We start from the raw sequence: 251,056 nt of genomic DNA on the forward strand, positions 1-251,056 counted from the left end.
AGAAAGAAGGGGAATATATGAGGGCTGATTGAAAAGTTGTGAGCCTTGTATTGAAGATGTTAAGCAGTGATGTCCTTTTGAGCTCCACTATTCCCTGACTATTTAAGGCAGTGTACCCGAAGGATAGTGTCAATTGGTCAGTTTATGTCGAAGAGGAAACACTCTAAAGCAAACAAGGCAGATGGCTTTTGCAAAATGGACAAAATCGCTGAAAGAACAGGGATTCAATATTTGCATAAGAAAGGCCAATACTAATATGGAGAAACACTGAGGAATGATGCCCCTTCATATGCTACAGCGAAAAGGTAGATGACGGAATGTAAGCGTGGCAGACAGAGCCTTGGAAATGACGCCCGTCCTGGAAGGCCTGTCACTGTTGCAACCTTAGAAATGGTCAGTAAAGTCCATGATATTGTAATGGATGCCGTACGAGTAACAGAGAGATACATAGACAGCGCACTTAGAATTTCACAGGAAGGAGTACATTCCATTCTTACGGAAGATCTCGCAATGAGAAAGATCCCAGCCCTTTGGGTACCAAGACTTTTGACAGATCAGAAGCACACCAGCCGGACTTTGTCACCTTTTAGAGGCAGATCCTGCTAACTTTCTACAGAAGTTTGTGACTATGGATGAAACATGAGTCCATTATTTCACCCCAGAGGCCAAACAACGGTATAAACGATGGCAACACACTGGTTTAACCGCGCCAAAGAAAGGAAGGCCTGGTCCATCAGCTGGAAAGGTTATGACCTCGGCTTTCCGAGAAGCTGATTATCTGCAAAAGGGACAAGCAATCAATGCCACACATTGTGCATCACTTCTTATGCATCTAAGAGAAAATATTGAACTCAAGCGTCGCGGAAAACTCAATAAAGGTGCGTTGTTCTACCATGACAGCCATTTTGACTTTGAATTGATTGAACATCCGCCTTTTTCGCCTGATCTCGCTCCATTACACTTTTGTCTATTTCCAAAATTGAAAAGGGCTATTTCCGGTACCTACTTTAGGTCAGATGATCACGTCATGAATGCAGTGGAGGACTTTCTGAAAGGTCAAGAAAAGGACTTCTTTAAAAGTCGCATTGAGGCCCTGAAACATCCCTGGCAAAAGTGTATAGATACTGAAGTGGATGATGTTGAAAAATAATGCAATATGTCCGCTAAAAGTAAAATCCTTAGGTATGAGGCTCACAACTGTTTTTCTCTCATTCTTGCAGATATTCAATGAAATGCATCAAATACGTTTTCCGGTTGAAACACTGCACGGAATGAATGTATACAAGGCATTAGCAAATTTTGCAGAGCGCATACACATCGTTACTTGATATAGTCATTCTCGGTGGTCTCGGTGTCCTTATTGTAGCTTTACAATAATTTGCCTGACATTAAATTGAATAGCATTACATTACACTGCATTGTCTCACATCACACTGCATTGTCTCACATCACACTGCATTGCCTAACGTTACACTGCATTGTCTCACATTACACTGCATTGCCTTACATTACACTGCATTGTCTCACATCACACTGCATTGTCTCACATTACATTGCATTGTCTCACATCACACTGCAATGTCTCACATCACACTGCATTGCCTAACGTTACACTGCATTGCCTTACACTACACTGCATTGCCTTACATTACACTACATTGTCTCACATCACACTGCATTGCCTTACATTACACTGCATTGTCTCACATTACACTGCATTGTCTCACATTACACTGCATTGTCTCACATTACACTGCATTGTCTCACATTACACTGCATTGTCTCACATTACACTGCATTGTCTCACATCACACTGCATTGTCTCACATTGCACTACATTGTCTCACATTACACTGCATTGCCTTACATTACACTGCATTGCCTTACTTACACTGCATTGTCTCACATCACACTGCATTGCCTTACATCACACTGCATTGCCTTACATCACACTGCATTGTCTCACATTACATAGCATTGCCTTACAAGCGTCACGGTCTGTCTTATGAAGATCATGAATTTTATATATAAACGCTGAGTTATTCTAATGAATGAGCTTAGTAAGGTTATCATTCCTGATATCGAGGCGACAAAAATATTATGATATTGCCATGAGAGGGATGAATTGGTGTGTTCTATTTCTGATCTGTCTGGCACGAAAAGTCACACTTCTTTTGTTTCTGCCTGGTCAACTGTAAAGCTGAAAGGAATAAGTGCTTTACAACATTGGCTGCGCTCGAACGCGTGTAATATACGCACGTTGACTTCGCCCGATTAAGTTAGTTTCTGCTGAGCAATTTCGGTGATCTGGTGACCTGAATTATACTAGTTTGTTTATACGTCTATCACATGGATGCTACTCTTTAACCATAGCTATATAATAGTATTTCCCATTACACCCTAATAGTGACAACCTAAGTTCAAGACGTGCGTTTTATACTGTTCTCCTGTGCTGGTATTTTCCCTACCATCACCAGTCAAATAATCAAAGTTCCTGTAAATCTTGTCAGTGTTCGAATTCAGATTGCTGATTTTCATTTAACATCACAGAATGTTCTTTGGGTATACCTTCAACATGATTAACTTATATAATGATCCTTCCGTCATTGTTAGATATATTCTGACGCAAAAGTGGTTATATCAACATTGCTAGTGTCCCTCCCATCATTGTTAAATATCCTAACGACATCACTAAAGTTTACGTCAAAATGGCTAGTGTTCCTCCCATCATCGTTAAATATCCTACCGACATTGCTAATGTTTATGTCAACATGGCTAGTGTTCCTCCCTTCATTGTTAAATATCCTAACGACATCACCAATGTTTATGTTAACATGGTTAGTGTTCCTTCTATCATCGTTAAATATCTTAACGACATTGCTAATGTTTATGTCAACATGGCTATCATTGTTAAATATCCTACCGACATTGCTAGTGTTTATATCAACATGGCTAGTGTTAAATATTACCCATTGCTAATGTTTATGTCAACATGGCATCATTGTTAAATATCCTACCGTTAAATGTCAACATGGCTAGTGTTCCTCCCTTCATTGTTAAATATCCTACCGACATCACCAGTGTTTGTGTCAACATTGCTTGTGTCCCTCCCATCATTGTTGTTCCTTCTATCATTGTTAAATATCCTACCGACATTGCTAATGTTTATGTCAACATGGCTAGTGTTCCTCCCTTCATTGTTAAATATCCTAACGACATCACCAGTGTTTATGTCAACATGGCTAGTGTTCCTTCCTTCATTGTTAAATATCCTAACGACATCACCAATGTTTATGTTAACATGGTTAGTGTTCCTTCTATCATCGTTAAATATCCTAACGACATTGCTAATGTTTATGTCAACATGGCTAGTGTTCCCTCCCATCATTGTTAAATATCCTACCGACATTGCTAGTGTTTATGTCAACATGGCTAGTGTTCCCTCCCATCATTGTTAAATATCCTACCGACATTGCTAGTGTTTATGTCAATAGTGTTTATGTCAACATGGCTAGTGTTCCCTCCCTTCATTGTTAAATATCATACCGACATTGCTAGTGTTTATGTCAACATGGCTAGTGTTCCCTCCCTTCATTGTTAAATATCATACCGACATTGCTAGTGTTTATGTCAACATGGCTAGTGTTCCCTCCCATCATTGTTAAATATCCTACCGACATTGCTAGTGTTTATGTCAACATGGCTAGTGTTCCCTCCCATCATTGTTAAATATCCTACCGACATTGCTAGTGTTTATGTCAACATGGCTAGTGTTCCCTCCCATCATTGTTAAATATCATACCGACATTGCTAGTGTTTATGTCAACATGGCTAGTGTTCCCTCCCATCATTGTTAAATATCCTACCGACATTGCTAGTGTTTATGTCAACATGGCTAGTGTTCCTCCCATCATCGTTAAATATCCTACCGACATTGCTAGTGTTTATGTCAACATGGCTAGTGTTCCCTCCCATCATTGTTAAATATCCTACCGACATTGCTAGTGTTTATGTCAAAATGGCTAATGTTCCTCCCTTCATCGTTAAATATCCTACCGACATTGCTAGTGTTTATGTCAACATGGCTAGTGTTCCCTCCCATCATTGTTAAATATCCTACCGACATTGCTAGTGTTTATGTCAACATGGCTAGTGTTCCCTCCCATCATTGTTAAATATCCTACCGACATTGCTAGTGTTTATGTCAACATGGCTAGTGTTCCTCTCATCATCGTTAAATATCCATTGCTAGTGTTTATGTCAACATGTTCCCTCCCTATGGCTAATGGTGTTCCTCCCTTCATCGTTAAATATCCTACAGACATTGCTAGTGTTTATGTCAACATGGCTAGTGTTCCCTCCCATCATTGTTAAATATCCTACCGACATTGCTAATGTTTATGTCAAAATGGCTAATGTTCCTCCCTTCATCGTTAAATATCCTACCGACATCATGAGTGATTATGTTGACATTGCTAGTGTTCCTTCTATATGTTCTATATGTTCTATCAATTTACAAGTGTTCCGTCCTTGTTCTTGGTATTATCACATTGACAACATAGTAGTGTTCCTATCAATATTATTATTATGATAAGTGATTACCAACGTGAAGTTCAAGCATTTTAGTTTTATGTCGATACGGATTCTGATTCTACAGATTTTTTTTTCGATGAATATTGTCCTGTTCAACATTTCATCAATTCTCTTGTTTCCGAATGTTGTGTCTCGCCAACAATCGCATTGAGAATTTGTAAATGATAGGCAAGATACTTGGTAATCCGAGGTCCTGTTTCTGGTCTATACATATACACGGTTAGTCTGGTGAACTCCAGGATATTATTGTATTTCACGGACGAAACCGGAAAACAATGTATAAATTTAGGCCTCGTTGTGACCATTGTGGACCACGAGTGCATCAGCTTGACACGGTGTATGCAGTGGCGCTGGGCCGTGGCGGCCGATGTGCCCTGTGTTGAGTGATAAGACAGGTTACAGTAGGCCCGTATCGTCCCAGATCTCGGGACACAACGAACAACTAGGCACCAGTACTAGATACTGAAGGGATACAAACTCTGATGAGTTAACGGGATTTAAAAAAATATCACATAAACAAAAAACGTCAATTTAAAGAGACCTATAAGTTAATTACATCGTATTTATATACTGTGACGAGTATACATTTAAAAAAATTACAATTGCAAAACAGAACAAAAAATAACAGGCCTCGTTACAAATTGTGTTGTAGCCGACTCATGATAACAGCACAGGTATTTGAAGGCGACAATTAGTCATTGTTGATAGATGTGTTTGAATAAAATAAATTACATAATAAAAAAAAACAGCTAATGTCTGTACTTGGCACATACGCTAGTTAAATCCAGATCAAAGCGGGTATTATATTAACCATCTTAACATGGAATTGAAATTATTTTATTTAAAATTAAATCTTCGGCTATCGTTAATACGAAGAAAGATCAGCTAGGCGAGGTCACGTACAGTCAAATATTGGCCTGGTAAGTAAGTTACTCCAACCAAGGGGAAAGCGAAACCCACCTGAAAGCCTTAACCGCCTTATAGCGTCATAGGTTGCCATGCTACAACTAGGGGACAAGGTCGTAATGTACACGATTGAACAGCAACAAAGACATGTACCTGGTCACGTGACGACACAGTCGATTGACAATCTAGCATTACAGTAATGGTGGTCACAGTATACATGACGAACGCGACACATTATGTGAATGGCAGGCATGATAAACCCGGGAATGGAGAAAGGTAGGTTAATGGTTGTATTTGTAAACCCACAGTGTCCTAATGAAGGTTACCTAACCTCGTTACCTGACCGATACGGGTACATATACAGGTAGGGTAAATATCTAGCTTAGTACATACCGTCGGTCTCGTTGACAGATATTACCGTTATATATATACAGTATATATGATCGATTTCTATTCATTTTTCTATTTTACAGGTTGAACTAGTACCGGATATTGTTACGTTGGGGCGAGCCCTGTACCGAAATCCTTCACGGTGTAAGGATATAACGCTATGCGGATTGAGGGGCACTGCCTGGGCCTTAATGGCAATACACCAAAGCCTGCCCGGTCGCCGTAGTATGCTGAAAGTTGACAAATCAAGAACTATAAGCCATCATGGTTTCCCCAGAGCTTTACGTCAGCCGCGAATGTGTTGTCTGTCGTTTGGATTACTGCTGTTTCTGTGCTGGGGGCAGGGGGTGGGTGCATCCCCCTCCCCCTGTCCGTCTATGTGTAAATGTTACAGTGTGGACTCGACCTCCACAAACTGTGTGGTGGACTGCACCAATGCAAATATTAGTTCCTTAACCGAAATTCCATCTGCGGATTTGCCATCATCGAGTTGGAGAGTTGTTCAGTTGTAAGTATATCTCATCAGAATCATCAGCCAGTCTAGTAACACCCTGAATACTAAAATAAAACATCACGTCTAAATAGACAGGAAACGTTGTCTAGCACCAGTCACTTGTAGCTACACGTCTTTATATTAACCACTAAGACGGTGAGTTATTATACCCGTCTTACACACAGTAGCACCCATAGATTGTAATTGCTTCTATAGATACATCATATAGATGTCGCTTTCCCTTAGTGAAGATGTGTTAGATACAATTCGTAGAATTCAACATGAAGTCTAAGAGGTAAAGAAACCATCCTTTTGATATACATTTTAATATTAATAAGTTAAGTAAATAATTAGTAGACTGTCAACAGGGTGACGTATTGGGAATATAGCCTTGGTTTAAAGGGACAGTTAGATATGTCATATGTACTGGATAAAAACAAAGTTAAGAACAATTGCACAAGGAACAAATATCAATGCCAATGCCGTCATACCCATTTATCATAAAATCACCAGTTCATTTGAAGAATTCTAGGTGTTTATCAGACTTTTGGTTTACCAACTAAACATGGATTATACAGTGTTTGGCCACCAGCCAGCTGAGGGATATGGGTTTACATTTCTGTTCAGTTTTATTACATTTTTTACAGAGATTAATTAACGATATGCAAAGTTTTCTCTCATCGTATTCAACCATGCAGTAACATTTAAAAGGGAAAGCATAGATAAATAAATCAATTTAATATATTAAATAATTGAATCAATAAAAATTTTAAAAACTTTATTTTTTAAGATGTTTGATACAAATAGTTGTTGAAGTATCAAAATATGGAAAAGATTTATTTGATGTCAGTACACGATAAAAAGAATGCCCATTGCTTTTATGTAATGGCCATCTCGCCTTTTTAACAATATAAGAAATCGTGAAAACAATAGAAACATCTGTTAAAACAATATAAACAATCGTAAAATCATTATAAACAATCGTGAAAACAACAGAAACAATCGTGAAAACAACAAACAATTGTGTAAACAACAGAAACAATCGTGTAAACAACAGAAACAATCGTGTAAACAACAGAAACAATAGGACCAATCGTGAAAACAATAGAAACATCTGTTAAAACAATACAAACAATCGTAAAATCATTATAAACAATCGTGAATACAATAGAAACAATCGTGAAAACAACAGAAACAATCGTGAAAACAATAGAAACAATCGTGAAAACAATAGAAACAATCGTGTAAACAACAGAAACAATAGGACCAATCGTGAAAACAATAGAAACATCTGTTAAAACAATTTAAACAATCGTAAAATCATTATAAACAATCGTGAAAACAATAGAAACAATCGTGAAAACAACAGAAACAATCGTGAAAACAACAGAAACAATCGTGAAAACAATAGAAACAATCGTGAAAACAATAGAAACAATCGTGAAAACAATAGAAACACTCGTGAAAACAATAGAAACATCTGTTAAAACAATATAAACAATCGTGAAAACAATAGAAACAATCGTAACAAGAACCAATTCAACTGTGAAAACCTGATAGAACATTTTCAGTTTAAACAATTGAAACTTTTATAAAACCAATAGAAAAAATCGTGAATACTATAGGAACAACTATGAAAACAGTAAATGCAATATTATGAATGGAATTGAAGCAACTGTGACTACAATAGATACAACAGTCATTAAGCTAGAAAATATTACGATTACAGTCAAAATTGAAATTACTTTTATGACTATCATGGTAGTTAATATTAGCAAATATTTACCAGTTGCAATACAACTTGATTCGGCCATTTTAATCCCTTTTAGAATTAAGATAATATAAATTCCGAAGTCTAATTAGATGTTTACTGAGCAATGCCATTTACATTCCAGTTTCTGCAACACCTGCTCACGTGACTGTCTATCGCGTGATTTCGCGTACCTAAACTAATGATTACGCGGATCTTAATACCAGTCAGTAATAACGACAAACCGACGGTAATGTTTAGCGGTAAACGACACATGAATTATTAACAAGACAAAAACATGGGTCCTAACCAGGGTATCTGGTCTATTCTATCAACTAGCGATCGATCAACGCGAGAAAGTAAGACACTGCACTACAGCGAAGACATACTATCGATTACTGGACGAGAAGTTCGAGAAAGTCGATTAAAATAGAGTGAGTCGATGAAAAAGTTAATATAGTAGAAAAATTTAACAGCAATTCCTCAGTGTACAGTAGATAAACCGTTTCAATAATTGTAATAAAATCGAAAGTGAGAATGGATGGTTTTCTTAGAAAGTAGTGCTTTATCTGACCCACGCTCATGCCCGATCCGTCAGAAGGCCATTATCGTTGTGCTACCCTATCACCATAAATAAGAAAAGTTATTTTCAAAATGTCAAAGTTGCAAAGTCATACATAATTTTCAATTGCTTTTTGAAAGTGGAATTGCCGAGGATGAAGACGAAAACATGAAGTCACATATTTGTATCGTTTCCCAACCGCACGGTCCATATACAGTAACAGCAGTACATGTGCACCTTATACAGACCATTGGGCTGGAAATACTAAACAATGTACCAGGTTCAGCAGGAAATGTTTCCATCCTTTATTGTCACTTCAAAGACAGCGAGGAATGGAAAGCAAGCTAGGAACTTACATAATCTTCCCGCTCTATTGGAAATCACAATAATTAATGTACTTAAATGATAAAATGACAAGTTAGCATAGATCTATGCAGTTATTTCCTATGCCAGAAATGATAGAGATGTCTATCAGCTTTTCCCTCACCCATCCTGTTATGTCTGTTAAAGTAAAAGCTTTCGAGTTGGGGAGAATGTATACAAATTCCAATTTCAACAAACAGACAGGTCTACCACTGAGAGCATGATCTGATCGAATGCTATCTTATAAATGTTATGTCAACTGACAGACAAACTCGTAACCAATAGTGATCTCATTGAGAAATATCATATTTCTTTGAGTGATATAAAGCTGGACGTGTTTGATGTTCGTAAGTTTGCTTGTCGGATCCGTTGTTTTATACCTTGGATTGAGCAAGGTTTAAATGGCGGGTGTCGTCGATGAAGCAGAAGACGCTTACTGTTCCGGAACACTTGATCTTATTCGCCTTGTACTTTTTCGGGCGTCTCTGTGTAAATCTTTCTTTTGTTCCTATTTTGCCCTAGTTTTATTGAATTTGAGTTTGGATTATGTTGGTATTTTCTTGTTATTTACTTTAAGTACTGTCGATTTAGATTGAGATATATTGTGATGTTAAGTAGTTTTGTTACGCCCGCAAATGAGTGTTTCACCATTTTCATGCTCACTATGGATTTAAATAATTGTTCATGCAAAGATGAAACATAGGTGTACCATTTAATTTATAAAGATGTCACCGAGTAGCTTACTTTGGTTAGATCACCAAATTGGTGACGTCACAACTACAGTAACTGATGACGCAATAAAACCAAAACCCTTCCCCAAACACATTTAGGGTTTTTTTAACACCGTTATGATTAATTAACAATGTCTTGAATACACGACCATCAACAAAAATGATTTGCCGATATTAAACCTACAACTTGGCAATAAATGTACTCTATCGACATGTGTGAAATCCGTTTTAAAAGAACCACTGTAAAACTTATCAAATCGCTGAACGAAGCTTTTCTATGACAGGACCAATTTACTACTATACACCAAGATAATTGAGCTAGTGCCGCCATCTCTCAGATCGACATTAATGGATGTTTCTCATGGTAGCTATGGTGGTTGGGTCTACAAGGGTTTGTAAAAGTAAAACATATCTTAGATAAATTGTGGATTGATTCGACTGTATGTTTACATATCATCTAAGGTATTGAGGGGATTGACGCAGTAGAAGGGAACAAATGATAAGAATTCATGACTGGACTTGACAAAGTGGTGTTGCACATCTAGAATATCTACCGGGATTTATCTTATCGGTTTCTTCCCAAGCCAGCTCGTGTCCATTGACGCAGAAATGTATCGATAATGTAGAATCGAACAGAATTAAGCCCTGAAATAAAATGTTCTGTATATCATCACTATAAATGTAGCAGGTTCCAAATTATCAAATGATTTGCAGTGATAAGTGCAGACGGTCGATTAAACCATAGTGTCAGTTTCCCCGCCATGTTTACTCTGTAGAAGACGGTTTCATAAAAAATCCTCTGTCCCAAGAGGAAAGTCCTCTTAATTGATTTAATCACATTTCTTTCGACTGGAACCGAGGCTAGCTACACCAAATATGATCTGAGATCACGTTTTCAGAGAAAACATTGTAGTGATGTCTCGCTTGCGCCAAACTTTCAGCTCCGCTAACTTATGTATTACCAAGACCATATTAGTAATCTCCTTAAAATGTGATCCATCTTCGTGACATATTACTTGTATACAATATTAGCCCATCATAAATGCAAATCACATTTGTTTAAGCAGTTTCAAATATTTCTGGTTCAAAAATGACAACAGCTTGACAATGAATATTCGAAAACTTACCGGTATGATTTTCATGTGTGGTTCGGCAGGCATTTTGACCAAAAACGGAAAAGCATAGTATAAACTCCGTTACCTGCCTCGGCTGGAAGCGAAGTCAAGCGGACAGTAGGACAAAAAAACTACATTTGAATATCATCGATTTTTGTTTCTTGATTTCATTCTTGCTTCCTGTCTTCATCATTCTTGACGTTTAAGAGTTAGTAGATTTCCTGTGATGAATTCACTAAGTTGGGTTTTTTGTATCTGAGGCGCATCCTTACTCTTGTCATATGCCGTCCAATCAAAATCAATGTAATACTTCCGGCAACCTCGGTTCTGTCAGAGTTACTTCCCTTCGTTTCACTCTCTTGCTAGCGAGAATGTCCTGGTTATACAGAAGACGACAAAGTGCGTGGTTTTGCAAGGACCTCTTTGGATTTTCTGTCATGTTGCTGAATGACGAAGCATGGAATTATATGACTACTGATGATAACATTGGTTCACCAGTGAGCAAAAACTTAAGTGCTGAAATGTCTCATTTTTTTTACCCTATTCAGTGCTCATTGGCATACTGAAAGTTAAAAAAAACTGTATTCTGTTTCTCTGAACAAAATGAATTACACCACGGTTTTGATATACTGAAAGACCATGATTGTTTACGCTGATGTAAAGAATCTTTGTACAATCTAATGTTTATGTCACCTGTTTTGATGAAAGAGTACAGATAATCAATTAATAGCTGTTTTAATTTAGAATGTTGTATCAAAATCCATTTGTCATCATTACAATCTTTGACTAGGAATCGTGTATTTGAAAAGTGGATACAGTTGGTATTGATGGTTTTACCTGTCAGCCATTATATATGACATGTTCAGATTACTCCTTCAAGTCGATGCTAGTAACAGACATGGGTGCTTGTGGACATGAATGTGCTTTTTTTTATCTAATGTGGTAACTAAATGGAGAATAAACCATGATATGACATCCAGATGCATAACACAACACCCATATTACCATAATATGGTTTATTCTCCATTAACTTGCTATATTTAATTTTTAAAAATCACATGCATGTCCACAAGCACCTGTTGTAACAGAGTGAGGTGTCATACACTTCTACAAAATGTAACTATCTTACTACATAGTCATCAATTCTCTGTCCCAACCACATCCACAACCCAGCTTCTGAAGCCAAATCATACATACCACTCATTTAGCTTTCTCTTGAAATGGAGAACAGCATGAAATCTGTCATGTGAAGGAGCTTGTTATAAGAAATATATCCTTCCCATATTGGATGTCAATTTTTCTGGGTTAAATTCTGCAAATCAAAGCCAACACAACCTGGACTTTTACTTGTGAAACATGGCACTGTAGTATGCTGTAAATGTAATTAAAGATGATTTGAAAGGGAAACTGCAGTTTCCATGTGTGCAGTTTTCTTTAATTTGAATTATCCCAAGAGCATTTCAAAGTTCTCTTGACAAATATGCTGATTTATCATTAGATAAAACCTGAAGAGTTTGTGTGTGCCAGAACTAGTTTTAATTGTAAGTTTAAGATATCACAGTTGTTGATATTTATAAAAAAAAATTCTTTCAGACAAACAGTGGCTAGATTTGGCTTCATGTTGATAAACAAAAGATGAAACAGGAATGGGAGACAGAAGTAATTTTGTCATTAAATAGTCAATAATTGAAATCAATAACTCTATCAGCATTCTGGACTATATGGCTCTTAAAAAAAAACCAACAGAAATAATCAACATTTGTATTACTTTGACTCATAATATCCATAAATGTGAATGAGTTTTGAATATTTATTTGATGCAGAAATTTGCTCTGTTAGAAAAGATTCTGACATTCAATATCCATTGAAGTATGTTGAAGTCAAACACAAAAAGAATTTTATGGGAACTCTGGTCTAGTTGCAAAGAATGCCACCTTAAAATTGCCCATGGTGGGCAATGCAAACACTGTAAGCCAATTATTCCAAAGAATACATTCAATATGTGAATCAAGAAGCAAAGTCTGCATGCATGCATATTGTTATAACTAGTTTCAACTTGGCCCATTTTTTAAAAATTTCTTCATTACCTTTTTTTCATATCCAGGCCTTGTGTCTACATTTGGTGATATGTAATTAATGTGTCAGTGAGCAGTTATGTATGATTTGTTAGTTCATTTCAATCTCAGAAATTTTTTATATTATGACACATGCAGCATCATAATACATAAGTGTACATTAAAGAAGATTGAAATGAACATCTTAAGATTTATGAAAGTCAGAGAGAAAAATTCCTTGGAGCAGAATATTCTTCATTAACAAACATGCAAAAGGCAAATGTGTTTATATCAATTGTAGTTCATTTTCAAAGTTTTGGGATACCTATTGGTACATGTACATGTATACAAAGCCTTCTAATTTGATAAATTAAAAAAAATGGCAGCTACTAGCAGTAGACCAAAGAAGAATAAATTGATTGCATCCTGGCATCAGGAGTTACACTTCTTCTTTTCTATTCTAAGGTTTAGCAAAAATTTAAGAATATTTGAAATTGAATATTTGGACATAAAAGACAATCTTGCAACTTCATATAAATACATGTTTTTTCACTTCATACTACCAATATCAGTACAGTTGTTAAGAATTTAGGAAATATATACTGTATATAGTAAAGATAAAAGATTTAACAAGCATGGTTCGTTGGGAAATTCAAATTTTTTTTAAATGGTAAAGACAGATATCAAGTTTCTTCTTTAAAACAAACCTTTAAGTTAACATCATTTAAATCAAATGGTCATCAAAAACCTTATCTCCAAATTATTTCAATTAAAAGCTATGAAATATTAAATGTGTCTTTTTCTGTGTTCACAATTACCATTATTTTCTGAGATACATCTATTTTGATACTCTATTTTTTTATCATATCTACTTTAATACTCAGCTGAATAGTTTCCTTGTAAGTTTCACATTTCTGGAGTCAGATTCTTGATTACATGTATATACACAATTTTGTTAATCCTTCCTACCAATACTTCCAGTTTATGATAAAAGCATGTTTATCAGTTGAATCTGCTTCATTCAAGATTACTAAGATACTTATACATTTCAAATATAGTTCCAGTTTATTCTATTTTGACATCAGGAAACATTTTTTATGTAAGAAAAGAATGTCACACATGCATTTATTTAACTGAATCTGACTTGGATGAAATTATGATCATGAGGTGACAGACTATCTGTTAACACTACCAAAAAATCTTAAGTGAGATTTTTTTCCAACCTAATTGAAGTATTTAAAAGGGTTGAAATAGAATCAGCTTTTGTTATTTGATCACATCTTTTCTCTTTATTTCCATTGTTACAGCATCTTCCACATTACAAAGAAAATGCATTGATATTTTAAAATTCCCTCACTGCTAATTATCATTTGCATAGACTTGGAAATCCTAGGGCCAACAAAGTTGTAAAGTCACATGACTGGAGTGATTAAAATTTGAGAAAACAATTCTTGTATATAGTACTTGGTTATATTGTACACAGGATCATTTCAGACTGATTAACCTCATAATACGTGTGAAACTTCGTCCTTCTATAAATACAATATGTATATATGAGATTATTAATCAGGAAAATTATTCCATTACCAAAAAGAAATATCAGCATTGTTGCGGAATGATTCTAATGTATCATAAAAGTTGAAGATTCTAAATAAACTTAAACCTTTTAGCTGCAAGTAGCTTGTTTATCCCAATTTCAAACAAATTGTATAGTTTATAAAGCGGTGAAATAGGTTTTTAAATGAATATATGTGGTAGAGTGGCACACCAGGTATACAAGTCACTCCTGTGTACTTTGTCCTGGTTGGGAGTTTCCCCTGAGTGAGCAAGGGAGGTTGTATTAGCATTATGTATGAAGGAAATTAGGCTATAGAGTGAGACCTAATGTAGATTATTAGTGATATCCACTTGTTAAAACTCAGACACACCTAAGATTTAGTACAGGAAGTCCCATGTTTGGTCGCAGTCAATTTTACCACAACATTTATAGACCTCTAATAATTTACATTCTTAAGATTTCTTTAATAGCTTTCTGTTTACATCCAAAACCAAAAATGGAAATATAAATGACAAATGATATTGCCACAAACACAAATTCAAATTTGATATTGGACTGTATTGTAAATGTTATTCTATGTGTTGATCAAGCATAGCGATATACAAGTATCCAAGTTCACAGATTGTCTAAAATCCTATGTTGAAAAACTTGAAACCATGTAAGAAACAAGAAAAGTTACCTGACAGTAAATTATTTAAAATTACGATATTTTTTATCTTCTTATTATAGATCTACCCAACTAAGCAAAATAGTGAGTTAAACCAATTAGAATCAAAGTTGTAATGATCAAATCAATTCAACCAGGGAGGATTTCGCTTGAAAGATTTTGAAATGTAAGAAGTAAACTATTTGTGATTTAGTATTAAGACAAATTTGTAGCAATAAGTGATTTTTCTTGGTAGGTTTTTTTTTGAAAGGTATTTTGTTTTAATCTCAGAAAACGGAGTATTTAGTTTTTGTATGAATAATATTCGTAATAGCCACATTGCAACGTTTCAAAAGATTTTACTTGCGGTTTAAAAATTTTGGTTATCACTTAATCATTATCAAAATAACTTGAAATTATGAGTGTAAGTGTACTAATATTTACATTTTTATAACTACCAGGGTGAGTGTCGTGGTGTATTACCAAAGACATACCATTGATATCCAATACAGAGAGTTTATTATTACTTGTTTCATGTAATAACTAGGCAGTTAGGGCAAATATTTGATTATTTCACCATTCAGGGTTCTGCCGAAATTTTACAGTGTAGGTAAAGCAAGATGATTTCTGAACTACAGGTATTTTATATTTAGAGAAAGAGCATTTGAGGAAGCACAAGAAAAGCAGAATAAATTCTCACGTAATCTGATTTCAGGCCATGTCGGGGAAAAACAGTGTACATTGGTATAAGACAGTAAGTTAGCCAGAAAACAAAAGAATATAAGAAATGAATATATAATGTTAAAAGGTTTAAAAATTGAAATCAGAATCGTCTTGGTGATATTTTTATGATTTTGTGAAGTTTTGATTAATTGCCTTAAAATTTTAGAAATATTGTCTGCACCGACATTATTACTGTTCAGTTATATATCTTTTCTTGTAATATAGATGTGACAAATTTCATTTTGTTGCCATCGAGTGGACAACACTGCCATTACTATTTACTAGATTCCATGTATAAGTATATATAAACAGAAAAGATAGTAACATAAGTTTAAGGTATTTGGATGAAAAATGAGAAGCTATATATAATTAAAAACTTAATTGGAGTACATCACCGATGAGTTAGATAATTATTAGCGGACTAGTTTCACATCTGATGCGATGTTTCATTATGGCACCAATACTAAGACATTGGATTCTACCCATGAAGTACTAAAAATGGAGATTCATTTCATATTATGGTGTCATAAAACATAGACTTTTTTTTTCATTATTGAAAACTTGAAATATTTAATGATACACATATGTAATAACTCTTCCCTATGAGTTTTTGTAAAGTTTGAATTTTTTCGGAGTGGTGTAGTTAATATATTTTCCAGAAGCTAAGTCTTTCTACAGATGTTATAACTGTCATGAATGTATACCATTTCTTCCCATGTCACAACAGAAACAATTCCATGCTACCCCTGCTACACAATCTGTTATTTCACAGACAGTTCAATGAATGTGACAAAATATTATCCTTTTATCAAAAATGGCCACACTTGAACAATTAAAGGGCCTTACTTATTGTAGTATTTAATCTGGTTAGAATCTCCAGGTACTACAGTCCTCGTTTGTACAGTAGCAGCCATTGTGAGCTCCATCGGGTGGATCTTGCCACAATGGACTGCCCGCTATATAACTCATGATCTGGCAAAGAATTCATAACCAATGAGAGGATTTAACAAATTAGGCAAAAACATAATACTACCCTTGTATTTTGTTTATTCTCATAAACTGCTTTGTAATTGATAACGAAAATAATGACCCAAATCTTGATAATGATGAGCTACAGGGATCTCTAAACGGCCATTAATTACGAAGGGATAGACTATGTGCCAAGCAGACTGCACCCTAGTACAGGCTATTGTCAATGCTGACTAATGTGTACTGGTAATATAGTTTAGTCCTCAACAGTTATAAGTATGTATAACTAACAACTTTTTAACACACAAGAAGGATTTTCTTTTCCCGTAAATACTTTTTGTCACCAATTTACACTCGAGTAGATCTATTGAAACAGTTTTGTCATTGTGTCGATATTTAGGGTAAGATTTGGGTAGAGGGATTTGGTAATTCTTTTCTACATAGACGTTGATTTGGACGTTATGAAAGGTTTATAACAATATTAACTGCCTGGGTGGATTATTGAGGAAAGATTCGAATTGAAATCTGGAATTATTATGGTATACAACTATAAGGAATGTTGATTACAGTTCAGTTTGAACGATTTATGTACACATTATAATATAGTGGAACTGGAATGGGGGTCAATTGTCCGGGTAGCTCCATTGGTTAGAATTTTGAGGACTTGATTCAAACCCTAGTTGAAACATTGCATTTTCCCCACTAGCCTTAGTGGTGTCTGTGACTTATCTTTGCAGCTGAATAGTTGAGCCTGGGGAGGTGTCTTCAGAGGTGAAGATTTTGAAAAATAAGGCAGGAATGTATATAAGAAAAAATCTAATGGAAGCTGATCATGATGGTTATAAAATGTTTCCTCATGAATATAACGAAAAAAATTATTAACAGTAGTTCATGACAACTGAATACATGTTCATATATAAGATATAATTACAAAAATATGCCATCCTGACAGGTGGTCTTTTGTCTTTCTTCATTTACATTAAATAACCCAGGGGCTCAACACATTACCTCTGACTAAAAGTCATGGGGTGGGCTTATTACAGGACCATAGGGCCCAACACATTACCTCTTACTAAAGATCATGGGAATGGACTAATTACAAGACCTTGGGGCCCAACATATTGCCTTTAACTAAAAGTCTTGAGGGGTTGGATTATTATATAACCCCAGGGGCCCAACACATTATGGTAACCAAGAAGATTCCTTGTGTGAAACATTTTAAGTTTGGTCCATGGCATTGAGAAGTGGAATAAGAGTTTTGTTTTGCGTAAATCTCAAGCTAGATAGTAATGGATATAACATTGAAATAGTTTAAAACTAGTATATATAGACTGTTTTTGTGACCTTGCTGTCAAACAAAAACCTTTCGTAAAGTAGACAGGAAAGGAAGTGGACTTTTACCTGAACCAGGCTCATTAAGTGAATATGTTTGACAACTATGGAATGTGCTGCATGTAGGATATTATGTGTATGAATCTAATCTTGGGTAAGAAATTTTCAGTATCTGCAGTAAAAACTATTGGTGTTGTTTTTTCAAGTAATGTGCTTGAATGAGTGGAGAAAACTTCTAGCAATTTTTTCTAAAAAAAAATTAAAATCTTCACATTCATGAATTTTTTTAGATTACTTTTAATTAATGACTGAAATGCCTTTGAAAAGGTGAATTTTTTCGTCATGGTTGGTTCACCCTCCTGTACCCCACTTCCTAACCCAGTCCCCTCCCTCTGTCACCTACAAATTTTAGGAGGCTTTTTAATAAGCAGAAAATCACTTTATTCCTTGCTGTGTAGGTTCGTAAGTTCAGTGATAATTATAGTCACCTTTGTTTTTGTTGGTTGAAGGAAACTTGTTCCAACTTTTTTAAGAACTGTATTTATGTCATTTGCTTACTGAATTTATAGCAATGCATTTCAAATTGGAGTTTTTCCCATTTTTGGCCTCTGCTGATTTGAATGCTGAAATAAAACAATATTCAAAATATAGAAAAATTGATTAAAACTTCAAGCAAACTCACGCAGTTTGGATTGCATCAGTTCTGTACTAGACATGAAATTTTCTGGGTTACACATGTCCCTGCTTCCAATACTTATTTACATTTACAGGTCAATTCTTAATATATATATAAAAGAGACAGGGAGAGAGAAACAAAAACACCAGCATTGGTTGCAAATTTATGTACATTTCTGAATATAGGGAAAAAAAACCATCTTGTTAAATGTCGGAAATCCACCTTTGGATGTATCGACTCACAATGCATAGCGCTTTTTGTTGCTAATAATGCACTACATTTTATGACTGGGGTTCTTAAATGAAACAAATTATAACTTTTATATCTGTTCTATTCATTACAAGATAAAAAAAATGCATTGGAGTCGGTTTTTCTGTTAAGCGATGTAGTTGAAACCCTTTATGTCTGTTCAATTCATTACATGATAAAAACATGCAATAATTTATAGCTGCTAGATATTTGGCATGAACATATTGATTCCCTACTGAAGGACACTAAATGGGTTTAACGACATTACCAATGTGATTTAAAGTCCTAAATGTAGGCCTGGTACTTTCTACATGCAGGTCAAGGCCACACCTACAGTTATATACCTCATTATGAAGGCGCATTTAACTTCAGTTTACAGGGTTTCTATACCTAAACCAATTCAGATCCTCTAAGTTGTTTGAGCAAATTGTGTTATAATATAAAAAATAGACTACATTTGTGCTTGAATAGTGTTAGATATTAATCTTCCCAACATATGAAGGATATTGTCTCAATCAGTACAGCTTCTGGTAATCTTTAGATAACAGCCGTTTAATAGTCCACTGTAGACTATGTATATACATAGGAGGTTGAGCGCAAATGTTGTTTTAAAATTAAAATAAAAATTTAACATGTCCAGGTTTTATAAACATGACAAGGTTACTCTTTGGTCTTTAAAGAACTGTTGTACATAGATGTATGTTGCAAATCAGTTTGAAAAAAAAAGAGAACAAAAAAAGGATTAAAAGGGCCCATTTGCACCTGTAATTAAAAGTAAATACATTGTATTGTTTTAAAATTGAAGGGAAAAAAACACAAAAAAAAAATCTTTTCGTTTCAGAATTTTTATAGATGTGCATGTATTTGCTTTTCTCCGTTTTAGTTTTATTTGTAATTGTAGTAATTAATTAACATTGAAATTGTTTTAATCAAAATGAAAAAGTGAAAGATATCTAAGCTACATAGGAATAATCTATATTAAGCATTTTTTTCAACTTAAAAAAAATATTTGAAGACATTCAGTAAACATTTCAGTTTGTATATATGTACATGTATGTGTGCTTTTGGGTTAATTTATTTTTACACAGATTTATCATATTAATTTCAGCCATTGCATTCTTGCGGAAATTTAAGAAATTTAGACTCTACTATGCCAGTATGTTATGTAGTTTATAAATTCTGACTAATTGTCCATTCTTGTTGCATGACGTAATTGAATTGAAATAGTATACATTCATACTGTACTAGTATTAAGATATTAGATAAGAATGTTAAGGTAATTGTAAGAATCCCATCAAGTCATAAGAACAATTAATTAGAGTTAATTGAATGATGTTTGATAGGAGAGTATGAAGCCAGTATGGTATCTATAGCAGATATAGCACTAATGTATCAATCTTGTAATGAAATAGATAAATAATGTTTTATAAGTACGCAAACATATACCGAATGACTACATACAACACAAGTAGAAAATTATGCCACTGCACAGGTCAACTTCCTGTCTTGATAATCTACAAGTCGAAACCTATTAGTAAAATAAATTTGTTCTTAAACTTTTAAAACCTATAAACATGACAGAAAGATGATACATATTTTTTTCTTTTCATTATATTTAGGTATAGTGAAACATATATAACAAGTTTTTGTCTGGTAGATTTAAAGCTGACCCTTTTTACTGCTGTCCTACATACAGTCATTAACCGTCCCTCTGTGTGGGTCAATGTCAATACCTAGGAAATAGGCAGCAATGAATACATATTATTATTAATAGGTATTCTGTTATTCCTAACGAGGTAATACATTGGGGAAATTCTATCTTTGAATTTCTGTATGACATCACAGTATACCTGAATACTGGACAATATTTAGACATGAGAATTCATCAGAAATATATATCCTGGTGAAATGTTGGACCGTGTTGGTCCTGATGAAAATTGGACCAAAGTTTTTTGTCCCATTTAGAACCATTGTAAGCGAGTGTGTGACTAAGACTTTCCTTTCAATACACTATAAGTCAATTTCATATCTATCATTGATTATATTTGCGGGATATAGCTTGGGTCAAAGTTTGTATAGCACAAACTGGTCCTCAGCCAGGTAACTTTTGTACCTGCTGATTGTGGGAGTTTATTTACCTTTACAGGTAGTTTATGAAAGGGGGACCATTGATATTGAATCGGTGATATGTACACCACACCTTGAAATGTCTACACCAAAACCCAGTCACAATTACATAGGTTGCAAAACCGTAAGCAGATAAATAGAAGTTTTATCTTAAAGGGTAAAACTCCTTTATAGTCCTGATTCTCCAAGACAGTTCTGCATTGTGTACATTGAAATTGTAGGTTGATTGATATCCATTTTGTTCAAATCCTGAATACCAGGCAAAAAATGCATGTGGTAAAATGGTTAATGTAGCTAGGTGAAAGACAAGTGTGATTGACATTAGAATAGACAATTCACGTAGAAATATGATATGTGTATCCACAGGATTAGATCATTAATCTTGATTGTGTACATAAGACTCCCTTCCTGCATCCAGCATAGAGATATATATCATTTAGCCTGTGTCCGCAGAAAATGTTGAAAATAATGCCTAGAGGTATTGTTACAACTGTGATTTATAACATATATTTGATATATGCTACTTTATTTTTTCTTCAAATCAAACCTTACATGTTACTTGTGAAATAAGTTCAAATCCTGTGATGGTCAGATATTGCAGGTTAGGCTAATTTCTGCTGGACTCCAGGTCCCAGTTAGACATTTTCTACATTCTTTGTCCCATCTCTCCCATCCAAAGTATTTTCTTTTGACATCTTCATCTCCTGTTTTGTGGAAGTGTTCATTTGTCAGTGTATCCTCAGGTTCCAAAATCCAGATATGATCAGTCTATTACTATTGGAAACTTTTAACATATTTAACATTTTGCCAGATTCTACCAAGAAAAATTTTGAGCTTTTATCCATCCATATATAATAATGATATGAACTTGACTGGCCCTTAGGTCAACAAAGGGAGATCACTAGATTTTCAAATTCCATAAAACTGACAGAAAAGAAATTATATCTTCTAGATGAAATGTGTTATGATGTCTGTAGTTGCCATGATGGAACCTGTGTACCAATATATGTAATTGTTTTCATGCACTCAATAATTGTATTCTGAATTGAGTTGTGGTTGATCACCATGGCTATGATTTTCCTTACGTGTTGACGAGTTCTATCCTTGCAGCAAATATGCAATTTGCTCTCAATATCCAAATCTGCCTGTTCCATTCTTCTAAGATTATCTGGTAGCTATTCCTTGTAATATATACATTTCATGATAGCACTCTCCTTCATTTTCTATCATTCCATCATTAACAGTAATAAGAGGAAACAAGACATATCCTCGTCTCGCTCCTAGCTCTACAGGAAACAAAAATTCTTTTCTTGGGGATGTTGTTCGGGTACACATAACAGTGGTTGTTTTTTTATCATGGTGTGAAATAGACAATGAAAACATTCTTATAGTTATCTTTGTACAATGTATTTTCTTCAGCTGTCATTGTATTTGCATTTGAAACCTTTACTATCTGAACTCATTTCTAAAGGAATTTTAGAAACTGTATTTGAAAAAAACAGCAGTTCAATGATTAGTGATCAGTTCTTATCATCATGGGACATCATATAACTTTTTTTTTCTGTTTCACAGAATATTACTCTGACAACTTTAATTTCTTTTATTTTCAGAAATTTATCAAGAAATAGTATTAATTCCATTGCAACCAAGTCAGGAGTATTGCCAAATATGCCTTATCTAGAAACACTGTGAGTATATATTGAATATTTCCACACGTATACTTATAGATTTCTTACTTCTCCTGATTGCACACCTATAGTGTAATTTATCTGTCATTGAATTTGTTAAAGTAAAGAAGCTTTCTTTCTTAAATCTTATTTCTAAAATTTCAATTCTCACTTGCTAAAAACCATCCTTAACTTTATAGTAAAATATTAATAACGAAATATAAAACATAACTTTATTTTATTTATTTCTTTTTTCTTTCATCTTTCTTGGTTATAAATTACATGTCCTTATGACAATTGTTATCTTCTACTCATTAATGAATATATATAAATAATTAAAAAAAAAAATTTTAATCAATTTTCATGTCTAGAATTCTTATTGCATATTCTGTACTCTATACCAGTCCTGTTTTTAATCTTTTGTAGAAAAGTCTTTTCATATTTTTACCAAAAAAGATATTTTTGCTTATGTATAGCAAAAAGTCTTTTCTTTTCTAATATTCAATGGTAAGAAACCTATCAACAAACTATTATTGTGTTGTATTGTTCATCTTTTTCAGAGATTTGTCATATAATGACTTTACAGCACTTTTATCAGGTTCATTCTCCTCATTGGTAAAGATTAAGTACTTGTAAGTATCCTTGCAAGAAGCAGTATCATTATGGTTGTGGTTTGCGGTTTTCATGTTTTAGAATTTCATACATACAGTATTGTATAGTATTTGTGTAGTTTAACTGGAGTGATTTAAGATTCATATCATATCCTGAATACAAGCTGGTCATATTGAAATACTTCAGAAATCAGTTTAACCATTAGTTTTCATATATTTTCTATACAGAAAAGATATCTAATTAAAACTGAAAATGGATAGGGTAATGGAATATTTTCTGAAGACTGTAACAATTAAAAAAAGATAAATTATGACGCATGTCTCTGTATGAGTTGGTTAAGGAAGAGAGGCCCCCACTTTTCTTCTGTATACAAATGAACCTTGAAAATTTTATTTCCTTATTAAATTTATGTCACTCTACAATGACCATTATGGAGTTTAAGCTTTTTCAGTTAGTTGGAACATTTCTAATTAGTCCTTATAATGTTGCCCCAAAGTATTATTAAATAGCATGTGTAGATAAGCTTCTCACTTTAAGACATCAGAGGATTAAAATCCGGTGCTATAGTAAATGAGGAAGCAACTCTAATTCAGACATTTTGAACTCTTTTTTGTTTTTACTCCGGACCTTCTATTTTACGAGTAACAGTTCTAAAGCAATGGTTGTGTTGATTGATTAATTCACTTTGTGCTACCCGGAAATTAGTACAAGTGTACTATCATCAATCATATCATGTGTTACCATATTTATTTAGCAATAACCTACTGTCTATAAATAACCCATCAAGAGATAACAGTAGAATTACCTACCAATGTTAATTCATTGTCCTGTATTAAGCCCACACCTTGACTTTGAATTAGAAATGATATGTTTTGGTGTCCTGTAATAAGTCCACACCCTGACTTTGAATTAGAAATGATATGTTTTGGTGTCCTGTAATAAGTCCACACCCTGACTTTGAGTCAGAAATGGCATGATTTGGTGTCCTGTATTGAGTCCACACTACAAATTTTGAGTCCCAGGTAATGCGCTAGACCTGTCCTGTATTAAGCCCAAAACCTGACTTTTAGTTAGAAGTGGTATGTTTCTGTGTCCTGTACTAAGCCCATACCTTGGCTTTGAGTATAAAACACTATGTTTTGATGTCCTGTAATAAGCCCATATGCTGACTTTGAATTAAAAGTGATGTGATGGCCCTCTGAGCTTACTAGTCCCCCATCAGGAACTTGAGAAAAATATAGATTTGTGTTGTGTCTGTCCGTCCTTCCATCCTTTTGCTATCTTGTAAGATCCCTAGTTTCTAAATTTGATAATCATGGAAAATTAATACGTGGAATTTGTATTTCACCTTTGTGAGACTGTGTTGCATATCAAAGTAGATCACTCTGACCTACATTGTGACATTTGACCTACATAAAAGAAAAAGTTTTTGTGGGCATGTCACAGGAACTAAGAATAGTGAGTATGGGTTTGCCTTGGTGAGGTGCAGTGTTGGTGGGGGACTGTATCTCACCAAATTGTCTTGTTTCAGGATAAATTGCAGTTCTGACTAGAACTTTATTATCATGTGGTTGTGCTGTGTATCACTTACTATTATGTATCATATTATTTGAAATATACCTTTCCTGATCACAGTGTATTGTCTATATGTATACAGTATGACTAATAACACATTCTATGAGGTACCCTCAGGCTCTATTACACTTCTGGACTGAAAAAACCTTCTGGAAAATTTCACATATAGAGGAGAAGTTAAAAATCTGAAACACAACATGCCAAACATTTTTGTCGTGACAAAGCAGGCAATACTAAGAGCAAATTCTACTGATGACACCATTTTGTGCTCAAATCATTTATTTTTGAACTTTTAAGGATATTGTTCAGTTAAGATATCTTATTATATCGGACTCTTTTCTTGAAATCTTTGAAAAAGGTAGACTTTAATCTTTATCACTGGCACTAGAAATTAAAACATGGGACGAATATGTGTACTTGACCAGCAGTACATTTCCATGATTAGATACATAGAACCTTAGTTAAAGTATGTAGTAAATAATTTTTTCATCAGATGAAATAACCATAAGTTGTTTATCACAAATATCTCATTGTCAAACAATACATTAATGGTACTTAGCAGGGAAGAGATTCTGATGGGCACTCGGATGGTCTCGTGTTAGTACCATACCACCGTTATGTTACTTTCTCAAGCCAAACATTGTCATAAAGTACCCTGTAATACCTACAAAAGTCGTTTCTAACACCATACTTTGGATAAGCTAGACAAGTTTAAATGAAAAGACTATTTCATTTGCAAATTTCATATTTTCTCACACAAGGCACAGTAAATTTTGACAATTTAAAATTGATAATTACTGTATTTAATTTTAAACCTCAACAGTTCCTTTTGATACTGGTAAAAAAGCAAAAATAAATCAGATAGACAAAATACACATCACATTTATGATGTATATTTTTTTTTATTTTTCTTATTGACCAAACTTTATCGCCTCAGAATAGAAGTAGAAGTCCACTTTGGATTTCTGCAGCTGTAAAACATGAGAAAGATCAGATATCTCAATGTTCAAATTGATGTCACATTTCCTTCTCCTACCAAATGTACGATTTACTGATGCTGGTTCATATGTAATAAAGGAACATTTTAAATTTTCATTACAGTACTAAGCAATTGATCTGAAACAGTTGTTTCCTGCACTTTAACATGTTATTCTGTTTAAGATTGAAAATATGTATTTTAAACATTAACATTTTTTTAGATTTATAGAAATTCAGATCTGACACTAATGTAATTATACATTTTGAAAAAAAAATTGGTTCTTGGAAATTTTCTTGTAGAGGTTACCATCAGTGATATTATTCAAAAACTGTTGAGATTTCAAGACATTTTTTATATATTATCATTAAAGTGTCATATATTTTGTAAAATGTTTTAATTGCTTTTTTTTCAGAAACCTTTCATACAATAGTATTGATGACATTGATGCCAATTCATTCAATTCTATGACAAATCTAATAACTTTGTAAGTATGAAAGTTTCTATTTACATCTGAGAAATAATGGATGATTTTGAAGTCTGTAAAAAACTTATGTTTAGTATAAAACTACATTTTTATTAATATTCATCATGTTGAAATTATCGTGAACAATAGAATTTCCTGAATTTTAGCTGAGGTTTGAGATTTTTTTCCAGAGTATTTTTTGCCTCCTTTGGAACTATGGTTATAAATAAATCCACATTGTTTATCTCCTGTGAAATACATTTGTATATGAACATATTTCATAATCAGGAATATTCATTATAATTTCCTTTCAGGGATTTGTCATACAATAGAATTACAGACATCGATGCCACAACTTTCACACCTACGACGAACCTGCAGGCATTGTAAGTGCAGTTATAGAAATAAATTCTCATTATCATATAAGATAACCATGTACAGGTCAAGTGTGATTACATAGACAACAAAAACAGAACTCTTAATGTAGTCAGCAATAAAATACATCTTTAAGATCAAGATCATTTTAAAATCATCATTTGAGTTTTGATGTTGAATTGAGTCAAAATCTGTTCTTTGTGTCACTGTTACATATATACTGAACAAAATAAGTTAAGGATCATAAACTTGAAACAGTGCAGTTTTACATACAAATAATAATATGATTATATTTTAAATTTTAATGACAGAACATTCATTTTAGTCTTTAATTACACAAAACAAATTCATTTGTGGTAATTGCTACCAAGAGCAGATAACCCTGAGTAACAGCACCCTTGAAATCAAAGTGTAAGAGGAAGTAGAGCAAGTTAATCATGTAGACAAGGAAAACTCATCAAACTGCAATTGGCAGTTTAATAGGCAGTATGACCTCCGTTGACATCAATAACTGCCCTGCAACATCTGCACATGCTCCTTATTAGTCGTCGGTGGCTGATCTGTGGGATGCGCTGCCATTCCTCTTGCAGAGCAATCATAAGCTGTTGGCGGTTCTGTGGCGGATTAGGTCGAGCTGAAACCCGGCGTTGCAAGGTGTCCCAAGCATGCTCGATAGGGTTCAGATCAGGAGAACGACTTGGCCAGTCCATGCGAACGATTGCTTCACGTTGAAGATAGTCGTTGACCACACGAGCACGGTGAGGACGAGCATTATCATCCATCAGAATAAAATCATGGCCAACAACTCCTGCAATGGGCCTTACTATAGGGTGTAGAATCTCGTCCCTGTATCGAACAGCTGTTAAAGATCCATTGTCTATGATGTAGAGGTCTGTATGGAAGTCAACACTGATCCCTGCCCAAACCATCACTGACCCACCACCAAAGCGATCATGCTGGACAACACAGCAGTCTGCATAGCGCTCTCCTTGGGTTCTCCATACCCTCCTCCTACCGTCATGGAAGTCAACACAAAACATAGACTCATCTGTGAACATAATATTTCTCCAATGACGTAATTGCCAATTCAAATGATGAGTGGCCCATTGATGTCTGGATTGTCGATGACCTCTGGATAAAATTGGTCGGACTGCTGGTCTTCTAGCTCGTAAATTAGAGGCATGGAGTCTGTTTCTGATTGTCTGGGATGAAATCCTTAGATTTGTAGCACGCTGAAACTGAAGATTCAAGACAGGAGCACTCAAAAACCACTGACGTCGTGCCGTGATGCAAATGAATCTGTCCTGTCGGGCTGTCGTACAGCGTGGTCATCCAGATCTGGGGCGTTGACGGACGTTATTTGTCTGTTGATAGCGATTCCATAGCCTACTAATCACGCTCTGAGAAACATGAAGCTGTGCCGCCACATTTCGTTGAGTTTGACCAGCTTGAAGGAGCCCTATAGCTCGCGCGGCTTCCATATCATTTAAATGTCTTCGCATGATTAGTTTTTCAAGTTTTCGTTACAAATTGATTAAATGTTTCCAAATTCAACTTTTTTTAGCTTAGAAGTAACAGAATCAAAACCTGCAAGATTCCTCTGTAGTAATAGACCAGTCAGTTTTTCACACCACCATAGTTAACTAGAGCGGAACGGCAAGACCTTCAGATGCACGTGCTTTCACCTTTGACATGACTTTAGGTACATATTGGAGAAACTACGAGTGCAATTACCGGCAATACATGATTTGAATTTTTAAAGATATTATGGTCACAATTTATGATCCTTAACTTATTTTGTCCAGTGTATATGCCTTTACACAGCCTTTCAAACTGACTGTTACTACCAATCCTAGCTTTCTCATTGGTGGAAATATTCTATCGACTTACCAAGCGTTTGTCATATTCTATAAAAAATGCAGCCATCTTTAAAAACTGTCATGCGTATGTGTTGCTATGAGACCAACAAGTATTATTTATGTTTTTGGATGTGACTTTTTCAGGAGCCTTGCAGGGAATTTGATAACCAAGTTTAAGGATAAATCATTTGAAGTTCCATCACTCATCACATTGTAAGTCCACATATCAAACATTGCTTTAAAATCAATTTTCACAATGAATTCAGTTTAGTAGGAGGATTGTAAGGAAGTGTCAAGATTTTCATGATTTTTCAATGAATTTAATAACCTTTGATTCTGTAGCCTCGGTGTTTTATACCTGTAAAGGTATTATATATTGCCAGAATAATTTTTGTGTTGAATGAAATTCAAAGATATTTTACAAAGAAAACTACTTGTTGATGCATGTAATGAATATTCAGGTACAAGTGTCAGACATTTTTCTTTACAAATATTTCATGATTAAATCACATTTACAAATATGTAACTGTTATTGTAGATGTTAAGTGATTAATTAATCTTTATAACTGATATTGTAGATGTTAAATGATTAATTAACCTTTATAACTGATATTGTAGATGTTAAGTGATTAATTAATCTTTATAACTGATATTATAGATGTTAAATGATTAATTAACCTTTATAACTGATATTGTAGATGTTAAGTGATTAATTAATCTTTATAACTGATATTATAGATGTTAAATGATTAATTAACCTTTATAACTGCTATTGTAGATGTTAAGTGATTAATTAATCTTTATAACTGATATTATAGATGTTAAATGATTAATTAACCTTTATAACTGATATTGTAGATGTTAAGTGATTAATTAATCTTTATAACTGATATTATAGATGTTAAATGATTAATTAACCTTTATAACTGATATTGTAGATGTTAAGTGATTAATTAATCTTTATAACTGATATTATAAATGTTAAATGATTAATTAACCTTTATAACTGATATTATAGATGTTAAATGATTAATTAACCTTTATAACTGATATTATAGATGTTAAATGATTAATTAACCTTTATAACTGATATTATAGATGTTAAATGATTAATTAACCTTTATAACTGATATTATAGATGTTAAATGATTAATTAACCTTTATAACTGATATTATAGATGTTAAATGATTAATTAACCTTTATAACTGATATTATAGATGTTAAATGATTAATTAACCTTTATAACTGATATTGTAGATGTTAAGTGATTAATTAATCTTTATAACTGATATTATAAATGTTAAATGATTAATTAACCTTTATAACTGATATTATAGATGTTAAATGATTAATTAACCTTTATAACTGATATTGTAGATGTTAAATGATTAATTAACCTTTATAACTGATATTATAGATGTTAAATGATTAATTAACCTTTATAACTGATATTATAGATGTTAAGTGATTAATTAATCTTTATAACTGATATTATAAATGTTAAATGATTAATTAACCTTTATAACTGATATTATAGATGTTAAATGATTAATTAACCTTTGCCATTTTTATTTCACAGAGACTTGTCAGATAATCCTGTGACATCGTTTGAAAGGCTAATGTTCACCTCATCTAGTAGTATCACCACATTGTAAGTAAACTTTTTTAAGTGTGTATGTTCTTTCTGCCCTTGTGGATTCAGTTTATGTGAAATGCATGTCATTTGGACAAAGATATTTAACAAAATTTTAGCACATCACTTTTCTGTCAAAATTAGCACTGATAATTTCGCTTGTCCACAATATTTGATAAATAGATAATGTAAAGAAACCACAGTTAAAGGTGACAGAAAGCCAAACATTTTAGTACAATACTTAAAGTGAAAAAAGTGCTAAAATAACTTTTTACTGATTAAATATGCAATAACGAAATACTGGACTGGTTAATATTTTAGCAGGAAATACTTCATGGTTATGCAATCTTATGCCACATTTATATAACCAGACCACTTCAGTTAATATCTTTGAAACTTTTTTTTTCAATTTTGATGTCAACTTTTTCAATGGTAGTTATCTCCCCTAATTTTGGTATGGATGCGATGGTGAGTCAGATAAAAAAATCATTTTTCACTGTAACTGTTTTTGAAAGAATGATTCCCTTAGAATCTTGGTGTAAATGAGAATGTCATGATTTGTTTCTTCAATTTAAGACTATTTGAAGAGTTCTTTCCAATTCCTTATTTAAAAGTACCTTTTCATACAATTGCTATCAACCTTTCTCTACAACTTTTACACTTATTTATGTATAAGATAGTTATTAATTTGTTACATACCAGTATTTGGATTTGAGTGTTTTTTTCGCAGAGTTTCACTATTTCAAAAAAATAAAAGGGGAGAAAAAATAATAAAATGAAAAGGATTTTATCTTTTTTTTTAAGCTGGTTTTCAGAGATATCATTAAGATATGTACATGTGTAATGTCTAAAACCATGATGATTTATCAGCATTGCATTCATACATGTGCTAAACAATTTTCCTGTCTTTCCCTTCTATCGTAGAAGAAAACGATAAATATTTTGACAAAGAAATGTATTGATTGATTGATGTATTGATTATATTGATACTAGGGTACAATTTTTAATTTTTTCAATAATTGGGTATTTTGTCTAAATAAGTAACTGTAGTCACCACATTATGTCTTCATACCTTTTGTTATCTGATATATTTGAAGGCAAAACAAATTTTGTACTAAATACAACAGTATGTTATCATAAAAGTTCTGTTCTTGTACAATATGATGAACCATGAAGTAAGAAGCTAGAAATAAGTCTTCACAAACAGAAACATGTGTGGATTTTAATAGCTGGATTGAAATGTTAGTATAGTGTATCTCAAAGAAGAATACTCATTGAATTTTGATTATAGAGTTTAAAAATTTAAATGTCCAGGTAGCTAGTTCACAACGTTTTTGTGTAAGCAAGTGGTAAAGTTTTTCAAAATTTTTAACATGTTGTTTTAACTAAGAAGAAATGTGAAGTTTGACACACAAAGTATCCCAGCTGTAATCAGATTGAATATGTGGGCTAAAGATCTGTGTGTTCAATGATCTATAGCAAATACCAAACCTCATTGAACTAGAGTAGGAATTTAAATAGCATGACTAAATTGAAATCATATTGGGAACAAAACAAATTTTGTAATAATGTGTAAACAAGACAGCCATATATGTAGATAAATGACCTTGGTACGGTATACATTTTACAAGTCTATTTACCATAAAGGCTGGTATTGTGGGTACCATGGTGTGGTTTTTTTTATTACGTTATAGTTAGTGTTAATGTTAGAAAATATTTATTGCCATAAAGTTCTCATTATTGTCTACCCTTAGTACTTAAAGTTCAAAGATATGTGTTGTTATGTGAACTTCTGCATTTGGTCTTGTCAATCAAATAAAACTGCATGCCATATTATGCACAGGAATTCTTTGTAAAGCAGTCTATGGTAGTCTTATCGTATTTAATTAATAACTTATTGTTTATCCATCAGTGATAGTCATCAGATATCAAAATCTGCACATTAATTGGCACATTTATCAACAGTACAACCTTGTAAGAAATTAAACTATCTGCATTCCTTTTAAAATTTGTTTTGATGACAATACGTTTTGATCAATTGTAGTACATGTATTTATAACAAAGGTGTAGTCTTCAATTCACAATACACAAAGATTAATCGTGTAAAAAAAATGTGTAACTGGTACCTTCATATTTGCCTTCTATTCAATAAAGTTGTAAGATGAATTATTATTGCATTTTATAGGGTCTTTATTTCCTTTAAAAAAAAAAATTTGATATTTAAAAAAGTCAATATTTAATTGTGGAAATCCTGTCAATAAAACAGAACTTGTATTGTACATTACAGGTATATAAACAAGATGAATCTCACCAGTCTTCCACCTTATCTGTTCACCAACCTGATGCTGCTGGAGAATTTGTAAGTACAGTCACACATAGTAACATCATTGTGGTAGTGGGCTCTTATAAACAGCTGTGTGACAGGGCATGAAGTCGTCATTCTAATTTAAATATTGTTAGCATAGAAGCCATATATGTATATGTAAGTATGTGTATATGTGGCATTTGGTAATTAGCAGAAGTAAGGAAATAAAATGCATACTCCTTTCAAAAAAATTTGTTCCAGTCTTGAAGAACTCTTTCATTCAAAATTTCCGAATCTGATATAAGATATCTGATGATCCTTTTAATAAAAAAAGGCGTTTGACTGCTTACTGATCAATTGAGTCTAGATAATGTTCTAGTATATGTTGTATTTTATTAGTTTTGACTAGAATTCCTGATGACCTTGTAGAAAAAGAAGGTCAAATATCCTAGAACTTTCTTGTTCCTTGTGTGATCATATCCAAGGGCTGTGGGTCTGTGTGTGATTATATATACCCAACTTTGCATCCTAGAATACATTAATGTTGTACCTGTGACAACAGGACAGCATGCTCTGCAGTATGATGATGGTGTATAGGTGTTTACCATAGAGTAGATTTCTTATATAAAAACACCGTAACACCATTATCACCACAATTCAATTGAAAAATGAGAAATGGTTATGCTTGAAATAAATTTGATTTGTAACTGGAATGTGTTGTATAAGTTTTCATGAAACAAATGTGAAATTCATTTATTTTCGATATTTGTTTGTTTAAACTTTTTTCCTTGAAAGAAAATATTCTAGCCTTTCATCATGATTAACCTGTGTTTGGCTGTTAGCTCTCTGAATTGCATGCTTCAACTGATATTTTAAAAAAATCTTAAATTTCAGTATTATGAGTATAATTTTGTATGACATCATACCATGTAGTTAAGGTACTGTTACATGTAGTAGGCACAGTATGACATTGGATGAAACTTATTTTACGAATTCGTTAAAAATTATCAGTTGAAGCTTGTATCCTTGGTGGATGTATGTGACATCTATGTGTGATATATATATATATAGTGTGCAATATAGACATATTGTAGATGTGTATGATAGCTATATAGTAGTACTCAGTCCATGTGCCCTGTGCAGGCATTTCGGGCACAGACAGATTTGTCTGAAGTAGAAGGTTGCTATTGGCCACACTCTGACTGTGTTGCCATCAATTCTTTATTTACAGGTACCTGCGTGGGAATAATATAAGTTTTATTCCCAATGATGCTTTTTCCTCCAATCCCAATCTAACTGTGCTGTAAGTAAGGAGGCGATCCACTCCGCAATCTATTCTGTACTTGACACAAATAACATTTGTAGTGATACAGCATCATGGATGAGAAATCTGATAACAGGCACATAATGGCATGACATCCGTCGTCTTGGGTCGGCTTTTTCTTGTCAAAAATTTTAATAAATGTATAAAGTATGAATAATTCCTCTGTTGATGAATGAAAAATGATTAGATAATGCAAATATATGTTTTTTCAAAGTATTATCCCACATTTGAGGTCACTTTGATCATATGGCCTAAAAGCCATAATTACTGTAAGGGATGAAGATATAACATAATCTTCAAAGTAAATAATTTGGATAGTTAGAAAAAATTCAGAAGTTAGAGGAATTTAAAATTTAAAATTTTGACATAAGCATTCAAAATTCTGGAATGCATTTTGGCAAATACCATTTCATAACTGGTGAGTGATACAGGCCTTTCAACCTCTTGTATATCAATTCCCTTCATTTATTTTAATACTGAAAATTGTTTTAATATAGTACACTGACTTATTTTTCCCAGTTTATGATTAAGTGTATCATTAATCTGTGAAACTAATGACATTAACTTCACCAACTCTGTGGGATTTTTGTTGTCACCAATACGGGAAGTATAGTGACATCATCCAAAGAACAAAAGCAGCAATTTAGTGTTAGACATGTAATTTCTGGAAAGGTTTTGTGTAAGTCAATCCTTTGAAATCATTCACTTCCAGCACCTCCTTCTCTATATAAATCTAAGATAAATGTACACCCCTCAAATCTGTTATACCAACATCGCACAGTAGTTTGACTGACCAAATACTTCATATGGCATAACCGAAATTCTTTCTGTTCAGAAAATGTTGAATGATATTTTGCAGTGTATTGACAATGTATGCTAACATTGATGTCTCTAATGGTTTTGCATGTTGAATAGCACCCAGTGGTTTGAACCGATTAATAAAGGCTCAGAATGATTAAGATCCCGTCGATAAGCTACAGATATTCTAGACACTGTTCTGTTTACATTGATGGTTTCATACCTTGTGTTTTAATAGTTACACACACAATTTTAAAACTCTGATAAAAACGTTGTGATATAGTGTTGCCAAATGGCCAGCGGGGCATCCATACATTTCTGTTTTGAAAGTCCTATAACTTGGTTGATATTTTAGCTATGTTTTCAAAACTTACTTCAAATGAAAACAGAGATATGGCCCAGTGTGATAAAGTTTGTTCACTGCATAATGTGGTCCTGTTTTAGTCAAACATGACAAAGCTTGATATACATTTATTTCGCTATAGATTCACTTGAAGAAGAATGGATTTTCCTATTTCAATGCATCAAAATAATTTAACTGTACTGATTGATAGGATACAAAGGTAGCTTTCCGTATCATTATTATAAGTTTTTTATTCCACCTTCAGTATTCCTGTTTCTTTGTCTTGTTGATGACGTAATTCTTTATAAAAAACATCTGAAGCAAGAATAAGGAATTATAATGTTATTTGTGTTCATGTATAAATGATTGTCTCTCTTATAACTCGACATGATAAGTTTGTTGCATGGAAATATTACTTATGTGTTTTTACAATAATGTATATGAAAGTCGCATGACGTTGTACAATAGCACATTTATCCTTGCCTTAAATGGATCTATAACACTTGTGATTTCAGAGATGCTAGTTCTAACCAGATACAGTCCTTAGAAGTGGACACTTTCTATGGCCTAACATCACTGCAGTACCTGTGAGTATTGTTCTACTGTAAATCACACTCATACTGATTTCATTACCAGTGTCAGAGTCTATATATCTAATAGCCCATTGTTCGCATATTTAAAGTCATTTCTAGATCATCATTCGTGATATCATGATCACGCCGATTTGTCTAAAGAGGAAAGTTCACGAAATAAAGTTTTCTGGAAATCTTTGTGATTAATTGTAATTTTTTGTAATTCAGGTGAATTTTGATAGATTTTTAACAATATGTGATGCAGAAATACGAAGTAAAGATATGACATTTACAAAACAGACTCTATCAGATTCCACCTTGTCTGACAAACTATCAACAGCATAGGTTTATGAAAGTCACATTGTTTAAGTTGAATTATAGTTTTTATTCAAATAGGTAAATTTTCAATGTCCTTAATACACTTGGACTCCAAGAATCAGTGTGTAGATGGAACATTAAAATTTGTTATCTACACTGGACAAAAATTTCACATGAAATTTATTTTGCTGTCGAAATTCAACAATCATGCAAGAATTGCCACCTTTATAATATATATGGAACCAGTTCTAAAAATCCTCCACACAGACTGGTACCACAATAAGATTACCTTACTGAACTTTATTGATACCATTTAATCAAATCTGTACCCTCAAGGTCATGGTCACAATAAGAGGTCAAGATGAAAATGGCCGTGGTAACTCCTGTTATCAACAAGTTTCACTTCTTTGGTTTGACAATTAAAGAAACTAAAAAAGTGACATGATTTACTTTCTGTTTCAGTGATATAAGCAACAACAAACTGGTGTTTCTAAATGCTTCCATGTTCCGGGACATGCACACCTCCTTGACTAGTCTGTAGGTATCACTCTAAGTGTAATGAGTTCTTATATATTTATAAAAAATGATGCTATTAAATCTGTCAAATTATACGTAAAATATTTGATGAATGTTTTATCATTATAACTTACTAAGTTGATAGATGTTGCTTACTATGCAACCTATTTTTGATGATCAAGTGTTTGTCAATTCAAACCATTTCAGTGGTTATGATGTGGCGAACCAGAAGTAAAATTTCATATTCATTTGTGTATAGAAATGGTTCTTATAAGTTAACCATATTTATTCTGTAATAAGCACATGCCTGGTAATAAGCCCACCCATATCTGTTAGCTGTAGAAATAACAGTAGGTGCGGTATAAACCAATCCCTCGCCTTGGAGTCAGAGATCTTAATATGTTGTCTTCCAAGGAACATTACATGATAATTATGGTAAAAAGATACTTATCAATAAGGTCTGCTTTGATAATGTCACTGATAAGTAATGTTACCAATAAATGATTTCCTCTTTCCAGAAATGTTGCTTTCAATGATTGGGTGTGTCAGTGTTCGTTGGCCCCATTTGTAGAGTATCTAGTCACTTTCAACAACAGTGCTGGGAACACACTGATCAACTGGCAAAATGCTACCTGTATAGGCCAGCCAGACCAGGTTCTCCTCACGCTCAATTCACAATTTTTATGTAAGTATCACCTTATGTGGTAAAATCATATATATAATATGAAGCTGTAAACAGCTGTTTAGCATATTAGGTTCAATTTTATAACATTGTTAGATAGTTTTGTGATCTGATCGTTTGTTATGTAAAAAAAAACCTATAAAATGTGTTCCAAATTTGTCCTCTTAAATGTCTGCGATTGTTTCCCTGGCAAAAACGTTCTGTCTTGTTACCATGACAGATTACTTTGTTATTTGGAAAAAAAATAACAATAACTGTTTTTCGAAGTTTATGAGAACTTTTCATTCTCATTTTACTTATGAAAATGGTATGTATACCAAGACAATTTTGCCTGATAATTGATTAGTACCTTAATTTAATTTAATGGAAAAGTGGAAACAAAGGAAAGTGTTGCCAGGAAGACAAATTAGGACCTACATGTAAATATTGTGAATTCATTTCTGTTAATATTTCAGAATTTCTCTTTAACTTTCAACTTACATATCTAAACTTCATCAATGCATGGCCTTTGATGATGAATTGGACTTTTTGAACTGTATCTGATGGGATGATGAATTTTAATATTATCAGATGTCTATGCATTTTTTTATTCACTTTGAATGCTTTTTAGTTTTCTTTTGAAAGTATAATAAAACAGAAATTTATTTAAGACTTACTCTATTGGAGTTGTCTCCCTTTTTCACATTTTAAATTGTTAAATATTATGTGTTATATTATATCCATGTTATTGTGTATGTTACTGTTTTTAGGGAGAACTTCAATATTCTTTGGTTGTTGTCCAATTCTGTTGCATGTCAATAAAATGTTTAAAAATTTTAAAAGTTACTTAATACTAAAGAAACTAAATAGGACACCATAGTAGAGCCTATGATATTTACATCCTACTAATGGAAAGTTTCCTTGCTGGTCATACTATTGTTTTGAACAGGTGGTGCCATTACTAAAAAAGATGTCAGTGGTTGTCATCTTATTTGCGAGAATGCAGACTTACCTATATGTTTTCCATTACAGACAAATCTGTTTGTTGTAGTGTTATGTTGTTGGTTATAATAATGATGTTTTATTGACATCAGATATCAGAAATGTTTTTTCATAGATTCTTACAGGTTTGATAGGCAAATGACAGTTTGTAGAATGAGATTTATCAGTGATTGTTATTAACAAATGGCCTTTTCAGCTTGCCTGTGCAAGCAAACTCCTGACTGCTTATGTTGGGGAACGTGCAATGATGCTAGTCAGATAGAAGTATCCGTGGTCAAACGATCGGTGTCTGAAAGTAAGAAGCAACAGATTGGAGTTTTACTCTTTGGGTTGCGGAGCTTTTAAGATTAAATAAACATAAGGCTAGTTCATGCTTAACACGCTTTTGATGTACAATATAAATTGTTGCGTTTCCATTGTTGTTTGGTGTGGTTTTCATGGATACCATGTTTTGGGTGCTATAACAGCATGGTGATAGAATAGCACTGTCCTAGGAAATCAATCATAATAATCAGAAATCGCAGGCTTCTCGTAGAAGAACCTTAAATATACATGTCATTTGGGACAAAAAGAGAAAATATAACCTTAAATATCACTGATGACAAAGAAAAATAAAAAAAACTCAAGATGGAAATTTCAATCTAAAATGGCATTTTGGCTGAGATGTTTTTTCATCTCTGGATTTCTTCAAATAGAAAATAGAGAATGCTTCACCTTCCCTTGTGATATAACATATGTTTTTGAATGATAGGGATAACTTATTGGTTATAGAAACAAAATCGTATAACATTATAGAAAATCTCTAAGTCGAGGGGATATGGGGGATCAGTTTCATTAGATACAAGAAGGTCTTTAAATGTTTGTTTGTTTGTGATATGTGCTGTTTTTTGTGTAAAGTGTTCGTGTATCTTTAACTTTTTTTCCATCCATATTTTGAAAATATCTTTGTTAACTTCGTTTTCTTTTTCATTTTTTTTCCCATTTCTTCGTATAATACCTTCTTCAAACAAAGGGTGTAAAGGTAATCCAACTTTAGTAAACTCACCAGTATATTTCTCAAGTCACGCCTGTCAAATTAGATGTACTGCATGAAAACTATAATGTTCAATAGGACACAAGCTTCTGCTTCATGTATTTACATTACTTAGATGGACTGCAAAATTAGCGGCAACTGGAACTCTAACAGCATATGTGTGAACCATCAACACGTATCAGCAACATTTACTACTGGTATTTTATATAGAAAATAATGTGCACTTTACTCTTAAAACAGAACCATATTACAAATAAACAAGCTACCATCAGTCTAATAACAGTTACATTAGAATGGGCGAATACTGAGTCAGTGAAAACGTTACTGCTTTAGATAGGGAAATTTCTCACAGCAATGTGATCCTGTAGCCCTTGTTGGAACCTGTAAGAAAATTGCATTGAAGTAATATCTGACCGCTGATAATCTTCTGGCTACTTCAGCTTTAAAGGATTGTGATTTCGACAGTTTTAAGAATCATGATGAGATGAAATGCTGATTTACTGCTGAGGTTTAAGTGTAAAATATTACCATGTTAATTATATGTATAGAAGGCTTTGGTGGTCATTCATATCTAGATCTGCATTGTGTAATATTCACCATATTTCAACTTTTGCCATTAAAGTGAAAATAAAAAGGCTTAACCTTTTACATGAAATGTATACAGTGACATATTTCAGAGCAAAATTTAACTTTGGGCAAAAATGAAAAGTTTGATTTAATGATAAAAAATCTTTAGCAAATTTTTCCGTGTATGCATTACTGGTAATTAAAATATTTGGAAACACTTGTATTATTGTGACTTCATGTGAATCCGTTGTGGCTACCACTTCCTTCAGTAAGATGTATTTGTGCTGTGATCGTTAACTGGTCACTGTTTCACTCAATACGAAATGTCCATTTTCTCATTCGACTGTATAAATATATATCTTAAAACAAGTAAAAACAATAGAACAGTACCATATTGTTAGCTCACCTGGTCAGAAGGATGAGCTTATGCTGTAGTGCCAAGAACTTTTTTCAAAAGGACTTTTTCTTTGTCATCAATTGAGTTTCAATCAAAGACTGGAAGCATTGCCATGTGGTGATTCAAAAAATACAAACGGAGTTTCTGACCCTCAGAGGATGGGGCCAGAAGGTTGAACTCAGCCTACATTTCTATAAATGACTTTAGGATTTTGTTCAAATTTTTGTTTGAAGCTTTGAAACTCCTCTTCTTTTAAAAAAAAGTGTAATAATATAATTAGGAATAAAAATGTTTTGAAGTGAAAGCTGATATATCTATTTGAGCCATACAGGCCTTGTGAGCTTTTTCCTCTGGATGTTTTATGAAGTTGATTATTCAGTTCTTTGTGACAAATGGAAATTAAGTGTTGAAATAGTGATGAGTTAGCATATGGCCATCTTGTAATCTATGTATAGTTGTCATGCCCTACACAATGATTGTTCAATGGAATGTTTCTAATCTACATTCAAACTATCAGAAAACCTTCGACATACTGAAAGGCAAGATTTCAGGATGGGAATTGCTAAGACTTTATGACTAATCAGGAAAATTGTAATTGTAGATTGCTCAACTAACTTTTCTATTGCATTTAAGTAATTAACAAATTTTGAATATGGCCCTGTTTGAAAATTGTTGTTGACTGGGTATGTTGCTGTGCAAAGATCACAATGGTATGGTACGTGTATATTAAGTGTGACCATTGTTACATTATTAATGGATTTCTATTTCAGATGCAAAGGATTGTACAGGTGTTTACTTTTACACATAAAGTTAGCTAGATCCAAACATTTTATTTAAGTTGGTGAAACCTATTTGAAAATATCTTAAAGTTAGGGAAGTCCAGTCGATTTCAAATGTATAAAGGCATAAAAAACCATTTATATCATCAGTTTGAAATTATTCTTCTAAGTCATAAAAAAATGATAGGTTGTAGGTCTACATTAGGCAATAGAGCAATTTAAATCCTTATCAGCTATAAACACCTGTATCTTCAGGAATTGAAAAGCATGGTATGTTTATTATGACAGACCTGTGGTGAATGTTTGGAATGAAAATAAAAGAACATAAAGATACACATGTTAGATATTTATAAAGTAAAACATTTTTCATTGATGAAGCTATTTGCAGTAGTAAAATAATAAACAATTTTGAAGTTTTGATAAGTGATGAACATTAAGTTGGGACATGGACTTTCTCTACCTTATACAGAATTTTTATTTGGACTAAAAATTTCTCCTTTTGCATGGTTCTAAATCATTTGTTACTTGATTAGATGTAGTTCATCTTAATATGCATGATTGTGATATCCACAAAACAAAGAAAAGTAATTTTCTACAATAATAAAAAAACACTTGCTCAAAATGCATGTAAACATTGCTAGCTTGTCACCAATAACTATCGCTGTCATAGGATATGCATTGGACTGTCAATTAGATGGAAATGGAAGGCCTGCGATTGCTGAATGAAATCTAATGTACTCAAGGGATGGGCTATAAAGCTTAAAATTTCATTAAGATTGTGAAAGGAATATTTTTACAGATAATTTTCAAATATAATCATATAGGGTTCATGTACACAGTTACTCATAATATGCAAGGCATGTCATAATTATAAACACAGATTTCAGTTGCAAAAAAAACATAATAAACAATTTCATCTGCTAACGGCTACTGGCCAATTTGATGACTGCATTTTATTAGACAATTTCCAATTAAACTAAAAAAGATCAACTTGACTCATTTCCCAGTGATATATGTTGTAGCCTTCATGAATATAAATGACTACAAAGATTAATCTCTATACATTTTGTGGTCACAGTCTGAAATATGGCATGTTCAGTGTGTGAAGGCCATTCAGCTTACATCTATATAAAATACGCTGACCAGTTACCTAGGTTTATGGATTTGAACCCATGAGTTACATGTAGCATAAAATGTATTTAAGTTTTTGATCCAAAATAAGTTTTTTCCCCAAAGGTTTAAACACTGAAATATATATGTACTTAAATTAAGTATGCGCTTACTGAAATAAAATCACACATGGTTGTCCTGTGATGAAGATGGTCATTCATATGGTGTCTGTTTTCTCAAAACCTAGCTCAAATAACAATATAAAATCCTACTTGTGGTGTATACAGTATCTTATATGGTGTCTGTTTTTCCCAAAGCCTTCCCAAATAACACTAAGATTGCCTACTTGTATCCGTACCAGTTGAACTGTTATTAACAGTCCAATAGTCTTCTATAATAACACATGTTCTGTGACACTGGTTGTCAATTGGATGTTCCCAATACTGCAGTTTGATATTTCCCACTGTTAAGTTAGAACTTTCCACACTGACATGATCCCCATACAGTAATATAAGTATGGTATTTCCCATACAGTAATTTTAGTATGATATTTCCCATACAGTTATATAAGTATGATATTTCCCATACAGTGATATAAATATGATATTTCCCATACAGTAATATAAATATATTTCCCATACAATAATTTAAGTATGATATTTCCCATACAATTATATAAGTATGATATTTTCCATACAGTAATATAAATATGATATTTTCAATACAGTAATATAAATATGATATTTCCCATACAGTAATTTAAGTATGATATTTCCCATACAGTAATATAAATATGGTATTTCCCATACAGTAATATAAATATGATATTTCCCATACAGTAATATAAGTATGATATTTCCCATACAGTAATATAAATATGATATTTTCAATACAGTAATATAAATATGATATTTCCCATACAGTAATATAAATATGATATTCCCCATACAGTAATATAAATATGATATTCCCCATACAGTAATATAAATATATTTCCCATACAGTAATATAAATATGATATTTCCCATACAGTAATATAAATATGATATTTTCAATACAGTAATATAAATATGATATTCCCCATACAGTAATATAAATATGATATTTCCCATACAGTAATATAAATATGATATTCCCCATACAGTAATATAAATATGATATTTCCCATACAGTAATATAAATATGATATTTCCCATACAGTAATATAATATATACAGTAATATAAATATGATATTTCCCATACAATAATATAAATATGATATTTCCCATACAGTAATATAAATATGATATTCCCCATACAGTAATATAAATATGATATTTCCCATACAGTAATATAAATATGATATTCCCCATACAGTAATATAAATATGATATTTCCCATACAGTAATTTAAGTATGATATTTCCCATACAGTAATATAAATATGGTATTTCCCATACAGTAATATAAATATGATATTTCCCATACAGTAATATAAGTATGATATTTCCCATACAGTAATATAAATATGATATTTTCAATACAGTAATATAAATATGATATTTCCCATACAGTAATATAAATATGATATTCCCCATACAGTAATATAAATATGATATTCCCCATACAGTAATATAAATATATTTCCCATACAGTAATATAAATATGATATTTCCCATACAGTAATATAAATATGATATTTTCAATACAGTAATATAAATATGATATTCCCCATACAGTAATATAAATATGATATTTCCCATACAGTAATATAAATATGATATTCCCCATACAGTAATATAAATATGATATTTCCCATACAGTAATATAAATATGATATTTCCCATACAGTAATATAAATATGATATTCCCCATACAGTAATATAAATATGATATTTCCCATACAATAATATAAATATGATATTTCCCATACAGTAATATAAATATGATATTCCCCATACAGTAATATAAATATGATATTTCCCATACAGTAATATAAATATGATATTCCCCATACAGTAATATAAATATGATATTTCCCATACAGTAATATAAATATGATATTCCCCATACAGTAATATAAATATGATATTCCCCATACAGTAATATAAATATGATATTCCCCATACAGTAATATAAATATGATATTCCCCATACAGTAATATAAATATGATATTCCCCATACAGTAATATAAATATGATATTCCCCATACAGTAATATAAATATGATATTCCCCATACAGTAAATATATGATATATACAGTAATATATATTCCCCATACAGTAATATATATTCCCCATACAGTAATATAAATATGATATTCCCCATACAGTAATATAAATATGATATTTCCCATACAGTAATATAAATATAATATAATAAATATGATATTTCCCATACAGTAATATAAATATGATATTCCCCATACAGTAATATAAATATGATATTTCCCATACAGTAATATAAATATGATATTCCCCATACAGTAATATAAATATGATATTTCCCATACAGTAATATAAATATGATATTTCCCATACAGTAATATAAATATGAAATTCCCATACAGTAATATAAGTATGATATTTCCCATACAGTAATATAAATATGATATTTTCAGTACAGTAATATAAATATGATATTTCCCATACAGTAATATAAATATATTTCCCATAAAGTAATATAAATATGATATTTCCCATACAGTAATATAAATATGATATTTCCCATACAGTTATATAAATATGATATTTACCATACAGTAATATAAGTCTGATATTATGTAAATATAATATTCCTCCTACTATTTTCTAAGCCTGATATTTTACTAATGACTTTCCCATCATATAATGCCTTTCCTAAGTAAGTTCTTCCATGTTGATTACATGTTATTAAAGTCTCATAACAATAATTAAGAGAGAACAATTATTGTTTTTACAGAACCTGACACAAATATATTCCACTCTTTCTTATATGTCACTAACTTTCTTGAAAAATTAACCTATGTATTGTCTTGGAAAGGGAATGGAAATGGAGAGAGGCTACTTTCTGTTTCTCCTCTCCCACTTTTCATATGATACTATAATGACCTTTTCCAGACCTGGTTTACCATTCCCTTTCCAAGACTGTGTATTTGTTTTCTAACAAATTGTGACCTTAGTGTCTACATTACTTTTACCTTTGGTTCAGTCTGGTACTAGTAAGGGTTGCTCAACTGAACATGTTTATGCATAAATATTCTTAAAATTTTAATCATCTTTCTCATTTCTGTGTATAAATTTTCACGAAATAGTTATGGAGTTTTTTCTATCAACAATTCTTTTGAAATTATATTGATGATAGAGAGTTGAGGAACCCAACACTAAGGGCCAATTTGTTAGCAAAGTGATTCGGACTGATTTGTTTTCTTTCAATGATATCTTAAAACTTCATCTGACTCCTGACAAATTTTATCATGCAGAAATACAATAATCTGCTTCATAAACCAGATTTCCTAAAAACAAAGGATCATTTCCATTTCAAGTAAGACAACATGCTTATCTGAGCATTAAATGCTTGTACAATTTAAATTCAAAATGCTCAGAATTAAAACGTGGAGATATCCTGTTAGACATTTGGTTTGAATGTTTCCTGAAATATGAATTAAACAGTTTGATTTCTGACTCTACCATATGATATCTGGTTATTGCAAACTTTTCTTATTTCATATCATTGATATCTTTTGAAAGAAATCATGAATTGTCCCTGTTTACAAACTAACATATGTCTTTATACTGTCATCGTTTTTGTGGCTAATACAACCTGTTTTGTACTATGTTAGCTAACTGTTCACCTTCAATACGCCATAAACGGCAAGGAGCTGATCCAGCAAAGTGCAAAGTTTCAACCTCAAATTCCATACACTGCAGGGAGGGTGAGTTGGGTACAATAGGCTTTCTATTGCTGAAGTTTATGTTGTGTGTTATAATGAAATATTATAAAACCATGCAAGTCTATTGATGGCTTGAAGTACCCTTAAGTACACCATAGGTTCAATAATTTTATTCTATTCCGTAGCGACGTTTCAAAACCGTTCCTATTCTAATGCAGTATAACCAACCTATACTTGTTCTAACATGCTCCTACCTAACATGTGGCAGAATTTCCAATTAACACAGGACAACACATTTTCAGAACATGAGCTGAACATCTCTTAAGATAGATCAATGACATTAACTCAGTATTGTAAAAATGAATATTGGTGGTGGAGTAGGGAGGGGAACAGTCATCTGCTGTATAATAAATACTGAACTTATAATTTCATATGTTGAGAGTAAAACAAAACCTATCTGTATGTAGATTGTTGTATGTCAGGAAAGGGAGAATAAAACACACCTGTATGGATTGTAATGTATGACAGAGAGAATGAAACACACCTGTATGGATTGTTGTGTAAGACAGAATAATACACACCTGTATGGATTGTTGTGTATGACAGAATAATACACACCTGTATGGATTGTTGTGTATGAAAGAGAGAATGAAACACACCTGTATGGATTGTTGTGTACGAATGAGAAAATAAAACACACCTGTATGGATTGTTGTGTATGAAAGAGAGAATGAAACACACCTGTATGGATTGTTGTGTAAGACAGAATAAAACACACCTGTATGGATTGTTGTGTATGACAGAATAATACACACCTGTATGGATTGTTGTGTACGAATGAGAAAATAAAACACACCTGTATGGATTGTTGTGTATGAAAGAGAGAATGAAACACACCTGTATGGATTGTTGTGTAAGACAGAATAAAACACACCTGTATGGATTGTTGTGTATGACAGAATAATACACACCTGTATGGATTGTTGTGTACGAATGAGAAAATAAAACACACCTGTATGGATTGTTGTGTATGAAAGAGAGAATGAAACACACCTGTATGGATTGTTGTGTAAGACAGAATAAAACACACCTGTATGGATTGTTGTGTACGAATGAGAAAATAAAACACACCTGTATGGATTGTTGTGTATGAAAGAGAGAATGAAACACACCTGTATGGATTGTTGTGTAAGACAGAATAAAACACACCTGTATGGATTGTTGTGTATGACAGAATAATACACACCTGTATGGATTGTTGTGTATGACAGAATAATACACACCTGTATGGATTGTTGTGTATGAAAGAGAGAATGAAACACACCTGTATGGATTGTTGTGTACGAATGAGAAAATAAAACACACCTGTATGGAAAATGAGAAAATAAAACACACCTGTATGGATTGTTGTGTATGAAAGAGAGAGAAACACAGAATGAAAAACACACCTGTATGGATTGTTGTGTGAAAGAGAGAATGAAACACACCTGTATGGATTGTTGTGTAAGACAGAATAAAACACACCTGTATGGATTGTTGTGTTTGACAGAATTATACACACCTGTATGGATTGTTGTGTAAGACAGAATAAAACACACCTGTATGGATTGTTGTGTAAGACAGAATAAAACACACCTGTATGGATTGTTGTGTATGACAGAATAATACACACCTGTATGGATTGTTGTGTACGAATGAGAAAATAAAACACACCAGAATAAAACACACCTGTATGGATTGTTGTGTATGACAGAATAATACACACCTGTATGGATTGTTGTGTATGACAGAATAAAACACACCTGTATGGATTGTTGTATATGAATGAGAGAATAAAATACAACTGTATGGATTGTGTACATGTGTGTCAAATTGAAAAATACACCTTTATGAATTTTTCAGTGTGTCAAAAAAAATCAAAACAAAAAAACTACATCTATGTTGATTGTTGTGTATGTCAGGAAGAGTAAAACACACTAGTTTGGTTGTGTGTGGGTATCATTGTGTCTATCACAGAGAGAAACAAATAATTTCCATGGGGGGATTGTTGTATCTTTTTTTTAATAGGAAAATCAAGCAGTCCAACATGCAATGAATTTTCCCTAATACAACTACTTTCTTTTCAACACAATATAGTTGTGTTTAATAACAGGAGCAAAAATTAAAATGAAATGCTTGAAAATAAAGCTTTTTTCATTACTCAGGGGAAAAAAAATTTAAAAATTAAAAAAAAAAAAAAAAATAAACCAATGATCTTTGTCTCTATTTGAATACATATGTGTTTTATAGCAAGGTTTGGTCTCCATCCTCCTCATGTTGCTTATGCTTGTTTGCTTTATATATATTGTAAAGCCAGTAAAGGTTATAATGAAATATGATAAATGCCTTAATCTTTTAGTATCCAGGCAAACGCTACTGCATGCATTATGCTTTGAACTAACTGCATCATTCTCAAACAACTTATCTCATAGAGCCTTTTCTCATGTTATTTGAAATTTTAAAATGTTCTGAACAATTGTTAAAGAGGTAAAAAAGATATTACAGAATAGTACATATGAATATTACCTTAAGAATTATGCCAAAGTGATATGCCCTGTTCATCTAGAAGACGCTTCAATGAGAAAAAATGTGGAGACAAGGGCATTAGGACATACCTGTCAAAATTTTATTGCAGAATTTTGCTGCCTTTTGGAAAGGTTTTCCTCAATATTTAATTAAAACTACATATATTAGAATTTATTGTGAGATTGTATCTTCAAGATAAGGATGTAACAAAAAAAGATCATTTTTGATCAGAAAAAATAGGCTAAAAAGACAACCTATAAGAAACTAGGATCTGAAAAAAATAGGGATGTGAATAGATAGACACTGCGATATGTAAGTAACACATGGGGATGTGGTGATAGGTAGACACTGGGATATGTAAGTAACACATGGGGATGTGGTGATAGGTAGACACTGGGATATGTAAGTAACACATGGGGATGTGGTGATAGGTAGACACTGGGATATATAAATAACACATGGGGATGTGGTGATAGGTAGACGCTGGGATATATAAATAACACATAGGGATGTGGTGATAGGTAGACACTGGGATATATAAATAACACATGGGGATGTGGTGATAGGTAGACACTGGGATATATAAATAACACATGGGGATGTGGTGATAGGTAGACACTGGGATATATAAATAACACATGGGGATGTGGTGATAGGTAGACACTGGGATATATAAATAACACATAGGGATGTGGTGATAGGTAGACACTGGGATATATAAGTAACACATGGGGATGTGGTGAATAGATAGACACTGCGATATGTAAGTAACACATGGGGATGTGGTGATAGGTAGACACTGCGATATGTAAGTAACACATGGGGATGTGGTGATAGGTAGACACTGCGATATGTAAGTAACACATGGGGATGTGGTGGATAGGTAGACACTGGGATATATAAATAACACATGGGGATGTGGTGAATAGATAGACACTGCGATATGTAAGTAACACATGGGAATGTGGTGATAGATAGACACTGGGATATATAAATAACACATGGGGATGTGGTGATAGGTAGACACTGGGATATATAAATAACACATGGGGATGTGATGATAGGTAGACACTGGGATATATAAATAACACATGGGGATGTGATGATAGGTAGACACTGGGATATATAAATAACACATGGGGATGTGGTGATAGGTAGACACTGGGATATGTAAATAACACATGGGGATGTGGTGGATAGGTAGACACTGCGATATGTAAATAACACATGGGGATGTGGTGATAGGTAGACACTGGGATATGTAAGTAACACATGGGGATGTGGTGGATAGGTAGACACTGGGATATGTAAGTAACACATGGGGATGTGGTGATAGGTAGACACTGGGATATGTAAGTAACACATGGGGATGTGGTGATAGGTAGACACTGGGATATATAAATAACACATGGGGATGTGGTGATAGGTAGACACTGGGATATATAAATAACACATGGGGATGTGGTGATAGGTAGACACTGGGATATGTAAGTAACACATGGGGATGTGGTGGATAGGTAGACACTGGGATATATAAATAACACATGGGGATGTGGTGATAGGTAGACACTGGGATATATAAATAACACATGGGGATGTGGTGGATAGGTAGACACTGGGATATATAAATAACACATGGGGATGTGGTGGATAGCTTTATTATGGGAATGAGATCGGAAATACGGTGACATGAGATTAGGTAAGATTTTCTAGATGTGCTGCTACTGCTTTAGTACTTCCCATTGTATTAGTCAGAAGATAGAACTAGAAAATGATTTTATTACAAAACATTTGATATAGGTAACTGTTAATACATTTAAACACTTTCTGCATCAAACATATTTTCCCAAAAAATATAATAAGGAAAAAAGTTTAGAAATCTGAGAATACTTGTGTCAACAAACACAAAATATATTTGTTAAATGTGTGTATAAGCAGTTTATACTTAAAACTTAGTTATATTGCATGTTGAATGTTTTATTGTTTATGTACAACATTGGAAACAATAACATTTCATAATTCATTGTACGTTTTCATATGAAATATGAAGTGATTTAGATGGAAAGTTCTTTATCATATTGAAATGTTGTTTTCAGGTGCTACAAACTACTTTTCCTGCTACAATGATACAGGAGCAGGTACTGTATCCACAGTGATATATTCTACTGTCATCTCCTCAGCAACTGCCACTAGCCAACAAATATGTACGGAGGAGTGTTTCCAAGTGTCCACTACTTATGCTTTATACACAGACAGCTTCTGTCTGTGTGGTAACAGCTCCTCAGATTATAATTGTGGATGTTCTATAAATACCAATTATGCAGATCAGGATTCTGAAACATGTACAGATTCTGGAGGGAGTACTGATTCTAAAACATACCTAGCAAATGTCAGCACTGTATCAGCAGGGATCTTCATCCACCCCATTGCCCGTCTCACAGCAGGCCAAAGCCACACATTTACTGTCAACGTCACTTTAAACATTATCAATATGTTCATGTTCCACTTTGGTGATACATCCAACGTCATATCTGAGGGTGTTACAGGTAACACTTTCAGCATATCATATACCTATCTTGTACCAGCCCAGTACACTCTCACTGTGTCTGGATGTTACACTGATGGTACTAATGCTGCTTGTGAATCTGTCTCTGTACCTGTTCTGGTCGACCCACTGGACAGCCAGGTGTCAGTCTCCTTGTCCTCATCATCTTACGAGGGCTCCATTAATACAGCATCCATCAGTGCAAGTTTCACCATGGGTCAAGATCTTGACTTCTACTGGGTCAGGTCTCCTGATAATGGCGTCACATCTAATACAAGTAAGAATAATCTTATATCTGTTTTCTACAGCACTAACAGGAAACTGTAGTATTTTTTGTTGATGGTCCAGTTATAGTTTACTGAAAGCTTAGATGGTAAAAGTAATGAAATATGAGCCTTTTCTTTGAACATATTTCTGAAGGTGTCTATTTGTTTGTGGTTATATATATTGAGAAAAAGAAATTTCTAGTTGATACACTTAATCATCATTCATTGAATATGCAATATGCCTAAATGTTTGAACCTTGAAACCGTCCAAACAACTCGAAACTGTTGAAGAACATACAGTTGTATTAGTTATAGAATAGAATAGTAACTATGTCTTCAGTCAAGGATTTAAAGACAAATTCACACTCACACATTCAACGAAATGAGATCCACAAGATATTGATCTACTCAGATTTCATTTGTGATGAATAATGTAATTACCATTTGAAGGTTACTCCTGTGAGACATCATGGACATTTGCACGAGGACGATGTTTACAAATGAGCAGCTCTGCCCTGGACTATGACACAGCCAAGACATCCTGTACAAATTCTCTACTCAACACCATTCAACACTCCACAGAAGTCACAGAGTTTGCCACCGAAATCTTAGCTGTGTCATCATCACGTAAGTTTGATTCTAGATGTCCCTCTATATAAGCTTTAACATTTCATTACCAATATTAATTCTACATTTCCTCCTTGCCAATGGTCTTATAAGACATGTAATATAGTAATCGGTAAGAGTTTTACATTGTTTTGATGATCATAAACTGTCAATGTTTGGGTATTTTTTTCAGTCACATCTGTGTACATAGAGGCCAAAAAGAATGGTAGTTTCTACCAATGGGCAGATAACTCCTACACATACTTCTCTGTCGATGATTTGGTGGACAGTTCTGTAGGAGACTGTGTTATTATAGACTTAACAATCAATGCTCTCAAGGGTGCTGACTGCAGTGCCACACACAACTATGTCTGTCAAAAACGTGAGTATCAACTTCATTCATGATTTACATACTTTATGCAAAATTTAACTGTTTCCATGACTGCAAAATCATATATTGTCGTGGGGCTCAATTTTGTGGTTTTCCAAACATACAGATTTTTGTTGGCACTTAATTTTGTGGATTAACCTTGCTCACAAAATTGGTAAGTGCTGTAATTTTGTGGACATATTATTTTCTGGATTTGGAGTAACCACAAATTAGATGAAAATAAGCCCCACCCCTTACAAAAATAAATGATTTCACAGTATCGTACAGCTTAATGTTAATACAAATAAACACATACCAGTTTACTGTTGATAAGTTTGGTATTGGAGGTAATGATGACTACATACTATTAAATTTTGTCTTATTGATCAAAACAACTACTTTTTTATGAATGATTAGATTATATTGTATCATTTACTTTTGTATTCAGCTCCTAATAATGCTTGTCCACATGGAGGAGTGTATTATCCTACAACCAGAAACTGCTACCTTGCTGTCACTAGTTCTCCTGTCAGCTGGTCCAATGCATCCACAGCCTGCCAAGCCATTGCCACAGATGCCAGCTTAGCTACCTTTGATAGTGCACAACTAGTGTCCCATGTCACCTCCACTGTGTTGCCGTATGTATATTTCTGTCACGTCATTGAAAGCCTACTACCAGTAGTCAGATGTTGGGTCTCAGCTTTCACCTTCTGTGTTCTTTCAGATAAATTCAGGTTCATTTGTCAAGTTTTAGTCTCTGTTGTCAAGTTCTGTGTTGATCTTTATTTGATTTCTTCACCTTTCAGTAAGTCTAGTTTTAGTCTCTGTTCTCACCTTTTGTGTTGACTTCTAGTTTTAATCTCTGTTCTCACCTTTTGTGTTGACTTCTAGTTTTAATCTCTGTTCTCACCTTTTGTGTTGACTTCTAGTTTTAATCTCTGTTCTCACCTTTTGTGTTGACTTCTAGTTTTAGTCTCTGCTTACCTTTTGTGTTGACTTATGTTTGTTTCATCTCATTTCGGATCAGTCTGGTTCCATCACCTTTCTGATCAGTCAGTCTAGTTTTATTCTAGTTTTAGTCTCTGTTCTCACCTTTTGTGTTGACTTCTAGTTTTAGTCTCTGTTCTCACCTTTTGTGTTGACTTATGTTTGTTTCATCTCATTTCGGATCAGTCTGGTTCCATCACCTTTCAGATCAGTTAGTCAAGTTTTTATTTTTGTTTGTGAGAAAAGAAAAAAGAAATCACACACATCTGATGATCATATAACATTGTAACATTTAAATATGATAAATATAAGTCTTGGTTAACAAGTTTTAGCTTTTTGATTCTTTGAAATGGTACTTAGACAATGATGAGTCTCCTACTGATGAAACCAAGGGTATGATTGTTGGGACAAAGTAAAAAACACTGTTACTTTCTTTAGAAAATCATCAGCATTCCAGCAGCTTTGTTCCTACAAGTTGATCAAATCTCACACACTTACAAACAACTGTAGTATCTTGGACAGGTTTGAGTTATAGGGTTGTTGATACAAGGTCACTGCTACTATTTTTAGAAAATCACTATCAGTGCTCTAGCTGCTGCATTCATTGAGGGACTCTGATTAAACTTCACACACATAAAAAGTGAAATAGCTTGTGGGGACTGGTAGGGAACATGTTTCCCTTTGGCAATGCTCAATTCGCTTGTCCTAATTGATGAAAGATAATTGAGTGAAAAAAAAATTGATGTACTTATATGTATAATGTATTTGTTCTTATTACAGGGCAAACACTGAAGCTTGGGTAGGCCTGCGATACATAGATGGCTATCAACAGTGGGTGAACTCAGAATCTGTGTCAGCCTATACACCTTCGTCTTCCTCTACAACTGGGGACTGCTTCAGTCTGTCTCAAGATGGTGCCTGGAAAGGTTATCCATGCTCCACCACCCTCTCCTATATCTGCCAGTACTCTGTTGTCAAAGGTAGTCTTTCACTTATCTCCACATTACTGATGGTTTTGGTTTTATGCCAGCATCTTTATATAATGTTTGCCGTAAATTTTTGACAGAGTATATCGTCACTGCCATGTGTAAACATTGATTATGCTAAGATGATGTGTAGTGTACCAAATTCATGGCCCACAACCCCTTAATTAGCAAGTTATTGCCCTTTGTTAAAATTTTGTGTCTAGAGCACAACATTAAATTGCTTGCATTTAAAGAACGATTATGAATCTTGGTGGATATATTGATCACACTAAGACAATGTGCAGTGAACCAAATTCAGGGCCCTCAACTTCTCAGTTACAGAGTTATTACCATTTTTTAAAAAAACATATCGAGAGCATAACTTTGCTTGCATTTAACATAGGATAAAAGTTGTTGTATACAATGATCATACGAAGACTATGTGCAATATACCAATGTCAGGGCCTGCAACCCCTTACTTACAGAGTTGTTGCCCTTCATTAAAGCATGTGTCTGAGGCATTACTTTGCCTACATTTAAACTAGGATATTGAAATGTGATATTTACATCAATCACACAAAATCAGGGTTCACTGTAGTAATGTCAAGGCCCTTGACCCCTCAGTTACAGAGTTATTGCCCTTTATTAAAATTTTGTGTCAGGAGCATAGGTTTGCTTGCTTTAAAATTAGGATCATGGATCTTGGTGTATTCATTTGTCATACTAAGAAAATGTGCAGTATACCAAATTCCTTAATTACAGAGTTATTGCCCTTTGTTAAAATATTGTGTCCAATATTGTCGTTTTCAGAGAGCATTCATCAGTTTCACTGATTCTCTTGTTTGAAAATTGCGGTTGTGCTTATACAAAATCTTTTTTAAAATGTTGATAAGTACTAAGGATTTTCCAAGTTTAAACCACATGGATGAAACAAATTTTTTTTATTGTGATGTGATTTGTTAAAGATGATAATAAATATTAGTGATAAGTCAAATTCATGAACAAACAATTTAAGATAGATTTTGATTTCTGCAATAGTTTATTCTTTTTTAATATTTTTGTAGACACTGTGACTGTAGAAGCATCTGGAGTTGGAACCATGAATCTGAACCCTACTTCACATACTTACACACTAAATAGCCTTTCAACACTTTCTTCCACACCATCATCAGCAGCTGGAATTGTGACCATCTTCCCAGGTACATAAGTAATTTATCATTTACTGGCCTGGAGAATGATTATGGCAACTGTCAAATTCTGTATTTTTATGGCCCAACGATTCTTTTTGATATGATTAATATTATATGCATTGGTAAATTAAAGTCTTGTTACTAAATGTTCTTCCATTCATGTGAATGTCATTATATTTTTATTTGGTTTAAATGTCACGACATTTGATTGATAGTAACAATGAATAAATGATTTTGCTGGTCTTGTTTAAGTGAACAATAAGTGAAGATTTTCATAAATCACATCACAAATGGAAACAAGTTTAAAATCATTTATATTACATAATCAATTTTCAAGCAAATATGGTATGAAGGTATGTTTCTACATCAAGTCATGTTTGCTCTATATCTTTGGTCTCCATTGTTATGTCGCAATGTCATTTTTGAACGTAATGCCATTTCATTATCTAGAGTGATGTCACAGTAAGTTAGATAACACATGTGTAACACACAAAAATATGACATTCACTGATTAACAAGGCAATCATGTGATTTACTATTCAATAAATTTGTAGGTCATACAGTTTCAACACATAATGCCAATGCCAAAGCAATAGCGTGGAATTTTAAAACTGCAAACCTGACCACCTCACAGACTGTGGCCTTCCAGGTGTGGCGCCCAGTATGCAAGGCCAGCGAGACCTTTGTAACACCAGGTGAGGATAGACAGTTTATTAAGAGTCCTTTGGAGTATTTTGGTACTTTTTCACATCTTTGTTGTTCATCTGCAACACATGTCTACAAAGATATCATCAATTGTCATTTTGCCTTGTGAGTCTGATGTATTATTTTTCTTAAATAAATTTGTAGATCAATTTGATTTCATATGATATTATTAGATTTGTCAGAAATGAAAAGTTGAAATGTGTCCACCAAATTATTTTTGATTATTTAATTCAATCTCATATGTTTTCTTACAGCCACATCAGCACAAAGCTAACTAATTTTTTTATGTTATAGGATGTAACGGAATTGGAGGAAAATATGGCTCTTGTAAAACAACTACCACTACCTGTCCAGCGGTGATGTCATGTGCAGAAGGGACAAAGTATTGTTTCCATGATGACTCGTGTAAGCCTGTGGGAGACGTTTGTGATTGTACTGGGTGTACAGAGTCCTATGTGGAATCTGCTCCTACTTATGTGCTGATAGGCCAAGCTTTTGTAGTTATACCAGCTGCGGCTTTTCAGTCTTACACCATTTTGGCAGGAGAAACTGATATACAGTCAAATGATATCATAGGATACCAAGCTGACACTGGGAATGATGTAGTTTTATGTGAAACAGGTGGGGATTGGGCTCAGAATACACAGCAGGCAACAGTTTCAAGCTGGCTCTCAGTTGGTGACACATTCAACGTCACTGCCTGGAAGAATAACACCATGTGCTATGTCAATGTCATCTACTCTACACCAGTGAGCATGACAATGCCTAGCTCTCTAGGATATTTTACGACTTCAGGGCAAGTCGATTTTCAGCTGAGCGTTCCAGATCCTGTCATTACTCGGACAAAAGCGGTGACATCACAAGAGATAGTTGGGAGCCTGGTGTGGTTGTGGCCATCACTACAGGTTGGACAGACCACGGATACCATCTTTGTTGAGGAAGCCACGTCCATTGATCTTTTACTTGTGACAAACTTTGGCACAGATCTGACTGCAAATTGGACCTTTGGATCAACATCGACCTTGACAACATTCACAAGTGCCTGTCCAACAAGTTTTGTATCTTCCTCGGTGTGTTCTCCATACACAAACTGGCCTGCTCTTCCTTTCAGTACAACTTCTCATACTTTTGACACTGATATGGATGTGTATGTCGAGGTGTTTAATCAAGTGAGTTCGACCAATCTTACTGTTGCTGTCCGAGTGTTTGAGGTAATCAGTAGTGTATCCATTGCACTGACTTCTGCGCAGAGCAACAACTATGTTGCCTATGATGAACAAACATCCTTCTCTGTGACTGTCGGCACTGGTACACCAACCGTCTACAATTATTATGTGAATGGTTCTTTGGAATATACTGCAAATACTGCCTCATTTTCACACAAGTTCCTCAACACCTCTGTGCCATACCATGTTGTCACTGTCAATGCATCTGATGATTACAGCTATGCTTTAGCAGAGATAGGAGTCACAGTTAAAGTTCGAGCAAACTTCCAGAATTTTCAATTCACCAACGTACCTAGTATTCTGGAAGAGAATACGCAATATGAATATGGTGCTTCTGTTGAGGCTACTATTGGTGCAGAGGTTTCTGTTATGTGGATATTTGGTATTGGGTCTCCACAACTGGTTACTACCACAATAGCATCATCCACTCAGCAGTTTAATCTGAACTTTACCTACTCTCAAACAGGTTCCTATTCGGTTGCTATATTCTTACAGGATGATTCATTTCTAAGTGCTAAATACATATCATCATCCATTGACATTGCAGTGGCTATAACAACTGTGACATTATCTACAAGCACAGCAGTAATCTTGGAGGGTGATAGCATAACATTCACACCATCTTTACCAGGACCAAGTTACTATGGTAGGACAATCTATTACACTTACGAATTCCAAGATGGGACGACTCTAATAAATCAAACAACCACAAGTGTTTCTCATGTGTTTAGTACAAAATCGTCTCCTGTGGACACTGTTACTCTCACAGCTATGAACGGCATCAGTTCAGGCAACACATCTGTTGATATAACAGTTGAAGAACCAATAACCAGTCTGTCTCTCACAGGACCTTCACCCATACTGATCAACACAACACAGCAGTACACAGCTGCTGTTGTGACTGGGTCCCATATCACTTACAGCTTTCAGGAGCCAGCATTGGGTCTAGCCAGCGCCTATATCTCTGCTGACAACTACAACTGGACTATTTCTACAGTGGGAGTCTACAACCTCACAGTCATCGCTAACAACACCTTTGCTACTCTCTCTGAATCCCTGGAAGTTCGTGCTGTTGACTCTGATACACTTCAGATCCTATCTTTCACCCATGATAGATATATTGTTACATCAACCTCTGTGGTGTTCAAAGTAGATGTGCTTAGTCTGGACTCTACATCTGTGTTTTATTTGTGGGAATTCGGTGATGGTGATACCACGACTGGTACAGGCCTGACTGAAACGTCGCACTCCTTTGTCAACCCTGACAATTACACAGTAACAGTGACTTTATATGATAATGTAACAAGTGTTCAAACATTTCAATCTAGTCCAATAGGAGTTCAAGATACAGTGACAAACTTGAGAGTTGTTGGATCTGGTATAGGAAACATTGTGTCTGGAGCAGCAGCAACAGTAGTGCTTACAGCATCCGTAGATACAGGAACAGATGTCTGGTATACTTACACTTACGCTGGTTCAAACTTCAGCACTTCAAACACGACTTTTGGCCTGGAATATAGTACAGCCACAGAGTTGATGGTAGATGTTGTAGCCGCCAATCAGATCAGTTTTCAGAATATCACCATTTCCGTCACATTTCAGGAGACGATAGAATCGCTGGCAATCAACTGTTCAGAATGTACAGTGGCAGGTGGCAACAACTATCTTGCCACTAATGCCACATCTACCTACACTGCTACTGTTGGGGTAGGTACTAGTGTTACATATACCTTTTCAGTGGCAGGACAACCAAATTCAAACAATAACCCACTGTCTCAAGTCTTCTCAGTGAATGGTGATGTCTTTGTGAATGTGACGGCTGAGAACAAGGTGAGCTCTGCCGAATACAGCCTACCAATTGTGGTTCAGGACACCATTACAAGTCTTGAGTTTGACTCCTCCATTACAAATGCCATTTTGATCAACACGAATCTGACCATGGATACCATCATTGTAGGTTCCCATGCAACATACAGCTGGAGGATGTGTAGCACTTGTAGCGTGATCACTGGATCTTCTAGTAGTTATGTGAACCCTGGTTACACAGCCAGTGGATCCTACACGGTCACTGTTGTTGGTTCTAATCAGATCAGTAGTGCCACCGCCACCCTGGCCTTAACAGTACATGAACCTGTCACCGCTGTCAACATCACCTCTAACGATCTTGTCAATGGCATGTATGTACCCATTGATACAGTAACCACGTTCACAGCCACATCCAACATCGCCCTACATGTTTACTATGATTGGACAATTTACAACTCAACTGGAATGACTGTATCAACTGTGTTCAATACTGATAATCTGACTCATAGCTTCAATGCAGAAGGAGAGTACTATGTTAAAGTAACAGCATTAAATTCAGCAAGCTCAAAGGAAACCAATTTGACGGTAATTGTTGAAACACCAATCTCTGGAGTATCTATCAGTAACAACAACACCTCCCCTATAGCTACTCTTGAAGGGCTCGGCCTTACAGCAATGGTGACTAGGGGCTCAACACTGACATACACATGGAATCAAAACAATACAGCATTAGGTGTTACATCAGCTGACTTGGCTGTTGCTATAAGTCCATCAGGCACCTATGTTTATAGTGTAGTTGTCACAAATCCTTTGGGTTCTGTCACAAGCACTGTAACCTATGTAGTACTGGACGTGATAGAAAATGCGACCATCATATTACCAAGTGGTCTTGTGTATTACCCATTTGCTGCCATTAACAGTGCTGTGCAGTTTTCAGCCAGTGTTCCCAAAGGAGACCAAGTTACCATTGCTTGGGAGATGCAACAGGCAGGAGTTATCAGTAGTACTGGATCAACTACAACCTTTGATTACACGTTTGCTTCTGTGGCCAATTACACCTTGACAATGAATGCAACAAATGATGTTAGCTCGATGGTTGAGACAACGGAAATCTCGATCCAAACTCCACTGACAAGTCTTTCTATGACTGCCAGCTCCAGTGCAGCCGAAACCAATGCAACAGTCACATTTACTGGCGTTCACAATGCTGATGCAGATCATTTGACATATGAGTGGACAATCGACTCTGTGATTAATACTACAACAACAAATAGCATAACTCATTCATTTTCAACTGCCCGGACCTATATAGTATCGCTTAATGTGTCCAATCAAATTTCCACTTACAACACCTATGTGAGTGTGGAAATAGAAGATCCCATTCAAGGACTGTCAATTTCCAATTGCAATACTACAATCAATGTTACAGACTTGGCTCAGGCAGTTGCAGTGATAACACAAGGCACGAATGTGACATACTTGTGGTCTGTCGATGTTGACAACGGCACAATACAACAGAGTGGTAAAACATTTGGATATTCCTTTACACAAACAGCTGTTTACAACCTCAATCTGAATGTAAGCAACCTTGTGAGCACTGATGTTGCCTCTTGTTGGTATACTATCACAGGACCCATATCTGATGTGACGATTACAATGTCCGATGACATTTACCTGTTTGTGAACTACACTGTTGACTTTGCTGTAACAGGGAACAATCTGGTTGGAGTGATTTACAACTGGAGTATTTCTCCTATCAGTTACAGCACAACCACGGAAACAGGTGCTCTTTCAAAAATGTTTACTGTGAAACAGAGCTATGTGTTAACACTCACAGTTTCAAACAACATCAATTCAGTGACTGTAACAAAATCTTTCTACATTGATGAGTTGTCGTGTACTTCCCCAGTCATCACTGCAGGAGGAGTAACTTCCAAGACAGTATACAAAGCAAATTCAGTCATGTTTGAGGTGTATATCAACAGGTTTACTTGTGACTTCTATGATCTGCAGTACAACTGGACAGCATACAATCTGACAAGCTCTGGTGAGCTCCTAGATAACCCAGTCACTCTCACAGATGTTATTGTCACAACACCAAAATTATTGCTTACCAATGGAACGCTCGATTATGGAGAATTCTGTATTGTATTAGATGCTTCCTACAGCAGCACTCCTCTGCAGCAGAGAGTCATGTTTAATGTGACAGTGCTGAAGACTGAGTTAGTAGCAGTTATAGCTGGGGGAATAACAGTTAAAATTCCAGCCAACACCTCGTATCATCTTGACGGGAGTTCCTCCTATGACAAGGATCACACTTCTTCTCTCACAAACAGCTGGTCATGTTCCAAAATCTCGGGGGTAAGTGATACATCATTTAATTTTCCTTGGAGAAATATTAAAAACTTCAATGTGGAATGTAGATTTAATGATTTGATACAGAATCATTCCATAAATGTACAAATCTTTTCTGTCATGTTTATTTGAAAGGATTATTGCTATACATAACTGATGTGCCTAGACATTTTGGAACAGAAAGTGAAACTGCCCATATCCTTGAAATTATGACCTGTGACATTTACGTTAGTAATATATTTGTTTATTTCTTATAGTCTGCTGCAGCTGATGCCTGTACATCAGTATCAGGTAGTTCTAGCTCTATCAGTATACCTGCTAGTAAGTTGATAGAAGATCAGATATATGATATCACACTGACGGTATCAGCCACTGACAGGACGTCTGGATCCTACACACAACGGGTGAGTACAATGATTTGCTACAAGACTGAAAGTTATAAGGATCAAATCATATAGAAGCTTTTGCTATGAATATTATTTTTTGATTTTATCTTCAATCAATCAAAAAAAAAAAAATTTGAATTACTGTGCAAAGATGGATACTCATTATAAGAATTTTGGAACCTAGAACATAGATTTTGTTTTAAAAGTTAAAAACTCTAAGTTTATTTTTAATATTTCTTTTTTGAATAGTTAATTGTTGGAGCATCTGAGGCACCATTAGTGGATATAGTGTGTGTATCATGTCTGGCGAGCTACCAGAATGTGATCAGCTCTGCCACACAATTGGCTCTACAGGGTAGCTGTGCTAACTGCGGATCTGCCACAGTCACCTACAGTTGGACTGCTACATACATAGACAGTGGTATCACCCAGACTTTCAGCCTGACTGATACATCTACACACACTGGTGACTCTGTGTCAAATCTTGTAGTCAAATCAGGACAAATTATTAACGGCAAGACCTACACATTCACACTAACAGTTACGAAAACTGAGAACTCTGTGACTACAACATCCTATGCTGTTATCGAGTTACAAGCCAATTTACCACCTTATGGAACAGATTGTACTGTGTCAAGTACAACTATCACAGTATTCAGCACACTGTCCGTTGACTGTCAGGGTTTCTCTGACCCAGATAGCAACTCCACTGAACTGATGTATGAAGTGATCGCCTACAGTACAGACTCTGCCTCTGTTGGTCAGTATGTCATTATCTACTCTGGACCTAAGTCCCAGGTGGATGTCTACCTTACCTCCTGGTCAGGAGTGTCCAGGGCAACAGTCCAGGTGAAGGTGTTTGTTATTGATAGCTTCAATGGTGTCTACGAAGGCCTTGACACGTAAGTGCAGATATTGCCACTTTTATCTGGAAAATATTGATACCATATAGAATTCTAGTGTTGTATTTAAGTGGCTTAAATGCAAGCATTATAATGACTTTTGATAGCAGTAATAGTTGTAAAATTTTTAGAATGATAATTTGCAGTAGATTTAGTTCAGGATTTGACTTGCATTATTAAATTGGTATGAAGATGTTTGATATTAAATTTGCCTTTTGTGAACAGGACCATAACTGTGAATGGACCAACACTGACCGCAGGACAAACGATGGCTGATTACTTGTGGGAAAAGGCAAATGGAGAAATGTTAGGGTTGGTCAAGGAAAACAGTCCCACCTTGCTGTTACAATATGCTATCACTATGATCCATGAGATCAATGAGTTGTCTCGTGTGGCTACTACTGACACAGAGAAGTACAGGCGGGCTTCACTGAGGAACATTCTTACACTGACAGTATTAGGACTTCCATTAGAGGATAGGGTGGCTCGACAACAGGCTGCATTCTTCATGGATCACTTAACGGTAAACTTTATGTATTTTCTCATGCGTATAAAATTTGTATGTAGGAATATTATATGTTTAATGATAATTATTTATGGTATAATCGCCAAAATACAACGATGATGACGATGATGATGACGATGATGATGTTTGGAAAGATGTTTATGCATATATTTAAATGAAATGGAATAGAATACAAGTTTGTAGTTCAAAGACTTTTGTATCTCACTTGGTTAGAAAAAGACTTCTATCATTTTAGTAAATGAAATACACAATGGATGTGGTTGCAGGTCACACACTTCATGGTTTCTCATGGTTTCTCATGGTTTTTCATGGTTTCAGGTCTACTCCGATGAGTTTCAGACAAGTGCTTGCCAGGACCTAGTCCTGAGTCTCACTCAGACCTTGAAGGCAGTTATGGAAAGTGGAGTTAGACAAGGTCTTGAACAGAGCAGCGTCCTGACCAACCATCTTCTAGGTGCTGTCGCTAATGTCATGTCTGGCGTTAACATGGCTGTGTATTCAAGTAGTACGTCCCTGGTTTCAGGCTGGTATAATGACACCATGCAGATATATATTCCATCTGTGAGCTCCTTTACCAATGTGTTCTCCTCCTCCTCCCTCTCTGGGGAAAGTCACCGTAGGTCTGTTGTCACCAAGGCACTGTCACAGGCTGAAGGAATTATTGCCCTCAACCTCAAGTCAATGTTGTTAGGGCAAGCCCCATTGGTATACACAATAAACAGTATGGCAGCATATGGAGTAAGGACCACCAGTGATAACCTAAACCTTGATTATGTTGGGGCAGATAGTGGTATCACAGTCAGCAGTAACACTCTCACAGGCAGCAGTATAGTTGCTGGCACAGAAATATTCCAGATCTACATTAACAGTGACCCAAGCCCATTTACCTGGGGCTATACTGCTGATTTTGTTGTGGACACTAAAATGGCCAGTCTTACTCTTAAAGACACAACAGGAGCTGACATTTCTGTCAGTGGATTATCAGATGCTGACAGTGTCCAACTGGTTCTGACTGACGAGGAAGAAAATGTAAATATAACAAATGCTAGTATAGTTGGAAACACTGGATATGATCAGACAAAGAACCTCAATTACATCTACTCCAACGTTAATAGCGATACACCAAAATTGATAACCCTGACTCCAAGCTCAGGTGTGGATGGTTCTGCACTTTTTATCCAAGTCGCTGCCAAAAATATTGATAACGCTTCTCCCGAAGCTAAAGCTGCTCCATCCCAGGCCTCTTTCTACCTTGGAATTGATATTGCCAATCCTTCGGCATCAGAAAACACTCAGGCCATAGAACTGATAGCATCCGACACACTGCCAGCTGATCATAGAGACCACACCTTCTATATCAAGTGAGTCAGTCTGTTTAGCTTATTTTGTTTTGAGACACAAACTAACAGCGAAATCATGGCACAACGTTCTATCAAATCAATGATATTAGATTAAATGAAAAATGTTTGAAGTAAAATTGTCTCAACTATTGAAAAATTAGTAACTTGAACTATCTTGTACTTAAATCTGTATTATTTATGTTGCTAGAATTCTAGTCTTTGAAAGGTTATATCAAAACCAATTTAAATTATCAATTTTTGAAAAGTATAGCTGGAAATGCTGTGAAATTTATCTTATATTATTAACAGAAAATTACTTAGTTAATGTTTTTGTCACTTTTGTGAATGAATAATGATAGTTATGTTAATTATTAACTGTGCATTTCAGAGCCAAGAGAATTAAGCCTTTGTAATAATAATCTTCTGGCTGTTATCTGACTTTATACCCCACTGAAAAAAGAATTACAGTTTGCAAAAGTACACAATATGGTATTGCTTCATTTTTCAGTAATTTTGACTCCTCAAAAACCTACAGGATCTCTGTATATGTCAACGATACCTACATGTTGAATGTGTCTTCAGCAGTGTATATGGGTTCCTGTATGTACTATGATACCACAGAGTTGGCTTGGTCTACCTCAGGTTGTCAGCCTACATCTGAGTGCATTGCCATAGCCCTTGTGTGTAAATGTAACCATTTGACAGCCTTCGGTGGAGGAATGTTGGTGCCTATTGATGCCATTAGTTTCAGTGATCTTGAGGTTTGTATTCAGACACCTATTGATATCATTGGGAAGATCAGGGGATGTTTGAGTAACACCATATGGAAATTGAAAAGAATTAATGAAAAAGAGAATCACATACTTCAAAATTGAAATTTTTAATTGATAACTTTTTAAATTTAATCTTATTTGTTGCAGTTTATTGATCTATACACAAATCCTGTTGTGTTTGTGACTGCGACAATCATCTTCGTGGTATACATTGTGGCAGTCATCATCAGCAGACGTCTTGACCTGCGTGACCTTGAGAGGATTTCTTCTGTGCCCTTGTGTGGAAAAGATGGTTCCTTCAAATATGAGATAACCTTAGTTACAGGCAGACAACGAGGTGCAGGTATGTATTATCAAATGTACCTGGCAAGTTATATCTTAAACAAAAATATCAACTTAACCTCATAATAAAAAAGAATGAGGGTGATCTTCAGTGGTGATGTCAAAAAAAGTCTTGAAGTTTTCTTATGTCGTCAGAGCACACCTTTGTTGTTTTTTTATTGAGAGATTGAAGAATAATACAAAACAAACCCTGTTTTTATTTCCAGGAACTTCTGCTCATGTTGGCATTAAATTGTATGGAGACTATGGTAAAAGCAACAGAAAGCACCTATCAAAGAAAGGAGCATTCCAAAGGAACTGTCAGGATTCTTTCATTATTGCACATGACACCAACTTAGGGGATATCTCCAAGGTATTTGTCTGGCATGACAACCATGGTCTGGACCCTAACTGGTACTTGGTACAGGTCATTGTCAGAGACCTACAGACAGACCAAAAATACTACTTTTTTGGAAACGTTTGGCTTACTCTGGAAAAGGAGAACGGATACATACAGAAGGAAATCTATGCTGCTGGTAGGTCTTTATCAAAAACTATAAATGTTTTGTGGTTTACTGAGATTTTAAGAGGTATATATGTACATTGTATATCTACCTCAAAATTGGTTATTCTTTTGTAGATCAGAATTTTGTTTGAAAGTCCTGAAACTAAGTCTTTAACCATAATTTTCTCAAACTCAATTTGAATTGATGACATGAATTTGCTTTTCTTCTGATAATAAGGCTCTGCAGAAATTCAGCGATTCACAAGGATATTTGGCCATGCTTGGTCAAGCTCCGTTGCTGACCGCCACCTGTGGGTGTCCATTATGGATCGCCCTGCCAATAGTCGGTTCACACGAGTCCAGAGGACCACCTGCATAGTGACAATCCTGTATGTGTTCATGTGTATCAACATCATCTGGTATGGCATAATCAAAACAACAGATTCCAACTTAAACACAACCAGTTTTGGGTGGCAGGAAGTAGTTGTTGCCCTGGCAACCAATGCTGTGGTCTTCCCTTTCAGTATCATCCTTATTGGCATATTCAAGAAGAGTCGTTCAAAAGTAAGTCATGGTGTTACCATTTAAACTGCAAATATTTATTCAATAAGCTTTAAATGCTCTCACTTGCATAGTTTTATAACTCTTCCGGAACACCTGGTCTTCTTTTCCATGCACTTTTTCAGGAGTCTCCATATAAATATTTCTTTTGTCCATATTTTGCCCTAGTTTAATTTGAATTATGGTTATGTTCATGTGTTGCTATTTTCTTGCTTTTTTTTCACTTTAATAAAAGCAAACAAAAAGATAAATGTGTTTTTTCTCTCTTGTAGAACAATGTGTTTGAACAAGGTAACCGGTTGGGAACTGCGGAGACTATTGAGATTGACAACAATTGTGACAGATCCACCTACTCATCCTTCCAAACAAATGAGGACCTCATATCCTACCTTGGAGAAAGGGAGAGCACTTCAGAATCAATTCGGGTACCATCATTTCTCTTAGATCACTCATTACTTTAGAATTTTCTTCAATAGAATTCTTCACGATATCTTGATTTCTGATTTTGTTTCTTACCTCTGATCAGATTTTTGGAAATCAATTTCAAGGTATTTGAGTGCCAATGATTAAGCAACCCTGATATACTAGATTTCTGATGTGCGCTCTTTTGATGATGGTTGATGATTAAAACAGTAACGTTCATGTTTATTTATACAGACTGCTGTTGCTGCACCCCCGAAGATTTTGGGTTTACGTCGTACACAGACATTGAAGACATCACTTAAACTGGATAAAGTTCCATCATCGGCTGATAGCTTTAACAGTAGTATAAATGGAGATAAGAATGACAGGAAGGTATATACATTCTAAATACTGTATACTGGAATATTTTTGCCCTTGTACCAGTATACCCAAAGTCGCCTCATGTTCATTTTACCCTCGGAGGATTATATAAACATGTCATATAAGTTTATGTGTAATAAATTTTTGTTCCCATCTTAAATTCATCCTTACTGTTCATGGATGAAAAGGACAAAAGTTAAACAGGCAGAATGTTTCTTGTTATTTTTCTTTTACTGATAAAGACAATTATAAATGATGAAAAGAGACTTTAAATTTGCATATTCCTCTTCATCTATATTGCAAAGTTATCCAATAGCATAATTTTATACTTTTATCTCAATAAGGTAACTTAAAAAAACAAGCAACAAAAAAACAGATAATTTCAAATGTTTTGACTCTGATTGTATTATCAACAGCTGGAGAGGACAAATAATCCTGGTAAATGGGAACAAGACAGTTTCAAAGAAAGTTGGCACAAACGTTTGAAACCAAAGTCATCTACAGATGAACCACAGCCAAATACCAGTGCACCAATCAAACAGGACAGAGCTGCTGTGAGAGCTGAGGTAGGATTCCTCCTGTTGTACTATTTAGTGAATGCCAAATTAAGGCAATTTTATTTGAAATAAATGTAACCTTTTTCGAACAAGACCTTTTGATAACAATTCTTGTCACAAATTTGGGTGAAGGACTATCAAAGATGGTTAAATGAATTACTTTAACCCTTCCCTGAATAACCAAGATGTTTAAATTTAAATTTAACTTCTGGTGTGAAGAGCTGTTGTACCAAATTGGCTAAACAAATTTAAAACAAGTGACCAAGGCTCCCACTATTTGACTTGTAGCATGTTGAGTTCTGAGCTGTAAAATGTGTTCTAAGAAATGACGTTGATACTTGTGTTATGAATCATCTCCTATGTTTTCTGTAGGTCGAAGATGCAGCAGATGATATTATGGAATACCTTGACATGGTAGAAGCTGACATGATTTCCAAAGAACAGATGCTTCGCAAAAACAAAGATCCAAGTAAACTTACCCTAGGCCTCTCCAGGTTAGTATACCAAATACAGGTGTATGTGTTGCCCTACAAGGCTAGCCATCTCGCAAATACTGGCCAATCCCAGAAAATATAGTTCATGTATTAAAAAGATAAATCTTTTGTCAATGATCATTCAAAATGTTGCCTATGTGGAGGTTAATTCCTTGGCTGTGTCTTGTGAATGAAAGAGTTTGAAAATTTCAATAATGTATCAATTTTTTCTGTACATCTGGTCTGGACTTCCTTTTTGTGGATTAATCTTTTAGACTTCACACAAAAATAGCGGAGATCCCTAACCTTTTATTGCTTACCATGAATATGTGGCAGGTCATGAAGAAAGTAACACGATTGTGCTACTTTAGCTGAAGTGTCTGGCACTCTATGAGATGACTCACAATATGAACAATGCTAAAGTCCCAGCCAATTTTTATACTCTGAACAAAATTAGCTATGAAGCATTCTTTGTCCTCGTCACTGTGGGATCTTTATAGACAAGAGTATAACAGTGAGATGTGGGTATCTTGGAACAGAAACTGGTAAATAGTACAGGTCTTAAAAACTTGTAAGAAAAGTGCTGGTTTATTTTCCCATCAAATCAGTATAAGTCTTAGGTGAAAAAGTAAGATAAATCATGGCCTGTGTTTATAATTAGAAAACCACCTGTACATCGTCCAAGTACGGATGAGGGTAAGCATTGGAACAAGGATAAGAATACTATAGAGCCAAAGAAGGGAGCTTTAAAGAGGAAGGACTCAACCCACAGTGTAGGGATATCGGCGGTTTCCTCCAACTCTTATGCCATCCCTTCCTCTTCTGGAATGCAACGCAACTTCACACCAAGGGAAGAACCAAGTCTTGCTGACAGGTAAATCCAGTCACGCTATTAACTTCTACAGTGTCCATCCTGTTTTTTTTATATCGGTAATTTTTATTGTAAATAACAAGCTAAATTTGCAAGATAAAACCAAACTGGTTAAGAAAAGTTCCACTCAGGATTGTTTTATAGACCTGTGTGATCAAATATACAATACATTGTAGGCCAGATAAAACAATTACTTCAGTTCTGGTATGTATGATTTTCATGAGATGAATATAAAATAGATACATAGTGCATTATTGATCTCTTCTCCATTCTCTATGCTAGGAAACCCACCTCTGCTGGTAGTGTAGCTAAATGGGTGTCGAAACTGAAGCCTGGCGGGATACGCTCAAATGACATGCCCTCGGTAGAACATACCAATACATTGGGAACCCACCCACTGCGACCAAACTCCATGTTGGCTCGTCAGATATCCCAGCCAGACATTATCACTCGTAAGTATTCACAATATTTAGGCATCCAGATCAATGATCTTATGTTTAACAAGCTATGTCTCTGAAGGTTAATCGTCCATCTCAAGGTACATTTGTTCCTTCAGAAATTAATGAAAGCAAGTACGTAGAGGTTACAAAAAAGTGAAATCTAACACATGGTGGAAGTTATCAGATAAATGCTAAACATGTTTAGAGATATATGTAGAAAAGTGTTATTACAGATGTGTATTTGATATTCATTGGTGGGTGTGTCTCTCTACTTTAGATGGTGTTGTCGGATCCTTTACCATGGAGGGAAATGACATACGTAAGAAGAAGTCGGGATGTACTCTGCCTCCCTGGTGTGTGTATGTGGGATATTTCCTGTGTTTCTGTCTCAGTGTGCTATCTGTCATTGTGGTGATGCTTTATGGTTACCAGTTAGGAGCTGAGATTGCTCTGCAATGGGTCTTAGCCCTGCTGTTCAGTGTAGCTTTCTCCTTCCTCATGTTTGAGACCCTCAAGGTAAGTTGATATGATACTGAAGTTTTGATGACATTTAAAAATGCTAATAAGCGAAAAAACATGTTTGATCTAGAATAATAAATGAAAATTGATGTCTTAAAAATATACCAGAGGAAAATTATAGGGAACATATTCATTTCCTTAGTGAATTGAAAAAATTCACATGTGGTAAATCAATAAATTAATGTGGTAAATCTATAAAAATAATATTTATAGTCCCTGATAATTTTCAGTATATATTTAAAATTGGATAAATGTCTGATATCAAGAAACTTATGAATTCATCAATAAATTTTGCCAAATTTTCAGAATTTGGATACAGACTGTTTCTGTAAGGAAGATTTGATTAGGGTAGAGTGTGATTCTTTTACAGGCTCTCTTCATGGCATTATACATTGCTGGTATTGAGAAGAAAGTGGATCCTTATGATGAAAATGATGTTATTGATATTGAACCAATCGTCGACAATGCTGTGGAAACTGTCAAGGTAATATGCTTATAGGGGAACATGGCTTGTTAAGTTACAGTTATGTCCAAATATTTGTTTTATATCTTAACTTAAAAATCACTTATTTCAATTGATGAATTTTTTTTAAAAAATCAAGATAGATTTAAGGTCTTGATAAAATCTGAATAATTCAGTGTACCATTAAAGTTTGCACACCTTTTGAGTTTAAGACAACAGTTACACCGTTTTCACATATTGTCACCTGTGTATCTGGATCTATATCTTGATCAGGCATTTGTTATTTATCAACACATTTTGGCCCACAGGAAATGAAGTTCAAACCGCTGGCTGGTTTCTCCTTGGTGAAGGCCAGAGAGGAGGGCCAGAAGGTCCAGAGGATGCGTCTGATGCTGCGCCAGTTTGTGGCTTACATGTTCTACCTGTGGCTGCTCATGGTACTGTGTTATGTGAACTTTAGCTCCAGCCAGTACTACTTCACCTACAGCACAGAGAACCACTTCATCAAGACCACTGTATCCAACGACACATACTCATTCCAAAATATGACCAGGTCTGTTTATTAGGGTCTTGTAAATTCAAAAACCTTTTAATTAATCAAAATAATCATTGAGATTGAAAGATAATGCACAGAGTTTGTTATTAAAGACTTCCCTGAAGTAGAAGTTGTTCGAAAAAGAGTATGTGAAAACAATTTTATTTAGCAATGATTATTCCATTAATGATGACAAAAATGACATTTCAGTTGAAAATGAAATTTTAGTCACAAGAAAGCTGGCTTTGTAGTGTTTCCCTACTGGAGCTGTATATTCTCACCATACATCAATGCTGTTACAAAGTTTTAAGAAAACTGATAATGCAACATTGCTGCCAGTTTCTTACTGTTCTCAGTCTGTAAGTCTGACGTTAACCTATAACTTTAACTCTACTTGTTTTTGATAAAAGACCAGAATATTTGTAGAAAGTATGTGGAACATGATAGACTGATTAAATTTTTCTTATAGTATCGAAGAATTCTGGGTGTGGAGCCAAGAGGTCCTTTCTCCAGGGCTCCACTGGGAGGAGTTTGAAAACTACACAGAATATGCCACACTCCTAGGGACTGCCCGACTCAGACAGGTCCGCAGTCTGACAGAGAAGTGCATGGCCTATGATTCCTTAATAGTCTTAGGCAGTCCAGACTTTCTGTCAGGAAAGACCTGTGTTGGGTCAGGCAGCTTTGACGAGGACCAGAACTCATACGGAGAAACATGGACCAGCAACCAAGCACAGAACCTATCTTGGAATTACTACACCTCGGACCTGACTGGCAGGTAAGTATCTCAGTAATCACGACAGGATGAGTCGATCACTGTATCAGAGCAGTAGAGTAACATATTATCACTTGTTATGGCATACAGCATTGAATGATCCATCCAATTGACTCATGTGATTACAATTACAACTCCTTCACTATGTGAAAGCAGATGTCTCAAATGTAAGTTAAGCTTTTTAGTTTGGGTTATTTATTAATTAGATATCATTCTTAATTTTTCCTGTTGGTTGAGTTAACACAATTTAAATTCAATTTTCCTTTGGAAACAAAGGATAAAGAAAATATTCATATTTATCATCAGTGATGGACACATTACATTGATATATAATTGTACTTGTATTGATGTGTATATATGTTCTAAGACACCTGAAGAATTGTTTTACAGTGGGTTTTTAATATCAATTTACTTTGTACAATTTATAAAATGATATGGAAACAACTCTGAATCATTTTTGGATAGGAAACTTAATGTGTTTTGGTTATGCATCCATCTGGTTTGCAGTCTGTCTGTCAATCTGCACTTCTTGAATAAAGAATAGAAGAATGCAAATTACATGCATATAATTATTGTTAAGACAGTTTGTGATCAAAATTAAAACCTTTTTCCTGCAACTTTCTTTTTAGTATATATGAAATAATTTGCAAGGTACATTTCAAAGTAGAAGTAAATGTGATCACTTGGCCCATTCTCATGGAATCAATAGGATGGATCACACAATGATGTATTGTTTTATGTCCTTATATAGACATCAATGCTAATAGGGTTTTTTTTGCTATATTTAGTTGTGAAATTAAAAACTGCTGCAAAATCATGATGAAAGCAATATATATGTAGAACATTTAAAAATGTTCAAGATTTATAAAGAAAGCAATGTTCCTTATATTATTGATTACATCTATATTTGCTGTACTTTCAGTAAATGGCGACAGGGAAACGTGTTCTCATACAGTGGTGGCGGGTATGTGCAGTTCTTAGGCACAAACTACACTGAGACCCTGTCCATACTACAAGACCTACAAGCCAAAGACTGGATCAACCTTCATACCCGTGCTGTATTTGTAGACTTCACCATGTACAATCCTGCCACTGACCTGACTACCTATGTGAACCTCCTCGTAGAACTTCCTCTCACAGGTACTTTAACTTATCAGTCTCACAATCTAATGCATCTCTCAGGTTTTTAGACAAAATCATCGGCTCATTGTCTTGTTGCAGCATTGTAACATATTGCAAGACTAGATATTTCTGCTGATTGGACTGTTGTGAAGTAGATAGTTATCATGCCAAGATCCCAGTATCCAGGAACTTGAGGGTTTGAATAGCAATACATGTATTTGCAAAGAAATGTATAATGTATACACAAAAATCATTAAAAAAAATGGTGAAAAGGACCATTATTTTGACAATACATACATGAGCATACATCAAAAATCTGCCTAAGTCATATACAAAAATCATTCAAAAACTGGTAAGAAGAACCATTGACAACACATACATGTGGCTAAGTTGTATTTAGTCTGGTTTTTTATTGATCTTAGGTCCAGTTAATAAAAGTTTAGGTCATTATTCTTTGATCTGTAGACACCATAGTCTTAGCTCACTCAATCGTTTTCAGATATGACATAGTTATATTCAGTGTTAGATCAGCTTTCTGTTTTAAGTAGGCATAATTACTTCATATGTGAGATAACATTCTATCACAGAAAGATCAATTGTCTTTTGTAAGTAGGGCAATATTCCATGACAATTAAGTTCCCTCAGGAATAAGACAATCCGCCCTTACAGGTAGGTCAACCTTCCCTCAAGGATAAGTTAATCATCCCTTACAAGTAGGTCAACCTTCCCTCACAAGTATGTTAACCTTTCCTCACAGATAAGTCAATCATCCCTCGCAGGGAGGGCAACCTTCCCTTATGGATAAGTCAGCTTTCCCTCACAATTAGTTCAACATTTCTTCACAATAAGTTAACCATCCCTCACAAGTAGGGCAACCTTCCCTCATAGATAAGTAACTTTCCCTCGCCAATGGTAAAGCCTATCAGTTGTTATTTGTCTGATTGTCTGTTAAAGGTTCTGTCAACACGTCATATGAGATACACAGCCAGAAGTTACTACGGTACATTGATGATATTGTGGACCCTTTGCTGGTGTGTGAGGTAAGTCATGTTGTGTTAAATTTATTATTGGATGATCTTATGGCAAATCCTTCCCTTCAGTATTGTCTTGCATTTTCAGTCATCTGTAGGCAATAAATCATTGATAAGGTTGGTGCCCTGAATTTGGAAAGTTTACAATAACTGACATCACATAGAAGGTTTCCATTTGAACTTTCTTCTCCAGGAAATCACACCCATTTAAAACTGTGCTTACATTGGTATTTACATACTCAAAAGCACAAACACAACTTCCAACCCTTACACAAACATAATCACACACACCCTATCTCCCACCCACATGATACATTCATTAATTCATTCAATCAATAAATATACAGTTTCCTTTCTATATCATTTTATTGAATTTGTCATTTTTTATGATTATGTACAGGCAATCCTGTTTGTGGTAGTAGTGTACCTGTGGATACATATGGCCCTGTTGATACGAGATGAAGGCTGCTCATTTTTCACCAAAGCCTGGAACCTTTATGAGCTACTCACCACAGTGATGGCAATGGCAGTCATTGGACTGTATGTGGGCTGTGTGGTTCAAGCAACCTTCACCTTTGATGAGTACCTGGCTAATTCCTCCAGCTTTGTCAACTTTGAGACCACCATTGATGTCCATTTGTCCATGAGATACACACAGGCCTGGCTTCTCTTTCTACTCATGTTTAAGGTATGACACAGTGGGGCATCAAATTCTCAGGACAGAGCACAGGGCTATTGTAATTACATTGTACTGATTACTATTGGGTATTGGTTTTCAAACTTTCACTTTTATATATAAACTTTCAGACTGAATGTGAAGTAATTAAGACAATGAAATAACTAATATTGTCGAGAATCATACATCAATTTAGTTGCTATATTCAATTTTTATTTATTTTCAGGTCGTGAAGCAATTGAGATTCATTAAGGTCCTGTACATCTATGAGAAGACACTCAGTGAATCAGTAGGCAAACTGTTCGGTGTTGCTCTTATATTTGCCATCCTCTTCCAAACACACGGAATGCTTGCCTACTTGGTATGAAAAAAAATATATGTTTTTCAAATATACTTTCGTATTGACGAATGTAAGTTTCTTTTCTTCTCATAAATATTCATCGGCATGAAGGGTTGAAATTAAATTAATGAAAACATGTGATTGATAAGAACATGTATAAAGGTGCTGGACTGTAGTCAGTACATTGTTTTATGGTTTGTAAACATTTTATATAAATAGCGCAACAAAAGTTTTCTTACTGTTTTCCTGTTGGTACTATGATAATGTATGTGCATTGCAGTGGTATGGACCTTATGTTGGAGGGTTTGAGAGTTACTGGCATACACTGACAACACTACTAGGAGCCATCCGAGGCACATTTGATTTCTGGTTGCTGTTTGAGCATAGCCGAGTCTTCAGCCACTTTTTCTTCTATTCCTTCTACATCTTCGTGTATGGTTTGACTATAGGCTTCATTGTGGCCATCTTGTCAGACACATACAAAACATTGCGCTCACAGATGTTCTTCAAGTCCACACTAGACATGCAGGATCATGAAATGATTGACTTCACCATGAAAAGGTTCAAGATGTGGGCGGGGATCACAAAGCCAAAGCCGGTGAGTAAAACCAGTTCTGAGTGGTAACATGACTTTGCATGGACGTTGGCTTTGAAATGTACAAAAAAATTCTGTAGGATCTGTACCACCAAAGGTTAATTACTGACATAGTTATCTAATATTTATGAGTCATAATGATTCTCTATAATAGTGTACTACAGAGGAAGACCTGGAAGCTCATGAGTCCATTTTCAGCCATTGGATGTCAATTTCAAAATAAAACCAGGATCAAAGAATTGAAAATGTTAAGTGTCATGGATTGAATTTTTTATACTGAAGTGATTTATCATTTGTGTGGTAGGAGTTTCGTGCAGTGCGGTTCCCCGGCCTTCCCTCGGTATCCAGCAGATGTACATCGCGAAGTTCCACCAGATCGTTCAGCGAGACTTCAATTAGTTCTGATGGTCTGAGTATGCTGTCGACAGGGGGTTCTGCCAATGCTGCTGCTCGCTTGTCTTCTACCTGGCAGGATGTGCTCCGCACAATGGAAAGAGTAAGTGACACATTTTGTAAGCTGCCAAAAGATCATCGCACAAATGGTGATATGGTGACATCACTGATTTAAAGGAAAACAAAATGTCCTGGTGTATTCCTTGATTTAACCATTTAATGGTTTATATACAATTATTGTACATACTTGGTCACATTTGTTATAACACTTTTTCTACCACTCATCTTTTTGTTTTGCTGATATTTCGATTGAACTGTTTTTAAGGTGACCCATTTAGATGTTATTGAAGAAGATCTTATAAAGAAATGTCAGCGAGAGATTGATGAATGGAAATGGCAGAACCGTATCAGTAGCATGGAGAAAGAAAATGATGGTCTCTTGAATTGGACAACAAAAAAAACTCCTACTACTCCCAACACTCGTACTACCAAAATACACAAAAGAGTTCCAACACAACCGCGCCTGACTGCAAAGTCAGAAGGAACAGCCAAAACACCACCTTCAAAGCCAGTTAAGGGAAAGGCAACACCAAGGGCATCTCGCCCCCTCAGTGATCAGGGGGGACGAGCAGCACAGAGGATGGAACAGCCTGGCCCATCACAAGACAGAAAGTCAGTATTTGACTTCTTCAAAAGTGTAAAACCATCAAAACCTGCATGGTAAAAACCCTGTACTTGCTGTGCAGTTCATATTGTGTTCAATATAAAGTTATTTGTTCAACTTATTATTTTTATTAGTAGTGTTATGATTAGTGTATTATTTATAAGAAGCATCATGGATTTTCATCATTAGCTATTTTTACACAACACACAAGTTTGTTTCATTGTTATCTATCTGTGATAGATATCACTTTGAATTGTTGTTTTTTTGTTAATCTTCACGGAATCAGCTCCATTATCTCACATTGTTTAATTTCACCTGTGCCAATTTTTAATGGATTTGAGAAAATTCAAAAGAAGAAGATTTCAAGCGACAGTATAAATGTTTTATTGTGAGACAGAGACTCGCTCTAAGCCACAGAACTGGGGAATTACCTGTGGAAAAATGCTACTAAAGCTGGGAAATGTGATTCATTTGATGTGTGAACGACAAACGACAATAGTGAAGGATTTTCATTCACACAATCAACTGCCTTTAATCATGAGGAAAATCGGTTGACATGTGGTGTGTACTGACTTGATATTTAAGACATACAGTTTTGTATGAGTTTGACGACTGCAAATGACCATTGAAATATCAGTCCTACCTGTAACACATGTAAGAGCTATGATAGGGATGAATTATAGTCACTACAATGATTTAGTCGCATATTCTTTCATGTAAAATAGGCTTTTATGCACATTGTTTCTAAAATTTGAAAGCATGAAATTTCAATGTTCAGATGTTAGTTTTAAAATTAACAATTTCAACTTTGATCGCAGTTATGAAATGTATACTTTTAAAAAATTTGATTAGAGTTTTGTTGATAAAGTTAATAAGCGTAATTGAAATGTGAGTTGTTGTAAACGATGATTCATCTCGGCTCTGTTACAGATGTCAGTACAGATGTTTGTACCCACAGTTATCCTGGTGCTTGTGTGGGTGCTGATTTACCTTGTCAGTATTTACTGAAAGGTTACACAAGGTAGTCAGTAGTTGTTACAGATCTATTACACATATTTTGAGCAGTGCACTTAATATAGTGTTGTAAAAACATGACATTGATATATTGAAAAATGAAAAATATTTGTATATACCAAGATACTGCCTAGACAATCATCAAGTTTGCTGTGACTTATCTCCCCTTAGTAGACCTTGTGTGGTAGGTATATATCATAGCCTAAGGTTATGTTTTATCATCCAATGGCCTTACATATTAAACTATAGTGAAACATATACTTTCTAATATGAACTTACAATTCAAGTGACTTATTTCTTGTGCCTCGAGGTAGATTTCCTTGCCAAATATTATAAAATTTGGCAAGCTTGTTATATATTTGAATTCATCAAATCTTTCCATTTTCAGCGACCAAAAACAAAAATTCCAAAACACTATCCACTGACTTATTCTTATGGTTTGTGACGTGACATCTCCATCAACAATTAACTCTGAAAATTAAATAATTAATGAATACAGATAGTTTCTCTCTAACAGATGTTTAAGATATGAATTTTTTCGTACATTGTTGAAATATTTTGAAAATGACTATCAATTCTAGCTTAAAGTTAGAGATTTGTTTGTAGTAAAATATTAACCGTCCAAACTTTAACCAATTCTACAAGGTGCACTGTTGTCCACCGTTTGATTTACACCGTCCATATAAGATATATATGCCGTCCAATGATAAATTTTGTAATGATATTTTATACATACTCTGTATCATAAGTAAGTATTATCAGTACATGATATGATAATTATAGGTTTTATATATTTATTGTTCATTATCAGGGGATGTAGGGTTTACTGTCCTGTGGTAAAGTATATATGCCGTCCCTGTATTTAGACTTGTTTTTGTGTTGGGTTAGGGCTACCTCCATGTCATAGATCATGAATTTGTATTGTAGAATAATGTGCCAATTTTTATGGCTAAGCTGTCTGTTAATGTATTGTTATAAATCTTATGTATTTTATTGAACCACATTCCGAAAACAAGTTGATGGTTGATGTCAGTCTCATTGAAATTCTAAATAATGTGTAATTATACCTTGTTTAGTTAAACGATTTGATATTATGGATGAGTTTCATTTTTATATATGTTTCTTAGAGTGGGAGGGTATTGATGAGAACCCCTCAACAGTCAGTCGTGTCTTAAATTACTCTGATGAAATGAATGAAGGGAAATCCTTTATTCATTGTTTTATGTGCTTTACACCTTCATAATAGGAGAGTAACCTGAAGAATCACTCACTTTTCTATCTATGAATCTGTTCAGCTGAAATGGGAAAGTATAGATGAGAACATTTTTTGTGTACATCCAAAACATCTTGTGTCATTATGGTGGAGAGAACAGATAAGTTTGAAAAGGGATGGGGACCCTTGATTCAGTATAATGTGTATTTCACTGTTATAATGAGTGTAGATGAGAATCCCTGGCTTCAGTGTAAAGGTGTCTTACACTTATTATGAGTGTAGATGAGAATCCTTGGCTTCAGTGAAAGTTGTCTTACACTGCTATAATGGGAGTACTGGTAGATGGGAACTCCTCACTTCAATATAAATATGTCTTAACATCTTGCACTTTAAAATGGGAGAGTATCGAAGAAAGTGTTTTTCATTGTTATAAAGGTGGGATCAGATAGGCACCTCTTAGTTGTCTGTTGTTAGTGTCTTACACTGCTATTATAGGAGGTTATGGATGGGAACCCCTTAGTTCTCTAAAACTAAATTACAGTGCTATTATAGAATGTGCAAGGAAACCCCCAGTTATCTTTTAAGTGTCTTCAACTGTTATAATGGGAGGGTGTGGATGGGAACCTCTTGATTGTTTATTTACAAGTGTCTTATGCTGTCATAATGAGAGTGTGGAAGGGAACCCTGCAGTGTCTTATACTGTTTTTGTGGTAGATTGTGGATGGGAACCCCTTGGTTGCTTATTTACAAATGTCTTATGCCATTATAAAGGATGGGTGTAGATGGTAATTGCGTTTTACAAGTACCGTATATATTATGCTGTCGTAGTAGGAGGGCAGACAGGAACCATGCACTTCCCATAAATAAAGTATCTTACACTGCTATATGGGAAGAAGTGGATGGGAAAACTGCAATGCTGATAAAGTGTCCTGCACTTTTTTTAACAGAGGGTGGGGATGGGAACCCCGCAGTTCTCATAAAGTGTCTTGCACTGTTTTTAACAGAGGGTGGGGATGGGAACCCTGCTGTTCTCATAAAATGTCTTGCACTGATTTAAGAGAGGATGTGGATGGGGAACTCCTTAGTTGTCTTATTTTTCAAAAAGTGTCTTACATTATCATAATAGGAGGGTGTGGATGGGAATCCTTCCGTTGATCTTTTACAGGTGCCCTGCTCTGGTATAATGATGGGAGGGTGTGGATGGGAATCTTTCAGTTGATCTTTTACAGGTGACCTGCTCTGTTATAATGATGGGAGGGTGTGGATGGGAATCTTTCAGTTGACCTTTTACAGGTGCCCTGCTCTGTTATAATGATTGGAGGGTGTGGAAGGGAATCCTTCAGTTGGTGAGGTAGAGGGAGGGGGGGTTCAATATGATACTTAGGGTGGTGAGATGTTAGTTTTTTATTTATCTCTGTTGGATTATTTTGTTCGGGGGTATTTGCAACCATGATGGAATTTCCAATGGTATTGACTTAACCACAGATGCCAACTTGGTAGATGAATTGCCAAATGTGATGACCCGTTGATGTTCATTCATATTCTAACACTGTGATAGTTCCTTCATATCTAGATGCTTGTTCATGATCTTATCCTAATTCATATTTAAGTCTTTAGCATACCTGACACAATTTTAATCAGAATAAAAATCAAAATGCAATAATTTCTGCTTTCCCATTAATTTCTGTTACAATGTGTGTAGGTTAATATGGAATGTGCCAACACCCATTATCACCAGAATATACCCTATCCTATTACAATCACATGGGTAATATAGGGGATAAGCTTTGTATGAATGTATGCTCAATTTGTTATTATTATATTGTTTCTCTTTGTCCTTAGAATTGTTGATTTTATACAATTCATTAGTGCTATTGTTACATTTTGTTATTGTCAGATGAAGATGTTCAGTTTCAACATCAAACTATTTTTTTCTGTTACTAGAGTTTTTATAACATCACAACTGGAACAACTTATCCTTCAATATTTGTCAATCTAAAAATAGAAAGAATGAATAAGATTTAAGAAAGGAATCTTTAGCTATTGGTACCTTTTAGGGTGAAAATGTGCCGGTAGAACTTCCAGAACTGAACATCTTCTATAAGTGGATGGCAGTCTTCCACGGTAGTGTCTTGTTACCATAGTAACATTGCACAACATGTCTGTCGTCCTAGATCTGGCACTGGTTGCCGGCTGGCAACATTTACCTAACCTATTGTATATATATTTTTATCTACATCAAAAGAGTGATTCTATTTTTAGGTGTATAATTTATTCATTTAAAGGCATATTTCTACAAAGATACTACCTGTTTGACGAATGTCATTAAAGCCTGTGCTTTTGACTGAACCTTAGAAACGTGTTGTGTTATTTCTGTTATCCCGTCCGCTCACACCCTCCACATCATCGTGAACACATTACTTCACTGTCCATCCACACACTTTGCATTAAAGTCCATTTTTTTTTTAAACTATTTATTTTGTACATTTTAATGACAATGGTCTAAAAAAAGGAGAGGCAGATTATTCACCAACACAATACATTTGTTTTCTCTTTAAATTAAGAGAATATTGTATATCCACCAATGACACTTCACTTGATATTAAATTTGAAAATATCGTCTTGTTCAAAAATAGTTATACCATGCTTTAATCATCTTGTTAGATTCATATCTCAAGTTGGCAGATTAGAAAGAATGATGTTGTTTAGCTGTGCCACCTGGCCCCACTTGTGTAAAACATTTCAACTTGAGATTTCTTCAAGTCGAGATTTTCCTCAGCCGATATCTCCTCGAAAACGGCTTGTATAAAATTTTCTCATGGAACAGGAGGAAGTCATCAGCCTGAAATTTCTTGAGGAATTTTGATACAAGATATTTTCAAGAAGATATTAACTGAGGAAAATATGGGCTTCAGGAAATCTTAAATTGAAATGTTTTATACAAGTGGGGCCTGGTCACTTGAAATTTTCCTTAGTTCTTGGTTAATCCTGAAATTTATTCCATCTGTTACGGGATATCATAGACATCAATTTTTTTCAAATTTTGTAAAGCACCACCGAGTGGTTGAAAATAAAAGGAAAAGTATAATTTGAAACAGAAACATTCTTTACATACCGAGTACATAGACAAAACAAACGAAAGCAGTATTCTGCATATATGCTACTCATTTTAATATAATCTAATATGTAATCCTGACACATCATCATTTGATATATATATAATACTTAATGGTTATGTATTTAAGTAGAACACTGGATTTGACATGACAAGGAAATAGATGGGATATGAAGTGGTATGATTACAATATTGTGGTCAGTTCTGGACAAATGTAACCAGCATCCTGTAGCTAATACCCAAATACTAATTTTTTCAAGTATTATTTTTTTTCTAAATCTCTTAAAACAAATCTCTGAAAAAGTCAAGATCACTTGTGGTGTTCAAATGACTTATGGTTGTCAAGAATATCAATTCTGGACTTGAAAGTGGTAAGGCTTGACAAAGATAAAAACTAGGGCAGCATTGCTTTTTACTTTACTCAATAATGACACAGCATTGCTTCGTAAAGAATCAAAGGTAACACTTTCAAACTTGATATTGTCAAATGTTTCAAAAAGCTGACCCCAGCAGTCATGATTTGAACACTTGGTGAGATTTGGACAGAATGAGAAGATATATCAACAATTTGTCGGTGACCTAATTACCAAGTTCTTGGACATGATATTTTGAAAATGTAAGTCAATAATGCAAACACAATCTGTAAATAACAATAAAATGTGTGGTGACTTCTTCAAAATGTGCCCATACATGCAAGACATCAACACAAAATGTGTTTATGAAATGACTACAATTTGTCAAAAACATCACCAAATCATCATCACAATGTATCAATGTTATCAATGAAATCAAACAAATGATTAATCAAAATGCACTAAAACTACTGAAATATTACGATAATCATTTCAAATATGATTTCATACTCGTATATTAATGAGTTATAATGAATGAATTCTCTCCAAATATAGCAATGGTTTAATTATATTCAAGCTATGCTGTGTCAAACACCATGTTCATCTGGATGATAACTGGTCCCATGATATTTTTCTGTATAAACTCTAGTACCCTGAGTATACATTTTTTCATGGTCTCATCATATTGCTTGGTTTAAGGTATTAAAAACAGCTCATTATAACTACAAGGAGGACAAAGTTTATAACTACTGATAATTGGAATATATTACATTTTAATTAAAATACAATCATTTATAATTACAATTAACTCTGGATATTCTTTATAATGACACAATTAACTGTGGATCTTCATTTAAAATCACACAATTAACTCTTAATATTCATTTATAATGACACAATAACTGTGGATATTCGTTATAATGACACAATTAACTCCGGATATTTATTTTTAATTGACAATGAACTCTCTTGATATTTCTTCACATCATGTATAGATAGAATTTGTAAGTGTTATCAGACTTTGTACCATCACTGAAGATTTGGAATTTTCTATGAAGAGTCTCCATTTATCAAATCTAAACCACAGTTTCAGGCCTCATCAATTATAAAGTATCTGTAGAAGGTTCTTATTTCAGTATATAATAATTTAGAACTGGGAGTGGCCATATTTTTCCCCTAAGGGATCAACAATTTGAACAAATTTCTGAACACAAATAGGCAATAATAGACAATTAATTACCAAGCTACATATATGTCAAAGTAATAGTTAATCATATTGAGGTTGGTTGAAAAAAAAAATCTTGTTAATAGAAAAGAGAAAATCATCCGGAGCAATGGTTTCCCATATGCAGTAGGTCATAAGCACCAGAAACATTAAGTGGTGGATGAAAAAATCACATCATTGACTCACTAATGCCTCAAAAACTTGCCAACTATTAAAAAAAGAACATTTACAGTAAACAAAGATTTGGCAAAGAACACGCAGGATAGGGATACTGCTAAAAAGGTTATATAGCAAGCAATCAAAACGTTATCAATAGATGTCACTAATAAAACATGTTTACACTCGCTCTAGTATATCCGATTATACTATATCTAGCATACTTACAAAAGTTAAAATAAAGCTCTTTATAAAATGTATCCACAGTTCAATATGTAAGAAGTTGTCTTATTACATTTAAACCACACATTCTAAATCTTTATCATTTCACACTCTCTGAAAGTGACACACTCTGACATTGACACACTCTTTGACAATGACATGGTATCTTACAGTGACACACTGTCTGACAGTGACACACTATCTGAGAATGACATGGTATCATACAGTGACATAGTGTCTGACAGTGACACACTGTCTGACAGTAACACACTATCTGACAGTGACACACTGTCTGACAGTGACACACTATCTGACAGTGACACACTATCTGACAGTGACACACTCTCTGACAGTGACACACTGTCTGACAGTGACACACTCTCTGACAATGACATGGTATCTTACAGTGACACACTGTCTGACAGTGACACACTATCTGACAGTGACACACTCTCTGACAATGACATGGTATCTTACAGTGACACACTGTCTGACAGTGACACACTATCTGACAGTGACACACTCTCTGACAGTGACACACTATCTGACAGTGACACACTCTCTGACAGTGACACTATCTTACAGTTACATGCTCTTTAACAGTGACACACTGACAGTTACATGCTCTCTGACAGTGACACTCTCTGACAGTTACATGCTATCTGACAGTTATATGCTCTTTAACAGTAACACACTATCTGGCAGTGACACACTCTCTGACAGTGACACTATCTTACAGTTACATGCTCTTTAACAGTGACACACTGTCTGACAGTTACATGCTCTCTGGCAGTGACACACTCTCTGACAATGACATGCTATCTGACAGTTATATGCTCTTTAACAGTAACACACTATCTGGCAGTGACACACTGTCTGACAGTGACACACTATCTGACCGTGACACTATCTGACAGTGACACACTATCTGACAGTGACACTCTCTGACAGTGACACGCTCTCTGACAGTGACACTATGTGACAGTGACACACTATCTGACAGTGACACTATCTGACAGTGACACACTATCTGACAGTGACACAATCTTTGACAGCGACATGCTCTCTGACAGTGACACTAACAATTCCAAAATGATTAGTCTGAAGCTGTTATATATTCGATACATCTCATAACAGCATCTGAAGATGTGATAACAGCTAAAGTTACATGACAACAGTTAAAGTATGACAATAGCTAAGGTCATGTAACAGCAGAGGTCAAAGAATGTATGTCTACAAAACATGGACCAAACAACAGTTAATATTAGAGTAGGTGATATGATTTCAAAACTGTCCTGAGCATAAGACCACACACAATGGCTAAGGTCATGCAAGGGAGGCAAATTTAGATCAACATCATTGAGGTGCAACAAGTAACTTGTTCACTAGGTCATATCAGGAATGAAGACCTACAAAATGGAAAGGAACAGAGAGCAACAAGGACAAAACCCTCTGTGACCAACACTACTATGATTATAATTACTTGTCTCCTATCAATTAATTCTGTTACATGTCTGGACAGACTAACATTTTCTATGAACAATACAGTTTCATACAATAAGATTAATATTCCCGCAACTTCCCCCACCTCCATTCTGTATGAAATAAAAGTTAAAAGCTATCAAAGTCAACTTTGGTGATAATTACATTTAACAAAATATTGCAATCATTTGTAAATAACCAATTATACAAGAGAGAAATTACTTAATTTAAAGACCTTGAAAAAACAAATTTTCAAAACAAGTCTCCCTTTCAATCTATTGTCATCTCACATTAAAGATATTAAAAGCTATGTAAATATAAATCAACAGTTGTAGTTAAAGTATAGAATAACGTTATAAAATTATCACTCAACAATAACAGCAGTCATATAACTTGTGTATAATAGTAGAAAGTACCGCTTCTGTGTACTGTGAATGTTAGGGACTGAATTACACTGACTAGTCTTTCTGTGCTCGACCTGACAGCGGACTCCAATTCTCACAAAATCTTCACATTCTAATGCATCTTCACTGGAAATTGCAAATAGACCTCTTTGGCACATCTCATGTGAATGCATCTGAAGAATTTCAGTGAGGAAATGTTGATTCAATGTGAGCAATTTTGTAACTATTTTGGATCATCCCCAAAATTCATACGGATCTGCTCCAGGAACATGAAGGTACATACAGTGTGTGGTCCTAGTCGTACAAAGGCTGGAATAAATCCCTGTTAACAAAGAAACAAATTTTGACAACATTGTTACAAATTCAGGCAGCAAAAATTGTCAAAACATGGTAACAGATTCAGGCAGCAAAAATTGTCAAAACAACAGAGTCCTCAAAATAGAATAAAACAATATTTAGCAGCAAGAATGATAAAAACAAGCACATAGTACTTATTGTAATGATTACATCACAGGGATGTTAGAGTGTTTAATGTTGATCCTAATCACTCTGTTCATTGATGACATCACAAAGATGTTAGAGTGTTTAATGTTGATCCTAATCACTCTGTTCATTGATGACATCACAAAGATGTTAGAGTGTTTAATGTTGATCCTAATCAATCTATTAATGTATTGTCAATATATCAGGCAATAAACCCAGGACTGAAATAAATTCACTAATGTCTATTGCTCTTCAGTTTCATTTCCAACAGATGCTTTTCACTGTCCTATAAAAAGTCCATGCTGTAATTTTGAGCCACATGTTATGTGTTGACCTGCTGGGCTTACTACTGGACAAATACATTAATACTGAATAGTACAGTGTATTGTTGTGGCCAAAACAATCATCTTCTATACAGTGTACAAATTCAAGAAATCTTACCTTAAAGAAACCTAGAGGTCCATTTTTACCAATGTCTAAAGCACAAGCTGCTAAACCCTGCAAACATCAACAGATATCAGTTATTACCAGATCAGGTCACTGTGTACCAGACTAACATAAAGCTGTTAACTACAGTTAAAAACACTCATATGAAATTACATAATAACGAAAGAAAGGTCGTAAGGGTATATACTACCTTAACATTATCTATTTCAAAGAGTTGCATCATTAGGAAGTCATTAACAGCAAAACACATTTCAATGTATTTGACCTGATTACAATCTTCCTGTTGCTTACGTCACCCGAGGTCTTTACTAGTTTACTTGTATGGAAGATGAAGTTGTGTACAGTCAAAAGTACACAAAAATATCTTAATAACATTCCATTAAATAAATGAATTACTGCCGTTAAAGACTGAAGTTCAGGCATTCTTTACATTGTATACATATCTAACTCACAGAGTAGGTCCCAGGAGGTGCATTCATCATACGTGTCTTCATCACATCCAACGGCATGGTAAGGAAGGTTGCTAGTGTCCCCTACAAAATATTCACATCTGCTTAATCCAGGAACTTTATTCCATATGATGAAAATAAAAATGTCTAGGGTCTTAGTCCTTATGGTGAGAATAGAATGTCTAGGGTCTTAGTCCTCATGATGAGAGGAAGATGTTTAGGGTCTTAGTCCTTATGGAGAGAATAATATGTCTAGGGTCTTAGACCTTATGGTGAAAATAAGATGTTTAGGGTCTTAGTCCTTATGGAGAGAATAATGTGTCTAGGGTCTTAGACCTTATGGTGAAAATAAGATGTTTAGGGTCTTAGTCCTTATGGTCTTAGACCTTATGGTGAAAATAAAAGGGTCTTAGTCCTTATGGAGAGAATAATGTGTCTAGGGTCTTAGACCTTATGGTGAAAATAAGATGTTTAGGGTCTTAGTCCTTATGGAGAGAATAATATGTCTAGGGTCTTAGACCTTATGGTGAAAATAAGATGTTTAGGGTCTTAGTCCTTATGGAGAGAATAATGTGTCTAGGGTCTTAGACCTTATGGTGAAAATAAGATGTTTAGGGTCTTAGTACTTATGGTGAGAATAAAATGTCTAGTGTCTTAGTCCTTATGGTGAAAATAAGATCTTTAGAAAATTCATCCTTATGAGGAGAATAAATACAAGATAAAAAAATTCTCTCAAAACTTTACTGGATGTACAGAATCACAGAGATAAAGGATTACTAGGTTGTTAAGGATCACATTCCACAGGTACATAACTTACCGCCATTGTGCTGCAGGTAAAATGTGTGACCAGGTTGTCCTTGAAGTAGCCTGAGCCCATCAATACTTGTTTTATTTGATCATAGCCAGCAAGCTACAAGAGACAATCACTTCGTTAATTCAAGTCAGTTATACGATACATATTTACATGTTGGATGAATAATCTGAAATGAATCACAACAATAAAAATATAAAGGTGACAATGTTTGAAAGTTCTATCTTATTACAGAGGTGACCTTGTAACTATAGAGGGGAACCATAAACTACAAGAGGGAGTATAGATAAGAACCTGGAGGGGACCATATAACTAAAGAGGGGAACCATAAACTACAAGAGGGAGTATAGATAAGAACCTGTAACAACAGAGGAGACCATGTAACAATAGAGGGGACCATGTAACAATAGAGGGGACCTTTGACTACAATGAGGAGTATAGATAGGAACCTGTAACTATAGAGGGGAACCATAAACTACAAGAGGGAATATAGATAAGAACCTGTAACAATAGAGGGGACCATATAACTAAAGAGGGGAACCATAAACTACGAGAGGGAGTATAGATAAGAACCTGTAACAACAGAGGGGACCATGTAACAATAGAGGGGACCATGTAACAATAGAGGGGACCGTGTAACTATAGAGGGGAACCTTTGACTACAATGAGGAGTATAGATAGGAACCTGTAACTATAGAGTGGAACCATAAACTACAAGAGGGAATATAGATAAGAACCTGTAACAATAGAGGGGACCATATAACTAAAGAGGGGACCATGTAACAATAGAGGGGACCTTTGACTACAATGAGGAGTAACTATAGAGGGGAACCATAAACTACAAGAGGGAATATAGATAAGAACCTGTAACAATAGAGGGGACCATATAACTAAAGAGGGGAACCATAAACTACGAGAGGGAGTATAGATAAGAACCTGTAACAACAGAGGGGACCATGTAACAATAGAGGGGACCATGTAACAATAGAGGGGACCGTGTAACTATAGAGGGGAACCTTTGACTATAGAAGGGAGTATAGAGGGGAGCCTGTAATTATAGAGGAGAGCCTGTAACTATAGAGGAGAGCTTGTAACTGTAGAGAGCCTGTAACTATAGAGGGGAGCTTGTAACTATAGAGAGCCTGTAACTATAGATGAGCACCTGTAACTAAAGAGGAGAGCCTGTAACTATAGAGGGGAGCTTGTAACTATAGAGAACCTGTAACTATAGAGGAGAGCCTGTAACTATAGAGGGGAGCTTGTAACTATAGTGAACCTGTAACTATAGAGGAGAGCCTGTAACTATAGAAGGGAGCTTGTAACTATAGAGGAGAGTCTGCAACTATAGAGGAAAGCCTGTAACTATTGAGGACAGCCTGTAACTGTTGAGGAAAGTCTGTAACTATAGAGAAGAGCCTGTAACTATAGAGGGGAGCTTGTAACTATAGAGGGGAGCTTGTAACTATAGAGGAGAGCATGTAACTATAGATGAGCGCCTGTAACTAAAGAGGAGAGCCTGTAACTACAGAAGGGAGCTTGTAACTATAGAGAGCCTGTAACTATAGAGGAGAGCCTGTAACTATAGAAGGGAACTTGTAACTATAGAGGGGAGTCTGTAACTATAGAGAGCCTGTAACTGTAGAGGAGACCCTATAACTACAGAGGAGAGCTTATAACTATTGAGGGGAGCCTTTAACAATAGAGGGAAACCTTTAACTACAAACAGGTGCATAAAAGGAGTTGGTAATTATAGTTAGAGGGGATCCTGTACATTTTGGTGATAACCTGTAAATATTGAAGTGAGCCTGTTACCATTGAGGGGGACCTGTAACTATAGAGGAGAGCCTGTAACTGTAGAGAAGAGCCCGTAACTATAGAGGAGAGCCTGTAACTATAGAGAGGAGCCTGTACATTTTGGTGATAACCTGTAAATATTGAAGTGAGCCTGTTACCATTGAGGGGGACCTGTAACTATAGAGGAGAGCCTGTAACTATTGAGGGGAGTCTGTTACTATAGAGGAGAGCCTGTAACTATTGAGGGGAGTCTGTAACTATAGAGGAGAGTCTGTAACTATAGAGGAGAGTCTGTAACTATAAAGGAGAGTCTGTACCTATAGAGGAGAGTCTGTAACTATAGAGGAGAGTCTGTAACTATAGAGGAGAGTCTGTAACTATTAGGGGAGCCTGTAACTGTAGAGGAGAGCCTGTAACTATAGATGGAAACCTATTACTACAAACAGGAGCATGGAAGAAGTTGGTAATTCTAGTTAGAGGGGATCCTGTATGTTTGGTGATAACCTGTAAATATTGAAGGGAGCCTGTTACTATAAAGGAGAACGGCTAAGTATACCAGAGAGTCTGTAGCAATGTCACCGTGGAGCCTTTAACTGTAGAGATATTAGATCACTATCATAATAGTATCTGTTAAAGTACTTAAGTCATATTAAAGTATTGTAACCCTGATAAAATACAAGCTGCAAAATACCACTCAACTAGAGAGAACTTCTCTTAAGCTTGATTGGTTGAGCATCAGACTAGTAAGCCAGGGGTCTCTGGTTCAATTCCTAGTGAAGGCATTGAAATTAATAATGACCTCTGTTACAATATTAAACTGACAAATGAGGAGAGTGTAACCTGTTACTGTATTGGGAATGGGACATGGATCTTTTATTCTCTCACTCAACTTATTCAATGCTGTTGACTGAAATATTCTTACCATGTTCATATCATCGGGATTGCAGTTTTAACAGATCACACAGGAGGGTCTAAAGAACATGTTGCACTACAGGTACATACCTGACCCACAGTCACCATCACAGCTCGGGAGCTGGCCATAGTAGCACCAGAAAACATCCTCTTGACACCCTCTTCCCGGAACACCCGATACAGTCCATCAAATGCATGCTTGTAGCTGTCATTCACATAAACAACTTAAGTAAACATTCACTCTTTGAGTATTTTTTTTTTATATAGAGTGAGTACAGCAGAAATTCTTACAGAACACAATCCTTAGAATGTTAGTAAGACACTTCTTTAAAATATATACTACACTCATAAACAAAGATAGAGAAATTTCAATTAACAGTAACACTTTCATCAAAATTTGAATTGACTTACTTTCTTCTCTGGTCTTTAGGAAGCTTTACATCATTCTGCATTCTGTAAAAAATGTTTTTATTTTAATTGAGAATGGAGCAGAAATATCAATCTATCAAAGCCAAACTTAATGATGTAAGAGGTCTATAATACATGTATGATGTACACAGAGAAGATTCTCTGGTGTTCAAATATCAAATGGAAATATCTCATGTTCACATGTAATTCAATTTCTTGTTGTAAATATTTTTTTTTCTCTAAAATACATATCTGTAGAAGGACTCTTCAACAGAACAGAAACCTTTAAATGATATTTATCAATATCTGCTTGGGTACAAAAATTTTAATCTTTTTAATAATCAATTCAAATTCTATCTAGAATTTTGAAATCATATATTTTTGTGGGGTCCTATTTTTGTGGTTTTAAAAAAAATACATTTTCAAGGACATTTTGATTTCATGGATAAATTTAAATCAATATAATCTTCTATACTGATTTTAACAGTTGTGGACTTCTGCATTCATATGGAATAGGAGTACCCAAGAAATCAATGAAAACTAATCCCCCATGAAAAATAATGATTTCAGTTAACCTGAGAGTCAATTAAGGGAGGTTTTTACATCTAAATAGGTTAACCACATAATATTAATAAGCATAAATGACTGATAAAGATATGAGTAGACTTATTGTAAGATTAAAACATTACCTAACATTGATGAGATCTGCAGGTGTGCCCACAAATCCCCCTGTAGCTCCTGATACAGCAGCTGTGGCTATTTTCTGGTAAAGTGGCATCACACTACCGTCACTTGTCAACTGTTTCTTTATGGTTTCATACATAGCAAACCGGGTCATAGAGTAGGTCAGCTGGAACAGCATAAATAGATGTTTTCTATTCTATTGTTTTGTAAATACAAATAACATAAAAAAAAACAACAACAACAGCAAAAAACAAAGAAATGCATTCATAATGTATTACTGAATTGTTAAGTTCCATGTAAAACAAAGTAAAATTGTGTCATTGTGAAAGTTACTGGTACTTGTTCACAGTAAAATAGAAGTTAGTAAAATATGTTTTGAGAAGAGGACCTTACCTGTCTACAGACTGAAGCTGACAAACCATTGTACATTCCCATAATGCCATCATTCTTCAGGATTCGACCAACCAGTGTTGTGACCTTCACTTTTGACTGTTGTGTCTGTAGCTGGACCTAAAATAAATTATTATACTTATGTACATATTCATATTGGATAAATGTTCATACTGGACCAACAACATACATAGATACATGTCATACTGGATCAACAACATACATAGATACATGTCATACTGGACCAACAACATACATAGATAAATGTCATACTGGACCAACAACATACATAGATACATGTCATACTGGACCAACAACATACATAGATAAATGTCATACTGGACCAACAACATACATAGATAAATTTCATACTGGACCAACAACATACATACATGTCATACTGGACCAACAACATACATAGATACATTTCACACTGGACCAACAACATACATAGATACATGTCATACTGGACCAACAACATACATAGATACATGTCATACTGGACCAACAACATACATAGATACATTTCATACTGGACCAACAACATACATAGATACATGTCATACTGGACCAACAACATACTTAGATACATGTCATACTGGACCAACAACATACACAGATACATTTCATACTGGACCAACAACATAGATACATGTCATACTGGACCAACAACATACATAGATACATTTCATACTGGACCAACAACATACATAGATACATGTCATACTGGACCAACAACATACATAGATACATTTCATACTGGACCAACAACATACATAGATACATGTCATACTGGACCAACAACATACATAGATACATGTCATACAGAAACAACAGCAGTCAGATTTTTTATCTTGTATCTTCTTCCTAACAATTTCTTTTCCTTACGCCTCACTTGACAATCTCTTACTTTTTGATCTTGCCGTATAGCTAATCCAACCAAATGATGAAGGTTTTAGATTCTGTCCCCTAATTGGGACAAACAAAAGTATTATGTACAAGTGATCTCAGAGGAAACTTTGCATCCATCATCATTTGATCTTTATTTGTTCTCTAAAATTTGAATCTTTTCCTTTTTTTCTTCTTTCCTTTGATAATCCTTTTAATTACATGAAATGTAAAAAAATTCCTTTTAGGAATGAGTGACAATATCTTTAAGTGTCGAACAATAGTTGGTCACCTTTCCTGCTATTTTTTTCCAACTGATATGTCCAAACATCAAAATAGCATAACCAAATAGAACTAGGGAAACCAATCCAAGAAAGATTCATTTTGTGCTTCTCCAGAAATATTGAAAACTATGACTGTCAAAAACCAAGATGGCTGCATCTTGGCCTTATTTTTTTACAATCTTCTAAAAAATGGGACAATGCACAACTAAAGACCAAGGGCAACATACAAATAAAGTTTGGAAATGGTCCGACTAAAACTTATAGCCATAACAATTATTGTTTAAGAGAGGAAAACCGATACAGAGCCATTCCAATTGCTTGCCATATGATGATGGTTGGTCAAACGTTGGTACCAGTAGTTGCTCCTAGATTAAGGTTCTGCTTTAGATAAGTTGACAGTAAAGACAGACTTGCCTACTGTCATTGTAATGTGACCAGATGAGGTGTCATCCTATTATTTATGACATTTCAGTGTGAATGCACTATATAAGCATTCTTTGCAAAGATACCTGACATTCATGGACAATGTCTTCCAGTGACATTAGCCGTTGTTAGGACTAAACCCCAAACAAACAATTTTTTTTATTTACCTGGTAATTCTCAGAGAACATATTACTTAATGATGATTTTATACAACTATATAACAAATACTGATTTAAACAGAATTAGAAAATATGTGTATGTTTCTATCAAAATTAGTTATCATAATAAGTGAGTCTTTCACTGTTCCACATAGCATTACAACTGCCAAAAGGCTGAAAATGAAACTATGTATAACTTCAAAACCATGTGATGTCAGGTGTGTGGTATACAGATATAATCTGTACAGCACATGAGTCTTACTTTCTCCACTTTACAACTCCACACATTACATAACACCATTCAGACCACAATTATTCAAACAGTCATTTAAAAACAGCTGTCCTCAGGCAAGGGCCTAGGTATACAGCGATTTTATCAACTAAAATGTTTTCCTTGATGCTTAAAATGCAGTTACTAGTATATAAATGACAGCTGTGCAACCTATCGTGAAATGATCACTAACAAAACTTATACAATATTGGTAGGTTATGGCATAAAATATTATTGAATTTCAATTATACTATCTTTTATACATAAAGCCAGAAAAATCACACATGAAGTAATTTTATCAGCTGCATCTTTAGTTATTTTAATGCATAACGTGTTAGACATTTACTAATTAAATTCTTAAAAGTGTTCTCTACCCATCAATTTCAGCTAATTACGGATATATGTAGGTTGAATACTCCTATGTTTAATCTCCAAAATTTTCATGGTTACCCAGTTTTTATTATGGGTGTACAACATAAACAGGATTATTACCTGGAAAGAACACATTCTACAGAGCTAAATAAACAGTTACATTCTACAGAGCTAATTAAATAAATAGTTACATTCTGTAGAGCTAAATAAATAGTTACATTCTGTAGTACCTAGGCATATGGGGGTTCAATTCACGGAACGGATGTGAAAAGGTATGGGGATTACCTGCCCAATCACAATCCCCTGGTACTCTGATTTCCTCCCACAAGAAGACACCTCACATGCTTCCATCAGGGCCAACAAGAGTGATTGATATAAGTTTAAAAGCTTGTTTCCCATTTATTGTGAAAAATAATCTAAGTTTTTATACAGAGCTGTAGTGAGGGAACATGGGGAAAGAAATACAGGGTTACATTCTACAGAGCTATAGCGAGGTAACATGGGGACAGGATACAGGGTTACATTCTACAGAGCTATAGTGAGGTAACTTAGAGACAGGATACAGGGTTACATTCTACAGAGCTATAGTGAGGTAACTTAGAGACAGGATACAGGGTTACATTCTACAGAGCTATAGTGAGGTAACATGGGGACAGGATACAGGGTTACATTCTACAGAGCTATAGTGAGGTAACTTAGAGACAGGATACAGGGTTACATTCTACAGAGCTATAGTGAGGTAACATGGGGACAGGATACAGGGTTACATTCTACAGAGCTATAGTGAGGTAACATGGGGACAGGATACAGGGTTACATTCTACAGAGCTATAGTGAGGTAACATGGGGACAGGATACAGGATTACATTCTACAGAGCTATAGTGAGGTAACAGAGAGACAGGATACAGGGTTACATTCTACAGAGCTATAGTGAGGTAACATGGGGACAGGATACAGGGTTACATTCTACAGAGCTATAGTGAGGTAACTTAAGAGACAGGATACAGGGTTACATTCTACAGAGCTATTGTGAGGTAACATGGGGAAAGAAATACAGGGTTACATTCTACAGAGCTATAGTGAGGTAACATGGGGACAGGATACAGGGTTACATTCTACAGAGCTATAGTGAGGTAACATGGGGACAGGATACAGGGTTAGATTCTACAGAGCTATAGTGAGGTAACATTGGGACAGGATACAGGGTTACATTCTACAGAGCTATAGTGAGGTAACATGGGGACAGGATACAGGGTTACATTCTACAGAGCTATAGTGAGGTAACATTGGGACAGGATACAGGGTTACATTCTACAGAGCTATAGTGAGGTAACATGGGGACAGGATACAGGGTTACATTCTACAGAGCTATAGTGAGGTAACATGGGGACAGGATACAGGGTTACATTCTACAGAGCTATAGTGAGGTAACATGGGGACAGGATACAGGGTTACATTCTACAGAGCTATAGTGAGGTAACATGGGGACAGGATACAGGGTTACATTCTACAGAGCTATAGTGAGGTAACATGGGGACAGGATACAGGGTTACATTCTACAAAGCTATAGTGAGGTAACAGAGAGACAGGATACAGGGTTACATTCTACAGAGCTATAGTGAGGTAACATGGGGACAGGATACAGGGTTACATTCTACAGAGCTATAGTGAGGTAACATGGGGACAGGATACAGGGTTACATTCTACAGAGCTATAGTGAGGTAACATGGGGACAGGATACAGGGTTACATTCTACAGAGCTATAGTGAGGTAACATGGGGACAGGATACAGGGTTACATTCTACAGAGCTATAGTGAGGTAACATGGGGACAGGATACAGGGTTACAGTCTACAGAGCTATAGTGAGGTAACATGGGGACAGGATACAAGGTTACATTCTACAGAGCTATAGTGAGGTAACATGGGGACAGGATACAGGGTTACATTCTACAGAGCTATAGTGTGGTAACATGGGGACAGGATACAGGGTTACATTCTACAGAGCTATAGTGAGGTAACATGGGGACAGGATACCGGGTTACATTCTACGGAGCTATAGTGAGGTAACAGAGAGACAGGATACAGGGTTACATTCTACAGAGCTATAGTGAGGTAACATTGGGACAGGATACAGGGTTACATTCTACAGAGCTATAGTGAGGTAACATGGGGACAGGATACAGGGTTACATTCTACAGAGCTATAGTGAGGTAACATGGGGACAGGATACAGGGTTACATTCTACAGAGCTATAGTGAGGTAACATGGGGACAGGATACAGGGTTACATTCTACAGAGCTATAGTGAGGTAACTTAGAGACAGGATACAGGGTTACATTCTACAGAGCTATAGTGAGGTAACAGAGAGACAGGATACAGGGTTACATTCTACAGAGCTATAGTGAGGTAACATGGGGACAGGATACAGGGTTACATTCTACAGAGCTATAGTGAGGTAACTTAGAGACAGGAAACAGGGTTACATTCTACAGAGCTATAGTGAGGTAACATGGGGACAGGATACAGGGTTACATTCTACAGAGCTATAGTGAGGTAACAGAGAGACAGGATACAGGGTTACATTCTACAGAGCTATAGTGAGGTAACATGGGGACAGGATACAGGGTTACATTCTACAGAGCTATAGTGAGGTAACATGGGGACAGGATACAGGGTTACATTCTACAGAGCTATAGTGAGGTAACATGGGGACAGGATACAGGGTTACATTCTACAGAGCTATAGTGAGGTAACTTAGAGACAGGATACAGGGTTACATTCTACAGAGCTATAGTGAGGTAACATGGGGACAGGATACAGGATTACATTCTACAGAGCTATAGTGAGGTAACATGGGGACAGGATACAGGGTTACATTCTACAGAGCTATAGTGAGGTAACAGAGAGACAGGATACAGGGTTACATTCTACAGAGCTATAGTGAGGTAACATGGGGACAGGATACAGGGTTACATTCTACAGAGCTATAGTGAGGTAACAGAGAGACAGGAAACAGGGTTACATTCTACAGAGCTATAGTGAGGTAACATGGGGACAGGATACAGGGTTACATTCTACAGAGCTATAGTGAGGTAACAGAGAAACAGGATACAGGGTTACATTCTACAGAGCTATAGTGAGGTAACATGGGGACAGGATACAGGGTTACATTCTACAGAGCTATAGTGAGGTAACTTAGAGACAGGAAACAGGGTTACATTCTACAGAGCTATAGTGAGGTAACATGGGGACAGGATAAAGGGTTACATTCTACAGAGCTATAGTGAGGTAACATGGGGACAGGATACAGGGTTACATTCTACAGAGCTATAGTGAGGTAGCATGGGGACAGGATACCGGGTTACATTCTACAGAGCTATAGTGAGGTAACAGAGAGACAGGATACAGGGTTACAAAATGGACCCATGTGAACAGGGAAATGATCAACATTAAGATTACAGGAGCGCATTGAAATATGAATGCGTATAAATGGATCGAAGCCTGTATACTTAGATACATGTATTTTTATTTTATCATGCTAATATTGTCAGACTGAAAGTTTGTTTCAGGGTAAATGTTAAAACAATCATTTTATGTTGTGATAGATTTGGTTTTGGTTCACTTAATAACACATGTCAGTGAAAAGAATGCACACATAAATATGGTATAAATAAGAAAATACCCGTTATTTTATATATATATATATATTTGAGAAGAATAAAATCTACCTGACAAATGTATTCTGCTAACGTTTTCAGGCCTAACGGCTATCCTCAGGATATATGTATATGTGTGTGTGTGTGTGTGTATAAAGATATATACCAGTACATTATGAAACTTGTATTGTTTATCTACAGTGATGTTGAACATTCAGCTGTAGGCCTAAAATAACAGTACAAAAATCACATGTCACATAGGAATGACCGACCTCTACCTTTAACATATACTGGTATGCACTAAACAGGGCCATCAAGTTTATCTAACCCTTCAACATCTGTAACCTCCTACGCACTGCCATATTCACCTAAAGTTAATAACTTATGAGTGTGATAGGAACCTGTATACAAGTCATCAAAAAAGTGTACATTGGATGATTTCTATATACCTATAATTCGAATGGAAATGCCTCAAGTTAGTTGTCAGTTAACGTGTCCAGAATTCTGTACATACTACAGCTGTAGTGTACTAGTTAGATTACCTCCCCTTATACCAAGGTGAAATGGGGTATCTCCTAATCAGCATATTATATCAGAGACCTAAATAATGAGTCTCTTACACGTATTCAGGTTTCTGGTGTTAATCCAAAATACACTACCAACTCTGATCAAAAATCTGCAGTTGAATGCCGGACACCTGAATCCTTCTGGTGCCCTTGACCTTTCAACCTTTGTAGATACCCTATATATAGAACAGAGAGCTGATACAACTGCAGTAAGTCTTTTCTATGTCATGGTCATATTTACAGTTCAAACCTTTCTCGAGTAACCTTGATGGTGAATGATACACCTTGCATGCTGTTTCAGAGACAATATATATCTATGTCTCTCCCTCAATAAGAATTTGTTCGCTGAAAGGCCAAAAATCCATAATAGTGCAAGTAAAAGTGTGTTAAATAAACAAGTAAATAAATAAAACATTCAGATTATGTAGGTCGATCTACTGTAGTCAAAGACTATCAATAACTGTTCAAATACGATCTGTGATAACTCTTGTGATAGGCTTTATCCATAAGTACTGGGACCGGTGCACCTCGGGTCACCTTTCCAACAGGTAACCTGTGTATACCAGAAGTAGGTCTTACCTTGATGAGGTCCAAAGGATGTGTGCAGCAGGCAGCCATAGCACTCGCTACACCGCCGAAGTAAAAACGCCCTACTCGTTTGGTCTTGTCAACGGGCATGCTTCCAGTTGCAGACATATCGGCAGTTCAGGTAGGTACTTTAGAGAGGTAAATGAGTTGACGTCAAAAATAAAAGTTAGGTCAGCATCTCTTCTCTAAACAACACACATCATGGCGTGCACGGTGACGTGATGACTACCGCTGCGAGCGTGACCTAGGTCCAGGTGAAGTGTCGCTTGTCAGAGTGAGCTCCCTTTGACCGTCACGAACATTGTAACTTTTTGAAATACATTTCAATACAAAATTTCAATAATGACGGGGTATAAGTCCCTGATAGAGTATATTGTTACAAAATGTCAAGAAAGCATTTCAAGGTAGTATTTAGAAACGTGTAGATATGTACAATGTTCAATTTTAACTACATATAGTTGAATACATTGTATATTTAAGTATATAATATACTTTGTAGATATTTTTTTATCAGATCATCCACTGGCATTCGGCATGCTTTGTTTTAATAAGGATTTTTTTTGTGAAGTGAAAAATATATGAAGAAAATTTGTGTAATAGAGACTTAAATGTGTATCGAAACGACATTAATTATTTATATTCGCTTTATTTGTGTGTACTTACTATAATGCAGATGAATATATCATGACGGGTCGTTCATTAAAAATCTGTTTTTACTTTCATTAAAATGTTTGCTTATAAATTGAACTATTTGAATAGATAAATAAATGTTGAAAGATAGATGAAATGTCAGTTTGTATTTCAATTGCTTACATCACAATATTGTAGCTAAAAAGTAACAGCACGGTACAGTAATGTGCACAGAACAGTAGTATGATAGTACAGCATAGTACATCACAGTATTTAGTAGTTGTTTGCTATCGGGTTAGTCCTGGGATGAAGGATATGACATACCAAAACAGACTGCAGACACTGAAACCTTCATCCTCATGTAACGTACACACCTCGTGGATTGCAAAAAATGGACACTGTAACCTGTATGATGCAGGAGAGAATTGAATCGACAACAAGGGAATTAGAAGACATCAACTCTAGAGGCAGATGTGTTTACGTAAGCAACATCTCAGCTTCCGCCATCAACGGTACATATAATGATTATGCTACAAAAACGAACGTACAGCTGAATGCATAAGACAGGCTCTCGTAAGAAAGGAGTAGGGTATGAAATCTGTTGGAACAACAGCAGTGCTAGCACGAATTGACTCACCAAAACGAGACTTGCAGTTCGAACATGTTGAATTTTTAAAAGTGGATAATATAACAATAATATTCGTACACCGGAATTTTCACAGATAAAAACGAAATTTAAGTCCGTAATATGTAAACTAGTACATATTTTATTCAAACCAATAACCAACACAAAACATGTAATATAAAGTGTTGCTTCTGCACACTATGAAGGTCAACTGGTCGCTTTAATACAAAATGATAGAATTGACCATGTCTTGACCTCACCCTGTCAAGGGCTGTAGGATAAGGAAATCTTACTCTATAGTATATCTAACACTATAAACTAAGTATATACGCCAACTCGTTGATGTGATTAAAAAAAACCTTCCTTCACCACTGCGTGCGAGATGTTTTACTTTGTTCCGATCGCCAGCAAAATTCAGTTCCGTCCTAGAAACATTCTGGTATTCCTACCTGCTTTTCTTGCGGTAGGTAGTTTTACCACACTTTGGATTAAATAACATGAACCTTGCACCTTGATACAGCATACAGTGAAATATTTACAAAAACGCAATCAGTACAAAAATGAAATAAGGTCATATATAGGGTTCATCCAATATAACTCAATATATCACAACTATTTCTGGTCCCAAGCCAACAGACAATTTCCACACAGCACACACAACTTTAATCACATTATTCAGGAACATTATCATGAATCTTTACATGTAAGAAAAATGTATTACAGTTCTGTTTGTATATACGACTGCCCAATACGTGGACGAACAACATTTCAATGAGAGGAGATTTACAATATTCGTTCAGCAACTTGAGAGCACCAACTCGGCAGGGTGTGTTTAACGAAAGCTAATTAATATAAATGAATCTTTCTGATACTTTGCATATAACAGATCACTCAAGCATGATATTTCAATAAAATTAAAGTGGCAACACAAAATTTACATTCAGGAAATAACTACAAGATCTCTTCATAAGCATGCAACTGTAAGGAAGCGCTGGATAAAACAAGATTGCACAAGACAATTTTATTTTGCCATTCATCTTGAATAACACTTTACCACGCTGATTTCGCGCGTTTTGTTTTTGTTTTTTTTTTTTTTGTTGTTGTTTTTTGTGTTTTTTTTTTGTTTTTTTGTTTTTTTTTGTGGTTTTTTTATGGAAAAGTACATTTTGAAATGTGGTACATTTTCAGCAGTCTTCAGGTGATGGCTCAGTATTGTTGTACTGATATTTTAAGTTAATAGACCCGCGTTCATCGCGAAAATTTTACTCCGAGCAACTTTATCTACATTTAGGTTTAACTGTACTTATAGGTCCACATTAGGCAAATCCAATAAAATAAATTTATTTTAAGAGGGACTTAGCCAGCTGCTGAAAATAGACAAGGCGTGCTCTGATATGAAATAAAGAATTCTAGACAACGTGGGAAGTTATTCCGGGTCGTCCCCGAAGTTTTGTCGTATCTGCTCCAGGAATATAAATATGAAGACTGTATGGGGTCCATAACGCACGAATGCTGGAATGAATCCCTGTAGAAGACAAACGGAAATAATAAATTATAGAACAGGGCGTGACTTGTTTTGTGTCTAACAACTATTGGGCCAGAGCACATTTAAGTTTCTTCGATTTCAAAATTATATTGTTTGAAAACAAGAAAATATTAACATGTTAACATAATAATAATCCAAACTCAAATTCATGAAATTTTAGTGAAATATGAAAAAAGAAAGATTTTATATGGAGATTCCTGAAAAAAGTACACGGAGAATAAGACCAGGCGTTCCGAAATAGTAAGCATGCTCTGCTTCATCGACGACAACCGCCATGTAAATTTGATCAATTCAAGTAAGTATTGACACGTTCTCAAACACGCCCAGCTATAACATAACTTTCATGTAACTCATTTTCTGACGACTAATTTCAAGGTCTTTGTAAAAGTATTAAATCAAATTAAATTTGAACTGCAATTAATTGTCCCTTTATAATCAAGTTATTTGAAAGCATTCTGAATAACAGATCCAATTAAGAAGCATTATAACACGTTATAAATCGAGAAAAGAATCTATGTTATTTGAGAATATTGTGTACAGATTTCATCACAACCGACAATACACTTTTAAATAAAGTTTACTTTTCAAACACTGCTATTTCAAAAGAAAAGTATTGATTTCCTTATTTCAAATCTACAAGAATTAACAAAGTCGCATAAACTCTACTGCTGAACTTATTTTCAGTTCAATAATCAATGTTACCTTGAAAAATCCTAACGGTCCATTTTTGGCAATGTCTGTTGCACATGCAAGTAAACCCTGAAAATAGTTTAAATGTCCACACTTTACAGAAATCCTTTACTGATCCATGAATTACACTTAAACTAATCACCGACTCACAACCAAGACAAAAATGCTGTTTAAAATTACTCATGACATTGGATAACTGAGAGTTAGACTGACATACAGTATAGAAATATATGTCACAAGCTTTCAAGGATAACACGATTCTAATTAATTCTAAGTAATAAAATAGTAAAAATAGTGATTAGGACGGATTTCAAATACTTACACTGTACTTTCCTTCTGGAGCGTTCATCATCCGGGTCTTCATCACATCCACGGGGTGACAAATTACCGTAGCTATAGTACCCTGGAAATTCATAACAGACTAAATAATCATAAAATGTTAAGACTTTATTTGTTGATTGTGATATAATTTTCACACTAATTTTTATTGGAATCAAATCGTCATTCGATTTGGTCAAATATATTTCCTGGCCTGATGTTTTGACTTTTTTTATCGTTACACGTTTTCGAAGATCTGGGTGAATACCAGACTATTGAGATAAAGAGCACTGCGGCACCTGTCCATCAATTGGTTATTGAAATTACGCATCATTTCAAAGAATATTGTTCACAATTATTGTCCCAACATTTTGCAGAGAAAAATGCCGTCCTTATTTTAGCAATCCCCAGGGTTTTGAATCAGGCGTGAGCTTCGGAGTACAATATTTTATGTTTTTTCTAACATTCATCCTCGAATGATATTCGTTGTTACATGACTTACAAAACATATACTCACCGCTACTGCACTGCAGGTCACGTGTGTAAACACATTGTCTGAGAAGTACCCGGTGTTCATAAGAGTTTGTTTGATCTGATCATAGCACGCCAACTGTTGACAACAAAGCAGCATGGTGTTTCACACACGAACTTAATACTCAAAAGTAGAACTAAATACAAAATATACTCGAAAAAAACTGCCTTTACAACACAAATTTCTTCTCATAGAACAAACATTTGATTGAAGTATGAAATCTGTTTCGAGTACACGCACCTGTCCGACAGTAACTAGGATCGCTCTAGAACTAGCCATGCTGGCACCGGAAAACATCCTCACGATTCCTTCCTCCCGCAATACGCGGTAGAAACCATGGAAGGCATTCCTGTAGCTACAAATACACGACAAAAGTTATAGACCAGGTCCGTGTGTAGATTGATTAATACATACAGTGAGGAACATGTCACCACAAAAGTTATAGAGCAGGTCCGTGTGTAGATTGATTAATGTGTACAGTGAGGAACAGGTCACCACAAAAGTTATAGAGCAGGTCCGTGTGTAGATTGATTAATGTGTACAGTGAGGAACTGGTCACCACAAAAGTTATAGAGCAGGTCCGTGTGTAGATTGATTAATGTGTACAGTGAGGAACAGGTCACCACAAAAGTTATAGAGCAGGTCCGTGTGTAGATTGATTAATATGTACAGTGAGGAACAGGTCACTACAAAAGTTATAGAGCAGGTCCGTGTGTAGATTGATTAATGTGTACAGTGAGGAACAGGTCACCACAAAAGTTATAGAGCAGGTCCGTGTGTAGATTGATTAATGTGTACAGTGAGGAACAGGTCACCACAAAAGTTATAGACCAGGTCCGTGTGTAGATTAATACATACAGTGAGGAACAGGTCACCACAAAAGTTATAGAGCAGGTCCGTGTGTAGATTGATTAATGTGTACAGTGAGGAACAGGTCACCACAAAAGGTATAGAGCAGGTCCGTATGTAGATTGATTAATGTGTACAGTGAGGAACAGGTCACTACAAAAGGTATGACAGCTCATATTAAATCTTATATTATAAATAAGCTTGTGTTTGTTGATGATACTTCCATCTTGTCCCTTTGTTTTAACACGAAGTGCTTACTTTCTTCTTTGTTCTTTTGGTAGTTTTACATCGTTTTGCATCCTGAAACAGAAATTAGGATATAACAGGAAGCTGAGCAACAGTTAGGTGTCGAAGAACAATTAACTGGAATTCAATGCATTGTTAATCGTAACAAGTAGGTTCTAGAACCATCCATTGCAAAACAAAATTTACTAACTGGAACAGGAACCGAACAGCTCATTCTCTTGTAAAAGTATTGCTTGCTGAACAATACTTACCTTACGTTGATCAGGTCAGCAGGGGTGCCCACGAAACCTCCCATGGCCCCAGACATCACGGCCGTGCCCACCTTTTGATAGAACGGCATCACGCTTCCATCCTTAGTCAACTGTTTCTTTATCGTCTCGTATATGGCAAACCGTGTGGTGGAATACGATAACTGGAGGGATAAACACAATGGCTGGTTATCACTGGAGAGATAGGACAATTGGAGTGATAAACATACTGGCTGGTTATCACTGGAGAGATAGGATAGGACAATTGGAGGGATACACACACTGGCTGGTTATCACTGGAGGGATAGGATAGGACAACTGGCTGGTAGTCATTGGAGAGATAGGATAGGACAACTGGAGTGATAAACATACTGGCTGGTTATCACTGGAGAGATAGGATAGGACAACTGGCTGGTAGTCATTGGAGAGATAGGATAGGACAACTGGAGTGATAAACATACTGGCTGGTTATCACTGGAGAGATAGGATAGGATAACTGGAGGGATAAACACAATGGCTGGTTATCACTTGGGGGATAGGATAGCACAACTGGAGGCATACACACACTGGTTGGTTATCACTGGAGAGATAAGATAGGACAACTGGAGGGATAAACACAATGGCTGGTTATCACTTGGGGGATAGGATAGCACAACTGGAGGGATACACACAATGGCTGGTTATCACTTGGGGGATAGGATAGCACAACTGGAGGGATACACACACTGGTTGGTTATCACTGGAGAGATAAGATAGGACAACTGGAGGGATAAACACAATGGCTGGTTATCACTTGGGGGATAGGATAGCACAACTGGAGGGATACACACACTGGTTGGTTATCACTGGAGAGATAAGATAGGACAACTGGAGGGATAAACACACTGGCTGGTTATAATTGGAGAGATAAGATAGCACAACTGGAGGGATAAACATACTGGCTGGTAGTCATTGGAGAGATAAGATAGAACAACTAGAGGGATAAACACACTGGCTGGTTATCACTTGAGAGATAGGAAAGGACAACTGGAGGGATACACACACTGGCTGGTTATCACTGGAGGGATAGGATAGGACAACTGAAGGATAAACATACTGGCTGGTTATCACTGGAGAGATAGGAAAGGACAACTGGAGGGATACACACACTGGCTGGTTATCACTGGAGGGATAGGATAGGACAACTGAAGGATAAAAATACTGGCTGGTTATCACTGGAGAGATAGGAAAGGACAACTGGAGGGATACACACACTGGCTGGTTATCACTGGAGGGATAGGATAGGACAACTGAAGGATAAACATACTGGCTGGTTATCACTGGAGAGATAGGAAAGGACAACTGGAGGGATACACACACTGGCTGGTTATCACTGGAGGGATAGGAAAGGACAACTGGAGGGATACACACACTGACTGGTTATCACTGGAGGGATAGGATAGGACAACTGAAGGATAAACATACTGGCTGGTAGTCACTGGAGGGATAAGATAGGACAACTGAAGGATAAACACACTGGGTGGTTATCACTGGAGAGATAGGAAAGGACAACTGGAGGGATACACACACTGACTGGTTATCACTGGAGGGATAGGATAGGACAACTGAAGGATAAACACACTGGGTGGTTATCACTGGAGAGATAGGAAAGGACAACTGGAGGGATACACACACTGACTGGTTATCACTGGAGGGATAGGATAGGACAACTGAAGGATAAACATACTGGCTGGTTATCACTGGAGAGATAGGAAAGGACAACTGGAGGGATACACACACTGGCTGGTTATCACTGGAGGGATAGGAAAGGACAACTGGAGGGATACACACGCTGGCTGGTTATCACTGGAGGGATAGGATAGGACAACTGAAGGATAAACATACTGGCTGGTTATCACTGGAGAGATAGGAAAGGACAACTGGAGGGATACACACACTGGCTGGTTATCACTGGAGGGATAGGATAGGACAACTGAAGGATAAACACACTGGGTGGTTATCACTGGAGGGATAGGATAGGACAACTGAAGGATAAACATACTGGGTGGTTATCACTGGAGAGATAGGATAGGACAATGGAGGGATACACACACTGGCTGGTTATCACTGGAGGGATAGGATAGGACAACTGGAGTGATAAACACACTGGCTGATAGTCATTGGAGAGATAGGATAGGACAACTGGAGGGATAAACATACTGGCTGGTTATCACTGGAGAGATAAGATAGGACAACTGGAGGGATAAACATACGGGCTGATAGTCATTGGAGAGATAAGATAGGACAACTGGAGGGATAAACACGCTGGCTGGTTATCACTGGAGAGATAATATAGGACATCTGGAGGGATAAACATACTGGTTGGTAGTCATTGGAGAGATAAGATAGGACATCTGGAGGGATAAACACACTGGCTGGTAGTCATTGGAGAGATAAGATAGGACAACTGGAGGGATAAACACACTGGCTGGTTGTAATTGGAGAGATAAGATAGGACATCTGGAGGGATAGACTTACTGATTGGTAGTCATTGGAGCAATGGATACATAATAAGAGAATAATTAGTTTGTTGTGTTTTCATTTCAATTGTATATCAAAATGTGCGTATTGCAAAGCTCGGGTTAGCATATACACGTTTGTAAATAAGTACACTTAATACTTTATCTAAACCAACTGTCATATTGATCAGCAAAAAGTGACTATGAAAAGTATATTACACTTGGGTGAAGTGACCGCTTCAAGTAACAATTTGTTGGAAATCTGGACGAACTGATTATAACACAGTCGATGTGGGTCAACTTATTGATGGTACCGTCGTTATATGTAATAGTTGTTATCTGTGCCACATCCTCGATACTGTGTGGGGTCCTGGAACATGTTATGGAGAAATTGAAGGCACAGGCGAAGCTATTTTACTGGATTCAGTCGAAAAGAACTGACCAATCTCATACTGATACGCTCCGCTTGAAAATTTAAAAGGAACAACTCCCAACTTCAAGGCCATTACCATATACCGTTATGCAACCTCGATATTCGTCTGATGTACATCTTATCCACAACTTCTTGCATAAGGAACCTTCAATGTGTGCCTTCCAGTGGTGCAGAGAGCGGAAGTGATCGTAATCCCTGGGGTATCGAGGATGAAGTCTTTTTTTATATCTTACCTGTCTACAGATAGAGGCCGACAAACCATTAAATATCTTACCTGTCTACAGATAGAGGCCGACAAACCATTAAATATCTTACCTGTCTACAGATAGAGGCCGACAAACCATGAATATTTACCTGTCTACAGATAGAGGCCGACAAACCTTTATATATTTACCTGTCTACAGATAGAGGTCGACAAACCATTATATATCTTACCTGTCTACAGATAGAGGCGAACAAACTATTCTATAACTTACCTGTCTACAGATAGAGGCAGACAAACCATTACATATCTTACCTGTCTACAGACAGAGGCCGCAAACTTTTCTATAACTTACCTGTCTACAGATAGAGGCAGACAAACTATTCTATAACTTACCTGTCTACAGATAGAGGCCGACAAACCATTATATATTCCTAGGATTCCATCATTTCTAATAATACGACCAATTAACGACGTGACCTTGACCTTCTCCAACTGTTGGGTCTGTAGGTGAACCTGTTACAAACATTTAATGATACAAAGTAATAGGTAATTGAACTTTATGTTTTCGATATTTTAATATAATTTCTAAAAACATTTAATACATTTTCAAGTGAGTTGTGTATCGGATATATTTATCAATACAAACACGGAAGTTATCAACAAAAACAAACAAAACAAAAGCCAAATATTGATAAAGATGTCCAGTCAATGACCAGTATTATCGACATACATAAAAAATCAAATGAAACCAACTGAATCGACCAAAGGAAATATTCGTACGGAGATATTTATAAAATACAAGAACAATTGTTTCAAAATGGGCGAGTGTAGTTTTTTTTTATCCACGACATTGTAAGCCTTATAATGCCAGCATTCCCTACTACATATCCAACAAGGAAATCGATATTTTTAAATGAGGTTATGTGGTGATTATAAACTTTTCCAGTAGTATTTTTCAGCCATAAGTCCTTGATCTGTCATCATCTCTCTCGGAAATCGTCATATTAGGAGCAAACCCTTGGCTATCGGGTCAGCTGTTTGTGACATTCCTTAATATAAACAGTTCTAACACAAACTCCCAAATAATAAATTTAAATTCAAAGTACACATAATAGATAAGAGAAGTACGGGTGTTACTACCTTAAATGAATTATTCACAAAATGAGAAATAGAAACAATCACTCTTATCACACAGTTTAGTCTGGGGCTATCCCAGTTAAATTGTAACACATATTTTTTGTCGCTAATTTTGGTCGGTTTGTTTGCGGGGCAATTTGAATCTTGTTACTTTGAAACTGGACGTCATCAATATGATTTCAAGTAAAATCGAAGGTTTTGTCAATATGATATTATCCAATCAGCTAACAGTAAATATTGATGTTGACTGTGGCTGTGAAAAACGCTGTTTACCCCGAAGTAGCTATGCGGTACTGCCTTATGTATCGGACTATTTCTGTTGAAGTTGTGAAACGTCTTTCCGTATGCATTAACAATGTTCAAATATGTAAATAGTCAGTGGTGCCAAATATATGACAAATATTTGGCACTGCTTGTTAGTTGTATTGTATTGGTCTATATTGTGTTACACACAGTCTGATTCTAAAGTAAATTGGCGTACACATGCGTAAATATGTAAATTTTAATACATGCGGTGTAGAACTCACCAGATTCATTTATAAAGTTAAAAACGGAAATCTGTATCCAAAGGTTGCACGGATAATTCTAAAGATATGTATTTTCTCCAAATGACACTTTTTGGTACATTTAGTTTCCACTGATCTGCTCGGTGCACACGTTAACATTGGTACACCTACCTTGATTAAATCTGCTGGATGTGTGCAACACGCGGCCATGGCACTAGCTATTCCACCAAAGTACCACCGTCCTATCCGTTTTGTCTTGTCGGGTACACTGGTTGCAGACATGGTTCCGATATAAATTCCTAATATATCAAAATCTTATATATTTCTCTAAAAACATACAATATAGTTGTACTACGGTGACCGTGGCCGGCAAATTCCTAACTTGGGCTGGAAACGTTGGTAGAGGTTTAATTAATGACCCGTAATCAGAGTTGTTATCTTGTGTTATTATATTGTAATCTTTTTAAGGTAACGTGTGTGATTTATTTTGTTGTTGGTTGTATTCTATACACATGCTCTTGGTGTTTGAGGGTCTTCGTTGCACGAGTTGCCTCCCTTCGTTTCTCTGGTTTTTTTTTTTTAAAATATAAATATATACTGGGGAACTTTTTTCTAAAACAATGTTCACTTTGCCACATTGTACTTCAGTCCCGGTATTTCAGGCAGGTGAGTGTAATGTTGTCACTGATTAAAAAGGATACATTTAGATTTCCAATATGGATTTTTGCTACTTCTCATTAACTAATGGTCACTTTCATAACATTTTGGAAATTATGGATACGACTAACATCAACTATTAAGCACCAACTTTATTTACTACGCAACCAATCAGGACAACTTTCAACTGATGTGTTTCATTTTTCCTATGTTTTGTTTTAGGTCGCAGTTTGTACTAAATGACTAGGTTGTTCATAATATCACGATTTCCTTGGATACATATTGACAAGTGAAGCAGAAAACTTATAACTTAGGGTTGCGATGTATATTAATGGAAAATCTAGGATTTTTTATGACCGACAATATGACCATATTTGGAAATGATTTGTTGTCTGATGCGACAGATGCCAATTATATTCGATGGTGATAAATCTGACTTGCAGTTTAGTTATCATTAACCTGGTATCATATTGAGAACGACGCATTGTTTGGGAGTACATAGATAGATGATGACGCAGAAAACGCTCGTACCTTTGAATCACCTAGTCTTACTCTCTTGTACTGTTTCAAAATGTCTCCGCGTAAATCTTTTTTCTTCTTCATCTTCGACTTTCCGTTTACAAGACTAAGTTTTGTTTATATACTTATATGTATTGTTTATTTATTTACTTGGGTAGGGTGGGGGTCTACACTGAGCTTTCCTCGTGCTAGCTCAATATTACATCTTATTCGGCTAAGTCTACAACTGACAAGGACAGATATATTGGTGTACAAACACAATGTAAGTCTTTACTTAGCAGGCATTGCGGGTACATTGTAGGACATAAGGATGCTACCTGCTATCCCCAATTGCGTGATCGAAAGAAGCGATTGAACTTCAGTTTTTTCACTCCTTCTTACTTTTAAGACCCTCACGTTTAAGTATTGAGTGTCTAAACGAGGAATACTGCCTTCAGGCCGCGAAATAAAATGGTACAACGTACTTCCTGTTTGAAGATAGCACTAGCCATCGTTTAATGACGGTCTCCAGGTGTACTTATGTTTTTCTTTCTTGTAAGCCTCTTTGTGATAGTGCGAGACTGAGGCTGACTTTATAGTGCTACTACACTGACCAGTAACACTATACTGACAACGTGCGAACCACGAACTATTACTGGGACTTGGTACACATTTCCAACCCACGATCTATATTATGTGTATTATAGTAGGCTGAAATTTTGTGCCAAGTCCCCGTCGTTGTCAATATAATGTGACTATTTTATACCGCCATGTCCATATGATATTTAAATGCTGTTGTCAGGACGTAAAACAAAAAAGAAATAACTTACATTCATATTATTAAGGTTTCCGAAATTTGATTGTTACGTAGATCATCGTTCAATAATTATTCCTATAAGTAAGGAAAATAAGACTTGGTAAGCGTGTCGTGAACAGGACATCGCCATCCGCTCGTGCAAATACACAAAATCAAATCATCCATACACCCTTATGGTTTTAAAAGCAATTACAGTAACATTTCGGGATATCTGTTTAAGTAATACTCAATGACCTTTCAAGCAAATCCGCATCTGCGGTAGGTACCTACCGACATAGCTGTAATTAATTCTGAGGGCTGGGCTTCAGTGGTCTATCATAAAACTGACCAACGCCTGCTATCCAACTGTGTAAGTAAACACATCACCACATGCTGTCTGATGTTTAGATTCTGTGTGTACATATGTGTGATTTTTAATAGGAATTTGTTAATGTCCAATTAGATTTAAATAATGTATCCCTGTTAAGTACTAGCCGAAATATACCGCTCGGCTAAAAAGAGAGTTTCTCTTTAGCTCAATCGGTGGAGCGGCAGATTGTGAGGCCAGGGGTTCCGGGTTCGAATCCTAGCAGATACAATGAAATAAGTAATTATTCTGTTACAATAACATAAAAAATTGTGTCCATTGTACTTGTGTAACAAAAACTTAAAAGTTTGAATTTTGAGATTATCATGTTTTAACGACAAAACAGTCTTAGAAAATTATCATTTTTATTATAGTAAAAGTTACCGTATTGTGAAATCCGTTCCGTGTAGATGCAATAATTGTGTAAGAGTTGTCTCCCGTGCTGTCACTCGGGTAAACAAACATGTCTGCTCGGTATTTTTAGGTTATAACTTGTCCAGGTATGTTTTGCTTTTGTTTGATTTGTTCAATTTCTGTTAATGACGGTGATTTCCACGTTTGTCGATATATGTGGAGACATTATTGCTAGTCATTTTGATACTTACAACACTAACCAAGAAACACTAAACAGTCGAAATGTTCGCTCATACACAAACCACATGGCATTGTTGATGTTTGCTGGCAAATAGATCCTCGCACGTTGGGAGTGTTTCGGCGGTAAACTTTTTATATCTACTTCAAAACTATGACTCTCTATAAAAAAGTAAAGTTTTCTTTCGTTGCTCTGGTGTGTTTATAGTTTACAACACTACACTTATCAAACACGTACAGTATTACATGTACACTGTATTACTGTACACATACAATACATGTACACTGTATTACTGTACATGTACAATTTACATGTATAATTGTTCGTGTAAAATGTTGCATTATGTAAAATTTGAAAGTGTATAGTGGTTTCTTAAACATTGAACTAATTTTATCATACTTCATTCTCTCACTGAAGACTTAGGTTCGACTCCAGGTCGGGGTATTCAGCAGGAGTGCCGAAATTTATTAGAACTCATGTTTTATTGTAATCTGACCACATGATGGCTGTCATTAAATCTTACTAATGTTTTCTCCTTTCTTTGTTAATGTTTCAATTGCACCTTTTCCCCCAAATGTTTTGTTTGATATATCCTACGAAATTCAACCCGCATGTTTTCTTACAATAATGCAAAGATGAATAAGCCCTTAAATCATAATGTTGATTAGAAAATGTACTTAAAATAGGACTTTAGAATACTAGCACTTCTACTGAAACTGCAATATATAGGGCTGGGCTTATTATCGGACATTGACATGCAGGCAGAGAGATATGGTATAAAGATAGTGCTTCTAACCATTGCACTTCCCACTAAAATCAAAGTATTGATGATAATTAATTATTAATTACAATGATATTTCAATGAAATATGAAATTAGTGTTATTATTTTGTTTGTTTATTTTAATATATTTGTCACTTTTTATTACAGATTTAGAAGACTGGGACTCCCACAGGTCCAAACAAAAGAAAGGGATGGCATCCCAAACCAAAAAGGCCCCACCAGGTGAACTCAATTTTCAAGCTTTCTGATTCGTGATCAAAACTTACATGTATTAGATTTGTATCTAATTACTTATTAATCATTCTTTTTATTACTATTGCCTTTTTAAATTGATTATGACTTTAAATGGAAATGCAGACAGTACCTGATCAAGTGAGCTTATCACCCCAAAACTTTGAAATAACTACTACTATTATACATACTGTGGTTTGAAAGAAAACCATTTTCCTGTTTGTCTGACGAGAAAGGAAAAATAAATGATTACATTTTGCTTGTTGTTTAAATTATTACGAAAATTAAACATTTTTAGTAATCTAGAAAGTTTCTGTTTTGTTTTCTTATTTGGTTACACAATAGAACAAATATTCAGTAATCTGCCTATATATTTTATATCTACTTCAGAAAATTGTTAACTTTTTTTCTCATTATTTTGTAGTCTCCAGTAATAACAAACAGCATTAACAATACACATATTTGTTCTTTTTCCCTTTTTTAGATTCCAAAAGAGCAGTATTGAAAAAGCATGACTCCTCTTTTAACTTACTTCAGGTACGTTTTTTTCATTACATATTTAGCCATAGTTCTTGTATTGTATAGTTATATAATCTAGAAGTTTTATCAATTTTTTTTATCTTCAGAATTAAAATAAAACAGAAAAAAGACATTCAGTAGACACTTCTAAACCTAGTTTCTAATCAATCTGTATGATTACTTCAGATTGACTGCAGACCATAAAGCACAGCTTACATGAGGAAGTTAAATGTGACAGTTGTTAAATATGTTCACATTAAGAACCTTATCATTATCTGTCTTGTTCAGAAATGACCTGATATATATATAATTTGTCAGATAACTTTAGAAATTGGTTTGATTTTGTTTTTAGGGCAAATCCCAAAATGCTACCACTATTTCAAAACCAAAATCTTACCAGGCATCACAGAAACCAAAACAGGACAAATCAAGGTAAGTTTATAGAAAAGGCATTATTGTGATTATTGTGTGAGTCCCTGCAGATAATATATTAGTGTTACCCAAGATACATTTCCAGGTATTCTATAAAACTAATCAGAGAAGATATATCATGTAAATAGAGAAATCATTACAAGTATTATGTAGGTACAATGTCGGTGTATCTATAAGATACAAGGGTTAACTATAGAGACGATGTATTTTATCTGATAAACATTTGAAATTAAATCTTATTATCATTTCCATGATCGATGCCTATGAATCTTGTAACACAGTATCCTAAATTTTCTGTTCTTCTGGGAAACCAATTGATAGATAGACTAGTTATTTGTAGTTGTAGAGGGTTTACAGATTTTTGATCACATATTTTAACAGGACAGCAGACAGGAAAGAAACAGCAAGTGACAATACAGGTAAGATGTTTCATTCTTCTGTGGTCTTGTTGGAGAAACACAACTTTACCCATGTCTATCATATCAGGCTATGCCCTACTCAGACCCATCATGGTTTTTTCCAGGATTGTTATCATTACTCTCGACACTTCATTTCGGGTTTTTGGGTTATAAAAATACCCAGGATGAATTCTTCTTTCGCGATTCCAATGTCAACGTCACAAATGCTTCCTTCAAAGATCTGTTTATTTATTAGTATATTTACAATTTCTTTTTAAAAAAAGAATGAAATTAGCTTGTTGAAGTCATTCATATCTGAACTAATAACAGTGTTTTTCTTCCATTTGGAGGCCAAACATAACTTCAATTTTGTAGTCAGAGATTAGAGTAAATCTTGCTCCCTGAATATAAAACATTTTAATGATGATTCATAGAAGTTATACTCCAGTGTAATTTTTATTGAAAACTCACAGATTATGCAAGGAAATATTCACAAGTGTACCCAATGACTTTATACAAGTATATAGTAATAATATTTATGTTATCATTGACAGTGAAAGAAGGTTTTGACAAAGAAGCAGAGCAGCAGTTTGAAAGGATGTTACAAGGTCAACTAGACAAACATCCCATCTGTCGTTCCCACACATTCCTAGATCTATCTATCAGCTCAACATTCTCAGGTCAGGTATTGTTTGTGTCTCTATGAGCATTCCATATTCCTAGATCTATTGTTTGTGTCTCTATCAGCTCAACATGCTCAGGTAAGACAACAGACAACATCCCACATATTCCTAGATCTATTGTTTGTGTCTCTATCAGCTCAACATGCTCAGGTAAGACAACAGACAACATCCCACATATTCCTAGATCTATTTTTAGTATCTCTATCAGCTTGACATCCTCTGGTAAGCTTCCTGTTGCTTTGTTACAGACGAACAGGTTAGAGTTGTTGTTATGTTAGATTAGTCAAAAGTAATCAGGTTTCGTTTAATGTCACATGATTAATAAACTATGGAATTTTTTGTAATTCATCATTATTAATTTATCAGACATGCGGGCAGAACGGAATGCAATAGTACGTGAGGCTACACCAAAGCTGCGTGACTTCTGTGCAGAACATGACCTAGACTTTCAGATGGTAGACATGAGGTGGGGTGTGACCGACGATAGTCAAAATGACCACACTGTGGAGAAGATTTGCTTGCTGGAGGTGGAAAACTGTCAGAAAATCTCCCTGGGACCTAACTTTGTGGTAAGTATTGTATACATCTGAGATTTAGAATTAGAGCTTGTATAATTTGTACGATTTTATTTTCAAGAATAGCATTGATAATGAAATGACACTATATCTCATTTGCCAACTACTCAATTTATCATTTCTGCTTCAGAAATGTCACTCAACTTCGTTTAAGGACAAAATTAGAAAATTTGATATGCAACAATGTTCATTTCAGCTTATTAAAGGATCCAGATATGGCTTCCGTCCCATCCCCACTGAACTATCTACAGAAGATTTCACACTGCTTACTAATTACACCACCAACCCTGAACATACAAAGTTGCTGAAAACCTGGTACCAAAGGGACGACAACAGTAAACCTCCACAGTATGTCCTTCAGGTGTGTATAACCCACAGTGTGTCCTACAGGTGTATATAACCTACAGTATGTCAGACAGGTGTGTATACCCCACAGTATGTCCTTCAGGTGTGTATAACCCAAAGTAAGTCCTTCAGGTGTGTATAACCCACAGTATGTCCTTCAGGTGTGTATAACCCACAGTATGTCCTTCAGGTGTGTATAACCCTAAGTATGTCAGACAGGTGTGTATAACCCACAGTATGTCCTTCAGGTGTGTATATCCCACAGTATGTCAGACAGGTGTATATAACTAACAAATACCTAGGTACACATTGTAGTAGGAGTTTTGTCTGAAAAAAAAAGAAAATATAGATACAGATGACCTTATGTTATCTTTGCAGCCAATCAGGTCACAGTTCACATTTTTTGGAGATTACTCACCAGGATGCGAGGAGAAACGAATCAAAGACACAAACAACTGGCACCAAACTTTTGAACAGTTACAGCTAATCCTCAGACATGCTGCCAAGGCTGCTGCGGAGGCAGGGAAAATGTCTCCTCAAGCCCTACAAAAGTATTTCCAGTCTGGTATGTATCACTAGCATTGTCCTCATCACATGTACATTGATTTTTGTATGTGTATTCTTCAAGAAATCTTCTCATTTCTTTTAACTTTCAAAATGATTTATACTTTAGGATTTGTCATATGTTGAGTTGAAATTTAGATGTAGACCTTAAAATCAGTAAAACATTGCTCCGTGAAACTGGTTTATGTAAAATTACTTTTAATTGTTTTGATTTCAATGAAATTTCCGATAATTAGATGTTGTGGAATGCACAATATTTTATAATTTTTTCAAACATATATTAAATCAATGTTGAAACGTGCAGAATGCCTTTGTTGATGACAATTTTTTTCAAATCCATTGAGTTTTGATGCTTATGTAAAAATATCAAAATCACACTTTATATAAAAAGTTCAGAAAGATTGTGAAAAGTGGAAATGCACGCTTGCAAAAGAGTATAGCTGTACTAAGAACATAGTTTACACTTTTGTTTCAGTAACAGAGAAGGAGATTAAGACAGGATTACTAGATGTCAATGATCCAGTCGCCCACACTGTTGTTTACTGTCGAACTTTGACTGGGGTTAAAGAGGTATCTTTGGCAGAGAAAAATATCAAACGATACATTGATATCAAAGATGAAAATGGCAAGGTATGTAACAAATGGTTATCTATTCATTAATGTGCAAATATATTGATACTGATATTTGATTCTAATAACTGCATAAAAATCAGTATGAAACAATACCATACTATTAGCTCTCCATTATTTGCTCAATTAAGGCATATTAACCCAATCAACCTTCTCAAAACATTTTGATAACTTCAATTTTCAGTCATGAGCATTCCTTTCCTGCAAAATAGTCTCTTCCCCTCTACTCCATATACATGGTGAAATGCTTCCACATGTAATGATTTCATATTGAGATGGTCACCACACTGTTTCGAGAAGCGTTGTTTGGTAAAGTCTATGTATTTGATAACCAGTATTTAATATGAGAATTCATTTGTTCATATCAATTTTGATCATCCTTATAAGCGTACATTTGACTGTTTTCAAATTTCAATACTCAGGTAGAGAAAAAAACAAGCCTTACTTCACACAGAAATCTTCTTATAAAGCAGTTTTACCTATCTTTGTAGCTTGAAGTTGATAAAGAAGTAGAGAGTCTACAGAATGAACTTTACAAGAAAATATTGAAGAAACTGAAAGGTTTAAACCGTCGTGAGTATGGAATTCCCTGGATATCTGGAGGTATTGACCCAAACACGAACGAACATCATGCAAACTACATAAGTAGCTTCTGTAACGACTTCCTCTCCGACATGAAAGTGTTGATAGAGGAAGCAATGTCCGACTACCTCCCAAATATTCGCTGGTCTGAGTGGTACACTGATTATGCAGAGCTAATTCACCATCTCCAGTTCTGTAATACAAAGTGTGAGACGTTCTGTGGGCAGACTGATGTTCTTAAAAGTGTCCAGTCTTACATCCTAATGGACACATCACGTAAGCCTCTAGTCATTCACGCTCCTTCAGGGGCAGGAAAGACATCCATCATGGCCATGATCATGAAAAATCTGTCACCCTGGTTCAAAAGGAAAAAGCATGTTGGAGTTATTCGCTTCCTTGGCACAAGTCCTTTGAGCACCAATGTTTATAATGTTTTGTTTGGTGTGTGTGGACAACTAGCAGACATTGCCAATATCATTATGGAACCAGTCTCTTATAAGAGCATGAAAAATTTAGTGGAATATGTGCCAAGATTTCTGCGGCGTGTTGCTATGGCAATCAAAGATCCAATTGTCATTCTTCTAGATTCTTTAGACCAGTTGACACCCGACCATGATGCATATTCTTTGGCATGGCTACCTATCACACTGCCCTCAAACATGAAACTGATTGTGTCCACATTACCAGAAGAACACAGCATCCTTGACACCCTTAGAGACATACTGCCTGCTGATCAGTGTTTTGTGGCAGTTCCCCCACTCTCAATAAAAACGGGCAATGAGATAGTGAGTAAATACCTTGGTAAGAGGAAGCGATCATTGACTGACAAACAACTCAAGTTCCTTCTATCTTACTTCACAAAGAGACCAGGACCACTTTATCTGAAGTTGCTGTTGGACGAAGCAGTAAAGTGGAATTCTTACACACCTGAACATGATCATGTTCTGACAGATACTGTCTGAAGTGCTATCTCACAGTTATTTCAGAACTTGGAGGTTAAGTTTGGAAAGGTATTGACAAATCATGCCCTTGGTTATATCACTGTTGCCATGAATGGTGTGTCAGAGATAGAGATGGAAGATGTCCTCTCCTGTGATGACGAGGCTCTCAATGATGTTTACCGTTACCACGATCCACCTGTAGAGGGCATAGTACGTATACCTCCAGTACTTTGGGCTCGTCTTCGTTATGATCTTAAGGAATATCTTGTGGAGAGAAGGTCTTACAACAAGTACACATTAAACTGGTACCACAGACAGTTCACTCAGGCTGGCCGTACATTGTACACACAGGGAAAAGCTGGGGAAAAACTTCACAGGAACTTCTCTGAAATCTTCATGCCCCAGTCAGTCAGGCGCAACATTGAGCTTAAATGGAGGAAAAAAACTATAGTTGATGCTGACAGACAAATCACACCACAGGCGATGGTGAGCAAGAACAAGAGAATGCTGTCTTGTCTGCCGTACTACATTAATAATGCCAAAGAGATGATCTCATCAGATCTTGCTAAAGAGAAATGCTACTGCAATTTTCAGTTCCTCAAAGCAAAGGTTGCTGCTTTTCCTCTGACAGCACTTCAAGAGGACCTAGCAATGTTTGTAAATAGAACAGAGGATGAAGAAGTTCAGAGGCTCAGATACTTCTTTTCAGCTTGCAAAAGAGAGGAAATTGGTAACGCCGATAAATTCGCTGTCAGTCTGCTTGCTAAAGTATCACCGACAGAAAGAGAAGTCAACCTTAAGAGATTACTGAGTGCAGCTCTAGAACACTTACAATCTCAAAATAAGCCTTTGCTTATTCCGAAATATGCCTGTATGGCTCTTGGTGCCGACACTACCAGTGCAATGCAAGACATGCTGAGGAGCTGTGAAGAGATCATGGACGTAGGTGGGGATTCTGTTCTATTACGTTTGAGTAGAATGGAGTTAGATAAAGAGAACAAATATCAACATGCAGTGTATAGTGTTATCACTGAAGAGCAACAAGAAGTCAGTCTACCGAATTTATTCAACAATGGACTGCTACCAAAAGTAGATCGAGCTAGCAAGTATATATATCACATTGAGAACGGTCGAATGAATACTGTGAATCTATTCAGAAAAACTACTATGAGCAAGACGCTATCAGAGGTGTCCCCGAAAATGTCAGGAAAGACCAACCCTGTCATGTCGGCGTTCGACACTGAACCTTCACACGTTGCCCTTCTGTTTGATGATAGTAGTATTCTGGTGATCGAACTCAGTACCATGAATCCGGTGATATTGGCGACCTTATCCGAAGACGCATCTGATGTTTCCAATTTGGTGTGTACTGGCTGGGACAGTCCCACTGTCATAGCAACAGGCATTTGTAGAGACACAGGGGAGGACAAGAATGATAGTGGATTCGTTCGAATTTTCACAACCTCTGACAAAGGCAAGGATTCTCAAATGAAAATACCTGTTTCATTCTCAAGTGGTCTAGTACATTTGGGAGCATCAGAAGACTTTCTTGTTGGGCTCTGTAACACTGATAACTCGTGCACGCTGATTGCTATCAAACTAGAGGAGTTTACCAAAGTGAGTGAAATATCTCTGCCAGATGTGATGATTCAGATGTCTGTTGCTAGAAAGCAACGTTTGGCTGTGGTCCTGTCCCAAAAAGGCGTTGCCACCTTATTGAACTGGGAAGAGCAGACGGTCCTAAACGTGCTTTCTACAAACGATCCAGCATCGTGTTTGTATGTCAACTGGTCACACAAACTGGCAACGATTGGAGACTCTCAGGGGCAAATTGTGTTATACGACATACACACAAACAGCCACTGCGGCAGATTCCTTGCCCATGAAGGTGGCATACAACAACTAATGGGCGCAGATGATCATATCTTTTCCCTTGGCACCAACAAAGAACTGAAAATCTGGTCAGTGCCTACCCTTAGACAGAATACAGATCAAACTAACAACCCGAGAAGTATTGCAAGCAGTATCGGTCTGCTTGGCCAAACTGAGGTAGCCAGTGTTGACATTACCTTGGACAGTCTTGAGCTTCTGACAGCATCTCGGGATAACACTATTAGCGTTTGGTCATTTCCTGATATGGTACTGAAAACTGTCTTTGATATTGGAATCACGGGGAATAAGATTCAGGTGATTTCCAATGAAATATGTGTGGCTTTAGATAAAAACAAAAAGGAAATGAAAATATTTAGATTAAAGAATGGTGAGAGCGCTGTTGACTATGATCTCCCAAGAGGTGCACTGGACTTCACTGTTAATCAGGACCGTTCACTCATGTGTATTATTTGTCAGAAGGAGAAGGGACATATGATTGACGTCATGGATCTTAAAGTCCGGCAATCAAAGAAAACGTTTTACCTGAAAGGTGTCCCTGAATATGCAGCTATTGATATCAGTCTTAGTGCAAACAGTAGATATGTTTTGATACGTACAAAAGTGACTGACGAGTACTTCAAAGTTGTAGAAGAAACTTGGAAGAAGGAAGAATCCTTCTACCAAAAACCCCGCCGCTATCGCTTTAGTGCAGCAGACCTGACCCAAGCCACAGGTGGAGTTGTGCATTGCTTGAGAAGTGTGACCAAGTTTCCTCAACTAGGAGAGGCCATGACAGCCTTTCAAGGGAATGTTGTTATGCTTACAGCGCGGCGTTGGGTGTTATTCTGGGACATCCCAACTGGAAAATGTGACAAGAAGATGAATAAAGTGGATAGGAAAGGAATGATGTCTCGTCCAGAATGGCTTGGCCAAGACGTCACCAGCACACCTTTGACACTTGTCCAGAGCAACAATGGGAAGTATTTGGCTTTAGGGACAGAGGAGGGTTATCTCTTCATCTACGTCGCCGATTCGGGACAGCTTGTAACGAAGAAGTCTTCGTGTTCAAAACACACTACCGCGGTAAGCAGAACTGTGAAATTTTAATTTATTTGTAAAAGGTGCCATTACAAAATTATCATTATCCACTATCCTACATTTTATTTTGCGATATTGTTCTGATTTCCACATTGTTTTAAAAGTTTACAACAGTGATAAGTTTCCTACATTCTTTGGTTCGAAACTCCTCAGATCCAAACTTTCTTTTTTCTTAAATTTATATAAATTTCACCTTGTCCTGTTCATTTTAGTTTTTTTCATTACCCCTGTTTTGGGAGGGAGTGTTGGCGATACACATATTTACAAGTTCGCAAATCTTAGCTTAAAATTTTGAATAAATATTGATTACTGGGATTAAAAACAATATACTCACAAATGCTTGTATTTGGTAGCGATATTCTATGTTCGATATCACATGTACACGTGGAGATCAGTTTTCGTGGTTATTGATATATCAAAAATTTGTATGTCTTGCTTTTCAGTGTATAATTTACTAGTCTTAAATGGTATGGAAACATTGATAAGACATTATTCACAAAACTACATATAGTGTTGTTTTTCTAAGTAGTGTTGCGGAAAATGTGATCTTTTGAGGTTTTAATTCTACGGTGAGAGGCGAGCTATGAAACGGTCATAGGTAAACTTTGTAGGATAAACAGTGTTTCGATATAAGCATGTTCTTAATAAAACATCGACTGTAATCCAGACTTTCTATAAAGACTTAAGTGTAGTCATAGAAGTTCCTTGTAATTCTGGAAGTAATTTTTTTCAAAAAAAGTCCTAAAGTAATTTACATCATCTTGTGTTTTGTAGGTTACACTGACTATATTTTCACCAAATAGTGAATGGGTGACCTCTGCTTGTCGTAACAATACTGTCAAGATTTGGGAAGCCTGTTCAGGGAAGGAGATGTTCAGCATTAAGGCCAATTTCGAGGTAGTCAGCATGGGATTCTCAGCCAACTCTCAGACCCTTGTAGTATCCATTGGATCCAAAATCTCAAGGATACTACTCTATACTCTCCATACAGGCTGTTAGTCAACACCATGGGTATTGCGTAGTGAAACATTCAACCGTATGACCATGGAAATCTAGCCCTGGCAAAATGCAAACTAAGGGACACCTTTGAAGTTCAACATTGTTGCCTGAAAAAATCTCGACATCATTACCATGAAGATAGCAGTACCAGAGTGAATCTTACATGACGGTGTTTCCATGACATTTTCTACCATGGCGATCCAATATATCAATATATGAACACAAGACGGGTTGAACGTTTCAGATTACTGAGTGCTTCGCCGGAGCTTGATGACTTTTCACCAGCAAAAAAGCATCATTTAGGACAGTTCTTTCACCATGACCATGGATTATTATGATGACGAGACCAGCATTTACTAAGATTAGAAAATGTTACGTTTTATCAGGAATATAGACTAGGAAAATCGCCACTGAGTTAACATTGTCCTCAATAGCTATAGGCCAACAAATCATGTTCATCTAAACTGGAAAGAATTAATAGACGTGTGTGTCTGGGCCAGTGACAAGTTAGTTCGTGCTAGACAGATGCCACTCAATTTGAATCGCGTTCTGAGGAGGGAAATTTGATCTTGGGAAACAAAAATTAATGTTCGTTTGTTAGAATCCTGACTAGCATGTAGAAAGAAATTATATAGGATATGCTGTTAAAATTTGGAAAGAGAGTGTGAATAGCTTGTCTTTCAAGCACACGTATTTAAGTTTTTCAATATATTAATTCTAACGAGCTTATTACATTAGATATTATTAGACATTTGTCGAAATTTCCACTTAGTAAGTAAAGGTAATCAAATCAAAGAGAATGGGTAAAATTGTCAATGAATGCCTGAAATGTTTCCTTTTCAAAACCTAACTTATATGTATATTTGTTTTAACATTACATTTCGCATCTCAAATAATAAACGATTTAATTGTTTCGTATTTTAAGGTTCTCTCACGAAATCAAAAAATGGAAATTCGATCCAAAATCTTTGGAGCGGAGAACATAGATCTCACCACTGTGCTATCGTTAAGTTATTGATTCCATGCACATAAATTGTAGAGTTTGAAATGTCAATGTTTATTTCAGAAAAGAAAAAAAAACAATCTTTGTGTGTCTCTGTGCACTTCACATTTATGCTAAAAGAATTTACATGTCTGGTGTCATTCGATCACTTTGAATTTGTATAAGGCGACCCCTAGGTTTTAAAAATTACTCTCTTAACATCACTGACGGGTGCGAGGAGAACCACTTGAGTAGAGAGCGGAGATATTACCACTGTGCTATCATATTACACATATTAAATATGTAATCAAACACTGAACCCATTCTGTGTTTCTATTTGTGTGAAATGCAAATTATATATGTATCTCATTTTTAGCATTTACCAGTAGTTTTCGGTGAAGATTATACAAAAGACACACAAGTGAAAAACACTTTGAATGCAAACTTAGACCTAGATTAAGTAGATCCAACAAGATAACGCAAAGCGTGAAATTATACTCGCGCCCCACTGTTCAAAAGAAAGACACACAATCGTATATATAGGTTGATATTACAACAGGTTAAATTTCTATTAATCATTTTTAATTGATCCTACAAAGTATTGAAATGGAGAACTTCTACTAGAGTACTAGCTTCGTGCCTAAATAAAGTTTTGAGAACCGGATAATTAGCTTGAATGGCTTAAGAGAACTGGTCTGGAAAAAAAACTGAAATTTGTTATTTGGCGTATCTGTTTCTATGGTAACAAAAAAAAATACCTAGGGCACTAACCTAATATATATTGAAAGTTTTGTGCAGTTGAGTGAAATGTTTTCGAAGTTATAGCTCGAAAAGGAAAGTGAACACTCATTTTGTGGTTTTTGGAAACTTTGTTTCCATGGTAACAAAAACAAATTATCAAAGAGAAAAAGTCAATAGCAAAAAGGCACAACTAGGGCACTAACCTTGTATATACAGAAAGTTTTGTGGAGTTGAATGGAATGGTTTCTTGGTTGTAGTCCGGTAAGGAAAGTTTACACTAATTTTGTATTTTTGACTATGTTTCCATGGTAACGGAAAACATATTAAAATGAAATGTTGTCAATAACAAAAGGCACAACTAGGACACTAACCTGATATCTACAGAAAGTTTGTGAAGTTGAGATGAACGGGTTTTGAAGTGATAGTCCGGAAAACCCTCGGATGCACGGACGCACGGAGTCCAAATTAATATCCCCGCAAACGCCTTTCGCGGGGAATAATTAATGGTTTTAACTGCATTACACTGGAAAACAAAGTCGGCTTCACAATCACTGTCCAAAAGAGCTGTATATGTAGCTCTTATTCAGATCAATAATGGAATAGGGAGCAAGTATATGGGCCCCTACACAGCCAAAAACACAGAACGCACACAAAGACGAGGTGCAAGATTCATAACAAAAGGCTACAAATCCGGAGAGGAAGGAAGTAGGACGGAAATGTTACAAGACCTAAACCTTCCTACACTTCAAACAAGAAACAAGAAGACTACACCAATATTCTTTGTAGAAGGGCAGATACCAGCAATGCCGTTAATTACTTTCCAAAACATAAAGCATGGAATCAAGGCAAAAACATATCAGAACTGTGAAACATTCCAACACCGTGACATCCTCAGTAAGGAACAATTGCAAATCGGTAGTCATTCCACCAGGCAAAACTGCACCGTATAGAAATTCATTTTTGCGCGCTCTGTCATCGACTGGAGCCAACTAAGTGACAGTATTTTTCACACATCAAGGAAGGGTCTTTCAAACTTGCCCTGGTGAGGCACCGTGACCGAAGCGCTCCCCCTGTCATATGATAATACTAATAAATATGTTTACGATTTAGTATACGAGAAATATTTTTCGGTCTAAGTAAAATGTCTGATCTTGTTAAACGTGGACAAACATGTGTTGAACATTATAATATTGATCGACGTACAGGATTGGTTTATCTCCCATATGGGTTTTGTCTCGTGTAAATCTTTAAAAGAGTGATATTCTGAATATAATGAAAATTTAAGACCTTGGATTTTAAATATTCCAACCGCTTCAACTCGGTGACACTGTATTTCTATTTGCCACCGAGATGCCACCATGTGGTGGCGGCTAGCATTCCATGAGGTATGTAGTCGAAGGCCAAGGACAGAACTCACGGCGTCGCAGCTGAGGAAACTTGCATCAGTATCATTTTAAGTAAATTCGGTATCCATCTCTGAAAGCAGCAAGAAAAGGTTTTAATACATGATTTTGGAAAGTTACATAACGGATCGTGTACTTTCAGAAGTAAAGGTACATTAGTTTGTTAGTTTGTTTGTCATGTGAACATTCTTTTTGCAAATGTTGCGAATGTAGACGAAGTGAATTTATTAAGATTCCGTCTACAATAAGTGACCGTTTGCAATAAGTTCCGGATAACCTTGGGGAATACGTGAACTGCAGCCTTCGCAATAGCTTCCCTTGATATTAGTTATTATATGTCACTGAGAAAGATTTGTAGAATCACCTCTGGATTTCATTTGATTTGACAGAAACTATTCAAGCGATTGGACATTGACATCATGAACACCAATATAACAAAGTTAGCCCCATAATCTAACAATTCGTTTCCATAGTTCTCGCTACACTTGCATTTTCTCTATTGATTAGAAAATGTTTTCTACAAGCTGTTTTTGTAGCGCAGTGTTAAAATGGGGACGGGTGTGTTAAAACGTTTAGGATTTTTTTTTTCATTTTCAAAAACAATTTATGGAAAGGTGTAAAAAAAAAACAGATCGTTGACAATCTAAACTGACCTTTGTTATTTGACCTTAGGAACTGCACCTTTAATTTGAAGTAATTAGTACGCTACATTTAAAATTTAAAGTATTATAACCAAAAGGAATCATTAGTTAAGAATTCGATATATTGGTTTAAAAAGGACGGTACACAGGAGAAGAATGGCCAACAGGTTCAGTGTCAGTCTGAAAGTCTTTCAATTTTCTAAATGTTACGGTTGTGTGTATGTGCGTATGTTAATTCTCATTCACCTTTGTATCGACATTTATGTAATTCGAGAAGAATATCAATAGTTTCTCTCATTCATCCAAACATCGCACAAAGTATAAAACTTATCAGAAGAGATATAAAACAGACATTTGACACGATAGAAACTATCCTAACTACAGCACTCAGACAAGTACAGGACAATTCTATATATCATTGCATACGTTATTGTGTTACAATACTTGGGTTATCTACCCTGGCCTCTGTCACCCGGGTAAACAAACATGGCTGCTTGATGTTACCTGTGGAGCTTTTGTCTGTCTGACAGAAGGTAAGTTTGGTAACCAGTGTGTTTAAGTATTTAGTATATCATCTTCACGTATACTTCAATGTTTGCAGCTTCATATGCACGTCACAGTGAGACAGTACGTAATTCTACCTGTAAAAATATACCGTTAAGTTGGCAGAAGTAGGTTATCTGGAGTCTGCTAGTGTGTACGGACAAAATATACAAGTGTACATGTATGTGTGTACTCTGCTATAAGTGTTCGTGTGTATGGTCTTTTGATAGTATAACATTGTTCCTATATCAAAATTTAACAGGACGATTGCCATAAATGGAAAATGTGCATTCAAAACACAGTAGGTGTCATTTGTATGTTTAGGGTCTGAATGACACCTACTGTGTATTCATTTTGTACAATGTATAAATTCATATATGGCATGTGTAAGATTCAGAACTCTACATTTTATAAATCAGTGAGAAACATGAATTCACTTTATATTTCGAGGAATTCAATATTGAAATGCATTTCTTTTTGAGACTATAATTCATCTCCTGAAAGTCCATTCAATTTCATCCATTTTAAATAAAAAAAAAATATTCTTAATTTCTTATCACCACCAACATGTATTGCTACATTTACTTATAAATCTTCCTGTGCAAATTTACATTCTCTATAGCAAAAAATTTTTCGTAATTTGAACAATTAGTTCTGAAATTGAATATTTGAAGGTTTTACATTTTATTTGCATGAGAAGTTGAACAATTCTGTATTGTTGTTTGATGTAATATTTTGAGGGTTTTTCTCACAGATACACTATAGAAGTGATGTCTTCCAAAACCAGGAAGATGCCGCCGGGTATGTTTTTTTTTCTCTTAGTTTTCTTTTTAAATTGTTCCTAATTGAAATGGAGAATCATTTTGTGGATGTTATTTTTATAGATTGTCTCTGAAAGTTTTTTATTGATTTATTGAATGCTGATTGGCAATGTCTTTGCATTAAAATACATACAAATTTGACGATTAAATCTTAGAGGGGGGATTTTTATACAGTTATTTACGTCTCGAATCTTAGTACTATAAACATTTTACAAGACATTTTACGAGAATTGAAATTGGAAAATACCAATAAACTAAGTTTCTTTACATTTCAGTGTTGTTAATCATTAAATGCTGTACTAAGTTTAAAGAGAAAATCCAGTGATATGCAGTGCTCTCTTTAGATGAATTAATATTAGATAACTGAGCAAAATTATAAAAGTGACCTTTCATCAGCATTTTCATCAATTGATTTCATAATTTTCATAATAGAATTATTTGAACATTGTTAAGAATCTTTGTTATTTATTTTTCAGGTCCAAAGACCGCAGGATTAAAAAGACACAACTCCTCGTTTGAATTAACTATTACGGTATTAGTATTATAGCACCCTATCTTCTAAACACCCTTTGTTCGTCTAAAAGCAAGTATTGCTACCCAAAAGTGTTTCTGAAAAGAACATTTTGTTTTGTTTTTTTTAATAATCTGCCAGTGATTTACCATAAGCACTGCCAGGACTTTTTTTTACACTATAGAGTTTAAATCTAAATTTCATCTCTAGGGTAGGTACAAATTATTGTATCATATCTTCAGGTTCAACTCCTTGAAAAGTTGATAGGTTTTAATATGATAGCAACACACCTTGTGATAATGTGTGTATTATAATCAAACTGTTAATATACACTTACATAGCCATTATTAGATATTATTGTAGTTTCACTTTATTATTAGGGAAAAGCTAAGAGTGCTACTCCAAGAACAAATCAGAGTCAGTCATCCAAGAAAACAACCCAAGACAATTCAAGGTAGGTCTTTGTATAGAGAAGATACCATGACCATGAAAGATTGTTTGAACTCAAGAGATGAAAATGTTCTTCATTGAAGACTAAAAATCACAACCATCCAGAAATTGATTAGAAATGGTAGGGATAATAAAAAGATTATTTCATACATGGTAGGGTTTATGGTGGATTATCTCATACATGGTAGGGTTTATGGTGGATTATCTCATACATGGTAGGGTTTATGGTGGATTATTTCATACATGGTAGGGTTTATGGTGGATTATCTCATACATGGTAGGGTTTATGGTGGATTATTTCATACATGGTAGGGTTTATGGTGGATTATCTCATACATGGTAGGGTTATGGTGGATTATTTCATACATGGTAGGGTTTATGGTGGATTATCTCCTACATGGTAGGGTTATGGTCGATTATCTCACACATGGTAGGGTTATGGTGGATTATCTCATACATGGTAGGGTTTATGGTGGATTATCTCACACATGGTAGGGTCATAGTGGATTATCTCATACATGGTAGGGTTTATGGTGGATTATCTCATACATGGTAGGGTTATAGTGGATTATATCATACATGGTAGGGTTATGGGGGATTATCTCACACATGGTAGGGTTTATGGTGGATTATCTCATACATGGTAGGGTTTATGGTGGATTATCTCATACATGGTAGGGTTTATGGTGGATTATCTCACACATGGTAGGGTTATGGTGGATTATCTCATACATGGTAGGGTTTATGGTGGATTATCTCATACATGGTAGGGTTATAGTGGATTATCTTACACATGGTAGGGTTATGGGGGATTATCTCATACATGGTAGGGTTATGGTGGATTATCTCACACATGGTAGGGTTATGGTGGATTATCTCATACATGGTAGGGTTATGGGGGATTATCTCATACATGGTAGGGTTTATGGTGGATTATCTCACACATGGTAGGGTTATGGTGGATGATCTCATACATGGTAGGATTATGGTAGATAATCTCACACATGGTAGGGTTTATGGTGGATTATCTCATACATGGTAGGGTTATGGTGGATGATCTCATACATGGTAGGGTTTATGGTGGATTATCTCATACATGGTAGGGTTTATGGTGGATTATCTCACACATGGTAGGGTTATGGTGGATTATCTCATACATGGTAGGGTTTATGGTGGATTATCTCATACATGGTAGGGTTATGGTGGATTATCTCACACATGGTAGGGTTATGGTGGATAATCTCACACATGGTAGGGTCATAGTGGATTATCTCATACATGGTAGGGTTATGGTGGATTATCTCATACATGGTAGGGTTTATGGTGGATTATCTCATACATGGTAGGGTTATGGTGGATTATCTCATACATGGTAGGGTTTATGGTGGATTATCTCATACATGGTAGGGTTTATGGTGGATTATCTCACACATGGTAGAGTTTATGGTGGATAATCTCATACATGGTAGGGTTATGGTGGATTATCTCATACATGGTAGGGTTATGGTGGATAATCTCATACATGGTAGGGTTTATGGTGGATTATCTCACACATGGTAGGGTTATGGTGGATGATCTCATACATGGTAGGGTCACACATGGTATGGTGGATCTCATCATACATGGTAGGGTTATGGTGGATGATTTCATACATGGTAGGGTTTATGGTGGATTATCTCATACATGGTAGGGTTTATGGTGGATTATCTCATACATGGTAGGGTTTATGGTGGATTATCTCACACATGGTAGGGTTATGGTGGATTATCTCATACATGGTAGGGTTTATGGTGGATTATCTCATACATGGTAGGGTTTATGGTGGATTATCTCATACATGGTAGGGTTTATGGTGGATTATCTCATACATGGTAGGGTTTATAGTGGATTATCTCACACATGGTAGGGTTATAGTGGATTATATCATACATGGTAGGGTTATGGTGGATTATCTCATACATGGTAGGGTTTATGGTGGATTATCTCATACATGGTAGGGTTATGGTGGATTATCTCATACATGGTAGGGTTATGGGGCATTATTTCATACATGTATATGATTGTTGTGTTATTCTGTTCCTTCCTCTCTGAGTAAACACAATATTTGCATCATCACTCGATGATGTCATTTCTGATGAATCCTCTGTTATGCTAACATTTCAATATTTGTTACAGGACTGCAGCAACGGCTCATGCATCTAGTCAGTCTATATGTAAGTGTTTTAGATAATAATCTTACAGGAAGTTATTTCATGTAATACATGTTGTAGGCTTAAGATGTAGATCTGTCTGTATGTTGTGTTACATAAGAAATCAGACATTTTACATCATGTTGACCTTTATCCTGCAACTGGCAGTGCCATTGTCGGAATGCGCCTGACACATATATTTTTGCTGTATTCAGCAGTGATGGAAAACAGATGTATTTCAGCTCGTGCATGAATTTGACGGAAATAATTTCTGAATTAATTTTAAAGTTACTCTTGACAATGTAGATAAATGTTAAAATAAGTGATTTTATATGTTGTAATGAAAATTCATAAAATGACTGTCATATTCGTTGAAGTTTGGTACTATATTTCTGCATGTAACAATTATTTTGGCATACATCATCAGGCAACATTTATTGTAACATTATATCAGGTAAACAAAGATTGAACTAAAAAATACTGAAGTTTTGATAGGCTGATTTTCAGTCAATATTGCATGATAAATAAAATATATGATCAGTGCCTTAAAATATAAGCTGCATTTTAGCTCTGGACATGAAAACAAAAATGGCTTAAAATAACTTAAGACCCTGCATCCTCTGCCCTAGGTGAAAATTGCGCTATCGTTTACTTACCCTTGGATGCTTGGTCTACATCTTCTATGTTTCTTAAAAACATTCATGAAATTTGCTAGCCAATGATAAACGAGAGTGTGGTTTTCATTTGGGCCGAGGATGAGGACCCTGTAGAGTTGTTGAATATAGTTCAACTATGTTATTAAGGTATCCATTTACATTCAGCCTAAAATCTCTTAATTAAGATGGAGTAAATGCTAGTGACTGACAAGGCATCACAGTGTAGTGGGACCAGTTACAATTAAAGGCTCATAATTACATTCACCATCAAGCTCTCTTGTAATGGAACAGCACCAGGTAAATGTGAATGCATGTTTGAAGTTGCCCCAGAATAGATACAAATCTAAATATCATTTCTGTATCTTATTGACAGTGAAGGAGGGTTTTGACAGAGAGGCTGAGCTACATTTTAATAGGATGATAGAAGGTCAACTAGACAACATCCCCCACATTCCTAGATCTATTGTACGAATCTTTATCAGCTCAACATTCTCAGGTAAGACAACATTCCACACATTCCTAGATCTATTGTTTGTGTCTCTATCAGCTCAACATTCTCAGGTAAGACAACATTCCACACATTCCTAGATCTATTGTACGAATCTTTATCAGCTCAACATTCTCAGGTAAGACAACATTCCACACATTCCTAGATCTATTGTTTGTGTCTCTATCAGCTCAACATTCTCAGGTAAGAGAACATCCCACATATTCCTAGATCTATTGTGAATCTTTATCAGCTCAACATTCTCAGGTAAGACAACATCCCACACATTCCTAGATCTATTGTTTGTGTCTCTATCAGCTCAACATTCTCAGGTAAGAGAACATCCCACACATTCCTAGATCTATTGTTTGTGTCTCTATCAGCTCAACATGCTCAGGTAAGAGAACATCCCACACATTCCTAGATCTATTGTTTGTGTCTCTATCAGCTCAACAGGTAAGAGAACATCCCACACATTCCTAGATCTATTATTCGTGTCTCTATCAGCTCAACATTTTCTGATAAGCTATATTTCATGCTAATTTGAGGTGCACCAATGTCTAGTGAAAATATGTTGTGACTGTGACAGGTTATCATAGGATCTGTCAAGATATGGTTTAGATGTTCAGGTAAGGGCTAATGTATGCACCAGTCAAAACAGGTAAGGGCCATGTATTGACCAGTCAATACAGGTATGGCCATGTATGGATAATTAAAACAGGTAAGGGCCATACCTGGATCAGTCAGAACAGGTAAGGGCCATGTATGGATCATTCAATAAAGGTAGGGGCCATATATAGACCATTCAATAAGGGCCATGTATGTCAAAACATGTCTTTGGTACTAAACATAGCATACGGTGCTACATTAAATAACGTGTCTTTATTTGTCAGACATGCGAGCAGAACGGAATGCAATAGTACGGGAGGCTACACCAAAGCTGCGTGACTTCTGTGCAGAACACGACCTTGACTTTCAGATGGTAGACATGAGGTGGGGTGTGACAGACGACTGCCAGAATGACCATACAGTGGAGAAGATTTGCTCTTTGGAAGTGGAAAACTGCCAGAAAATCTCCCTGGGACCTAACTTTGTGGTAGATATTGTTTATTATGCATCAGATGTAGTTTTCACACCATCAGATGTAGTTTTCACACCATCAGTTGTAGTTTTCACACCATCAGTTGTAGATTTCACACCATCAGATGTATTTTTCACACCATCTGTTGTAGTTTTCACACCATCAGTTGTAGTTTTCACACCATCAGTTGTAGTTTCACACCATCAGTTGTAGTTTTCACACCATCAGTTGTAGATTTCACACCATCAGTTGTAGATTTCACACCATCAGATGTAGATTTCACACCATCAGTTGTAGTTTTCACACCATCAGTTGTAATTTTCACTCCATCAGTTGTAGTTTTCACACCATCTGTTGTAGTTTTCACACCATCAGTTGTAGTTTTCACACCATCAGATGTATTTTTCACACCATCAATTGTAGTTGTGTGTGTACAACTGGGTAGATTTTGGTATCATCTGGTGTACAACTTGATAAAGTTCCCCAAAATGGTTCGTATTTGCTTTAGTTTGTGGCTTTGTGGAATATTCCACTGGTGAAATAGAGAACATGACCCCGCCAACCATCATCAAATGTGAACAAATCTTTGTCTACTATAACATATTGTACTTGAGATATCAGTAAATGATAATTTATAATGACCTGTTAATACTTTATCAACAATGTTCATTTCAGCTTATTAAAGGATCCAGATATGGCTTCCGTCCCATCCCCACTGAGCTATCTACAGAAGATTTCACACTGCTTACTAATTACACCACCAACCCTGAACATACAAAGTTACTGAAAACCTGGTACCAAAGGGACGACAACAGTAAACCTCCACAGTATGTCCTTCAGGTGTGTATAAACCTAAGTATGTCCATCAGGTATGTATAACCCACAGTATGTCAGACAGGTGAATATAACCCACAGAATGTCCTTCAGGTGTGTATAACCCGAAGTATGTCAGACAGGTGTATATAACACACAGTATGTCAGACAGGTGTGTATACCCCACAGTATGTCCTTCATGTGTATATAACCAACAGTATGTCAGACAGGTTTATATAGCCCACAGTATGTCCTTCAGGTGTGTATAAACCTAAGTATGTCCATCAGGTATGTATAACCCACAGTATGTCAGACAGGTGAATATAACCCACAGAATGTCCTTCAGGTGTGTATAACCCGAAGTATGTCAGACAGGTGTATATAACACACAGTATGCCAGAGAGGTGTGTAGAACCCACAGTATGTCCTTCAGGTGTGTATAACCTACAGTATGTCCTTCAGGTGTGTATAACCCGCAGTATCTCCTTCAGGTGTGTATAACCCACAGTATCTCCTTCAGGTGTATATAACCCACAGTATGTTCTACAGGTGTATATAACCTACAGTATGTCAGACAGGTGTATATAACCTACAGTATGTCCTAAAGGTGAGTATAACACACAGTATGTCAGACAGGTGTGTATAACCCATAGTATGTCCTATAGGTGTATATAACCCACAGTATGTCAGACAGGTGTGTATAACCCAAAGTATGTCCTACAGGAGTATATAACCCGCAGTATGTCAAACAGGTGTATATAACCCACAGTATGTCCTATAGGTGTATATAACCTACAGTATGTCCTACAACTCTTTTCCTTCATCCTCTATCACTTAAATTCAAAATGTGGCTGACAGCCCTTTTCCTTCATCCCCTATCCCCTATCCCAACCCCATCCATTTAACTTACAACTGAGATTGAGGATTCATAAAATAGATGTTTTTTTATCCCCCGACATTTCATAAAGTATTAACCTTAACGTACATTATCATTCTGTCGTTATTTGGTATCAGCTGATTTTACTCTTTAACAGTCACAGATATAGCTGGTGATTTGATATGATATGTATTATAGTAATCTGTAGGTCAGGTTCTTGTTCGGTTATACCAGGTAATCAACTTTTCATACAAACAGCCAGATGAAAATTGGAGAGCCTTGCCTAACTCCAGTGGGAATTGAATAAAAAAAAAATCACAGAAAGAAAACTGTATTATATTTCTAGGGCATAACTTCAGGATGTAGAAAGATCTGGTACCCAAAATTTCTAAAATACCTTTTGTTTTTGTGATGACATTTTGAAAAGTTAGATTTCTGAAAATGATTAAAAAGGCAAAAATCGAAATGTTTCTACACTTGCTTTTTCTGATGTAGAATTCAGATGATGTGTAACTGGAAATAATTAATTTTCACATATTATTTCGTTAAACTATTAGTTTTCATGAGTAACACACATATTATGTTATTTTTCAGGAAACCTCTTTTAAAATAAAATTTCCTCTTTCATTAAAAATTATTAAAGTGATGCTTGGATATGGAGAGCAAATGTGAAAATGCTAAATTTGATTGAATGAGCATAAAACTGCATAGCAACCGAAAAAGGAAAATTTTGGAAAAAAATGACTTATTTCATCACGATTTATGTGCAAAAATTTATCAACTGACGGACAAACTCAGAACATAGGGTTTCAAAAGATGCAAGTGAATGAAAGTTATGTTGAAGTTTTACATGAAGCAAAAAGGACTTACCTAATCCTTTCGAACCTGTAGTCTTATTCTCATTGTACTTTTTAAGAAGTCTCCTTGTAAACCTTTTGTTCAAATTTTGCCCCTGCTTTATTGAATTTGAGTTTGTATTATTATTATGTTGACATGTTGGTATCTTGTTGTTTTTGGACCGTCTTATAAAATATCACATTTTTAAAGACTTTATGCATTGCTAGAAAATTATAATTTTCATGCTTGAAAAAGATGTGGCCACTGTGCATGATATTTTTGCAATTTTCACCTGAATAGCCATTTTTCCAAGATCAAGAAACTTTGCAAATTATTTGTTTTCAAGTCCTGAATACCAAGGATAGTGATCAACCAAGTCAGAACTCAGTTATTTGTGATGGAAATTTATGCAAAATTTAGTTGAAATCTACCAAAAACTTTTGATAGTTACACTCAACAAAACCTTCTTCATAAAAATTGTAGAAATTAACCTGCAATTAGCTGCCAACTACTACAGATAATTTAGTACACAAGGGAAATTTCTACAAAACATTATGTAAATACCCTATTTCTGTTTACACAATTTATGTACAGTAATATGTTACAAAGTATCGGAAAACACAGAGGTCCAAGATATTACATTGGGATTCATTATGTACTGAATTATATCCTAATTCCAGTCAAACGTGACCTTCATGCAGCTTTAAGTGACTTCACCTCAAATAGAATGTTAACCAGACTAGCTGGTAATTGACCGTGATAGCCATCCTCTGTTAATCTCTACTTAACTTGTTCTGAAAAGTCATTAGTCGTAACAAAGTCAAATATAACACTGAAAACCAAACTTCTCCTTGGTTGGCAGTTTGGGCATTCATGTGACTCCAACTCATCTAGTTTTTCATAATTTATTGTCGTATACTGTGTCAGCCATCAAAATTACGACATAACAATTGAAATGATGACCCTTTTTCTTTGGTCTGATCTGGAGGAGTTTAAACATCTAGCTGTTGAAAATATGTACCAAAAATATCTCAAGAGCCCTAAAAATATCAATGTTTTTCTGTTAGGCTCTTATACATCAAAAGAAATTCTACAGTATTGACTCCCCTCATTTTGTATTATGTTTGCAGCCAATCAGATCGCAGTTTACATTTTTTGGAGACTACTCACCAGGATGTGATGAGCCACGAGCCAAAGATTCTGAAAACTGGCAACAGACATTTGAAAAGTTACAGCTAATCTTAAGACATGCTGCCAAGACAGCTGCTGATGCAGGCAAAATGTCTTCCAGTGTTCTTGAGGAGTACTATCAGTCAGGTAGGATGAACCACGGGTTATTGTCTCCCCATATCTTCAACTGGGACATTAGTCCAGCGGGGATTACAGATAAATGTCTCCAGGATTGTTAGGCAGAATATCTCTTAGCATTCCTCAGAAGTACTGAATTAGTTAGTCAGGACAAACTACAGGTAATTGTCTCCTAGCATCCTTCGGTAGTGCTGAATTAGTTAGTCAGGACAAACTACCAGCAATTGTCTCCTAGCATCCTTCAGTAGTACAGAATTAGTTGGACTGGACAATCTGTCTTTGTTCCGTTACACATGGATATAATTAAAATTGACAAAATTGAATCCATATGAAGCAGGCAAGATTATAACAACTCCATAATATTATTTTCATGAAATTAAATGAACTCAACAATATGCAAGAAATAACGACAAGAAATGAAGCAATATAATGGGATTGTATTCTAGATTTTTTTTTCTTTCTGTTTCAGTGACAGAGACAGAGATAAAGAAAGGTTTACTAAATGTGGCTGATCCACTTGGCCACACCATGGTATATTCTCGATCACTAACTGGACTCGACAATGAGTCTGTGGATGACAAAGATGCAAGAAGATACATTGATATCAAAGACAACAATGGAAAGGTTTGTACTTTGGATTTTGGGTTATCTACCCTAGCATTATCAGCTGTTTGTGTAAGGGGAGTAACTCCTACGTCTGTATGTAATATCTTAATTACACTTGTGTGCTCAAATTGAAACATAACATTTTTTTACTTTACTATATCCACTAGATAAAGGAGTGGTGGAAGTGTATGTAAGTAATCAGTAAGGAGTGTTGGTAGTGTATGTAAGTAATCAGTAAAGAGTGTTGGTAGTGTATGTTAGTAATCAGTAAGGAGTGTTGGTAGTGTGTGTAAGTAATCAGTAAGGAGTGTTGGTAGTGTGTGTAAGTAATCAGTAAGGAGTGTTGGTAGTGTGTGTAAGTAATCAGTATGGAGTGTTGGTAGTGTATGTAAGTAATCAGTAAGGAGTGTTGGTAGTGTATGTAAGTAATCAGTATGGAGTGTTGGTAGTGTATGTAAGTAATCAGTAAGGAGTGTTGGTAGTGTATGTAAGTAATCAGTAAGGAGTGTTGGTACTGTATGTAAGTAATCAGTAAGGAGTGTTGGTAGTGTATGTAAGTAATCAGTAAGGAGTGTTGGTAGTGTAAGTAATCAGTAAGGAGTGTCGGTAGTGTATGTAAGTAATCAGTAAAGTGTTGGTAGTGTATGTAAGTAATCAGTAAGGAGTGTTGGTAGTGTATGTGTGTTATCAGTTAGGAGTGTTGGTAGTGTACATGTGTTATCAGTGAAGAGTGTTGGTAGTGTAAATGTGTTATCAGTAAGGAGTGTTGGTAGTGTATGTGTGTTATCAGTTAGGAGTGTTGGTAGTGTACATGTGTTATCAGTGAAGAGTGTTGGTAGTGTAAATGTGTTATCAGTGAGGAGTGTTGGTAGTGTACATGTGTTATCAGTGAAGAGTGTTGGTAGTGTAAATGTGTTATCAGTGAGGAGTGTTGGTAGTGTATGTGTGTTGTAAGGAAGGAGTGGTGGTTGTGTATGTGTGTTATCAGTGAGGAGTGTTGGTAGTGCATGTGTGTTATCAGTGAAGAGTGTTTGTAGTATATATGTGTTGTCAGTGAGAATGTTTGTTGTGTAAATGTGTTATCAGTGAGGAGTGTTGGTAGTGTATGTGTGTTATCATTGAGGAGTGTTGGTAGTGTATGTGTGTTATCAGTATGTGTATTATCATTGAGGATTGTTGGTAGTGTATGTGTGTTATCAGTGAGGAGTGTTGGTAGTGTATGTGTGTTATCTGTGAGGAGTGTTTGTAGTGTATGCGTGTTATCATTGAGGAGTGTTTGTAGTGTATGTGTGTTATCAGTGAAGAGTGTTCGTAGTGTATATGTGTTGTCACTGAGGAGTGGTGGTTGTGTAAATCTGTTATCAGTGAGGAATGTTCGTAGTGTATATGTGTTGTCAGTGAGGAGTGTTGGTTGTGTAAATGTGTTATCAGTGAAGAGTGTTGGTAGTGTATGTGTGTTATTAGTGAGGAGTGTTGGTAGTGTATGTGTGTTATCATTGAGGAGTGTTGGTAGTGTATGTGTGTTATCAGTGAAGAGTGTTGGTAGTGTATGTGTGTTATCAGTGAAGAGTGTTGGTTGTGTAAATGTGTTGTCAGTGAGGAGTGTTGGTAGTTTATGTGTGTTGTCAGTGAAGAGTGTTCGTAGTGTATGTGTGTTATCAGTGAAGAGTGTTCGTAGTGTATGTGTGTTATCAGTGAGAATGTTGGTTGTGTAAATGTGTTGTCAATGAGTAGTGGTGGTAGTGAAGATTGGTGGTAGTGTATGTGTGTTATCCATGAGGAGTGTTGGTAGTGTATGTGTGTTATTAGTGAAGAGTGTTGGTAGTGTATGTGTGTTATCAGTGAGTAGTGTGGGTAGTGTATGTGTATTATCATTGAGGATTGTTGGTAGTGTATGTGTGTTATCAGTGAGGAGTGTTGGTAGTGTATGTGTGTTATCATTGAGGAGTGTTGGTAGTGTATGTGTGTTATCATTGAGGAGTGTTGGTAGTGTATGTGTGTTATCAGTGAGGAGTGTTGGTAGTGTATGTGTGTTGTCAGTGAGGAGTGTTGGTAGTGTATGTGTGTTATCAGTGAAGAGTAGTGTATGTGTGTTATCAGTGAAGAGTGTTTGTAGTGTATGTGTGTTATCAGTGAGGAGTGTTGGTAGTGTATGTGTGTTATCAGTGAGGAGTGTTTGTAGTGTATGTGTGTTATCAGTGAAGAGTGTTGGTAGTGTATGTATGTGTTGTCACTGAGGCGTGTTGGTTATGTAAATCTGTTGTCAGTGAGGAATGTTTAGTGAGGAGTGTTGGTGTATGTGTGTAGTGTATGTGTGTTATCATTGAGGAGTGTTGGTTGTGTAAATGTGTTATCAGTGAAGAGTGTTGGTAGTGTATGTGTGTTATTAGTGAGGAGTGTTGGTAGTGTATGTGTGTTATCAGTGAGGAGTGTTGGTAGTGTATGTGTGTTATCAGTGAAGAGTGTTGGTAGTGTATGTGTGTTATCAGTGAGGAGTGTTGGTTGTGTAAATGTGTTGTCAGTGAGGAGTGTTGTTTGTGTAAATGTGTTATCAGTGAGGAATGTTGGTAGTGTGTGTTGTAAGGAAGGAGTGGTGGTAGTGTATGTGTGTTGTAAGGAAGGAGTGTTGGTAGTGTATGTGTGTTATCAGTGAAGAGTGTTGGTAGTGTATGTGTGTTATCAGTGAGGAGTGTTGGTAGAGTATGTGTGTTATTAGTAAGGAGTGTTGGTAGTGTATGTGTGTTATCAGTGAGTAGTGTTGGTAATGTATGTGGATTGTTGGTAGTGTATGTGTGTTGTCAGTGAGGAGTGTTAGTGAGGAGTGTTGGTAGTGTATTTGTATTATCAGTGAGGAGTGTTGGTAGTGTATGTGTGTTATCAGTGAAGAGTGTTGGTAGTGTATGTGTGCTGTCAATGAGGAGTGTTGGTTGTGTATATGTGTTGTCAGTGAGGAGTGTTGTTTGTGTAAATGTGTTATCAGTGAGGAATGTTGGTAGTGCGTGTTGTCAGTGAGGAGTGTTGGTAGTGTATGTGTGTTGTAAGGAAGGAGTGTTGGTAGTGTATGTGTGTTATCAAAGAAGAGTGTTTGTAGTGTATATGTGTTGTCAGTGAGGAGTGTTGGTTGTGTAAATGTGTTATCAGTGAGGAATGGTGGTAGTGTGTGTTGTAAGGAAGGAGTGGTGGTAGTGTATGTGTGTTGTAAGGAAGGAGTATTGGTAGTGTATGTGTGTTATCAGTGAAGAGTGATGGTAGTGTATGTGTGTAATCAGTGAGGAGAGTTGGTAGTGTATGTGTGTTATCAGTGAGTAGTGTTGGTAATGTATGTGTATTATCATTGGGGATTGTTGGTAGTGTATGTGTGTTGTCAGAGAGGAGTGTTGGTAGTGTATGTGTGTTGTCAGTGAGGAGTGTTGGTAGTGTATGTGTGTTATCAGTGAGGAGTGTTGGTAGTGTATGTGTGTTATTAGTGAAGAGTGTTTGTAGTGTATATATGTTGTCACTGAGGAGTGTTGGTAGTGTATGTGTGTTATCAGTGAAGAGTGTTTGTGGTGTATATGTGTTATCAGTGAGGAGTGGTGGTAGTGTAAGTGTTGGTAGTGAATGTGTATAATTAATGAATAGTGTTGGTAGTGTATATGTGTTGTTGGTGAGGAGTGTTGGTAGTGTATGTGTGTTGTCAGTGAGGTGTGTTGGTTGTGTAAATGTGTTATCAATGAGGAGTTTTGGTAGCGTATGTGTGTTGTCAGTGAGGAGTGTTGGTAGTGTATGTGTGTTATCAGTGAAGAGTGTTGGTAGTGTATGTGTGTTATCAGTGAGGAGTGTTGGTAGTGTATGTGTGTTATCAGTGAAGAGTGTTTGTGGTGTATATGTGTTATCAGTGAGGTGTGTTGGTAGTGTAGGTGTGTTATCATTGAGGAGTGGTGGTAGTGTATGTGTGTTGTCAGTGAAGAGTGTTGGTCGTGTATGTGTGTCATCATTGAGGAGTGTTGGTAGTGTATGTGTGTTATTAGTGAAGAGTGTTTGTAGTGTATATATGTTGTCACTGAGGAGTGTTGGTAGTGTATGTGTGTTATCAGTGAAGAGTGTGTATGTGTGTTATGTGAGGAGTGTGTAGTGTATGTGTGTTATCAGTGAGGAGTGTTGGTAGTGTAAATGTGTTGTCAGTGAGGAGTGTGGTTGTGTATGTGTGTTATCAGTGAAGAATTATCATGATAGAGTGTTGGTAGTGTATATGTGTTGTTGGTGAGAAGTGTTGGTAGTGTATGTGTGTTGTCAGTGAGGTGTGTTGGTTGTGTAAATGTGTTATCAATGAGGAGTTTTGGTAGCATATGTGTGTTGTCAGTGAGGAGTGTTGGTAGTGTATGTGTGTTATCAGTGAGGAGTGTTGGTAGTGTATGTGTGTTATCAGTGAGGAGTGGTGGTAGTTTATGTGTGTTGTCAGTGCGGAGTGTTGGTTGTGTAAATTTGTTATCATTGAGGAGTATTGGTAGTGTATGTGTTCAGAAATGAATGGATATTGCACAATATTGATCTGAAGCAAGCTTGGGTGTAGGGGAAACAATATTGTATAAACTGTAGGCCTCAGGTCAGAAGAGGAGAAATGAAGTAAATTCTTTAAAAGTAAATTCTCTAGAAATTAATTGATAAAAAGAAACATTCTTTTGTGAAGGGGTATCAATCTGATAAAGATGAAGGTATTAGTCCTCCTGGGGCAAGAGGGGCAGAAGGGACAGAAAGAGAGGGGCACAATAGGAAAAATGGAAAAAATTCTTTTAAATCCTATTCCTCTGTAGAAATTATTAAATTTTGTCAAAATTTAGTCTGAAGCATTCTTAGGTGAATAGGAAACAAGTTTGTTGAAGTATTTGTTTTTGGCCACCATGGATCTGAGGGACAGAGCCCAAAAGGGGAAATTTTGCATTTTCTTTAAAACTATTCTCCTCTTATAGGAAAGAATGGATATTACATAAATTTGGCAGCATTCTAGGGTGAAGGGGTATCAGTTTTGTTTAAATGTTTAAATGGTAGGCCTCATCCTCCTTGAAAGGGAGGGTTGTGGCCCGACAGGAAAATAAAGCAAATTCTGCAAAATCCACTCCTCCTGTAGGAATGATTTGATTTTGCCAAAATGTGGTCTGAACTATTCTTGGGTGAAGGGGAGTTCTGTATAAGTGGTGCATCTGGTCCCTATAGGGGCCAGTAGTAGAAATGCAAGTTCTTGAAAATTCCTTCTTCTGTACAAGGATATTGTCCAAGTTTGGTCTTAAGCAATTTTTATGTTACACCACGAGGCTGAATAACCAACATAGCCAGATGAGCGATGCAGGCCCCTTGGTCCTCTTGTTAGTCTATGTTTCATGTTTGTAATGGTGGTGGGGACCCTAGGGGTAGGGAAACAAGGCACGGGGTTTGTATTACAAATTCAAATCTATATATCTATTTTTCCACTTTGGACATCTTCATCGATGTTTTATTTTGTTTTTTCTACAGCTTGAGGTTGATACTGAGATAGCAAGTCTACGTGAGAAACTTTTGAGAAAAATAAAGAAGAAACTAAACGAAAAAAGCATTCATGAATATGAAACTCAGTGGATATCTGGAGGTGTAGACCCAAAAGCAAATGTCTGTCATGCAAACTACATAGAAAGTTTCTGTAACAACTTTCTGTCAGATATGAAAATGCAAATAAAGGAAGGAATGTCAGACTACCTGCCAAAGATCCGCTTTTCAGGTTGGTATACTGATTACGCAGAACTGATCCACCACCTCCAGTTTTGTAATGCAAAGTGTGAAACATTTTGTGGTCAGGCTGATGTCATTGAAAGTGTTCAGTCCTACATCCAATCAAGCACGTCACGTAAGCCCCTTGTTCTCCATGCTCCTTCAGGAGCAGGAAAGACATCCGTCATGGCCATGATCATGAAAAATCTGTCATCCTGGTTCAAAAAGAGAAAGTATGTAGGTGTTATTCGCTTTCTTGGTACAAGTCCTTTGAGCACCAATATTTATGATGTTTTGTTTGGTGTGTGTGGACAACTAGCTGACAGTGCAGAGATCATAATGGAACCAGTTTCTTACAAGAGCATGAAAAATTTGGTGGAGTATATTCCTAGACTACTTCGAAGGGTAGCTAATGCCATCAAAGCTCCAATAGTGATTCTGCTTGATTCTTTGGATCAGTTGGCAGCCAAGAATGATGCACACTCCTTGTCATGGCTACCGACAGTACTGCCATCCAATGTGAAATTAATTGTGTCCACACTGCCAGAAGAACATGGTATCCTTGACACTCTGAAAGACATGCTGCCGAATAATGAGTGTTACATTTCAGTTCCCCCACTGTCCGTGACTACAGGCAAGGAGATAGTACATAAATATCTTAGTCAAAGAAACAGAACTGTGACTGAAAATCAGTTGAAAGTCCTTATGTCCTATTTCACTCAAGCTCCAGGACCGCTTTACCTCAAATTGCTGATGGATGAGGCTGTCAGATGGAAGTCTTACACACCCGAACATGAACACGTTCTTTCTGGTGCAGTTCGTAGTGCCATTTCACAGTTGTTTCAAAACTTAGAGATCAAGTTTGGTGAGGTTGTGACAAATCATGCTCTTGGTTATATCACTGTTGCCATGAATGGTGTGTCTGAGACAGAGATGGAAGACGTTCTCTCCTGTGATGACGAGGCTCTCAATGATGTTTACCGTTACCACGATCCACCTGTAGAGGGCATAGTACGTATACCTCCAGTACTTTGGGCTCGTCTTCGTTATGATCTCAGGGAGTACCTTGTGGAGAGGCGAACACACAACAAGTACACACTGAACTGGTACCACAGACAGTTCATCGAAGCTGCACGTGCCTTGTACACACAGGGAAAAGCTGGTCATAGACTTCACAAGAACTTCTCCGAAATCTTCATGTCTCAGTCAGTCAAACGCAGCATTGAGCTGCATTGGAGAAAAACGACCATAGTTAATGCTGACAGACAAATCACACCACAGGCGATGGTGACCAAGAACAAGAGAATGCTGTCGTGTCTGCCGTACTACATTAATAATGCCAAAGAGATGATCTCATTAGATCTTGCTAAAGAGAAATGCTTCTGCAATTTTCAGTTCCTCAAAGCAAAAATTGCTGCATTTCCTCTGACAGCACTTCAAGAGGACCTCACTATGTTTGTAGACAGAACAGAGGATGCAGAAGTCCAGAAGCTCAGATACTTCTTTTCTGTATGCAAAATAGAGGATCTTGGCAATGCAGAAAAATTTGCTGTCAGCCTTCTGGCTAAAATATCACTGACAGAAGGGGAAGCGAATTTAGAGATATTACTGAATGCGGCATTAGAACACTTACAATCGCAGAATAAACCGCTGCTAATCCCGAAATATGCCTGTATGGCTCCCAGTACGAACACATCAAGTGCTATGAAGGATTCCCTCCAGGGTTCAGAAAAGATTCTATCGGTGGGTGGAGAGTCTGTCCTGTTGCGGTTATGTGGAAAGGAAATAGACGAGGAAAGCAAAGATCTACATGCAGTATACAATATTGATACTGAAGAGCAGCACCAGGTGAGTCTTCCCGACTCCTTTTGCAATGGTCTAATGCCAAAACTGGATCGAGCAAGTAAGAGGATTTTTTATGTCATCGCCAAACAGATCAACACAGTAAATATCTCGAAGAAAGTTACGACGAGCAAGATGCTATCAGATGTATGTCCAGAACAGCCTACAGAATCCAACCCTGTAATGTCTACTTATGACAACGAATCCTCACTTGTGGTCATTCTGTTTGATGATAGTAGTATTCTGGTGGTCGATCTCGGCTCCATGAAACCGGTGAGATTGATGACCTTGTCCGAGGATGCATCTGATGTTGTCAATTTGGTGTGTACTAACTCGGACAGTCCCACTGTTATTGTCACTGGCAATTGTGGAGAAGCAGACGAGAACAAAACCATGAAGGGATTTGTACAAGTGTTTCATCCGTCAGATGAAAGCAAGGATTTACGTATAGAAATACCTGTTTCATACTCTGATGGCCTGGTTTATTTGGGATCAGCAGAAGAGTTTCTTGTTGGACTTTGCAACACTGAAAACACATGCACACTTATTTCTATTGAACTTGATGAGCTTAACAAGATGAATGAGATGTCTCTACCAGATAGAATTATTCAGATGTCAGTTGCCAGGAAACAACAATTGGCTGTGGTCCTTTCTCAAAACGGCGTGGTCAACTTGCTGAACTGGAAGGAAGGGGCGATCCTGAACGAACTGTGTACTAACAACCCTGTGTCTTGCCTTTTTGTCAATTGGTCACATAGACTTGCACTGCTTGGGGACTCCCAAGGCCAGATTGCGTTATACAACATACACAAAAACAAGCACTGCGGTACATTCCCTGCCCATGAAAGCAATATTCAGCGACTGATTGGTGCAGATGACTTTGTTATTTCTCTTGGAATTAATAAGGACATGAAGACTTGGTCCCTTGCTGCTCTAGAACAGAGTATCACTCAGCCTAATGACAAGAACAGTGATTCAAGCACTCTCGGTTTGCTGGGCCAGACACAGGTAGCCAGTTTTGATATCACCCTAGACAGTCTACATCTGGTAACTGCATCACGGGACAACATTGTCAGAGTTTGGTCACTATCAGACATATCCCTAAAATGTTGTTTTGACATTGGCATCATAGGGAATAAGATTCAGGTGATATCCAAAGACAGCTGTGTGGCTGTAGATAAGACCGCAAGAAAAATGAAAGTTTTTAAATTGGAGAATGGTCAAAGTGCAGTTAACTGTGCTCTTCCAAGAGGTGTGTTGGACTTCGCCATCAGTCAAGACCGTTCACTCATGTGTATCATCTGTCAGAAAGAGAAGGGACTCATGGTTGATGTTATGGACCTTAAAGTTGGACAATCAAAGAAGACCTTTTACCTGAAGGGTGTTCCTGGTTATGAAACTGTTGACATTAGCCTTAGCGCAAACAGTAGATTTCTGTTGTTACGTACCAAAGTGACGGAAGCAGACTTTAAGGATATTGAGATATCTTGGAAGAAACAAGGATCGTTCTTTCCCCAACCCCATCCTTATCGTTTCAGCGCAGCTGACCTGACTCAAGCAACAGGGGGACTGATGCACTGCGTTAGAGTTATGTCCAATATTCCTCACCTTGGAGAGGTCATAACTCCTTATCGTGGAAATGTTATGATGATCACAACTCGGCGTTGGGTGCTGTACTGGGACATTCCAACCGGCAAATGTGATCAGAAGGTGTGCAAAAGCGAGAAGAAGGGAATGATGTACCGCCCAGACTGGCTGGGACAAGATTGCAAAGGCACTACTTTGGCCATCACTCAGAGTAGTAACGGCAAGTATACAGCTGCGGGGTCAGAAGATGGTTATCTTTTTGTCTACAACACCGACTCCGGAATACCTGTGCAGAACATGGCTCCGTCAACTAAACATACTGCCACAGTAAGTACAAATGTACTCTATTTTATGAAAGATAGATAATTAGCGCAGTTTAAATGTATAAGTGATGAAATTCAATTTACATCTTGGTCTTTAAGTGAATTATTTTTATGAAGACGTGATTAACTTACCATTAAAAACATTATTAATCATGTAGCTGTATTGATTTTTTTCGGTTGTTTCCTTGTTTTGAAAGCTTAAAATTTCAATACACTGTATTGTGATCCTGTGTTTTTCGTAGGTGATACTGGCAGTGTTTTCACCAAACAGTGAGTGGGTGGCCTCTGCCTGTCGCAATAACACAATCAAGATTTGGGAAGCATCAACAGGGAAGGAGGTGTTCAGCACAAGGGCGAACTTTGAGATAGTCAGCATGTGCTTTTCTGCCAATTCTCAGACTCTGGCAGTTTGTATTGGATCCCAAGTAACTAGGATACTACTCTATACACTCCACACAGGGTGTTAAACATTAGCATGGATACTAAGACTCTTTGCTAAGTATTGGATTGTTTACATGGAGTTCGAACGCTGGCATTATTGGATCTAGCATATGGATCATGGAAATTAAATTATGTAATAACTTGGACTCGACAATGAATTTACTATGTTATTATCGTTTTACTATCAGCAATAGACATTGAGATAAGTAAAGTAGGAGAACCATACTACTAGCACCAGGTCTAAAAAATACCTTCATTTGGAAAAATGGAGCACAGGAAGTGAAGAAAGTGCCATTCTCTTATCGGACCAGCAAATATGGATGAAGTCAACGTCTAGATTGAAATATAAACATAACGTCATTCTAGAAAAACAAAGAGAAAATCAAACCCCCAGTGAAATGTTATTATTGCAGAAAGAACATGTAGAAAACGTCACCATTGATAGCAGAAGATATTGAAAATGTTGTAACCGAAACTAGAAAATAACACTTTTCAATCAGACAAAAAATGTGGATTGCGTCATCATCTGAACTGGACAATACAGAAAACATCATCAACTGGACAATGTAAACCTCGTTATGACTGACACTACAAAATGTAGAAAACGCCATTATAAGGAAGGCTAAATTACATACAAAGACACTGATATGCCATTAACAGGAGAAAATGCGAACTGATGAGGTACTACCGTATACAGGTGAACGGGCAATTGTTTTACCTGTTCTTATTGTTAGGGCTGATGATGGTTTACTGACAGGAGATCAGTACCCAACTAAGCGTATCCTATTTACTTGTGGAAGCATGATTCTAAATGTCTAAAATATTGTATTATGAATTCAGTATGAAAAATGGAAACTAATATATGGCATATTAATGTCTCCGATTATTTTGTATAAGGTTTATATCGTCAGGTATGTAACGTTTATCCTTCCGTTATTAAGGATGCATGTTAGTTTCTTAAAGGCACTTAATTGAAGTTTTGTAATTGCGTGACAGGTCTTTGAGTTTAAATGAGGTTTACATCTGAAGCTAACAGTAAGAATCACGGAGGATGACTTGTAAGGCTAAAAGGTAGCCGATCATATCTACAGTATGACATACTTATTGTGTATTACCTGCACAATCCTTTTATATTCAGCTTTCGTTATAAAATGTGCGTAATTCGTCCTGTGAAGTGGCAGATATGGAAATTACTGATACAATCTGCACTTGCTCAGCTAATGTAGAATACATGTATATTCCTGTATTGTAATGCTCTTGAGAAGCCTGTATCCTTGCCCTGTAGCATTGGTGGCATTGGTACTGTGCATTGCGCTAACATTTATCTATTGTGTTGACATTGATCTGTTGTCTTGAATTCTATGTAATGTGCTGACACTGATCTAATGATATGACATTGATCTTTTGAAATGACATTAATCTATTGTGCTGACACTGATCTATTGAAATGACATTAATCTATTGTGCTGACATTGATCGATTGAGATGACAATGAACACTGATCTATTGTGCTGACACTGATCTATTAAGATGACATTAATCTATTGAAATGACATTGATCTATTGAAATGACATTAATCTATTGTGCTGACATTAATCTATTGAAATGACATTAATCTATTGTGCTGACATTGATCGATTGAGATGGCAATGAACACTGATCTATTGTGCTGACACTGATCTATTGAAATGACATTAATCTATTGTGCTGACACTGATCTATTGAAATGACATTAATCTATTGTGCTGACATTAATCTATTGTGCTGACATTGATCGATTGAGATGGCAATGAACACTGATCTATTGTGCTGACACTGATCTATTGAAATGACATTAATCTATTGTGCTGACACTGATCTATTGAAATGACATTAATCTATTGAAATGACATTGGTCTATTGAAATGACATTAATCTATTGTGCTGACATTAATCTATTGAAATGACATTAATCTATTGTGCTGACATTAATCTATTGAAATGACATTAATCTATTGTGCTGACATTGATCTATTGAGATGACATTGAACACTGATCTATTGAAATGACATTAATCTATTGTGCTGACACTGATCTATTGAAATGACATTAATCTATTGAAATGACATTGGTCTATTGAAATGACATTAATCTATTGTGCTGACATTAATCTATTGAAATGACATTAATCTATTGTGCTGACATTAATCTATTGAAATGACATTAATCTATTGTGCTGACATTGATCGATTGAGATGACAATGAACACTGATCTATTGTGCTGACACTGATCTATTAAGATGACATTAATCTATTGAAATGACATTGATCTATTGAAATGACATTAATCTATTGTGCTGACATTAATCTATTGAAATGACATTAATCTATTTTGCTGACATTGATCTATTGAGATGACATTGAACACTGATCTATTGAAATGACATTAATCTATTGTGCTGACATTGATCGATTGAGATGACAATGAACACTGATCTATTGTGCTGACATTGATCGATTGAGATGGCATGGTCTATTCGTTTTTTAGCATTCTGATAATGAATTATACTGCATGAGTGACAGTACTGTGATGACATTATAAGTGCACTGTGATGATATTGTTCCATTGTACTGTGACGACTTCGATCGAAGTAATATATTCCTGAATTCATTTTGTGTACATCCTAATAACGACACCGATTATGGTATTTGTTAAAATATAGTCAGTCTCCAATCCTTTAAAAGTTGTGTTTATATATGGGGAATCATTCACAGTCATGCTCAAGCTTATAACATCTACTAATTTTAACTACATTTTCAAACTGCGGTGGTGGCAAGAGAAAGGAGGTAGGTTTTTCCCTTTTTACATTACATATTTATATGTGAATATGTATATATATTTATTGGTTGGGAAACCCTGGTTTGAGGAACACATATCCTTGATCGTGATAAATAGAATGGTGCAATTTAGAAATAAACCCTGCTGCCATGTCAATAGTTGTATTTACACGCAAGTGGGATACAGACTTCCAGATGGTCACATGATCTAGGATGTAGACTAGGGGTCGGGACCGGTTACACAGATACATATCAGAAGCCATCGTTGGTAATTGATTTCAACCAGTGTTACATCAGTACTGTCCTTGCCAACAGAGATTAGTTATCACAACAATTACTGCTAATTCTACCGCTAGAAATTTTTATAAACATGTGTCAGACAAATACGAAGATAACACTTCTTTTGTGGCCTCATCTGTGATTAGTTTCACTTGTGCACTTTAAACAAACACCGTCCTTATTGATTGGTAAATGAGAGAAAAAAAGTAAGTTATGAACACATTATTGACTAGATTGATGGTGATGTGCATGATAAAATGCACCTAGGAGACACCCGTCTGTTAATGTTAGTGTCATACTCCGCTGCTTCTTGTGTAGAGTGATAGAATAGCTTCCTTTGATCGGCCGGGCATGACTGCTGTACAATTTTACATGTCTCTGGTTTGAATGGCTATTTCATTGGAACAGTAATTGGACTGTACCGATTTACTTTCATCTTTTAGACATGCACCAGTAGAGGAGCAGGATTGGAGTTAATACAATTTACTTTTTATTTGCTGGGGCTTTCTAGATATTTTAAATTGTCACATGTCCTTAGATGACAAAGCTGGTGTATGGCTCTGTTTTTTGTGTCACTCTACCTACTGCATCTGTTACGATACTCAAGGCTTTGTGTGCTTCTCCATCTACCGCATGAGGATTTAAGTGTCTGTAAATAACCAAACGTTTGTGTAACATCAGACTTTATGTGCATCCCTACGTATCCAACTGTTTGTGACACTCCGGAAGACTTTCTCTTAGCTTTGTCTTTCATCAAGCTCCCCTAGCTGTCTGTGAATATTTTTATCTTGAGTATATCCTCCCTTCCACCAACGATTAAGATGTACTTCTCGACCAACCCATTTTTAAAAACTGGATATGCTCAGGCATCAGTCCCATTCATCAAACTGTTTGTGACTCCTTGCTTTATGACTTTCTATACATTCCCACTGTTTGTAATCCAGCCTTCGTTATTTTTCCACCGTCACAACTGATTGTGACACTCCATGCAGCTGGGCCTTCCCGAATTAGACTCTCTACATTTGGTCACTACATCAACCGTTTGTAATATCTGCATCCTATTTCTGTTTTTGTTGACTTCATGTATTTCTTTTTAAAATCACTATTTACCATTTGTCAGCGTTATTCTCATATCGAAATATTTACTGTCCTTGTAATTGTTTTTACCTACATTGAATATGAAAATAATGAGATTCCTGTTGTCATTTTATTAACCTTCAATTGATCTTCCACCAATTTTCTTTTACTGCAATCTCCTTCTGGATCCCTTTGTAAGTTTCAGTGAATAACTCTTTTCTTAATTGCAGGTGCGTAGGATTGTCTGTTTCTTCCAGTGGAGGCCTCGTTTTAAATATCTATATAAACTTACGTTCTGTTTAATTTTCTGTAGAACCTCCCTTGCCATGTTCTAACATATATGTTTGATGGCTTGTTTTCAATACGAAAATTGCTTGCATTTCATTTCACTCTGATATGGACGCGTCTTAATTTCACTCAAATTGATAAATTGGTGTCTTACTTTCGATATGAACTCCCGTTATTTATGTTTGCCTTTAAACCGGTATTGAAGGTGTCTTACTTTCATGACAATACGAGTAATGTATCCCATATCTTAACTTTAATTGTGGATGACAAAGTTTTTTTTACAGATTGATACTGTTTTTGATTTTGTTGGTTTAGTAATGATGTTTTCTTAGATTCCGATTTTATAGTTTCCATTTGTTTCTCAAATTTGGGTCCTCAAGTGTTCCTCATCATCATTACAAGTACGTATCGTCAGCCTTCTTGTCCAGCCGTCCCCGACAGCAATATTTCTATCTATGCTTCTATCAGTATCAAACATTTAATAGTGTGTTTACCAGTTGCATGTCCTCTTTGATGTTTACGATCTGTCTGTTCATCCCACAGTTTGTGCTTTTTTTCTGTGAGTCTCTACTAACACAAAGCACGAACCTAGCCACTTCCTACACATTGATTCTCGTGTCTTTGAAGTGTTGGTTGATAGAAATTCCTTCTCTTTCATTTCTGGTTACTGCTCCTAATAATGTGAACAAATAATATGCCAAACAATAACTGGTCGGTAATTATATATCCACTGGAGGGAAAGATCAGACTTCACCAATCATCTTGTATTGGCTAACAAGTTCTTTGTTCTCTAAACTCGTGAACGCAATTACTGAGTTCTGAAATTAATATATTAATGTGTATTTCTGGACATTTTGTTATGAAATATTTTCTTTTTCGTAAAGAAATAGTGTCATATAAAGCACCATGAAGCTAGTAAAAAGGTTGTCATTTTTATATTACCGACGATATGACAAATTACAGACTATTTGACTGGAACTAACGGCTTTTTAGGAATGTCGAGTGTCAATATTACCAGTGACATAGTTAGTGGTTATATAAGGACCACATGCCATCAGCAGCGTTTGATGTAGAGTCCAGCCTGTAGTCGTTAATATTTCCTTTTTAGGCCTTTGTAATTTACAGCCTCATTTAACTCGGCCAAAAGGGTATGTGAAGATGAAGATCGACATAGTAGAATTGTAAACAATGTCTGTTTAACTAGGTTTGATTCTTGCGTTTTATGATAATCAGTTTTTATTTGACAACTGACAAATAGCTTCCATCCTCGCTCTCCCTCTCGCTAAACGGTTATCTGCGTAACTTTGATAATATGGTATATTCATAACACATGACCGTTTAAAAACCAGTTATATTATTTAGTGTTTTTGAAGAAAGAACGCCATGAAATATTGAAGGAATTATGACGCATTATTCTTCCTTTAAAAGTATTTCTATTGTGATATATTTATGATACTCATATAAACGCTACTACCTTTATTATTCACGTACACAAATATTTCATACTATGTGGTTGTCAAATACATTTTTCAACTATTATGTTTATTGATATAAGTAATTTGTAACCATAACATATATTCTTACCGTCTGTGTATCATAGGATTTCTACAGTTACATTCTTTTATTCTCTAATTGTATGTAAAATACTCTTTCGTCTTATTACTGAAACACATTTTTGTAAAGAACCAATATACGTTTTCGTAATAATGTTAATATTTGCTCACTCTTAGTCCATAGTCATTTCTTCGTCAATGTTTTTGTATTAATAAATCTTTCAACTGTCTCTATCTACCTCAGAAGTAAGGTGGATCATCCTTCACGTTGGCTATAACTGTCTTTGCATGCTTATTCAATTTTGGGTGAAATTGCTTGGATGTATATATTTTGTATGAATTATGAATTTTATAAAAGACATGTTAATTTTCTGTGTTGTATCTGCCAACAATATATCTATATATTATATATTAAGCTGAAATTCAAACACGTAATCACACTTCACTTCCGTCAAATGTAAATGTTTAAGCTTCAAACTGGTGATTTATGTACTTATTCATGTAAGCTGGATGTTGGTGATTCTTAAGTGAAGGAAACACTTATTGTGTGGACTTAAACCCATTGGTGTTAATCGTACTGAAAATCTAATTAGACATTAGAGGTAAGTACATCGTAAGAGAAGAATCCGGCCTGTTATATATAACACAGTTAAGTAATAAATTGTGGAAAATTAATCGTTAAAACTAACTTCATAGAAATACTGATATATTAATTTTTAATAGAAGTAATGTGTGTTTTATAATAGTCTTGTTATACAGCTGTACAAACACATGCTTGTGTAACAAAGTAAAATTGCCGTGTATTGATGCTCAGCTAGAGAGTGGTGTTATACCCTCCTCTTAAATATGAGGTCCGCCTGTAAGACTAGATAGCTGTTACGTTGATGCAGAGTTATTAAAGTATACTAATTGTTGTAATTCACTGAATTTCGTGCTGCTCCTCCTCGCCTATAAAGCTACGATGTGGCTTGAGGATCAGGAATGGAGCCCGCGCTTACACAAGGTTGGACTTGTTAGTATTTCATTCTGCTTTATAACCAGACTTGGGTTTGTGTTTGATATAATTTGATGTGTATTGCTTTGTGTTTGAAGTTAATTCCAGCCAGTAGTTACAAGAGTCTTGGTGATCCTTGGCACAACATTAAAGACGTTTAAACGTTTGAACAGCTCTATGTCTGCACTGCTGCAGCAACAAGTCCATCCATTGATATCCCAAACTACACGTTATACACCCGTAGTGCACCCTCCCCAAACTGTGGTGTACAGGCAAAACAGCCCTTTCATCATCCTTCCATGTAAAGTTCGTCTTACTCTATATAATACTGCTGAAAGTTTTTACAAAATTTGGAGGAATAATTTACTTCTAGATCTTTTATACAGTTCTTATATAGATCTACTCGGACAAATAGGTATTATTCAATATCTCCACTTTTTACATAACTGAATGATGTCTTTACTTTGGAAATTTTATTTTCTTATATAATTTTCCCTTTCAGTGTAATTCAACTTGAAATCAGATAATTTATACGAAAATTCTAATAATTACAACAGATTAACATTTTTAATACAATACCAACCGCGCAAACTGTACACACAATCTTGTTTCTACATTCCTGGATTATTTTATGATGGAAAATCTTTGAAATTTATATTTTAGTTTTATTCGTTACGGACAATTGAAAGTATATGTATTTGATGAGTTCTATATTTTAAATTTTGATGCAGTGTTTATCTTCACCTGTATATTCCAGAGGTTTGCTGATACTTTACTTATATTCGTTATTTTTATACTGTTTATTTATAAACAAGAACACTTTGATGGTGTTGGTTTGATTCCCAGCTCATTTCATGGCTGACTTACCTGGTAATAACACATCTCCTCGCCATCTCTGAGATATGATCATACGTAGATGCTGCAGGTAGATCAAACGTTAATCAAGTTTAATAAGGATGACAAACCTATTGATTTGGACGTGTACATCTTTTATCATTCACTTTCAAAAAAAGAGCTGGTTGCTCTGTTCAGACTTTGAATATAACGGATATTTAAAAATATTTATCCAGAATAAGAAAAAACAGAAAACATCTATATATATGTGTGTTTTAGAAGTATTTTATCTTTCAGACTCACTTCGAAATTTAAACAAATAAATAATATATCTGTCTTCCTGATATTAGCAACCAAACAAATGTGAATGTTGATGAACACTACAGTGTTAATATTACCTTTCATTTCGACCTTAAATAATTCATGTTGAAAATCACTTTAGAAAATGAAAAATCTTTACATAAATGCATTTCATTCTTGGCTTTTGTCAAGTTAAACGAATTCAATTGACTGTCATATGAAAAATTCCTATTTAATTTTTTTAAAAGTATATATATATTAACGTTAAAATTGGAGACACGTATACGATCTCAAGTCTTGATAGTACCTCTCGCATTAAGAGTATGAACATCAATCATCCATTCAACCAGTTGAACCGGCCCTCGTCACATCTAAGTATTGTACACATTTTGTTATTATCAATAAAGAAATGAAAGAACTCCGACTTCTGGTGTTGACGTAATTATCTAAGATTTCTTGTATGGTGATTTTTATATTGAATGTCAACCCACAATCTCATGCTGTGTGATATGTGTATATGTTATTGATAGTTCAAGTTAGAAAACCAATACACAGAGCAATTACTCTATCGAGTAGAAGTCAGGATAATGACAATGTAATTATATCTCAATATCCATACGTTTTTTGTTGGTTATAAAATGCACAATACTAGGAAATACTTTTGATATTTTAAAAGGGGAAGCTTGTCGTTAGAAAATTATTTCGTTGTAAGCTGATATGTGATCCACAACTATCAAAAGGTATATTGTTGGTTGTTTTTTTTTTTTATTTTAATGAACGCCGTTTGAAAATTGTACTATAGATACCGAAGTAAAAAATGTCTTTCAATTCAACTAAATAACGAAGAGAGGGTTTATATAATCAAATAATGAATTGAACTTTGCATATATGTCTGTATGGAAATACAAGGAAGTGACTGTGCGGTGTACATGATGTTTCTACGTTTTGTATTAGAAATTGTCGTTGTGGAAACAAATTTTCTTTAATATTTCTTCATATCAAAACGTTCCTATTTTTTAAATCTCGTTAGATGTGGGATATTTACGGAGATATTATTTTTGTAATAGACTATTCCTAATCACTGCTCATATTCGTAAAATTATGCAAATCTTTATCATTATTTCCATTCATTAAAAAGGTACTGTGCTTTTAAGGCTTGCCAATAAAGACTAGAATAAAGTGCTAATTAAACATATTGAATTTAACTGATCAAACAATTAATTGTCGTGTGATGGTATGATATGTAGAGTAGCCTGCAATAATTAGGAAAATGTAAGTCTTGTTAGTGATTCGATACAGGAATAAAAAGACAAAATAACATAGGAATGGCACATCGTTAACGGACAGGTATATATACCATTCGAAGCAACAAACTTATTGGAATCGAATTATCAATTGATATTATCCAAGTATATCAATTGATTTTACTTCTCATATTTATGAAGGTTCTCCATTTTGATTTAAAGGTTATTTATTAACGGCAAGAATCTGTGTATATTTTGGTTAATTTTCATTTAGATATGGATCAAGTTTCATATAAAATACATATCTGTGAAAAAATGAAGCATTGAATTTTAAGTTTAATTCATGTAAATATTAGACGGTTCAATATTTTTCAAAGCAATTTTTTGATAATGGTTCTTAAATCCTAAAGTCAAAAATCATTACGTAAAATTTGAACTAAGCTATAATTAGCATTAATGGGTTTTAGATATTATACAGATCATGTGTAGTAATTGAGATGAGGGTCGTACCTATTGTACAAGCGAAGAAAGTAGATAGGCGGTCATGTTAGTACAAGTGGTCAGCATTACAACAGTCGAACCAGTCACGAAGATCTGGAAGGGAGTTAACTCTTGGTGTCCTACTCGTGCATAGTGTAATAAGTGGTAGGGCGTTAACCAAAGTAGGACTTCCTAGAATTGCATTGAAAATGACACAACACTCAATGATGCAAATTAAACTTAAAAAGGTCTCTTAAAGCGTGTCATCTAGAGTAAGGCACCGTCCAGTACACAAAATACAAGATACACCCAGTAAAGAGGATTCAATTCTAAAAGCTACAGGTCTCCATATCTACATTATCTATGAAGTCAATCATTGACACTCGTCGTTATTGTAACTCAACAGTGCTTCATCATCAATACTTAATTTTGATACTTACTGAGACAGTACGGTGTGATTTAGACATTAACCCAGGATTAAGTGGTCCACCTTTTTACTAAAACGTGTTGATAGAGGAACAAATCTTCTAAGCAATTTAATTACTGGTACGTTTTTTAGTCAAGAAAATGAATTTCTTCTGATATTTACAACCAATTTATATATACCAGTTACAGCGTCCCCCATAATCTAGGAGGATGAATGAATAGATGAAAAAACAAGGAAATACATTATTTACATCACCACCTTTACCTGTTACTGTGTCCCCTCAAATATAAGTTGGTGAATAAAATAGACATAAAAACAAAGAGATACATCATTTACAGCACCACCTTTACCTGTTACAGTGTCCCCTCTAATCTAAGAGGATGACTGAATAGACATAAAGACAAAGAGATACACCATTTACAGCACCACCTTTATCTGTTACAGTGGCCCCCTCTTATCTAAGATTTAATGATAGCTCCTTTGATACTAAATGTCTTTATTTGTTTATTAACGTGTCAATAGGGCGGAATTATCCCGAAAATCCTGACACTCGGGATGAGAATTCACGTTACATTTGTCTTCTTTGTGTTATTTCACTCTACTGTACCTAATTCCTAATTTGTATTTTAAGTTGTGTTCACCTGTGTGTCTTTTGTACAATCTCTGAATGCGAAATTCGAAAAAATAGATATCACTGGAATAATTCTGCTTCGTAAGAATGCGAAATTTAGAGATGACAAAAAGTTGTTTGCAGACCCAGATGCATGCGAATGTTCTCTTAATATATCAACATTTCTATTTTCAGTTTCATTTTATGCTTAAGTATACGTTTGGTTGTTCCAGACAAACAAGCCCTGATTGTATCTTTTTACACATATTTACCGTGATTTGAAATATCATGAAAAAATATACCTTAACTAAACAAATTCACGTGTGTTGGATGAACAGAATATAAACTTTACAGAAAAGAACATTTTTTCGGTGATATTGTTACATCCTTTGTATTGCCAGCCTGTTTACGACACTATTCTAAACTTTTAGAACTAAAATGATTAAATGGGCTGTTGGTGTTATAGACATGTTTTCAATAGCCGATAAATAGATAACTTGTTTTCCGTTTTACATCACAAAGGTTGGTATAAAGCAAGCCTTTGTATCCCTAAGCCAATAAAGCATTCATTGTGTTCGGTATTCTCATATAATTTTGTCTGGTGGGTTTTGCGTCAACAAAATTAGCTGACCATAAAAATATTTTTGTTTTTATATTATGTGTAAGTTATTTTTGATAAACAGAATCTCACTTCAATTGTATTGATAAATAAAGTTACCTCGGATTTAGACATATATTTTTTGTGGACATGTTTACCTTTGGTAGCCGTGTTGTCAAAACCTAATATTTTGTTCAAACTAAAGCATTTAAAGAATCATCTCCTGATATTTTTAATCGTCAAAATGTCTAAGTTTTACAAACAAAGGAATTATTTAGACCTGAAATATTGTTTAAAGGAAAAAAGAAATATACATATATGACGTCATTCCACAGGTATATTAACATTTAAGTATTACGTGTAAGTATGAAAGGTTTGACTGAAAGAAGACTGCAAGCTTGGGGAACCAACGGGTAAAATATGCGCTTGTTTACTGTGTGTTAATTAATAATGAACACCCTGGTGAATCGGTGATGTTGGTCTATAGGATGTAAAAATGGAACTGATGGAAGTTACTGAATATAATAGATATAAATATTAAACTGACACCAAGTGATCACAAAATGAAATTAAGATTAAAACATGTCGCATTTTTCTGATTGATTTTCAGTTTAGAAATAAAATTAGGTATCAACTAAATTATTTTAGCAGTTGATCTTTTTTTAAATGATATGTGGCATTTTTGAAGAATTTCAATGCTCACGCATCCACAAAAATACATACATTGGTTGATTAGTTGTCACAAGATGAAATTAACAGAGGTATATTGGTAATTGGCTTATCATTGATGAGAATCTGTAACAATATCCCTTCGACTCACGTTATGAAAGAAAACTGTAATTCAGAAAGACGTTAACAGCTTGTTAGTTGCGCTTCAAAAAGGAGATTATCGCAGTCCCTAATCCTGCCATTTTCTTTCTGTTGTTTAAATTAGTCATTTTACTGGTAAAAACCATGCAATTTGAAATGAACCCTTCATAACGGAATTTTTCTCTCCCATATTGATCAAAAGGATCATAGCGATTGGAGTAATGATCAAAGGAATAAATGAAAGCCAATGGCACACTGCTATTCGTCCAAGGACACATTTACATGTTTTATTGGAAAGCACACCGACGCTTACGAAACCTTTCCATGAGCATGTTCACAAATCGGTTTCCATCATTCTTTAAATAAATCATTCTACAAACCTATGTCTTAATTGAATACACTAGAGGCAATGAATGCATTGGCGATTTTCAATATTGTACAGAATATACGTATTTAATTTTGCTTTGAAGTAGTTGTGATGTTTTATAGTGATTTTAAATTTTTAAGAATTGGATGTATAACATTTCGTTAAGATTTTCCTCTTTTTACCTGCTGGTGTCAAACAGTATTCATGGAACATCAATTAAATGGACTTTGATTTCGTGGATTTGTTGTTTTGCAATTCCGTTTTGCAATGATATATAGCCTGTTCTGCCTTCAACAATTTACATAAAGTTTACATATGTACATAATGACACATAATACATTCTTTACGTTTTATGTGTTTACATAATAACATGCAACACATTAAAAGTATACCTCAATAAATAAGGATATCATTCACAAGGGAAACTCTGACTGGACATTCTGGATACAGCATAAATTTGCCTCTTGTTGGGTTGATCATGGGACAACCAAATCATGTTGACTGGACAACTAGCTATGTGTACCCTGGGAGAGCCGAATTCGTGGCGGTTGTTACTGTGTTGTAGGTCTTTTTATTTGTGATAGCCAATCAAACACTTCAATGACAATAATTGGGATCGCTCCTATTTTTATATATTCAACTTTCTGTGTAAAATACGTGTATCAAGGATACATTTTTTTCTATAAATGACACTTCACGATTATGTCCTTTCGTCAACTTTATTTCCGTTACCTTAGATTATTTAATTAATATATTTATTACAGATGTTACGCGTTTGCATAGCATGAAATTTAAATGGCACCATGGTACATTAACACAATGCTGTATATAGCCATTTTAAAATTCGAAACACGGTTTGCAAAAAAGGATTCTTCAGTCTCATAATAATACAATCCGACGACAATCACGAACATAGATGTTCTGAGGGTTTTTTTTTATCATAATGAATACCACTTGTGTTGCGCGTTATACCAGGTGTGTTTAAAAGTCACGGTATAATATTTCGAATTACATATTTAATGTCCTGGGCGGAATCGATTTATATTAGCTTATAAAACGACCAAATATTTCAATAACTCTCAAGTCCTATTTGATACTGGCTATGTCTTTGGTTGACATTTCAAGTGTTTGTAACGTGTAAAATAACAGTAAGATTATTACTTGACGGTATCCTTGTATACACGTTGCAGTCAGACATTCTGTAATATAAGGTGTTTCTTCACACCGTTTCATATCCGAATATTCTAATCTGGTCCGATTTATTTATTAGTATTGAATTAAACAAATTTATGTAATTATAACTTGGTATTTTATTTTATTTATGAATACAGGGATAATTGATGTGAAAATTATGTTTGCCAGTATTTTGTGTAAAATAAATATTGTTATGATACATTCGATATTACTATAAATTTCAGTCTAACTTTTATATCATAACTCATCCAAGATTGCTATATATAACAATTTAATATGATTCAATACGAGAATGTTAAATAAGAACCTTCGACGTCCTTAAAATTTTTACATTATCATTTAATACAAGAATATTTCAATACTATTAGAACATCGGATATCCTAGAACTGTGACTACGAAAACAGAAAATCTTATACCGCTATAGTACATTTGATGTCGCTAGAATATTTTACAATATCATTTGAGATCTAAAAATTCAAAAAGAGCATTTGATGTCGTTTGAACTTTTTTGTGCATCTTTTATATGAATATTTAAAAAAAATGATGTTGCTAGATCTTTTTGCGCAACTGTTTTATCTATAAATATTTAGATAGAGTGAATAGTGTTTATAAATTATCATTTCATATATAGATATTAACGTTTTAAATAAGATATGTTACCTACCGATAAATTCTTATACAACGTATTACAAATCAATATTTTAAGATATTCTTTATAGCTGTAGTTTTTTTTTTACTTTGATGTTTTATATATTGATATTGGGCAAAGATATTCTACACATCTATTCATTTTTACACTTCTGTTTCATATATTAAGATTGTAATTAGTAATTCGATATACCTATAAATCATTACGGGTCTTTTTTTTATATATCAATATTCTAATAATACAATACATAACTATAACTTTTTACACCGTCGTTTAAGATTTTTATATTTTTTATAGAATATGTAATATTTGAAACTACTCACATGTATGTATATATACAGTAAGTAATAAGACAGATGATACAGTTATCATACAATCCATTATACTATTTCTAGAATGTTCCCTGACAAATGCAGTTAGTGTTGAATGGAAAATTGTAAATCGATTTGCTCAATTTAAAACTTCATATGAATCAAGTGTTTTGTTGATAAGGGATAAACCAAGGAATGTATGGTTATCCATAACATATATCGTGTTGAATGATTCCAGAGGGAATATTCTATGGGTGCCAAGGTCATAACCATGACCTGAAAGAAAACAATTAGAGGGTAGACTTGTTTAAGTTTGTCGGCATCTGACAAACTCACAACATAGGAATTCGAGATCTGCAGGTTGATGAAGATCACGGGAGGAAATTTTACAGTCGTCATATGGTGGTATGATGTTGGACGTGTTTGGTGCTCAGTGTTTCTGTTTGTTCCGTTGTCGATTAACATTTTCTCGCTTGAAAGCGTGACATTACTTACCTGGATTGTGCAAAATTTACATAGCGGCTGTCGTCGATGCAGCAGAAGACGCTTACCCTTCCGTAGCACATGGTCTTATTCTCCTTGTACTTACTCATGAGTTTCTGTGTATGTCTTTCTTTTGGTCATACTTTGCCCTGGTTTCATCAAATTTGAGTTTTAGTTAAGATTCAGATTATTTTTGCGTTTATGTAATGATTTAGTTCGGTCGTGTTATACAGATTAGTGTTTTTGAATGATTAAGTTGCGATATTGCCATTACCTGGTGACGATGGGTTATTTTTTGTTTATACTTTGGTATATCTAACACATAGGCATAGACTCTGGTATAGCTTGCCTTCGTTTTATGCTATTGTGTCAATCTGTACTGACACTTTGGAATTATAGATTTTCTCTTAGTGTCGTTTTGTGCTGACACTTTGGAAAATTGTGCCTGTACTTAGACTCTTGAATATTTTGTGCTTGTGTTATACTGTAGTGTCGTTCTGTTCTGACACTTTGGTATATATTGTAAGATACGTAGACCCGGATAGAGCTTGTCCTTGTGTTATACTGTAGTGTCGTTCTGTTCTGACACTTTGGTATATATTGTAAGATACGTAGACCCGGATAGAGCAAATCTCCTAACTAACAATCACCACTCACACCACCTAAATAACCTACTAACCACATTTAATCTCACACAAAGCTTGTCCTTGTGTTACACTGTAGTGTCGTTCTGTTCTGACACTTTGGTATATATTGTAAGATACGTAGACCCGGATAGAGCTTGTCCTTGTGTTACACTGTAGTGTCGTTCTGTTCTGACACTTTGGTATATATTGTAAGATACGTAGACCCGGATAGAGCTTGTCTTTAGGTTACACTATAGTGTAATTCTGTTCTGACACTTTGGTATATATTGTAAGGTACGTAGACCCGGATAGAGCTTGTCCTTGTGTTATACTGTAGTGTCGTTCTGTTCTGACACTTTGGTATATATTGTAAGATACGTAGACCCGGATAGAGCTTGTCCTTGTGTTATACTGTAGTGTCGTTCTGTTCTGACACTTTGGTATATATTGTAAGATACGTAGACCCGGATAGAGCTTGTCCTTGTGTTATACTGTAGTGTCGTTCTGTTCTGACACTGGTATATATTGTAAGGTACGTAGACCCTGATAGAGCTTGTCCTTGTGTTATACTGTAGTGTCGTTCTGTTCTGACACTGGTATATATTGTAAGGTACGTAGACCCGGATAGAGCTTGTCCTTGTGTTATACTGTAGTGTCGTTCTGTTCTGACACTGGTATATATTGTAAGGTACGTAGACCCTGATAGAGCTTGTCCTTGTGTTATACTGTAGTGTCGTTCTGTTCTGACACTGGTATATATTGTAAGGTACGTAGACCCTGATAGAGCTTGTCCTTGTGTTATACTGTAGTGTCGTTCTGTTCTGACACTGGTATATATTGTAAGATACGTAGACCCGGATAGAGCTTGTCCTTGTGTTATACTGTAGTGTCGTTCTGTTCTGACACTTTGGTATATATTGTAAGATACGTAGACCCTGATAGAGCTTGTCTTTGGGTTACACTATAGTGTAATTCTGTTCTGACACTTTGGTATATATTGTAAGGTACGTAGACCCTGACAGAGCTTGTCTTTGGGTTACACTATAGTGTAATTCTGTTCTGACACTTTGGTATATATTGTAAGGTACGTAGACCCTGACAGAGCTTGTCTTTAGGTTACACTATAGTGTCGTTCTGTTCTGACACTTTGGTATATATTGTAAGATACGTAGACCCGGATAGAGCTTGTCTTTGGGTTACACTATAGTGTAATTCTGTTCTGACACTGGTATATATTGTAAGATACGTAGACCCGGATAGAGCTTGTCTTTGGGTTACACTATAGTGTCGTTCTGTTCTGACACTTTGGTATATATTGTAAGATACGTAGACCCGGATAGAGCTTGTCTTTGGGTTACACTATAGTGTAATTCTGTTCTGACACTGGTATATATTGTAAGGTACGTAGACCCTGATAGAGCTTGTCTTTGGGTTACACTATAGTGTAATTCTGTTCTGACACTTTGGTATATTTTGTGCCTGTACATAAACCCTGATAGAGCTTGCCTTTGGGTTACACTATGGTGTTCTGACATTGTATATTTTGCCTTTGCGAGTTTTTTTTTCATTTTGTACAGGCGCTTACGCATTTGTGAGATACGTTTTAGTTAATTTTTCCGTCTATTCCGTTGTGGTGTTCTAACGGTTAGGTATATTCTATGTATATACGTTTGTGTTAATGCCAGGAAGCAAATTACCATGATATCATCTTTGTGTATGACTTTCGAAACTCCAAAAAGACATCCGTCGCATATCGATGTCCATCTCGTTAGCACCTGTCACATATTCAATAGCATATAAACAGTTACACGTAGAAAACACATTACAGCAAGCGATAGCAATATAACACATATTTACCGACTACAAGTCTGATCGAATCCAAATGGCACCACATGCTGTCGGATTTACTTGTGTAGTCTGACACTCTCTTACCGAAGGCATATTGATTCAACCTGTCTAATAAGACACACTTTTAGATACGACATATCTGTCAGGCTGGAGGTCAGACAAAATGTGACAACCTACTCGTGCAATAGCTCTCCATTCTACAGTTTTCGTTATAAATACTGTTTATAGGGTAATGTAACACAAGACAATAATTCATAATTTTACTACTGTCTCATTCTTTTGCCGAAATGACAAAAATAATAATAGGTAAATAAAGATAAAAAAATCCAGTAAGTTACACCCAATATAAATAAGAACTTCTCATATGATATCGCCAATTTTATTTAAAAAGTCAGCACTCTGGAATTCGTGTCTTTTTAGTCTGTTAAATAACTTGTTCTGTTTTGTATTCATTTCCTACTTCCCTGTCTTTTTTTGATTCGGTCTACACTTCAAGCGAACGTTGATTGAACTGTCATCTTCTATACTCTTGTTTCTTATGTATTTCATCACTACCTATCCGTCTGTGTTATAGAGTTTAACACAAGATGTGATCACTTCCTCTCCTTCTGTGTTATAGAGTTTAACACAAGATGTGATCACTTCCTCTCCTTCTGTGTTATAGAGTTTAACACAAGATGTGATCACTTCCTCTCCTTCTGTGTTATAGAGTTTAACACAAGATGTGATCACTTCCTCTCCTTCTGTGTTATAGAGTTTAACACAAGATGTGATCACTTCCTCTCCTTCTGTGTTATAGAGTTTAACACAAGATGTAATCACTTCCTCTCCTTCTGTGTTATAGAGTTTAACACAAGATGTGATCACTTCCTCTCCTTCTGTGTTATAGAGTTTAACACAAGATGTGATCACTGCCTCTCCTTCTGTGTTATAGAGTTTAACACAAGATGTGATCACTGCTTACCCTTCTGTGTTATAGAGTTTAACACAAGATGTGATCACTGCCTCTCCTTCTGTGTTATAGAGTTTAACACAAGATGTGATCACTGCTTACCCTTCTGTGTTATAGAGTTTAACACAAGATGTGATCACTACATATCACTCTGTGTTATAGAGTTTAACACAAGATGTGATCACTGCTTACCCTTCTGTGTTATAGAGTTTAACACAAGATGTGATCACTACATATCACTCTGTGTTATAGAGTTTAACACAAGATGTGATCACTACCTATCCTTCTGTGTTATAGAGTTTAACACAAGATGTGATCACTTCCTATCCTTCTGTGTTATAGAGTTTAACACAAGATGTGATCACAACATATCACTCTGTGTTATAGAGTTTAACACATGATGTGATCACTGCTTACCCTTCTGTGTTCTAGAGTTTAACACAAGATGTGTCCACTGCCTATCCTTCTGTGTTATAGAGTTTAACACAAGATGTGATCACTCCCTATCACTCTGTGTTATAGAGTTTAACACAAGATGTGATCACTGCCTCTCCTTCTGTGTTATAGAGTTTAACACAAGATGTGATCACTTCCTATCCTTCTGTGTTATAGAGTTTAACACAAGATGTAATCACTGCTTACCCTTCTGTGTTATAGAGTTTAACACAAGATGTGATCACTACATATCACTCTGTGTTATAGAGTTTAACACAAGATGTGATCACTCCCTATCCTTCTGTGTTATAGAGTTTAACACAAGATGTGATCACTTCCTATCCTTCTGTGTTATAGAGTTTAACACAAGATGTGATCACTTCCTATCCTTCTGTGTTATAGAGTTTAACACAAGATGTGATCACTCCCTATCCTTCTGTATTATAGAATTTAACACAAGATGTGATCACTTCTTACCCTTCTGTGTTATAGAGTTTAACACAAGATGTGACCACTCCCTATCCTTCTGTGTTATAGAGTTTAACACAAGATGTGATCACTGCTTACCCTTCTGTGTTATAGAGTTTAACACAAGATGTGATCACTTCCTATCCTTCTGTGTTATAGAGTTTAACACAAGATGTAATCACTCCCTATCCTTCTGTGTTATAGAGTTTAACACAAGATGTAATCACTTCCTATCCTTCTGTGTTATAGAGTTTAACACAAGATGTGATCACTCCCTATCCTTCTGTGTTATAGAGTTTAACACAAGACGTGATCACTTCCTATCCTTCTGTGTTATAGAGTTTAACACAAGATGTGATCACAACATATCACTCTGTGTTATAGAGTTTAACACATGATGTGATCACTGCTTACCCTTCTGTGTTATAGAGTTTAACACAAGATGTGATCACTTCCTCTCCTTCTGTGTTATAGAGTTTAACACAAGATGTGATCACTTCTTACCCTTCTGTGTTATAGAGATTAACACAAGATGTAATCACTGCTTACCCTTCTGTGTTATAGAGTTTAACACAAGATGTGATCACTACATATCACTCTGTGTTATAGAGTTTAACACAAGATGTGATCACTCCCTATCCTTCTGTGTTATAGAGTTTAACACAAGATGTGATCACTTCCTATCCTTCTGTGTTATAGAGTTTAACACAAGATGTGATCACTTCCTATCCTTCTGTGTTATAGAGTTTAACACAAGATGTGATCACTTCCTCTCCTTCTGTGTTATAGAGTTTAACACAAGATGTGATCACTTCTTACCCTTCTGTGTTATAGAGATTAACACAAGATGTGATCACTTCCTATCCTTCTGTGTTATAGAGTTTAACACAAGATGTGATCACTACATATCACTCTGTGTTATAGAGTTTAACACAAGATGTGATCACTTCTTACCCTTCTGTGTTATAGAGATTAACACAAGATGTGATCACTCCCTATCCTTCTGTGTTATAGAGTTTAACACAAGATGTGATCACTTCCTATCCTTCTGTGTTATAGAGTTTAACACAAGATGTGATCACTACCTATCCTTCTGTGTTATAGAGTTTAACACAAGATGTGATCACTTCCTATCCTTCTGTGTTATAGAGTTTAACACAAGATGTGATCACTCCCTATCCTTCTGTATTATAGAATTTAACACAAGATGTGATCACTTCTTATCCTTCTGTGTTATAGAGTTTAACACAAGGTGTGACCACTCCCTATCCTTCTGTGTTATAGAGTTTAACACAAGATGTGATCACTTCCTCTCCTTCTGTGTTATAGAGTTTAACAAAAGATTTGACCGCTGCCTCTCCTTCTGTGTTATAGAGTTTAACACAAGATGTGACCAATGCCTATCCTTCTGTGTTGTAGATTTTAACACAAGATGTAATCACTCCCTATCCTTCTGTGTTATAGAGTTTAACACAAGATGTGATCACTTCCTATCCTTCTGTGTTGTAGATTTTAACACAAGATGTAATCACTCCCTATCCTTCTGTGTTATAGAGTTTAACACAAGATGTGATCACTACCTATCCTTCTGTGTTATAGAGTTTAACACAAGATGTGACCACTTCCTATCCTTCTGTATTATAGAGTTTAACACAAGATGTGACCAATGCCTATCCTTCTGTGTTATAGAGTTTAACACAAGATGTGATCACTTCCTATCACTCTGTGTTATAGAGTTTAACACAAGATGTGATCACTACCTATCCTTCTGTGTTATAGAGTTTAACACAAGATGTGATCACTACCTATCCTTCTGTGTTATAGAGTTTAACACAAGATTTGACCGCTGCCTCTCCTTCTGTGTTATAGAGTGTTTGAGTTTGACATAGGATGAACTCTGCACATTCTTCTGTGTTTAAGGGTGTACGTTTGAAATAACTTCCTATCTATATAGGGTTTCCAGATGACGCAGTGGTAACACACTCGCATGTTACTTAGAAGAACAAGTTGCGATTCCCCGGAAGTTCAAAAGTAAGTGGTCATCTTCCCGACCAGTAGGGTTTCCTCCAGACACTGCCATTTTCAGACACCTTCCACATAAACACCGTTAGCTACTTTCATCTTGATTAACAACAGTGATTGATGGTAAGATGATGTAAAATAAAACTAACAGATTGACGAATCCTCCCTGGGTACACTATCTCGTGTTATGTAGGATTTGAGTTCGACATAAGATTATCCTCCTGGAGTATGTAATGTTAACCACCACCACTTGCTCTCTCGAGTTAAATCGAGTATAACTTCGACTGGGTGTTCGACAAAAGCAGTAATTTAATTAGTTTATTAGCTATTTCGAGTTTGATCCTTACCTGCCTTCACCCATGTTTTTCATTGTCTGAATCTACCGATATAAATTTCCCCAATCACTCGCGGTTGTTACTGACATATTCTTTCATAGGTAAGTAGGTATCAATATGAGTCTTCTTTCAGCTCAATTTCCATGATTACTTTCAATTTTAGAACTCGTTCCGGTTAATTCTTTAAATCAAACATACGGTGTGTGTGTGTGTGTGTGTGTGTTTTTAACTTGTTTTTTTTTATATATGTAAAGCAAGAAAATTTACTCCTGAAATTTGTTTTTTTTTTGTGTGTGTTTGTCATTTGTATGTAACAGTATAGATAAACATAAGTTTAGGGGTGTCGTAAGTTTATCATTGCACGTAATCGATATGGGACGTCGGAGGAAAATGCTGTGTGATGTCTGGTGTTTACTGCAGCACAGACCTGACCATCAATGATATCGGTGATAGTCGAGAACAAACATCAGAAGTAGGATAAATCCATTTTTGGACCAAACTTCAAACATTTTTTCCCCTACGATACAATTTTATAATAATTCATAAACATCTTAACTATAGTCTTATACACAAAAGCCAGTAAAACTAGATCACGCTTAAAACGACAGCGGAAATTCTACAAAGGCTAAATAAAAGTGTAATTGACTGTAAGATTTTGTTTCCCAAGCACCACCGACCGCAGTTTTCGTTTGATCCAACAATTAGGCAGTGAAGTTGTGGGACCTTTGACAAACTCCCGCCTTACAAAGCATGCCTTACTGAATGAGAAAATCCCCAAGTCTCCCCATCTCCCTGTATAACTAGGGGCCTAGAGACCACGGATTATCTGACACTCGACATAACGGTAGGTACTTCTAGTTTTTTAGATCAAACAGAAAAGCGTCATAACAGTTAAAGACAATTTACAATTAATTGATATACATTTTCGTTATCATATAACGTTATTAAAAACCAAGTAAAGTTTTAAGAGGTGTATAATTACATTTTCTGTGTAAATCTCTTGTGTGGATACTATCAGAATAGTTATTGCATTCATAGGGCTATGAGCGCAATTGGGGCACGCCTTGCGGACATTTAGATGGCGTTAGAAAGAAGATTCGTGATCTCAAATAGTACGCATTCTTTTACTAAGATAATTAACAATTACGAATTTTAAATTAATTCCGTTTTTACTTGCTTATAGACTGGAGTTGTTTTTTTTTAGACATATTTGTGGTTAACTTTCTGAAGTATTTACATACAATTATGTCTTACCTATATGGAATACCATTTGCATTGTCTTAAACGTTTTGATAAATTTCCGGGAGTAAAGGACTTATATTAATACTGGATGTGTGTGTATTTGTGTGTGAACAACTTGGGGAGGATATGGTATGAAGTGGACAAGTGAGATGGTTTATTACCTTATGTGACATATAACTTGTTGGCAATCTCGGTGACACGGCGTTGTACCTCATGTTTATATACAAACTTAATACTAATTATTAATTTACTCGCTATGTAGAATCCATACGTCGGATAGGCTTTAGTTCTCTGGTCGTGGTAACACCGGGAACCGATCTCACTCTCTTTTCGGTTCCTGGTAAAATCTTAGGTGACGTAGATTTTACACGTTTGTTTGTGACGTATATAACTGTGTTACATGTGTCTCTGCTCATGGTTGTCTGGTCGTGGTAGTACAGGTAGGATATAGAATATATATGGTATTACTAATTCTGGTAATCGAAGCTGTTACATATTTGTTCGTGGTAATTAATATCACGTGTCAAGTAGACAATAATAGCACGTGTCATGTAGACTTCCCACATCCTGTTTATGATATCCGGAATAATGTTGACGTTCCACAATCTGTTCGTGAATAATGTCAGGTATAAAATGTGTTTTCTGTAGTCTGTTTGTGGTAATTACAGGTAACAATTAAACTTTCTCCAATCTGTTCGTAATGTAAAGTAGACATTCCACATCCTGTTCGTGGTAATACCGGATATCAAGTCGACTTTCTGCAGTCTTGTCATGCTTTTGGTAATATCAGGCATCAAGTAGACTTTCCCTGTCCTACTCGTGGTAATTCCGCTTACCAAGTAGACTCTCCCTGTCCTACTCGTGGTAATTCCACTTACCAAGTTGACTCTCCCTGTCCTACTCGTGGTAATTCCACTTACCAAGTAGACTCTCCCTGTCCTACTCGTGGTAATTCCACTTACCAAGTAGACTTTCCCTGTCCTACTCGTGGTTATTCCACTTACCAAGTAGACTCTCCCTATCCTACTCGTGGTAATTCCACTTACCAAGTTGACTCTCCCTGTCCTACTCTCCCTTACCAAGTAGACTCTCCCTGTCCTACTCCTGGTAATTCCACTTACCAAGTAGACTCTCCTTGTCCTACTCGTGGTAATTCCACTTACCAAGTAGACTTTCCCTGTCCTACTCGTGGTTATTCCACTTACCAAGTAGACTTTCCCTATCCTACTCGTGGTAATTCCACTTACCAAGTAGACTCTCCCTGTCCTACTCGTGGTTATTCCACTTACCAAGTAGACTTTCCCTATCCTACTCGTGGTAATTCCACTTACCAAGTAGACTCTCCCTGTCCTACTCGTGGTAATTCCACTTACCAAGTAGACTTTCCCTGTCCTACTCGTGGTTATTCCACTTACCAAGTAGACTTTCCCTATCCTACTCGTGGTAATTCCACTTACCAAGTAGACTCTCCCTGTCCTACTCCTGGTAATTCCACTTACCAAGTAGACTCTCCTTGTCCTACTCGTGGTAATTCCACTTACCAAGTAGACTTTCCCTGTCCTACTCGTGGTTATTCCACTTACCAAGTAGACTTTCCCTATCCTACTCGTGGTAATTCCACTTACCAAGTAGACTCTCCCTGTCCTACTCGTGGTTATTCCACTTACCAAGTAGACTTTCCCTATCCTACTCGTGGTAATTCCACTTACCAAGTAGACTCTCCCTTTCCTACTCGTGGTAATTCCACTTACCAAGTAGACTTTCCCTATCCTACTCGTGGTTATTCCACTTACCAAGTAGACTTTTACTGTCCTACTCGTGGTAATACCACTTACCAAGTAGACTTTCCCTGTCCTGCTCGTGGTAATATCACTTATCAATTGGATTTTCTACGATATTTTCATAGTAATACCAGGTATCAAGATAGTCTGAATTATTCTGACTAGTATCAAGTAGACTTTACACAATGTATTTGTGGTAATACTAGAAATCAAGTAGACATTCCACATCCTGTTCGTGGTGATACCTGGTATAAAGTAGAATTTCCGCAATATTTTGATAATATTATCAGGAATTAAGTGGAATTTCGCAGTCTTATCGTAGTTATTCTATGTATCAAGTAGACTCTCTATGTCCTGCTCGTGGTAATACCAGGTATCAAGTATACTTTCCACATTCTGCTCGTGGTAATGTTACTTACCAAGTACAGGATTTCCATGTCATGCTTGTGGTAATACTACTTACCTCGTAGACATTTCACGATATATTTATAGAATACCAGGTATCAAGTATACTTTCCACATTCTTCTCGTGGTAATACCAGATATCATGTATACTTTCCACGTTCTGCTCGTAGTAATACCAGATATCAAGTATACTTTCCACATTCTGCTCGTGGTAATACCAGGTATCAAGTATACTTTCCACATTCTGCTCGTGGTAGTACCAGGTATTAAGTATACTTTCCACATTCTTCTCGTGGTAATACCAGATATCAAGTATACTTTCTACATTCTGCTCGTGGTAATACCAGATATCAAGTATACTTTCCACATTCTGCTCGTGGTAATACCAGATATCAAGTATACTTTCCACATTCTGCTCGTGGTAATACCAGATATCAAGTATACTTTCCACATTCTGCTCGTGGTAATACCAGATATCAAGTATACTTTCTACATTCTGCTCGTGGTAGTACCAGATATCAAGTATACTTTCCACATTCTGCGCGTGGTAATACCAGATATCAAGTATACTTTCCACATTCTGCTCGTGGTAATACCAGGTATCAAGTATACTTTCTACATTCTGCTCGTGGTAATACCAATATCAAGTATACTTTCCACATTCTGCTCGTGGTAATACCAGGTATCAAGTATACTTTCCACATTCTGCTCGTGGTAATACCAGGTATCAAGTATACTTCCCACATTCTGCTCGTGGTAATACCAGGTATCAAGTATACTTCCCACATTCTGCTCGTGGTAATACCAGATATCAAATATACTTTCCACATTCTGCTCGTGGTAATACCAGATATCAAGTATACTTTCCACATTCTGCTCGTGGTAATACCAGGTATCAAGTATACTTTCCACATTCTGCTCGTGGTAATACCAGATATCAAGTATACTTTCCACATTCTGCTCGTGGTAATACCAGATATCAAGTATACTTCCCACATTCTGCTCGTGGTAATACCAAGTATCAAATATATTTTCCACATTCTACTAATGGTAATAAAGGGTATTAAGTGGAGACTTTCTACACCCCGCTTGTTGTAATATCTGGTATATGTTGATATCTTGACTATATAATATGTTGATATTTAGACTATATAATATGTTAATATTAAGACTATATTATATGTTAATATTTGGACTATATAATATGTTAATATATAGATTATATAAGATGTTAATATTTAGACTATATAATATGATGATATTTAGACTATATAATATGTTAATATTAAGACTATATTTAGACTATATAATATGTTAATATTAAGACTATATTTAGACTATATAATATGTTAATATTAAGACTATATAATATGTTGATATTTAGACTATATAATATGTTAATATCAAGACTATATAATATGTTGATATATTAGACTATATTATATGTTAATATTAAGACTATATTAAGACTATATAATATGTTAATATTAAGACTATATAAGTATATATAATATGTTGATATCTAGACTATATAATATGTTGATATTTAGACTATATAATATGTTTTTAGATAGACGAATGTAAGGTCATTTGTCATTATCTGTGCTAGTCATTGTTATCGTGTTATATCAGTGATGAAGACCATTGCTGTTCATCCTTCCACCAGCTCCTGCTGTTTTACATTTACGTATTTACTATCAATTAAGTAGAATGAAATATATTCGACATAAAATTGTCGGTATTTGTCACGGTATATTAAGTTATGCCTATTAACTCTTTCGGCATGTATTACACTATTCTGTTTAAACGTCCCTGATTACACCAGGGTGTCGTTAACATGTAATAACCAATCTTTATTTATTGTTTAATAAAAACAATGTTTTATGCTATTGAGCATTTTAAATAATAAAAAAAATGCGTTACGTGAAACTGTCCCCTTGTATTACCGGCAGTAGTTCACATAATTTGTTTCATAACAAATTCGCCATTATACAGTAAAATACGGATACAATTTGACAACCGAACTGTCTACATAGTTTTGTTGTAGTAAGCAATCTAATTGTAATTACACAGTGCTCGAAATTACCATAGTAAACTTCTGGGGTAGAAACATGTTTTACCTGAACAGACAGACACGTAAACTACTCTTCATACAGACCCAAGTTTTCTGCCGGATATATGATAAAGAAACTATATGTAACAAATATTCCCCTCTCCCTTTGATCATTTTTGCTCCATAGAGATGGAAGCTAGATCAAAGGGATAGGCGAGGTTGATACAGGTTTAAATACGCGTGCAGCGTTAGGCCGGTATGTTTAGATTATTGATAGAATGAGTTTCCACCGTACATATTTACCTTCGTGGCGTGCTAACCAAGTCACGTCTAATATATATAGACGGCAATATTAGTGTGGGTTTTCTCCACTGTAACCTTTAAATCGTCATGATCACTGACTGCATAATATCCTCTATTGGATTTTGATGCCGTGATAATAGTTATTATTTTTATGATATACCTATAATTGATACATCGACCGATATGGGAAGAGTGAATATCATTTTTTTTTACTTTGAGTTATAATTTTTTTTCCTTCTAACTGAAAACAAAATTAATTTTTAAATATTCTTGTCTTTCAAATTACTGTACACATTTTAAGTTTCCTTTTAAATTAACACGCTGGGATGATTTTGATCGAAAAAAAATTGACAACCATATTTACAAATTGTTAACAGTCGTCATCGTTTGTATAAAAATACTGACAAACCACGGTTAGAATTAGCTTCAAAAAACATGTAATATGTTTGTTACCAGTTACTTCCTGTTGGTATTACTAGTTTGTTACCTCTAATATCAATAACCTATTTCCATAATATCGTTGTAATCATTATCATTATGTAAATGCAAGCGTTCTGCTAATTAATGTTCAAATAAATAAATGATAGGTTCATTTAACCATCAACACGGGAAGTTATCTATCAAGCGAATTATTTATCAGACGAAAAACATATTCAGGAAATAAATTAATAGAATTAATGTTTTGTCACATCTGTATTGCTACGCTATGAAAATATTAGCATACAACACAAACAAATTGTCCCTTTACATTTGTAAATTTTCTGATAGCATTGATAATGGTGGAGTGTGTATGGGGCTGACATGTGGGTTACATAACGTTCACACGGAACCATTCAGTGGGGTGGTATGTCTGCGGGCCCATACTGCTTAGGAACTATAGTCACAGATTATCTATTGGGCTTGTCAATCATCTTTCAAGCAGGGGGCAGTAAAATGTATTGAAACGGAATTATATATCTAGCAGCTATTTGACGAAACTGCTATAATATACCTGGTCGCTCACAGCGCCATTACCTGTCATTACGTCACACCCTAAACCCGACCTCTAGGGGTACCAGGTACTGCCCCGAGCTCTCTATCTTGGATATATCAATTACGTCCACCTACTGCGGCCATTTTTTACTTGAGTTTGTTCTAATACTGGTCGAATTATATGCACAATAAGCACATCTCTCTGCACTGCTTAACTAGATAACACGATATCGTCATGTTGGGTGGCCTTATATTAAATTTGACTACATTTTAAATGCATAGAATATTTCAAAGGCTAGGAATCATATACCGATTGAAGTGCTGGGTTCTATTGTTCAAACATAGTTTTGTATTTTTACATTGTGTATGTGCGTTCAACATAAATGAAAAATTACTCAAATAATCTTGCACTTTGGTTGTTAAGTTATTGCACTTAAACAACTTAATGGTGCAAATTGTTTTCAGTCTGAACTTACATAAGGTAATCGATGGTTAGTACTTTCATATGGATCCAAATAGTTTTTTTACCCTTTGTTTGTTTTTTTTCAATATATAAGGAGATGTTCATTATGATATCCGTAAAAACGTGTTCAAATAATCGTGTAACCGGTATATCTGTTTGAAGTTTGTCAAGTCAGGTCATGTGATCTGTGTGAGTGTATGAAATATCACATGACTAACACACGTGAGTATTCATTTTGCTAAGGAAGTCATCTAATACATATCTTTTGTTATCAGTACATGATGTAGATACCGCAGAGACACCTCGTGATCAGGACTCCCGTGATTAATCTGGGATTTTTGTCAACTAGGTTTGATGATATTAGTCATGTGACCGGCATTGTTGTGTGTCACGTGCGATGAGAACTAGAGATGAGAATTAGTCATGTGACCATTGCGCGTGTGTGAGCATATGTGAATGCCAACCACGACCCTATACACGTGTTATGTGAGGTCAGATGAGAATCAGTTGTATGGCATGTGATCCGTACACTTGTGTAAGGGTTGTATGAGTTTCAGACGTGAGGCATGTACGTGTGAGGTCGGGTGAATGTCCACCACAGGGATATGTGCCGGCTGTGAGGTGTCCCCTGAGGACCTTGTGATGCCTGATACACAGTCGTTATAACCCGAGTTCGCCCGACATTTCTTCATTTATAATTCATCAATATCTATTATTTTGCAGGCATACATTTATTGTTGACAATTAAGGCTATTTTCAGACGATGTCTTTCTCTCCATCCCCATAAAACAGCTCATTACAATTGCTATATATAGCAATTATTTCTGATTTAGGTAGATAGGATGATTCAAGAGTTAAGTTCTACTTTATTTTGGAGGCTTATTTTTTGATGCTTAGTTTGTATGTTTTAAAAATTAATTTTGTTGTGTGTTTTGGGTTAGTTTGGCACGTGCGGAAGAAATTGTAGTATAATAGCACATCCATGAATCTGTATTTTCGTGTGAATGAATACTTCATTTCCATAAATGACGACTGTTTAGGAAATCTCCTATTTTTAATCTGAATGAGAAATCTTAAGATTTCAATATCCCTGAGGTTTAAAATGTGTTCATGGTTTCGGTTTATGTATTTTTTCCTGTCAGGTGACAGGTGCCATGTGTGGAAACAGACCTCGTTTCCGACTGGTTGTTGATATTGTGGAGGCTGTTTTATGTCGATTCTGTAGTTGGTATCTTAATTAATTAGGTTCTAATCATCTGTGTCGGTACTCAAGTCATCTTTTCTTATGTAAAACACTGAGGACGATTCTCGGATAATATTATTTTACTTATTGTCAGGGATATCAGAATCATTTAACTATGGTATTGTTTTATTATACAATATGTCCTGGTGCTTAATACCTGAAACATTACAATGTTCGGTAACACTGTCTGATAGTCGATCTATATATTCTGTATAACAAAAGGACACTGACATTTTGTACATAGTATTTGTTTTAAGTTTAAAGCATGTCATCGTCCAACAGGCATTGTCTCCTTCCTAAGTCCGGTGATTTCATCAAATTGTTCAGTTATATATTGGGTAATACCCAACCATTTAAGAGAGTTAACTTCTGTTTAATCATATTTATTGTAGTATCCGGTCATTTAAGGGTGTTATACTACTAATTAATCATATATTGGGTAGTATCAAGTCATTTAAGGGTGATATACTACTAATTAATCATATATTGGGTAGTATAAAGTCATTTAAGGGTGTTATACTCCTGTTAAGTTATACGATCGGTAATATCCAATCGCGTTTGATTATAATCCATTAATGTTTCCTAATCCAATGTCTCCATCCTTACTGAGCAAGGCCACGTGATATTGTTATATTGTTCTTGATAGCGTGGTCTTTACTGTCAATGTTGGTTTGTTTATCTGACATGTGAATACTCTCTTACTTTTATGAAAATATTTGTTTAATATCGTGACTTATCATACATGGATGTTTTGGTTTCCATTAAGTCATTCATATCTGTTTAATCAAATGACATCATAATACGAAAGAATTGTCAGCTAGCTAATATCCCAACGGTAGGAATAGGCAGTTAGCTAGCTAATCCCAAGTAGGAATAGGCAGTTAGCTATATCCCAAGTAGGAATAGGCAGTTAGCTATATCCCAAGTACGAACAGGCAGTTAGCTATATCCCAAGTAGGAATAGGCAGCTAGCTATATCCTAAGTAGGAATAGGCAGTTAGCTATATCCTAAGTAGGAATAGGCAGTTAGCTATATCCCAAGTAGGAATAGGCAGTTAGCTATATCCTAAGTAGGAATAGGCAGCTAGCTATATCCTAAGTAGGAATAGGCAGCTAGCTATATCCTAAGTAGGAATAGGCAGCTAGCTATATCCTAAGTAGGAATAGGCAGTTAGCTATATCCTAAGTAGGAATAGGCAGTTAGCTATATCCTAAGTAGGAATAGGCAGCTAGCTATATCCTAAGTAGGAATAGGCAGCTAGCTATATCCCAAGTAGGAATAGGCAGCTAGCTATATCCTAAGTAGGAATAGGCAGCTAGCTATATCCTAAGTAGGAATAGGCAGTTAGCTATATCCCAAGTAGGAATAGGCAGCTAGCTATATCCTAAGTAGGAATAGGCAGTTAGCTATATCCTAAGTAGGAATAGGCAGTTAGCTATATCCTAAGTAGGAATAGGCAGCTAGCTATATCCTAAGTAGGAATAGGCAGCTAGCTATATTCCAAGTAGGACGAAGTCATTTAGCTGTATTCCTAGTAACACTATGTCAACATCCATCTGTTGTTGATTTGGACGGTCAATTCTATACTGTTGTCACAAATCTTATCGCATCTTGTTTAATTTGATAATGTTGATCTTTCTTTGCGTATTCATCTTCTAGATTATGCATCATCACATATTTTCAATGTGTGTACTGATATGTTTACTTTTATGTCCATCTGCTAAATCAACCGACTTGTACATGTATTACAACTGTGTTTGCCTCTTTATTTATTAAAAAGAATACTGCATGGTTTTCTTATTTATTTTACCGTCTCTTTCACTATAAATTGCCGTGGTATTTACCTGTTTTGTTTATATCTGCTGTATTCTATAGCTTTTCCAGATAATTTCGTTATGTTTGAGTCATTCCTATGCTGAGTTAGCTAGTAACTCTTCTTTGTTTTACTCAAGTGTAGGATAGCTGATTTACATACAAGTATTTTTAGTATTGCTTAACTGTTTTCAGCTTTATTTTATATAACCGTTTATTTGATTATGTATTGCTATCATCTGTGTTGCTGGCAGTTTGATTATGTAGACCTGTCATCTGACTTCCATATTTCTGAGTATGTAGCTGTCAGTTTGATTATGTAGACCTGTCATCTGACTTCTATATTTCTGAGTATGTAGCCGTCAATTTGATTATGTAGACCGGTCATCTGACTTCTATATTTCTGAGTATGTAGCCGTCAGTTTAATTATGTAGACCGGTCATCTGACTTCCATATTTCTCAGTAAGTAGCCGTCAATTTGATTATGTAAACCTGTCATCTGACTTCCATATTTCTGAGTATGTAGCCGTCAGTTTGATTATGTAGACCTGTCATCTGACTTCTATATTTCTAATTATATAGCCGTCGGTTTAATTATGTAGAGATGTCATACTTTATATGTAAGCTTTGTTTATATATCTGCTAGTTTGATGGTGTATTTATATCTTATTCCGTATATTGTGTCTTTTAAGTATCTTATGTTATCCTGTAACTAGTGTGATTGATTGGATTCGAGCAGTATTGTCATTACTTCTATCGTAAGAAATATATTTGGTAGATTAACAGAAGATTGGCGTTTGTGTCGTTACGTCAAAATGCTGTGGGACGTTTAATATGCTTTAGTACGGAGGAAGACGTGCGTGTTCTGAAATGAATACATTATAGGATATACCAGATACTGTGGAACCTGTTGATTGTTTAAGATTTTTATCTGGTCCCGTAAATGTCTCCTTTAATATGATTCATTCACTGAAGCTCCTAGTTTATACTAAAGTAAACACTGAAGCGGATATAAATCTTGATCTGCAACATCCTTCGGGATATTCTGTATATATAATATTTTTCTTTATTTTCATAGTATTCTCTATATCGTATAACCGATTATATCTCCTTTAGATATTCTTTGTAATTCATATTCATATCGCTTTCTAAGATATTCTCTGTAACATAATATACTATCACTCTTTGCGATATTATCTGTAATATAATATAATACTACCCTTTAAGATATTCTCTGTAATATAATATAATACCACCCTTTAAGATATTATCTGTAATATAATATAATACCACCCTTTAAGATATTCTCTGTAATATAATATAATATCACTCTTTAATATATTCTCGGTAATATAATATAATACTACCCTTTAAGATATTATCTGTAATATAATATAATATCACTCTTTAAGATATTCTCTGTAATATAATATAATATCACTCTTTAAGATATTCTCGGTAATATAATATAATACTACCCTTTAAGATATTATCTGTAATATAATATAATACCACCCTTTAAGATATTCTCTGTAACATAATATACTATCACTCTTTGCGATATTCTCGGTAATATAATATAATACTACCCTTTAAGATATTATCTGTAATATAATATAATATAATACCACCCTTTAAGATATTCTCTGTAACATAATATACTATCACTCTTTGCGATATTCTCTGTAATATAATATAATACCACCCTTTAAGATATTCTCGGTAATATAATATAATACCACCCTTTAAGATATTCTCTGTAACATAATATACTATCACTCTTTGCGATATTCTCTGTAATATAATATAATACCACCCTTTAAGATATTCTCTGTAATATAATATAATATCACTCTTTAAGATATTCTCGGCAATATGATATAATACTACCCTTTAAGATATTATCTGTAATATAATATAATACCACTCTTTAATATATTCTTTGTAATATATTACCACTCTTTAAGATAGTCTCATACATCTTTCCACCAATCTGTATGATAAGTGTGATTATTTCAATTTCTCTTTTTTGAATTTTCCATTTCTGGATAGCAATAACTCGGTATCCCAACTTATAGAATTTACACGTTGCAATCGATCCGATATCCGATGTCCTGTTCCAAATATCACTGTGTTCGTGTAAGATGTTGTCTACTGACAATCTCACAACACAGGGTTTCAAAAGATGCAGGTTGATGAAATTGACATCTGTCGTAGTGATCTCATTGGGGTACATTTTATTTCTTTGTGCGGTGTGAAGCTGGACGTGTGTGATACTCGTTAGTTTGCCTGTTGACTCTAACTTGCCAAACTTTAATTAGATATTATCAACAATAATAAGGCATTGGTGTGATATATCGTCACTCTCCTGGATATTATTTAATAACATAATTTACAACCACATTCTGAAATATCCTCCGTGAAACATGATATATTACCACCCATTATGATTCTCTTTATTTGGCATGATCTAATAGGATTCTATGGAATTCTCTTAATGTTATTCCCACAAATATGTCCTTAGAATATTCTTTGTGTAATTCCATCCATCGCACACTTAATGTCGACGTATTAAATGTTGAGTTAGAAGTTGGCCTTTGTTGCAGAGTAGAAACCTTAAATTGTAGCTTTGTTGCATTCTTCTGTTTCATCACACATTGTTAAACATGCAAACTACATCTCCGATACTTAACTTATTTTAAAATCATACACGGATTTCTAACACAAATCGTACCTGTATCATATTCAAATAATAAAGTTAAGTTAAAACAATATGTTTTATGAAACACTTTGTCCCCGGTTGCAACGAAATTCTGAAGTGGGACATTGAAACTTTACTGTGTAAGACGTGTGCTAATTGCATGCACACTTTGTGAAACACTTATGTCTTCATTGTAGTAATATTTTTTATCTTTCAAATGTAGGTCAAAGGTCACAGTCAATGTCACATGGTCAAAAGTTTTGGTATCACAAGAAAGGCCTTGTCACAAGTCACACATGCCAAATATGAAAGTCCTACCTCTAACGGTGCAATAGTCATTGGCAAGGTTCAAATTGACAACAGACAAACCAACAGCAGAAAAAAACATATGCCCCTAACCATTCAGTTCGAGAGAATGAAAATAGAACCTTCGAAAGAACGACATAGTACACAACACCGCATATTTCTTTGTAGCATACTTCAGTATATTAATCAAAAATCCGCACACATTGTGTTCTCCTGTAAAACTATGTCAGTAATCTGAAAAAGTGTATCAGTGATCTGTAAAAATACGTCAGTAATCTGAAAAAATAAGTTAGTAATTTGATGTTGGGAAAGCTAAGCTCTTTGTTACATAAAATTAAACTTTGATAGAACCGGAAAGTCTGTCGTTGTTTTCTCTCCCAACAAAATTATTAATATAGAATTACATGTTAAGTTTTATCTTGTCTTCTGTGAATGTGTTCGGATATTCTATACTTCTCATAAAGTTATGCATGTTAAACGACACATATGTTGAAAAGTCGACTTTACTCAATACCTGTGATAACGTACATTATAAAACACCAACCAACAGTATTACATATATATTCTTTCGATACAGTATGTCAGGCAGCAATAAACGTTCAACTTAAAATAAAATTTACTGTACGCCATACGTGTACTCAATACTGACGCGCAAATTATTGAAATTAATTGCCTACACGCCTTTATATATTACATGCTCGCGTCTATACAATGTTTAATATCCGCATTAGGATGTCTTCTTCTACAAAACTTAACAAAATGTCAAACCACGTGTGTTTCTCATGCAGGCAAAAAGAAGAAGACGAAGTTGACAAATTTCAGTGTGTTTATCAAAATAATTGGAATAAGATTATGAACATTCCGGCATGTTGAAAACGAACTGGTTTTACAACACCAGTTTGTATATTTCCCAATTAAATCGATGTGAATGGATGTGTCATTTTTAGAAAGAAGTTTATTTGTAAAGTTATAAAACTACGTACTACCAAACCAATACTACATATTTTAAGAACACAACTAACATGGGAAATCAGCCTAACGGTCTTCAGTGTAGACGTTGCTAAGCAAGATTTTTCTGTGTCGTATGTTTGATGTTCAAACATTTCAACACGAGCTTGCCTTTTCACTACAAAGAACGTCCTTTTACGGTATTTTGTTAATTTTTGTCTATAAAAAGTCGAGTTCTAGTTTGTGAATGGGTAATTAGTATGTGTTTGAAGAACGTTGAGTCATCAGACTTCCCGATGTGATTGTCTTTGAAACATTCAACGCTTTCACTTTCATGTTAGTCTCGTGTGAAATGTGACGTAAAACAGACGTTCAAACAGGATATCATATTAGCACAAAATAAATACTCTCATGTCGCTTAACAGAGTATGATTTTGACAGATATTTGTTTGTTTCCCGACGCTTTGAATAAGTAGAGAAATCGCCAACAGTCCAGACAATTTACGATTTAACGCTAAATCATAGTTATTAGATAATTTTACTTCCTATACTCCTATTGTTAGAATATCGAACAGCAAGGATTAGTCAAAATCGTTTTACTGTACAAATGAAATGATATATGTATTTCAACAAATGACATCAAAATAACTTAGAAATCAATGCAATATTCTTCTACGTACATATCATATCAAATTCATATTACATGTACGAATATAATGACATTCCAACTAACAACATATTACATTATCCTACAAATGAACTAACAATCAAACTAATTCAAACTAAAAAGTAAGTCAACAACACTTCGTCAATACCATTTGTTCCTAATGAATCTTCTTTTTCTGCTTTTGTTTTTCTCTTTGTTTGCCGGTATTTTTGGTTTTTTTTCGTTTTTTGAATATTTTTTTCACGAAGAGTAAATTACTGTTAAAACTCACAAATCCTTCATCGTAAATTACATCAGTGATTCTTTTACCTGAAATAATTTTGTTCTGTATTTTCACACTTAAAACATACAACTGATACATCTTTGTATTGCTACATATCTCCAATGATCATTTGCCAATAAAGGTATCACGATACAACCAATAGTATTTTTCTTTATACAAATACAATTCCCGTAGTTAATTGTTTAGAAATCAGTTAATATCCGAGTTCCCTTACAAATAATGTACCAATGTCATCAACTTTCCCTAGCAAATAATACACCAACATTACCAAGCATATAATACACCAATGATCCCTGGCAAATAAAATCGATGTTGCTTGCTAAGCAATACCAAATTTCTTGGCAAATAATACATCAAAGTTCAAAAGCAATTAATATCAACATACTCTTTAAAATAAAGCATAAAGGTTCCAAGAAAACACCAATGTTTCCCAATAAAAGATTTCTTATGTTCCTTTATAAATAATATATGAATGTTCCCTTATAAATAATATATGAATGTTCCCTTATACACGTGTAAACAGTACATATATGTCTATCATTCGAGTCAAACGATATATCAATGTTCCTTTATAAATAATATATTTTCATAACCAAGGATATATAAAAGTTCCCTAACAAAAGATATGCAAATGTCACCTTACAAAGAACACCAATGATCTCTTACAAATAATCACAGTGTTCCCTATAATGAATTACATAATAGTACATAATTTTATTACTTCAAATGATATATTAATTTTCCCTTAGAAATTAAAAATCATACGGCATTGTTCACGTAAAATGACATTTTCATATTATATTAAGATAATATATCAATTCACAAAGAAGCGATATAGCAATATATATGAATATTTCATTACAAATATTACACTTACAGCAATATATAGCAATATATATGAATATTTCATTACAAATATTACACTGACGAAGGGGCGTTAAGAGTATAAAACAACACCCATACATTTTTATCATTTATCTTCCTTTTAAAATAATATTCATTGTTACCGTACAAATAATGTACATAAATATTCATGTTCAAATAATGCATCATTGTTACCGTAAAAATAATATACATTAATATTGCCTTTCAATTGATACATCATTGTTTCTGTTGTACACAATAATCTTCCTTCTAAAATAATATTCATTGTTACCGCACCAATGATATATATTAATCTTCTTTTTTCAATTAATACATCACTGTTTCTGTTCTACACAATAATCTTCCTTCTAAAATAATATTCATTGTTACGGCACAAATGATATATATTAATCTTCCCTTTCAAATAATATACGGATATCCTGTTACAAATAATGTATTAATATTACATTTCTATGATCATTTCCAAATTACATGTTTAAAGCCTAAGACACAATATACTGTATCTATGTAATGACCTTATCATGTTCCTTATAATTATAAATCAAGATTTTACTTTACACTGAATCATCTTGCAATTTTTGTTACCAACAATGACAAAAATGCCCAATTCCTTATAAGTCTAATATCATATTAAATTATTTGTACAAAAGTAACACTAAATAATAGCACTTTTCAAAACAATATTTACAAATGAAGTTGTGAAAGGTCGTGTTACATTTATAAATAGTATATAAATGTTGCTTTACACTAAATAGTTTTGTGTTAAACTTATAATATGTTAAGATTATTTCCTACAAGCGATAAACACTGATATGCCATCTTACAATGTGCAAATAATGTAGCAATGCTCCTTTTGAAATATGGTCTATATATTTATATATATATCACTTTTCGATTTGCAACGCGATGGTAACAAATTAAGAAGTGCGATCGCTTTGAATTTAATATAAATTATGACGATTACATTTATCGCGGTTTTTGTTTACCTATTACACTGAAATTTCTCCAACAAATCTTAAACACATTTTTTTTTCAAATATTTGTTTCCATCTGATTATTTTTATCATTCTCAAGGATGTAGCCGACCATGAAGTTGAGGTGATCTATCATTTAATCAAGCGAGTCAGTAATTATTCGGCTCCTTTCTCCCTAAGAATAACTGCTTTAGAGTTGGTAGAGTTTTACTTTGTTTATATAAAGATAGGAAAAATCAGCGAACAATAAGGATCAAGGACCGACTCAACACTTCAAGAAATGTTTTTATTAATCACAAGAATTGAGTTTCGCGATGTTATAGAGATTTTTTTCATAAAAATACTATGGTATTATCTTAATATATTTAATACATATAATTTAAGAAAATGAAAGGGAAAAAATGTTAAATGTATTAAAAGATGAGGTCTATAAAGATGTTTCCATTTCAAAGAAAAGTAAGGCGGAACGCGGTGTAGAAATTTACCACTATCAGAGTGTAACCGTCCTAACACAATATGACCACTTTACCAACATCTAGATATCTTTGGTGTGTTGAGTTACCTAATCAAAATAAACAATTATCCTCTCGTTTAAGAGTGCACACGCAAGTGTTTATTTTGGTGTCACCAGCCCACACTTTAATTCAAATCACATTATGATTATTGAACCATGATCAAATATAAAAATAGTTTTGTGTTATATCCGAGTTAAAATCAGACGGAACTTGTCTTTGTGTGTCCGTCGCTACCACAGACGGTGATTTTACGGAATCTAATGCGACCCAGTCCTCGTCTCTCATTTGATATTACAACATGTGGTTTTCATATTGTTTTATGAATTAGCTGTTCACGCCTCTGTTTCCTACAAGGCAGGCGTGGGAAGCGGCTACGCCGGGCTATCATTTCTAGTAGTCATCAGACAAGTATTTTAAGCACATCGCGTTTGTGTCTCTGTTGACAAAGATTGGCCAGAGAAATAGAAAATATTAAGATTGTCCAGATAAATAGATTTAAAAACCTCAATATGAGACCTAAACCTGATCAAATTTAACCGGAAAACAGTTGTATTTATGCCTGATGAAATAGCAATTGTTATGAATTATGTCCGTGTAACATATGTATAAAACATTGTGTAGTTATCAAAATTAATCAATGCTAGTTTGTGCAGTGTGTCACCACAACATAAATTGCCGGGATGTAGGGAGTGGTCCAGTCTAATATACCGTGTCCGGAAAGTCGTTTGTAGCACCGACCTACCTAGCTCTTCATCATCACTAAACTTCTGGTATCACATGATACCACTTAGACGACGAGTTCGAAGATGCTATCGACGAGCATGATGCGATCTTTTTCTGCTTTCATATCTCTTTTTTAAAAAGGCTTTGTGCCTTATCCTTGTTACTGGCAATAAAAGTAAAACCATCTAAATTGAATATATGATTTGTCGACATTACTGGGTTCTTAGACTTTATCAGTGGTCAGATCGGTGACATGAAGAGCGAGACTAAATGCATGGAGCGTAACACGTAACACTGTGAAAAGAGATACACTCCAGTTTATTAGTTGCATGTAGCCGCTAAACAACAAAATCCGCCATTCACGATAACTGAGTTACTATCATATGTATGTATTAATTCCGCATTAAGCAGAAAAGTGTAAGCGGTGTTACACTTGTAAGGTATATATGACTAGTTTTGTTAACATCAGTCAAGCATGGTGTGTGGAGTTCCACCCGACCGATCGCCAATGCTACAACTAACCTACTATGCCTCAGGCCAGCTTCACGTGATCCCACCTGCACGAGACCATTATGTTACTTAGGGACTCATTTTCCGGGCAATAAACATTCTATTCCAAATTACAGATTAAAATTCTTCGCTCTAGAAAATATAAATACGATTGCAACGAGGACACTAAAAGCAGTGTACCGCAACTTTGGAGATCATACACCGTGGACTTGGAACTTCAAAGGCGAACATCTCAGAAATGAATATTGTGGCGGCGGTTTATGTAACACGTTGAATTATTCTAGGATTTTTACATATAGACAGTCTCTTGTTTGTTATTTATTTCTTAAATGTTCCGTAGATTAATATTGTGATATATCGGCTAATATAAGATATGGTCGCCACAGGCAAATCTCATGCAAAATTAAACGTTTTAATTTTCGGAATGATATTGAAAATAGTGAAGGTAATTTTACTTCAATATTTTTTGTAAAATAAAATACCTTTATATAATTTAATTACACTTATGAAATTATTTTTTTATCGTTTGAAAAAAATATATATAAATTCATGATTATGAAGTTTGATCCAGTCAATGGAGTTTTCGCAATTAACTTCCTCTAATAAAATCATGCACATTTTCCTTATTGCCTGACATATTTTCACTAAGTATCTTAACATTTCCTGTGATGACCGGAGTTGTGACCTTACAGAGAATCACAAAGTATACTGCGGCTGTGTGGCCTGGGTATACAAACAAGGTGAGTAAGGGGACAGGAATCCATTGAGTTGGTCAGCCCCCGTCACCACTTCTATCAAGAGATAATTAAAACCGTCAGGTGAGTTTCAATATTGAAGCTATCAATGGACAGACTTTATGAATATACACCGATTAAATATCCCTTAAAATAGTTCTGGAAAAAACGTTATAAATCCTCGCTTCTGAGTTCGAAGAATAAAAATTCATTAAATCATACGGAGAGAAAAAAATGAGAATTTATTCTCGGTATAATTTAAATGGATGACCATGTCTTGTTTTGTCGGACAAGCGCGATGTGTACGGCTATATGGTTTAACCGTGTGATTGTCCTCGGGTTAAAACTATAAATCACTTGCTAGCAAGAAGGAACTGGGAGACAGTGACTCATATCTATATCACGTATACATGTCAAAACTAATATCCACAGTGACATAACCCCATCACAGTTATAGAGTGCAGATTAGTAACGCAAAATGAACTGACCAATTTCCTCAAGTAAGCATTAGTAATGAGCTGTCCGATAACAGTATTATTCTTAATATATTGTAAACAAATATATAGCTATTTTCAATGAACTTTTTTTTTTAATTTCGCAAAGTGGTAGAGAAAATTGAAAATATATTTGGAGATGAAACTTTTGAAATACTGGTATGCAACAATACAAAAAACAGGAAATATTTACAAAAGTCTAATAGAATGAAGTTTATCTAGCTATACACCTGTATCAACTAAAAATGTAAACGATTAATTTATAATCAATTAACATTCGCTCCTGATGAGGGTTTGTTACAGGACTTATCTATGCACCACAATTTAAATTCGCATTTAAAGTTTACAGACCTGTATACTTTTCTAAAAATTAACTAGTTAATTAGAAAGGCATGATATTACAAAACTGTTAAGCAAAATATCGCGGTAAAGGCATTTTGGATTCACTCGAGAAAAAAACAAAAATGAAGATGTGGAGCTAGCGGACATGCAGTCTTGGTGTACGGATAACTTACCGGCGAAAACAAAATATCTGCCATTGTTCACAAGCTTATGATATCATGTCTTTCTTTTGAAACCAATGTAGATCTCTTGTGACCGAGGGTGGCGAGAAAAACCTATTTTGCAGGTCATATCCACTAGGTGGCGATAGCTACAAAGGGAAATGGAGTGTAAACAAATCTAGACTCATTGCTCAGCCTGTACTGCCATATAAGGTATCACAAAGGCTTGCCGACAGATCAAAGGAAGCCGACAAATACTTGTTCTATATGGAAATTACTAATTCCCAATATAGCGCACATTGATGAAATACACAGGTTCGATGTTATGTTTTCTGTCGCTTGTTTCAAGAACAGATTGAACAGAGTAAAAAGACAATATGTGCCGTAGGAACGAATTTCTCTTCCAACCCACTTGACCTTTGCAAGCGGGCCGGTCTATCGGATCGCTGAGATTCGAGATAGGCGGCAACATCAAAGGGGTCCTAGTTAAAAACATTATAGTCGAGACGCATAACAGGAATGTTTTAACCGTTGCTGCTTGTCCTAACTCTGGTGGATTTCAGTTAAAACAAACAGACTAAAATTGATTTAACGATAAATGATTAAATTATTCTTAGCTGTGTCTGTAATATAAACTTCAATAAAAGACGGGATATAATAAGACACATTAAAAAAAATTGATTAGAATTTTTTTGTATTTCCTAATATATTCCTAAAACAAGTAATGTCTACAAATTCGTTGTAAATTTACATTTTTAGACTATTCCAAAAAGTTACATTATTTTATATGTGAAAAGTCAAATCATGATATTGTAAATGTAATCATATTACAAAAATGTAATACTACCACATCCTTTTTATACGACTTGCACGCATTTACTCCTTCAGATGTTGTTTTCCAACATCAAAGGGAAGGCTTCTGAAGGAGAAATCCTCTGTGGTGTCCTACATTTTTTAAAATGTAAATATTGGCATTGCATGGAACCGTTCTCGCTTAATATAAAGTATAAAAGTTTTTCATTGGTGACAGCACGTAGTATTGAAACTGCAGAAATTTATTCTTATATTGAATTACGCCTCGTACGTTGGAAAAATATTAAAATTTGTGGATATCCGCAAGAATTTTATTTAAATGCTGCCCTTTGACGGGCCTCTTTGTGCCTGAAACCTTTTTGTAACGACGTTTTTGATTGGTCGGACGGTTAAGTGCTTGCTGCCAATTGGGCGCTTCCCATCTGAATGTCTTCACAGAGAGTATATTCATGGCGGATTCAAAACGTGTGTGTGAGAGACAGTACATCAAAAAGTAAAGGATTGGATTGTATTTTGTGTTTTTACAATGCCGCATGTGAACTCTGGCGGCTCCGAAGACTTTTTCTCGAACGATGAAGTGAAAGTTTACAAAGATGAAGGCGAGGAAGAAAAGAGATCGTCCGAAAATTTATCCGAGGATAAACTGGGTTTGGTTACCGAAACAGAGGAGGTAGGTACACTTGTATAGTTTAATTACATCAATAGGCGTTGGGCCTGTTTGATTCATCTAGGTCGCTTGGTATATGCCACCATCATGGCCTGGATAATTTCATGACGAATATGTTTGTCCATTTCAGGGCAAAAACAATAACCTTGGTGGCAGCTACGCTGGGAACGACAAGGAGGGTGTGCGGGAGGACGGTAAGTTTTCAAATTCATGTCGCTTACTGGTCAGCCTTGACCACTAGGTCACGGAGTTTTACACCAGATTTTCTATTTGATTTGGATTTACCGGGATTCATTCTGGCTATTTCTGTATCGTCTGTGAGGTAAAGGGATCGTGAAACGGGACCTGTTTATGTCGTGTGTATAGGAAGTGATCGAGTGTGTAAAATTATGCACCTTTTGTTGTGAGGTCCTTTGTGTCCTCATAAGCATATGAATGGCCCAGTGGCCCGGTTGACATGCCTTCGCTTCACAAAGGACTTGAATGCTATCGTATGACAAATGTGTCGGTATTTATCTTCCAATTCGAAGAGGTTTTCCTTTGAAATTATCATTATTTAATGATACCTTATGGAATTGTTGTAATAAACGTCTTGTTGCCTGTGTGGATATTTTTAGTAACAACAGAGAATCTGAACTGGCCAAATGTGCAGAGGCAGTGGTCAGCGGTACATGTGCTAAGGATCCAGTTTGAATTTGAATAGCAGCGTAAGGATTGGATTACAGGATGGCATCATTATCTACTGACCCTGAAGGATACAAACTGTTTGATGTAATCACTGCTTCAGCAAGCATTCAGTCAGCAGAACTGGAATCACCTAGTCACCTTTCATCTTTGATCAATGTGCATTAAAGATGTAGATTAAGAGGTTTTACTGATGATAAATCAGATATTCATGCCCATTTCCCTGCATACAGTTTGGATTAAACTTTCAAAATATATTGGAATATATTTTGATACATAAATCAGATTGTAACTGGAAAATACACACGTGTCATCTCAGTTCAGTATACCATAATGGTAGGGAAATATGAATAAACAGGATTGATACATGATAATTTCAGGCTTTAATGGAATTTATTGATATGATTCCTTTCATGTTTAGGAACTGTTATTGTTAGCATAATTTTTGCAGATCAATATCTTTTAGTCATGGTGTATAGTAATCATGAACCTTTCCCCCTACCACCATCATAGATATTTTAGAGTCTGTGTGTGATAAAACTTGATCAGTTGACATGATACAGGCGCCTGGGAAATTTAAGTGCTTTGTTTTCTTATACCATAGCAGTATTTTTTATTGGGGTAGGTTTTATATTGATTTGAGATTGGAGTATATACCATAATCAAGCTGATTTATTCCATTCAGGTTATTTTCAATTAGAATTGTTTTCATTAGTTTCCTCTACCATTGCAATGTGTATCATATATTAATTATCTTTAACTACAATATAAAATTCGGAAATTAAGTAAAAAGGTATAACATTGTAATGTTTCATTGGTAGAAATAGACTAATGCAGTCTATTGCTCACTGGATTTGTAAAGATCTCTTTGAAAATGAAAACAAGATGTTTAAAAAGAAGTGTGATATTTAATTTGATCAAGCAGAGAACACATTTTTGATAGTTCAGCACTGTCAGTGATATATTTTGTCTAGTAGACCTCCCTTTGTAACCATATCAGACTTTGGGACTGATTCAAGTTTATTTGTTGTCCCCATTTTGAGATATGTGAGGTGTTTGTATACATCAAAGGTACAGTAAATTAAAAAAAATGATCAGTTTCCCTTAAACAGGATGTGTAAAACCTCTGATTATCTTTGTTGGAAGTTTATACAATCAACAGACAATATCTATTAGCTGGCCTAAAATAACCATTCAAAACATGACAAAATAGATTTTACAGGAATAGAATTTAAATTCTTTTCAGTTTAATACCTGCATCACCTCTCCTATTAAGGTACAATTTTCAGTAATTTTGATCGAAACAAAGTTTTAAAAGAATGAATGTAATTGGGACAAAACCCCAAAAGTTTGACTTTATTTTTTTTTCAATCTGTTTGATTTCCAAGAAACATCATAATTGTCATAAATCTGTGTAGGCCATAGCAGTATAATCAATGATATTAGTTTAAAAATAACAATTTTCTTACACAGATATCTGACAGGATACTTTTACAAAGTATTCTATGGGATCCCATTAAGGGAAAAGTACTTTTTCAGTATATTTCACTAGTAAAGTCATTGTTCATTTTTAAATAAATGAAGCTATTTGAATGGATTGCAAGACAGATATTTCATAAAGGATAATTTCTAGGAAGATTGTCATTAAAAGTGGTACTTGGACTAGACTGCATTCTGCTATAAAATGGCACATTAAAAATATAGATAATTAAAAAAAAATAATAAAAAGAGAAAAAAAATCAGACATTGTATCATGGATTGGGTACAAGTAAGGATGTATGTGTTGAGATACACAAACATCATGCAGTACAGATCAAATGCACTATAGGAAATATAAATGGTTGACGATGAACACAATGGAGGATTTGGGAATAGTCGGTTACATTTAAGCTTAATGTTCAAAACAGATGAAATGTAATAAGGTTCTTGGATTCAGGCAGTAATTAAGTTAATTTTCAGAAACATCTGTGAAATTCTTGAATGACAATATTTTCACAGCATGTTTCTTTCATGATATCACAAATCACATAACATGAAATTGTGACATCAGAATAGAAACTAACAACCATTCAAAGCTTTTTCTTGTTTTAAGAGCATGCATGTTGGAATGAGCAGCTGTATGATTAAAGTAGTGATGGGAATCAGTTTCACTTTAATCACCAGTAGAAAACATAAAATCAGTTGATAACCGATTGTCATCAGTTTTCTTAATTTAGTATAAAATTGCTTTTTTGTAGAAGTAGATGTACATTGAGAGTATTATAGCCAGAAGTCATTTGTAAACTATCAATGAATATGTTAGCAAAATGAAACCAAAAAAAATCAAGACCACTTTTTGGTTTGGTTAAATTACAAAATATGAAAATTTCATGATGCATATCTAAACAATCGTCCGCCCACCACTAGACGAAAGTTTGCAAAACAAAAATATAATAAACACAGGTTAGGACAAATGTTGTGAAAATGTATGTAAAAACAAATGTAGTATACAATAAACAAGGTTAGGACAAGTTAAGAGAACAATAAACATAAGTAAGGACAGTTGTAGAGAACAATAAACATCAGTTAGGACAAGTGTAGAAAACAATAAACAAAGGCTAGGACAAGTGTAGAGTACAATAAACACAGGGTAGGACGAGTGTAGAGAACAATAAACACAGGGTAGGACGAGTGTAGAGAACAATAAACAATGTTAGGACAAGTTTAGAGAACAATAAACAAAGGCTAGGACAAGTGTAGAGTACAATAAACATCAGTTAGGACGAGTGTAGAGTACAATAAACACAGGTTAGGACAAGTGTAGAGTACAATAAACACAGGGTAGGACAAGTGTAGAGTACAATAAACACAGGGTAGGACAAGTGTAGAGTACAATAAACACAGGGTAGGACAAGTGTAGAGTACAATAAACACAGGTTAGGACAAGTGTAGAGTACAATAAACACAGGGTAGGACAAATGTTGCGTACAATAAACACAGGGTAGGACAAGTGTAGAGTAAATAAACACAGGTTAGGACAAGTGTAGAGTACAATAAACACAGGGTAGGACAAATGTTGCGTACAATAAACACAGGGTAGGACAAGTGTAGATAACAATAAACACAGGGTAGGACAAGTGTAGAGAACAATAAACACAAGGTAGGACAAGTGTAGAGTACAATAAACACAAGGTAGGACAAGTGTAGTGTACAATAAACACAGGTTAGGACAAATGTAGAGTACAATCAATTCAGGGTAGGGCAAGTGTAGTGTACAATAAACACAGGGTAGGATGAGTGTTGCGTACAATAAACACTGGTTAGGACAAATGTAGAGTATGATAAACACAGGGTAGGACAAATGTAGATAACAATTAACACAGGGTAGGACAAGTGTAGAGTACAATAAACACAGGGTAGGACAAGTGTAGAGTACAATAAACACAGGATAGGACAAGTGTAGAGAACAATAAACACAGGGTAGGACAAGTGTAGATAACAATAAACACAGGGTAGGACAAGTGTAGAGTTCAATAAACACAGGGTAGGACAAGTGTAGAGTACAATAAACACAGGGTAGGACAAGTGTAGAGTACAATAAACACAGGGTAGGACAAGTGTAGAGTTCAATAAACACAGGGTAGGACAAGTGTAAAGTACAGTGAACACAGGTTAGGACAAATGTAGAGCACAATAAGCACAGGGTAGGACGAGCATAGAGTACTATAAACATAAGTTAGGACAAATGTAGAGCACAATAAACACAGGAGATGACATGTGTAGAGAACAATACACAGGCCACAAGTAAGGCCAGAGTATAGAGCAATAAATAAAGGTAAGGACAGTGTGGAGAACATTAAACACAGTTTAGGACAAGTAGAGAATAAACACGGGTAACACAAGTTAAGGGAACAATAAGCAAGTTACAAATGTTGACACAAGGCACTGCTGAGGTGTTTACCATAAGGACATGACCAATGTGGACACTTGCCCCAACTTAGTTTTTGTGTTGGCTTGGATGTCTAACAAAAATAATGATCACATGACATGCCATTTTAACAACAGTTGTTGTTGTTGTTAAATTGTGTTTTATTCTACCTAAGACATGTACCAAATTTTGTTTTTTGCTTGTACCAGTCTTTATTAAATTCTGCAATATGTGAATTATACTGTCTGGTTTAAATGGGTCAGTATTGTAATACTGACTTGTAATAGTGCATCTGAAGTAATTTAACAATTTGTAGAAAATGCATAGAATACTAACAAACAAAATCCGACTTTGTGTTGTTGTTGGTTCTATACAAGAAGACAACACTGGAAGTTCTTATTTTTATATTGTACCATGTTCTGTTTGTAGCCTTAAGTGGATCTATCCCACTTATTTTGAAAATCTTTGCTGTATGATTAATGTCACATATTGTGTTCTATTGGGAGTCCTACTAAGTCTTATTTTAAAGAACTTTGTGTAGAAAGTTAAATTTAAGAACAGAGGAAATGACTAGAGCTCCTTTGAGATTTTTTACAATAGATGAATGGTCAGGCAAAACAGACATTTTGTGTAGAGTCCATGTGGCGACTGAGCTAGTATTCGAGCAGGCCTGGACACCTGTACTCCAACATCTGGGGGGTACTAATCAGCCACTGGCTCTTTGCAGGGCTCCTGGACCGATATTACGTTGCTAATCAAACTTTGTGCAACATCTTATTTCGGTATGTTATACACATATATCCCTTTTAATGAAGAAAGAAGTGGCAAGTTAAAATGTTTATCATCTGACGTAACCTATGTAACTTGAGACCTTACATTAGGCCATGATAATTAACACTCAAGATAGCAATATACTTCCAGGAGTCAAAAACATGATAAGTAACCCAGCTGGTTCACAAAACCTATACTGTGTAGTGATTATGAACTTCTTGTTTGCTTTATATTTTAATCTGATGAAATATATTCATATAAAATATCACATCTGGAAAAAACAGTAGCCTTTCACTTTTTACAATGTTAACATAAAGAGCAGGAATTTTTCACATTTATATAAATAATAACATGTATCTTTACAACGTAATTGATTTAAAAAAAAAACCTCAAAAATTGCTAGCGTGTCTGAAAAAAAAATAGGCACATTGAAAATATTCTAGTAAACTTTTACAATGGGGAAGTGACATGAAGATTAAGTAAGAAATTAGATTTATCCTTCTAGTCTTTGATCAAATGATACTGGCTTGCTGTTCCCAAACATCAAAGAGACCAGGGAGCTGGTTCCCAGGCAGTTTCTCAGAGCGTAAAGCAGTGCATCAATTGGGAGTTTGAAGTAGTTGAGCTATGTAGGGTACATAATTCCACTTCAGTTACAGTAAGTGACCATTCCAGTGATGTTGTAGGTTATCCATTGTCATGGAATTATCTTTTTGTTTAGTTTTATTTCATTGCAATTATTGATTTCCTGACAAAATTTGCTCCGAAGGACTCGAAAGTGGCCTCTGTTTGAAATCAGTTAGGAAATATAAAATTAATTTTGTAGTGTATTGTGTTTATATTATTGAAGTTTTGTTATGAGTAATCAAACATCTATAAACATATAGATAAGTTATGATCCATATGGTATATATACAATGTTTTAGGATGACCTGTGAAATGTTTTCGGACCACCTGTAAACACTGATGCGTGCCTTATTGATTGGTGTGTTGTACATTGTACTTTTGTAATGCGATTAATCAGTCAATGACAGGCGCGTTGCCTTCTGTAATATGTACCCATGGTGGATATGCATATATTTTTACTGAAAAACTTTATCGATCAATATGTGCTTTAGGGGGAAAGTTGAAATCCCAAGGGTTTTGAAGTATTTATGATGCCATATACATGGGATTGCATACAGCAATACTGTACATGTAATTACAGATTCTGTTGGTGAGTGTACTTCAGCGAAATTGTGACAGTTAATATGTGAATTGGTGATGCTAGTACACAGTGTTTTTTGTGTTAGTCATTTAGTCCATATGAATCAAGGACAGACTGATATAGAAATAGTTACTAGAATGTTTCTGGTTCTTTGGTTTTATGTAATGGTATTCTATGAGATGTGTCATTTAGGTGTAGTGGTATTGTAATAATTCTGTGTAATATTAAATCGGGGAAAGTCCTTGGAGCTGAGAGCAATGGGTTATTTTCAGCAGGTTTTAATCAATATAGGGATTAAAAGGGACTGTTCTTTGTGGAGGACTCAATTTTTTTTGTTCATGTTTGAGAGTCCAATAGAAGGCAGTAACTTAAATGTTTCCATGAGTCCTTTTCAACTTAATTGCTTAAACAATGGGTCTACAATTTAAAAAGTAAATAAATATCAGAAAATCTGTCACAGGATTTGCACATGAATTTATTACTGCTTGAGCCCTAGAAGATTGTTTGTGTTATCAGTTGTTTATGATTAAATTCATTACCTTGTCATAAGGATTTAATTTGGCAGGAATGGTTATTGGTGATTTACTTGAAATTTAGGTCCCACTTACATTTTACCCACACTGCCAAAGGCCAACATTTGCATCATTACCAGAATACCATCAGCATTTTACTACCTATTGATAAGGAGCTGATTTCAGAACAATGGTGATTAGTTGTCTTTCTACTTCAAAATAAGTTATTGTTCATTAGTGCAATAGGAAAGAGTTATGAACAGTTTTCCTGCCCCAGTTGTGGCTCCAGTGATCTGCCTTATGGTCTCTAGTCATACATTCTCCAACTAGACTAAAACAAAATTACTTCTAAACAAAACTAAGAGGGTCGCTTGTACTTATACAATAGAATCTCTGATTTGAAATGGAATTAACTTTTTCAGACTGATATAGGCTTATATGATATTTTACTGTATAAGGTCAACGCCAGTAGAAGAACATATCTTGTGTTATAACAATAGATCATGATGTCAGGATGTTTCCTCTCCCAGTTTTCAAAGCTTGCTCCTGTGATGGTATGACACTATTTGCTTGTCTGGGATTGTATTTGTTGATTGAAGAAAGAATCACTTACACTTTACACTTTTATCTTGTTGTGTCATGAAAAAGTTCAGTGAGTGAAAAGTGATATGTCTGGTACATGATTAGGTGATAGGCAGCAGTGGTTTAATCTGCAGTCAGAAACCTGATGTGTTATTTAGAGTCTTGTTAAATAAATCACTCTTACCCTAGTAAGGCAGTGATCATTTGATGGCAATAATAATGTCACGGTGACAGTCAGGGAGATAGACTCTGTACTACATAGGGAGTCCACCTTCTCCACTAATGCATGCTCTTTGAATCAGTACAAGACCTGATGGAATGATTTACTTGTAGATCTCCGCTAGATCTGCTCATTATGAAATGAAGAGAGCTGACATGAAGATTTTGTCATTACCTGGTGACGTCAAACTGCCGCAAAGTGGTTCACATTTAGCATTTATATTTATATCTTTTAATACCTGATATTGTTGTATTTAAATTGGTGCAAGTTGGTGTGACCATCTGAGAATTAATTTTCTTTAAAGATACTGTGTATAGTAACATAGAAAAATCACAGAATGATAGCATTTTGATGTGTGTTTGTGTTTGGGTGAACAGGTTTATTGTGTGAGGTGGCTCCAAGGGCCTGACTCCTGGCCAGCTTATCAAAGTTGTAGATACGTTAATATGACTGATACACTATCTCTGCTTCTCAAAGAACATGTGCAGTCAGTGAATACTGGTGTAATTTGGTTCAACTCCGGAAGATCCCATCTCGGTGAATATCCAAGCCATTTGGATAGAGTCTGGAAGATCCTTTCTTGTTGAATTTAAGAGTAATTTAGATAGAGTTCGGAGTATGCTTTGTCAGTGTATATAACAATAATTTTGATAGTGTGATAGATCCCTAGTCCGTGAATATCAGTGTTTGTGGAAATTTGGATAGAGTCTGGTATATCTCTAGTCAGTGAATATCGATGTAAATTGAATGAAATCTTGTAGATCCCTAATCAGTGTATACTGGTATAACTTGAATTGAATCTGGTAGATCCCTGTCAGATGAATACTAGAGTAACGCATGATAGATTCCTCTGCAAGAGATGTCATCATTGCTCATCATTTAAGCTTATGATATACAAGTCTGCAGTCTGAATATTAAGGGGAAGGGGCGGGGACAGGGCTGCAGAAGTGGAAATTTGAGCTTTCCCTTGCAATATGAAATTTTGTCTAATACAAGCCCCAATAAAAGGACACAAAGTAATGATAAGGATAGTGATCAGTTAGACAAATAGGATATTTATAGTAATCTAACAATTCTGTGACTGATGTCTGGTGTGTTAGAGTGAGAGCATCACATGATCAAATGGGATGTGATGATCACAGGTTTACTATGATTACCCTTGAAAGGACAATTATAGAGTGTTTTAAGCATGTTGAACTTTAACCTCTAGGTTCAGATTATTCATAAGCTGATGACAATATGAGGCTGTAAACAGCATCTGTCTGGGTGATAGGCATGTGATGGAAAATAATAGAGTGGTCAGTTTGTAGTCTCCTGCTCTCAAGACAGTAATGGGTGTGATCACATGACAGGTCCAATTTACAGTGACTTTAATCTTTAATACATATATAACAGCCATTTTATTTTGTAATGGTGGGTTATTTATGCAGACTTATGACTGGGTTGAGGTGCATGACATTAATCAGATGGGGACTGGTAATTTCATTACAGTCCTTTGATGACTAGTTCCAAGCATTAGCTAACTTCCTTTGGTGGCATATTCTAGCATAGAACCTCTGTTTTGATGTTTCTTGTTGGCAATTAAAAAATTGGGAATTTTTCACTGCAAAAGATCTTTTGGCCTGTGAAAAAAGATCAAAAGGTATTTAGAGTTTGTTTTTAATGTGGTCCCATGTAGATCTATATAAACTTGGTAGATGGAAGTTGACTAATCAGCTGGTCAGATTTTTGACTCGCTCTTAGCCAGTTTGTCTCCTCGTCTTTTTGTGTTCCTAACAACAGAAAAAGCTGAAGGCTTTCCACAAAAAGTTAGAACTAGATCAATCATGTAGAGTTTATTGGGATTAGATCTACAAGAAAAGGTCTTAATTAACAATAATTACCGACATTAAAAAGAACTCAAAGACCAAAAGATATATTGAATTATGCATCCCCTTGATCTTTGCCTGTGCCGGAATTTGCATGATAATGGCGATGGTTTGGTTGTGTTTCTGTGTTTGGTTTGATGTTAGGTTGTTACATGTTCTCAGTAGTCTTTTGTCCTGTTTGATGTTTGTGCAACATCCATATCATCTCTCTAGTATTGTCTGCAGTCACAGGCTGGTCTGGCAGGGGGAGGAGTCAGTTCTAATCATCCAGGGTATACTAGTGATTCCACTTAACCTGTCTCAACTACTAGGTAAGCACTAGTTAGTACTGCCAGCGGGAGTGCCACTTACTGGTGTCCACCACATTGGGCTACCACTGATACCTTGCACTGGAAGGTTTAGTTTTATTCCAACGGTTGCTAGGTAGATGTAAGATACTGGAGGAATTGTTATACCTGACCGGGTAAGTCTACTGCTATGGCGATGTAAACGAACTGTGACTTTATTAAAGTTAAGTCCAGTTCCTTTGCTGTTCACCACTTCTGCATGTTCCGTCATTGGATGTCAGAAACTATCAAGAAAACTTAATTAGTATTCAGGTCATTATGTTTTCATTACATATAAAAACATTAAAGTGAATTTGAAATGGTCTTAATGAAATAAAGCTGTTTCATCCTGTGTAGTCACAATTTTGACAACAGTTGGATGTTAGTTTTTAACCACTGTTGATTGAATTTTGAGCAAAAAAAATGGTCCAGGTTATGTGGTCGGGTTGGTGAGAAAGTTTCAATTAATTCATGAAGTCATAATCTTGATTCGAAATTTAGAGGTTTAGGAAATGTAATGGCAATAAATAGATGCTTTTGGAGTTATCGAAAATTGTCAATTTGCGAATGTGGTATTTTTATACGGGATATTTGGCGATATTAATTGAAATGGAATTGGGATTTGTGTAATGTCTCATTGTGAAACCTGTGAAGACCTGCCATATTATCAATTGGAAACAGATTTATCTAGATGGGAAGGAAAAAATGTGCACTTTTTTAGTTGCTCTTTCAGGATTTAAAACTCTTTTTACCTTAAAGGTCCATTTTATCACCATAGCACAATAATATGCTTTTAGTATTTGAGCGATAATATTTCTGAGGCAAGGCAGTGCTGTGATAAGGTGGCAAGATTAAATACTTGCCTCACATTTTGTGATTTAATCTCTTCATAAAATGTAAATGTAATTGAAGTGGGAACACATTATGATTGAATTAAATACACCAAATGCCTGTGCTAGTGCAGCTTTGGCAAAGCACTCCTTTGCTACCATTATTTAAATTAATTTAGATAACCACTATGATTTTATGTTGGTGATACAAATCATATAAAGTTTTTTTCACATCATTGCAACAAAAATACGGTGTATGATAAAATAGAATCGCCATAGAAATGAAGTCTTTCTTTTTTGCAAAAATATGTGTTCAACTTGATGAAAGGATAAAGAGCAGAAACATCTTGATTAAAATTGTGAAGATTTCTTGTAGGCATCAAAACTGATTTGAGTAAAATATTTAATACTTTACAGACTTAAGTTTTATAGATAGATATACCATATTTCTGCATGTCATTGCTTCAAGTTGTGGGTCAAAGGTCAGGTAAAACCGACAACCGCATGTTGGTCATAGAAAGGTTGGTAGATGTCCAATAGTCACTACAGATGGCCTCCTGACCTGTATATTTGTATTGTGTCTTACCCTCAGGGCCGATAAAGACGCATCAAAGATTGAGGTCAGCTTTATAAGACAATCCCTTGTCATATTTTTCATTGGTCACAATGGTCTGTCAGATGTAAAATTATATATGATTACTTTTCAAGTTTGTCTTGATTTTTTGATTTTTCAGCCAAATGATATGATTGTATGTATATTGTAATCAGGATATGCAAGGTTTGAATAATATTTCAAGGAAAGTTGGATATTTATTAACTTACTGAATTTACTGAAACATATATCATGATCATATAGCATGTGCCACTGTGATATTATTTACACATACTAAGCAATTCTATCACACCACATAACTTAAGCTAATATCATACAATAAAGTTTTTCCTAGGAATTTGAACACACATCACATTGATTGTTGATAAATATTATTCCAAAATTACTTATTGTCTTTATTCTAAAAATGTTTACTAGTTGTATGTAATATATAAAAAGTAAAAAGATATATATGTTGATGGCATATGAAATTGGTTATACTAACAACAGTGGACAGAGATGAGGGTGATGAAAGCAGGACAGAATCCTGGTATCCCTGGTATGAGGTAGACTACTTGTACAGCTTATAATGACATATGTTGAATACTTGTCTCATATTAATCTTGGTTTTCCATTCTGAAACATCTGAAAGTTAAGAAGGCAATATTAACTTCTTTCTAGAATTGTCATGAGGATTGCTGACCCAAATTGCCCTTGGTAGGAGAATTTGATATTTGTGTACATTAATGAAGCAGGAGAAGGTTATTGGAAAGTGTAGCACTGAACATTAATTTAGATGTGATGGTAAGAGTTGGTTGGGTTAAGCTTTAATATTGTCAACACATGTTGGAAAGGATTGTACGATTCCAAGCAAACAGGTGCCGACCCACATTAATTACGGCAAAGATTTCATGTATATGTTCAGTCAACAACTCTCAACTGTTCTCATTTATTCTCTCTCAGAAGATTTGGAAATATTACATATAGCCCTTATGATATTTTCTATGAAACTCCTTGTTTCCTGACTTTCGAAAAATAGAATATCCTGCCAATAGTCACATTATGACAAATTCTACAACGATTTACCTAAAAGTGCTATCAGTTGTGTTTGAAAACATAATCAGTTGATAGAACGAAATAATTAATTTCAACGTATAAATTCCTATTCAGCTTTTATTACAAAAAGTTTCATAGACATTTCATACATTTATTATTAATAATAATATTAATGTGTATTTTTGGGACTATCTCAAAGCTGTTTAACAAAATAACATGGCATATATTTTTAGTCTGATTTGGTGATTTTATAACTGCTTCTTCATATAATTATAGTTGTAAGTTTAATGTTGTATGTTTACTACACATAATTTATCATTACTGAAAGCCTTCCTTGGTTCAGTGGAGGGCTGGTGTACTGACAGTAGATGGTGGTCAGATGATGTATGCCTTAGAAATGTTTGTATGGCAGTGCTTACTCTAACCCCTTAAACAAATACTTATAATAACAACACTTAAAAAATGAATGTCTGTGAAATGCGTACAAAGCTGTTAGTTCTGGACCAGCCTACATCCTGTTGATGTAGTTGACTGCCATAATTAATATCTTAAGTCATTTGGCATCATAGATGATGGAATTACAATAACTATTTAAAAATCAGTGATAAGGTGAAAATATGTTGTACTAAATTTTTATTAGTAAAAAAAGTATATAAAGTATTTGGAAGTCAGTATATCTTATTTTATATACTACAGTGATTGTCAAGATGTTAAATGTCAATCTCCACACAGAAAATAGATAGGTGGCTGAAATATATTAGTTGGTTCTAACTGGTTCTAACAATAAGGAGCAGGTCCTGAACACAATCTGAGGCAAGGAAAGAGAAAGTAAACGGCAGGAAATATCATCAAGGAGTTATTTCAAAGTCCAATTTTATACTCAAAATCTTCTCTTTAAACAGTTAAGTGTTCACAGTCTCACATTTTATAGATGTTAGATAAATTAATTTTAAAAACATTTATTTAATAACCGTTGAGTAAACTTACAGTAGCTTTAAAAGTATATGATACAGCGCTGTAGCTTTGTTCAGTTACCAAACGATTCCACGGATGATGGATATTTGTAATCGGCTTAATACAACCATCATTCTGATCTCTCTTACACAAGTATTCGTTTTAAATATACACAAGGGATCTAAAAAGTAAAGTGGAGGTTAAAGTGAAAAGATTTGTTCCTAAGTATAATTTCTGTAGAAGTGAGTCATTCACTGTAGGGATAAACCTTGATGATATTGTTGAGCAGTGAGAATGGGCAGGTAGGATTTTACCTGGGCCCTTGCCACCACAGGTACAGGCCTCCACGGAGTGGCTGAGGCGCTGGGGCAAAGTTTACCTGCCTGCTTAGGTACTGACTATAGACAAAGGTTTATACCTTCACCTGATACTCCTGGTCTTTGATGTGGGTGAGTGAACAAATACACGGCCATGCATTTTGTGTAAGGAGATATTATACTCTCCAATACAGAACCAACACTGACTAACTCTACCTGTTGCTTGATTTCCTTTGATGTTCATTTTCAAGGAAAGTTGGGTGTGCATTTGGGTAAATTAAAACCCTTAACTGGGCACCCATAATGTGTAGAAGTTTTTACATGTGTCAGTAATGAGATTTTAAACAGGTACATGTATCTAAGGAAGTTGAAGTAATTTTGTCAATTTGATCCTCTTTACAGGTTTTCTGTTTTTGATCTGTTTTGTTGCTTTATTTCAATGTTAAATGTTTGAATTAGTCGCCCAATCCATGCATGAGTGAATATAATTGATTGTAATGGAGAAGGAAACAAAAATTATAACCATTTAAAATAATAATCTTTATGAATTCTTATTATCAACATTACTGTTATACTTCATTTGTTTTGAAGTTGAAGTTAAAAGTTAAAGAGCAAATGAGCAGAAAATATCAAAAAGACAGCCGTTTTAGATCGGATTGAAATGTAGGCAGTTACAAAGTACTCTGTGAACTTGGACAGGAGAGGTCATATTGTCTGTTCTGATTGCCGTGGTGGTAGGTAGGATATCCTGAATTACTACAGGTGACACATAGATTATGTGAGTGCTCATTAATTAGTGAGCATTCTTCATTAATAAATAACAGTCAGTCTGTAAACCTTAAAAAAATATTGGAAACAAAAAAGGCTTTAAAATATTACTGATATTTTTTGACGACAACAGTAAACAAATTTTTTAGAAAAATCTTTAAAATGTAGGGGGTTTTCTGGTTTCCTGACTTAAGATAGATACTTCAACTTTCTGATTGGTATGGTTATTTTACTTCAGAATGCACTAATGTTAAATTGTCTTGTATAAAGACATCTTGTCCTATTATCATTTAAATAAATAACTGTTATAAAGATTCTAAATGAACTTTTAGAAGAAATATATTGCAAAGGAAAAACCGAATTTACAGTAATAAATAATTACATAAGTTATTGGCAATTGGAAAGTTTACAAACCCAGAAAATACCTAGGATTATAAAGTTCATGATGTCTATAAAAAAATGTACAATACCTATAATGTGACATTTCAATCTCAATGTTAAAGAAAATGAATCTATGTTCAATTATGTATTTGTGAAGTTAATTTATTCTAAACTTATAGGACATACACAAAAGTTGAATTGGCTTTAGAAAATGACCTAGTAAGACACACTAACTGTTAAGGATGTTAATAAGGATATAAGAAGATATATAAAGCATGTGAATCAGTATAACAACATATTAGAAATTAATAGGTTTGCCCTCCTATCCATTCCTGTACAATAAGTAGCAAGGTTTCTCTAGGTCAGGGGTCTAACTTTACAGATGAAAGTAAACATAAAAAAAGAAAAAGAATCTAAAGAAAAATGGGTTTGGTTTAATTTCAAAAGAATCTTTGGAGATTTAAACAAATTAAAGTTTACAGACTTCCCTTGTTCCTCATTACAGATAATTATTAACAGCAAGCTTAGGGTCAAGTGTAGCAATAACACTGGGTGAAGATGAGTGGTATTAAACATCAGCAATCCTAGAATGTGCACAAACTTAGCACAACGGAAAAATCAGATGAGATTTGGGGTGAGGCTCCTTGAGAAAATAAGTCATTTTTTAATGTTTAGTTGACTGTGAGTTTGAAATATGATATTGGAATGATGGAGTACGCACATGGAGTTATATCAAGTGTGCTTTTTAAGTTAATGATATTGAGGAGTTAATATTTAGAATAACTCCAGGTGATATTCAGTGTGATACAAATTACACTTGAACTTATACCAGAAAACATGCAAGGAAAACTTGTGCCGGTCATTAAAAAGTTCAAGTAATTAATCCAAGTACTCCAAAATTTTCCTAATACATATACTGTCTACTTGACTATGGGGGTTACAAGTAGTGACAGAGGTTCACATGCCGTAATGGATTAACACCTAGAGGCAGAAGTTTATGTATACTATAAGAATAATTATGTTTTAACAACCAATAAATCAAAAACTGACGACACTTTTGAAGTTAAATCTTAAAACCAGGTCACTTTTAACTTCATATGGACATTGAGGATCTGGTGTTGTAGATGATTTAGTTTTAAGTATGACATGTAGGTTGTTGAGGATCTGGTGTTGTAGATGATTTTGTTTTAAGTATGACATGTAGGATGTTGAGGATCTGGTGTTGTAGATGATTTTGTTTTAAGTATGACATGTAGGATGTTGAGGATCTGGTGTTGTAGATGATTTTGTTTTAAGTATGGCATGTAGGATGTTGAGGATCTGGTGTTGTAGATGATTGTGTAAGTATGGCATGTAGGATGTTGATGATCTGGTGTTGTAGATGATTGTGTAAGTATGACATGTAGGATGTTGATGATCTGGTGTTGTGGATGATTGTGTAAGTATGGCATGTAGGATGTTGAGGATCTGGTGTTGTAGATGATTGTGTAAGTATGACATGTAGGATGTTGATGATCTGGTGTTGTAGATGATTGTGTAAGTATGACATGTAGGATGTTGAGGATCTGGTGTTGTGGATGATTGTGTAAGTATGACATGTAGGATGTTGAGGATCTGGTGTTGTAGATGATTTAGTTTTAAGTATGGCATGTAGGATGTTGAGGATCTGGTGTTGTAGATGATTTTGTTTTAAGTATGACATGTAGGACATTGAGGATCTGGTGTTGTAGATGATTTAGTTTTAAGTATGACATGTAGGATGTTGAGGATCTGGTGTTGTAGATGATTTTGTTTTAAGTATGGCATGTAGGATGTTGAGGATCTGGTGTTGTAGATGATTGTGTAAGTATGGCATGTAGGATGTTGATGATCTGGTGTTGTAGATGATTGTGTAAGTATAACAGGTAGGATGTTGAGGATCTGGTGTTGTAGATGATTGTGTAAGTATGACATGTAGGATGTTGAGGATCTGGTGTTGTAGATGATTGTGTAAGTAGGACGTGTAGGATGTTGAGGATCTGGTGTTGTAGATGATTGTGTAAGTATAACATGTAGGACGTTGAGTGTACAGGTATTGATTGTTGTAGATTCACTAACTACAGTAGAAGTAAGATTTGTCGACTGGGCGTGTGGGGTCACTTAGTGCTACACAATATACCTGGTACCTCAGTATCAACAAGTAATTACAGTTTCAGTTAAGCAATTATTACCTCTGATTAATGCTAGTAAATCATGATTTTCTCTGATTGATCAGGGTTGGATTTAACATCAGATCTTTTAAGATATACTAAGATAGACAGCTGTTCTAAAAAAAATTTCTACGTCGTTTGAAAAATATTTCTAAATGTAGCGTGATGTGTAAATGCACAAAATTTACGGTGTTTGGTGAGTATATACTGTCCTATCACTTCAATATATCCCTTCCATTATGTTCTGTTTGTGATAACTCAGTCAGTTGGAGTGTTTGTTTAACCTTAGGTGAAGATTCAAGGTGCTAGTTTGACTCTTTCTACCTCTGGCAGTTTTGGTTTCTCAAGAACCTGAGAAAAAAACCAGACTGTTCAGATGTGATTGTGTCTTTGAGCTAGACACTTTACTCTAATAGCTGTAGATGGATTCTGATGGGCCTCTTGTACGTTGTTCGGTGAGGTAGCAACCAGCTACTACAAGGAAACTCTGCCTCAAAATAAACCCAACAAATAATGTGTGATCTATTGATAGTTTGTTACCATGATTTAAGAAATGGTGATGATCAATCATAAATTTGGAATTATTTCCTTTGCCACTAGACACGAATCCGAGAACCTTGCCAGTTAATCCCTATGTAATTTTGAACATGCATTCCATTTGTATACCTGTTATACTTTCAAATGACAATTATATACCAATAACTGCATTGTCTCTGCTACTATCCTCCAGATACATAAGGTAAGACTCGATAAGTGATTATACAGTCTCAGTAATAGCACATTGCCTATACAAATGCTTACAAACATTGGGGAGTCAGTGATAGACATAATAACATTTGTACTTCTAAAAGGTCACGCTGAATTATTTATTTGAGCTTCAGCCTTCATAATTGATGAGATTGATTCTAAAGATTGTGATTAAATTCCGCTCTTTCAACTCAAAGGTAGTTTATGTTTTAATTTCATCATCATGAAAGATTGATATGTGTTGAGAGACATTGACACAACATGATAGTTTGTGGAATCTCTGTTGATGTGACAGGCTTATAAAAACATCTCACAACAAATGCTAATAACATCCAATCATACAGACCCATCTAAATCCTAAGTCAATTTTCAGGTGGAAAAATATTCAAGCAATCAATTTTATTTTTGAAGAATAATGTAAAAGTTTGTGATGTGGGCAATGAAAGGGCTGAGTCCATAGGCTGGCTGGGGATGCTGGAGAGGCAGCAACAGCAGTTGCATTGGAGGGAGATTGTGCGCCCTTTTTCTACATTGTGGTCCTCTTTCATCTTTCCTTTGATGTTTGAGTCAGTAGCTTCAAATGGGGCAACATCTGAAAAAGTTGGCAACTCAAGTGGCAGTGGTTCAGATGTGCAGTTTAAATTTTACCATTGATATGAAACATAGGATGATTTTTGTCATCTTAGACTGAATTTGTGCTGGTGAGGTGGAGCAGGACTGCTGGAGGACGCAGACTTTTATTGTTGTAATTAGGATAGGAGTCGTGGCAGCCTTTGATGTCTCCACTCAAGTCTTGTTATAAGGCTGTCTGATGGGAGAGGTAAGATACAGTGTGTGCTCCACTCACTAATATATCCCCATCTTAATATGTAATCATTCAAGTGGAGTGTCAAAAGATAAAAAAAGTTTTAAAGTTTTCGAATCATTGACTTCAGAAAAATCGCTCATCCGTACAAAGCAATAGTCTTAAATGGATGGATTTAAAAATTAATAGCAGAGAAATGGTGATAGTTTATATTAGGTTTTTTGTAAGCAGTTTGTCATAGTATTGACTTGTGCGATACATGTGGATACATGTGTTGTGACAGATGAGGGAAGTATTTATGGCCGAGCTGTGTCTTTCACTCTTTGTTTCTCCTCAAATTTAGCTCCCTTTATGGTCACTTCTCGACTGACAGTCATGTGTTTGGGAGGCACTTTGTCACCAGATCTTCCCGAGAGTTTGCTAATGTCAGGTGCTGGGTGCCAATTGATTTTTACTGGAGCTGCAGAGGGCAGACAGTCGCCCCTCTGTTTTTGATGTTTTGCATGTGAAGTACCAACTAGGAAAATGTCTAAATAGGTTGGTTTGATAAAAAAAAAAAAAACACATTTGATAATATTACTATGACAACTAAACATAAATAAAGGAGGCTATGGGTTTTGGTAATTTGTGACAATTAATTAGATTTCATATCAACTTCCCTTTGATGCCTGTATATTTCAGAAAATGTTAAATGTGTAAAATTTGTCTTTAGATAATTTAATTATGTACAGTTATTTTTTTTCTATTGGCCTATTTTGGTGGTTCTTTTTCACATTCACACATGCGTGCACATAAATATATATATATATATATATATTTTAGTGAAATATGGTTCAGTTTTTGAGGAGACCCAAATATCACATTAATTAACATTAGTTATTCGGGTATTAGTAATTAAGTGCACTGCATTTTCATCTTAAAGATTCTGTTTAAAAAAAAACAAAACATAACAAAAAAACCCCAGCATTTTTCCATTTGTCTTTTTCCTGACATGATTGAGACAAGATTTGAACTACATTAATTAAAAAATGTGAAAATATTTATTTTACAACTAAATTTTTAAAGTTGTACTGTTCTTATTTTGAATTACTTTATTATTTAATTATTTACTATGGTATATAAGCATTTTTAGTTGCCAATAGTTAAGTTATTTATCACATTTATGTCTAAAACCTGTTGTCTTCACAATCCTATTTGTCAAAAATCATACATGTTTGAAAATGGTAATTTAATTTTGTGATATATTTGAATGAGGGCATTATTTATGTTTGTAATCTATTTACATGAAAATTATCTCAAGACATCTATGGTTCAAGACACAGACTTGCTATTTGAGAATTATGGAAAGTAAATCTGATAAGTCCTTTACGTTAAACAACAAAAAGTACATATGAAATGAAAGGGGGAACATATTTTCTTAATAAATTGTTTATGGGCATATGTGATAACATCAAGATATTGCTGTAAAATGTTTTATTTACAAAACCAATATGAAGGATTTAAGAAGTAAGAATTCAGATGAGATCGCAAAACTCTAATCAGGTCTTCACAAGAAGGCAAATAATTACTCCTTCATTTTGAAAGACTAATAATTAGCATGATGGTGATGTAAGATTGGTATGCAGATTGAGGGTTGTTGATTGTCTCCAGAAAAGAAGCAGTAGTGTATTGTTAAATGGGCGTGTTGATGAGTCTGATATCAGTAAAAGGAGGGGGGGTTATGTAGTGGACAGGGGGGAAATTGACTAGCCATGACAGCCCATTTACCTGGTGAGTATTGATCCAGGCTCCTAATTGCTTATTGTTCTCCATTACAAAAGACATGAAAAGATTGGTTATGTCATTGATAATGGCTAGATTAGGTGAAGGCCAACACAGCTTTTCATCCTCTTTTGGACCAACTTTTATAACCATATATGTCAGGCAGTTCTTAAACTTGATAAAAGTATTTATTATCAGTATCTAAATTTCAAACGGAAACAAATGAGGTCTTGATTACTAATTTATAGATGAAAAGAGTTCTTTAAATTTGTAAAGGAGGATTCATTATGGAGATTTTTTGTGGGTATCTTTGTTTCTTTATCCTATTAAGACAAAAATAATTCTTGGATTTTTTCTTTTTATTAAAAAAAAAATCCTAAAAACTAAAGACTTGACAAATATCAGTAAATGGATGCTGGACAGTATCACGTACATTAATAGCTGTAGTTTGTAGAGAAGATTTCCACTAATGATAATACTTGAAGTATTAGGATACACAAGGTGCTATGTTATTTGATGTGGTACTTCAACTATTTTTAGAGAAAAATGTTGTGCTTTTTACTCTTAGGAAAGACTTTAAGATACTTTGTTTTTTGAAAGGTTTTCAAACTGAGTTTTAAATTGCCATGACCGAAACTTGGATAAACAAGGTTTATAATATGCCTGGATTTTTAATATATATGGAAGTAAACTACAGAAGTCAATTTAATTAACGGTTGTTATTTGAATACTCCAGTTTTTATATTTATAAATGGAAATTTTACAGCAATAAATAAAATTAATATTAGTATATAATTTATTTATAAAAGGAAACTTCATAGATATTAGTTTAATTAATGGTTTGTAATTTATTAAATACTAATTAAAGGAAATTTTATAGAAATAAATGAATTAATAGTTTGTGATTTACATTGAATATTTTTAAAAAGAAACTTAGCAGAAAGGAATGAAAATTAATAGTAGGTAATTAACAATTAATATTTATAAAAGGAAAACTTACAAAAATAAATTAAATGAATAGTTTGTAAATTACACTGAATGTTTGTGAAAGGAATTTCTACAGAAATAAAATAAAATTGAAGATTAAGATTCTGTGATTCACTGTAGTACAAGGAATGGATCTTTTGGTTTCGGGGTGAACAGGTAAAAACGGTAAGGTTATGTTGGTACTAATGAATATTTCATCACTCAAAAATTACCTATTATACACGTACAATAAAATATGAAAACCTTAAAATGAGATCTATGATTTCGCATGCAAATATGTATCCAAATCTTTCAAGGATAAATGACATTTGCATTGGATTAATTAATTTTATGTTCTGTGAATACACATGTAACTTGAGGATACATTTCTTCAATTTCAAATGTATGTATTTCTTAATAAAGTGTTTATGACCTCGTCAGGGAGTGAGATGAGGTATCACACCAATTGGTTTTTTTAAGGTCATTAGATGAAGAGAAAAAAAAAAAAAAAACTATAGATTACCTGACATACAAGCTCTATAGATGTAGGTTACTGTGAGTTTAGGCCAGTTGAGGAAATAATACAATAATGATTATCTAGAATTACTTACTCTCGAGGAATTTGTATGGATGTACAAGTTACTTGAGTCTTCTCTGTAGAATGGAAGGTGTGTGGTCCTTTAAGTTTTACTGGGGCCAGATTTAATACATGTAAAAGGGTGCAGTATAAATTGCAAGACAGCCGTAGTGTATCGCTGACAACTTCTGGGCAGTAGCATCAAAATCAATAGTCATGGTTAGCTATAGAAAATCATTAAACAGTACTGGCGCTATATTAACTGACCTATTGATTGCCACATAACTGTATGATTTTTAACAATCATCACAAGGTAATTAGCTGTATATCGTCAATGGAGCCATTGCTTCTTATAGATTGTGGTGTAGATCAAACCATCAGATCAAAGCAACTACAACTCGTCTTTAACAAGGCATGATATGTGCATGGAAATTTAACTATGTAACTTCCAATACAAGTTTTGTTGATATAATGAAAATAAAAATCTGAAATTTCAATAGTCTAGTTTGTGGAAGTAACTGGCAATTCATCATGGCTGTCTGTTTACATAATAAGCTGTGTATAATTTAAGGGCAGTTATGTGTTGTTGATGGCAGTCTAGAATTTTGAGCCAGCACAGTTTGAAACAAACCCTCTGCATGTTTGTCCTCTGTAAAGGGACTTTCATCTTCACAGTTCAAACGACCTGTGGGAAGGAGAGGGATGTAACCATGGCAATGCTTAACATTTTCCCCTATTTTAGCAATTCAAAATCATTGTACATTGGCTTTGATGAATTTACGGCCGACTGTAAAAAAGTCAGTGGGAGTCTTCAGTATTGATTTAATGAAGATTTTATTGAAATTATTTTATTATCACCGGTTCATTTTCTTTATTTACGTAAATAAAAGTATGTATAAAAAGATATTTCTGTTACATATATTTTGTTACGCTAAAGTATTGAGAAACTTTGAATGGTGTCCATTATCTAATTGTGAACTACAAACCTGATTACATTTACAATAAATGATGTCAATTGATTGTCTAAATTTCATCCTCAAAGAAGTGCAAGTTTGGTCTGCAGATTTCGTTTATATCATGTTTGTTTAAATAAAAAAAGTATAATCTTTTATCTTTTAGGTAAAACAAATATTTATGTGTGTTATTTTCTTTACATATCTACAATTACCAACTGGTTTTAAATAACATGTCCATAATGTTCTATTTGAATGAGGGAAATGGAAAACCGATTCTTTGTATTTGTATTAGTGCAAAATGTATTTTTCTCTCCAAGAAAAGAACATTTTTGTTAGATGTATGTGTGTCATTTACCTGTTGGTGTGTATACATGTTGGAGTGTACAGTGTTAAGGTTACCTGTGTGGGTGTACATCTTGGTGTGTAGGGTGTTAATTTTACCTGTGTGGGTATACAGTGTTCATGTGTAGGGCATTTAGTTTACCTGTGTGGGTGTGCATGTGTTGGTGTGTATGGTGTTTAGTTTACCTGTGTGGGTGTACATGTTGGTGTGTAGGGCATTTAGTTTACCTGTGTGGGTGTGCATTTGTAGGGTGTTTAGTTTACCTGTGTGGGTGTGCATGTGTAGGGTGTTTAGTTTACCTGTGTGGGTGTGCATGTGTAAGGTGTTTAGTTTACCTGTGTGGGTGTGCATGTGTAAGGTGTTTAGTTTACCTGTGTGGGTGTGCATGTGTAAGGTGTTTAGTTTACCTGTGTGGGTGTGCATGTGTAAGGTGTTTAGTTTACCTGTGTGGGTGTGCATGTGTAAGGTGTTTAGTTTACCTGTGTGGGTGTGCATGTGTTGGTGTGTAGGGTGTTTAGTTTACCTGTGTAGATGAACGTGTATTGATGGACCAATCTGGGTTGACAGGTTAATGTTGGGGATACTGTATATACCTGTGTTTTACCTGTAGTATACTTGGGCTTGACAGGTTATAAGGAAACTTCTCCCCTCTGTTGTGATAAAATGTGTGTTCAAGTTGTGGAATTAGTAGTTGTAAAACTTGATAATGGTGTGATTGAAATATCAGGTAATCAGACCCCGTCATTATTTGAACATTTCATGTACATGTGACTCGATCAAGCAATTTAGTGACATTGATACACTGTGGAGTACACACACACTGGGAACAACAGCTGTACATTCAGTCCTCTCACAGAACAGCTTAATTAGCATTGTTTAGTCACACTATACTAAGCTGTACAAATACCTTTTGTAACATGTAATGCACTCTACCATGTACTTTTGTTGAACTATTTGGACAATTTGATACTTATATTAACAAAATGGTAATGCTATTACAGAAAAAAAACCAAACAAAACAAAAACAGAATTTTAATGTTGTAGCTAATTTGTAAAATTTTGGGTATTTTTCAGGTAAAGGTGGGAACCAGGGACAAGATAGAAATGCAGGTGGATTTGGGTACTCCGTACCTTATCAACCATACCCCAACGGCACAAACAATTTGGTGAGTAATGTCTTTCAGCATGAGGCTAGTGATACAAGGGACACAACTCTTGTATGTTTTGTTGCCTTTAGTAAGTCTTCATGTGATTTAGCTGCTGATATACAAATCTACATGACAACTTCCTTTGTCCTAAAACATGTTATTTCAATGAAATAACACTATTATTCACTTTTTTTTTTGCCCCATGAAAATAGACACCGTCCTGAAATGATGTTTTAATGTATTGATAGCACATAAACAGCCAATCTATTCCGTAAACCTTCATAAATTATTCATTTTCATATGGTGTTTAATTTCATCAGTATTTTCAATTTCAAATAGAATAATGCTAAATGTGCACAGTTGTTGTGTATGTATAGTCAAGCCTAACTCCGCCAGGTGTCATATTGTCCAGCCAGTCTCGTCACAATAGCAAATATATGTCACCTTTAATTTGTTGCTGCACTAAGAGGGTATCACTAAACTGGTTTTAACACTTTATCCAACAACTGCTGTTCTGGTTGTCCTTTTTTCAAGTATACAGCCACTACTTTCAAGATGAAATTTTTATCAAGTCATGATTATTCCGTTTATTTGATTACATAGTCTATCTACCCTGGTATTCTACTGTTCAGTCAGTGACATTGAGGAACAAAACCTTTTGTTGTGTATACATATGTCAAATAAAGTCTGGCCCTAGAAACCTTCACTTATTACAAGGTACAAAATTTCTACCTCTTTTTATGCAAATAACACCACCCTGGTAATTCTGACATTACGGTACAAGACTTGTCCCCCCTTCTCTACCCGAGATCGTGAGCTGTTGTTGTTGAATAATGGGATTGTGAGTGCCATTATCAACCTATTATGCAAGTATGTTATTTAAGATGTTCATTTACATCTTTATGTAAGGTAGTTGATGTTAATGTGACAAATGTAAAAATCATTCATACAAAATACATAATGTAGAAGGGGACATTGTGACACAGCCAGCTAGTTGTCTCTGACCGAAGACTTGCCCACAAAAACTACCAGCGATGTCTTCACAAAAACTAGAGTTTTGACAGGAACATCTAATCTTGTCTTGGAAATAATCATTGTATATAAGGAAGGAAAGCATGTTGACGAGTTCATTAGAGCGACTTTAAAAGATATTATAAAAATGTCTGGTTTCTCCCACTTTAACAGTTATGTGGAGTCAGATTATATGTTTTGGAGATAAGACAGTTGACGAGATAAACAACAAGGGTTAATTCGTCTTATTTGATAACCAGTGTCATATAGGGCTTCATCTCCATAATAATTCACTAAAAATGTCACAGAATCTTGTATCTTATTATCCATCTTTTTCTGTGCTAGCTGTACTTCCCTCAGTCATGTGACGCTTTGTATAAGTAGGTAAAAATGACCAGCCGGTAATTAATACATATAGTTGATGTTGACCAGGGATAGAGTTAGGATGATGGCAAACAAAAGAATTGTGAGTGTTTACCATGAATACAACCTAACCTTGGACTTCTACTGTTAAGATTTCATTTACCTGTTTCCTGAAAACACTGAATCCTGCGGATTTTTCTATTGTCTCTGAACCGTGAATGTAATGAATTTATAAGTTCAAATTTCTCACAGGAGCTGCCAGATAACTCTTGTTACAATTTAACATACAAAGTTCATGTGTATTCCTGATCTTGCTAAAGCTACATACATTATTTCAAGGGTTGGAACTGTCGTAGACAGGGACACCTCACAACTACAGATCATTCTTTTGTCTTAAATTCTATTTGTTGTATTTTATTTTCATGATTTGTCCATACCCTTGAATATGACAGTTTCAACATAGCAAAAATTCGATATAACTAGGGTACAGTATATGTTCAAAATTGTATCATTTTCTACTGAACCAGTAAGTCCACTGCATGTTTCACTTTAATGCAGAAGGTTTGTAGAAGATGTGGTAGACCAGATAACCAGACTAAGGTATACCAAGGCATTGATGTAAATACTTATCTGGATTTCTTTTAGTCTTACTTTTGATTAATGTCATATTATTTAATGAAAACTTTTTTTACTCAAAGTGTAGTATACCTACTAAATATGCAATCAACCATGTAAGAGGTTTTATCTACCGTTTAGCTCATCACCTCACACCATCTCCCACACACTTCAGTGGTAAATTAAATATGTTTTGCCTCTATCTAAGATACATGTACCATTGCTTTCAAAGACAGTTCACCACTTATAGAGATGACACTTTTTATGATTATCCAAATAGTTACAGTAAATGCTATGATGGGGAGAGGTGATTGTTGAAAGGTGAGTCATTCCTAACCTCGCCCCAGTGAGAGGAGACCAGTACCTTTCACAGTAGGGCCAGGCTAAGCACCTGTACTTCTTGACATTTTTGCTGACAATAACCATGTGTGTTGTGTAGAGCTAGTGAGCAGTGCTGTATTGTTGTTCACCAATGGTACAAGCTCAATAACTCCAGGTTTCTGCTGTCAATTTCTACTTTTGAGATTTCTACTCAAACAGCTTAGTAAACTTACACAGCACACATATAAAAGGATATTGTTTGAGTGAAAATTGCACCCATGTAGCAAGAAAGGAAAACATTGGGAGCCATTGGAATCTAGAGTAATTAGAAGAAATTTAGAATATGTTATTGTATGATGTCGAATACAAATGGCCAAAACAGTGCTTAAACTGCACTAAATTTGTTAATTCATATTTTACCTAATTGGAATGAATAACACTAAACATATACCGTCCTTAACATTAAAAAAAAAAAACACAATCTAGTAATGATGTACTCACATATCCTGATGCCTTACAGCAATGCCAGCTCACTCACACATCCTGATACTTTACAGCAATGCCAGCTCACTCGCACATCCTGATGTTTTACAGAATGCCAGCTCACTCACTCATCCGAATACTTTACAGCAATGCCAGCTTACTCACTCATCCTGATATTTTACAGCAATGCCAGCTGACTCGCACATCCTGATACTTTACAGCAATGCCAGCTCACTCACACTTCCTGATACTTTACAGCAATGCCAGCTCACTCTTTCATCCTGTTATTGTACAGCAATGCCAGCTCACTCACTCATCCTGATACTTTACAGCTCACTCCTTTATCCTTAGGCTTTACATTAATTTGATCTTTTTCTCACATGCTGACCCTTTAGAGCTATGTTGACTTTTCTCACATTCTGCAATACATAGCACCAGCTCACTTCCATAGTCTGATGTGGGAAGTAAAACCAGCTCGCTCTGATACCCTAATGTCATATGTTTAGATTAAGCTTACCTTCATTTACCCACATACTTCAGTAACAAAGTTCTCTAGCATTATTAAAGAGAGTAATTTTAAGATAAGGGAAAAAACTTACAAGAATTAGATGAAAACAGAATACTGACCATCACCATGTATAATTTCTAGGTAATTGATAAAATTTGGGCTATTAACTTCATCAATTCAAATGTATTTATCATTCAAGTAGATGTGAAGCAAAAATAGCTTTAGTGAATTCACAGCAAATTGATCTTAATCTGTTGAAATAAGACAAGCAAATGTATGGAGTTCCTGATCTGTGTGTTTTTCTCTTCCACAAATGCCATGGGCGTTAGAATTTTCCCAGTCTGCGTTATAAGAAGTTAGGACATGATTGCCATCTTTATGCTGTTTGAATCTCCTAAACTTTCATTTTCTCCTCCTGAATCTCCTCAAACTGTGCAGGTTGCTGTTGAAAAAAAGATATAATGGGAAGGAAGCAACAAAAGCAGCAATTTGTGTTATCTTTGGAGGGAAGTGATCACTCTCCAGTAGAATGAGTCGGCATGTTGACATGATGAATGCTGACCCATCTGGCTATCAGCACAGAGGCGACTATAATCTATATTAAAATTTGTCGTAGGAAAAGAAGAAATCTATCCAGTTCATGAGTATTTCAAACTATTTTACTTTGTAACACCATAAAAGTGAGCAGAAAATGTTGGATAAAAGCTGAGGCAGACAAATGTTCTTCACATGGGTGCAGTTGGCACTTAAACCTATAAAATAGAAGTCCCTACGGGCTGATCATCAAATAGGGAAAACGGATAGACACTTTTTGTAATGCCACAACTCTTCGATTAGAAACAAAGAAACTTGAGACAATCTTTCATCGAAAGTTTGGTCTAGGTTTTGCTTTGATTTGGGATTTGAAGTTAAAAATGTGTCCCAGGCTATTGGAAAGTCAGTCATCATATTTGGGTTCCAAATGTGTTAGCACTGATGTACCAGTCCACCAAATATTACCTCTGTGTTGGGATGCACTTGAATCTTCCAGTTCATAGCAGGTCTGCTTCATATGTTTCCATATTTTACAAACCATACAAATATGAAGTGTCAAATGATTTGCTAACTGTCTCAAAATAAGATATATAAATATGTTGGAAATCATCCAAAATGTGTTTGATGTTATTCAAGTGCAATATAAAATTTCTTGACTAACGGTGATGGGTGTGGCAAACCTATTGACATTAAACGTACATTTAAATTTCTGTTATTTGTGAAAGGTTAAAAAATAAGTGTTGTTTCTCAAAAAGTTTCTTACCTAGCTTGAAGAAAGTGGGTATATGACATTGACTTTCAGTTGTCATCCATCCCTCAAATTTTTCTTTAAGCAACTTCTTCTTTAAAGCTGTTCAAGTCAAGGAAAGTTCATAGTGTCTATTTTGCTTAGTTAAGAAGGATGAGACCATGGATAACTAAGGTAATTCTAAACTGTTATCTTTGTTCATCTTTGTTCCTGGCTGTACCAAACCCAATCACACAGAGATTTTAAGTTGCTTTCATTTCTTATGATTTTAGCTCATAATATCACTACCCAGAGTTACCTCTTCCAACAGAGGCAAAGGTATAACCATCATATTGAAAATCTTCACTTTATCACTGATTTTTTAGAAAAGTTTAGGTAATCTAAAGGTATGGACAACTTTCCCTTTTTAGGGGACTAAGTTTTCATTTACTTTATTTATTTGAACCATTATGATTGAAATGAGAGATTTCAGATGCAATTTTGAAGTGAAATTATCAACTACAAGGTTTGAATGGAATATTGTAATGTTCTGCCACATTACCCAGTGGCAAGATATAGGGGAGGTAATTGCAGACATTACCTTATGGCTGGATAAGTGGGAGATAATTACAGACATTACTTAGTGACTGAATTCATAAGAGGTAATTATGGACAGTATTTAGTGACTGGATATAAGGAAGGTAATTTTAATAATTACTCAGTGACTGGGTATAGGAGAGGTAATTACTGACATTACTGAGTGGCTTGATACATTGGAGGTAATTATGGACAGAACTTAGTGACTGGATATAGGGAAGGTAATTACTGACTTTACTTAGTGACTGGATATAGGGAATGTAATTGCAGACTTTACTGATTGGCTGTATTTGTGGGAGATAATTACAGAATTTACTTAGTGACTGGATATAGGGAAGGCAATTACAAACATTATTGATTGGCTGGATATGGCGGAGATAATTATAGACATTAGTTAGTGGCTTGGTACATGGGAGGTAATTACAGACTTTACTTAGTGACTGGATATAAGGGAGGTAATTACTTTCTTATTTTTATACAAATAATTTTTATCTCTGTAGTGCTCAAAGTTATTTGTATAACTTTTTGGAGAACAAGGACTGTACAATCTTTGAACTTGTAGGTTTTGACTATAAATAGATTTCCAGTTCCATTGGTATACTATGTACAGATATCAATAAATGTTGAGATATTTGATGTAGATAGATGAAACGTAAACATATGCAGTCAGCATGCTAAACCTTGTCCAATGGAGAGTCTGGCTTTGAATAAGTTTGATTGATCTGTTCAGTAAACACTGCCTAGATAAGTAATTGTAAGTGAATAGCTGTGAATTAATCCCATTAGGGGTTGATTGGTCAGGTGGGATATGCAGTGGCAGTAGGTAGACTGTCCTGTTGACATGACCTTATTATGTAGGTGCAAGATAAATCACACACAGACAACTTTATAATATATCTCAGCTTGTATCTACAAATAACTCCCATACAAACTTGATATTCCTAGGCCATAAACAAAATAATCCTATGCTTTAATAAGAATGATTCTAGTCTTGAAAGGAGGATTTTAGGAAGTATATTCAAATTACAGGAACAATATCCTTTTAAAAATGATCAATGGTCTATGATAGAAGTTCTTAAACTGAACTGAATGACAAGTTTGTATTGTGTGAGCTTACCCGGAGTCTATACTTATTTGGCTGTGCAAGACTGATGATATCTTGCCTTATGTGTATATGGTCGTGTGAGTGGGCCTGGTCCATTCATACTTTCTGCTCATCCTTTTCTGCGGGACCAATTGTGTTTTAGCCCGCCATACAAACAACACAAGCAAGGCTGTTTTACTATCAATCTGTCAAGTGTCATAGCCTAGCAACTGACATGATATATTGGCTGAGCCGTCAGTGAGGGTCAGGGTCAGCAATCTCAAACTACTTAGTATAGACTGGCAATCGTAGCACACACACACATACACACACCGTCCTCAGTGTTGGTACCCATACAGACTTGCCATGTGCTTACTCCAGTAGTACCTGTACCCTCAAACGGACAGCTACATGTGGAGGTGTGAGAGGGTGCCACATGTGATGCACACATACACACATTAGTACTACGGGGTGGAATAGTTTGAGGCGTGGTGTCTATCGGCCAGTGTTATTGTGGGAGATACTGCAGAGGATTGTGTGTACCCTGGGGACTGGGTCAGCATGTGGAGTGATGTGGGACCGCCCCACCCTACCCATCACCTCCGCTACCTCCCCACCCTCCTCCTCTCCCTGCTGCTCATCCTCAGCATCATCATCATCAACCACTACACTTCATAGACCCATACCTCTACCCTTAAGTGTTGCTCAGGACAAGGACTGGCTACTCATTCGTACCAAGATGCCTGTGTGTATCTGGCCTGATACCTGTCTCTTGGGATGTGCCCTTAATGATGTTGGTCTTCCGGTAAGTCACATCAAAGCATTTTTCAGAAGGGAAGAATATCAATTCTGAAAATTTGATGATTTTTATTTTCAATTTTAACATTTTTACTTCAAGGAAAAATTCAAATGCCAAAATTGTATATATCTTTTAAATGTATATATCAAATTATTCCAAAGAATTAATAGTTATTTGTAGAAAAAATTCAAAGAGTTGGTAATTCTATCAAGAAGTTGTTGCAGTTCATATTTCTCAGTACATATTTTTTTTTTTTTTAAATTAAGAAACACATTTAAAATACCTGTTCAGTATTGGCAATTATCTTACTTAATGACATGTTTAATGAATATTGGTTTTGAATTTCCTTGAACACTTATTACACAATAGTCAAACCTGTTAATTGTAGAGGACATTAAAGATTTGTTGGCTAATTTTATTTGGACTGAATGTGTGTGGTTCACTTGTCTGACTAGAAATCTTATCTTGTGATCAGATGCTGATTGCTTTGTCAGCCTGCACAACAGTTTGTAACCCTGCCATTTCTTACGTACGTTTATCTAACAGATAGAATGTCTACTTAATAGTCAACCTATCATAGTTTTTCTTCTCTTCAATAAATGACCAGAAAATGTAGAAGTTGGTGTTATGGAAGGTAAATGAGTTTTTTGTCACCTGATCTAAAGCACAGGGAGCTATCAGGACAACAAGTGTCAATGGTAATTGTGTTTGGCAGCCAACATTGTGATATATCCCTCAGTGTCATGAAAGTATTTATGCTTCCATAGGCGCTCGCTGACATGACAAGCATTATTGACTTTAAACTCATTGTCCAAGGATTTTTCTAGGGCACCAGGTATTTAACACTCATTTCCGGGTGTTTTTGGAGTCCGAGGGGTTATCTCTCTTGCTTTACTAGCCTGTAAAAAATCATTCCAGTGCTCTAAATATCTTAAAACAAAGCCAGACTTGTCCTAAAATATCAGACACATAGATAACATTAATAAAATGTGCCTTAATCAAGCCATACTGCCTAATAAAATTAAGTGCAAGTTCATATTTGTATCTGATCTTGAATGGGCCCCTGCACTCATTTTCTGTGATGGACGTGTGTCACAGTGGAAGAGTCCAAGTTGGAGGGAGGAACAGAATGGCTAGTGGTCTATAAACAGGCCATTATTAGTGTTAAAGATCAATTTGATTTTACTTATTGTGTCATGATGTTGTTGTATTGGACTTTTGCCATCCAAAGTGATGTACTGAGGTTGATAATGCGTGTATTTAGACCTTTGTTTTGCCTACCTATTAGCCTGCCTTACACATGGCCGACCATCCCAACTGCCAACAGAATTTCATTTTTGTCATGCTCACTGAGGCTGACATCAAACATCAATATACTACCCAATGCTTTCATGATTAATGATTAAACTACCACTGAAAAACCCTTGCATAAAACTTAGCATACTTTATAGGTTTTACAATATACATATTTGAGATGGTTTGATCAACTGTTTATTTATTCATGAAATGTAGTTATACCCCAGTAAAGGTCACACATCATATGAGAAGGTTGGAGTATTTGTTAAACATCATAATAGAATGAGATTGGTGAAATTTTCTCTCCCTAAAGTATAAATGATACCCTCCCATCATTGTTTGGGGAGGGGGTAACAGGTACAGGGCTGTGGCATTTCACATCAGTGGATCATCTGATGCCAAACTCCTTCTCCACATTGATCCCCTCCTGCTATCTGACACTTCTGTAGAGGCCCACCACAGGGTAGAGGCATTTTGTTTGCTAAATAAAACATTATTATCAGAATACAAACTATTTAAAACTTAAGTAATACATACAGGACAAGTTGAGAGTGAGGTTTAAGTGACTTTTAAGTCTCCTTTAGTCCTCTTTGTTGGATAGTCTGTGGGAAATTTGACCATGCTAAAAGTAAATTGGACTATGTTGTGTAGTGTTGTAGCCTGGTTGTTAATGAAGAAGAAAATTCAAACATTAAATGTAGGATCTTGACACCTCTGTCTGTCAGATTGTTTGGGAAGAGGGAGAAGGGGTAGAGCCTGTTAACTCCACATATGGCTATCCCACCCACAGTGATCAGCGATGCTTGGCTAAAAAAGGGATTCAAGTAGTTATTATGATAAAAGGAAATGCATACTTTTATTAGGATTCATTTAGAATTAAAACCTATCGAGAGGTCAGAAATATCACTACTGCATTTGTTGGTCAATTGGTATTTTAAGAGCGCTTGCAAAAATAGACCTGGTTTATGTGCCTGGTAGTTATATTGATATAATACATTAAGTTTTTTTTGTTTTTTTTATATGTCCAATGTAAAGTAGATTTTTTTTTCACCACTCTATACACATACTTAGAAAATAACAAAAATTCTGAATTATATATATATATGTTTTAAACAAATGAATCCAAATGATTTTCTAAAAAGCTTCTTTTGTAGACAAAAAGTTTGATGGGGAAGGTAAACAGATCTACATGTCGGACGGCCAAAGATAAACGGCTATTAAACACACTTTATGTTTTTTAACACTTTTTCACTTTGCTTTTTCAACTTTTCGTCTTTCTGTTCAAAATGACAAATGGGGCTATCCATTATGACTGTCTGTGGTCGGTGGCCCTGGTGTAAGATATCAGAGTTTATCTCTGACTTTTACACAGGTCAGTATGTTGGACTGTGAAATTTAAAGCCCTGTTATCAATTCTCTGAAATCATATGATGCAATATGGTAAATGTACTCTGTTGTATGTTGTTCCCAGTTTGTGAGGATAGCAATGAAAAGTGCCAGGGGTGAGGGGATAGTGCTGGGGCAGACTCCCTCGGGTCCTAAGGCTACACCACCAAACACGGCCCAGGAATGATAAGCATAATCTAGAGGAAAGCTGTTGTCTCCAACTATGTAATAAATGTGATGTCGGTCTACACTAATGTTATGTTTGGCCACAAATTAACAGTCTTTGAGAGTTTTATCCTGGGCATTAATCATGAATTGTCTGTAGTATATTGATAGGTCTGTCCGGAACTCCACTACTGGACTGTTGACTGTTGAGAGCTGTTCTAATGCCATCAATAGACAGTTCCAAGTATATGACCTGTCCAAAGATTTGTCCTAGGGCCTTCAATATAGTATGTTTGAGGATGAATACACTGTTTTAACATGTAAGACTTTTCCCAGGGCCTTGTATACACTGTTGGTCAGGATCAGGTCTGTCCAAAGACTTTGGTCGTAGGGCCTTGAATAAATTGTCTGGTTCAGATCTGTATTTAAGACCTCTTCTAGGGCTTTGAATAAACTATCTGGTTCAGGCTGGTCTTTAAGACCTTTGAATAGAGGATCAGGCCTGTTCAAAGACATGTTCTTACGCTGTCAACAAATTATTGTAATGGTCCATGGTCCATGGCTTGCCGAAGGCCTTTATTTATGCCAATGGAGTCCAGGACAGCTGAAACACTATTAGATCAAGCTCATAAAGGGGAGGGGAACAAGTTGCCTAAAATCATGTTCTAATCCTTACTATATCCAAATGATTAACCTATAAAATCATCGATGAAGTTTCTAAATGTTTACTACAAGCTTTATATTCTTGTATACCTTGTCCAGAGCCTGAACACTGCGTCTTTTTCAGAAACAAGTTTTCATTGCTTATTAAATAATGAATTAGATTCAAACGCTGTCAGGAATTGATTTATGTATGAACATGAAAATTCAGAGGTATTATATTTCAGCAGTCATAATGGCTGGTATGTGCCATTCACACTTGAATGACTAAGTATCTGTTGTTGTCAGTTTGCTTCCATTGTCAGCCCACCCTGTTGGGTGGTGTGCACGTTTCTGTCTAAGCCCATAACATTGTAAAAACCTCAACACAAAAATTTAGTAATTTTAGAAAGGAGTGCGGATGCCCCCCCTCCCGCCCCCCAATTAGGATTAGGAACTATTAGTTAATCCATCCCCAATTATATACAACAGTGTATAATACATTGTCCAAAATTTTCAATTTCTAATTTTCAATAGCAAATGCTTTATGAAAATGAATATTTAAAATAGTTGTGATTTTTTAAAGTGCTTTCATTTCTAACAACGTTGTTGGTCCCAAACAATTGTTTCCTGGTCAGATGTAGTGTAGAGACGGTATGATAATGGAGAGACCTTTGTAATAGTCAAGCAAAGGTTCTCTTCATATTTCATTTCTCAACAATTGCTTAAACGTCTCCTAAAGCAATTCATTATATGAAAAAAAATTGGTGGTGAAAACGGAATAAATGAACTGAGAACCATGAAACAAATATGCTGAACTTTATGCTTGACCAAATATCTCACAAATTAGCGCATTATTCAGGTGTTTGTTAATCATGCAGAAAGATGAGTGGGGGTTGAGTACACCTCGTTACACCACAATCATATCGTGATGACCAGCCCTGATAAACACACGTAGCCATTGGAAAAAAAAACCCTGCAGGTTTTATTTATTTTGGCTGACTGATTCATACATCATTGTTTTAGTGTATTCCTTTGTTTGATCGGTGACATATGCAAGACAGAATACTAGGATGTTTATTTAGGTATTACATAGGGTTTATTGGGGTGTCAAACTTGGGTCTTAGGAACAAGGCAGATATATGCTATTGACCATAACCTTATTGACCCAACCACTACTGCAACCAAACATAATATTTAGATGTAGCATAGGTAGACATTAGTGGTATTTCAATGACTATTTCATAAATGTGGATTAAGTTTTTTCTTTCAGGAATATATTTTCTTCACTGAGTGTAATTAAGTTCAATTACATTTCATACAGAAACTTAAAAAACCAGTAGATTTAACTTAATTGTAGTTTTCCGGCTTTACAAGCTTACGTGTATAATAATTTTCACAGTATATGAATGATGTTTTGAAAATGGGGCATCTAAAAGAAAACATTTATTTTAGGTAACACAACAAATTCAGTGAAATGGAAAACATGGTACAGCTTTATCTGAAATATTTATAAGTTTCAGCATAATGGTTGTTTCATTTGTAAATATACAAAATTGAATATTAAGAATTAAATGGGGACGACTGTGTTGAAGAGTAAATATTTACGATGTATAATGCTTTTGAGTCCTACTTAATTGTCAGTAATTGCTGAATTTTATATCATGAATATTCATTTCTGCTGTTATTTACACATTTTATTCTAGTCACATGAAGTTAAGATATATTCCCAAATAAATCATATATATATAGACATATATTGGATCTACACGAGTTTTCATTTTATAAGATTTTATGAAATGAGTCTTAGAATGTTTTCACGTTTTAGCCTTCGCTAATAAAAATTAAAACTTTTGAGACAAGTTTCATAAAATCTTAAATGAAACGAAAACAAATTTATGATACTTTTTACCTTGTAATTCAGAAAAGTGTACATTTTGACAGCTTTTAATGTGAAAATGTGGAGATGGCAGTCATTTTTGCTTCATGTCATAACAACCTTGTCCATGTTATGACATAACAATTTCCTGACTGGCATAGCCGATAAAAAAAAAAATGCTTCAGAGTATATTAAACAAGTGAGATATAAGCAAAAATGTTACATTATTGAATACACTGGATAACAGGCAGATTATATGTTAAATCTTAAGACATACCTGCAGTTATTTTATGTTTATATGGAATGAAAATTTAAAAAAAAAAAGAAAAAAATGGCTAAATTATTCTAATACAGAAAAAATTTCTATATGTTTTGTAGTAAAGAATACATAATTGTGATGATTTGTATGGGAGCTACTATGAATATAATACAATGGATGTTTGATTTTCAATTTGTTTTTGTGTTTTTCAGGGGAGTAAAGTTTCCATGGTACAGCCTCCCCTGCCGGGGTTTGTGATGTACAACGGTGAACACTTATCACAACCTCCTCCGGCTCATATGGGCATACCTCCAATGCACATAGATCCAAAAACAGGTAACTATTGCAATCGCAGCATCAGGCTTGTCCAGTCTCAGACTACAGGAGAAGCTCCTTACCTTTAGCTTGATTAACAAGTAATCAAGGGCTGGCCTTCAGTTTATATATTTACAAAAACACTAACATTTATACATAAAATTCCATGATGTATTCAATTTGAGAGTGGATTTTTCTGTGACTTGTTAAGAGTTGACAGTGAATTTGTCAAGTGACAAGTTCAAGTTTAGAATGACTTTAGTATTTGACAAGACTAGACCAGACTGAGAGGACAAGTTCCATCTGACAATTGAAGTTGGAGTAAATTTTATATACCTGTATTGTATACGTTTGGAAAATGATTAAATTCTGGAAAGTTTTACTTTGTAGAAAATATGCCATCTGTAATGTAATATTAGTATGTGTAGTTGATCTACATAGGTATATATATAGGCTTTATAACATTGATGAAATTTCAACATAAAAAATACACCTTCATACCTGTTTGATATCTTTAAGAAAATTCATTGCTTTGTCAGAGTATTCAAATTAGCTTTACCTTGGTGATGACCAGGCTAATCAACTACCATAATAATTAAGTATTCACTCCTTATATGGCTGTGGCTGTATTAAAGAATTGAAAGTCATAGCTTACTTTGGGTTTTTTTATTTTTGGAGGTTGGGGGGGAGGGTTTTGTGTGCATTGAAGAGAGAGTAGAATTTATGATATTTGGGTGTTATTATTACAGAGTACAGAATACTGGTCGATAATATTAACTTAATATATATCCATATATCCATGATGTATGAGTTACTAGGCTGTAGTACCCAGGTACCTGGAGTTAATAGGTGCACACCCTGTTTTCTCAGGTATTAACTATAAATATATTATAGATGATCAACGTAAGTAAGTACACTTTTCAACACCTACAGCATCAGTTAATAAATGTTTTAGACAGGATCAAGGATATCGCTTTATAAAAAAAATTGTAAACAGAAAACATTTTTTAAAACCTGATTAAAGTAAAATTATGTTGCAGGATTTGCCAGCTTTAAATGAAATAAGAACATTTAGTGTTGATCTTGTTATCTTTTTATTCTTTCAATTCATTTGACTAGTAGCATGGTTCAGAATAAAGACGAGTACTAGACATTCTTCTCATATTATCAGATGTATGTAATTTACTGACTGAATTATGTGGCTAGTACTCCTCTCAATCTAGATTTTGACATTTCTTTTGATCACTTTCGATTTCCTCGGTCGCCTAGGTTTAAGATTTATGCCCTTAGCATCACTGACATGTTCAGGAAAGACAAAACGGCTGTATGATGCAGTTTAATTCATTGTTCAACTCTACTGAATCTGTAGTAATAGGTGCTGTGTCTTTTGTACAATCTTCAGGGCTGATGTATTATTATCAAAATGAAAAATGTAAATTTCTTTTAGCAGTATAATTGTTCTAAAGATTAACTTACAAGATATGAGGAAAAAAAAATGTAGTGATAGTATCCCTTTTTTCCTGTTAGATAAAGGTTTTTGGGAGGACAGACAACCAGCTAAGTTCAGATAAAGTTATAAAAGGACCAGTGATATGGATGGGCACACAAGATTCTGGGGGTAGGGAGACAGTGCTTGATAGTCCATAATACATAATTAGAAAAATGGAAGATTGAGAACAAACCTTGTTCTGTTGGGCAAGTGTTTTGGGATTACATATAAACAAGTTGAGGAAAATAAAGTGTTCTCTGAGATATACAGATAACCAAAGCTCTGACAAAACCAACAAAAAGGTTTTAGAGAACACGAAACAAAATGACAAGCTCGATGAGGTTGTAGATAGAATATACAAATAGACTAGTTACTTGGAATGGCAGACACACAAGGTTCAGGGAAGGACAGGCATACAAGGCATTGGGAAGGACAGAAAAAAGGTTCTTGAAAGGACAGTCAGGCAGTCTCATAGTCATAGATAAAAAGACATTGTAAGACAAAGTTTTGGGAAAGAGAGACAAACACAAATAAGGATAGAAGACATTAATGTTCAAGCAGTTTACAGGGAGGAACAGACGGACAAAGTTATGGGAAGGACAGACAAGCAGACACATGTTAACAAATAGAAGAGGCCTGGTAAAACAAAGATGGTGAAAAGATGGACAGGGAATGTCCTATGTCTTATTGTTGTGATAAGCCATCTGGTAAATGTCAAATAGAAAGTAGAGAAAGCTTAGGTGTGTTACACTCGTGTCTACAAATACTGAATCTCAGTCATGTAACGTGTCTAATGTGGCAGGTATACCAATAGATGTATTCATGGGAATCCTGTGCTCCCGCTGTTGAGCTTGTGCAAATAAAGTGGAGGTGTAAAAAATAAATCTCGTACAGTATTGCTGATAAATAATCATCATGATACAGTCATTGTGTGTGGAATTTAATGTGGGGAAGGATCTCATGACAATTATTCTCTTAGTTGTTAGCTAATCATCTGTCTGTATCTAAATGAAAAAATAATCTGTGACTGAAGTGCAGATGTGTGATGAAACAGAGATAGTGGGTGTGTGACACTGTCCTTCGTTGTATTAAACATTGGTGTAGATAAAGATGAAGCAAAGTAGCTGGGACTTGCTTCTCACATATCACTGTATGACAGATTGTTAACATCTTTATCTGATAGGGCTATCAAACTAAACACACACAGGTAGATACAGAGCGTGTTGACTTATCAGGATGACTTGTCAAATCATCATTTAATGTATAATTGCTCTACCTCACAATTGATTTCTGTTGTACATGATCATGATGATGTGTTGCAACACTGACTCTCCATAAAAAATTCAACACCAACAAATGCTAATGGCATTTTCTGACTGTCACATTTATAAATACATCACAAAAAAAAATCTTGACAGACAATAAGCAGGCAAATTTTTCATGATGATTCAGGGCAAGGTGGTAACAGTTCCTCCTATTCAAGTGTCTCAATGACCCTGATACATTGTGGTTACAGTAGTGTCCTCAATTGCCACTTGAGGGCCACTTGGCAATATCCTTCTGAGGGATTCCCACACTTACAGTGCTGCAAGATGACCAAATCATTCACGCTTCCTCTAAACTCATCATTATCATCACATGGCTTCAGAGAAAAACGCTAGTGACGGTGATATAAACCTAATGAGTATTCTCTACTGGGAAAACTCCGATTTTATTTTACACATGAACAGTATATTACCTGCAACTTACTTTCTTGTTGATTTTCATTGTTTAGAAAATATTGTTTAAAACAGAGTATGAGCTTAATTGTTATTCTATTTAATACAAATTTACTTAATTCTGGCAGTTTCACAATGTCCATGGAATCTGCAATATCAAATAACTTTTGTGATATAAATTATGAAACACTAAGTATATAATGCATAGGGATATAGCATATAGACTACCTGGTGTAAAATTACTAGGAATGTACAATATGGAAAGTCTGTATTTGAAATAATAGCTCTTTACTATGTAGCGTATGGATCACAGAACATATCAGTCATTTAGTTCGCTGGTAAATTATTTTTCATTAAAAAAATCAATTGGGACTGGACATCTGGTAGATAAGATCAGGGCTGGAGATGGGTAATAGGCTTGTGTGTGGAGCACACTGTTATACAGCCAAGTAGACCAGGCCCATTACAGGATATACAACAAATATTGACAATTGACACTAGAGTTCATGTTACATCCTAGAAAACATGTCACCATCCGAAGTACAATTACCATAAAACCAGAGTATGATTGGAATCAGGTTAGGGTGTTAAGTTCCCTAAACCCAAACATCTTGTAAATTATCTTCTTTTATTTAAATTATCTGCTTAACTTTTTTGGAATTGGTGAAAAATTATGGTTGAGAATCCTGCTGTTTTGCGTAATCAGCTGCCTGTGCATGCGTGCATGCCAGTGAGCCTTAGAGATTAGTGTCGGTTATATACTGCAGACTTCTCCAAAGTGCTATCCAGGGGCTGTGCAGGGTCCAATTTATCTACACATTTGGCCCAAGTGCCGTTTAATTCAATTTTACTGCACGAGATATTTCTTTTCTCTTATCATGCTTTGACAGCTTAGAAATCTGATTGGATTGAAATAGCCAGAAGATTTTGAGTGACTTCTGTGTATTGAAAAATGCCAAACTGTTTTCCATTGAAAAAAGTGACATTAACACATTTACATCAATACATTAAAATATTTTGTTGTCATGAAAAGATTTTCAAATTTGAATTATCCCAGACATCAAATCTTAAATCATTGCTATGATATAAACATCTTATGATATAAAGATCTTATCTTTTTTATTTCATATTCTTTAAGCCATTTTCATTGGTAACGATCTCCGGATCTCAGTATGATCGGGTATAAGACTTAATATACTGGAGGATAACAGTTTGTTTACCTGGTAAATGTAACTGGTGATGTCATTGTTATGACATCATTAACTGTTATGATGTTTCCATACATTCTGTGACTTTTGATATTTTTATTTTCTTTACATTAACTATCATTATGTAGATAATCTCAGTTAAATCAATATACAACTTTTCTCTTGTGTATTTTGCAGGGTTACCACGACCACCAATGTACGCTTACCCATCCCCATCACAGTTCCCACCAGGTTTATATGGTCCAGACCTGTCACAAGTGCAATGGTAAGTTCTCCCTTACATCTGGCACTTTTTTCTCTCGTTTAAAATAAATGGAGGAATTATTGGAAACATTAAGAAATTGTACTGTTTAGACAAGAGGAAGCAAATAGAGGGCAGTAAAACAATGGTACAGTGAGTGTTATAGTGACTTTATGGTGGCTTTATGGGACAAACTAAGTGGTGGAAGAGATACAGCTGCTGTGATCACCATCTGTCTAGGAGGACAGCACAGGCTTCCATGTCACCACTCAGACACTTGACTCACAATTTACAATCTTTACTACTTTTTTATGGACTCTTCACCTAGCCTGTCCTATTCAGGCCCAAGCGGTCTGCAGTCTTTGGTCTTCTTTGCTGTATAGTGCTGATGGAGAAGCATTCTATAGCTATTGCTTTCAAACATTTTGATGATGGTCAATAGCCTAGCTGTTAGATATAGAGAGATTATGCAAAGGTGCACAATTTCTGAATATTGCAATATATGTTTTCATTTGAGAGTTAGTAAGTTCATTGTTCTGTAATCATCTATCAGGAGTTGTGTCCAAACAAGTGTGCCTTCATATATATAGATCTGTTTCCTTATTCCTCACAATACGATGGAACAAGTAAGACCAGATTCTAAATGTAATGTTTAGGGTAATGTACCCTATATTCCAAGGCTAGTCTGGTCGGTTAACATGTTCCTTCTGGTTCAAAGGCCAGGCAGTGGTTGGTTGGTATACATGTTCCTCTGGTTCAAAGGCCAGGCAGTGGTTGGTCGGTATACACGTTACTTCTGGTTCAAAGGCCAGGCAGTGGTTGGTCGGTATACATGTTCCTCTGGTTCAAAGGCCAGGCAGTGGTTGGTCGGTATACATGTTCCTCTGGTTCAAAGGCCAGGCAGTGGTTGGTTGGTATACATGTTCCTCTGGTTCAAAGGCCAGGCAGTGGTTGGTCGGTATACATGTTCCTCTGGTTCAAAGGCCAGGCAGTGGTTGGTCGGTATACATGTTCCTCTGGTTCAAAGGCCAGGCAGTGGTTGTTCGGTATACATGTACCTCTGGTTCAAAAGCCAGGCAGTGGTTAGGTGATTCCCTGTTCTTAAGATGTAAGCAAGCTGCTGATGTAAAGTGGTCTGACCGTTTAATGATGTACGTCAGACCTTTGTTGATTCTTCTACAAATGGTTTGATGATGCAAGTGCCATATTGTGAGATGTCAGGCAGGTCAGGTTGGGTCTGGCCACAAACAGGGATAGGGATCAGGTAGTCTCCAGTTAGGCCAGGGTTAAAAGCAACACATACCTTTGGTACAGGTCTGCATACCATAATTAACAATTAGCATCCCCCACACATGCTTTGTACAGTCAAATATTCTTCTTTGTCCTTCTTTCAAAAGCAAACATGAAGGCGTTTATCTGTACTCAATCTTTTTGGTTTCCTTTATTCTTGTCCAAGAGTGTCCTACTTATTAGCTCAGTGTGTTGTGCAGTCTCGGCCGGAGCCCTCTCTCACCCGTTGTTGGTAGATGTGCTAATCTTAGGCATGTATTGCCTTTGTACCGGTCTCTCTTCATTTACCAACCCTCTGAATTTATTAATCTGTTTCATTTTATGAGAGATGGGAAGTAATTGGTGAAGAAAGAGAATTTTCTTTTGATCCTTTGTTAGTTATTGCTTGGAATCTCTTGGGAAATTTTGTTCAACTTTTCATCTTTGTTCATTGTGATGTTTAGGAGGAATATTTCTGACATGATGTACATGTTCAGAGTTTGTCCCCACGATGTATATGTACCGCTGTGAGAGAATTATAAATTAGCTGCTAGTTAATATGTTGTATCATTTCTTACATCTTTTGACAATGTATTGGGTAGTATGAATATTGATTTAGTTACAACTGGTAATTACAGGACACAAAGGCTTGCTGTACATAATATGCCTGGGAGAAATATAATTACATGTGCTAGTCTTTTGTGTGTTTTTCTATTGAAAAAAAAAATTGAATTTATACTTTGTGGTCATTTTATCCTTCTTTGATGACAAAGTATAGTTAAAAGAACCATTGATCCTTTAAATAGAGTGATAATTAGATTTTCAAAGAAAAAATGCTTTTCATGTGTTAATTTTTCGGTGGTTTCATACATTCAACATATTGACTATAAACAATATCAATGCCTGGTAATTACGAAAAGAGTTTTTTTCCCAAATCTAAAATATTCAAAGTTCAAATATTTGTGAAATTTTATATTTCTTCATACATTCAGTCAAACAAATCGGAACTAATTGGAAATAGATGTTTCAGCATTGGTAACGTTTGATATCGCTGACCTGAAGTAAAGAGTCGTCCTTTGAAAAATTGTCAAAATTGTATTTATTTGGCACTTACAGTACAAGCAATGTGATTGTTTGACTGTAGATACAGTACAAGCAATGTGATTGTTTGACTGTAGATTCATGTAAAAATATGAAGTGTAACCAATCATGTTTACTAACTGAAGTCTTTCTCAGCTCTAATGGATGGCACACAATGTACTTAAAAATGTATCAATGAAAGTTTCCTAAAACACATCAGAAAAATGGAGTTCTGTTGTGGTACTCAGTGGTATAGACTTATATGATGATGAGCATAATCAATATTTAGCAATATTTAGGGGTGTTAAAATTCAATCCTTTGACAGGGTGTATTGCATTACTTTAATAGTGTCCTATAGCAGTGTTATAATGATTGTATTTATCCTCTATAATAATTTGTTTCAGGCAGAGGCAAGGGTACCCCATCTCCTCAGGTGCCTTCACCGGGCCGTACCCACCTTCATTATTAAACTCAAGTGCATTATCTCGTTTTGGTCATCCCGGCCTATTTCCACCCCCAGGCATTCCTCATGCAGGCATGCCTCACCCCACCTTAATGTCACCGGCCACTAAACAGGATGGGGGACAGCAGCCTCACGGCCAAGACAGGTAAATTGGCATGTCCAAGATAATGTGTTAGGTACAATTAAAGATAAGGAAGGTGGCTGATATTTATGGCCATCCCCAACATTATACTTTTAATATACTGTCTAAATATTGTTTTGTAAAATAAGGTCATAATGTCATTGATATGATAGTAATTCTACTTTGTATAAGTCTCCTCCAGTAATTGTGTGTTGTTTTTTGACCGTTAGAATGCATGACCAAGGGGGCAGTGGTCACAGTCAGCGGGAAGAACAAGAAAAGAAGAAACCTCATATAAAGAAACCTCTTAATGCCTTTATGTTATTTATGAAAGAACAACGGGCCAAAGTGGTAGCAGAATGTACATTAAAGGAATCTGCAGCAATAAACCAAATTTTAGGTAGAAAGGTAAGTTTACATGGATATGATCCATGGGAAATAACTCCACTTGAACGTTAGTGAATCTTAATTGCTAATTTCTTTTCTTCCTGATTTTGTAGATAATTGATAACGTGGATATGGTTATATCATACCAAAGAATGCATTGGGCATGATTCTTTCTGGATGTATATAAATATCCAGGAATGCCTAAAGCTGTCTGTATAATGACAGAAATGAAGCCATGAGAATAGGCGTTAATGAGCCTCTCTGTATTGCACCAGGCTCTGTTGAAATCTAATAACACAAGTTCTCAATGAGAGAACGCTGAAAAAAATATTTGTAAAGAATTAGAATTTAGGACAAAATATTATCTAGTGATTATGCTTTCCTGATTTCAGTGGCATGCACTAGATAGGTCAGAACAAACTAAATATTATGAAATGGCACGGAAAGAAAAAGAGCTACATTTACAACTGTATCCCGGCTGGAGTGCCAGGGATAATTATGCTGCACACACTAAGAAAAAAAGGAAAAAGAGAGATCCTCAATCAGGAGGTGCAGGTAGGTTGTTAATTCATGTCACTGTCTTTTTTCTTGTTTTCAGTGGCATGCACTAGATAAGTCAGAGCAAACTAAATATTATGAAATGGCACGGAAAGAAAAAGAGCTACATTTACAGTTGTACCCAGGGTGGAGTGCCCGTGATAATTATGCTTCACAGTCTAAGAAAAAGAGGAAAAAGAAAGAGGCTCAAACATCAAATCGAGGTATGTTGAGTTTGTCTTCCTGAAGAAGGTGTACAACTTTATGGACAGTGAGAGCACACGGCTAGACCAGTGTGTGTGGTGTCTTGGAGATCCTCTAGAACTCTTAACATGAGCTGTATGTGAATGACCCTGTAATACACTGTATATAGACAGGCAACAAATTAATTATTCACACATGAAAGGCCGAACACTGGAGCCAGGCAGACATAAATCCTAATAATACATCTATAAACGACTGAAAAAGCTTGGAGGATCTATTAGCAGCACTGTTTGTACCGCCTGCTCTGTGATTGTGTCGCCATTTCTTCCTTCATTCACAAGTAAATGGCTAGAACAATACTGTGTACTATCAAACTATGTTTATGTTGTATGATAGCTCAACCTAGAATCTTACACTCCAAATGTGGACAGAAATAGTTTCAATTCTAAAAAATGGTTTGCCTGTTGCAAAGATTCGAGATGAAATGCCTGTTAATTACAAACACAACTTTATCTAAGAATCAGATTTTTTTTTTCTTCAGATATTAAAAAAATAAACAACATATTTTCTCCATTACAGATTGTACAATTGCAAAAAAGTGTCGAGCGCGTTATGGGCTAGAGCAGCAAGGGCAGTGGTGTAAACCTTGTCGGTAAGTACCTATCACTATGCACAGAGACGTGGCTAATGCAGAAAAGTGTCACTCCTCATAGCCACTGTTTCTTCTTGGCAACATTCAAATGAGACACCACTTAACTGACAAATATCGCTTTATTGACAAGCCTTCTATTTCCTACATTTTCATCACTGGGAAAAAATGGTTTCAAATAATACTGGCTTTTATAGATGATTAAAAAAACAAACAAAACATGAAAAATGGGTCATTTTGGCAAATGGAGTATTTATTTGATATGATTGGACATTTGTGTGCTGTAGCTGGAGTTTCCGTGATACAGGGCAGTGGTTATTGATTTTCTGGTTCCTATCTTGTCTACCATGTTTTGTGATACTGACAGTTAAACAAACCTGCTATCACAGAGTTGGAGTGAAATCCTGACAACTATGTCGACTCTAACTCTTTTTTCATTTACTGACATATCATTTATTACACTGGCTCCCTACACAATCTTGATCTTCAAAACATATGGCAAATGTCACTATTTTAAAATTAAACAGTGATCAGTCCTATTCTGAAGTTGAATTGACTGCTGCTGTTAAGCAGAGTTTTTCTTCATTGTGTGTTTGTGATAGTTAATGAATAAGCGATTAAAGTACACTTTGTACATTGACATGGTATTTATACTTGTAGAGTGTCTCGTTTGAATTGCTGCACTTTTGGGGGTTTATCAGTAATAAATAATAAAAGGCATGCTGGGATATTTTCATTGCATGTTGTACCTTGTTTGGGCTCTACAACTGTAGAATCCTTTGTGTCATTAGTTTTTTTGCAGAGTGTGCCACTAACTAGTGGTCCTGCCCATGGCCCAGTGAGGGACTGAAGTCGGGGTGTGCTTGCAGACATGCCCATGTACAGTTCCTACAATTTGTACTACGCCTCATATAATGGACAACTTTTCTGCAATGGCCATCTTGTCTCATTTCAGGTCAATGCATGAACAATCGTGTGATCATGATCAGACTGCTGATATAAAACCGACAATCTCCACAGAGGTATCGTCAGGTATACCATTTGACCTGCACGTACGCTGACGCAGCTCGCATGCTACATATAATATGCAATCTGCCTTGCCATTAATGCTTATTTTCTTATCCTAGTTGCAGCAGACTGGATTCAGAATCTTACACTTGTTACTGCATAATATTCAGTTTGTTTGCCTAAAATTATTCTGCATGTTGCCGTAGCAACAAAGGCATGTTCCCAACAACACCGGAGCATGTCACTCTTGCAACAGGAGCTTTGTTTGAGTTCTATTGACAAATACTACTTTTATTTGCTTGTTTCAGCTCAGTTCAGTATCTCTTTCAGCTTTGCTTGGTTTTTATTTGCTAAATTGGTGGTCATCACTGTTGTATCTGTAGTTATACAGTAAGCATGCTTCGTTTTGTCTGGTTTGTTCTTCCTGATGTCACACAACCAATCACTTGCCATTTTTTTTTTTTTTAAATCTGTTAATAAGAATACATACGTAGGTTACACCTATATTTACTCTTCAGTAACCATCAGTATTTACCAAGATGTAGCATGGGATATTTACTGGATTTTCCCCTATACATTTTTGTTTATTTTGATTGTGACATTCCCATTAAGTCTTAAAAACAAGTGAAACATGTACAATGAATTGTGATGCATGAGAGTTGAATGACTTGCCTGAGTTGACACCTAACAGCTATATACTTACCTAGCATAACTTGTGCAGGGTTAGTCTTGGTACACCATGCTTATACGGCAGTGACCTGTCGTCGTAGTGGCTACAGCTTATATATACATTTTTACAGTATCCTTGTACAGCTAACTGCATCTTGTAAACACGGCTTTTCTCTAAAATTCATTTTGAGTTAATGTTGCTTTATATTTGCTTTTAGCTATTTTTGACAAACAAATCTTAGATTAGTGTTTGATGTTAACCCTTTTTCACTCTTTTAATTTCTGTGTTTTTTCTGTGTATTCAAACAAGTCAAAATTTATATCTTTTCCTGATCAGGTATGTTTTCAATGGTAAATATCAGTGGTATGTTTATACATAATCCAAGATTATTGTAAAAATTAAAAAATTATTTTTGTTTTTTTACTTTCTACAGCTTCATTATATTATCCTTATGAAAATCTTTAAATATTTTGATGATGTAGTTCAGTATCCTCTTATGGTAGATTTCTGTAGTTAATTCTTATAGAGAAACATTCTAATGCGTTATTTTGAACTGTGTATTTCAGAAGAAAAAAGAAATGTATTAGATACATGCTCGAAGATGGAGTCGAATACATAACTGATGGGGAAGATGGTCCCATGAGTGACGATGTGACCACAGGAGACTCGGTGCATGACAGCGACTCCATGGTAGGAAGTCCGTTACTTTCAGTAGCAAGTGATGATGCATTTTCTACACCATCAAAGTCTTTCTGCCAAAACTCGCCACCGTCCTGTTTGGACTTAGGGGACCAAGGCGAGGACCTGGACTTGACTTTAGAGCCAGGTGATAATGGTGTTTCCTATGTCCCCGGTCTCGTGACCTAAATGACAGTCGGCAGTATGGCCTAGACGGAGACTTAAACGTCACACTAACTATGTGTACAAGCCCAGTCAAACCAGTGCCTACATTTCACAGTGCGAGCAGTATGCCTATCCTCTAGCAGTCAATAGGTGGGATCAAGTCTTCAGTCATTCTCATTGATCATATATCAGTTCGTGTTATTGTACATAGGAACATGTAGATGCAAGTGTACAGCATAATACCGAGATCTCATACTATTGATGTCACTATACTTGGTCTATATTCCCTTCATTAGTCCTCTGCCCCTCGGAGTTGTTACGTTCGTGCGGTATGTGTGGAGCAGGGATGGCTGTAGTTTGGTCAACACTGACTGAACCCTGCTGTGCAGGGGCAGACAATTCAGGAGTGTAAATGGCCAGTACTGTCGTGGATTTCCCCATCTTGTGTTGGAACCAAACTTCTTGTGACCATTGTATGGCACAACGAACGGAACGCCAAAGCATGTCTGATGGTTACAAAATAGTTGTACCCTCCCAGGATTGTGAGATCAGATGACATCTCTTTTAGCTGTGTGGTTACTAAAGCAGTAGCCTTCAGGAAGTTGAGAACTACTGTTTTTTTATAATAAAAGGTGTATGTGAAACAATTCAAAGATTTACGAATATATACTTATAAATGAGTTATTTTATTGTTAAAAAGTCTACAATATGAGAAAGTTTTTTAAAGGTATTTATAGGTTTACAAATTTTAGTGATTTTAGAACTTGGATTACGTAATATATCAGTGATGGGTTGGTTATTGTAGACAAAATATAGGATATGTATCTGTTTTCCGGTATGTGATCCGAAGGCTATGTTTTTACACAGAGACTGCAGGCGAATGTAACTCTCCCTCCCTTCTCTTACCTACATGTGTTGTCGTGGTGTAATATTCATTGACAAGTCATTATGTGTGGTAGGTGTTTTCACAGTAATATTGTCATTCTGTCCTAGCCATATATAGAAGTCTCATCTTTATCTCATCTTTCCTTCCTTGGAAATATACCACTCTGTCTAGGATGTGACGGAGTTGATCTCTGGGATACATGTGGCAAGCACCAGGAGTGCGTGTACCTCTGAAGTATGATTGTGGTGTATGTAGTTCATTTGTGTTTGTGAGTTACTGAGTATGGGACTGAATAATGTTTTATAAAGGTGCAAAAAGGAAAAAAAATCTTTTGTTAGACTAGTATAACCAAAACAGACTATATGTGTGAGCGTCTGCCTGCTTTCTGATAACACTTTCATCAACTGTTCATGATTAACACCATCTGATCACGGTTCATCTACAACATATAGTTTGATTATGACTATTTGATTGCAAGTTTTAATTTTTGAATGTAAATATAAATCATGTAAAAATTCTATTTTGAAAATGATTTGGGTTTTACATACATAATCTAATATGTCCCTAGTCTCAGCATAGTTGTAGAAGTGGATGGAATGGTGGCAATGGCCTACATCAGTGTAGAAGTAGGGAGCATGTTCACATGTATCGCTGTCTGACACAACATAAACTGCCAGAACATTCATTATAAAAGCCACATGTACGGGCATCTAGCTTAATATCATATTGTCATTAATTGGTGCAAATTCTTTCCCTTTTTTGATTATTATAACAGTTAGATGTTATATGTATGCATATTTATTTGTGTATGTGTATGTAAGGACAGGACCTAAGATGTAAGAGTTATCTTTCTTGTTGTTTCTGTCAGGTTTTGAACTAATTTGTTTCAGTGCCTACAAAACATTTCACATTAAAAAAAAAATACCAGCATATAGCTGATGAATTTTAACAATTTGTTCCCCTCCTTTTCATGACAACTTTGTATGTTGAAACATAAAATGAAGTAAATCCATATTTCCTACTAAACAAACATTAAATGAGACTATTTATTGTCATTATTGGATGTATATTTCAGTCACGATAAATTTTTCATTGAAATTAAACTTCACAGACTCCTCTTATAGCATCACTTTAAATATTTAGATTTTTTTTCTTCAAAATTTAATGGAGCAAAATTGTTGAAGTATTAAAGAAAAAAAGTTCAAAGACTGACCTTTTGAAAAATCATTAAAAACAAGACCTATATTTATATTTAGAGAGATCCCTTACAGTGCATCATTATCCTAGGGTGTGCCCTTGGTTTCTGGTTGTAGTTATGTATTATGTGTATTATGTTGTGTCTGACTTGGGTGTATGGAGAGGCGCTCATGTCATTTCAATGTTGGATGTGAGGAGGAGAACTGTACATAAGACAGAGGAAGTTGTATAATGCTCAGAGAACTATAGACTACCATATATAATGATTATTACACAAGGTCAGAGATAATGATATTTATAATTGTGATAAATGAAGAAAATCATACAATGGGCCAGGATTTTTTTTTCTCCTGCCTTTGTACAATTGAGTGAATGTGTGGTTGTATGTGGGAGAGAAATGGTATAATGTTTGATTAATAAGACACAAGCATAGCTTTCATTACTTAGTCCATTAAATGGTACTCACAAAGGAAATCTCACCAATTTATTTCATAAAATGAAATATAGGTCCACATATTGTGGTTTATTAACAAAAGTTCTATACATAACATTGTGTCCATGTAGAACCAAGGGGGGTAACTTTATCAGTTTGACAAAAGAGTGACACAGTCCAGTTGTGTTTTTCAGCCTCCTAAGTTTTGGCACTACAGTATACATTTATTTTTGTTAAGTGTGTTCCCTAAATGCAATTTAGTGCTATTTACCACTATCATTGGTAATCCTGACACAAGTTTTGAGTAAATGGTTCAAAATGTGTACCATGTATATCTATCAGAATATGTGTTGATCAAAGGCAATATGTTTCTAATGGATGGTTAAAGATAATGATTTGTTTAACATTGGAAAATACCAAAGACAGAAAATTTTTTTAAAATCCCATACAAACTTACATATCTTAATTCTCCCAATTCAAATTGCTCGCGATTAATGATTAAAGGTCGCATATCTACAAAAAGCCTTTCAGAAACTACAAAACCTTATTTGTCGAGATAGATATTGTAAATTGGTTGTATAAAGGTACTAACCAAATCTTTAGGTACTTATGATAATAGATTTGGAAGAAACTACTGTTATACAACTGATCTTAAAGAAAAGGAAAGAATTTTACGAAGTGATTTAAGGAATATATTGATTATTTTATATATCTTTTTTTTTTAATTTTCATATGATACCATTTTTTCAGTTTTGCTTTTCCAAAGATTTTTTACTTTGTCAGCTGATAGTTGACCAAGTAAGCCATGGTAACCGAGCATTTATTTATAATGCACTTTTTACCTTAGTTCTGTTTTATTTGTATGCATGATAGTATAAAAGTTATTTTACTGGTGACATGTTGACACTGTTGTTGCCATGGTTTTTGTTCCAGTGGGTGTGGCCCGCTGATGGTGCTTTTTTTTTTTTTTTTTAGACCAGCAGCCACTTGGCCCAACTTACTCTGTACACAGCTAAATTATGTCACTCTTGTTGTCGAGGTAATCAAGATGTCTTTTACAAATTGACCAGTGTATTTATGTGTTACAGCATTCTTGTTTCTGTAATAAACCTCAAGTTGAAACTAAATCTTACTTGTTTATCTTTTATATGAATAGTAGTCTCTTTCTCCAATAAATAAGAAAGAATCGCACATGAAGGCTCTTTCTCAAATAAATAATAAACAATCGCACATGAAGTCTCTTTCTCATATATATAAAATACAATCACACCTGGAGTCCATACCTTGTCTTTGCCTGCTTCCCATTAATGAAGAAGTCTCGCTAATCTATATGTCACCTGTAAAAATTCTGTATATCCTACCTACTACCACAGTAATCTGATCTATAATCACACCTTTATATGTCACCTGTAAAAATTACTTTGATATATATCCTACCTTTGATATATACAATCACACACACTTTGATATATACAATCACACTTGGAGTCTTTACTTTGATATATACAATCACACCTGGAGTCTTTACTTTGATATATACAATCACACCTGGAGTCTTTACTTTGATATATACAATCACACCTGGAGTCTTTTCTTTTACATTGATATATACAATCACACCTGGAGTCTTTATCTTCACCTTGATATATACAATAACACCTGGAGTTTTTATCTTTACTCAGATATATACAATAACACCTGGAGTTTTTACCTTTACTTTGATATATACAATCACACCTGGAGTCTTTACTTTGATATATACAATCACACCTGGAGTTTTTATCTTTACTCAGATATATACAATAACACCTGGAGTTTTTACCTTTACTTTGATATATACAATCACACCTGGAGTCTTTACTTTTACATTGATATATACAATCACACCTGGAGTCTTTTCTTTTACATTGATATATACAATCACACCTGGAGTCTTTATCTTCACCTTGATATATACAATAACACCTGGAGTCTTTATCTTTACTTTGATATATACAATCACACCTGGAGTCTTTACTTTGATATATACAATCACACCTGGAGTCTTTACTTTGATATATACAATCACACCTGGAGTCTTTATCTTTACTTTGATATATACAATCACACCTGGAGTCTTTTCTTTTACATTGATATATACAATCACACCTGGAGTCTTTATCTTCACCTTGATATATACAATAACACCTGGAGTTTTTATCTTTACTCAGATCTATACAATAACACCTGGAGTTTTTACCTTTACTTTGATATATACAATCACACCTGGAGTCTTTACTTTGATATATACAATCACACCTGGAGTCTTTACTTTGATATATACAATCACACCTGGAGTCTTTACTTTGATATATACAATCACACCTGGAGTCTTTTCTTTGATATATACAATCACACATGGAGTCTTTATCTTTACTTAGATATATACAATCACACCTGGAGTCTTTTCCTTTACCTTGATATATTTAGCAACTCCTGGAATCTTTATTTTTGATGTTATCACTCCTTGAATCTCTACCTGTTCTAAGATATATTAAACCACACAAAATCCTGGTTGTTCGAAGGTCAGATTAAACCGTGGTTAGTGAAAAGAACAAATTGTTGTCAATGAAAAAACAATAAAGGCAATATACCAATCAGACCGGTCTCAAACAATCCTCCCAATTTTATTTGATCAAAGTTTCAAAATCTCCACTCACCAGTTATCTCTAACAAAGGTCTTAACAGCAACTGAGGTCTGGGGTTTTTTTTATATATATAAGAATATAATGAGCTACAATCAAATACAATTGTAGAGTTCCACCTGCAAGCTTTCAAGTGAACTGATGGTTAGACAATTTGGACTGACAGCCAGGCATCACAGGACCTTTTCTTTATTTCTTAGCTCACCTGACCGTCGTCCGTCTGTCAACTTTTCATTTAAACAACTTCTTCTGAAATACTGAAAGGCGTAGAGTTATCATATTTGGCTGGAAGGTTCCTCTGATGAAGCCAAACAGAGTTTGCGAAAAAAATAACCTTGACCCATATTCAAGGCCACAGAGGTCAAATGTGTGTTAAAACCTTTAAACAACTTCTTCCAAAATACAGGAAGGCCTAGACTCATTATACTTGGCTGGAAGGTTACTTTGATGAAGCCCAACAAAGTTTGCAAAAAGAAATGACCTTGACCTATATTCCAGGTAACAAAGGTCAAATGTGTTAAAAACTTGAGCGACTTTTTCCCAAATATCAGAAGGCCTAGAATCATTATATTAGGCTTCTATGTTCCTCTTATGGTGTCATACAAAGTTTGCTAAAAGAAATGACCTTAACCAATCTTCAAGGTCACAGGGGTCAAATGTGTTAAAACATTTAAACAATTTCTTCTGAAATATCAAAATGCCTAGAATAATTATATTTGGCCAGTATTCCTTTTATGAAGTCCAAGAAAGTTTGCAAAAAGAAATGACCTTGACCCATAGTCAAGGTAATAGGGGTCAAATGTGTTAAACCTTTAAATGACATTTTCTGATTATCCAAACATCTAAGAAAGTGATATTATTCTAAAATAGGTTCTCAATGATGCCCGGTAATACTTGAGAACAGAAATGACCTCGACCCATATTCAAGGTCACAACAGTCAAATGTGTTAAACCTTTGAAGAACTTCTGATTAACCTAAAGACCTAGGATCATAATATTTGGCCAAAAGGTTCCCTTAATGGTGCCCACATAGTGTGTGAAAAAATAGCTTGACCCATAATGATATTTAAGGTCATTGGAGTTAAATTTGGTAAAATAGTTAAACAACTTCTTCTGATTAACCAAAAAACCATCATATTTGGCCAATAATGGCTTAAATACAAATATGTAGAACCTTCCTGACTTAATGTATGGGACATATTTGGCTGGAAGTTTTCTTGGCATGATTTGGACAAAATTATAGACATTTCACAGTGGATTTACACTGTTCCCAAAAAAATAGATTGGGCCACGCCCACTAGAGGTCTGGAGGGCTTGGGATAAGTAATGTTATGCTTGGGATACGTAATGGTACACAGTAAAAAAAATACATGTTCGCCAATTACTTTCTATTCACAGCATTGAAATAAAGAAAACATGATCGGAAAGGCAACTGCAAGAGCTTCATTGTGATGTAATATTCTTCATAATTATAGTATAAGCAAGTACTAAATGTAGTGGGGACCATTACAAATGTCCCCCAAACGACCCCTTCAGCAGTAAATGATCACAATAATCAGACCTGCAATCATGCCAAACATGAAAAAATTTACCAAAGCTGACTGCTCAGATGACCGATCGATGGCCGAATGAAAAATGGACTACGCCTTTTTGCTCCTAGAGCCACCTAATACATATATACCAATTTTCACGAAAATCGGACAATATCTAAAATTTGGCCAAATTTTGACCACAGCCGACAGCTCAGATGACCGATTGGGAAAATTCAAGGGGCCTGCACTCCACCTCGCATGTATGAATATGTGTGTAAAGTTTTGTTAAATTCCATGCAATAGTTTTTGAGAAACACGTCGGAAACCTCACCAGCGGAAGAAAGTGGAAGAAATAATAATAATAACAATAATGAAAATAATAATAATAAGATATGGAGCAAACACAATATGTCCCACCACTTCGTTTGGGGGACATAATAAATAAGAAATTCTAAGTTAAAGCCATTTGCTATGCAGCGTTTATAGGTCTACAGTAAACTGTAATCAGTAGATCTCCAGTGGGCGGGGCTTAACCGACTAATGATATGCATGAAAGGTCTTATTATTGGTTTTGAGTTAGGATTATGGCTAATAATCAAATGTAGTTTAATGTTTCCTGTCTTTACATTTAATTGTTGCTATATATTGTTGACTTGTACAAGTCTAAAATGTGTTGTATCTGTGTTTGTAAACAATGATCTAAAGGGCAAGTAAGCTTCTGCTGTCCTGGGTCATCCGTCCAGCTATAACTAAGAGTTTTTCTGCTATATTGTTCGACCATCTTCTTTCCTTGATTTAAAAGAAAGCTATCAATTACATTTAACTGGAAACATCATAAGAAAGTCTCATTTCAACATTGCATAGATGTAGGGGCTGACTACTAAGGGACAGAACCCATATGGAGTAATGTCATATTGCTTTCAGCATCTACTGTGGATCATATGCAGATATAGTACTATTGGTCATCAAAATCCAGGTGAGCGATAGAGGCCCTCTTGTTTTCATATTGGAAAGAATTACAAAAAGGCAAGTAGTTTCCTATACTCTACTTCTAATAACTGACAGGAATACAGTTGTACTGGTGGATAGACAATGAACTGATGACCAGATGTTGCACCAATGACCAAACCGATTGATGGCCAGACATTGAAGGACTCATACTTTTATTTGGTGGAAAGAATAATGACCAGTAGTTTCATATACTCTCCTGTGATAAGTGGTATTTCAATTGTACTGCTGGCCAGACAATGTGGACTGATGGTCCAACAAAGCAGACCTATGCTAGACAGATGGACTGCAGACCAGACAATGTGGACTGATGGCCCAACAAAGTGGATCTATGCTAGACAGATGGACTGCGGACCAGACAATGTGGACTGATGGCCCAACAGAGCAGTCCTATGCTAGACAATTGACTGAAGGCCAGGCAATGTGAATTGATGGCCCAACAAAGTGGACCTATGCAAGACAGATGGACTGCGGACCAGACAATGTGGACTGATGGTCCAACAAAGTGGACCTATGCTAGACAGATGGACTGAAGATCCGACAATGTGGACTGATGGTCCAACAAAGTGGACCTATGCTAGACAGATGGACTGAAGATCCGACAATGTGGACTGATGGTCCAACCAAGTGGACCTATGCTAGACAGATGGACTGCGGACCAGACAATGTGGACTGATGGTCCAACAAAGTGGACCTATGAAAGACAGATGGACTGCGGACCAGACAATGTGGACTGATGGTCCAACAAAGTGGACCTATGCTAGACAGATGGACTGAAGATCCGACAAAGTGGACTGATGGTCCAACAAAGTGGACCTATGCTAGACAGATGGACTGCTGACCAGACAATGTGGACTGATGGTCCAACAAAGTGGACCTATGCTAGACAGATGGACTGCTGGCCAGACAATGTGGACTGATGGCCCAACAAAGCAGACCTATGCTAGACAGATGGACTGCGGACCAGACAATGTTGACTGATGGTCCAACCAAGTGGACTGCGGATGGACTGCGGACCAGACAATGTGGACTGATGGCCAAAATGTGACCTCTTGATTTTAAGCCGTTGACTTGAACTTGATAAGGCCTTTCCTTATTTGCTTGATAATGACATAACCAAATAGCTACGACTTTTCATTTGATTTTAGGTAATTTTGCTTTAAATTTTTAAACAAAATATCTTTAAGTCTGACATTCTATTTACAACAATA

General features: G+C 35.3%; 6 protein-coding genes across 6 annotated transcripts; 4 read left to right on the forward strand and 2 right to left on the reverse strand.

Annotated features, from left to right (window-relative positions):
* Positions 1-309: 309 nt before the first annotated feature.
* On the forward strand, positions 310-77,174 carry LOC132556310 (polycystin-1-like). Its single transcript, XM_060220693.1, has 42 exons — positions 310-534; positions 5,973-6,397; positions 28,912-28,980; positions 30,348-30,419; positions 32,689-32,760; positions 33,938-34,009; positions 35,687-35,758; positions 36,524-36,598; positions 37,096-37,262; positions 50,639-51,364; positions 51,804-51,980; positions 52,153-52,341; positions 52,778-52,967; positions 54,097-54,296; positions 55,346-55,480; positions 56,026-56,166; positions 56,471-61,569; positions 61,821-61,967; positions 62,199-62,851; positions 63,077-63,374; positions 63,696-64,738; positions 65,226-65,478; positions 65,638-65,833; positions 66,039-66,347; positions 66,555-66,880; positions 67,150-67,302; positions 67,535-67,672; positions 68,077-68,226; positions 68,590-68,711; positions 69,352-69,564; positions 69,844-70,013; positions 70,279-70,517; positions 70,891-71,004; positions 71,292-71,536; positions 71,988-72,296; positions 73,216-73,433; positions 74,370-74,455; positions 74,847-75,134; positions 75,349-75,483; positions 75,743-76,060; positions 76,362-76,553; positions 76,776-77,174. The coding sequence occupies exons 1-42, from the start codon at positions 310-312 to the stop codon at positions 77,172-77,174; spliced, it is 14,820 nt and encodes a 4,939-aa protein (XP_060076676.1).
* A 6,425-nt stretch (positions 77,175-83,599) lies between these two features.
* On the reverse strand, positions 83,600-100,092 carry LOC132556286 (mitochondrial dicarboxylate carrier-like). Its single transcript, XM_060220668.1, has 9 exons — positions 99,875-100,092; positions 92,680-92,796; positions 92,292-92,452; positions 91,606-91,647; positions 91,285-91,399; positions 88,495-88,587; positions 87,681-87,761; positions 87,223-87,279; positions 83,600-86,620 (listed from the first exon to the last, which is right to left on the reverse strand). Exons 1-9 carry the CDS (start codon positions 99,989-99,991, stop codon positions 86,522-86,524), a joined length of 882 nt encoding a protein of 293 aa, XP_060076651.1. The 5' UTR covers positions 99,992-100,092; the 3' UTR covers positions 83,600-86,521.
* Positions 100,093-102,564: 2,472 nt separating this feature from the next.
* LOC132556287 (mitochondrial dicarboxylate carrier-like) lies at positions 102,565-110,628 on the reverse strand. Its single transcript, XM_060220670.1, has 9 exons — positions 110,518-110,628; positions 109,097-109,216; positions 105,571-105,731; positions 105,332-105,373; positions 104,465-104,579; positions 104,210-104,302; positions 103,697-103,777; positions 103,387-103,443; positions 102,565-102,663 (listed from the first exon to the last, which is right to left on the reverse strand). Exons 1-9 carry the CDS (start codon positions 110,626-110,628, stop codon positions 102,565-102,567), a joined length of 879 nt encoding a protein of 292 aa, XP_060076653.1.
* Positions 110,629-114,229: 3,601 nt separating this feature from the next.
* Positions 114,230-123,907, forward strand: LOC132556311 (NACHT and WD repeat domain-containing protein 2-like). Its single transcript, XM_060220694.1, is given in 12 exon segments — positions 114,230-114,260; positions 114,754-114,806; positions 115,141-115,220; positions 115,602-115,639; positions 116,173-116,226; positions 116,380-116,451; positions 116,668-116,870; positions 117,073-117,237; positions 117,600-117,786; positions 118,261-118,415; positions 118,907-122,893; positions 123,683-123,907. Coding segments are annotated over 12 exon segments (5,250 nt in total).
* Positions 123,908-126,133: 2,226 nt separating this feature from the next.
* Positions 126,134-148,793, forward strand: LOC132556312 (uncharacterized). Its single transcript, XM_060220695.1, has 11 exons — positions 126,134-126,524; positions 129,515-129,570; positions 129,930-130,003; positions 132,175-132,212; positions 133,218-133,340; positions 134,225-134,427; positions 135,088-135,252; positions 138,070-138,256; positions 138,717-138,871; positions 144,344-148,330; positions 148,569-148,793. The coding sequence occupies exons 1-11, from the start codon at positions 126,134-126,136 to the stop codon at positions 148,791-148,793; spliced, it is 5,604 nt and encodes a 1,867-aa protein (XP_060076678.1).
* Positions 148,794-192,580: 43,787 nt separating this feature from the next.
* On the forward strand, positions 192,581-245,748 carry LOC132556293 (transcription factor 7-like 2). The gene is given in 11 exon segments (XM_060220676.1): positions 192,581-192,772; positions 192,900-192,963; positions 217,163-217,254; positions 230,115-230,238; positions 234,810-234,897; positions 237,628-237,831; positions 238,038-238,215; positions 238,793-238,955; positions 239,515-239,587; positions 241,829-242,106; positions 242,109-245,748. Coding segments are annotated over 11 exon segments (1,545 nt in total). The 5' UTR covers positions 192,581-192,628; the 3' UTR covers positions 242,246-245,748.
* Positions 245,749-251,056: the final 5,308 nt, after the last annotated feature.

The sequence above is a fragment of the Ylistrum balloti genome, unplaced genomic scaffold (genome assembly GCF_031769215.1).
Source record: "Ylistrum balloti isolate Yb309-2 unplaced genomic scaffold, AGI_CSIRO_Ybal_v1 Utg370558, whole genome shotgun sequence".
Taxonomy (NCBI): Eukaryota; Metazoa; Mollusca; class Bivalvia; order Pectinida; family Pectinidae; genus Ylistrum; species Ylistrum balloti.

Bases quoted from the DNA above. Each gene is read 5' to 3' on its own strand.
- LOC132556287 (XM_060220670.1), bottom strand. From the start codon at position 110,628: ATGTCTGCAACCAGTGTACCCGACAAGACAAAACGGATAGGACGGTGG. The intron at 109,217-110,517 runs GTAGGTGTACCA...TGTTTGTAACAG, and splicing joins ATCCAGCAGATTTAATCAAG to GTTCACCTACAGACCCAACA. The intron at 105,732-109,096 runs GTAAGTTATAGA...TTATCCCTCCAG, and splicing joins CGGCCTCTATCTGTAGACAG to TTATCGTATTCCACCACACG.
- LOC132556312 (XM_060220695.1), top strand. From the start codon at position 126,134: ATGGTTTTAACTGCATTACACTGGAAAACAAAGTCGGCTTCACAATCA. The intron at 126,525-129,514 runs GTAAGGAACAAT...TTTATTTTTCAG, and splicing joins CCAACACCGTGACATCCTCA to GTCCAAAGACCGCAGGATTA. The intron at 148,331-148,568 runs GTAAGTACAAAT...TGTTTTTCGTAG, and splicing joins CAACTAAACATACTGCCACA to GTGATACTGGCAGTGTTTTC.
- LOC132556310 (XM_060220693.1), top strand. From the start codon at position 310: ATGACGGAATGTAAGCGTGGCAGACAGAGCCTTGGAAATGACGCCCGT. The intron at 51,365-51,803 runs GTAAGAATAATC...TACCATTTGAAG, and splicing joins TGGCGTCACATCTAATACAA to GTTACTCCTGTGAGACATCA. The intron at 68,712-69,351 runs GTTAGTATACCA...GTTTATAATTAG, and splicing joins CTTACCCTAGGCCTCTCCAG to AAAACCACCTGTACATCGTC.
- LOC132556286 (XM_060220668.1), bottom strand. From the start codon at position 99,991: ATGTCTGCAACTGGAAGCATGCCCGTTGACAAGACCAAACGAGTAGGG. The intron at 87,762-88,494 runs GTAAGTTATGTA...AATATTTTGTAG, and splicing joins TTACCTGCAGCACAATGGCG to GGGACACTAGCAACCTTCCT. The intron at 86,621-87,222 runs GTAAGATTTCTT...CTTTGTTAACAG, and splicing joins GACCTCTAGGTTTCTTTAAG to GGATTTATTCCAGCCTTTGT.